At 40.2% G+C, this 276,962-nt stretch overlaps 10 protein-coding genes across 17 annotated transcripts; 2 read left to right on the top strand and 8 right to left on the bottom strand.

The window, feature by feature from the left end:
* Positions 1-11,138: 11,138 nt before the first annotated feature.
* On the bottom strand, positions 11,139-61,987 carry LOC108881516 (FERM, ARHGEF and pleckstrin domain-containing protein 1). The gene is given in 27 exon segments (XM_051071199.1): positions 11,139-12,361; positions 12,457-12,608; positions 13,599-13,706; positions 16,354-16,517; positions 16,745-16,857; positions 17,997-18,079; positions 18,374-18,463; positions 18,855-19,177; positions 19,276-19,513; positions 19,615-19,696; positions 20,902-21,035; positions 22,622-22,711; positions 23,003-23,190; positions 28,185-28,398; positions 28,853-28,928; positions 29,017-29,085; positions 29,226-29,389; positions 29,482-29,577; positions 29,788-29,935; positions 31,709-31,751; positions 31,754-31,822; positions 32,419-32,516; positions 33,871-33,949; positions 34,184-34,226; positions 34,333-34,437; positions 58,383-58,589; positions 61,708-61,987. Coding segments are annotated over 26 exon segments (3,231 nt in total). The 5' UTR covers positions 58,563-58,589; positions 61,708-61,987; the 3' UTR covers positions 11,139-12,279.
* Positions 61,988-74,829: 12,842 nt separating this feature from the next.
* On the bottom strand, positions 74,830-87,314 carry LOC108881515 (ras-related protein Rap-2a). The gene is made up of 2 exons (XM_018673568.2): positions 86,125-87,314; positions 74,830-76,571 (listed from the first exon to the last, which is right to left on the bottom strand). Exons 1-2 carry the CDS (start codon positions 86,436-86,438, stop codon positions 76,334-76,336), a joined length of 552 nt encoding a protein of 183 aa, XP_018529084.1. The 5' UTR covers positions 86,439-87,314; the 3' UTR covers positions 74,830-76,333.
* A 495-nt stretch (positions 87,315-87,809) lies between these two features.
* On the bottom strand, positions 87,810-106,498 carry LOC108881512 (muscleblind-like protein 2a). 5 transcript variants are annotated; one of them, XM_018673564.2, is made up of 10 exons: positions 106,259-106,498; positions 102,114-102,823; positions 97,517-97,681; positions 97,198-97,401; positions 96,813-97,067; positions 95,175-95,228; positions 94,667-94,823; positions 93,626-93,661; positions 92,786-92,880; positions 87,810-91,975 (listed from the first exon to the last, which is right to left on the bottom strand). In XM_018673564.2, the coding sequence occupies exons 2-10, from the start codon at positions 102,285-102,287 to the stop codon at positions 91,961-91,963; spliced, it is 1,155 nt and encodes a 384-aa protein (XP_018529080.1). In that variant the 5' UTR covers positions 102,288-102,823; positions 106,259-106,498; the 3' UTR covers positions 87,810-91,960. The 5 variants fall into 5 exon arrangements, with proteins under 5 accessions (XP_018529080.1, XP_018529078.1, XP_018529083.1 ...); XM_018673562.2 differs by lacking the exon at positions 92,786-92,880; XM_018673567.2 differs by lacking the exon at positions 95,175-95,228.
* Positions 106,499-110,165: 3,667 nt separating this feature from the next.
* hs6st3b (heparan sulfate 6-O-sulfotransferase 3b) lies at positions 110,166-168,216 on the bottom strand. Its single transcript, XM_018673559.2, has 2 exons — positions 165,423-168,216; positions 110,166-114,870 (listed from the first exon to the last, which is right to left on the bottom strand). Exons 1-2 carry the CDS (start codon positions 165,968-165,970, stop codon positions 114,108-114,110), a joined length of 1,311 nt encoding a protein of 436 aa, XP_018529075.1. The 5' UTR covers positions 165,971-168,216; the 3' UTR covers positions 110,166-114,107.
* Positions 168,217-168,588: 372 nt separating this feature from the next.
* On the top strand, positions 168,589-203,714 carry uggt2 (UDP-glucose glycoprotein glucosyltransferase 2). Of its 4 annotated transcripts, none has more exons than XM_018673553.2 (41): positions 168,589-168,716; positions 169,114-169,256; positions 169,997-170,079; positions 170,174-170,304; positions 171,840-171,952; positions 172,161-172,338; positions 173,631-173,727; positions 173,806-173,878; positions 174,027-174,127; positions 174,371-174,470; positions 174,933-174,993; positions 175,288-175,379; positions 175,568-175,718; positions 176,952-177,071; positions 177,356-177,441; positions 177,577-177,712; positions 177,984-178,115; positions 178,238-178,402; positions 178,862-178,985; positions 179,084-179,182; positions 181,128-181,222; positions 181,878-182,084; positions 183,834-183,965; positions 184,618-184,748; positions 185,379-185,474; positions 185,669-185,771; positions 186,608-186,687; positions 188,338-188,527; positions 188,618-188,776; positions 188,989-189,074; positions 191,364-191,448; positions 191,619-191,701; positions 192,024-192,047; positions 197,906-198,010; positions 198,139-198,223; positions 198,995-199,177; positions 199,338-199,498; positions 200,860-200,974; positions 201,104-201,220; positions 201,761-201,919; positions 202,095-203,714. In XM_018673553.2, exons 2-41 carry the CDS (start codon positions 169,132-169,134, stop codon positions 202,185-202,187), a joined length of 4,656 nt encoding a protein of 1,551 aa, XP_018529069.1. In that variant the 5' UTR covers positions 168,589-168,716; positions 169,114-169,131; the 3' UTR covers positions 202,188-203,714. The 4 variants fall into 4 exon arrangements, with proteins under 4 accessions (XP_018529069.1, XP_050927127.1, XP_018529073.1 ...); XM_051071170.1 differs by having other exon boundaries at positions 169,037-169,256; XM_018673557.2 differs by having other exon boundaries at positions 168,590-168,716; positions 169,037-169,256; positions 202,092-203,714.
* Positions 203,715-204,006: 292 nt separating this feature from the next.
* Positions 204,007-214,426, bottom strand: dnajc3a (DnaJ (Hsp40) homolog, subfamily C, member 3a). Its single transcript, XM_018673558.2, is given in 13 exon segments — positions 204,007-204,572; positions 204,963-205,111; positions 205,464-205,596; positions 209,733-209,853; positions 209,952-210,057; positions 210,385-210,504; positions 211,136-211,278; positions 211,280-211,318; positions 211,458-211,610; positions 212,872-212,946; positions 213,345-213,469; positions 213,572-213,682; positions 214,186-214,426. Coding segments are annotated over 13 exon segments (1,512 nt in total). The 5' UTR covers positions 214,268-214,426; the 3' UTR covers positions 204,007-204,417.
* A 1,188-nt stretch (positions 214,427-215,614) lies between these two features.
* Positions 215,615-217,475, bottom strand: LOC108881511 (claudin-10). The gene is made up of 5 exons (XM_018673561.2): positions 217,119-217,475; positions 216,852-217,013; positions 216,677-216,758; positions 216,450-216,557; positions 215,615-216,340 (listed from the first exon to the last, which is right to left on the bottom strand). Exons 1-5 carry the CDS (start codon positions 217,348-217,350, stop codon positions 216,148-216,150), a joined length of 777 nt encoding a protein of 258 aa, XP_018529077.1. The 5' UTR covers positions 217,351-217,475; the 3' UTR covers positions 215,615-216,147.
* Positions 217,476-217,824: 349 nt separating this feature from the next.
* On the bottom strand, positions 217,825-220,323 carry LOC108881510 (claudin-10). The gene is made up of 5 exons (XM_018673560.2): positions 219,956-220,323; positions 219,170-219,331; positions 218,701-218,788; positions 218,467-218,574; positions 217,825-218,378 (listed from the first exon to the last, which is right to left on the bottom strand). The coding sequence occupies exons 1-5, from the start codon at positions 220,185-220,187 to the stop codon at positions 218,183-218,185; spliced, it is 786 nt and encodes a 261-aa protein (XP_018529076.1). The 5' UTR covers positions 220,188-220,323; the 3' UTR covers positions 217,825-218,182.
* A 363-nt stretch (positions 220,324-220,686) lies between these two features.
* Positions 220,687-225,802, bottom strand: LOC108881506 (claudin-10). The gene is made up of 5 exons (XM_018673552.2): positions 225,495-225,802; positions 221,981-222,142; positions 221,816-221,897; positions 221,616-221,720; positions 220,687-221,518 (listed from the first exon to the last, which is right to left on the bottom strand). The coding sequence occupies exons 1-5, from the start codon at positions 225,706-225,708 to the stop codon at positions 221,380-221,382; spliced, it is 702 nt and encodes a 233-aa protein (XP_018529068.2). The 5' UTR covers positions 225,709-225,802; the 3' UTR covers positions 220,687-221,379.
* A 1,214-nt stretch (positions 225,803-227,016) lies between these two features.
* Positions 227,017-262,316, top strand: LOC108881504 (ATP-binding cassette sub-family C member 4-like). The gene is given in 34 exon segments (XM_018673551.1): positions 227,017-227,082; positions 227,519-227,760; positions 227,853-227,967; positions 228,725-228,835; positions 230,416-230,536; positions 230,656-230,880; positions 230,980-231,069; positions 231,184-231,347; positions 231,438-231,563; positions 231,769-232,018; positions 232,108-232,212; positions 232,437-232,526; positions 233,550-233,741; positions 233,898-233,992; positions 234,076-234,162; positions 234,240-234,336; positions 235,446-235,682; positions 235,910-236,041; positions 236,235-236,272; positions 236,580-236,674; positions 237,091-237,237; positions 242,894-242,973; positions 249,558-249,708; positions 250,451-250,570; positions 250,705-250,815; positions 250,942-251,042; positions 251,432-251,623; positions 254,006-254,161; positions 257,008-257,097; positions 257,557-257,679; positions 257,681-257,730; positions 258,310-258,415; positions 259,754-259,888; positions 261,319-262,316. Coding segments are annotated over 32 exon segments (3,969 nt in total). The 5' UTR covers positions 227,017-227,082; positions 227,519-227,760; positions 227,853-227,893; the 3' UTR covers positions 261,397-262,316.
* Positions 262,317-276,962: the final 14,646 nt, after the last annotated feature.

Raw genomic sequence — 276,962 nt, 5'->3', positions numbered from 1 at the left:
GCGCTTCAAAGGAAAAAAAGGACCTCAGTGTTTCATGTAAATTTTTCTTCAATGGGCAACTCATCAAAATTCATTTCACATTGGATAACTTGTCTAAACTTTGCACTGTAAGTGTTTAGTATTGGATATATGTTTCCACCAGTGGAGGAAAGAAGCTGAGCACATTTACTCAAGTACTGTACACAAGTGTACTGTACTAATACTCTATTCAAATAATGCCATTTAATGTCACTTTATCTGTCTACTCACTTGAGATGGAAACTCTCACAACCCCTCAGATTTATCCTCTGAGCCATGAAGGGGCCAGAAACCTAGGCTGGGAACCATTACAACCATTAGAATGAACAACCTAACATTGCATTTAAAGTAGTTAAAGGCAGAATACTGCTTACACACTGATGTATCAGCAGTCTCACAATGAGAAAAGATACAATGATACAGTAGTAACGTTTCTGCAAAATAAAGACTTTTGGTTTTGGTATTTTAAATAAAGTTTGCTGATAATACTGTGTTTTACTTAAGTTGGACTTTGAATGAATAACTGTACATGTAACAGAGTATTTTTACTGTTTTGCTGCTGCTGTTGATGTTGTTGTATCAGCACTTTTACTTAAGTAAAAGGTCTGAGTGCTTCCTCCACCTCTGGTTTCACTGGTCAGATCCATCTTTTCACATGCCAGGTTTACATAAATATCCAAAGGTGAGATGCAAAACCTGCTCCAAAACCACCCTTTCCTCAGCCCCACCCCCTGTAGGTTGTGTGTCCCCCCCCCACCTCTTTGGCCTACCGCGTGTCAGAGTGAGGAATGCCAGCTATGCAGGCAGCTTGGTGAAAAGTCATCACAGTTTATCCCCTCTGGCTGTGGCAGGTCCCATCCACACACTGCACAGTGCACAAAGCCACAAGAATGAGTGCTGAGAACTGCAGAGATTTTAAACTCTGTTTAATTAAGCTAACAGCAGGCAATGTGGGAAAGAGGGAAACATCACAGGTAAGGGTTAACTTCACATTGAGGAACCTCTGACTTTATTCAACAAATGTTGCATTTACTTGCCTCTGCTCTGCTGGCTACTAATAAGTACCCTAAACTTTCAGGGAAATCCCAGATGAACGATAAGAATGTCAATAGTAACTTTCGCTTTCATATCTACAGTTTGATAGGAGTCAGATGGCAGCACAGAGCAGGAATGTTAAGCGGTTCCTCTTAGCAGCCCTCCATTTTCAAAACAGAAGAGATAAATACTTTACAATTATTTCTATTCCACTGAAAAACGCAAATAATATTTGCCTTTCCTCAGCCTCATGTGATACTTAATTTTTAATTGCAAATATTAGAGCCAGCATGCCGGTTTTCGTGGCATTTATAGATTGTTCATACAGGTTTTAGCTCTGAATCTCAATGGGAAACTAGCTTTTGTATTGGTTAATTGTATGCTAATCCATCCCTCTGTGTTACACCACATCCGACACCAGCTGATCCCGGTGTGATTTGTGTGGAGAGTATGAATGGGAGGTCAGTGACCACAGCGAGGCAATGTCAGAGGGGCCAGAGGGAGAGACATGGTGTTCAAAGCAGATTAACCTACTGAGAATGAGCTGTTAACCTGTTAGTGAGTGACAGAGAGAATAAACAAACACAAGAAGTAAATGTTTTCTGACAGCCATATTCTGAAGTTGACATGCTGGGTTGCTGTTATAAAATTGTTATATTTATTCGTTTTGTGGGTATTGCACAAATGAAAAGTTTGACCCATTTAAAAGACCCTATGTTTATCAAGGTTATCAAAGTTGAAAGGGTTCAAAACACTGGAGTCTAGCATATAGTATACCAAAGAATGAAGCCAACTCCACACCCATTATAATAAAAGTGAATCTCCACTCAGAGGAGAAGGCAAATCCTATAATTGGCAGTGATTCAAAAATGGAGAAAATGCTATCCATTGGGCGGAAAAAATAATGACAAGGTCACAAGTGTTAGCCTACAGCGTACCCTCCAATCTGTTCTGTCATGGTAACAGCCATACTCCAACAATTACAACTTAATGGTCAGTTGCAGTGAAGGATGGGAGGGAAACATTACTTTTATAGCCAAATTAAGGAGGCTAGGAGAGTAACTACATGTCACAAAAAACACACACAAGGACTTAAAAGGAAATGTGCTAGTCATTAGTCTGCTCTTTCTAGACATATCTCCATCAGCCAACATGGATGCATTGCACAGTCTCCAGTCAGGAGTGTTGTAGTGCTTTTCAGGGCTTAATCCGATGAGCTTAATCTGTGGGTCGGTGCATGTGTGCAGAGCAACGAGTGCTTTAGGCTTGACCAGTGTTACCTCATTGCTAATACTCTGGCTGGTCTTTTGCAAAACTAATGAATCAGTAATGGCAGGCCGAGCAGTATCCACCTACACTTGATATATTTCTCTCATTCACTTGCTCTTGTGTGGGCTGGGCCATGTAAAGACCTGTCTGTAATGGTGCCATTCATATAACTGTTAGAAGCAGCTTGGGGCTAATGGAGACTCTCTGCCATGCAAACCTGCTCTCCCTCGCAAGGTCCTGATATAGGGAAGGCTATAAAAATATGCTATTAAGATACTTGTGTGAATTAAGTACAATGACTGCTTAGGCTACACATTTGTTCAACCACTGTAAGACCGTAAAACAGCCATGCTTGCAGCTCTGTGACAGCACTTAGGAACTGAAGTGAATATATGCTCCCAGGGCCCTATGTTCCCCAGATCAACATTCTGTTAACATATTACCCCACCTGTTGTGTTCAAATTTGACCCATTTCAAATTCAAACATTTCATGAATATTATCCAGGGTTTTAAAAAGTTGGCATAATAACCCAAACCCCTATTCCTACCCTGATAAACTGATCAGTTGCCTCTAGTGTGCTGTTCCCCTGCACTGCTGTATGGCAATGCAGGGAACCCCTTTGATGAGTTCCCGCAATAGCTCACATCATATTAAGCAAATACAGAGTGGGGGAATGTTTTTTCAGGTTCCCATTATGTGCTGTAGAGCTGGGGAACATAGGACCTTGGGAACATAAGAATGACTCCTTAGGCACAGCAGCGCTTTGAACTAAGTGCTAACTTAACAATGCTAACAGCAGTGTGCTAACATACTCACTGAAAATGCTAGCATGCTGTGTTTAGTAGGTATAATATTTACCATGTTCACCATGTTACATTTAGCATGTTAACACTTGCTAATTAGCACAGAACACAAACTACAGTTGAGACATATTGGAATTTGTATTTTAGTTTTGCAAATACTGGACAAACAATGTTGATGATGATTATGAAACTAAATGAAACATCAAGGGATAAAAGTTATTACAGTTCATCCTGGGAGTAAGTGAGACATCCAAAACTACAGTTGTCAACCTCATGGTGTTGCTATGGGAAAGGTCACCATAGTCTGTCTGATTGATCACCTGAGAACAATGAATGCTTTTGTCAAATTTTATGGCAATCCATTCAATAGTTGTTGAGTTATTTCAGTCTAGACCAACAGTGGACTGAGCAGTAACCAACGCTGCCATCCATATAGCCACACTGCTAGCATGGCTAAAAACTGTAGCACATCAAGATAAAGACTCTTTTTCAGCTGGATTTTATTCTCTGAATCAAGATACCCAATATACGCTTGGTAGTCTTTTGTGCAACATGTAAACTGCAATCTCTATTCCACTCATTCAAATCTACTGTAGTTCCTTATTGGATCAGAGATGATGATGCCAGAGTTGTTATCAGTTTACAGAAGAAGGAAAACCAGATTAACCACATAATAATCAGAGAAAAGGAGGACAAAAGGGCTGTAAGCCAGTAAGTCTTGCACAGCTGCACTTAGGTGTGTGCTCTGCTGACTCAAAAATAGCAACCTTAATGGCCTCGAGGATGGAAGCAGAGTCATACCACACTCAATTGCTAAGCTGTTGATGATAATGTGTGGCAATCATAGCTCCATAGCAGGATGTATGCCTCAACTGTGAGCAGTGAGAGGAAGTTTGAGTCAGGATGATGTGTTATAAATGTATGAAGGGAGCTTTAGCCAGTTAAAGGCGATGCTGGGAGACTTCTACAACAGCGACCACCCAGTGGCTCTCCTGTTCCACACTGGTCTCCATGTGGATGGATAAGAGAGCGCCAAAGCTAAACAAAATGTCAGAGGCACAGAGAAAGTATTCCAGCCTTCATCAAAACAAACTTCACCTCAGCCACGAGCCATGACTGGACATGGAGAAACTGTAGGGTAGAAACACACAGGGTTATAAAGAGGCAAGTAAAGTCCTGTTGGATTTGAGGAATGTATATGGTCTGTGGAGGTGAGTGTAAAACAAGCCCCAGAATGCTGCCATGCACTTGCTAACAGGAAAACACCCACTGGCCAAAGCTTCTCAGCAGGCTCTTTCTGTTATGGTAACCTCTTCTGTGCTCCAAAACAGCCTTGCTCAATCAGGCAGAGCACTCAGACGGAGTGGGCGGTTTAACAGTGGGCCCTGCCCAACACTTCTGTTCAGCCCAAATACAGCCACAGGAAACCTGCTCTATCTAGGAAAAGACAGGCCTCTGCTCTCCCACACGAAGATGAAGGACAGGAAGTCATGGGCACTTCCCATTCAGGCAGGATGGAAAGATTTTGTAGACTTAACTCATGGTGGCATTTAGCTTTCTTTCTCTTCTGAGAAAAAGAAAATCAAATGTACAACAACCCTGACATTCATCTATACTGCAGCTAAAGCAGAGCTACATCTGTGCAATGGAAATGCCAATATAAAATGAGACAATTATGTAACAGCCATGAAACTGGTACGTAGACCTGGATCATGGTGTGCATCCACTGCACCAAAAATCAATGGATTAGAGATTACACTGTAATCAGGTTTTTCATGGGAAAAAACAGTTAAACATTTCTTTATTTCCCACATCCGGCCAAGAAATTGTTAAATCATCTCCTGATATGACTACAAACCAAATCTTTGGATTCTGTCTTGGCTCAGCGTTCATATTTAACACTTATTTTGACATGTGGTTAAAATATACTCTGGCACAATGAGGCGTTTGTAAAAAAAAAAAAAAAAAAAACAGCAGTGGACTATCAGCTGTCCCAAAGAGATAAGCCAAGTGCAAGTCATGTCCATGATATTTAATCAGTTTACATTTGCAGTGGAACAAAATCTGTCTGTCTGGCCACTGGATCATTTGAGTTGGCTTTGCTACTGCAGTATTTATGTGCACTAACCGGGGTGGGTCAGGGCTGGATGGAGGAAATCCTTTCAGTTTTTGACAAAGCGCTCCATATTATCCTGACGTGCTCAGTTGAGGAATTCTCTCAAGCTTCCCACTCTAACTGAAAGAGCCCTGAGTGGCAAATCTGGTTTAGATTATAACCACAACTGCCAAGAAGCATGCCCAAACCCAAGAAGACAAATTTTATAGTGAGTTTGATGGGTGTGTTTTATTTCTCACTTTCCTTGAAGCCTTCGCTCCACAAGCCATGTGTCACTGCTTATATTTGGGTTTTGTAGAGTTGAAGTATTTCCACTTCAGTTACTATATTTACACATTCAGGGCACTAACTTGAAAACATTTAGAGACAATAGCGCATCATTACTGGACTCTATAGAAAAAAAACAGCATGTAAAAACTGTAAGCTGCAGTTACCATGCTCTGGCTAGGTAATCTCTGAGCTCTACATCCCAGCAGACAGCAGCTAAAGAAAGAAAATTAAGCTATTCTTAGCTACAGCTCCATTTACCTACTTTTTCATACCCATTTCCTGCAATTGAAAATTTTATTTTAATCATCTGAGGTGTTGGCGAGTCTGTTTTATCCCACATAAAGAAGGCAGCGGTTAAATCATCAGTATAGTTGAAGGATTTTGTTCTAGTCTTTTGCATTAAGCTTCAAGCTTGGATGAGGGTAAAAATCTTAACTTGTATGAGTAGATATAAACTTTTAAGAAACTGGAATAACACTGTTGCCACGGATTAAGTTATGCAACATTATCATGACTTTATTATTTAATGTTCTGAACTGTGAGTTGGCACTGGGCTCTATGGTTTAAACATGTTGGGAAGGTGTTGGGAAATTTTGAATTTTGTACCAAATGGTATCAAAGTTTTGGGTTCGCCTAATCAACAGTACAAGAGAGATAGAGTCTTTTAATGGGTGCACTGGTTACTAGAGCAGCCTCATGTATTATTGACCCATTCACAGAACTCATCTGCACTCCCATCTCCACCCCCCTGGGTTTGCTCTTGTGGAGTAGCATTTACTATCACAGTAACAATGATACCAACAGGCCTTGCAGTGAGACAGACAGACAGAGAGATAGAGGAATACAGAGGGAGGACAAGATGCTTAGGCCTCACACAATACACTAACAGCCCTGTAATCTTCTGACTGGCTCGATCCTGCAGCGTATGTGACATCCAGCATTGGCTCCAAACACACAAGACACAGCAGAGTGGTTGCTTTATTTTCTTTCAGTTTGGTAAACCATGGATAAATGATTTCAGATCATAATCACTCAACTAATCCAGGTCCAACAAGTTGAATCTTGGAATCTATCAAATGTGTATTTGTTGAGTGGCATGACTAACAAATCCAGCTTCAATGCATGAGAGAACATGACTTCATCTCAACTGATCAAAGCAGGAACTTGTTCTGTCAAAACTAGCTGTTGAAAAAAGTCCCTGACACCCTTACTATATTTGAAAAATACACAGAGTACACACCCACCTGAGGTAATCCTGGGATTCCCACAACTTGGGTAAAACCCTTGAAAAAGCAAAAAAATGCACGTGTGCAGGTGCAGCCGATTAGATCAACAGGGCTTATCAAAGTAGAGCGTACCATATTTTATCATGCACAGCAGTAGGGGAGGCTATGTTTTGTGTTGTCAGCCTCACAAAACCTAACACAGTGTCTTCCATCCATTGCAGCAGGGGCTCATTACTGTCAACGTTTGACTTAAGTAAACAAAATCTAAAGAGCAGCCCGTCACATGAGGCAGGAAGAAATCACACAGGTAAGAGGAGGGAAAAGAGATTGGAAATGGGGAGATTATATGTATCAAGGGAGGATGAATGACCTCTGCTTGTTTATGTAACAGCTACATTTAATTGGGTGACAACACAAGACAGGAAATGCTGTCCACCTGCCAAACAGATTAAGAAACATCTAAATTGTCCATCAGCCATTTTCACAAACACAAAGGCCCCCAAGAGGCATAGGCCCAGAATCTTGTCAAAGCAATTTAGCTTGCAAATGGGACTTTTCCCCGCAAAATTTAATGCCTAACAATGAGCTTAAGCAGCAACATGTGTACTCTGTTGATAGTTGTCTGTGTTGCCAACATTTTAATGTTCTTTTTCTGAGCACACACGAAAGCCCCGCTCTCCCTTCTGGTCGCATAGTGAGTCATTTGTGTATGGTCATGGGCGGGTAATGGCATCACTCCTACATAATAACACCCATCTGGTGGACAGCTCCCCCGGGTCAGCCACATAGCAGGACCACTCAGGATCTGAGTATATCACTATTAGGTGGCAGGCAGTTAGGACTATTGATTACAATTACACAACTGCCCCCCAACTGCTTCATACACTGTATACACTAACTAAACATTTCCAACCGCCATTGATTTGTTATATACCCATCAGCCGATACATTAATGACATTTACATGCTGTTGAGTGCAGACAGCTAAAAAAATCACAACAAAACACTTCATACGCAACTCTAAATCCATATAAAGTAAAGGTGTCGAGGCAGTGTCCTGTGTTGTATTAAAGTGCATCAGCAGCTCAACAAATTCAAAGCTGATGACAGCCATCGTGGAGCTAATAGTGCTCTCAGCATGCCTAAAGTGTGGAGGAACAGAGGGATGGCTCAGCTGAGGGCTCTGGCCTGCTACAAGTCTCTCTGCTCTCCACTGCAACAATAAACAAAGAGGCTCTGGCCAGTGTGAGCCTTCACGAAAATGCACAAATTGTTGGGAGAGGAAGAGAGCAGCACATTGCACTTGACTCCGAAACACAGCTGAGAGATTTCAGCATGACCAGTGGATATGTATGTACTATACTGTTTTTTATAATCTAAATTATGTAATGCCTCTCTGGGTGCTTTACAATACAGAAACATTTGTCTTACATTTTATGAATCAGAATGGGTGACAATGGCCACAATCTTCCCTTTATGCCCCTGCAATAGATCCCTCTATTCCCGCTGTGGTATGTACATGTTTCATGGAGGAATTAATTATAAGCTGCATGGACAGCGGTCTTGTGTGCAGTCACATTCTTGTCCCACTGAGAAGCTTCAGCTAAAAACTTCAACTCAACAACACAGCCATATGTCATATGATTTCTACTGTTCACATATCAAGGGGCAGGGCCAGATGGCTGGCCGAGGGTTGCACCCTGGACCCATGGACCAGAACCAGTGCATAAAAACAATCACAAAGAGATGCAAACTGACCACTCCTTCAGTCTGGGTGCCATGCTCCTATGGTGGAGTGCTGGGAGGCCTAATACATGTCTGTGTATAACAGCCATTCACTGATATTATTTCATAATAACCCCTACCCCCGATTCAAGAGTTTCTGCCTATATCAGGTTTATCAGTAAATGAACTGCTGGATACCTGCTGATTCTAACACAAGAGAAAGTCCCTCACAGAGTTTCCACAAGTCGGTTCCATCTTCCTTAAACATGTTGATTTCTCAACATGCATACTTGTATCCATTTCTGCTCTCCTCCCTCCGGCATCTCTGGCAGTGCACCAGAGTGAGAATGAATAAATAATACGAAGGTGTGGTTGGATGTCTGGGATCCTGACTCAGGATTCCATTTCCCTGACAGAGAGCCTGGACGGTGTCCGTTTCGGTTACCTAGCAACTCCTTCCTGGAAAACTGGAACAATCAAGACGAAGCACCAAACACCCAACGCGCTCGGACACAACAAAAGGGGTCGACTCCTTTTTCCTCTCCAAGCTCTGTGGGAAAACTGATACCAAGGAGGCATACGGCAGGTCCTCGTCGCCCAGATGTTCTAAAGGTGGATGGTCAGTTTCAGCATTATGTCACTGTCACTGGACACTTCATGTGTCTGAAGCATGAAATCGAAGCCACATGCTTTCCCTTGTGGGGAGGTCTTACGTCATCTCATTGCATACCTATGAAACTGATGCCTTCATTGACACCAAGTACAAAACACCTTGATCAGGCACTGATTGTTTACAGCCTCTCCAGGAACTAAGACACAATAAATGGAACTAGTGAGAATGAAAGCAAAGCTTTGGAAGAACTTTGTGGCCTTTTTATCAAAGCTTACAAAGTTCATTAAATGTTCTACAAACAAAGTGATTGCTGTAAAAGCTTTTAATATTGTGCTACAGAAGTCTATCGCCCTCACATATTCATTCCAAATCACTCTCTCCCACTCACTGTCACACATACACAGGTCACTGTCACTCACTCATAGCATCTGTAGTTTTTCACCCTTACTGCCCACATGTGCTCCCACCCAGCTGATCTACAGTCAGCTGCCTCTTTGCTGGAAAATGAAAAAGCAGGTGATTCCCTGTTCCCCAACGGTTTAAGCCGACATGATGACAACTGACCACGGCGGTGTTAAGTGAGGAGGAGGAGGAAGAAGAGGTGTGTACTTACAACCAGCACGGACGTCCTCACCACCTCCGAGACGCTTTGCCTGAGTTCAGCCGCCGTGCCAGGTTTACCCAGGCCCCGCGTAAATTTCCTGGTCTCCGGATGCGAAGGAGTAGCCATCGCTGAGCACCGCTTCGCATCAACGACACGTCCAAATCCACGAGTTCAACCAAAACGAAGTTTTAGTGGAGGTTCATCACCGGTTTATCCGTCTCTCCGATCCACACAAAACTAGTGCGCACCGCTAGTTTGAAGCTGGGTCATGTTGCGGTGCGGCTGTTGATTCACTCCCACCTCTCGGTCTCATACTTTTCGCTTTTTAAAAGTCAACGCGTGCCGCATTATTCCGGAGCTCTGCCTTCGTCCATCGGATTTCTTGTTGTCATAACAAAGTATCCTCTTGAGAAGTGTTTCATTGGTCCTCCAGCGCCAGACAGGAGGTGTATAATCCAGTTGTCTCCTCGGCGCACTCCGCCCCTTACCGGCTCAAAGGCCTGCCCACTCTGGGCTGAGTGTGTGTGTGTGAGTGAGCTGCTGGGCCTGGACTTTGAACGGCGAGCAGCTACAGCGTGAATGACTGAATCAATATTTTCCCATTAGGCTACAACAAAAATCACAACTCTGGAGAACATGGTTATTATATCTTTTAGAGTGTTGCTACCCTCCCCTGCAGGCCTCTGCCATCTGAGAACACTGTTTTTAACACATTTTCACACAGTAACCTCAGAAAAGTGGGTTAATATCCGGTATCCAAGCTAGAATTTTAGTTCTATAGGTAATCACTTGGAGGAAAATATAATGTTTGGGTTTTCTGGGGATTGTTTCAAATGAATTCTGTGTTGTTGTGAGGAGACATACTTCTTAATAGAAGGGAAGGAAGATGTTGAACATTAAAAAAATATTAGCTCCAGCTTTGTAAAGCTCCACACATACATACACACACACACACACACACACACACACACACTGATCTCTTCACACAGAAGCAGCAGATTAGTTTAGCAAGAGGATATTTTGCCTGAAACACACTATTTTAATAACTTTATGTTGTTTAATACACATTCTTATTACTTCCCAAACTGAATATCCTTATGGGTGAATGTGACTCTCAAACTGTCCAAAATATGACTGAGAAATAAACAGTCCACAGTCTCACTTTGCAGTCATTACTAAAATTAGGTTAATGTCATCAGCAGCTGAAATCATAATGTTGTACCGGTGTTTTTAGATGCTGGGAAAGGCACCAGTCTCCCTATTTAAAAATGAACAATTATAAATAAAATGAAATCATTTTTGGCAAGAGGTTCAAGGCTCTGAACATTGTTTCTTTTCTACTGCTGTAGGCCGCCACAACATACAGCATATTGCAGTGTAGCTGAACTGGACCTTGATCAATGATGCCATCTGTAGGTCACGCCTGTAAACACACCTGACAGAACACAAGCAAGGCAAATCAAAGTCTGAATAAGTTTTTTATTGCTTTCATTTCCAAAGAGCTCTCTGTTGTACGGAAAAATGCTACAATTCTAAGCAGAACTGAGGTTTTTCCATTTCTCATTTCACTTCACTGCAAAACCCTGTCAAATGCATATTTCCATTCATTTAGACCCATAAAAAGATCTGGTTTCTGTTATACAGGAGGCAGCCTAGTTCAGTGAGGGCGACGGCGCTTAGAACTGAAAGTTTCTATTTTGTTTCACACATAATCTTTAAAGCTTTCAATTACACTCATCTTCATAATACAATGATTATGAACATGTCTCACATTTTCTCATACAGCTGAAGGGGAACTTCAGATTCATTTTTAAAAAAGGAAAACAGTCTGAGACGTATTCATATAACAAACAGCAAATATAATATTTACTTTTACTTGAAATGGCATTAGTGGTGATGGCAGCTACCTCTGGCCACACTGTGATCAATCCTAGGGTTATGTCCATTATACAACAAAATAATTTCATATTTTCATCACCTTCTTTTTAACAAGAACACATTGTGCTGGGCCAGGTGTGAACAGAGCACCGACCTTTAAAAGGTGGCCTGTTTTACATGATTTAAAATTTCATGGTATACAGTATAGGAGACACTCCTTAGCCCCAATGTAACAAAATAGCATTAAAAAGTCCAGAACATTGATATAAACCAGTTTGGCACTGAAGTTGGAGGACATTTTCAAAGCAGCTGTTTTCAGTAAAATGAAGTAGACAAAAACGATATGACAATGTGGTGATAGTTTAACCATCTAAGAAAGAATGCTGAATATCTATATCAACATGTTCCAGCTGTAAAAACAACCAATGACAAAATGTAAAATCAGAAAAGATAGGAAGTGGTTCAGACCATTAGAAAACAGTATAAAATGACATCCTTAAAAAGAGGTTTCAGAGTTGAGAGTAAAAATGCCAAAAAATGCAGTCTCTGATGCAGTCTAAACCAGCGGACATGTCACCATTAAAGCATTAAAAAGCACCAAATGTGCATGGACACATGTACAAATGTCCCAGATATGTGTAAAAAAGAAAAGCAAAGAGTCCAGGAGGAGAGGAAGGGGGCGGACACCACCCGAAGAAGACAGCGCGTGGAAACAAGTCAGCTCAGTGAGGATGGGACTCTTTGCTGTTCAGGATACGAGTGCGACTGGAGGGGACCGTAGCACTACGGATCACCTCCATCCACCTGCAGGCAGAGAAAGAGAAAGACATCCAGGATGCAATCAGAAAAACTGCAAATATACTTGGTAAATGTGAGTGTGGATGATTAAGCCTCTATACCTCTCAAAAGTATATTCACTCTCCGTTCGGAAATAATAGATGTGGGACTTGAAATGCAGTTTGAAGACATAGTCCTTGTGGATGTTTTCAGACTCTGAGGGAATGGTGACTGAGTAACCTAGCAGAGGAAGGCTGGCCAGTGGATAATCATCCTGAGGAGAAATAGAAATAGTGAATAACAATGATTTAAAACTGAAATGTATTTTGGTTTGTAAATTATCCCCCTACCCCCAAAAAACTGGAATAAGAGAAAAACTAGCATCATTTTAAAAAAGGCAACTCCCAACAAGTAGTATCACAGTATAAAACAATGAAACAAAAAAAATTCACATCTTTCACTTAAGTAAAAGTGACAAACCCACAATGTAAAACCACAAAATAATCTATTACAAGTAAAAGTTTGTGTTTTTTGTATATCCTCTCATCTTTTTGGATAGTTTTACATGTTTGAACCAAAGAGATCTCATGACAACCAACAGGAAACTGAAACGTGACAATCCCCAACTAGAAACTGATTTTATGTATGAGGTCATGAGCCAAATCCCTATCCCTGTTCCTTTCCACAACAATGCCAAAATATTTTAATCATACATATTCGTAATTTTTTATTAAACTTTTTTTTAAATGATAAAGGCTATGACACATTTTTAGTTCCTTTCAGTTTTAGTTGCAGCTGATTCACAGCTTTAACAGAACATCTCTTTGTTTCCTGGTAATCTGTTTTGTTTTTGGCCTTAAACATGATTTGTGATGAATTTTAAGAGCCTTTAATTCATAATGGGATTGATGTTTCTTGATAAGAAAATCTTTGATGTCTAAAATTTTTTTTTTTTTTTTTTGAATGATTATTGTATTTATATTTTCAACTTGATTAAGGAAATTTAAAACTCACAGTATCTTTTGCACAAAGAGAGCAACCGAACATTTTCTCAGACAAAAAGTGAGATGAAAAACTGCATGGAAAAATGCATTCATCACTAAGGTGGCACAGAGAATTTGACATTCAATACACAGGTGTGATGCCTCTAAGCCCAGAGGAGGGTAAACACTCTGACAGGCGCAGAGTGAGGAGGGGAATGACTGTGGGAGAGTTGGTGGTGTTGTGTTCACTGGACAAACAGCAGAAGTCGAGGGGTCATCACCTGGTGAGACTTGTAGAAAAACAGACTGAAGTTGGTGAAGACCACCCAGAGCTTCTGCCAGCCGTTGCTGTTCTTGAACTTCCGCAGTAAATTTCCAGACAGTTGATTCTGCAAAGACGAAACAAAAAACAAGTCTGAAATCCACAACTACATAAAGTAATGCACATTAAACTGTAAGACCACTAGTTGCATATGTTTTGTGACTGAAACTGTGGAGGAAGGACTCATGAAATTTAACTTCTATTCTTATTTTTTACTGTAAATGTACTGTACCCTTCTAATAATGTTTTATTTTTACATTGTTTTTAACAGTGGTTCCCAACCTTTCTTTCTCTGACATATCAACACAGCCCAAGACACTACCTCTCAAGCTCTACAGGTGTTCACTTAAATGGTTGTTACTTAATGCTGTTATCTATATGAAAGTGGATATTGTTACAATAGAGACATTGATCCTGGGATTGTTGATGTAAAGGTGTAGTGTTTTTGCTTTTCAGTACATTTGTTCAAGTTTGCATTCATGCTTGCGCCACTTGCTGGATGTTTCAATCATTTCTTCATTACTTTTAGGTATTGATTACAACTTCGGCATGTGGCTGATTGAGGTTGGTGGGAGGGATGTCCTGTGCAGTTTGCAGCCAATTATAACGGCTGTTGGTTTGTTGGTTGTGAAAATAAATATATCAAATTATAAATCAGTTTATTTTACTTCTAAGCACAAATATGTGGATATATATTTGTTTAACCAAACTATATTTGCTATGAATTAGCAGAGCTACTCCACATACTTCCCATTTACCTGCTGGAAATTGCAGAAGTACCCCCTGAGTACCCCTGGTTGGGAATCACCGATTTAAAGGATAAGCTAACTATAAAATAGGAAATGAGATGAGAGATTGATTTTGAATCCTTAACTGTCAATCCTAAATTTCTACAAAACCGATTAGTATGATTAATCTGTAATATATGAGGCACCAAACTTATTCTATTTCATTTTTATTTCTATATGTTGTTTCATTGCCTCCTATGGTGCAGTTCAAGTAAACACATACACAGGGCCTCTCCTGTCTGCCTGGCTCCTTTACCTCTAGACTCCTGCAGGATTCACTAAAGGAGAGGCTCTGAACTCGGTACCAGCAGATAACAGACAGAGGCACTGGTCCCTGGCCACTGGGGGCCCCTGCTGGGGCCTTATTCTCACTGACTGGACTAGGGTCCTCTACCACGGAGGAACGCACAGACGCATGGGGAAAAGAGAGAGAAAAAACAGACAGGGAGGGAAGGACAGAAACACAGAGACTGAGTAGGTGAAACACAGGCATGCAGTGGCAGGGGTTAGCAGGGAAGCCAACGGTGTGTCCAGGCAAGGCTGTGAAGAGGACGTTGTTACAACTACAGAGGAAGAGCAGAACTAGATCAGGACACAGCTGGGTTGTAGGGAGGCTACATCCCAAAACAGGATCCGTTCTGTTAGTGTGAGATGAGGACGTTTAGCACATCTACGTACTGCTCTCTCTCTATTTATAGACGATCAGAGATTTCAAGTGGCAGGAGGGGAGAAAAAGGACAGAACCACACAGGAAAGCCAAAGTTTTGAGTTCAGATAAGGACGTCAGGCTGGCTAATGTTAGCCAAAGGACGGAAAGGTGGGAACAGTATCTTCACTGAGGCTGCAAAAAGAGCGAATAAATCAGCTTTAACGTTCAGTGACTTAAGGTGGACATTTATCTGATATAGCTCATCAGTATTGATGCAAAATCTCTAAAGCTCAACATTTTTGGTTTCCTACAATCTGCTTCAAGTAACTGAACTTTTTGAAAACGTGCACATCAGTTTAATGAGAAACCTGTGGGGTTTTTGTCCGCTTGTAGCACTGCAGTTTAAAAAGAGCTTTCTTTACAAGATCATAAAAGCGTGTCCCATTTTATTTGTATTGTTGAAGATGCACATGTTCGCAAGCCTGCTTGTGGCATGGTTTACATCCTGCAGTTAATTTCACGCTATTCTGCTGATGGACAGTTGGTGGCAGTAAAGTGCAAGGATGTTAGCTGGCAAACATGGATGTAAACAAAGTTTGATTTAAAATATTTTAATATCCTAAAATATTTTAAATCAGATACAATTGATAATTTTATAAAAATGTATCAAATGACGATGTGAAGACAATACGCCAATGTGAAAAGGGTCGCTCGCAGTAGGATGGCACCTTCCTAAATTTTCATATAGTGCCATTATCAGATCAGCATTTAATTATGCACATTGCTTAATGTGACCATAATGAATATTTTTATATCTACAGATAATGTGACAATGAGCAGAGTGTAGGAAATCTTAGTTATATAACCTTAAGAGAAAAATTAAAAGAAGATGTGAATAAGCAGATTATCTGCCGTTGAGTTGTTATAAGAGACAGATTGATTGAGTGTTAATGGCTTTTAGCAAATACATTTTTGACCCAGATGTTTCTATTTGTTCTATTTTTACATTTTAAGTATTAAGATTTTTTATTTGGGAAAAATAAATAATGAAAAGAATGAGCCTTATCATAATTTTGGTTCATTAGCTCACACTAGCAAAAAATACATCATTAAGCATAATTAAGGTGATGAGGCGCAGCACAAGAGGATACTGTCCCCACTGAGAGATAAACAAGGTGTATTCAGATACAGCACACACTTAGAAACAGAGAAAGAAAACAGCGAGGCAGGAGGGGAGGTGCAGGTCTAAGGTTGAGTGCTGAGGTTTTGGCCGGTACCTCCACTGCTATGCTAAAGTCCACCATGGACACACTGGTGTTCCTGTGCCAGCACACATGCACCATGGTGTTACCACGGTGAGGGGCCGGCCTCTCCAGCGAGGTGTGTGACGCGGTCATGTCGTCCTCAGACTCCGCCTCCACCGAGGAGTCCTCAGGGCATTCTGGGAAAGTCAGGAGGTTGTTACTGCTAGACAATGAGCGGGGTGATGAGGGGAGAAAGGCGCTCAAACACAGACAGCATCAGATCATTAACAAACCAAACACAGTCTTATGTCTCTGGGATTTCAGTCGGTGGGGTTTAAGTACTTTTATCAACTGTTTCTTTTTCACTCCTTGTTGGAAAGCACTAAATTATACATTTCATATTCAACTCCATGTAGTAACTTACTGTTGTCTGTCAGAATGCTGGTCAGCAGGTCAGATGAAGGCCCATTGCTGGTTTTTACCACCTCTATCGCCATCTTTATGTCCTCCATCCACTTCTCCATCTCTGTTAGTGAACTAGAGTGAAATACACACAAATGTAAAAAGTGCTCAACATGTCCCTTGAACAAAACAGACATGAGTCGCAGCAGGACGGCCTGGTGGTTAGAAATAGTCCCGTTAGCAAGAATCTCACAACTTTGAGCCATGTTAGTCCATGTGTCCTGCCAAATTTGCCTTAAAAAGACAGTAAGGCACCATCTGCTCATAAAAGGAAACTGGCAAAATGTTAGTTTGAAGAAAGAAAAAGTGGTTGTGTAAAAGCAAAGCAACAAAAAGAACAATCAACCAACAAACAAACAAAAACCCCAGAAAATGTGAAGAAAAAACTTAAATCCCAAGTACAATTATCAAGGTGAATCCCACTTAAAATGCCATTAATTCTTGCTGATACAGACTATAAGCATTGTCCTTTATTGCCTTCTCCAGCATGTTTTAGAGGAATACTGACTGTAAGATGTAAAATTGATTAACTGATTTTCAGTTTTTTAATAAAAAACTGTCTTTATTTTGTTATGTTTTTCTGTAGCTGAAAACTTGTAATTACAAACCTTCTATATCATGAATTGCTGGAGAAAAATAATGTATTTAAAAACGTGCAGAGAAGTTTACGGGTAGATTTCAGGCCTACACAGCACCTACAGTTATTCCTCTCAGACTGAAGGTAAGGCAGAAGTCTATGAAGCCTGAGAGGTAAAGCCCAGGACATAGAAAGTCCATGAAGCGGTGACTCTGCCCATAAATCTTAATTGCTGTCAGCGCGCTGTGATTAAAAGTGAGCTAGATGAGCATATAAACATTCGTATAAACTCCTCTCTCCTCTTGGACACGGCAACTAGACAAGAAATCAAACCGACACTCTAAAGGTGAGAGGGACAAAAACTGGATTTTGAATAGTCAAGGACATGCACACCCCATCCCTAGTGGTAATTACTCTCTTGCTAATAATGTACATTAGACTTAGACTTAGACAGACTTTATTGATCCCTTTGGGATGACATGCCTTTGTTCTGACCAGAGTGCATGCCAAGTCATTCTCAAACAGCACCATGTGAAAATCTCAACACTCCAGAGAAAGAAATACATGTAGGCAGCACTTCAGGTTAATTTTAGGTCAAGGTACAAGGTGTCTGCGTGTTGACAGCCACTGTTCTTACCTTGCTGCCACCACCACCGACTGCTGCTGTCCAACCAGTGTGAAGGAGTGAGGCACCCCCCACTCATCTTCACTCTCTCTGATCTGGAGGAAGAACACAGAGACATAGAAAAAACATTAGAGAGCAGCGGTATCTAGGACAGCAAGGACCAAAATAGACAGAAAGGCAGAGAAGGAGGGAGCGAGGATGAAAAAGAAGTGAGAGAGAAGGACATGTGTAGTTGTCCTGAAACTGTGTGTGTGAGATTGTATGTGTGTTTGTTGGGGTGGAGGTAGACGTTGAAAGAGCTGCAGTTCAGCTGTCTGAAGCAGTTTATTTGCAGTAATGACAAACTGGTGACAGCCGCTTCGTGTTCGGCGGAGACACACAACGCTTACTGTCATGCCATGGAGCGGCAGCTGCCCGTGCACTTTAAACTGATTGGTCGCCGTCATCCCCCGACTCGTGTACAAAATGACGTCGTTGAACTATCGCCAGGGAGGCAGAGAGAGGGACAGAGAAAATGGAAATTAACATCAACAAACCAAATTTCAATGAGTCTGATTTTCACTTTAATCACTAAACTAAATGTACATAATGCACCACCATACACTTCCACATTGTTATTTCCTTGTTTATAAGTTACATTTCTAATCAAATCAAACACGTGTAAAACACTTGCATGCCATGACAACATCAAGGCCTAAGTGTGTGTGTCATGTTTCCCTGTAAAAACAGTCATAGTTGCACTACATCTGCCAACACCATCTTAGTAATGTATAGCTGGAAAAGATAAAAGTGTGACTATTTTTCCGCCAAGCTCACTCAACTAAATAATTAGATTAGTGGTATGACCCAATCTGAGAAATAGGTTGTTACCAGGAAAAACATTCGTTGCTGTAGGCCTTTTCCAGACAGTTTGCTGAGGCAGCCTAACCTGATGAACTCCTGAGAAAGAGAAAACAAAACACATGCATCATTTATTAGACACAAGCTATACAGGATGTCTGTCAAAAAAAGATGTTTGGAGGTGAGACAGAGAAGTAAAAATCCCTCGAGCTTTAAACTCACCCGACCAGGAACAACAAGATTGTCAACGCCAATCAAATCCTTCTTCAACTCCAAGAGCTTCTGGAAGTTCTCCATCTTGATTAGGCTTCCCTGGAGCTGGTCCACCACCTCAGACACATCTGCCAGAGCAGCTGCAGACCAACCACAGGTAAGAGATTGTTGGACACTGTCTGTTAGATTATTCTGAAGCACTAGAAGACCCTACAAACACTGATGTGAGCAGAAGTACCTCTGCAGTCCCTGAAGTCCACATGAGTAGCTGGGTAGTGTTTGCACAGGCGCTCCAGGATTTGCTTGTAGTGAATGAGGCGGTGCAGAGGCCGCAGGATGAAGACATTGAGGGGGATGTAACAGACCTTCTGCAGCTCAAAGTCCCTGCAGAGACCCTCCAACTTACGGGATGCCCTGCATGCCTTCTCCAGCTCCAACAGAACTTCAGACTGCTTGTGCAGGTTTGCTGTCAGCGGCTATGGATGGATTTAAGTTGGAAAACAGCATACACACATGAGTATTAATGCATTACTGAAATGACAGATGTATAACAATTTTACATAAAGCTGTAACTCACCTTCAAACCTTGAACGTTCTTCAGCATGACATCCCCGATGCGCTGATAGTCTCCTTTGATGTGAGCATTGGAGCGCCCTTCCCTAAAACAAATTAACATCAGCAGTTGTTATCTCTGAAACATAATGAAGTCATTATTGTAGTCAAGTTTTTACTTTTTTTTTAAATCACCTTAACTTTGGACAACAGCAATAACTTCTTCTAGATCAATCTGAAAACATGTCTTTATTAAAAGGCTTTTATATAATCTCTTTTAAATTGCTTTTCTGCTATTATATTGCTTCTGAAAATGTATTTTTATTGTAAGCCTTTTTTATGACCTTATTCAATTTGGGTAGTTTTGTCTGCCTTTCATTTTGTACTTTGTAACATCTGGTTTTGCTAGGTGCCATATACATAAAGTATAATATTGTTATTATTGCTTTTGTAGAGAGTGAAGAAATTTACTTACTAGCTACACAGAGGTACTTAAAGCTCATTGGTTATTCAGATGAGTTTCACTTGATGTTAGAAAAATTCTAGTGAAGTTTGAAGGAGCTCTTTAAACTTTGTGACAGAGATCCACCAGCAGGTGTCTCCCTTGAGCACAACTTTCTTCATACAAGGAGCAGAAGTAATGGGCTGCCATTACTGGATTCATTCAGAATATTTGGAAAATTTGGTACAGCATTTTAGCTTTAGGGAAACATATCTTAGTCTGTAAAACACATTCCTCTTTATTTATGACAGACAGCTTTCTAATCATGACAGAGGTACATACCTACCATAATATTTGAATATGCAAAGCAAAAAAAGAGACACATGTAGTGCTGGATAATTTGCATAGTTCTTATCAGCGGCGTGACTTAGTATCACTTCCCGCTTTAACTGTAGCTATAACGATCACTAGCCAACATAGGCTTTGAAATAAAAATACTATACTGCATGTCTGCAGGTAATGACCGTAAATTTAACAGCCTGACAGGCTTTATGTATCACTGTCTGCATGTCTGAATGTGTGTGTGTGTGTGGACTCAGTGTGAGTTAGATAAAGCACAACATCATTAAGGAGATCAGACAGCAGAAACCCGAGGGCAAGAAAAGGCCAGCTATGATGCAGCTTGACTGTTGCCATGGAGATGATAGCTCCTCAGGTCAACCAAAGGGCCCAGGTCGCCATTTCAGACTTAATGCCAGAAAAACTAATTAAAAAAACAGGGCAGAAACTGAGATAGACAGGACCAAAACCAAACCAAGATATCAATGGACTTGTTCTTGACGCTGCAGGGAATATGTGGGGGAGTCTCACCACAGAGCCAGCCTCTGCTCCACCTCCCTGAGAAAACCTGTGTGGAACTTGTGCAGAGGCTCGAAGGTGGAGAGGATGGTGTTCTTCAGAGAGTCTGGAGTTGCCTCATCTTGGCCCACGGCACTCTGGAAAGACTGCAATCACAAGTACATGCACACAGTGAGCTATCAATCAATTTAACGTGTTTACACATTAAGGGAAATCTATTGTTATTATTGTTTTATCTCAATCAAAGGTCTAAAGTTTGTACAGAGTGTGTACAGATTATGAAGCCCTCCAAGGCAAATTTGTGATTTTGGAGAACAAAAAATTATTTGACATGGTTTGTCTATGGTACCAAAATTAGTAAGCAAGATGCTGGAGGGATGTTCCAGAGATTTTAGATCAGTGTTTTCTTGTTCAGAACAGATAAAGCAGCCATGTCATGAAGGTCACTTGAATGTAGCAGGTATGAAAAACTTTAAAAGTGGACAAATGAAGTGTTCAAAAGCAGTTATCTTTTGATGAAATGTGATGCGTATCATGCTGAGGACTTGCAGAGCTGTTTTTTTTTGTTTTGTTTTGTTTTCCTGGTACTCCAGTGTCATTCTTGTTAAGTAAATGTAAAAAAATACCCTAGCACTGATCATTGCTATGTTAAAGCAGATTTTCACAGGATGCTTCGAAAGCCTTCTATCTGCGCTTCTGCTGTTGCACTTCAGCCTTGTGACATCTCTTAAATCCTTTATTTGCCTGAGGACGAATGGAAGAATCAATAGCCAATAATGCTTAACACTTGCTCAACAATCATTTCATTAAGTCACACTGACGCCAAATGTTGCATGTTGCGTGTAAAGGCACAAGCGGACAGAAAGCAGCTTTATTTAGCTGACATGATGCGAAAGGGAAGTGGGTTTTAGGGGAAAGTGAGTGTTTCTAGAAGGATCTGAGAGGAAGCACCAGCTGTGGCTCAGATGACTTCACCCCAAACAGCAGTATTACCAACCAGTGTGTGGGAAGAGAGGAGTTAGAGAGACAGCACACACACACACACACACACACACACACACCACACACACACACACACACACACACACACACACACAGCTGAAACAAGGACGTGAGCCAACCCCAACATTCATGCGATGTGTGAAAAGCTTCTCTGAAAATGACACAACTAGAAATGCTGCAGCCTTTAAACCCGCCGGTGAAAAGGAGGAGTGATGCATTTTCTCCACATGCGTGTTCAGAATCAGACGTCAGCAGTGCTTCAGCACAGCCTTGCAGGAACATCCCCCTTGTTTGCAGCTGAAGGAGCTGTACTGCACATTTAATATCCTGTTTTCTGCTGCATTTCCTTTGCGATATTATCAAATGAAATGGTGTCCATATGCTTGTAGCGAGCCGGTGAGATCTAAAGGAACAGACTGAAACAGGGAGTCACATGCAGAGGGAACATGTGGCTAAATCCATCTATCTCTTTAAACACAAACACAGTTTAGTATTCACAGCCTTGACTGAGACAGATAAATGTGTTGCGGGGCACGAGTGTGGGGAATGAATAAAAAATGAAATCGCATCTGCCAAAATATCCCTGTGTCACTGCCTGGCTCTGTGTTTTGGCGGGCGCTTTGCAATGGAGCAGCTAACCGGAATAATCAATGTTTTCTACCCAGAGGACAGCACAGGAGAAAACAAACAGAAGAGCAGCGTGCTGGTGAGCGGACCTGGCCTGTCTTACCACAGTTATCACCTCCAAGTCCTTCAGATATGTCCTCTCTGTGGTCAGCAGCTCCTTGGCGATGAAGTAGGCCCGATCTGTTGGAAACCTCTGCAAAGGCATCAAAACACAGGGAGGATACTGAGCATGAACAACTGAACTACAAGCAGGTCCAACAGCATTTGGTGCCTCATCAGTTGCATTACCTGTGTAACCCATTTCTCTAGTAAATTTACAGGAAAATTCTAAGCTTTAGTCCCACTGGAGATTTATTTAGGACATGTAATCTAGGTCCACTTCTATTTTGAGTATGAGATGATGGCTTTGAAGCACAACTTTTAAAAAAAATCTTAAGAGCTGATGCAACAAAGCAACTTATTGAAGTGCTTCTTGTTTACAAACCTTCCTCCGAACCTCGTCCTCATCGTCAGTGCGAACGCTGCAAGCGTCGTTGAGCAGCGGGCTGGTGAGTGGAGAAGGTTGCCGCCCGTTGGGACTGTGGCTACACAGCTCCAGCGACTTCTGACCATTGACCATACCATGGGAGTGACCGGAGGATGCAGAGAGATGAGGGCTATTAGATGTCACACCTGCCCGGGGTCACACAGCAGCCGCAGTGAGAGGAGAAAAGATCAAAGTTAGAGTGAAATTTGCATTCAAATTCAACACTCAACAATGTACCTAATCTGGGCAAAAAATATTCTTTGCATTTACATTCACCTACTTTAGGTTTCAGATGGGTAGAGTTTGGCACATTGTAAGAATTCATATGAAGCCAGGGATAAAATAGTGACAGAAAATACATCAGCAACTATTTTAACTATTAATCAAATAGTTTCCTGGTTCCAGCTTCTGAAATATGAGGATTTGCTGTTTCTGTGTGATTTCTATCATTGTAAAATAAATCTCTTAGGTTTTTGTTCTATGGCTCAAAACAAGATTTGAAGACATCACCAGGGACTGTTTTTTAACAGATTACGAGAAAATAATCAGCAGATTAACGGATAATGAAAATAATTGTTACTTCCAGCTCTACAAAAAGTCAAATTCCACTGTGGTGACATTCTGAAATTACTTTTACTTTAAAGCATTGAGTACATCATCAAACATCACCAACAACATAACCCACTGGGAAACTATGCAGGCTACACCAAACTATTTGAGTATTTACAAAAACAGTTTGACCCAGGATCAGAGTCTTCCTCAGCCACAGAGGAAACATAATCATGTCGAGCTAAGGGGGGTTGGGGCTGGTGGGGTGGGGGAGTCTGCCTACAAAAAGTGAAAAGCCAGCCATGACTCACTCTACAGTCCAGACAGCTCTGGCAGCCTTTCTGCCACGTCAATCAATACACAAGCTGAGACACATACTGCAGGATGATCAAGAGGGATAGCTTACTTAGTGTCATCTACACTGACAACGTTCACTCGGCTTACTTACTATGTTACAGCTGAAACTCGCCCACCTCTCTCTGCTGTCCGGTTGCGTGTCGGCACAAATACAACAGCGGTGCACACATGCACACAGACCAGTGTGACTCGTGGCTGCAATTAGCACAACGTACCGGCAAAACTCTGGGAAAGAGTTGGTCTAAACACTTGAAGGAATGACTCAGAACAGACTGCTACAAATGAGTGAAAAAGCATATGCACAGACATTCACTAACCAACACTACAAAACTACAGGGAAAGATGAAGGGGAAAAGTCTAGCATCTAGAAAGAGTACCAGACACCAACTTCAGGGATCTCAAAAAGAAGATTCAGAGATCTCTCTTCATAAATGTAGTCTTTATTGAATCTAAAATTACATATATGCACTATTAAATGAATGTGAATTCTGAGAAAAGCAGCATAAAAAGGTCAAAGCTCAGTGAGTGTCTAGAGGACCCCTGTGAGAGGCTGAATGAGAGACTGAATGTGAGGGGGAAGTTTAGAAAAACAAGTGTAGTCTTCTAGGTTATAATCTAATATCAAAATATAAAAAAATATCTTTATGAATGTAAAGATTTAGAATAAATGGCCTTGTCACACTGTTAGGGTTGTGTTACTTTAAAAAGACAGTTGGTAATGAGAAAACATCAGTCGCTTTTACATTAATTTTACTTATAATAGTGACACAGTGAATGGTAAAAATACTGTATATTTATCTCCAGTTTTAAAATTGGTCACTATAATGGTGCGTAGTTTCCTACTTTAACATTAAATTCTGTATAAAATGACAGTGAGGTGCCTGTGAGCACTATCTGTATAGTTGTAGTATACCTGTACAGTGCATGCAGACAGCAGCCAGGGCAGAGCAGCATGATGTGATGCATGCCTCTGCCCTGGTTTAGTACAGCATGCATTGGAAACACACCCTGAAGGACACCAGTGGTTGAAAACACACAGAAGTCTCGCCAACAGACCTGGGACTTCAAGCTGAACAAACCCACGGTGGATGGTTTGGAGTTTAACGACTACATTTACAGACAAGTACTGTATGTTCTATCTGCTCCAAATTAGTTTAGTTTTTGTGCAGCTGAGTGTTACTCCAGGTCTACGGGAGAGCTGTGTGCACCAGAGAGGGTTCCCTCACAATGCAGGGATCCAGTAACTCCCACAAATAAATGTATCTTCTCTCCTCATGATGCTGCATAAATTTATGTCATTGCAGCTTTGAAAAGGATCACGTCGAAACATCAAATCAATTTCGAAATCTAACATAGGCTCATAAAAATCTCACCACAGCTATGCTTTTTGATGTCAACGCTAAAAACGTCTGGGAGTGCTGAAAAAGCATTTGACAGTGATGGATGAGCCGAGAGACTGTGCTTTGAGGTGTTGCCCTTAAACTGCCTTTCACACATACAGTATACACACATACACAGATACAGAACTCTGCTTCTATTTGCCTGCATATTCCCAAGCTCCTGTCATCCTTAACCCAATGTGCTCTCTCTCCTCTAGAATAATCAACTGTTAGCTGGATCATTACAGAGAAGGGAACCCAGATACTGGAGATGTTGATTTTCTTTTTTCCCACCACACAGGCTGTAGTGAGTGACAGAAACAGGTTTACATGCAGTCACAGCTGAGGAAAAAAAACAGACATGGAGATATGACAGTTTCATGCCTACAGACACAAGTGCATACACTGGACAAAGAAAAAGAAAGAAAAGAAATGTGACATAAAGATAATTTCTTTCTCAAACAGATAAAACCACATGAATAAACACAAAAACAGAAGTGCAAAAGAAAACTGGAGAGGAGACAAGAAAAAAAAAGTGCGGCAGCATTTCATTACAAAGACTGCAAAGTTTGTGAACACCATAGCTCTTGGCTTTGTGATGCCAAATTACTGCCAGAGATACTCCAGTGTCAGTGAAGTGCAGAGGGGGACATCAGCGGTGAGCATGAGAGCCATAAACTGTTGTTGAGTGGCCCAACTACAACTGCAACGGACATTTACTTTCACCTCAGCCTGACCAAGCCACTGCTGGTCTCTAATGCTGTTAGACAACACTCACTAAAATACTGAGAGGTTATATTTACTCCTGTTGTTGTATTTCCTGCCTACCCCTACCACCTTTGTGAGCAGAACATAAAAAAACTGTAAATTTCTGTTTCAAGTTAGCAAAGAGAGGGTACAAGAGGGTGCTGTAAACATGAAAACACTGAATACCAATCAGATGTTCAAATTGTAATGTGCACCATATTAATTACGTTTCCACTCTGACACTGAATATTTACGACAGAATTTAGTGCTCTCGAACAGTCACAAGCCAGATGCCACATCACCGGTATCAATTACAGAGACGGCAAGATTATTCACAATATATGCCTAGAGACATAACAAGTACTGCCACAATTATACATCCAGAGGTCTTTTAGGACTCCACAAAATATTGATAATGAGCAGAAAGTGTGTGTCGTGGAAAACTGTGCAAAATCTGACCAAGTTTGTCAAGTTTTCCAGTACAAAACTCCATAACTGCTGACCAACAATCACAGAATGATATGTGCATTTCCCTATGAGAAATGATAAGGCAACTGAGACAGAAACTTAACTAAGTATTTGTCAACTCTACAAAACATTGATTTAAGAATGAAGTCTACAACAAGGTCCAGTAAACTCAAAGAGAGTGAGAAAAAGTGCAACTGGAACGATAAATTCTCTTTTAACATCCTTAAGATTGAAATCCACATTAACAGAACCACAAATTCTCTGTAGCCTCTACAGTTCAAATCAATCAGTAGCTATTCAGCGTTAAATCCTAACATGGCACTTTTGTGTTTCTGCAGGGACATGTTAATACAATCAGAGAGGGAGGCTGAAAGATAAAGCTTCTCCATGCAGCAAACAAGAAAACCCTCAACACATTCAACAGTCAACAGTCTTACAAAAGGAACTACTTCCTAGTGAAAGAGATGGCTCAAAAGTGCTTTGAGTAGGTTGTGCTGTGTGTAAGGAGACGACTGTGAACATGGAGTGTGGAGATTTGAGTAGTCTCCTGATAGAAATAATCTGTCACCCACTGGACACGGCTTTTCTTACCCCGTCTGGACCCGGACTGAAACATTCAAACTCTAATGTAGAGCTCTCTGTGCACTAACAGCTGAAAGTCTGCCCGCTATCCTCATCGCTGAAGGTATGGCATCCGTCCTCATCTGCCTCCTCATCCAGCTGGAGGCTGCCAAAGGAAAACTTGTTCCTGGGTATAGGGGAAGAGGAGCTGGCCTCTACTGGATTACTAAACATCTGGGGGCTGCTGCAGTGGCCCCTGTTTATCTCCACTTCGGACTCACTTGACTCTGAGCCACTGGTGGTGGAGCAGTCGTTCATTTGGACCCCTCCCACATGTGTGACGCCGGCCTGCCCTGAGCGTTTCTGCCCCAGACTGGCCCTGGGCCTGCCAGGTGCTGAGAGCCCATTGGCCAACATGCGGCGCTCAAGAGCAGCCATACGCTCAGCCCGAGACAGGACAGGACGCGATTCTCGTCCTGTCATGGGCGCCTCCTGGTATCGCTCTGTGTCGGATGGGTGATGCATTTTGTGGAGCTTCTGTAACCGCGGAGAACGACTTGGGATTGGGGAGTGCCTGCCCTCATCAAAGTGGGGGGGAGCAGAGATGTAGCCGTTCTGCTCAGCATGACTGATGAAAGCTGCTTGGTGGAAAGTGTCCACAGCATGACTGGTGGTGACACTCCTTGAACCCATCATATGTGGGACTGTGAGGGGGCTGCTGCTATGCCTCTCTCTACTATGAGCACTGACATCTGCCATGGCGCCATGGACAGGACTCTGGTCAGGCTTTTTGAATGACTGCTTGGGAGACTCGTCTAACTCATGGCTCATGTTGAGCGATGGTTTAGAAGATGAAGGAGACTCTCTGTACCTCATCCTACCCAGAAAGTGCTCCTGTTGGGCCTGCAGAGCCCCGTTTATACTGCCAGAGTCAGACCCTCGGCGGAGCATAACCTGCTCCCTATGGCTCTGAATCCTAGTAGCCTGGTCCCTGCCCATGTTATATCCACTATCTATATTACTGCAGTCAATGTAGGGGATAGAAAAGCTGCTGCCTTTAGCAGCCCGAGATGCTGGACCTGTACTCAGATGTTCTTGGTGGGCCTGCGGCGTTGAGCCTCTTGTATCTTCTGTCCTGGACACAGACCCCACTCTGTCCTCATGGCCGTTCCTCTTGTGGGAGGGGCTCGCCCTCACTGTCCGTGAGGCTGAAGGGTCCTCTGCACTCACCAACACTGACTCTTTCCAATGACGCCGAGGAGAAGAGTCAACTCTGTCCCCGGGAGCACCACTCTGAGAAACAGACAGAGGCAGAAAATTAAAGCATTTCAAGGGTATATCTTATTCATGATAATATTTAATTTGGTCATTAATAACTAAAAACTGGAATCTTTAATTAGGTTGGTGTGACTTGAAGGTACCCGGTGGAGTTTTGGAACACCTGTGGGTAGTTGTGACACTGCTTTAATGAATAAGTATGTATAGGATGCATATGTACAATGGCAAAATACACATGCTGATGGGTATTCTGATCAACAGTTAGTGGTAATAATGTAGTTTTAAAACATTCAGGTGAGAAACTTTCAGTGTAACACAAATATTTGTTAGAAAACTCCACAGGGTAACATAAAGGCTCTCTTTGTGTAAATGGAAGCATAACACAATGACCATAATGAGATTCATAAGATGGCATGACCTTGTGTGTGTGGCTTATTGTCCACCACAGATGCACTAAAAAGACACTCACTTCTGTTGGCACTTCATGGTGACGCGGAGAAGGCAACGGCGACAGGCGGCTGTTGTGTTGGACCCGGCTGTGTTTCCTGGCAGACAGGACGTTGAAGGTCAGCGTTAAACACTCTGAGCACCCTCACATAGACCAAATATGTCAAACATGGCTGCAGCCTTTACCTTTCAAAGGGGATCTTTTTAAATTCAGACTCCCTCACATAATCAATCACCTGCTTCTGTGTGCGACCGCTGCAGAGAGAAGTAGAGGAGGGATAATAATAAGCTATTCAGGCAGAGCTGTAGTAGACTGTTAAGTGATGGGCAGAAACTCATGAGTGCCCACAGACCTGAGAGACAGAGAAGAGCTTTATAATGAAAACTCTCTCTACCTGAATCTGAAGGAGGAACCTCGTGTGAAGAGCACCGGTTTGGGCTTGGGCTTAGGTTCCTCAAAGAGGCGGAAGAAGGCGTGATACTCAACACAGATCTTCCAGAAGACTTTACAACAGTCCCTGCTGGCCATCAGAAACTCCAGAGTGTCCTGATATGAACTCTAGTGTGACAAAGATCATCGTATTTACTACACTGCATTACATTTATGATATGATTTAATTATACACAGCACAGTCCAGCAACATGACTTACATTTAAATCTGGCCTCAGCTTGATGAGGAAACGTTTCCTCTTGAAGCTCAGTTTACGAACTTTAGACCAGTTGAAGGCGTTAATCTTTGTGTGTCCCTGTCATGATGAAAAACATCATTACCCTTTAATTCAGGCTTTAAATAACATATAACATCAACAAAGGCAAGAAAGTACAAAAAACCAATGACCACACACAAAATGCTTACCTCCATCAAACCCACAGTGTTTTAATATTCACGTCTGTGCCACGCAGGTGACTTCTTACAACAATAATCACTGAAACACACCAGGTGTTGACCTACTGACCTGAAAGACCAGGACACCGGTGTGTGCCACAGCCAGGCTTAACACCGAGCCCTCACGATCCTTGGCAGGGTGAAGGCGAATTCCGTACATCTCCAGCCTGCGCGCCACTTCGAGTAACTGATAGTCTGATTGTGCTGGTGTCTGACCTCTATAACACAAAACACAACAGTAACAGGTTTAAGGATGAGACTGGTGATGTTTTAGATTCTCCTCATTGTCAACAAATCCCATAATTCTTCTCTCTATGGCCATTAAACCATTGCAGAGAAAGATTGTGCAACGCAATGACATAATTAAGTCAAACCTCAAACAATAGAATACAGTGTAAAAATGGTGACTATAATATTGCTTTTATATTTATTTCATGTATCAACTGGGGAATGTTTTGTTCTCCACTATTTTTAGTGATAATCAAGTCACACGCCTCATGTACATCATGATTTATTCACCAAGCACTGATCATCAGCCGTGCATAAAACGTTTGTTGCAACATTTTGAAACCATGTGGCTAGAAATGCACTTTGTGTCATATACCTTGACTGTTGTCCAAAAACTATAGAGCTATGCCGTTGCAGTGAGTAACATCTTCATTGCCATTATTGTAGACACTTAAGTTTATTTGAGTTAATCTGTACACACCATTCTGCTGCTATAAATTCAGCCACAGAAAGCTCAAGGGAGGTCAAGAAGTATTCAGAAATTAGACTAGTTCATTTTTGGTTTTTGTCTTGGTCATGAAATTTACAACTGAATAACAACTATTCTATCCTCAAATCTTAAATCTATTATACAAAAGCAGTATGTGTTTTGTAAAAGACTGAAGTAGGCGGGATGAATTGTACTTGCAGGTTTTAACACTTTGACTCAACAAAAGCAAACTGTAGCTCATTATCCTTTCAGCAGATTTCTGGACAAATAAATTAAATCCTGGCTTATCATCCTGCTGTGTGTCTCACTAATTGAGGTGAAAGACCAAGTCAGAGAGGATCCAGGTTTCTCATGTTTATCAGAGTTTTTGGAGCAGTGGTGGAAGTTTGGGGGAGGGGTTGCAAACTAACTAGCTCTCCTAATTCTTATCAGTGGATAAGCCTTCCTGTTTCCTGTGTGTGGTACTTAATAAGAGATTTAACTCACCATGGCATTCAGCCAGAAGAGCTGCAGTTACAGTTATCAACTAAGGAGGGGGAGGGGGGGCAAGTCAAAGAGAGCAGTCAAATCTAATTGAGCTCCTTTCATGTAGCAGCAGCTGCCCACTGTGTGTCCATCTCTGGCATAGCTCACTGTAACGTACAGGTGAGACAAGGGTTGGCAAAAGCTTTGGCTTGCATTCAAACTTGTGCACTGATGATTTTGACATTTTGAGGCAGGATGGTGGGAGGAGATCTGGAAGGTCTCCAGTAATATACTCCGAGATGCAGATAGTAGGAAAAGTACTGGGTAAAAAGTGCCATGTTCAATAACCAACTTCACTTCATACAAACTTCTGTGTTAGGCACCAAAATCTGGGTTTTTAACCTACTAAACACAGCTGACAACAGCTGTATGAGTCATTTGGTGGGTTGTTGGAGCAGTCAAACTCATATCCACGTCTGGCCAGAAGCTGTAAAACAACTTACAAAGGAGTAGTTTTTCTGAACTGATCTACGATAAAGAACTGCACAGCGCTCTCTTGAGAAAAAACCCATTCATTCGATGGCTGCTTTCCTGAATGTGTCACCTGTACAATAAAAAATTCCCAACGGGACATGCACAAGGTCTGAAACTACTTTTCCTGTTCACGGGTGAACAGAATAATTTGTGTTGAGCGATGACTTCAGTGACCTTATGAGCAGAGCTCAACAAAAAACTCTAACTGGATCCAAGGAATGCCTAATTTTAAGACTGTACATAGGTCACAGTAACTCCAGTTCCAGACACTCACATATTCTTTGAGTGAAACTCCATGATCTTGTCAATCAGGGCATTTGATCTGGGATGTAGTTGTTGTTGAGGAGGTGTGACCGGCACTGGCTCTCCTCAAAGTCCCCAATCTCAGCTGAAAAATAAGAGAGAAGAAAAAGAAAAAGTTTGTGTTATCGCAGAAACACCTACTACAAAACACTGGCAGGTCATAAATTGAAGGAAATAACAACATTAAATCTCTTGGTAAACTTCCAGAGCAGCTTCAGTGCTATTTGGCACAGAATTAAACACCATTCATCCAAAAGATATTCCCTCATAAAAATATAACTGTGTTAAATTGTGTCAACATAATTATATGTAGACACAAAGTTGAACTTATCTCCATCATCACTCACGATGACTTTGATCGCTATTGGGTAACAGAATGTGGCTCATGAAGGAGTCAGGTTATGAAAATGCTCAGTATTTCCCAACACAGCACCCTGATCTGTGGATGTGTGGTCATTCTGACGCAGTTCTGCAAGATTAGGTTCAGGCATCTGACTCAAAGGTATCCATAGCAACACACAGATAATCAATTTGCAATGGTGTGCAGTGTGCTATAAGACAATGTTTGATGATAGGCTCTGTGTGGAAAAAAGCTATAGTGTGTTTTTCAAAGAGAGTTATCTGATCTGTCAACGCTTTGGTCTCTTGAACTAAACGAGGAAACAGTTGTGAGGGACTTACACTGGATAATGTGGGAGACCATCAGTGCGGCACTGCTGTCATTACAGGTCAGACGCCCACAGGAAAGATCCTGTTTGATCTGGAGGGCAAACAGGTACCTGGACACAAAAAACAAACAGCTTTCAAATTATACAACAGGGTAGATGTGCTGGTGGTTCCCAGCAGTGGAGCAAAATCAAATGAACCTCTGGATCTACTGCTGAATTCAATCAGGTCATCCAAGAGAACAGCTGCAACTAAATATCTGAGCAAATACAATGTACCCTGCCTTGTTTTATTTTGCACAAGGTATCCTATTAGCTTAACAGAAATGCCCAAGTGCACATTTTGTATTCAGTGAGTAATGAGATGAGTGAAGTCATTCACTGAGAATTTACTGACTGTCTTGTGTAATGGTGCTGCTTCTCTTGGACGCAAGCCAGAGTTGCAGGGATTCAGCAAAAGTCCCTGGCTTGACTCAGGCTGTGAATGCTGTGGTTTTGTGGCATGTGCAGTAACCATTCGGTTACCAAGGTGCAAACTGTTGCCAATATCATCAATGGACAAAATGAAACTCAACTCAAAATGACTGAACAAAATACAGTATAGACATGTATGTATAGACATATAGTGTATGTTTACATATGTTTACATATGTTTTTGTGCATGTGTACATGTGTGCAATATGAAAGTGTATGTGGGGTTATAATGTGGCAGAATTAATGTCTGTGCAACTTTTCATTATGAACTGATCTATCATTTTTTTGATTAATAGTTTGATTAATTAAATGTCAGATGATAGTGGAAAATATCCATTACAGTTTCCCAGAGCCCAAGGTGATAGCTTCAAATTTGTTTTTGGTCCAACCAACTGCCTAAAACCGAGATATATTTACAATTACATTAAATGGAAATGTAGCAAATCTACTCACTGAGGAGGAATTAAATGTCCCCCTGGGACAACTAAATCTGATGGATTATTCACTAATTATTTTTTTAAATTAATTTTTAATAATTATCATCTACTGTGTCATCAGCGTAAAGATTAGAAAGCTACTATATAAAAAGCACCTATAGTATGCCTGCCTTGTGTGAATGAGGTTTAAAATACTTATCAACAAGACTTTCTGTATGCCCATTATTTCTCCACTCTGACTCTGAAAACATGCAAGTCATGATCCTGCTCCACAACGAGGAAGCAGGAACCAGAAAATCATTAGCACCATGCTAATCTCCAGAGGGCTAAATCAGAAACATGGCAGCCATGACATGAAAATTGCAAAGCTGAACAGGAAATAAATCTTTTGGAAAGTGGAGCACATGTTTCATTCAGGCTTCAACAATTGCCTCCACTCGCAGCTGAAGTCGTTTACACTGACATATCATATATAAATTCATATTCATTTAGCGTCAACTGGAAAACATGCATGATGTAGGGATTAAATTAGTTTAATTACATGGAAATAAGCTCACCTTGTCAGCTCCTCCAGCAGCTGGGCATGATCTGGAGGGAAGAACTTCACAGCAAACCTCAGGATTGTGTGCTTCGGTCCTGTGGGATAGATAAGTATTGTATTAACACATAATAAATTAGTTTAAATTAGTTAGTCTCATTTTACTTTTTGTGTGGTTGCAAAAAACACAGCATATATGCTTCTCAAAGTGAGATTCACATGGACCATACTGTATAATCACTCACAGCTGATTTTCTCCAGATAAAACACTGAAGAATTCAAAGAAAAGAGATGCCTCGACAGAAGAGATAACAGCATTTTGAAACACTTACGTCTGAGCTGCTTGATAATGGGCTTGATATGGTCTAACCAAACCTGTGGAAAAGGGAAAAAAATATAACTAAGTAGCTGATTTTAAGCAAAACTAATTCTGGGGTGTATAACAAGACTCTATTTCACTTTCATTTTCATCTTCACTCACCATCATCTTTTGATGGTTCTGAAACTCCAAGCCAAAGTAGTCACCCTCAATGAGATTCATATGGGAGCACACCAGGTCAAACAGCACCTTGCCTGAGGCTTTTTGCTGTGAACAAGAGGAAAAAGACAAAGAATTTCTTGTTAGAATAACATTTAGTGATGTTTTTATGACCATATACAACAACCATGTTTATTTTAAATCTGAACTTCTGCTCCAGTCAAATGGCACTATGACGTTTATACTATACTTAGGACAAACAAACTTCAGGAAAACCCAATGACAATAAACTCTGACACAAAAGAGCAGCCAGAAACAAAAGAGGATCCTGCTTTGTAGACCTGTGAAACCCTGTGTAGTTAATGTCACCCAAATAGATGCCAAATCTGTCTGTCTGAATTCCTCTCCATCCTCCCTCCTTCCACCCTCACATTCAAAGGGCTCAGTGGGCCAAACGCTGCTGCAGCGAGGGGGTGGGGTGGGGGGCTGTCTTTGATCTGTGTTTTCAGTGTCCCTGCTGTCACTGATGACGGACCAGCAGCCTTTGAGGTTGATACAGTATCAGAGCGGGATAAAAAGTGAGTCGCCCTGACCACCTCTGTCCTCACATACAGTGCGCACAAACACTTTGAAGAATGACTTAACCGCCCACTTTCTGACAAATCACCACAACGTGACAACACGAAAACCTCAAAAAGCCACCACATCTTTGGAGAGAGAGAAACATTCCCACGTAAGGTCAAGAAAATGTCAGGGATTTTCCACGGAAACGCTCCCTCTGTTACAGACGCCCTAAGGAGACACAGAGCTCTGCCAGGCACACAGTGGGAGAATTTCTGCCTCGCTGCTTCCCCGTGACTGGTTTGCATCAGTGCAGAACGTAGCACAGCTACAGAATGCAAGTGTTTATAGTAGCAGTTTCCCCTGTCTTGGGTAATGATCCAGGGCTGTGTCTGAGTATGTTTCAAGGAAGCAGTTTCTCGTCTGCACTAACACAAAAGGACAAGGAGTTGCTTCGGGACACGCTGCTACAAAAATCTCCTTCATACAGCTGAACTGTGCTGACATCCTCCTGTAAATCTATGTGGTGTTTCAAAGGCAAAGAACGACATTGCCTGTGTTCCTATTAATGCTTAAAGAATGAAAACTTAATCTCTACCAGCTTAGCGAGAGGGTTTACACTTCCACAGCCGAATCCATAATCTTCCCCAAAACAAGCCTCCCCACCCTCATCGCTCCTCCCTGCGTCTGTCCTTCCTGTGTGTAGCACCACTGCCTCTCTCCAGGCTGCCTCATGCAGCGAAGAGGGCATCCTTCCACTGAGGACCAGCTGTTTCCATATGGTGATGGAGTTGATGAGGGAGGCCACAAGGAGGCTGGAGGGAAAGAGGTCATCAGCCAAAACACACCCTTCAAATACACACACACACACACACACACTGCTTTCTGCGACCAGCATTCCAAGCAAAGCCTGAATGCCTCATGTTTTCTGGGTAAATGTGCTCTGTAGAAGACTCCAGGCGCAAGAACAGCAGACGAAACTGAAGCTGAATACAAGGGAAGGCTGAAGAGCGTTTCTGTCTCACTGGAGCACTCCCATATCCAGCCTTATAAATCTGCTGTCAGTGTAAAATGACCACGAGCCAAGCAGAGACGGGTAAGGCACAGGCTGATTAGAGCCAGGCAGTGCTTGATTAAATGCAGCTGTTGCAGGCTAGAGTTATGGCGCTGGCATTTGACACTGCTGCAACCAACACAACGAGAGCGCTGCCATTAATGACGCACGAGTCGCAGAGAGATTGACGGCTGTCATGACGCAGGCACTCAGAGGACACTCTGTAACACAGTCTTTGCTCTAAAGTCTCTTAAGTCTAATTCTGACTTAAATGATGAAACCTGGTACAAGAGTAACTTGTCTTACACAATTGAGCTCCAAACATGGCCAGGTCATGTAACATAAATTACATGGGGAGAAAGTTACGTGATTGTTAAACATGATCCATGGGCATTAATCTGTTGCTATGACAGCCTCCACTCCTTTGGCAAAGTTTTTCACAAGATTTTGGAACCAGGCTGAAGGGCTTTGATCCCATTCAACCACAAGACAATTAGTGACGTTGTGTGATAAGACCTGGCTTAAAGTTGGCAAACTAGTTTATCCCAAATGTGTTGGATGGGGTTGAGATCAGGGCTCTGTGCAGGCCAGTCAAGTTCTTCCTCACCAAACAACCTATTTCTGTATAGCTTTGTGCACAGGGGTATAGTTAATTTGAAACATTAAAGGGCATTACCTCAAACTGTTACAACAAAGTACACTATTCTCTAAAATTCATTGTCTGCTGCAGATTATGATTTACTTAAGTGGAATACATTCCTAGCCAAAACTATAAAAACAGCACAAAAAAGCTCTTATTCCCTAATTCATCTGATCTATAGGTAATTTTCAGACATTTGACTTTGCAGCCATAGTAGCAAAGCACAGGTATTGCTATTAACATTAACAATGACTCTTTTCTATTCAGGTATCCCATTATCCCATGACAGTATCACAATGAGTCAGCTTGAACAATGCAATGATGCTGAAACTGAAAGAGCTAAATAGAATTCAGCAATTAGTCATTTTAATGTTGACACCTATGTTTTTCCTACTGTGACATGATAAAATGTTTTCTGTGAAAAAGGCCTATTATGTGCTTTTATAACAGCATCGTAGCACTTATCTGTGTCGCTGCAATGTCTGGTCAGGGCGCATTCAGTGAACTGTTAACACATCAGAACTCACACAATTGCACACTTTATTGATAGCTGGTAATGGCTGCCAAACATGACTGCCAAATGTTGTCAAGCACAATACAAAGGACCTACAGCCAAGCTAGCATATGTGTCAGGCAGGGCTTTGAGAGAAACAAGCTAACAAGCTTATTTTCACATTGTTATGGCCGCTCTACATCATTGCACCTATTTAAATTTTGACCTGATGATGGCACTACATGAAATGTTAGAGAAGGGATCACCAAAGCTTTCGGTTTAGTCTATACTAAATTTTATGGCAATCCATCTAATAATTGTTTGGATATTTTAGACTGGGCCAGATTCCATCATAACAACTCAATCAACACTTACACTAAGTTAATTTATATCACTGAAACTACACCTCAGAGAGCCTGGAAGGCAAAACATAGTTTACAAATTCTACCTTATTGAACCATTCATTTTTACACATTATAAATGTGTATGTGTATAAATTTTACACATTATAAAATCAGCAAAAGCTGATTATATTATTATATATTAATATCATATATTAATATATAATATTAATATTAATGAGGACAAGAGCGCAGTTGCATGCAACTACAAGAGAAAATAAGACCAGTGCAATCAGACAAAGTAGAAAATGTGACTTTTGCACACCGACATGCAGCTGACAGGGAGGTCTAAGGTTACAGTCTGAGGGAAACCTCATGCTCAGCAGCTGACATTTCTTTCATCATGCACAATGCCAAGAAAATGTCACCAATCTCCCTTTTTATGACCTAGATCTATAAAAGCTCTGGAGCTAGTTTACGTAGGAGCAGCCAGTTCCAGAGTGAGGCGATCTGCATCCTGATTCAGCGGTCTCAGTCCCAGGTCAAACAGGCAGGGAGGGTCTGTCTGGGCTTATTAGGTTTGAACACAGGCTCATAGGATGCTACTACTGTTTACATGTGTATGAGCGCTAGCATGCTCGCATCGCTACACTGACCTCCACATGCTCCGGCTGACAGAAGAAGGCTAAATAAAGATGACAGCGATGTCTGCACACATGTCCGCTTGGGTTTCCACTTCAGGGTAGACCAAATAACCACCCCCACCCTTGCCCACAAAACCCCCACCTCTTGTTAGCAAGCTCCTGTCAGCAAAAAACACAAAAACAAAAAACCCCTATAAAGGTCAGGTGTAAAGTAGCTTTGTGTTCCCTCGACTGTTCCCCTCTAGGAGTTGTTGGTATGGTCCACTTCACTTCCAATAAGTCAGGCAAAGCATTGTTCACCAAACTTCTCCTGGGGGTGTGAGTGTGTGTGTGTGTGTGGGGTGGGGAGGGTGGCATGGGTGGTAAACAGACTGGCAATGCCTTTAGGCTCCAGATAGGCAGAGAGAACAAAGGGAATTGTGCCTGGTTGGATGTCGCGCACTGGAGGAGCTGATGAGAGCATTCAACTTAACGATTTTGACTTTTTCTCTTTCTTGTGTCTCAGGCCTTGATTTTCCAGTGGCCCCTGCTGATTCTGTTATACTTTATATAATGGAGCAGTCATCTCACAGCGGGAGGTTTTCAGCTGTGACATTCAGCAACATCACAGGAAGCTGATCGAGGTCAAAGATGAAAGAGTCTGCGCGATTTAAGGGAGGGAATAAGCAAATGGAAAAATGGGAAAAGGTCAGTTTCAGGAATCTATCTCTGCAGTGCTCAACTGATACGACAGCAAATAGGCTTAGCACAATACAAAAGTGTTGACGTTTTAGAGTGATACCAAAAAAAAAAATCTCTTGAACCAACTTTGGGAAACTGTGGGAGGTGCACTTTGTTAGTCACAACTTCTGCATAGCACATGTTGAAGTAGCAGTGGCAGTGGAAAACCCCAGGAATGATACTTTTAAGTGAATTATGGCTCTTCTGATAACACAGCTCAGGGCTGAGTTGAGATTACAGAACTGGTTCCAGTAGCAGGCTGATACACCCACACTGAATTCCTCCTAGCGCTGTTATTAAAAACATATGTGAAAACACCACTGTCCTGATACTTGCATGAGTTCTGTCACAATATATCAATAATGCATCTGTTTAAAGCACATCAGCACACATGGGGATCCTTGCATGTGCTTTGTGTGCAAGTGCATGTAAGCATGAACAGGTATATATTGTGCACTGTAAGGGAAGGGTAGAACAGAAGGGTCAGTGGCAGCTAAAGCTCATTGAGATTCAGGTCATGCGCTGCAGAGGTTCCGAGGGTGACTCGACTACAGCAGGAAGCTGACAAAGAGAGAACAGTGGAGGGTGGCAAACGTACTGACAATCCTGTTACATTACCTGCATACCCTCGCAGCACATACGGATGTGTGACCATGCATATGTTTGCAGCATAATTAGGAATATAACTGTATCTTAACTAAAACATGACATGTTTAACAAAGCCGTGGTAAAAGAACACCCAAAGGCAGTGTAACGTTTACAGAAAATCTAACCTAAGTGATTAAATTATTGCGAGATCAGAGATTCCTCCTGATTTTCTATTCTGTTTTTTTCTTCAACAATTCCCAGGCTGAAGATGAAAAATATCAGCACAAAATGAAAGCAAAAGCGATGATTGGCCTGCCACAGCTGTCAGAGTCATTCTGTCACAGTAGGCCAGCCTCCAGGCCCCAAGAGGACAACCATGAAAATAATGTCCCCTGTATTGAATACAGGGGAACCACAACACCACCCCCCAACCCCCCACCCTTGCCTGCCTGCCCTCCTAGGAGCCAGTCTGGGCTGCTAGAAACATATTGATTTTGCATAAACAATAATTAAGTGTCCTGTTGTGACCGTTGTGCTGCTGAATACCTAACAGTGCAGAGCATCGCAAGGACCTCCCACTGTTAGTCAGAGCACCATAAATCAGACAACAGATCTAACAGTTTGCATCATTAGTACAGATACAAGCAGCAGCAGCAGAGACTGGATCAACATGCTTTGCTATGCCTGCAAATATTAAGTCATGGTATTATATTAAACGTACACAGATGGAGCACATCACAAAATTCTGTCATACCCAAGCCTAACTTGGAGCAACATTAAAATAAGCAGAGGGCATGTGGGGTTTTAAGGCAGCTGGAATTACCTAAAAGATTGGCCTCCTTTTCCTTCATCTGCCTGAATCCCTTTCAGAGCGCTTCAAATTCAGGACCCATGCTGGTTATTCTTCACTACCACCCCTTTGCAGAGCCAAGGATTACTGTCACTCAGGGGGAGGATGCGTCACTTCACATTTAGGCAGAAAACTCCATGTTTAGTTTAGCTAGATAAAGGCAGACTGAAGAACTGAATAATACATTTTAAATTGCTATTACTACATTACCATAAGAAATATTCAAGAATAAAATGACATGAAAAGACTTTTGTTCCAAAATCACATATTCACTATTCAAAAAAAATAATCTCCCAACACAACTACTTGTGAAGGTGAATTAAAATTAAATTCAAAACATTTTCATATATATTATCTCACACATATCTTACCTACTTACTATTTTGACTATTACTATTTTACTATTGATAATATAACGAATAGTTTTAGTCATTTTTCAAGCAAAAACGCCAAACATTTGCTGGCTCCAGATTTCACTGTGAGGATTTGATGCTTTTCTTTTACATAAGTGATCAAATCCATATCCCGCTGCGTATAGGATTCTTGGATAAATGAAACCAGCTTTCTGAACCCATCACCTTGGACTGTGAGAAATCATAATGCACTTTTTTTTTAAAAAACTATTTTCTGACATTTTATAGACAAAAATACCAATTAATTAACTGAATAAATAACTGATAATTAAAGTAATTATTAGTGGTAGCATTAGTGTATATCATTTTGGATATTCTGTAGCAAATGAGCTGAAGGAGAAGAATAAAAATAGTGATCAGTTTTCATGTGCTAGTGATTTTGTGTACTAATAACCACTACCGTTCAGAATTAAGAGACAGTGAGTTCCCTCATGTAGCTGTGAGTACTGTAGAGAACTCTAACTGTGAAAGTGCAGGCAATCAATAGGTTAATTAAGAGATTAATTGAGTGTAACTGTGAGAGACAACTCCCACAAGGTCAGGCCAAGAAAGAGACAAGCATTCATATATAATCTGAATGCAAAAATGTGTCAAGGAGGTAATTCTTAATGATTTGGACTGATTAAACGGTCAGTGGGCTCCAGCCATGCCTTGCTTGACCGTCAGGTCAAGATGGCCCAGATGGTCTTATTATAGAATACACCAGAGAGCTGAGTAAAACAGATTATCAAGAGAACTATACTGTGTAAGGTAACATGAGATATACAACATGAGGTCCATGTGAGAGAATGACAGTCCAGCTAACAAACAGACTAAAAAATAAGGAGCTGGAGGAAAAACTCTGCAATGGCAGTAATTCTTCATCAGTCCTCTGCATAACAAGCTGGAAAAACTGCAACCCTGAAAAGTCACATCCAATTCACAATCTGTCACAGTCCACCCAGCTCGAGCACAAACCAAGCAGGGCTACCTTCCAGCTTCATGCACCTATTCCTGGTAAACCAAGCCAGTACACACCAGGATCATTTACATCTTCACTGAGCACACTTCCCCTCAGATCTAAATTTTAGATGAGTTGTGGCACAGTAAGATGAAATGTATGCATCTGTAATTGCATGGGCACATGTCCCCAAACCAACTGTTTCAATATTTAGTTTCCCTCATTTTAAGTATAGACACTGCTGGGACTGTAAGACAATATCAGAAATCTCAAATCAACATCAGGGAATGTTTTAAGAGGTAGGCAAACAACCGCTGAATTAGAGATCTGGGCACTGGCTCAGACAGACCAGAGATAGGCTGGTTATACTTCACCACACCTCAAACCCCCACATATTCATTTGATACAAAACAGATGGGACACACTCTTGTGGAAAAATTAATATCCAAGGTATGTTTATTAAGTATAAGTAAATGTGCCATCCTGCCTGTATGAACAGCAGCCTGCTGATATTGAAGCAGACACACTGATCTGCATAATCACTGCTGATGTCTGCTTATGTGCTGAGTGTGTTGGGGAGATCAAGAGACAGAGCAACAGAGAGAGCAAAGTAATAATATGGGATGTCATTAAGACATGGCACATAAGCATTATTAAGAGCATAATTAATATGTAGATCCTAGCTTGGCAGGATTTCTCAGGCAAAGACATTAATAATCCTAACACAAATGCAAAGGCAGCAGCTAGAACCACCTGAAGAATTTAAGTTCACATCTGCAAGAGTTTTGCATTAATGTCACTAAATATCTTGATTAAGGTATTCATTTATAAAACAGAAATATAAAATATTTCAAAATTTTCATTGTGATTTCATTAATTACCAAGAGAGCAAAAGGTTATATTTTTCAAATGATGTTCAATTTATAGTCATATGACAATGAAAAGCAGCAAATCTTCACGTTAGAACCTGCATCCAACAGATCAGAGAAATGACTTAAACAATGAATTTATAATGAAAATAGCTGCTGCCTTGATTAGTGCTGTGACTAATGATTATTTTCATTATTGATTAATCTCTCCATTATTCCTTCAATTAACTCTAGTTTAACTCACAGGACACTTGTGTACAATGAAGATGAATCAATTTGTAACTGCCACAGTGCCAGAAAAAAGCTTTTCTCTGACTGACAACGTCACCCTGCTCATGCTTTCACACTGTGGGATCCAAATAGTGTCTGGAGACAAAGTGCGGCATTGACACTCTCTGAATCAAAGGCCCAGAGAGCAGTTTTCTGCCTCACCACCTCACTTCAGACCACCACAGGTTTTTTTGAGCAGGACACACTGTGAAGAAGATGAGACTTGGGAGCTTGTGTGGTGTTAAAAAGAAATTCTTTCCAGGGAGCTGGAGCAGACAAGTCTCGAGGAATGTGTTGGTTGTTGGTACTGTTCTGCTGCATGTTCCCTTACCCATAATCTCCACCAGTAATAAATAATGACAGCTGCACATGCTGCTTTACTGGTGAGGCCAATCAATTGGCCTCCTTGAGATTAGCCGTAAACTACTTAGTCCTCTGCACAGCAAATCCACAGGCCCTCTGCCCTGTGATGCAGTTGAGTCACTGTGGTGATAAGAGCTGTTGTGACCTGACATCCCAAACTTTGTCAAACAAGGCCAAATTTCTGTGCATGCATGCATGCACGCACACAGACACACACAGACCTCTAATATAAGGTAACAATCAGCAACAGTTTTGTTAAGATTTATCTACCCAGTCTGCATCCATTACTGCAAAACCTATATCAGCAAACAGTCTAATTTTGTACAATACAGAAAGTTGAAAGTGAACAGATCAGACTAAGCATCAGCTAATCCTTTGACTATTGGCTATCAAGTCAATAGCTGCAAAAACACTAACTCCAGGGAAAAGAGGCCAAAAACATCATATTTTAGCATTTTAATGTATTCACAATGAACCTCTAATTATCACTTGGCCAGACAGCAGGGATTTCCCTGTCAGAATATAATTGACCTTAGAGCACGCAAATGTAGAGACAAGAGCCTCAGACCGAGGCTGTGCTTCCTGTGGATGAGGATTAAGGTCAACAGCCAAGAAAGCACTCCCAGTTTGAAGAAGCGCCCCTAGAGTCGCTGCTATAACCAGTGCATAGTGAGATGTCTGCTGAATTTAAAATATGTGGTCATTAGATCTTGAAAAATCATGTCTTAGCATCTCTGGGCACGCTGGATGAGGCAGCAACAGATTTTAAATCAAAAAACTGATACACACACTGATGTTGTTAGCCCATATCCTGATCAAGAAATATGTGCTTCTTGTAGGTGATGTGATATGTCATAAAATGATGGAGATAAGAAATAACCAAAGTCACTACAATTCATCTGAAGGATGCATGATATTTTGTATGAAATTTCATCACAATGTATTTATTGACACATTTCACTGAAAACCACAAATGTGAACCTTATGGCAGGTGCAAGTGAAAAAAGTCAGGGGATCACCAAAGCCCATGAACAGCAATTTTACACCTTATACATTGTGAAAATATTGTATGCTAAATAATGTTCCACTGCATGTATTGCTGTGGTGTTTTTCCTCCGTTTGGGTGGAAGCTTGGCGGTAGGATACCTACACTGAGGCACTAACTTGAACGGTTTGGTCCAGGTGTCAGGTCAGTTTGACACATGATATTCTGTGCAGCGTTTCACTTACCATTTTAATGAAGCACAGTTTAAACCCTCAGCCCTTTCTGTGAACCATCCTGTGGCAGAGCATTAGCACTAGTTGTGCACAGCATGACAAATGTGGATGCTGTCCTGAGGTGAAATCTCACATTTGAGGCTGATAGTGGAAAAACTCCACTATCAAACACAAGCCGGCAAAAAGCCTGAGAATATTCTCATTCATCCAGGTCATAGTTATCTCAAGGAAAATTTCAATCAAATGCAACTGGACTTATTGTCTGGGAAGACGTTTCAACTCTCATCCAAGAGGCTTCATCAGAATGAACTGATGATAACTAAGTCCAGTTGCGTTCGATTGAAATTTTCCTTGAGATAACAAGCCGGCAAACAAACGTGAGAGCAGACACAGCCTCGGCGAAGGCAGCTGTTGCTCTGCGTCTGCAGGCCACTGGGTCCGGCAGGAATTTAGGCCTCTGTGACTACAGAATACCAATTGCTCTCCACTGGAAGACAGAGCAAAACCAGTAACCATGGCAACATAAGGAAAATTGTGATTCCTAATCTCTGAGGGAAAAAAAATACAGAGGAATCATCTGGAGCTGAAGGAAAGCATGTGTTTAAGGTTAAATAGTGAGTAATTATCTTTAACATAAAAAACATGCCATTTTAATCACTCTCGGTGTAATGTGTGCTTTATTTATAGAGACACAGCATTTAGCTCAATTTCTCCATGTGATAATGTTGTAATTACTGTGACCATAAACATGGTTTTAGAAACTAAAATACAGAGGGTGCAAATGCCACACCCTGTTCTGCTTCTCCAGCTTCTCAAGCACACCCAAAACTATTTCTATTTGCCGGGAGGTTAGTGAAACTCAAAACCGATGAGCAAAGACGCAACCACTACCACACAATGTCACGCACAAAAATCCGGCAGTGGAAATGGGAACACTGGACTCATGCTTTACAGTGCTGGGGTTTAAGGGTTCTCAAGAGACTGAAAGAACCCTCTCTGACTAATTTAACAACACATAAACAATAGATGAGAAGTGAACATGAGTGGTCCTGCTAGTAAGAGGTTTAAAGTAAAGTGTTTTTGAATGCAGGCCTGGGGTTTGTCTCACCAAGTGATGTTAGACAGCCAATGCTGGGTGCGACCCAAGCTTTCAGTCTCACAATGCTGGCTCACTTTTTAACCGGGGAAGATCTCCATGGTAACTTAACAGTATGCAGCATGGCTACACTGCATTGGAGGAGGTTTATTTCAGAGGACTGGATCAAAAATGTATAAAGACCACTATAGTGGATAGCGAATAGACAGTGGATAGAAACAGGCATTAATCCTCATTTTCTTTTGCTGATTTCCTGTAAATTCAGCTTTACACTGTATTTGAATGGAAACTTTGCTACTGTTCTATGAGCCAGTGGTTCCCAACCCACTGATCACAGCAACATACCAGAACGGGGAACATTTGCCACCAGACTGCAAGTAAAGGCTATGACTTGCCAAAAAGAAGCAGATTATTAATTCTATAGATTTACAGGTTATTATAGACTATTTTGCTGTAACCTTCCAGTGCAGTCTGCCTGCTGCATTTTTCTCATCTCTCCCTGTCACACCCCAGAGTTTTTTTTGGATCATATCACATCTTACCACTGGTTTCACCTGTTCCACTGATCAACAGTTGCTGGGTGTAATGCTCCAACAAATATAGTTATGCAGTGAGGAAGACAAAAGCTACAAAACATGGATATAAAAATTCAGGTTTTAGGTTTTACTCTACAAGGCAACAGTTCATGGAATCTGTGTGAGGCTGAAGAGTGTTGTATTTTTTCTTATTAAATAGCCACAATTTAAAAACAAGAAGTTATGTTTCAGTTTATTGTTGTTTCTTGCTTAAATCCACTCCTGTTTGCCTCTTTCACTAGCTTCCCACATCCACTAGGTCTGTTGGGGTCTGTGTGCCATAAATTTCGTCATCAGAGGGTGTGCGTGAGGTCCATGTACCCTCCAATTTGTTGTGTTTGTGAGTATAATAATAACAGCAACTATGCATCCAAGCTGTCCGCAGCTGTCCATGTGCATTTCTGCCAGTGTAAGTAAGGCCTCTATCTCTCCCTCAGTCTTTCAGCAATTAAGCTTTGTCTTCTGGTCAGTGATAAAGCAGTCTGCAGTGAAATTAAAACAAAAAAAAACATTAATTGGACAAATGGAGAATTTCCTTGAGAAACAGCACATTATTTGCAACTCATTGTTCCCCATAAGTATGTTAAATAAATCAGCAGTTTGTTTGAATTAGTTTTGTATAGTCATTTCTATTACGTGTCTTTATACTAGTTGCATGATTTAAATCTACATTTTGCTGCTGACATGACCTAATTTTACATCTTGGATCTGTTGATCTCATGTGTTTTAAATCTTGGGTTAATGGAACCAGATTATATTCCAGGACTGAACCTCTCTCTGATCCATGCTGCTTATTTAGTATACTCTCTCTTTCCTCTCGGTTTTCACTGTATAGTGGCCAACAAAGCAGGGATCCCAACAAATGGGCATTAAGAGAAGGTAGCAAGGTCACAGTTTCGCAAAACTCACTGAGCAATTATACTTTTGGTTACCCACTTGGTTAACACTTTGACTACACTACTATTAATAATGGTCTTATTCAAACCGTATGATTCACATTTGCAGTGTAATCACTTCACCTACATTCCAGTCATTCGAGTGTAATTTCATGAACCAAATTTATCTGTACTGGAGCTAAATGCTAAATGCTTCTCTGTTTAAAGAAGGTAAACTGAGTTTATGTGAAAGAGCACCCAGACAACATTACTGTGTAATGGATTTAAATGAAATAAAGCAAGTGAGTCACAATAAAACCACAAGACCTGTGTCGCCAGCAGAAACGTAAAAAGAAAATCAGCCAATCAATCCCTGATTCTGCTGCTCTAAAAGAGAGCAAATATCTGCAGAATATGCCTCTAATCACAGACCCTAAAGAAATTCAACCTTTGAACAGCATAACACATCAAGCATTGTGTGCATTGAAATGAAATATAAGGACACAAAACAGGAAGGATTCATAATGACTTTGAGAACAGGCTCCTATTTTGCAAGCCTTTGACAGATACTCTGAAGCAGTCATTTTGACACTCCAGTGACCTGAAATGCCCAGAACAGACCAGCCCCCATGGGTTGTGTGAAAGACATTCCATGGGACAAATCCTTTGATATCTATTAAGGGGCATTCCCACACTGGCCCCCACTGATAGAGCTTTGATTCTTTTAGTCCTGAACTTCCGCACATCACTTATCAATAGAGACAGCAAGAGAAAGGCTCAACAGTTGGGATGCCTGGTCTAAAGCTCAAAGATGCCCAAACATGCCTTGAGAGGGCAAAAGTAAAAAACAACTGAGAGAACCTGAGCAAAGCTATGTGAGTTTGGATGTGTTGCTCCCGGACCAATGAAATCTGGTTTGCTATTTATTTTCCGTGGTAGCTTATGCAACAGTTCTCACTTAAATTATGAGTGGTGGTGGGTAGGTGGAGAGAGTAGGGGCTGTGGGGCGCAGTGTTGTCAGGTCAATACCTTTCCAGCAGGCATGTGTGCAGCTGGGCCTACTGATTTGAGATTTTGCTCTCTTCCTCTTTCTTTTTCTTTCCCTCTCTCTCTCTCTCTCTCTCTCTCTCACACACACACACACACGCTCTGATGTCCTTCCCTCAATCTTTGCTTCATTCATCCAGACTCTCCCTCCCGCACATCTCCTTCATCTACCCAAGAGACCCCAAATTCAATTACTTCCAGGGTGTGGTGGGAGGCAGACTCAGCTGCACAGGTACAGCTGAAGGGAATTCTGACATGCAACATGTCAAGCAAATACATTGTGGGAGTGACTTCACTGCAGGCAGAGCTACAACACGGACCAAAAACATAACCAGGGTGAAACGCGGCAATTTCCGCTTTAATTACCGATAAAGCATGGCAGAAATCTCACATGAGGAGAAAAAGCAGCATATGTGCACACCTTTCTAACTGATAAAAACATTTGAGAAGACGAGAGCAGGAGAGGTGAAGCCACAGCACCTGGGTTAAAATAAGGCACCACATGATAAGGATAATCCCATGATATCACACTGCTAGCCGGGTCTGACATGTTAATTAGCCCCCCTGAATCTCAATGAGAAATTCATAATTCATTGAAGAGGTTCAGTGGTGCTGTGAAACTGCCCTACAGCTGAGGCAAACTGGTTCCCATGAGGGTTTCACCCTTTATTTGAGACCAGGAGGACATCACAGAGAGAGCGTAGGCTAGCTAATAGCAGTACTGCCACCACACCCATCACGTACTGTGATGTCTACCGACCCTGCTGCTACTCAGTCAGTGGGATTCAGCGCCACAGTTCAAGAGCTTAATGAAAGGATCTGAACACCAACATCAAAGAGCACTGATCAGTAGAATAATATATGTGCATGGGCATGAAAAGTCAGAAGATCCACCTTCATGCATCCGTCACAAACCTCTACAAAGAGATCACAGGTTATGTTTGCATTCCCAATGTCTTTTCTTTGTAAATTGACACAGGCAAATGGTCACACAGGCAGATAGAGTTGGCTTCACTGCTGTCTGAACCAAACAAACATGAGCATCCTCCACAAAGAGACATCCATCTTGGTTACCATAGGAACAAGACTTATTATAAAGGCATCTCTTTTCCCAAAGCACCTGTGCACAGTATAGAAACCAGCACAGCATAATGCTGTCAGACACAAACTGACAGCCTTAGTGACAGCTTTCATCATTACCTCTGTGCTGTTTTGGTCTGTCCTTCCAAGAAACAACAGGAACGGTGCAGGGCAAATGGGTTTCTCTGTGCGGGATTGTTTTGCCATGAACTGTACCACTATAGCTGTGCTCACAGCAGCCGCATTTGCTTGCACTTAATGGGAAATGGAGAGGTGACATATGATGGAAGTATTCGTCATTCAGACACTGTCGATTGCTCACATACCTGTCACAGACCCTCACACACATTCCCACCAGATGAATGATGGATATCTAGTTTCAGCATGGTGTTAAGAATATCCTCGCAATCTGGGAAAGCTGAGCTGCTGATGGACACGCATTTATTCACAGAGTTTTTGATGCTTAGGGCTTAGGTCTCTTTTTCCCTTTTAATCAGATTTAGTAAAGTGGACATTAACAGAGCCACATCAAAGATTTTTGCATTCTCTCACACTCATTTTATCAAGGTGTGCCTGACTCAGATTGGTAGGACAGTGATGGATGGTGTGCCGTCATAGCTGAAAGGCTACTGGTTATTCTGACAATAAATATACTTAAGATCAGCATCAAACCAATTTCTTGTATTCTAGCTTGTGTGTTGATTCTCTTATGTGGATGTATTTTATATCTCTTTTGGATCTCTTTCTGATGTGGACAATTCAATAAAGTGATTTGATGACTGTGCAACTGTGTTTATCTTCACATCTAAAATCAGAGTGTGCAGTTTCCATCCTCTATCACGTTAGTATTCTTAGCCACCAGATAATTCCCACTGTTGCTCCTCTCCCGTGGCTCCACGACCCAATTACATTTCAGGATGTGAGGGAAAAAGACGGTTGTACGTGGGAAATCAACCCCCACCCCACCCCTCCACATCCCACTGCAGGATTTCAATTTCATGCCATGAGAGAAAAGCCAACGGAGGGTTCAGAGTTCATGTGAGGGAAGTATGAGAATATTTTCAGTCAGTCAGTGCAAGAATGATGCAAGGCACATGAATGGCATGGTCACATTACAGAACATGTTTAATATTTTCCAGCTTCAATGTGTATCATTCACCAGTGGAAAATCTGAAAAAGGCTTTCATCTTCGTACTGCATGTGTGAGCCTTCAACACCACAGCACTGGCTCTGCAGAAGTACACAAATCTTCCATTTATATTTTTATGGTGACACTGAGCATATGACCCCTCCCCCCAAAAAAATCACTGCCAGCCCCAAACACAATGCCATCTTTCAGGGAAACTGGGTCAATCAGCAGTGAAACCAATATGAGCTAATAATCCTTAAAAAATAGTCGTATTTTAAAGGGATTTGAATACACAAAGCAACTTGCACACACACCAACAGCACACAGCAAAAGTGGGCTGTGTCTCCTGAATATGTTAGTCATAATTGGTGTGCAGCAGCGTATCCCCATGCTAGCGCACTACACTCACATTAATGCTCTGCATGGAGACGCCCCCCTCCCCCCTACCTCCCCTCCACGCTCCACTCCTCCGCGGCAGATATCACTGGAAGACAGAACTCTGCAGCACAGCAACCAGGCTCAGACGCTCCTCATCCTCCTCTATGTGTAGCCATGGCAACCCACACATAGACCGGCGTGATTCCATGTGGCCTTTCAAATATGAACTTGTATAGTGTTGATATTCATAGCATTGTATGTTCACAGGGAAGAGCATCATCCGGGGATCCAAACCACCTCTTTGGAGGAAGTATACTGTACGCTGCAGCTCAAAGGTTGTGGCAGTCGTGGCAATAAAGTGCTTTCTAGCAGCAGAGGGAGGGATGATAAACGACACTTAATTCCTTTCAGTGGCAGGGGGCCACATAAAGAAGCTGCATGTGTTTTCAAGGAGAGAATAACCACAGATTAAACTGAGCTGAAGCACTACCGGGACAGCAGAGTTAAGGAACAGAAACAAGAAATGTTTCTATTTTAAGACTCCCAAAAGTGAACAAATGTGATATGTTAGTAGAACAGACAGCAGTGACAAACAAAAGATGCCTAGATGCTGCTAATTCCCAGGCTCCATGCTGCATCAAGGCCTCTCTCTGACTGTCGCCCCAGCCAGGCTGCAAACACTTTCCTGGGTGACATGGGAGATAAAATCAGAGAGGCGCTATTTATCTGTACACTGTGTCTAACAATCCTTTCATTCACAACTCTCTTTAAAGACAAGCTTAGTCTATAGGGGGAGAGGGGACTGTCATGGTCACCATCTTCTTGCATCTGTCTACCACTCTGCTCCTATAGCTCCTTTTAAAATCCATTCTCCACGACAGAAGCACACTGTGTAAAGCTAAAAACAACCGCCTGCATTAGAGGAGTGCTACAGCCACAGCACAGTTAATCTAAATAGATCTTACTGTTACCCGTGCATGACTCATATTAGCGAAAGGGGACTGACAGTAATGGATTTAGAAAACTCATTGACATGGTGTAAAATGTAGGAGCGGGTTGGATTTGCTGCTCTGGGCTGCATAGCTGCTGCCTCATTCTCCTGAATGCTCTAACAGCCAATCAAATCCCATTTGTATTCATATTTGGCCAATGACAGCTCATCAAGAAATACTGGTGCCAAATCATCCTCTGTGCCCAAATCATTCAACCACCACCTATGTCAGTTCTCCCCTTAAAGCGCTGTGAGCCTTAGGAAACAGACCGTATCCCCACCACAGCTCTGAATTTAATAGGATTTAGCACACTGCTTCGAGACTAAATGGCCCCCCTCCCTCTGTGCTGTGCCTTCCTTTACAGTCGACAAGTCATATTTGAAAATACACAACATGAAAAATGAGACAGTGAAGACATCTGGCAGTCTATAAGGTGCACAAATAACATGCGTGTTGAATTTCAATTATGTCAACCTGTCTCAGCGTTTAGACATAGAGTGTTTCTTCACATGCCTATGAGCAAGTGCTGCTGCAAGTTAGTGTCTCTGTCAGGTCATTTAAGGCTAACAATTCCTATTAAAAGCAAAAACAAGCAAAATGCCAACAATTCAGCAAGGGAAACAAGGAAAACCCAGGGGTGAGTTCCCGTCTAAGTGCACAAGCTGCTGCAGAAGTATACAAAGCTAACATGACATGGCTAATGTCATGGTAAAAGTAACAAAAAAAAAAAAAAAAACGACAAGAAAAAAAGAGAATGCTATATATATATGAATCTACCACATGATAAATAGAAAGGGTATGTGCAGTTAAAGGCATTATAAATCTGCTGTGAGGCTGCACCTAATCTGCCAGTCATTTTCTCTATTAAATACTTAATCAATACAATGTCAAAAAACAGTGACAAACAGTAAACTGCTTTCGTGTTTAGTTGCCAATCCAAAATCAAAAGACATCTGAGATTACTATCAAATGAGACAAAAACATCCCATCCTTACAACTGAGCTGTCATTACAGACATTTTGGCTTACTTGCCTGTGATGTGACTTAAACATCTGATTATTTTAGCTCTTATCTGAAGCATCAGTACTGGCTGTGCAGTTACTTTGTGTCTTATTTTAAATCAATGTGACTGACACTTTTATTAAACTTTGTCAAAATTAATATGACAAGTACCCGTGGTGTGTACATTCTTCACTATTTGAGCATGAAAACACAAGTGGCACACAGGTTCATGTAGTTACTTCATTGTATTGTGCACTAACAACAATGGCATCAATGTCAAATTTAATAAGCACTCTGATCCGGCTGTGCAGCATTAGCCAATCCAACTAATTAAGTAATTGGTATTCAGATCGGTGCTTAAGATTTTGCTTTTCATGCACCTCTAATACCCAGGTTCTCCATGTGCATCTGGGCATTGCTCCACAGGTGGCAACAGAGCATCTCTTCTCCTCCTCCACACTTCTTGTCAGTCTGTCACTGAAGAGCCATGCTGGAGCTGTTGAAGACAGAGCTGAAAGAAGCCCTTCATCATGTTTCTACTCATTAAGTCAGGACCTCATTGCCATTCAGCCAACAGCAAGGCACACTGGAGCTGCTCTAATTGTTTCCCATCACAATGAATGGGTGACAGCGTGTGGGGAAAAGAATGGCAAGAGATGGGATGATGGCGAGCCTTGAGAGGCTTGCTCTAAAGCATGCAGGTCCCTCCTTTCGTGACATGGCCCCCTTTAGCCTGGGTGGTCCCTGCTGCCCTGGTTTCTCTGTGCAGTTTCTGGTTGTAAACATGATCTGGTTATGGGAATGGGGAAAGAAAAAAAAATCTCCCTGAGCATCGGATGCTATTTTGTGTGGCCACAATTAGGTTAAATATAGCTGGGTACGAGAATTGGAAGCCAAACAAACAGATTCTTTGTGATTCCCTCTCATATCTCACTCTGTGCAAGCCTCTATATCTGCTCTGCTATGACTAATGTTTGACATGGTAGTGATAAACTATGGATCCAAACATGGGAATGATACACTGAGATTATGGACAGCATGCTTCCCAGTGAGAGATGAATTACACCCTGTCACATGAAGTCTGTGGCTAATATCATTGTGACTAAGAGGGTCAACCTCAGAAGTGCTTTATGCCAGCATAAGGAGGCTTTACACTACACATGTATTCAGGAAATTTCTATAGAGGAAAGCAGGCTTCAATGTTTTCTTCTATCTGCAAAAAGTGTTAAAATGACTTATGACTGATTATTGCAGATACATCAACTGAGTACAAACAGAGCTAGGAAGGGCATCAAAAACATGTCTATCTTTATCCACTGATTTGTCACTGATCAAAAGCTGATGCTGAGAAAATCAACACCACTCACATGCAGCTCTGATGCTCCCCACCCACAACATACGGTGTTCAAAAAACAATACAAGAACATTTCACTCTGGTGCTAGCTCTTGTGGCTTTGTGGCTTAACTGTTAAAGTGAAACAAGACCAGAACCATATAAGCAGCTCTGTGATGTTGTACTTAGGTACAATGGTGCTTTGAGTTAACAATCACAATGCTAACATGCTGATGTTTAACAGGTATAATACTTACCATGATTATCATCTCAGTTTGGTGTGTTAATATGGTTAACATTTGTTAATTAGCACTAAACACAAAGTACAGCTGAGGTTGATGTCATTAGGATTCATTGTCTGGGAACCACCACAAAGTCCATACAAAATGATAAGCCATGAAATATTTCATTGGATAAGTGATAATTGTGACATGATGGTGATTCTTGAGGAAAGTCAGGGGATGACCAAAGCTGCTTGGATTATCCAAAAATATGTTTTACTTATGCCTATGTATTAATTTGCTGTTGACTTTATTGGTAATTTGGAAAGCAAAACTAACATGTTGTAGTCTAATGAGACTGTGCTAGGTAAAAATCTCATATCTAAAGCAAATGAAAACGCCAAGAGATGAAGGAGTTTGTAATTAATGAATTCAGGATCTTTCTCTGCATAGTAGTCTTTTAAAAGGGGCTGTGCCATGACGGTAATGGATAATATAAAGCCATGGCTGGAGAGGACAGACTGCAGTCCTCAGTGGCTCATTATACTCAGAGAGAAAGAACAGAAGTAGTAGTGTAAAGTGAGAGATACAGTATGTGTCTGAATTTCTAATGGTGAATGCCTGTGTTGCTTATGTCAGTCCTGAATAGGATGTGGAATGTTCATTGTTAGGGTTGTATTTGTTAGTATTCTACCAGTAAGGTTTGACTAATGGAGCCTGACTGTTCCCTTCATTCACAGGAATGAGCATCAAGAGCTCCCTCTGCTCTGTCATCATCATCCCATCCCCCACCTAAATCCATGCTACAATCTCAATCTTCACAGACAACTTCTGCAGAGCTTCCACCAGCCATCAGCAACATGTTAGCCTGAGGACTACAGACTGATCGGTACAGTGGATTTCCTGCTCTAGTGAACTCTACATGAGTAAAATGAGCAGAAGCAAGCCTCCAATTTCACTTTTTAAATCCTTAAAAATCAATGATGAAAAGGTGTAACCAGAGTGATATACTGGCTCAAGTGTGCTTTTTAAAATCAGTGCCAGTCCACTGTTGTCCAGGTTTGTGGAGCCAAACATCATCAGCATCAACACAAATGTGTTCACAGCCAGAGTGCTAAGTAGGCCACAGCATGGTATGTGACCCACGAGATGGCTCGATGGCCCCTTTTTGTTTCTCAACCATCTGATACTCTGCCCGCTGAGGTGGAAACTTACCCCTCTGAACCAGAGGAACTGAACTGACGCCTTCAGTATCAATGACAGGGTGAGGCTGGGTCGTTTCTTAAAGAGACATAAAACAAAAATTCCTGCCTTGGGTCACTTTGACTATAAAATCATCAGATGCTACTTCTCCAACAATGCTATATGTTCCTGTTGCGAAATAAAAAAGACGAGATAATTGTTTGACAATTGTGTTTTGTAGACCATGCAGTTATCTCACTTCACTGCTGCAGGGGAGAGATTAATATTGACAGGATCTGAGCCAAGTTGACGTATGTTTTTTGTACCCTCTGTCTCAGGTGGACCAAAAAACTTGAGTTTTGGGGGATGGAATTAGATGACGCAAAACAGTAGTTTAAGCAGCTCACAAGAAATGCCCTTGCCAAGTCAAATTCTTGTGACGTGTCTTTGCCCTCAAAGGGGACACGTCTTCATCAAATGGATACATCTGTAATGCAATATATCTTATTAGCTTTATAGCTTAACCCAGTGAATAAAATTTTCATATATTGTGAGAAAGGAAACAACTGTAACACTGGACTAAAAATGAAAACTGGAGCATGTTTCCTGTTTTGTACTGATTTTTTTTTTTTTAAGATAACAGATCTTTCCACTCTGATTATGATGCCTTGACTGAGGAAAATGTTCTCCTTGGACACCTCTGGAAAAAAACAATATCAAACTCCACTGAGATTTTTATCTCAAGCGCTGTCTTGAGATAGAGGATATGATGTGTGTTAAATTGAGCATGAATAAAGCTTTCTGTTAGCAGGGGCCTTTTGTTACCCTCTCCTGAGTAGCCTCTTGCCTGCCTGCTGCAGTGACAAAAAGGTTTATTCAGCTCATCATCACTACAGCTCAACCATGCCATTGCTGTTCGGCAAGGACCACAACAAGGCCAACTATGCTTTAGAGCCAGGTTCATGTATGCATCACCCCTCCTGTGCAACATTTGTTCAAACGTGCAGCCAAAAATCACACTATAAAGCTGCTGTTTTGTAATCTCTGTATATGTGCATCAAACTCACAGTGGAAAGAGGAAACCAGAAGAGGATGCAGACCTTTGGAGAGCTAGCAGTTTTTGGGACACTAAAACACTATAAAAACCCACTCTTTGCTAACAAAACTCAAGGTTGATATCTCCTTAGAGAGCCTTAGAGAGCCTAGCTTCACTGCAGGTTTTTACAGATTATGAGCCCTGAAGCAGGCTGAATAAAATCCCTTCCTCACCTGCTCTACCTCATATCAGATGTAGGCATCACTGTCTGGATGATATTCAATTTTGAAAGGCCAGGATGGGAAAAGTGATTGTCCTATTGTTAGAAAAGGCAGATGCAGAACAAAACAAAACAGTACAGTCAGTGAGCTGCACATTCCCAGGAATATTGTCTTGTCTACAAATTAAGCTTTAATGCCTAAATAATGTAGGTCAAATTAGGGTGATCAACAGGGATCTCAATGTGAGAATCTAGTGAACCTGAAGTATTTAGTGCAACACATGATACCACAAGAAAGATTAGCAGTCATGCACAGGGCGCCAGCTTTAGGAACAACATTTACTCATACTGCCTTGGGAAACAGCCAGAAGGACACATCTACCCTGCACTGCACACTCACTAACTGTCAGTAAAAGTCAGCAGCTTTACTGCCGAACCCCATTCATACACATTAAACAGGTCTTCTGTGACTGCTGCTGAATCTGTTTCTCTCCATCACCACTTTCCACTTTCCTCCATCTACTCATCTCCCTCATCTGCTCCAGGCAGGAAGGATTGTGGTCACAGAATATGACTACTTCTTCTATTCCAAGACAAATAACAGTCTTTTCCACTTACTCCACCCTATAGTTCTGCCATTAAATCAAGATCTGAGGGCACCTTTCAAAAACACCACATGTTAAGTGGAATGCTGGAGGAAATGTACAGTGTATCTTATCACCATATCAACATATAAGGCTGGCGTTATTTTAGATATTTTTCTACCATCAACAATTTCCACATAAAGACCAAAACCAACAATGTCTTTGTCCATCTTTCTTTACTTATTTGACTTTCCTACACGGTCCATGGCTGATTGGTTACTATGGAATAAGTAAATATATAAAAACTGGTCACAAACATTTTTCCTAAAATTTCCTAAAACAGCTAGGCACTGTAGTTTTTAGCAAACACCTCTCAGACTGGTGTAAATGGTGCTTTTGTTGGGTACTATTTTCAGTCATGGAGTTACATACCCCTGGTGAACTCGAAAGTATTTACAGAAGCAGGACAGTTTATGTGGGACCGCACCAAAATAAACTACGGCACTCCCATGCTCATGATAGTAAAGGTACTTGTCACTCAGTGTGTTGTGATATATTTTGGCAAGAAAGATACAAAATATCACATGCCTTACCCTTTACAAAGGCTAAGGGTAAAACATATATTTCCAGAGTCCTTTAATTATTTGGAATTATATCCAATTACTTTGAATGCATTATTAAGTATTATAAGCATATAATAATGTGCAATTGACAATCAGTATCTATATCTAATTTTAGCTCCACTTTTACATAATCTGTGCAAATGGATTAGACCAGTATCTCAATTTAGATCTCTGTGATGAGAAAGTTAATCCTCTAAATCCTGAAATTATGAATGGAATTCAAATAGTGGCTCCTCTCATTCAAAAGCACAGAAAAAGTCCTGGTCTGTGTCTTGTGTACCTGCCTGCTCTCCCTTCCTAATCTAGGAAAGCACCAATAGTTCTCACAAATCATCTACACTCCAGTGTGCCAACATGGGAATATAATGGTGTTCATGGTTTCCAAAGACAACCGGAGAGGTTGTCAGGAGGTCACAGTGGAAGAAAAACTGACAGCAGTGACAGAAGTCTGAGATAGTTTGTGATGTTTGGAAGCAATAATCAGAAATTCCACCACAATAGACGGGAAGAATCCTGACAGTGTGAAAAAGATCCCTCCAGTTTATCCATGTATTCAACACCATGCAGTTGCCATGCCAACCTGCTACCAGACTGCTGCTGCTATGACGAATATTTGGAAATGCTTCTTGGCTATTGTGCAATAATGAAGAGTCACATTCTGGCATTAGTATTCCCACCAAGAAACAGGTCTGGGCAAGACAGCAGTAAGGACTCACCGAGATGTCAAAGAGCTCCTCTGTGTCGTCCAACATACGGACCCTGATGGTGACATGTCGTCCAGGGGGCATGGCCGGAGGTCTGTGCCCGGGGTCCAACGTACTGATGCCAAGAGTCTCTGGGGCGCCAAGACGCTGCCCTGCTCCAGAGGCCATTGGCTCTGGCTCTAGCTCTGCCATGGTGCGTTGCACTGAACACTGCCCAGCCTGCAGAGATGTTCCAGACAGAAAGGTCAAAGATACAATAGTAAAAAACCTGCTTTTACAGAGCATCAGTGGTGCAGTAGGTAAAACAGAATGAATGCATTAGGGCCCAGAGGACAGGCTGCACAACCTTCCATGTCACACTAACAGGGTAATTGCAACCGTAGTATTTGCACTCTCTGCTAATGTCTGATAATTGCTGCCTGTGGGAGAACCAATTACTGTAAAAAGAGATTCAAGCATGTTCTTGATTTCAAAGTACAAATCAGGCAGGATTAATTTGATTTGACAAACGAGTCATGGGGCCAGAGTGTAAAATCAAAGAGTCAATACAATGACAATTGATTTGAGAAGTTGTATAAGCAAGACATTAGGGCCAAACACACCCAGACATACACTTAGTTAGGTTTTAACAGGTCCCAAGGGCATCAGGTCAAACATGTAATGCAAACTGTCTGAGTGGTGAATACCTTCATGAGTTAGTTATTATTCACGTATTGAGTCAGCTGTAACACCTGAATATCACATGGTCGGAGAGCATTAAACCTAGTTAGCAATCAAGCAGAGGTCTAAACAGTTAGCTAAAACAATGGAATGATGGTTACGGTACATGATAGATTATACTGTAAATAAACAGCATTGTCAATACATAGGTTCATCTGACAGGACTGAGAGGATATGTCTGACCACTGGTTCCCATCTGATATTCAAATACAGGCTGAGGTACAGAATCTGCAGTAATCTGCAGCGTCACTCAGTTTGTATTTGTCCCAGGTGGAGGGCTGCGTTTAGACAAAGTCATGGACTCACTCATTGTGGGTTGACACATGAGCAGGCCTCCGTTTAAACACCCCCCACCCCCCACATATCCACAGCCAGATCCCTCCAGGCCCTGCTGTCCTGCTTAATTCTCTCTTCATTGCACATTCCAGCAGGCCGATGTCATCCTGAGACCTAACCAAGTGGTTCATCAGAGTACTGAAGCCAGTGGGCAGTTGTTCAGCTGCCGCAGAGGTGAATGACTGCTGCCAAGTTTAAGCTGCAAGCTGAATAAGGCATTTCAAAGGAGTGGATAATGCAATCCAGCAGAGTGCATGGAGAAAATAGGCCAAGGACGGTGGATGCGCTAAATTGTGTCTGATGATGGTCAGCCTCATGATTAGGAGAGGCACAGTGAAAAGTTTCCAAACACTGCAGACTGTAGTTGGGGTGGAATTTTATGAATAAAATAAGATGTCATGAGGCTGACAAGCTGCAACTCTTGATGAATGATTTGGAACTGCTCGATTATCAAAATTTTTGGCAATTATTTTCTGTGGATCGACAAATCATTTCAGCACTACTACCTAGCTGGTTGCATACCTGCCTTCTCAGCTCAATGGAAGACCTAAAAAGGGATTCAATAAGTGTATTCAGATTTAATAAGATGCTGTTTAAACCCCAACCATAAAGCCACTGAGTTCAGAAAACATGTTTTCATCATTTGCACCTGTCTGTGCACTGTCATCACAGAGCAATGGGTGCGAGATGTTGGAGTTTTCCAGCTGAGGTGCAGACTAACACTCCCTTGGGTTGATGGAAACCAGACCCAACACTGTCACTAGGAGGCGTGAATGGAAACAGGCATATTTTTCAATTCAAGCCCAGTCGTTTATGACATCTGATCCTCATGCAGACATCACTCAGCAGGCCCTTGCCTTGATTATTGGCAAGTGTCTCATGTCGAGTCTGTAAATTCATGTCTTGTATGACCTACACATGCATGCCACGTAACCGGACACTCTTCAAACAAAGCACCAGTGAAACAGAGGCCAGTGAAAGAGCAGACAGTGATTATTTCAGCCCACACATCCCCTCCCCTGCACCGGGGATCATGAATCAACCAGTCATGAGTCTAGGTCTGTGTGTGCTCCTCTGAATAGGTAACTCAGGTCCAAACAAACACACAAATAAGGCACCAGTTGTACAGCTGGCACCTTGTTCCCAGGGCCAGAGTGTGACATAAAGCACGGTCGCCATTTATACAACACCAGAGGGACGTTTACAGACCCCAGAGTGTTTCTCAGGATGACACCCCCCCCCCCCGACCCCGACCCCATCTTTGAACTTGTTTGCTCGAAATTCCCCACAAGAGTGTAACATGGAGCTGTGACTGCTGGCTTATAGAGTCTCCAGGGTTGTAACAGTGGCTCCTCTGTGTGCAGGAGCACACAGGGGCCTCTCAATGCGGTCCAATGCTGCACAGCTGGAATCCTTTAGTGACAGCTGAATGGCCAGAGGCTGGGGCTCATACAGCCAGCTGTCTACCTGGAGGAAGCTCCAATACAACAAAAAAAAGAGCTCAATTTCCTCTGTGTTCTGCAACACAAGACACTGATACTTGGGTGTGGCTGGCATTGCGTGAATAAATATGAGTTCCCACTCTATTATTGGCAACGTGACATGTGTTCATTAAGTGAAAAGAATGACAGCCAACAGGATACATGCGTGTTGCAACCAGAGCTGGGCTGCCATTTAAGAGCCTCTGGAAGAGAGCCAGAATGATGACTGAGAAAACAGTGCAGTAAATGGTGAAATCCAGCACTGAGTGAGGTCCTTCCCTCCGTGTAGTCTCACCTCACACGGTCTGGTAGTGTGATCTCACCATTAATGTAATGTAGGTTAATAGAGCAGGCTGCTGTAATCCTCAGGACATTATCAGCCAGTACAGTAGATGTGACATGAATGCACCGCCTGGACTCACCTGGAAAGCCTCTGGAAACTAAGTGGCATACGTAAAACGCACACTTCCCGGCAACATTTCGATCATATACATGTCACTCCCGGCACGAAGCATTTTACAGCTCTGAAACACCAGAGACCGCAGCGTCGGCACACATCCATACAGCTTTAAGGTATATCTTGTGCAATGCAACCCACACTGGAGGACAGGAAGGACACTTACTGGCCTCAAATGAGGATTTTCACACAGAATGATAGTTATTTCCCTCCCTCGAAATCCACGGGATCACAAAACAACACGGCAAAGATACTCCCAGGACTTAACCCTAATCTCCTCAAACAAGTTGAATCACTTCCCTTAAGAGCAACACAACCAGGAGAGGACTGCACGATTTCTTACCCCTTCTCTCGAAATGCGGGCTTATGCACGCGTTATGTACGTCCCAGCTGAAAGGAGATAGCCTATTACATCCACGTCCAGCGGTAGTGCGGAAAATAAGAATCCCAGATAAGTTTTAGATGCTGCTCGCGCCGGAGAGGAGGCGTTCTGCGGTCGCCATGGCGGACGACTGAGCGAGTGATCCGTGGAGAGACGGGATTACACTGAACCGAGCGGCGGATTCACTCCCGGTGCCTATACTCAGACAATGAAGGAGGTGCTGCACCTCCACCTTCGAAGTGGCAGTGGGAACCCGGTAGAGCAACAGCACCATCTAGCGGCAGCAGCTGGAACATCTCTGGTTACACGTAGGCTATAGGACAGCGGTGGAAGAAGTACCCACATCCTTTTACTAAATAAAGTACCAGTACCATAATGTAAAAAAACTCAATTACTCAAACCTAATTGATGTGGGGATAGGTTTAACTACTACAGGTCACAGCACAGAGTCCTGACATCATCAATAGGGAAGAGAAGAAGAAGTTATGTTACACAAATGTAGATTCAATTTACAAACTTTTCTCCAATCTTTGAAATATCAGACCATTTTACCTTTTTGTGCCTCAAACAGTTGTTTAATGAAACCAACCCAGGAGTTTGGAGGGGTTGTGTTACTGCGTACAACTCTGAAATGTGAAGAGGACCCAACTAGACACTCATTTTGTGTGAAGGGCTGGAAACCACTGGTTTAATCTTTAACAATTTGTTGCATTTTATAAGCTTAACATAGTGTATGTTTTAATATAAAAATGTAATCTAAAAAGAAACTAGTAGCGGAATTAAATTTGTTAAGCAAATAAAGTGAAGTTAATATTTCCCTCTGAAATAAAGTGGAGTAGAGGATAGTACATTCCACCACTGCACATCACAGGTTATGGCCTTAATGGGGACATGACATGTGTAAATCAGGAATTTTATGGGGTATAAAAGAAGAGAGCTTGATTGATACTGGACCTTGTGGGCCTATGGTGATAAGTGAGAGCCAAGTAAAATCTGACAACACATCTTTAACATTGTGCCTGCCCGGGATCCCCGCTAGAATTTGAAATAAAGTTCTGTGTGTTTGAACAAAGCTCAGTTGCATAAAATACTGATTCTCGCCGGTGACACTTTGTTGCTTGGATTCAGCATTAACATTACTACTGTATAACCAATGAAGTGACACTGATCTAAAGAGGTAAGAGGTCAGGGTCAACTATGCAACAGTATCCACGAGAGCTGCCAGCGATTCTTTGTTCTGCTCAAGGACACTTTTGCAAAACATTTGAAAAACATTCTGCTCTCCTTTTCAGAGTACAACACTATGGACTTTGGTTTATCTCACTTGCATTAGTGAAACACTTTGGCACACAGTCGTGACATGAAGAGCAACAGACAGCAGGATCATTAGCTCTGTGGGGCTTGAAAAGTACAAACACATGATAACACCAGGAATAAGTTCTGCAAATATAGCCAACTCCCCCATTCCCACAGCAGGATCATCTAAAACTCTGCCACAGAAATACCAACTGAAAATCAGTTTAAGCTGCAGTTTTGTCACCAGGCAAAGGAAGCAAGTGACAGTAACTTGGCATCATCATGCAGATTTTGCTGCCCAAAAGAAAAAAATAAAAAATACTCGGACACAGTGTCCACACAGAGAATTTATTCCATCCCTGTAATCGCCAACACGAGATCTGTAATGCTAATCAACTTGTGGATTGTTCCACAACTGAATTATGTATCACGGGAAAACTGATGGTATGTCTCCGTCTGAAGATTGATACTGTTTGAAAACCACACTCTACCAAGATCTCAAGAATGGATTAATCCAGGGGTGCAGAAATCTTTGAACTGGGCGAGTGAGGGGGGACTGTGGCACAGTTTTAAAGAAGTGGGGATGTTTTCTGTCCCTTTGTGGTTGTTCTGTGTCTCTGTGGTTTCATGGTTGTTTTTCATCTCCTTGTGGTGTTTTGCCTCTCTGTAGTTGTTTTGTGTAACTTTGTGGTGATGGTTTTGAGTTTCTTTTTGCATGTAGTCACCTCCTGCAGAATCTGCTCTAGGGGCTTTAGGCCTGTACTGAACAGGTAAGCCTGGTAGTATCTGTAATCCATCCATGATAGTAACAAGCCAACTACTGTACCTATAACTTTTCAGCTCTTGTAGGCTCATGCCAGACCTGGCCACCCCTCTGGCCCAGATTATTGATGAATGAACAGTCTTTTGTCTACATTATGCAATCATAAAGATGTAGGACCTATCTCGTCCTATGACAAAACGTTCATTGCTTCATATTCCCTGGTTCTCCTCTCCTTTTTTATGGATGGTGGCCTGGGGCTTTGGCTGGGACTGGTGCCTCCACTTCAGCCCACTCCTCCATGTATGTAGCTGCACGCAGGGACAGGGATAAAAGACAAGCAGTGCGGTAGAAAGCTGAAACTGGGATTTTTTCTTTCTTTTTTGTCTCTATTTCATGTCTGCTGCTCGCCCACCTTCTCGCTGGCAGGAAGAGAGGTCTCCTACGCCTCTCTGGTGTGGGACTGGAGATGTAGAAATCACACTCTGTGTCTTGGCAGCTTCAGAGAGATCCTCTGGAGGCACTGACTTGGAACTGAGGCAAAGATGAACATTTCGGCAGGAGCATGAAAAATGAGTGAGAGCTGAAGAGAGAAAAAGGCAAGAGACAATGCTGTTTTGGATTAGTTATGTAAGCAATCAACATTTTTTGCCATGTTCTTAGTGATCTCTTATCCACTTATGTAATAGTAAATGAAATCATGAGCCAACTTCACACTAAACACTACAGGGTGAAGAAACACTTGTATGCAAAGAATAATTACATTCTTAGAATATTATTAATTTACAGTTGAGTGAAAGAACTTTGTTTCCATTCAGCTCACTGTACATTTATCTCATAAATTCATATCATCAGAAAGTTTTAATCTGTCAAACGGAGAGCTTAAAACCTCTAGTTTTCATCTAAACTGTGTATTTGAGGTTAAGGGATCAAATTAAAGCAGGATCCACTGATGCATATTCCTAAACATAAGGGCATTTAATTCAGCAAAGACCAATTAACAGACAATAATCCTGGGCCTTTGGCATTCTGGGGCCACAACAGCATTGGGTGAAGGTCTTTTGGATGAGTGTCGACCAAATTATTTGAATTAACACATACTTTTAACTGACAAACCAGTGAAGTCCTGATGCATTTCTCTATACTGAGTTCAGAACTGGTTTACTGCTCACTCCAGGATGGTGTCAGTTTTCCTTCCACCTTACGCTCCATTCCTCAACTCCACAGAGGAATACTTTTCCTCATGGAAGTGGAAAGTTTATGACCACCAGCTACATGATCAGGTATCCCTTTTGGCTGCAGATAATGCTGGATGTCTGGACATTATCTGCAGAAGACTGCAAAAGATGGATCAGCATGCAAAAAGATTTTGCAAATGTGTCACAAGAGAGAACATAGAGGGTGATGATGATGAGAACTTGCGGCCAAATATAGATGACAGGGTTAACTAACACTGTGGTATTCCTGTATCTGTAAATATCCTATACAGTTATGTATGGTGAATATGTATTGCATTAGTGGGTTTACCTTGGTTTGATGCCTAGTGCAGAATTTCTGATTAATTTCTGTGACTCAGGCTTGTATAAATAATGCTAAATGAATACTAATGCTACCCGTTGTTAGGGTTTTAATGTTATAGTTGGGAGATAAATACTGTGTTCTGTTATGATGTGAATGTGAGTTTTTGGTTGAACTTACTTGTTACATTGTGAAAACTATGAACCACTAGACATGATCAAAACCCACTGATATTCTCACTTGTAAGTACATATGAAAAATGATCTGAATGGTTATACATGTTGGTGATATCATTTTTGCGTCATTATGTACATGAACTAAAGTTTATCTCAGCTAGAGAGAGTAATAATACATTACATGGTGTCTATTGCCCACTGTTTCTTACATCAAAAACATCTTCAACATCATATTACTGTCATCATCCATCTTCACAACAAAGTCAACAAAAAAGGTGCAGTCTGAAAAAAAAAAACCCTGGTGGATAATAATATAAAAGGGGTGTATGGTCTCAGCAGGTTCTGCATCACAATGAGTCTCTGATAAATTTGTTTATTAAGAGGCATCAAGGAGTCCAATAGCACTCACAGAGCAAGGAATAAATGGGGATACGACACTGACACTTATAATCACAAATTTGTTGCAGTGTTAGACTCAAGTGATAAATTGGGAGTGTGTACTGTACTGCAACATATAATACTGAGCCAAATGCCATGTAGCAGTGGCCTTCTATCTCTGCAGACAGGTCTTTACTGTCTATGGCTTTGTATGTACATGTTTGGTCTCTAAATGTATACATGTCCAAGACATATCTGAATCTCGGTTGCTAAATTGACAAACCAATCCAAACTCAAGGTCCACGTTCTAGCTTTTAACCTCATCTACAGCATCATCCATGAAGTTCCTTCTTGACCTTTTTTTGTTAGACTACTATATCAACCCTCAAGAATGAACTATGTATTAATTTATATGTACATTATTTGTATACATCATACAAACCATCTAGTGCTCAAGTTTGAATGAAATCATCCAGTGGTCTATTCAATGCACCTGACAGCCACCTGCAACACAGTTTTAACATTTCCACACAATAGCTTTCCCTGAGGGTGGAAATGAGATTCAGTTTCTATTTTAATCTCTGCTGCAGCAGCAGCTGCATCTCCTGCCCTGTCACCATTTCCCACTAACTTTGAATACCAGGTCATTAGAGTCGGTGCAGGTCTTTTACATTTTTCCAACCCCCACTGTTCCAGTCAGTCTGGAGCGCGTCTACCCCCCCCCACACACACACACACACCTACACACAAACACAGACACACACAGCTGTCTGCGTGGTGCATTAACTACAGTCTAATTGCCTGTGCTACAAAGTTAGGCTCACTTAAAATTATGCTGCCTGCTCTGTTTGAACTTCATTTGCAAATGCCCCAGTTGCTTATATTTTATTATAATAGCTGCTTTGGTAAAGATGTGAGAGAGAAGGAGAAACTGTGTGTGTATGTGAATGTGTGTGTGGTGAGTATGTATGAGGCAGGCTGTATGTATATAAGTAACAATTATAAAAAGTTAATTGATGATGTGATTACAGCAGGATTCTACTGAAATCAGCAACATTTGTCTTCATTTTTATGTTGGTTGAATCACATTCCTGATTAGTCTTTAATTGAAGAGTGCACTCTTTGCTCCTACAGTTCCCATAAGGCCATTTTCTCTTGGGACAAGATGGGATGTGAATTTAAGAATTTAAAAACCTAAAATCAGACCAACACTTGAAAACACTTGACATCCCAAAATATGTTACATTTATTGACTTATTCAGTCTCCTAAAATGTAACTTGGTTCCGTTATTATGCTTTTATGTATCTAGCCTATTGATCTCTGTCTGTAATACTTAATCGCTAATTACCGAGTCACCCAATGATGTAGTGTTTTGGATTCATCATTATCAACAGCAGGTGCAATGATAATGCCTATCTGGAGATATTTTACATTTTGGTGTCTTTCCAGAACAGATACTTGACAGTGATTGGCAACAGAGGTGATCTCCGACATCCCTGGAAATGTGCAAGAAGTGTGGAGGTGGGGGGGGGGGTGTTCCAGCTGATCAAGCCGAGGGACGGGATCATCCAAGGCTCAGGAATAAAACTTCCTCCCCTAAGATGTGAGCATCGTGGGGCTCCTGCCGAGCCCTCCTCCTCCATGAAAGAAGGAAACCAGCAGGGGGGAACCTCATCATACGCTCTACTAAGAAAAGAAAGGGGGAAAAAGAAGAACAGGCAAAGACAAACTGCTCTCCTCACTGTCACTGAGAGATGTGAAAAGGAAGCGGGATTACACTGATTTTTATTACTGTCACACTTCTGTTTGAGTTAGGCTAGATATAATTTTCTCCAGGGAAATACATAGCAGAGATTCTCTCTGCCTGTAATCACATAACCATAAAAGGATTTTGTCAGATGTATATACTATATTTAGTTGTGTTTATTAAATACTAATTTATCATTCATGTAGTCATATTTATAGCTCAGTCAGATGAAAACAGTCATCAGTGGAGGCTCACTGCCATGTGTTGTTTTTCTATGTTTACATTAACTTTAAAATGTTGGCAGCCTGGGAGTATTTTATCTGATTCCACATGCAGGAACACACAAAATCCTTCAGCTGTTGTATAAATCCATCTAATTAGTATTTCAATTTATAACTTCAGATGACTACATAACAGAGACAGATGGTATAGCTTTGGGCCCTGGAGTCTATGAGAACAATTTCACCATGACTGTCAAGAAGAAACTGCAACAAAACACAAATATCCATCAGAGACGTTTTACATAAAACTGTGAGTTTCCCCCCGTCAGCGTTTCTCCTTCCCTGAAGGGTTGCTTGTAAAATGTATTTTTCTCTTTTAAGCTAATCGGGTGAGAGAATTGAGAAAATGGGACACAGTCGAGTAGGGATTTCTAGTGCAACAAGGGAAAAGTTTGACCCCTTAAAGCTGGGAAAAATCACAGCATTTTACAATAAGCATGAAAGATGCAGGAGGGTGTCATTAATGACCATGGTGTCAGAGTCACAGTGATTTGACTGAACATGCTCGCCTGGTCTGATTTTAATGAATCACTCATTCCAGGGACTGCAGGCTCCTTTCTAATAATTTGTTAATATATCAGCATTATACATTATTGTGCATTGGTATTCATCTGAACACAGTTAAACACACTATGACATGAGGGAGGTGGATGAAATACACACAGATGTACACATCCTTACAATCTGTTAAAGTGATATAGGGCACACAGTAATATGAACACGGAACACACCTTATAATTTTACATAAAACACAAATGAATCACATGATTATATTGCAGTATATAGTATGGGCTGTTTCCTGCTCCCCTTGTAATGCACTGGAACTTGTGATTTCAGTAAAATCCTGAGCAGAGATTAATTATTTCAGTTTTAAAACTTAATTGTGGCAACAAATCACTGACAATCCCCAAAGGGTCAGTTCACCCTTTTTTAAAGCACATTTTTGTAAAATTACATTCTAATATTTCTTTGGCAGACATACTGTATGTGTGAGGTTGTAAACATGTTCTCTTTGCCAATAGAGGCAACATGGATAATGACATGAACACAGTTATTTACTTGAAGAATTTATCCTTGTTGTACCCTGACCCTAAACTTAACCCCCTCCCCCAACACATCATTGACATAATGCATTCTTAAGCCCCTTACCCTAACCTTAACCATCACAACTGAACGCCTGACCCTAACCCTAGTGTAAACCCAATTCTATCCCTAACCCTAAAACCAAGTTATAACCCTTAAACAGCCACTTATACTTGTGAGGTCCACTATTTTTGTCCCCACAAAGCTGTCAGACCCCACAAATATGGCAGGTTCCTGGCTTTCGGACCCCATGAATGTAGTAAAACAAGCCCCCAACCAAATACACATGCTCTTCTGTTACAGCTGCAAATTAGACTGTGAAATTGACAACTCATGTGTTGCCATCTGGTTGCCATGACACCTACTGTAGTTATTAGGCCTTCTGACAGCCCTCGCTCGTCTTGTTTGTTCTGTCTTCCCCCTCCTGCAAATCAACATTGTTTCCAATATGAAAAGGCATGAAACATCAGACGGGGTTTGAACGTGTGGGCTGATAACAGCTCGGCACTCTTCAGCAGTGGTGACTTCCAGCTAAGGTACAGCACAAGCAAGAAATAAGCTTTCACCATGTTCAGTCATGAACACAACCTCCTGTCGTTCAAACTTACAAAAAAATCCATAGAGGCAGACATGTGAAAATGATCAGGGCAGTGATGTTACTCCAAACAAGATGACGTAATGTATAAAAACATTTCCTCTAAATGCAAAAGTCTCCTTTTTACATCTCATCCTATTGATTTTCACATTTTCTCTGTGCTGCAAAGGTAGAAAAGCCTTTTTCCACACATTTCAGCCCCTGTCAGGACCACACTGAAACTTTAATGCTCCACTGATCAATGAAAGGATTAGAGCAATTTAAAGGCTCCTTTGTTTGGATCTGTGCATTGGAATCTCCTTCATCCTCAAAACTGCTTGGCTGGCAGGGTGTTCCTCTACTCCTCAGGATAACAGCCTCATGAACTTATGTCTCCTGGGATAAAAGTGCACAGGGCAGACATGGCCTTTTTGTCATGGGCTGCTGCTGTATCCCACATGAATACTCCAGGGTCTGTGCTGCAGTCTGGAAGCGGTGGGGTGGGGGTGGTGGCGTGACTCATGCAGCCCCCCCCCATTTCATCTTGACATTTGACATACTGATGTAGGGGATCTCAGCTGGAACAAACATGGTGTGCTGTGTCACAGCTGCAGTGTCTGCGCCTCTGAGCCCCCGAGCTGAGAACAGGTAACAATGAGTCAGCACCTATTTAATTCATACACTTACGCTGTGAAACTCTGGGGGTTGTTTTCAAACTGATTTTATTTTTATTTTCCAGCCTGTTCCCCACAGAGAATTCAACATCTCACGACGCTACCCAACATTCCTTGAAAGTCACTCTTGCTTCGACTCTGCAAGGACTTATGAAAGGGGAACTGGAGTTCACAATGGCATTCATAAAACACCAATCCAGGAGATAAAGCTGCATGCAGCTGCTACTATTAGGCTGATTCTTGTAAAGCATTCAGTAATCCATTCTCATTAAACCTCTTTGGCTGAACAACAAAGATATTGTACCGCATTTACCACAAACACAAATGATGCTGCTGAAGAGTGAGTGGTGCCAGAGGGATTCTAGTTCTTAATGAACCCCACTGAGACCTCTCACCATCAGGTCCTTTAGACATCTGCCCCGACTCATCAGGGTGGATAAAGCACCTCGGCTAGCAAGACAGTACAAACAGACCGCATAGACTCGCTCTGTACTACCTCGCTCACATCAGGTGGCTTGAGGTGGGTGTTGACAAACGCCCCAGAGGAGATGCTGGCGCACACTTCCCCAGGCCTGTTAACTGGTGTTTCCCCCCAACTGGCCACTTCCACTCTGCATCAGTGATTCAAAACAATCTCTAAAATTAGTCGGCAGGCAAACCAAGGAGAAAAACAGAGAAAACATGGAGCAGTCTGTCCTTATTTTAATCATTTCCCAAAGCCATTTCATCTTGAAATCTTATTTTTGGTTCCTTGTCCTCCCTGACATGAGGGATTAACTCTAAATCCATGTTACGTTTTTCCAAATATACTTTATTTTACTATTCTGTATTAGGTTCTTCCATTTCTTTTAGAATCTGTTTAATATTATGATACTCTCAATAGCACTTTGCAATTTTTTTTTTTTTAAAAGAAGAAGCTTGATCTAAATTTTCAAATGAAAGCCAGAGTTACAGTCTGTTCTCTGTCTAACTTTGAAGGCAGAGAAATTTCAAAGATAAAGGCTCTAAAAATAAAGGCTCATCTCTAAAGATGGACCGTTTTAAAAGAAAGCATGATAATGGCTTAGGAAGATGTTAATAAAAGAAATGTACACTATGCAATTAATATTTTCACATCTCTTTCAGAAAATTCTTTGATAAATATCACCTAGCTTTAAGTTGTTGTAGAGTTATTTGATGTGTAGTAACTGCACTTGACCTGCACCTAATTGGATTATACTGCTGTGCAGAGGATTTCTGATTTGAAAGAGTTTATAACATTTAAATGCTTTGCTATAAAGCTCAAAACCATTTACCAGATTCAAGTAAGCAGCTCCAAATACCAAATAATACTATTTATATGCATAATCAGTATCGTTATCTGTAATTCTGTTACATAAACATTAAGTCTTCTGCAATAATTCATGATAGATTATGGTGAATTTGTGTCTTTCCCACTCATAAAAAAAACTGGTGTGTTCACTGCTAAGCTACAGAACATCAGGCTCATTGACACTTGAAGTCCAAAAGCATGGTGCAGTATTCCTGATGAAGAGCAAAGACACTGGGGTGTCTGGGATGTAAATTAACATACCCTCATGGGTGACACTTTGTTTTATGTCCCCCTGTTTGGCATGTATAAGTAGTATAGAAACATTAAATACAGGCTTTATAACACACTAAAATGTAGTTGTGAGCAGACAGTGTGACTATAAAAGGCAACAAAACACCCTGTAGATTGTCTTAAAATCTAACTAGACACGGTACAAGTCTTTTGGAGGTCATTGTTCCTGAATTTTGGATGAGTAGTAGTTCAAAGTAAACAACTGGAACTGCATACTTAACAGAAAGTATATAAAAGCCACATTAAAATGTAATGTTGCTGTGTTACTGTGCCATCCCCCTTCCCAAGCTGGCCTCTGTTCCTCTAACCTCTGCCCCACAGTTTATTTTCTCAGAGGATTTTTGTCTTGAACCTTGGTTTTTCATGCATATTCTAAGCTAAATTGGCAGATACTACTGTATCAGACAGTAACATTTGAGCAGACTGACATTTTAACAGAGATAAAACAACTGTTTTGTTGGCCTCTCCCATGAGTCTTTGCCAAAGTAGAGCTTTAAAAGCCTTATTGGAGCTGTAGTCCCTGAAGGCTAACAAAGCAGTTTAGTTATCTTTAGCACAAGCTTTTGGCAGACCATTACCTGTTGCCTGAGATGCAAGAAAAATGAGATCCAAACAAATAGTTGATTAGCAGTAAGGGTGTGTGCCACATAGCTGGTTTGGAGCACACAATCAGAACACTGAGTATACTATACAACCCCTCTCGTCCTTATCCAACTAAAGACAAGGGAGACAGAAAAGGCAGAAAGGCCAATTATGCCATAAATTTAAATCTATCCTTTATGACATCAGGCTGAAAAACAGGATAAGGCCATAGAGTTCCTTTCTTATTATCAGGGGAGACAGACAAAACTGGAGCACAGATAGAGCTGCCAAAGTCTAGCACTACACATGGCCATCTAAACTGACAAAGCCAGTGACATATTCAGACCAAGCCAGGCCTTAAAGAACCTGCAGCTGAAGCAGCCACCATTGGACCAAGTAAAACCAAACAGCTGTATACCTTGGCTGAGTCTAGCTGGAATAATGCATGCGCAGCAGTAGTGACTATGTTTGGACATCTTTCTTGAATCTGACATTCCTGTAAAGCACCAAAAGACTGTGCTTTAGGAAGAGGACAGTGCTGCCTTAGGCTACCTATCTCAAGATGAAGTCTCCTCAGTTATCTTCAACGTCAGAACGCCAGTGAGTAGCATGACGGCTCCATCTCTCTCAGTTCTACCCAGGGAGAAGGGGGCTACTATAAAGAATTGCCACCTCTTTTCTTGGCTTGAATTGAGAGAGATGGGTAACTAGGATAAAAAGAACATCGCCTGAAGTAGTTAAACAGGACCATCCTATTGTTTCACTTTGTTCAAACCAGAAGCTAGCCTTTCTGCAGTTGAAAGGGAACAGGACAAAGTCTTAGTGGTGAATAGTGGTGTGAAGGGGCAGTTTAGCTGCAGTTGATGATGAAGATCCAAGAGAGTTGCCTCAGTATGTCCTTTGTTTAAATGATAAATCTGCAGTCAGAGTTTCTACTGGTCATTAGCCTAGAGTTCGAACAGCACTTGATATCTCCCACAGCTGTTATTCAAAACAACTAAAGCTGTAGCTATGTTTTATTCTCACAGCGGTGAACTGAACAAGCATGTGGATGCAGTTTTTAGCATTTATAATGCTACAGAGATCTGAAGTCATGATGCTCTCTCATGGACTTGCCTCTGCTGTTAAGCTGTGACATTTGGCCTGCGAACGTCTAGGGCTTATGTGAGATGTTAGAGCATTCTTCAAAAGACTATAGTTCTTATCTAGACATATGAAACAAGCCATGCTATGTACTGCTGAAAAAAGTTCTGTCTGAAGGCTATATGCTCAGTCATTAGCATAGTTACAAAGCTGACTGATAAAAGTCCTGGTTTTGTCACAGACGTCAGGCCTCAGGTGAGTAATGGCTGGGTGGAAGGGGCTTATTGCTTTAATAAGTGGCCTAAATAGCCTGATAATCAGACTAAATTTATATTTCGTTTCACTTCATTCATTCAGCCTGACAGTGTTCATGTTAGCTAATTTTTCAGTGGCCAGGGAAGTCTGCCCTGCTGACGTCCTTTCCCCACCAACTCAACTTTGATTTGTTGAGTGTTTCTATAACTGAGACATCCACCATTAGGCCAAACACATCCATGGCACAGCATCAGACCAACTTGAATTGCCAAGAAAAAGAGAGAGAGAGAGATAGAGAGAGAGAGAAATGTGGGCAGCAAGGCACAGATCCTGAACAGGAGAAAACACCCTCCAGTCTTAATGACCAGACAGCAGCTCCCAAGATGTAACAGACCGGATGTGGATTAGCTGCCTCTATGAGACCCTGGCGGGCCGGGCAGCATCAAAAAGAAGCAGGTGGATGCAAAGTCAACCTCACCCGCAGTAGTCAGCTAAACACGTGTTTGTGTTGCTTTTCAACTGGTGAGAAAATACAGACAAATGGTATCAAGGTGGTTGTGGCACATACTCATCAGGTTTTCAAACTGTTGTTGATTAATGTACTTTTGGATTCAGTGTGGGACTACATTTCCCACACTGAATTATCTCTGATGTCCTTCGTAAGTAAACATCCATAGAGGTGCTTAGAATTTACAGAAAAAGGTGATGCTCGTAAACAGGAACTGCTGATTACTACTACTAATACTACTAGTACTTGTACTGCTGTCAATTTACCAAAATGATAAAAATATGAGATAAAATGAGATAAATATACACTAAAAACAGTGACCACAACTAATAGCTAACAGAGAGTTTTGTCTGAGAGCTGTCTACAGTGTCAGACTTTGAGAACCCCTAATTTATAAGGGAATAGTCAAGGCCTTTTAGTGTTTAAGTTGAAATATAAATGAAATGTTATTATGTAGAGTAGAAAAAAAGCACAGATGAAAAGAAACAATTTGCTAATAGAACATATGGAGGAATGAGCACATCAATCTTTCACTTTCATTCCACTTAAGCTTGGTAGCCTCAGTTGAGTGTTGAACGCACTTTTATTGTTTAGGTGTCAAATGTAACAGTGTCACCATTCAGAGAGGGAATAAAGAGTAAATGGTCACATAAAAAAATATAAAATCAACAATGAAAATGGTTACACGGGGAAAGTTTCGTTCCCGTGGCAACATAGATGTACAGTTGAGACAGTGTCCAGATCCAGACGTGTATGTGTTTGGTTTGCACATTTTCCACAGCCTATATTAATCTCAAACAATAAGAGTCCTTTTTTGTTTACTAGCCATGCATACAGTTGACAATTCCACATGTGTTGAGTCAGTGTCTTCATAGGAGCTGGCACTTTCAATACAAAATATTTACACTACCATTTATTATTCTTATTATCATCGCCTTTGTTGTTACTATTTGTTACTATGAATTTGAATACTCTGAGCACATAAAGAATGGGATCAGGATGTTGATACTCTTGAGCACCCCATTTCATATTGATACCAGAGGAGAGGAAAAAGAAAATGTAAAGTATGACAAATGTTGGCATCTTCACTTTAAATGTCATCCACTCCAGAATAGAGTTTAAGAGAGATCGTCTGTAGAGATATTCAAACACTGAAAAGAAGAACTTGTCCCATCAGGATGAAGCAGTTAGTTCTACTACTACTCAGCAATCTGCTGTCAAGAGTCTTCCCAAAGTGGAAAACAAAACATCACAGGATATGTGACTCTGCTATGTTTACTGTTATATCTCAAAGTGAGAAAATAGGAAATAGATGACTGACACCAAATGTTTCAAGAAAGACACTGACTTGTCTACCATTCTGTTTTTAACAGCTGAAAACAAAAAAAGAAATAAGAAAATGGAGGTGCTCTCAGGTCACCTCTTTGGTTCAGCCCTGTGATGACTAGAAAAAACCCTCCGACCAACCACTACACAAACAAAGCTGGGAGAAAACTTGAACATACTGAAAATCAAATACTCCTCAATGTTTGAAATCACTGGATCCTAGAAATGTGTTATCAGGTTTGTGTACAGTAGCTACTTGTAACCGAGTCATGGGAAAAAAAAAGCATCTTGGTGTTTTGTGCAAAACAGACAAAACCAGGAGAAAACATTTTTCACTCATTTATATCAGATTGTTTAACAACCTAAAGAGTAGAGATCCTGATCTGTGATTCTTTGCTGATGAAAGGATAAAAACAAACAACAAAAGACAGTAAAATAAGGCGAGGGCATGTTCCTTTTTGTCATTTGTCAATTCTCTTGTGGCAAATTTCTGGCATTCCTCATTCAAAATGTATTCATCACTCACATGTTGTTATTTATTATCATGTCACTGCAGATTTTTATGCTCCATAGAGTTAACATCCATTGCGTTCAACCATGAATTTATCTTCCGTTTAATTGGCATGTGCATGTGTGTGTGTGTGTGTGTTTGCGTGTCCAAGTGTGTATTTCTCTGCTGCGAGTCGTAGTAGCTTCCTCTAAGTTGACTTTTTGCCTGGCCTGTTCCTGGAGGCCCCCGGGGCTATTGTATATTGCAAGAGGAGCAGCAGGGGTCGTCCTTGTCAGGCTGCGCGGCGTAGTCCATCTGCCGAACGATCTCAGCGAACAGTTCGTCTACCATGGTTTTGCTCTTGGCTGACGTCTCCATGAACGGGCAGCCCCACTCCTCCGCCAGGGCCTGGCCTTCGCTGGACGATACCTCCCTCTCGCTCTCCAGGTCCACCTTGTTCCCCACCAGAATCACAGGGACCTTCTCGTACCTGTGGACAGACAGAGACGTGTGAGTAAGATATATTCAACAAAAACTGATGCTGAAGAACCTTATGGAAGCAATCAGTGTGTTTTGGTGTCCCCAACATGTCCCGTGTCCCTGAACTTGCGGTTTAACAGTCACCCTTTCAGAACTTGGCAATAACAAAAGCTTTATGTCTCAAGAGGTAAGTGCAATGGTTTACTGTTGAGTAAACCATTACACTTTCCATGAGAAAATATAGTACTTAAAGCTATTATTTAATTACTTATAATCCACTAATTTTCAATACTTTTCACAATGACTAACTAAAACACCAGTTATTCAGCCTTTCTTTCAGTGGCAACAATGGACAACCCAGTCTCATTCATTCATTTTCTTCACCTGCTTCTCCCTGTTCAAGGGAGCCAGGCAGTACTGGGCAAAGGGGAAGCATACTATGATTTCTCACAGGATAGAAATTTGTACACTGAATCTGAGCAATATAGATGAAATTAATATTGCGACAGTTACTCTGTTAGCATCAGCCAAGGTTTATTTTAAGTGCAACATCACAGAAGGAGCCTCTGCACAGGTTACAGGTTAAAATACATCAGATACAGAAGTGTGAGCATTCATATACACGTATGCGCACACAATTGTGTGTTTACTGTGGTGTCTCTCATAAAAATTTCTTCATAAAAAAATCTAGACCAAAATCAAAAGATTTTAAATGTTGATGATATGAACAAAATTATATAGAATAATGATAAATGATAGTATTACATTCTCATTCAGCCCTAATCAGCATGATTATCATCTATAGCCATGCTTCCACTATTACAAGTAAATATGATAATGTAATTAAAGGTTTAGACATTTTCTGGTCCATTATTTGTGTTTTCAGATAGTTAGTTTGCGGACCATACTGAAATGCCAAAACAGAAAAACACTCATATTTTTCTTCCTCTTTTTGTTTAACAACATCTGGCGAGTTTCCAGTGGTGCACTGCAGCCAAATTCTGGTATGAAAAGACAGTTTTGACGGATACACAAAGTCAGTCTTAGCAGGGCAAGACAACTTTATTCATGTAGCACATTAAAATCAAGTTACCATTCAATCATCTGCACCTTTCTTTTTTAGGTTTATGTAGCACATTTCATTACATGTAAACTGTAATCTCATGTCTCTCTCTCTGTATCACAAAAATCTGGATGAAAATACAAGTTTAACAGTATTACTAGTTTAACCAAACTTTGAGGGAACAAATATTCAGGAGCTCATTTGTGTTTTCCGACCATTTGTCTCCCTCTTACAGTATCTCTCACTTTCTATTGCAGGAAGCATTTTCTGGGCTGATCTCAATATAAGCATACTTTGTTTTTACTGTTAAAATGTAGTCAACACTACTTTTTTCAACAGGAAACAACATTTTTATATGTTTGAAGACATCTGGCTGAAAATCAAGTTAAACAGAACCAGGTGCGTGCATGTATTTATAGTACATATATTTATAAGCCATCACAGAGGAAGTTGGAGGTGAAATAGCTGTTCTTAGAAAAGGCTGACAATCATACGTCAGTTGAGTTTAAACAGTGTAGTTTCCTCTGCTATCCCCACGCTACAAAATTCAGCCTGGCTGTTTCAAAGTCACCCACTTGGTAAAGTATTTTCAAAGAGCTCAGTTGGGTGCAAAATGTGGTCTTACTGTGGGTGGATGGCCAAAATGGAAAGCAAAAGTGTTTTCTTCTTTTAAAAAACATTCCTACTTTAATGCACATGTGGTCTTTGACTGTGGGAGGTAGCTTTTCACATGAAGAACACTGAACCTTCACGCCGGCCACCCTGCCCCATGTATGTGCCAAGTCTAAAGCCTGACCCAGTGGAGAACAGGAAATGGGCAGTATAGTTCTGACCCCTGAGGATAGGAAGCGGCCATAATCTTTTGAGCTCTGAACTCCCTGCCATGTTGCTGGGACACAACATGCCACTGTGGAACTGAACTACTTTGTGGGCAGCCAGAGGAGACAGTCAGTTAGACTAAATAGACTACTGCACTATAATTATTAAAGGGGATGGCTCATGACGCAGTTTCACCAATATAATCACTGCATCAGTTTTGATATTAGGAAACATGGCGGGCTTCTGAGGCCGCTTGTACACATCAGAAGAGATGACAAAGATCAAAAACATCAGAGAGATGGTAGATCATGTGTATTCACATCCTTTGGTAAACAACAGGTTATTTCTTTCATTCTTATCTGTATGATGCTGGCAAGGGAGTGCTTTCCATCTGTTAGACCCATCGTTTGAACTGAGTGTAAACGTCTCTGTCCACGACACTGAGCAACATTGTCACATCTAGCCGGAGTCGTGCACCTAAACACCCACTAACATCATCAGGGTTTTCAAATGCTGCCCTCACTCTATGAAATATACATGCTTCTAAATTATTTATAGAGGAAAAAATCATCCTAGTCCTTGATTGCTATGGTAACAGGTATACAAGGAAATGACTAATACTAGAGAGATGGGGAAACTGCAGAAGCAGCGTGATACTTTTCCAAGGCAGCCTGAGCATCTCTCAGAGGCCAGGGGCTGCAGGTTTCAGCATTAAATAAGCTTAAACTTGCTGAGAATAGGAACCAACTTTGATCTAGTCATGAATACATTATCCCAAGTGAACTTTAATCTCAGTCCTGTTCTGTTCCCAGGATCGGCTCACCAGCCGAGAGGAACTACCAGGATTTAAGAGACGATCTCAGAGGTCAGTCGGTGTGTTCCTCTTCCCGCTCGGAGGCAACTCGAATGAGAAACTACAGCGTACAGCACCCAGGTCTCATTCACTGCATTCCTTGTGTCAATAAAAACAGCAAGTCCGTGATTTCACTGACAAGTATTTTTGACCACTTCTAGTTGCCTCTTGCCTGAAACCTTATATTCCCTTTCCACCTTCACTGAAAAAACCCTAAACATAGGTGTGGGTGAGCAGATTGAAAGGCAGAGCCTTTACTTTTATAGCTGTACCAATTTAGGAGAAGCCACGGGGGGTCTCAGCATTTAGTTGAGGTAATGTTACCATTTGGGTGTCTCCTTCTCTGCGTCAGGCTGTGGTTTAAACTCAAATCTCTCACTTTCATGACTGCAACAAAAGTATAACTTTCCCCATCAATCAATCTTCCATTTTGTACTGTATTGTTTGGTCTGTACAATGCCAAAAAACAGCACAAAATGCCCATCAGAAGTTCATAGAGCCCATGTCTGGTTGTGATGTCTTCAAATACTTTGCTTTGTCTGAACCATCCCAATTGTATTGAGTTTAAAATGAGAGAAGACAAAGAAAACCTGAAAATAGTCACAATTGTGAAGCTGGAACCAGTCAATTTTTGACATTTTTGCTTAAGAAACCATATAAATGATGAATCAATCTGGACAATAGTTGGAATATTAATTGAATAATTATTTTAGCTCTATATAAGAGTGATTATCATCATTATCAAATTCTCTCCTTTGTGTTAAGGTGTTTAAGATTTAAATGGATACAGATTTTCAATCCACTGGTGACATGTAAAACAGTTTTGCTATTATCAGAGCTGCCTACATGTTAGACGTCAGAAATCAAATATAACAAATTAACTGTTATTATTACAGATGTCCCGAACAGCGGGTGTAATTCAAGTAAAGTCAGTTCAAAAAAGTTGTGTCGAACATCCAAGTGTGCTGCCTGTTTTTTTTTTCTTTTAACCATAGTGGAGGATTTGAGTCGGTCTGCCCTATGGAAGTTATGCAGCTCATTTAGACCTCATCATAACAGGAGTACAGCACAAAGACATCTGGTACCAAAGGAGAGGGACTATATATAGTCATAATAACAGAGGAGGAAACCGCCAGTCCCAGGAGGTGTGAGATGGTGGCTGCCACGGATACTGAGGCTCCCAGGGCCTCAGCATAAAGGGTGTCGGCCACGCCGTGTCTGGACCCAACAGTGACTGATGCAAGGAAGCAAGTAACAGAACACATACAGAGCTGTTTACATGGTTTAGACACAGGCCTCAAAAGACAAATGAATAACTGTGTCTGGTTGTTTGTGCTGTGACACCAAGAGCACAAACAACATGTCATACTTTAGCCTTCATCCTGTGAGCCTGACAGCGCCCGCACTGGAGCACTCTGACTGCAAACACCCATTTGAGCTCACCCAGACACACCTTATCTATAATGCATGATGCATCAGCTCACACAGGCCTTGCTGACTGACGGTGGAACCCGACAGGCCAAGAGTCTCTGGATTTGACTCTAGCCAACACCGCCGGGGTGGAGGGAGGAAAACATGCTGCGTGCTGGGCCTCCTCCAGACTGCCCTTTTGAGGGGGGTCTTCAGTTTAGACAGGAGAGAGAATTCAGCTGAGTCAGAGAGTAGCAGTAAGCTCCTCTCTTTTGGCACAATATCAGATTTAATCGGGAAGAGATTTCTGGAGGGTCTTGTAAACATGCCACAACAACCATATGAAGACTTCTGCTTTTTAAAATAATCACTGATAACAAAAAAGACAGTATCTCAGATATATATATGTGTGTGTGTGTGTATATATATATATATATATATATATATATATTCTCTATCGGATTCTCTGACGGTTATGAATACAAATTTCTCTGCTTCCTGTTACCTTCAAAATCTGATGTTATTCACAGATGATAGAGACACTGGCCAAGAAAAGTCAAAATGGACAAGATAAATGAATACTGAAATTGACAGACTGTACAGCTATCCTTGGATCTGACATATTACAGCAATAATATGGCAAACTACTAGCTCCCTAGGGGTAATTATACTGACTGAAACAAATTCCTCCTCTTACTGTATGTTCCACTGTGTTGAAAATGCATTTAGATTTCCTTTATATAAGATATTGGTAAGAAAGTTGAGGTATAAGATTTGAATAGTTCACAGATTCATTCCTAAGTTTTGTAGGGAAATATGGCCCAAGTGACATGTTCCACATTCTCCACTGAAGTCTGAAAATGATAGTTTACACTGAGGATATTATTCTTGTATTGGCAACCCACTTAGCAGCTAGTCAGGAAGAAAAAAAAATCTACACATGTAACTTTAGAAAATCTATTAGAGCACCATACAGTGCAATGTTGCAGTCTGTTGTTACTTTAGCATACTTACTTTAGCATATAAACTCACAAGCACTTCATTAGGAAGACCATACTAATACTGAGCAAGGCCTCACTTTACTCTCAAAACAGTTTCAGTTCTTTGTTCCATATTTCCACAAGATGTTGGAAACATTCCTTTCAAATCCTGGCCCATGTTGACATGATTGCATCTTATAATTTCTGCAGATTTGTCAGCTGCACATTCTATTATATCCAGATCTGGTGACTGGGTAAGTCATTTAAGTACACTGAACTCGCTGTCAAGTTCATGACACTGGTTTGAGATGACTTTTGCTTTGTGACATGGTGCATTATCATGCTGGAAGTAGCCATTAGAAGATGGTTAACTGTGGCCAAAAGACATATGGTCAGCAGCAATACTCAGATGGGCTGTGGCATTTAAGCGATAGCTGATTACTATTAAGAAGCCCAAAGTGTGCAAAGAAAACATTCCCCACAACATTACACACCACCACCACCAGCAGCCTGGACTGTTGACACTAGGCAGATAGGGGGTACACTATGACCCGGCACTGCATTGGGCCTTTAACACATAATTTTGAAAGCTAAATCAACTGTTAAGTAACTATCACTGTTCTTTTGCCCAGTTTTCACAACCGATAAAGACACAGATGAAAGAGGATCTTTCTGGGTGAACTGGAAGACCGCTGTTCCTCCAGTTATTGATCTTGATCCTTTCAACCAGTTGGCACATGAACAAGCCATGGAATGATATCTCCACAGAGTGCATACGCTTCAGCACAATGTTGAAATGAGTAAGTACACAAACAGAGTGAATTAGAAATATCTAGACTAAAGATATTAACAGCAATAGCAACACCACACCACTGTAGGACAGCAGCATTAAGTCTATGAAACCCTCTTTCACCCCTGTGTACAGTTTACTGCAGCTGAGGTGAGGAGTGACAAGGTTCCCAGCAGACACAGGCAGGCCAGTGTGTAATCATGTACACCCATGGCCTCTGTGCTAAAGCCCGTCTGTGCCACTAACAACAGGCACTGATAGATGTTGACAGGGTTCAGAGTGAGAGCGACGCACAGCAGCACCTCTGACCTGAGCGAATGCCGATATGGCCATGACAGGTCACCAGTGTTTTGGCAGCGAGGAGGGACGAACAGGCAAAAGAAGCAGCAACGGCAGCAGGATAAGATACAGGAACAGTCTGACTGCTGAGGATCTACACAACAAAATCCAATTTTACAAATAAAGTAGTTAACCAAGATCAGACACTGGTAAGGAAAATTCCACCCTGTTTCAACAGTAATCATTGGTGCTCAACATACTAATGCTGTGATGTTCAGTGCATACAAATGGCTGTTTGTGATGAGCTGTGCCTTTTTGATGTCCCAACTTGCCTTATTCTACTCCCTGCATTTAATGATTTCCTACATTTCCCACAATGCCTTTTAACCAGCCCCACAGAACATGCCTGAACTTGTTGACTTTTGGCCCTGCAAGAGATTCATGCTGAGAGTGTGCCAATTCTTTTCAGTAAGGGAAAAGGCAGGATTGTCACTTTTTACCTTTAAAACACAATATGTCTTGATTCTGATTTGAATAGACCTTTGGTTAGACCTTTGGTTAACCCCTGAAGTAAACACACAAGAGAGACAAGAAAAATGAGACCCCAGAATTGAAGACAATTCTGCTAAGTATCTTTTCAATACAGCTGATAATATGTGAATCCATGAGTTCTGGTTCTTAAACTAGTATCTATAAAAGGATTTTGTCTGCATTTCACAAAATAAGCCGAACTACTGAAATACTCCAATACTGACTCAAACTAACAACCATACAGCTTTGACTTTAAAATACAACACACTATTATCAAAAATATGACTTAAATCAGCTACTGTCAGCAGTCACTGCCAACTTTGTAGTTATCACTACAGTATTAGTGTTACCTGTTTGCTTCATATACTCAAAATTATTTATCTGTTGCTATTCTCTTCTCTGGCAACAAAAGACACTTTGACAGACTCTAATGGTAAAAGGTTGTCAGATGGGTTTAGAAATACAAGTGTTTCCTGTGCTGATCTTTGATGGTTACAGAGAGTAAAGTATGGAATTACAAGGTCTGTATGTTTTGCTGACAATGTTCAGATTTTTCTCCACATTGTGTCAACTTTTGAACATGGAATAAACTGATTCCTTTGCATATCTCTCCCACTTCTTTGCGAGGGAATTTTTCCAATTCCCAGTCACTTTATTTGGTTTTCCTGGGCGTATTAAGTCATATAAATCGAAAAAGGAAGTGCATTTGGCTCTCACTCTTTGTTTATATCTGTGTAGCAGTATGTGTTGAGTCTACCGTACACAGTGTGTATTTGCAGCCTCTCAGGAACAAGAAATCACATTATATAACTGCAGTCAACAGAAGCTTTTCATATCTCGAAAACCTGCGTCTGTATGTTTGAAAAGGCTGTGAACAAACAGCAGGATAAAGCAAGATCAGTCTGATTTAAAATAAACCATCAGTGAAATGTTTTCTGTCTCAAGGCTAATTTCACATGTAAGGTCAACTGGTCAACACTTTGATTCAACTTCTCTTTGACACTATTTACCACATAGATGAACAGACTTGTTGTCACTGCTTAGTAACCGAATCAAAGACTATTCATGACCTGACATTTTTAAAGAAACTTTTAAAAATAACACAATCTAAAGTTTGAACTAAGTTCTCATTAAGAAAGGGACTCTGAAATTAACTATTGTGTAGGAGTATCATGTGAAGTGTGAGGCTTTTGGTACAAAAAATTAATTCTACTGTGACATTAGAAATCACGTAACAGCCTGACTGCATCTGCTGTGTGAGCTCACATGTACACATTAACACACATTAACACATGCGCGTGCACACACACACACACAAATTAACACACACACAAACACGTTGTAGACTGGATGTACCTCTCCACATTCTCAACTCATATGGGGGAAACATGTTGACCTCATTCTTTCATCCGCAGATTTATAGGTTTGTTTATAAGGTGCATGCGAAAAAGACAAAAACTAAAGGCAACAAACAAAAATAAACAAGTTTATACTGATTAAATTTCATTTTTAGGTGACAGAAATAGGCAGGACTGTCATAATAAAGAAACCCAACACCAAAACATGATATGCCGTCACTGTCCTTGCCGGTATTATCTAAAGTAATTAGCTGTATCAGTAAACAGTGTGAGCTCTAAGCTGATTTTAATATGCTTCATCATTAGCCCGCTTTGTCTCTCCAGAGCCTGTTGGACTCCCTACATTGACTGTAACACATCCACTGACACCTAACATGACTGATGAACCCACACAATCACAGCTCAGCGCATCCAGTTTGCACATTATAACACAGAAACTGTGTTATCACGTAACAGAAACTGTGTTATAATGTGCATGTGTGGTTCCACACCATCACCAGTGATTATTTAACCAGCAGCTTTAATAACACTGTATATTTAGGGCTTTATAACATTGTGCCATGTCACCTGGTGAACATACAGTACAATATGTCTGCACAGTACATTGGCCTGGAGCTTAGAAACACCAATAACATAACGGCACAACCAGACAGCCTCAGCTAACCTCTTCTATTTATCAATCAGCAGCTCACTCTGGTGACCTCATATCTGGGATCATCCATGTAACTGCACTCAGACATCACACAGACAATCTCACGCGTTCATTTGTGCTGCTCTTCCTAAAGAGCTTGTGCAGCTTGTTAATTAAAAACATGGCCTCTCCTCCGCAGAAGCCGGGCTCATGCTAGTGTGCTTTCCCCAACCCCTACAGTATTTCTGAGCCGTTCCTCCTTGAAACTCTCTGCAGAGCCTCGGTTGCACTGAATCCTGGGTATCCCCGGCTGGGTGTTTCACTGAGGTTGCAGCATCCAGCACAGTAGACACATTCTGAGCTGCAAAGCAGCAGCTTGGCAGGTCACGGGCAGCATCTAGCATGTTGTGACTGGAAGACAGACTGGTCTTCATAGGTGCTGATGGATAGGATGGGTCACAGCACTGTTGGTGCCGTTGATAGCTTTCATTGCAAAGATGTAACTGTCTAGACTGAAACATTAAAAAGGCTGCACAAACTCTGAAGAGATGAGGATACTCTATAGATATCACAACTGCTTACTTTTAGAGATGCTGGGACTGCAGTGCAAGGACGTTTGCCTACCAACAAGCATTGTGGGTGAGACCTGGTACACCAAAATAGAACAGGCATGTGGTGTTGTTCTGTAGTCTGCCCTGAAGATGCACAGCATCTCCATCCAAGCACAGTTCTCAGACCAGGCCTAGGCCCATCTTTCAACTAACGGGCCCATCAGGCCACCATAATATGTTTGAAGAATAATCTCCAACATCCATACATCACTCGTTTCCTGAGCATCATTTCACCAACCTTTTCACTCTTATGATCTGATCCCTCATCGGCTTTATGTCCTGGAAGCTTTGCTGGTTGACAAGGCTGTAGACCAGTATGAATCCTTGTCCGTTTTTGATGTAAAGGTCCCGCATGGAGGCGAACTGCTCGGTACCAGCGGTGTCAAGGATCTCCAGCACCGAGGGTGACGAGTCCACCTCGATCTCCTTGCGGTAAAAATCCTCTATGGTGGGGTCGTACTTCTCAATGAACGTCCCGGTAACAAACTGCACGGTGAGGGCGGATTTCCCGACCCCACCGCTGCCCAGGACCACCACTTTATACTCGCGCATCGTGGATTAAATCAAGTCGATAAGGTATCAATCTCCGCGCGTCATTGAAATGAGCTAAAAATGTTCCCGCACGAATCACATTCACCATTCGTGTCCCATTTTGAACGGGTTGTCAATAACACAGTCTTTGCTCGCTGCTGCTCAGCTATGGCAGAGCACAAAGACTCGGTGCCCCAAGATGGATTTCATTGTAGAAATTCCCCCATGCAGGCCAGACACTGACAGCTATACGAGCATCCGAGGACTGCAACTGTCCAAAATGTGCACAAGGGAGGAAGAAAATATCGCCCGATGATGTGGACCGTGCGGGTTTTCATCTGCTTAGCTCACCCCTCTCTCTATGCATCAGGAAAAAAACAAACTTGCTCCATCGAGGACACTGGAAAAACGCTGGGTTAGCCTCTAGAATGAACTGCAGGAGCAAATTTTCAAGCGGAAGGCCGCCGCAGAAAACCAGCACAAGCTCAAACTGTTTCGACACTTCATTAAAGAACTTGCGTCTCTTTGTTTCTTTTTCACCATCGCTGGCATGCCTCCGTTTCTCCCCCGCTCTCCAGTGCAATCCCAGCCGCCATACTCTCGGGTGGAGACCCACGGCCGCTGCGAAACCAGCCGGTCCCCGCTCGGCTCCCGTACTGAGGCAAGGAAAAAAAAAAAAAAAAGCGTACAGATCCTCCCTCCTCAGACGGATTTGCGAACCGTCCAATGGCCGCCTCCGCTCTCTGTAAACCTCACTTGTGCCTGAATGGGAACCGCGCGGAGGGAGCCAGTGAAAATCGAGGGCCACATTTCCGTTCATGTGTTAAAATTCCCATCATTCGGTTGCCCCAGTGACATCCAAAGAGAGCTCACCCAATCACAGAGGTGGCTCCAGGATGCGTATCCAAGATGAGGATAATGCGCCGGATGCTGTTGCTATGGTAACGCTGCATTTTGTTGCTGCTGTCCAAATTTGAGAATGCTCAATAAACACCGCTTAACCTCCGTGCAATAGACTGAATATTATTTATTGGTAACCCAGCCATTATGTCTGTTAGCCCCATTATTTTCAAATTATGAACAGTACATAACCTGTGGCAGCTCATATAAGCAAGATTATGGAGCAATTTAAAAAATACTAACATGATATCTGCCTGTATAAGTTGTCTTTTATGGGTAGATGACAAATCCAGTTTCCCTAAAAATGATTAAAGTTAAACTTTAAAGTGTCTACCCACTTAAAGATAGATTGTTTTATTTTGAATGGATTGATTCAGGTTAAGTTTTTGAGCAAAATGTCTATTTTTCTAAGAACAGAGGTCTGAGAATGAATCTGGCATTAAAATTACGCAAAACAAATGTACAGAACAAAATCAATCAGAACTCACAGTGTGGTATTTACTTGACATTTATTTATTTGCAATATTAGATTTTACACAATTTTAAATTTACAGGAACAAAGCTATCAACATGAAATGTTTAATTATGCACAAATAGAATTATTTTCACAAATAGTTTTCAAAAGAATGAGGGAACGTTTATATTCAGGCCAGAAGGGAACCAAATGGCACTGGCATGACAGCTTAATCAGAAGTCTGTTAAATTTTAATATAATTATTTCTAAGTGTAAGTTAGTTTTATGAGCATCAAGCCTTTAAGGGTATAGTGTTTGGGTTTGTTTTACAATCTGTCAAAAAAAAAAAAAAATTAAAATTAGATAGCAACAATTTCACAAAATGGTTGACTGAAAATCAGTTTTAGTTAGTAGACATTGTTGAATTTATAATTACTGAACAAATGCCAACTTGGGAACAGATCAAAGATAAGGCAAAGTTCACATAAAAGCAGGTCTTCTCAGTCGTCTGACTGTTGAGAAAGTGCTAAAGAGAAATGTTTCCATCAGTCAGTCACACCAAACATTCTTACTGTCCATTTGTTCTTGACTGGGTGGTCAAAATCTCAAATGACCTCCTTGTGCAGGTGTAGACATGACATTCAAGCTTTTTGCCAAAAGGTGAAACAAACATTCAGAAACCTTTTATTTGCAGGTATAATAAATTAGGGAAAAGTATCCTCTAACAAGCTAAACTTTAAAAGCAATCATGAAAAAAAAAGAAGCGTTAAAACAGCCACAGAACCATCAAGTGACTTTTTGACTTTTGAGAGTTCAGGACTATATTTTTGTTGCAAGCTGTTAACATGCAGTGGGAATTATTTACTATTTTATGCACTGGATCACTTACAGTGTTTCACCATGGCATAATAAAGTCAAATATCTGACAGTAAAGGTCTAATGTGTTATTGTGAGAAGGAACACACCTACAAAAAAATCACCTACAAAAATACAGTTTTTAATCACTGCAACTTCAGACTGCCTCAGCAACAAATCAAAACAGTTAAAATGACAAACCATACACTGTTCTTAAAATTAAAACTTAAAATTTCTGCAAAATGTGGCCTGTACAATAAACTTTTGTACATAAAAAGTAATTCTATGGCCTTGCTCATACAATGGTTTTGTTGTCCCTTACAGGTGACAAGGCAGTGACAAGGATGAAATGTTTTAAGCTTCTCTTTGCTCCAACATTTGATCCCTCGACACAGACGGCTTTTCATAGGCTAAAACAAAAGGTCAAGGCCCTTTGAGGAACCTCCAGCAGAGCTAAAGTCAGTTTAATAAATTACATTCATTGTAAAATAGAAGAGAATACATTTTAAACATGTTCATATAGCTAGTTAAAGTTAAACTAGTAAAATATGCAAGTATACTCCATATATTCCACTCAATAATGTGTAAAAATTTTCACAACAAAAATACATAATGAAAATGTTAACAAATGTGACATCTCTTGGTGGATTGTCTGAGTTAATCACACACACGTGTGTACACACGCACTTGAAATGACAGATCAGAAACATTAAAGGAAGGGCTGATATTTTCACACACTGCAAAACTAAAACTATATAAAAGATGTTCAGAGGAACATTACTTATGAGTGAAAAGTATATTTAACATCTGTTTTGTTTTTTACTTAACCAGACACAAAGCCCACTCTGTCTGCTCTACGTTTCAAACACAGACAGGTAATTGCATATTGTGGTATCAATCTTACACAACTAGTCTTCACCAAAGAGTCTATTTCCGTGACATCTACGTAACTACATAAAGTATTTTACTGTGCATTTAACTAATTAGGAAACATTGTCAGAAACTATTTAGTTATCTTAAATATGGAACAAAAATAAAACTAAACTGGATAGTCATTCTATATAGTGCATACAGTACGTACAAATTTGAGTGAATTTCACAAGTGAAAATTAATTCTAAGACTAAATCTAAACAGGCATACACGAAATACTAATGCACTGACATGGCATTGCTAAACATTTCTTTCTAAGTGCAACTTATAAATTGAGTAGATTTAATTGAATGGTTTTTCACACAAAGCCTTTTAAATATGCTTAGATGTCATTGCATGCACAATTTGTTAGGCACTTGTAACATTCAAATAATACAGTACTGACAACTGACTGTAACATTAAGACCAAGAGTTCGCACACTACTCAACTCAAACTTCATAGGATCACAAGAATTTTAGTTTGAATATGAGCAGTAGTATTCCCATATCCCTGTTACTGAGTTAACTATGTTAGCTGTGGAGGCTCCTCTTTAAAACATTGTTTGCTCTATCTTCAAGATGAACCCAGGGCCAGTTTCACAAAGATAAATTCGACTGGTTTGTGGTGTTTGGCCAGTAAGTTAGTTATATTTGGTGTCAAGTGCCCAGTACACATGGACTAGCCTGGCCATACATAAGACTCCTTTCCTAAGTTTCTTCAAACCATTCATTCAGAAGAACTCAGACCATTCTTCTACATACACCAATAACAATTTGCAGTGAGCATCATGAATATTACGCTGTATTCTCTTCTGGGGGGGAAAAAAAAAAAAACAAAAAAACAAAAAAAAAAAAGATTTTTATGGTGAGCATCTGTTCAGTTTTGCTCCAAGATTACTTTAATGCAAGCCAAACAAGTAATTTTGAGGTGATTGTGACATAATAGCTGACCAGTGGCTTCAAAGGACAAAAAAGAAGAAAACATTTAATTTAATATTTGTATTTTATCAATAATATCAATAATTTTGTGGAGTGAGTAATGAGAAGGGGAAGAGTTCTAGTGACCTCAGTCATCTGTTGTAAATAGACAACAAAAAAGACACTGTCAGTCAATTCTGTTTGCCCAAGTAAAGTATACTGAGCCTGACAGACAAGTTAGTAGAGGTACAGAACCCAAACACGTTAGGAAGCCACAGTATCTCATCTCTGCTACAGCTCTGCACAGCACTGACATTTTTTTATGTCGAGAAGATTGTTGTATTGCTACGCTCTTCACTAAATATTCCCAGTAAAAGATCTTACAATTGACAAATTCTTCCAGAAGGCAAACTGCTGAGTGGTTTGATGTAGATACTTGGCTGGCCATGTTTTTTATTTTGAATAAAGGTCTTAATTTACAGAGAAAATTAGTTCTAAATTCAATTGCATTTAGATGACTAACTGAAGTCTCACTATTATAAGTTGTAAGTTTATATAGTCAAAGTCTATTTTTGTGAAACCTGCCCTAGAGGTGAAAACCACCACTTGGATACATCAACAAGTCAAATCACCTAGACGGATGATCCAAAGTTAGTTTTTTTTTTTTCGATAACAAAGACGGGAAAATTAGCAGCTTCATCCACTGTTGCTTTACTGCTTTTAAGAGAAAAAATATCTGCAGTAAATGGAATATACATAATTTTCCACCAACAAACATAATGTAGAGTATATGCAATGCAAAGGCACACCAGGAGGTGGAGCACTGATCCTGTTCTCTCAGGATAAAAGGGCAAACAACACAGATTGACTAAACCCAGAACTTCCATAAACCTGCTGTCAAATTACATTTTTACAATGTGAAGTTTAAAGTCAGAATAAGTGCTTTTTATGTGTTAGTTTAAAATAATTAAATCTGGCACTAGATAAACAATCATTAATGTGAAAAAAAGTTCTTAGGTTATATAAGACATTCAAGAAGGAAAAAAATAACTTGTTGCTATATATATATATATATATATATATAGCTAACTCAAATATAGAACCCCTTTACACCTGGTATTAACATGTACTGTGCACTGTCTACACGTCTACACACAGACATCTAAGATTAGATGTGTTGTGCTTGTTTCTTGCACAAAACAAAAGTCACATCATTTACTATTCTCAGTGAATAAATTTCTGTCTGATTTCCATGACTTTCCTGGTTCAGTTTCAGTTCATAACTGAGGATACATGTCAATTCAGGTGCAAAGGAATGTACATGTGACATTTATCTAAGATAGTATAATCCTAGAAATTGAATTTTGTCATTTATTATCATAGATTAAAGTAATCAGTGACGTTATCAGCATGCAGTTTGTTGTATGTGGTGTGTGGTGTATTTACAGAGTGGCTGATTGGGACCTTTAACAGCAGCAACATGGCACTGACTCCTGTTTCTGGTGGTTACTTGAGGATGATCTGTTTCAAGGGCAAAAGACAGTCACTTAGTATTTGCACACAATAAGTACAGACTTGGGTTAAATGTGTTTTTGTTATATGACAAAGAGCATCAAGTGCTCATCAGGATTTACTCTCATAACGGACATAAAAGATAAGATTTAAACTGAACTTTTCCTAACTTTTTTGACAGTTTTAATGGCTCCACTATTACTATTTTGTATTATTTACAACATTTTATACACATTATACCCATATCTTAACGGATAGAATTTAAACATATGACACTATAGCTACCTATCAAATATTTGTGTCAAGAAAAGATGATGATTAACAAAATTAAAGTAATTGTTTTTGAGGACAAAATATACACACTACAAATTTACTCATCACACATCATCACTCGTCACAATTCTGAAAGATTTCTTTTCATGAACTTAGAACATGCTATTATTATCTAATTACCAGTATGATGGGATGCTAAACTACTATTGTGTTGTAAGTATTTACTCCTCACTTCACATAAGAACTGCATATTGAGTAATGAAACAGACAATGACATTGAATGAAGCAAAAAACATGCGATAAAGAATATATGCAAAACCACTATTTGCAGATGGAAGACGTCTGTATAAGTGTTGTTTGTCATATGGCAGAAAGGTGAGATGCAGCCTAGTAGTTCTACTGAAGGTCTACAGGTAAATGAAGCTTAATGATAGGCAATGCAAGCAGGGCAACGCTATGCTGACGAAGCAGCTCCCCTGATTTAAAGATGAAGCACTTATTGAAAGCTCAAGGATTTATGACAGAAAGCTTTAAAAAGGAGCAAACCTGATTGGCTGTTGCTGTTGCTGCGTAGGGGACACTTGTGGCAGGAGTAGTTGCTGCAGAGACAGTAGCAGGCGTAGCACTGTACATCATGGGGACTTTTTCAGGAAGGGAACCATGAAAGCAATGAAAAGGGAGGTGGAGCGTTATGGTAACCATGGCAATGTTTTTTTCTCTCTCTCTCTTGCCAGGAAAATATAAAATGAAATTAGCAGCAAGCCATCATTGGGTTAGACCAGCAGATGGCATATGATCACACAGCAAAGCAAGACAGCAGGGGAGAACATAAAAGGAGGGCTGATCAGAGATAAAATTAAAAATCTGTCTATAATTTGACATCCCAAGAGATAGCATATACAGCAATGCCACCAGACATTATCAAAGTGGTTTTATAGGATATTTAAGGAGTTTTAATCATGAAAAACATTTAAGAGTATTAAGAACACTGAAGTGTATCTCAGGGATGTTTAATCAAATTTCCTAATCTTTGATGCACGGCAATTCTACAGACAAAATCCACCAAAATGCTTATATTTACATACTGTGGTTTGACTATTTTGAATAATGTTTAAGCAAGTCTATAAACAAGGCTTGGTGGTCAAAAAAAGGCACACAAATATTTAAATAATAATATTTCATAACATAAATATTTAAAGAGGAAAAGTCCAATAATTTTTTTGTGTTCCTGATCATTGAAATTTTTGCTTTCCTATGCAGCAAACAAGATTTTTTAAAAAAGAACAAGAAAACAAGAATATCTTATTCAAACACAATAATTACACTTCACCTGTGTTCTCCACTGATTATAAGACGAAGTTTATAAAAATTAGAGAAGGCACCTACCAACACTGTTAGCAGGAGTCATGCACAAGACAGAACCTGTGTGATAATCAAATGGAAAGAGAGGGCACATTTTGGCGTGAGTGATACCTTATCAATATGATAAATATGATCTCACAAAAATACATATAGCAACAGCAACATACAGACAAAACACCCATAGCAAGACAGTAATGTTTTCAGAAGGATGCAAGTTAAGTCAAGCTGAGTAATATACTACAGCTACAGTATGTGCAAATGAAAGGCATAAAGACACAACTCTCCATTTAAGGCTAAAAAAAACAGGATACATTTGTATTTTTCCACTTTTTCACTCCTAGAAGCTACACAAAGGCTACTCGTCACAGCAGGTAAACCACAGGTAAATTATGGTTGAATTGCAGCTGCTTCACTTTCAGTGTCTTGGTAGTGTGCATGCTTGCTGTGAAAGTGCTGGTCACACCAGGATGTAAAACATCACATTTCATAGAAAAAATAGAATTTAAAAAAAAAAAAAAAAAAAAAATCAAATTCTGCTCCAAGAGTCTGAGGAGATTAAATCACCTCTCTGACATGCAAATTTGTGCCACTGATCAGTAGGAAGCTATCTTGACAGTGCTGATCTTTAAGGGAATAGAGAGCTGGAGGACATCTATTGTACCTTATTGGCTGTACTGCACTTTTATCTAGCCACTTGTCAGAGTACAAACTGTCCACTTAGAGTGTTTTGCATGGATGAGTAAGTTTTGTAGTGTGACAGCTGCATGCACTGTGAAGGCTTACTAAGACACTTGAATAAAACAGAGCAAGGGCTTTGTTTTATTAGTAATGCCTGTGCTTTCTTGCTATGAAAAGTCAAAATGTCTGCAGTGAAAAAGGTCAAAAGTCAAAAAAAGTCATACTCATTAAGAATTATTTCATTTTTGGAAGTTCTGATGTATTACACCTCCTTGTGAGCAGTGTCATTCTGCCAAGTTGTTAAATCAAGCAACTGAACTACTTTCAAATGGAAAGTTGTATTAAATGCCAGTTTAGCTTTGAATCCATAGCAAGTTTGACAATTACCTGTAGGATAAAATGCAGCAGTGGGCTGCTGCAGCTGTGTGTTGGCCAGAGCCTGTTGGTAGTGCAAAAAACTGGGGCTGAGGAGAGAGCTGGCCCAGCTGCTCTTCTCAAGAGTGGGTCTCTTTGGTACAGGTTGTAGGACGCTGTGAGGAAAGGTCTGAAACATGACAAGAGAAGACATGAAACACTAAAACATCCCAAATTTACCCTCTCTCTGCTTAACTATGTTTTACACACTCCCAATATTAGTTTTCACAACAGCTACACAACTACACAATAAAGGTGACTGCTATCACAAGACGGAAAAAAAAATCAAGCACAGCTGTAGAATAACATAATGAATGGAATAATGAATTTAAACAAATATTTGTCAACTTAAGCACTTTAAGATACTAATGCTGACTGTACACACAAAGACTACATGAGACTTGAAGAAGCCACAATGACAAAAAATAAAAGTTTTTACAGTACAATTAACAGCTACATGCAAAGCAAAAGGTGAAAATACCAGGTCTACAGTTGCCTCGAGGGGTCGCTTCATTGCTTTGGCAGTCGACTGAGTCTTTTAATAGCAGGCAGCGAGCACATGATGGCAGTGGGCCAATGGGATTCAAGCGTATTAACATACAGGTAACAGCAAGCAGAGGTGCATCATGGGGGGGACAGCATTGTGGATAGGTGAGAAGGGGAAAACAAAACAAAATAATCTGAATGTAGTATACCACATAAAACACAATATGCATGCACAGTAACCAAAATAACTGATTAAAGGACACGCTAACTTAAGATTCCTGAATTAGTAGTTTGGCATAATCAGGTAGTTTTGGAAACCAAGAATTACAATGACATGGTACAATCCTGCACACTGTTTACATTGTAACATATTTAACTTGTTATTACTACTTGATCAGAGTTTTTAATTGTAATCAAAACATTAACACTACCATGATGCAATCAGTGCAACTAAGATTTTTTTTCTTTTAGGATAGATACAGATAGAAATTTTACACTTTAAGGAATAATGTAATGCACAGCAAGCACAGATTTTTTTAATTGTTAAAGGAATGATGACTTGGTTTTATGACAGCTAGCCAAAGGAAACATAACTAATCACCAACTGAAAAAAATATTTTTTTATGTGGTTATGTTTTTCAACTTTGTGAGCTTAAAATACAACCTGACACTCATGCAACAAAAATATAAGTAACAAAAAACAATGATGAAAAATGACGCAGATGGTCTATGGGGGGGTGGTGGGGGGGAGCACAATGCTAAAGCCACATGGCTTCAGTATAAAACCAGAGTAAAGTTAATATAGTCAATTTTTACAGTACATTTCCAATTTGTGCTTAGTGAGAGACCTAAAATGCATTATGTTCAAAGTAAGTTAGTGTTCCAACTAAAACCAAACCAAGAAATGTTTTAGATGCAACTGTCAAAAAAAGAGTAGAGAGCACATAACAGATCACTTTGCTCTTATGCGCACTTTTCCATGCAGGCAGTTATCACAAAGCTTAGCTATTAAATAAGTCATATTGCACAGTACCAAATCAAAATGTATATCAATACTTTTCTCTGTTAACTGCAATATGGGCATAGTCATGATTTAAGTATATGGTGTATGTGCAAACATAGTAAATCTACATCAATGAACCTGTTTAAAGGCACAGCCCTTTAAATATAAGTAAAAACGGACGTCTCAACTACAAAATTGCAAAATGCAGGACTGAAACCTGATATCACTCCCACTTTGACTGGCAGGTCTTCTAATAACAGGACTGAGCCTACCATAAATTTAATTTAATCTCATCCTTCTTTATAATGTGTTCTGATTTACATTTGTAGTTTTTGTAAACACAGAATTACAACAGGCATTTTCCTTAATTATTAGATGAGTACTCAGAAATTTATCTGGTCTAAGACAGGTTTTCAAACTATGAGGTGCATCTTCTCAGGGGGAATGTGGGAGAATTGAAGTTGAAGGCACCATTACAAATGATAGAATACAAATATATAGTGCTCCACATTAAGTAATGTCATGGCACAACACAACGATACCAAACAATATTTGTCAAAAGATTTTTTCATGATTTTTTGTAAACAAAACCACTTTTCAGTAGTGAGAAGGATAAAGGCTCTGTCTTACCACGGCTGCGGCTGCGGCCTGGGCTGCGATGGCTGTCTGACTGACTTGTTGTTGACTGGATTTAATTTTGGCCTGCAAGTGTGCAGGCGGGTGGAAATACTTGCACTTCTCCCTGGAGCAGCGGCTCTTGATATAGTCCATGCAAACAGTGACAGTGTTATCAGTGGTGTCAATCATTGGACTGTCACTGGGGTGAGCAAAGCGGCAATCTGTCTCCCCTCTTGCACAGTTTCCCCGCTGAAATTCACGACAAACCTGAGAGGAGCAATTATAAAGACAGCCAGAGGAATTCAGCTCTCAGCATTTGGACAGATTATGCGCACCTGCATAAGTGCTGATATCTTTTTTTTTTAATGTTAAATCAGTCCTTGTGGTGCATTACTACCTCTAGTTTGTCTGTACGCTGCAGCTTCTGTGAGGGAGAAGAAGAAGATGAAGAAGAGGAAGAGGAGCTCTGGACTGTGACAGGTGGGCTCCCAGGAACAAGAACTGGGGTGCTGGGGAGGATGTCTGAGGAAACAAGGCTCATTCCATGGCTCAAGGGTGTCATGTATGAACCATAACCAAGACCGGTATTTGTGCCAAGTCCCTGTGTGACAGTAAAAGCTGGCTTTGAGGGAAGGGTGTTATAACATTACAAGTGAGACAAGCAATATCACATAACACAAGAAACTAATGGGTGGGATTCACTTAGAGGACTTTACCACAGACTGCAGACTAGGTCCAGGGATCACAAGCTGCATCTGTTGGGCGAGTACAGCTGCTGCAGTCTTCTGCTGGATGAGATTGTTGCGCCCATTTATCTCTAACTGGGTTTTTAAGTGCGAAGGTGGATGAAGATACTTGCAGTTTTCTCTTGAGCATCGACCCTGGGTTCAGAGAAAATAAAAAAAGACATAAAGAACACTCAAGATAGCTGGCCAGTAATCCTTATCTTGAAGTGTTACAGTTACTCTTTGAAACTGAGGAAAAAAAAGTTTTTATCAACATAATTGATTGGTAATAGGAATGTCACAGAGTCATCAGATTAAACTGTATTAGGTGAAGTCTGGCTTTTATCAAAGTCATGTTACATTGTCCAAAGGATTTAAATATGAGAACAGAATCGTAAGCAGTTAAAGATTACTCCAACGCCATGGGCACCATGAAGAGCTTCAAGGCACAATTTCTTCTGCAGGATTACTCATCATCTTTTGCACCCACAGTCAGACTCCTCACACCCATTTACAGTGTCAGTGGAGTCATCAGTGAACTTATCCACATGATGTGATATTGGTTTTCATGTGTCGAAAAATGTAGAAAAGCATAAATTGTTGGAGTTCATATCTTGCCTTCAGTCATACATTTTCAGTGTTAGATCGAAGGGTCAGAAATATTTTCATTTTAAACATTTTTTAACGTCTTTTATACAATGGTGTAGCAATGGTCTAAAGTAAGATGAAAAATCTCAAGAAGGTTGGATACTACCCACCACTCTCCATCACCTCGACCATAGCTTTAGACATAAATGGTGTGCTGTGGACTCGTCCAATATAAATCTAATACAATGGGCTGTAAAGAGTATAATATGATGAAGACCAGTTAGTTATCACTTCATAGTGCTCTCTTTACGACTAGACTGTAGCCATTATGAGGGAAGTTAAGAAAAAGCTGACTGCATAAAACATCTCTGAGCTTTCTTATTCTTATTCATATTGTCTTATTATTAAGTTTGATTATTACTACCTCCTTTTTGACTTTAAAAGTAGCCCACCAATGTAATTGCTGCCAGTCAAACATCTGTATTAGTCCAGTGACAGATCAGCTTCCTCTGTCCAATATATTCAAACCCTTCAAACAAGTGAACTAATTTCACCTCATATGCATGTCTCCCACGTGATTCATCTTAATTATTTTCAGTGAATATAAATGTCAGTTTACCTGTCATCAATTTCATTAGTCTTATATATATATAGCATCGACAGGAGTCATTTCTGGTGTATACCCTGGCACTGGATTCATGTGCCACAGGTTCTTCTTGTCTTAGAGAGGATAGTTTTGTGAGGGCTGGGTCCCAATGTCTGTTCTTTCTACGAGATTTGGGCTGCGTAGGACAAGTGGCTCTAATTAAAAGAAAACTCAGTAGCAAGGCCAGCTACTGCTGATGTTTAGAGTTTACTGCTTATTTGGACAAAACAGAGTTTAATGAAGTGGTAGGCAGGTGTACTATAAAACACTCATTAGACATTTGCTTAGAAAGCAGAATTTGGTCAGGTAATTTTATTTGTCTTTTAATAGCTTAAGGCTGAGGGTAAGACAGTGTTACTGAGTTAGTACCAGCTGACAGGATAACAGTAGAGATTTTTATATTTAATAAGTCCTTAGACAAAAGCCTATTCATAGACAAGAGCTGAGACATCATCACATGACACAGCTACAGCTACAGATTTGTTTGCTGACCTCTTCTTTCCATCATCAGAACAGACTGCAATTCTAGGTTTAGACTTAATTTCTGTGTTCTCAAAATAATATAAAACACAGTTCGACATTCATTCACTTAGTCCCAACAGAAAATTAAGATCTCTTTTGAGTGCAATTGTCCTGTTGTTTATTTCTTATTGTTTACTTATGAAAATATATGATAATGTACCCTTGTTAAACCCAGAATTTAGTCTAAAATTCATGATTCCTGCAAAAAAAACCTATCAATTAACTGATTGGTCAGTCATCAGAAAAATAATCAGAAATTATTTTGATAATGGATTAATCATTTAAGTCACTTTTAGTGTAAAAATGTCAAGTATTTCCCAAGTCCAGCTTGTCATTTGTGAGGATTTGCCATTTGTCTTTTTCTTATGTGGCTAAATTCTGTATTTTGTATTTTGTAACTAAACAGTCAATTTAATGATATTGCCTTGGACTTTAGTAAACTGTGACAGATCAGGCATTTTATAGACTGACAGATTAATCAATAATGACAATAACTGTTAGTTACAGCCCTACATTCATAACAATGTTTAAGTTGTATATTTATAAAGATATGTTCATAGAAATATTTTGTCAGCAAACATGATTCAGGTCATTAAATGAAGAGAATTCAACAATACTGATTCAACACCTTGCAGTTAAACTGAAACAAAAGTAGTAAACGAAAAATAATAGGAAGAAGAGCTGCAGGGCGGGTTTGATCAATTCACAGCTACAATTACAAAATGTTTATCAATCCTGACATCGATTTTCACTGATATTAACTGATGTAAATGGGTTATTCTTGTGTATTCTAAATCATGTTTTCTGAGGACATTGGGAGTTTTAGAGGTAGAAAGTTAAAGTAATCATCTGACAGTTCCCGTGATTGATAACTGTAATGACCAACTACTTCCCATTTCGCTGAAGCTCATTACTGCTCCCTGATAATCTATTTAACAATGTTGTTTTTAGATAAAGGAATGAGGTTGCCACTCTATGTTAATACTTTAAGGCCCTTGACCACCAAGGCACCATGTTTATAAACTACATACAGTAAGGAGATAAGACAATGGCTCAATATGAGAATAATCCTGGGGCAAAGCTGTACTGTGTTGTGATGTGTGAGAGTGGATTAAGTTAACCCTGGCCTCACACAGGACAACTGAGCAAACAGGAGAATAAACTGGCTGAAATCCAACCAGCTGCTGGATTTAATTTTCTAAAAGTTAAGTGGTAAGGGCAACAAAAGAGATATTTTACTGTTTTTGAGAAAGTGTGGTATGACCTATGATTGGAGCTATCACTGTTACCCTGGAATTTGTTTCTACTTTGCCAGTTTTAGTAATCTTCTTAAAAATATTGTGTTTGACTGAATTACTTGATGATTTTCTCACTAGATTTTGTGAAATTAAGACCTCTTAGGATTTTTTTTTCCAAAAGAACATCAAGCAACAAAACTAATAACTTTTTGGGTAGACTTTAAGTCGTTTCCCTTCAGAAGTATTGCAAATTTTCCTCATGTGACTGTGGCTCTCTGGACTGACCGCGTTGAGTAAGTGAGGGGAAGACAGCAGAACATGCTGTTCACAAGTCAACTAATCAGCAGCCAGAAATGAACATCAGTCAGCTGTAAATGTGCCTAAACAACCAATCATTGATCTCCAGACATTCTTTTGGTAAACCACTTCTCCTTAGTTCTTGTTTATATTTAAGTTGAATTTAACTTGGGCTTTGTTTTTTTCCCCCTCAAAGTATAAGGTTTACTAGAGTGAGGTCACTCCTGGATCCTCTCAATTCATATTGATAACTCTGGTCAATACACAAAAGCACATAATAACATAAAAACGCTTTTGAAATTAGAGGTAGATTTACAGATGCTAGATACGGACAGCTTGAAAAATAGCTAATGATGAAGTCAGTTACGCATTCCCTGACTTCATATTTTTCACTGAAGTTTTTTTTTTTTTTTATTTTTTAATTTTGAAGCAGGATTTAGCTGCTTTTGTGTTGTTTGGTGTGTATCAGTCTGTATCTCGCAAGAGGCACCTTCTCCTCAGAAGATAATTCTGCTTTGACTACCAGAGTTATCTGCAGTCTAAACACAACCATTTCCGCTGTTTAACATTTTCTTCACTTTCAGTGGATGAATCATTTGCCTCATTTTTTTAAAGTGAAGCCTACTTGTCTGGGTCAGCAGTGTATATATAATGGAAGATACAGTTACAAGGTTGCAGCTTTGCTCTGAGATTTGACAAATTTCTGAATGAAACTGGATGTTTGAGCAGCTTTAATTAGAGTTCAACACTAGTTGGATTATACACTGGATTACACTGGACAGTGACAGTTGCTGTTGAGGATCATTCTCTTCTCTATTAAGGAGGAGAAAGATGTTTTTATGCAATTAAATTTAGTAAATAGTATGATTAAGCCTTGCTTTTCCAAACTAACACCTAAGACACAGCTCTAAACCATGTTACTGTTGTTAGTGTAAGTTAGATTGGTAGATGTACAGGTTTAACTGTATTTGATTGGATGAGCTAGCTAGATGGCCTCAAAACTGTTAATCACATTCTATCTGACAGAAGCAGCATCCCTAAGAGCAGTTTGAGCAACTGCAAAAAATGAAAAAGTTTTCAGTGAAAGCAAAAGGGTCAGAAACTTATAGTGTGGAAAAGAAGTAATACAGTAGAGAAACCATTCACTCAGGGACACAGGTAACAACATGGAAAATTAAGATTTTTCATTTCATGGGATTTTTAAAGTTTCCTACTTCTTTATATGAGGCAAGTTTTCTTACATTCAATAAAGGATCATTAAGCTGTCACAGATAATAGTGTGTGCAATATTTCTTACCTTAAGTGAGTCAAAGCAGGCAATAACTCGACCATTTTCAACTTGGCAGCTCTTCGGTGGATGAGCAAATTTGCATTCTTCATCCCTTCGAGAACAGTTTCCTCTCTGAAACTGTCGACAGACCTCCAGAGTTAGCCATTTTGTGTCTCTTACTGAAGAAATGTTCAACGCCATGTCCAAAGGTTTTAATCATACATTAAATATTAAAAACTAAAAAGTCAGTCTTATTGTTGAGTGTCTCATACACTATAAGCTGTAGGTTGACTGTATGTACAAAGTCCTTTTTTAAGACAATCTGGTAAGTCCTCCATCAACTGGAAGCAGAAAGATCAGATGGCTGAGGATTCAATGAGAAACAACAGCAGATGTATTTTTTTCTATGTCAAGTCCAAGTGTTTGTTCCACAACTGATGGTGCCCATAAATATAAGACACGTGAGGGAGATTTAATGCAGACTTGTCACTTTAGTCATTCTCAGGTGATTATTGTCCATCGTCTTGCTCTATATATTATGGCTCTACTTAAGCATTCTTTTAGGTGCTGAAGTTGTGCAAAATGGTCACAGAGGGTTTGCAGCTGAGGTATCCTGTGTTGGTGCTTGAGCCTGGCCTTATACAAAGCATAGACACAGACCAGTGTTCACTTGTGCAATGTACACAGACCAACTTCAAGTTGGGGATATCTTCTCAAAGGCACTTTCTATTGGTGATCTGAAAGACAAAAACACATGTCTATTACTGACTTTGCATTCAAATACACAATGCAATAATGGTATCATTAGTTTTTTCTAGAGGAAAAGCAAAGTTTTTTTTAGGAAAGCAGCCATGATAAAGCTATTGTAGCAGCTACACCAGCCTGTCCTTATAAATTATTACTGCCTCTAAAAATCACTAACTTTCCAAGTAATTAGACTACAGTTAGTTGATTGACAGAAAATTAATTGACAACATTTTTGATAACTGATTAATTGTTTGAGTTATTTTATCAGCAAAAACATCTCCAGTTCCAGCTTCTTAAATGTGAAGATTTGCTGCTTTTGTCTCTCTTATATCATTGCAAACTGAATGTCTTGGGGTTTTGTACTGTTGGTTGATAGACTGGTTGGTAGACTGAACAAGTCACTGATTAATTAAGGAAATAATTTGCATATTAGTCAATAATGAAAATGAGACCTGATAATCAAAACACCAGTGGTAACAACAATGACAAACTAAGGCTGTCAAAATGGTAAAAACTAAATACATTTTTGGGAAAACAGAAGTTTTTTTTGACCATAATAAGTTTGATAACTTGATGGATGAGCTACCAAATCAAAATTCTGTCTTGAAGACTAAGGCAGTGTTCAGACCGACAACAGCCTGCGTCTAAGTCTCCTCCTGTGGTACAACACACAGGGCGATGGCAAAGAAAAGAATAAGAATAAATGAATAAGAACTTGGAAGCCCCCTCACCCTTAATATTGGTGGGATGCTAGAAATTCCTACTGTTTGACTGCAAAGCATGTCAGACACAATATGCAAAATTTAATACTGTTAGATCCCCTCAGTATAGACAAAGTTCTGCTCCTACAAACCTGTCAATACAGGATTCAATAAGTTATTTATCAGACAAAAGGAAACACGAATAGAGATCACCTTGTATCTGTTTGATTTTCCTCTGTGAAAGTGATAACGTTTTGTGCAAAGCCGATAACCTGTCCTCCTTATAAAGTAAACTGAATAAGTAGCTGCCACCAAATCACACATTGAACTTTAAATGCCACAAAATAAATGAATCAGCAGAATGTTGATCACGCAGTTTGATAAACTGTCCTCTTCTGTTATCATCTCATTAAAGAAATCATAAACACGCAGTAACAAAGTCAGCTTGGCCTCAAACCAGATATCTCTCCCTCATTATTTTGTGGGCAAAAGCATCCACCGCATTATCAAAATCAGTTGAACACCTGTCTTAAAATCTTCTTCCAGCCTAATGTCATTAATGGTAACTAATTAGCAAAGAATATGGATGCAAAATATTTTGGCTAACCATTAAGAATTTTGTAAAAGTAGTGATGATACACTAAGTCTGCACATTTTTTACATAAAAGCTTTCTCCAGGCCATGCCTCTTCAATAAAAACGTTAGCATGTTAGTGCTACAGTTGTTGTATTAGCTGGGGATGTGTAGTTGGGTGGTGTCATGGTAATCAATAAACCTATAACAGTATATGAACATTTCCGAAGCTAAAATCCATAGAACCATAAGATGTGGGTTGTGCTGCATTTGTAACAAATTCTGTTGATCAGTATCCATGAAAATGACACAGCTACTTTCCATTTGCTAATAGGATTACATCAACACTTGGTGCCAAATTGCTACAGTCAGATATGTTGACTCTACCTCAAGGGAAGCAAGACAAAGCACAGTGTTGGGAGTTAAACATGTGACAGCATAGTCAGACCTGTACGCTAACTCGTAAAAAAAAAAAAAATAAATAAACACAGGAAGTAGCTGAGTAGGCAGAAAAGGTGGTTAACCCATGATCTGAATAAATCTGTGTGCTAGGCAAGCTGAAAAGTTTCTCCTCTTGGAGCAATTAACAAAGCCCACAGAAACTCAAAAGATTTAGAATAAACTGCTGTTGTTTACCCAGTTCTTCTACTGTAACAGCCTCTGAGCCTTACTTCATGCTATCCCACTGCATACTGCAGCAAATTCCTTTAGGCGCAAGTCAGGAAATGGAGCAAGAATACTTACCTCTCTCATGTCACACAGCACCAAAAAACCTCTGTCCCAGACTGAGAATCTAGGATAGAGCTACAACTTTTGAGAAGCTAAGTTGAGAGGATGTTGATAACAAGAACAGCTTTCAAGCCCCTTTCCGTTCAAAAGATTCAGTGATCAAAGATTTTCTCTTCACAACAGTAAAAACAAACTGCCTGTCCAACTCTGGCTGAAACATTTTCTTCCATCCCCTTCCTGCCTGGGTGCCGGCCTCCAGGAAGACCCTCCCAGTCAGACACTGGCCAATAGAAAACCAGAAGCTGATATGCTATGTGAAAGCTGGCTGCACAGCTTGGAGAAAGGCACTGCTGGCAGTTCTTTCTATATCTATGATTAAAATTTGATACTGTAATGGCAAAAGATGTTGTAGTAACATATAAGTTCATGTGATGTTGCTGACCTACCTAGCCAGAGCAGTTAATTAAAAAATCCTGACAGTTACATCATGGTATAATCAGTGGCATTAATGTTTAAAATATATTTTTTCTGAATTCAGCACAGAGAATAGTTACCTGCTGCAGAGCTTACTTAACATTACACTTGTCTGGCTGCTGTAATTACTTCTTACACTTCATAAGATTTTCTGTCTTAAAAACATATGAAGAATTTACAACATATGATGCGTTATTACAGATTGAACTGCCAAACAGTTAATACAAGGGCATCTGAAACTTGTAGTTGACTGCCTGGAACTGAATTGGCTGATTTGATAATTTCATGGTTCCAGCTTCTCAAATGTAAAAATTTGCTTCCTTATTTGTAACTTTATTTTGTTTGTAGGATTATTTTTAAAATAACTTTGCATTATTGGTCGGACTTTGTGCACATTGTGTCAATTTGAGCCTTAGCAATTGTGATGGCATTTTTCATTATTGTATGTCCTTTTACACACCAAATAATCAATTAATTAATCTAGAATATAATCTATAACGAAAGTAATTATTAGTTGCAGTTATACATTAAATAACAGAGTGAACATTTAGCTCCACCCAATTAAATACGACATCAAAATTCTGTTTACACATAAATGCATCAGTAATAACAATCTACCAATCACGGGGGACATTTTTCAGCTTTGAATACTTTAACAGGACTTTTACTTGTAATTTTTATAGCGTGATATTAGCACTGTTACTTAAGTAGAAGATTTCGATATTTCCTCCACCGCTGCTACAGTCAACTAACCTAACAGTATAGCATTACATTATTTTGCTTGTAGAAATTCCTACAGCGAAGGGTTGGTGTAGCCTCTGTTTTGCTTCCTCATCCTCCGCAGGCTAAGTGCACCGCTGTCATGGGCTAACACTACACTGTACTTTAACATTAACATTTATTAGCTTGTGTTAGCCTCGCTGTTAGCCGAGGAGTGTACCTGCTTACCTCATCATCCCAGAGGATACAGCGATCACGCACCAGCTAGGGCAGACGACACGGCAGCAGAACTATCGAAAACGAGGTGTCAAGTGTTCCCGAGACGTCTGCTCAACAACCCATTTTAATTTTGCTGTGTTTGCAGAATTAAAGCTTGTTGTTCCTTGTATGTGCCCAACGTCCTTTCTTCGTTACTTTGTAGCACTGCACAGATTTAAGCAACAAGCTTCTGACAGCTTACTGTACGACCGTCAGTTTGAGGTGAAGAGGGGGTTTCCCGGCGTGCGCTGAGTATCCTTGGATTGTTAATGATTTATATTATTTATATACAACATGATAATTTGATATGTATTGAAATATTAAAATATTAGATGCATTAAATTGATTTGAGCGTGGAGATTATCGACAAAAACATCATTCCTATAATTATATCTGCTTACATACCCCCTATGGACTTAAAGTGGTACGACCCACACGAATGCCAGTAGCCTAAAAGGGCAAGGGTTTGCTTGTTACCAAGGGAACAGTAATAAAACCATGTGAGATTTTCTGGATTAGTTAAAAAACAACACTTTTTCACACACAGATATAACCATCAAATTAACAAAAATATATCAGTAAAAATTTTAAGAGAATGGCGTGAAGTCAAAGTTGTGAAATCATTCTGACCATTCGTTTGCATGACAAATAATGAAATAGCCCATGTGACCTAGGGAGATTTAGTATTCATGTAAGAAATATTGATGATGGAAGACTTTCTATAAGTAAAAATCTTTAACTTGTATAATAAGCATAAGAATCAAATACACTAACAGTAGCTATAGTCTCATAGGCCTGCTCAAGGTCAAATAAGATGAATGCTAACCCAGGTAAGATCATACAGGGAAGGTGAGAGGGAGGAAAATGTACTGAGATATTGTGTTTGATGAAATGCATCTGCAGTAAAGATTAAAAAAAAAAAAAACATTTTGTTGGAGCTACTCACATGAAGACATTCTGTCTTTTCTTGTTCTGTTGTGGTGTGTCCTGTTCCTCCATTGTCAGCTAGCTGTTGTTTTTTTTTTTTTTTTTTTCATTTTGTGCCAAATTGGTATTAGGAGGGTATAGCACCATTGTCAAAGCACCATACATAAGAGCAGAGAAAAAGCTCAGCAGCCTGTAATTTTAAACTGTGGTAGTGATGGTCATGCTCCACCTGAATGCAGTACTGTGTACAGTCCTTTCTATGTGCTGAGAATAGTGTTAGCAGCACCTCGACCTTACTGTTCACCAGAAAAATTTGAAAACATCACATAAAAATTTTGAATGCTCTAAGTTGTATGTCTTGAAATGAAATGTCTAGCAAATACTCTAATCTAACTGATGAATTAAACTAAGTCTAATAATCATGTCATAGAATAATTTAGTCATAAAATAATGTTGTGATCTTTGTGTTCAGCTGCTGGCACATTATCAAAACGTGAATAAAGTTTTTTCTTGTCATATTGAGCTTTTGATGGAGCTCATAATAGACGCATGCGCGTGCACACACACACACACACACACACACACACACACACACACACAAACCATTTATGACAAACTGATTGATTCCCTCTTTTATGTTTCTCCTGGCTACCTGGGGCAACAGAGGAGATTTATCTGATCTGACACACTGACGGATATCTTCCACAAACAGGAGATGTGGCATCAAGTGCCACCTGGAAAGGTCATCATATAACTCCCTTTGAAATGTCACAGTGAGTCAGCTATAGGAACAAAGAGAATGCAGCAAACCATGCTTTCAGTCTTTTGACTTAAATGCTATTTGTTGTTCACATATTTTGTTATTTACACTCCATCTGGTATTATGTGGCACTACTTTCCAACTGTGCGGCTTTGGTTGGTGTCACATTTTGAGTTCTTTTTGTTTTTAAGCCACATGCACTTCCCTAAATCTTCAGAATCTTTACTCAAACTGAACTGCGGATTATCAGTGACCAAGCACTAATTTCTTCACTAACTGCTTCACATTACCTACTCACTTTACTTGAAAACTCTGTACTTGCAGCACAAATAATTTTTGAGAGCCATACTCCCATCTAGTGGTACAAATTTGCAAAAGAATTAAAAAAAAAAAAAAGAGAGAAATTCATCTGTTTAAATAGGAAGGCAGGTTAATTTCTATTTCACTTATTGCAGCTGTAAAAATGTCATGTGGAAAACTTGGGAATTTTTGTGTTATTTGTAAAAATTAACAGCCAATTTAACAGATCATGGAAGAGAAGAAACATAGCATTTATATCTTATAGCCAGTAGATGTCAGTCTTCTCTAAAATATATTTTCACAAATCTTACAAATCCAGGGAATCAACATGAGGGACATGGTCAGCTCAGAAACCAAACAGTGAGGTGTTAGCTTTGTGATGCAAGCTGTATCACATCCCTGTGCTCACCTGTGCTTTTAATTATAATATCATTTCCCATCAGTGATAAACACTTTGTTTTTCAAAGCCTGTTCTCTTACAACAGATACAGCAATCTTTATCACTGTCTTTTTTTCTTGTTTGAAGAATTGTGCTAACATTATTGTGATTCAAGGATAATAAGTGATCTTGTTATTTTATTGAACAAGGAAAAACAAAACACACACAACACAATTTTATTTTTTCCCATCTGAATAAAGTGCAGTGCTAAAATGTGTTATTGTGGATATTGATGTTGATGTTCATACTAAATGCTTTAAGAACTTTTTCTTCTGTGTACCATCGTTCAGTATCAGACACCAGATTTAAGGGAAGTATAGCACTGTCTTCAAGCAATGGTTGTACACACTGAAGATAATACAGTCATGCCTTGTGGGTGGAGATGACTTGCTGCGGTCAGTCGCTGAAATGCTGAGCTAGCATTCCATACTGTACATCCTGAGGGGTAAAAGAATGGCAGGAAATATAAAGCTGTAATGTGAAGTGTGTCTTGGAAAGCACCAAGTTATGTCAGTATAAGCACTGCAACACTTTGGTGTAATGGTTTGATGGTGAAGGGAAATAAATGTACTTTTCTGGTAATATTGTGGCACTCAGTGAATCAGTGATCTCATAACAAAAACATCACTGCTTTTCAGAGTGACAGTATCATGAACCTTCTATGAGGAGTTTTATCTATCTATCTATCTATCTATATATATATATATATATATGCATACAGTATGTGCCCTATAATTAGTTAATCAAGCTGGCTATTTCTGGTTTTGTTCTATTACCTCTTGACCTTTTGCAAGATGAAAAAGTATCAGCAAAGCAGTCTTGGAACTTGTTCTGTCTTCTGTTTCTACTTTCTTCTTTTCATTGGTTGACAGATGCTACGGTATGTATGTTACAGTCAATGTACAGTAATGAAGGAGTAGTGATCAGATCTGTCAATGTATGATTCATATATGGGCTAAAAATATGGTTAAACTCTGTCACATTCACTACTCAGTATACATTTGATGCTGTCATTGAGTTACTCTGTTTTTTTGAATATCTCTTTGGTGAGAAGTGAGTTCAAAACACCTGCAAGCATTAAGACTATTCATCAGTGGCCTTGTGAGTGCTCCAAAACATTTAAATTGTTAACAGTTCAAGCTTCAGTTGCCAACATATCTTTATTTTAAAAGTTGTATACAGAGGCTGAAAGAATATATATTCTGTATATATGTCCTCAGTGTAATATTTACCAGGTTTAGTGATAGACTGGTCTCCTCCCCTGTGTATTTCACCACGTATGCGGGGACTGATTCCAGCCTCCTGCACCCTGATGCACAAATATAGCAGATAGATCCTGACCACCTGTCAACAAACTCCAGTACAGCATGTGTGCATTCACTCAGTTCAAATGAACTGTCTATACAGTAAATAGCTAGACTGAGAAAATAAAAGCAGCACACATCATGATATCATGACCATTCAATGCATTTATTTCTGATATCTTACGCAGAATTCACTCTTTTTTTTTTTTGGATCTAACAAGAAAAATGGCAGATTAAATATTACACGCCAAAAGGCTTTAAGACTGCTCATTTCATCACAAGACTTTTAACATGTACATAGAAATTCTTACACTAAGAAAGCTCTCTTCCATTATCACTGAGGTGTTGGTAATACAGGTATTTTCCATCAGGCAAAGCCATTCTTTAGCGACAGATAAAATCATATAAATAAACAAATAAATACAGATAAATCAGCTTCACAGAGAAATGCACTATCATGGAGTGGCAGTACAAGTTCACTGAAATGCTCCTTTAACAGAGTGGCACATCACACTTCTTGGAATGGCAGTATGGTTTCAAGTGAAAATCCATATGAGCTTTTATTCAGTTTATTATTTACATCATAATCTGAGAGATTTCACTTCCCTAACTTTGAAATTGGTGAAAACATTTTTTAGGATGCAGCTTTGGTGAGTCAAATATTCAGAAATCAGAAAAAAAAAGCCTAAGAAGCCTAAATTTCAACAGCATAAACTCATTATTTTTTAGTAATTAAACAATATTTTCTGTTCTCAGACATGGAGGCTGACACAGATAGACTGTTGCACAGAAAATGGCAACTGCAACTGGAAAATTAACCCTAACCTTTGTGAATGATTTATTCATGAGTCAATGAGATCTGATCATTTAAACATAAGTTTCCTATCCACACATTGTTTCATTGTTATGCAGAGGAAATAAATACAGAGTTAATGACTTGAATTTAATTTCCAATAATGAATTTAACATCACAGACACACATGCACACGCATATGTGCGCGTGCACATACACACACACATACATACAAACATAAATACATATGTATATGTAACTTGGGTTTATAGCACATGTACAGCATTAGAAGAAGTGTTTCATTAGTGTTTCATTAATAGCCATACAGCACTTCTGCTGCTCATGCAGTACTAATGCCATCTGTCACTGGGGAACATTATAATTCCTACAGCTTGTCACACAGCAGTGCAGCATGTTGGTTTATTAAAAGAAATTTCCAAAATAAAACGGCCTTTTGGCAATTGCCATTTTAAAAAGAAATCCTCCTGTGTTCTATCAGTAATTGAATTAGCAGTAAATACTGAACACTCTGTATGCGATTATAGAAGTACTCAGCTTCTTTGTCTTAGTAAAAGTCACAATGGGTGCATACATTTTCACAGACACAGGCATTACTAATAACATTAATGATGGCTCTGCTCAGTCTTCCTCTGGCCAGGCCACTGCCAGTTAAATCCAGTTGTTAAAAGTAACCTAGTACATTTACTTAAGTATATTTTCAACATGCTTGTGCTTTACTTGAGTATTTCTATTTTATACTACTTTATACTTGTACTTAACTACATTTCGGGGGGGGGGGGGGGTTTAACATTTTACCACATGACATTTATATGACCGATATAGTGACTAGTTACTTTATAGACAAAGATTTTACATAAAACAAATATGATGCATGTATCACAGTGTGATTTCAAACAGAAAAACATTTTGCCATGCTTCACCTTTCAGACATTAGCAGTTAAAACTAGCTCCACCTTGACCAACTACAAAAATAAAAATGTTGCTTGGACATTGATGCATCAGGGTTAATAATCTACTAATGTAATATGTAATACTCTATCAATCACTGGGCCTATTTTACTGCACACTAGTTTTACTTTGATGCTTAAAGCACATATAGATGACAATAGCTCTGTACTTTTACAAAAGTAGAGATGTTAAATGCAGAATGTTTCCTGGTAACAGAGTCTTTATACATTGTAATATTGGTACTTTTGCTACAGGATCTCAGTACTTTTCCACCACTTATCACATCTGATTGAACCACACCAGTCCTGATGATATGAGTTTTTTTTTAAACAATGTTTTGTTCTGGTCTGTGTGATATAATTGGATATTGCTAATGATATCAGCGTATAAGGAACATTTTAATGTTGCATGAGAAGTTTGCAATGTAGCCACAAACTACTGTCAAATAAATGGAATGAAGTTTAAGTATACAACATTTCCCTTTGAAATGTAGTGAAATACTAGAATAAAGTAGCATTAACACCATGTTATCGCAAAAATTCACTCTAACGCTTTTATGGTGAAAATGACAAGAATCCCAGTTTACCCATTTGAGATTAACAAAATTTTGTCAACATGCTGTTTCACTGCTACATCACAAATGGCATGACTACATGACCTTAGTTTTAATTTACACACAGAGTGAGTCAATATTCTGAGCTGTAGCAAGTAGCTCCACTTGAAACACTTGGCAGAGTGTTGTCAATGTGCTATACACCACATCTTTATTCTGCCTCATCCATGGATGGGGGTGCATCAGTACAGCTCAAACAATTGAACCTGCATTCATTCAACTCATTCACTGTACCAGGGGATGAATCAGTCAAAAAAGACAAAGCATGGGTGTTTCTTTAAAATGAGACAAAACGGTACCATCTGAGGTATTTTATAAGTAACTGCAATCAGAGGAAACATGAGAAAATCCTGTTAGAACAGCAGCAGCTATATGACTTCAGTGTTGACATTTAGTGAACATTTAATTTGATAAGCAGGGATTTTGAGTGAATATGAGATAAGAGGCATAAGACGCATCACTGAAGCCTATTTAACCAGATAAAAGCAAACCCTCTTTCATCCTCACGTATTGCTGTGCTGATTGGATTTGAGGGACTGGAAACTATCGGGAAGAAGAAATGACAGACATGTTTTATTTCTCGACTCTCTGCTTTGAGGCTGGTCTTTGTAGGCTGGCACTCTGCTGGCATTAGGGCACTCTCGCTGCCCACAGTGCAGTTGCCGTCAGCTCTACAAACATGTAAAAGCAGCCAGTGTGACAGGGAAGGGCATGAGAACTGAATGCTGATCATCTAATTTACAGTCGAGCCACACGCCGGCCACACTGACACATTTCATCACCTGTTCTATTTACCAACTTTCTATTTCTGCAACTCACTACAAAATATGCTTTTCTCATTGCAGAGCATTTGTTATTATTTCCCAAATAAAAAAACACAATGTTTTGCCATGAAGTACTGGGAATGATGGTCTTTTTGTTCAGCAGGATGCCCCCTTTGTGACTGGCACAATATGTTCACTTTGATAGAGGTGTTAAAATCTGTGTTCTATTGCACATACCAGCATCAGTCTTCTATAATTTTGTTTAAAAAGTGGGTACTGCATGCATACAATATGGTCCTTAGAGAGGGTTTAATTGGCATTAAATTAAAAGCAAATAAATTGTACAATACATTGTGTTCTTTATTCACTTTGGTTTACAGTACTGTATATCTTTTGGAAACCGCTACCCCCAACTGAAAGTATAATGTGGATGTGTGCCATGCAACCATCACTTCTTCTAAAACTACATCTTTCAAATGGAAAATGTTTCCTACCTGATGCAACAAGGACAGTGACTTCAGTGACATTCTTTCTTTTGCACTGAATGTCAAAATTAAAAGCAATGCCGTCTATGGCAGCTTCTTTTGATTGTTTCCCCCCCTTTCACCTCAGTATACTGTCTATTTCAACAAATGATAAAGAACCAAGGCAACAAATTAAATGAATATATATATATATATATATATATATATAAACAGCATTTAAAGATTTAAGACACCAAAGGGTACTCCAAGGCAGAGCTGCTGTGAGACTCACAGACTTGGCAGTTTTCGTAAAGAAACAGCAGAGCACTCGGATCACACTGAAGCTGAGAAACGAATAGATGCAAGAGACAGATTAACAGTGAGACAAAAAGAGAGAGATGTAGAATGTGCGAGAGAGTGTCAAAGGAAATGTTTTAATTTGAATGTTTTTTTCTCTCACTGCTCTCTCTTTACAGGACCAGAGCCTCACCAGCGAGCCACTTGGCTCGTGTAGTCCTCAGTGGTGGTGGGGAAGTCACCATCAGTCCCTCTCTCGAGGCCTCCTCCCCCCACCCTCCCGCCTCTGTTTCCGCTACCTCTGTGCCACGGCCTGCCCTGCCCTCTCTGCTCCCTCAGCCAGCGCCTCTCCTCGCGCCTCTTCAAACGCACCTCCTGGTGCTCCCTCTGGCGGGTGAACTGGAAACGCTGGAGGAACAGGTCTTTCGCGTACTCGTACAACTGCACGTCCAAGAAGTTGAGCTCCTCGATGCGTCTGCGCACGGGCTCGCTCAGGTCCACGTTGGCGGCTCGCGTGCTGTTGATCTGCGTGAACGCGGAGATGAAACGCAGACTGAACGTCCGCTCAAACAGGTACTGCGTCTTGCGCTGAAACTCGGTCAGACCGTAGAAAGCCATGTTCTTCAGGTTGCTCATGGCGCTGCTCAATAGGATGTGGTTGCGCTGGCTCTCGTTCATAGAGGACAGGTTGTAGCAGCCCACCAGGCTCAGGTCGGCCAGCATACGGACCTGCCTGTTATTAGCCAGGTTGGACGGGCAGTTCATGAATTCTGTCAGGGTGACACCGGACCAATCATCCCCGCTGTAGCAGGTGGGCAGCTCGTCCTGGGTGGGCGAGCGTCCATCACACATATGGAGGGCGGTCTTCCATGTGGCTCCGCGCTGGACGTGCTTCCACTCGCTCAGGTAGCGGGAGACTGGGTCGCGCAGCATGGTGATGTAGTAGAAGTTCCTGCAGCCAAAACAAACACAGTTAGGAAGCTGTGAGCACATCATCATCACAGAGCGCTGTCCTGCATTGTACTGACAGATGGTGACTTTTGTCTGTGTATAAAACTTCAAGGTTGAATGCTAATTGGCAAACTAAAAGTCTCACTAATGAGATTGTTGTGGAATTTCTATATATTGCCCTTGAAATTTGAACCCTTGCATCAGAGCAGTAATTCTACAAAACTGGGCTAGAACAGTTTCCATCCCACAGTTTTCTCCCACCTGCCATCATGGGGAATAATTGGGAGTAAAGCCATGATAGTAATCATTGGACACAGAGAAAACTGACCCAACTAAATCCCAAACATGTCACTGCTACAAAATAATGAGGATTCAGTTTTTGTGCCTCAATTCCTCTGCACTTTTAACTGGGTATTCCACCCATTGTTTGTCAGACAGTCACAGCAGGGCAACGTACAGGAGGAAACACATTTGGCTGGAATTTTTGGTGGTGAAGAACTGGTAAATGATCACTCTTCTTTTTTATACACACCGCCATCTCACCCCCCAGAGTGAATATACTGTCAAAGGACAGTCACTCAACATGGAAGAGACAAATGAGGAAGTTTAATCAGTTTTCTGCAGCACAAACCAGTTTCTACTATAAAATGAATAGCAATATTACCAGCAAGAAATATCAATAACTGTATGGGTATGAATCATGTCTGATTCTGAAAGGTGATATTTTGCTTGAGAGTGAAGCTACATCTGCCCTTGATGGCAAGGTTAAAGACCTTTAAGGAGATCTTCTCTGCTGCACCGCAGGTATGTCAAAGCTCATTCTGATGGAAAACAAAGATTGGACAGGTGTTGGTCAGGTAAACCTCCCCTAAGATGAAGTCCTCTGAGTGCCATGTGAATATTTAATGATGCGACCCCCCAGAACAGCCTGGACAGATAAAGTGGAGTGCGGTGCTGAGATTTCACACTGACTCCAAAGCTGCTCTCAGTGCCGCTTCAGTTGCTTCAACACAGCAAACATCCATACAGACTCACCCAGAAGTGAAAATGAAAGAGCTCCGCAAACATTCTCCTGTGCTTATACTTGCTTGTCCTTCAGGATTGGATTCAACACGATGTTAGGATAAAATGCATTCTGTGCATTCGGTAGAATAACTTCCCAAAACTTCATTCAGATTGTTTTTGAGGGAAAATATACTGTTTGTCCTCTTTCTTCTGTTTGTCTTTTAACTGCCACCTGTTCATGTTTTGTAATTACTTGTCCTTAAAAATTAGCTGTATATGCTCAATAATAACAACAATGAGATTATATCATGGTAATGATTAGTCTATGTCTGTTGACACTCACTGCATATGAGTGTGAGGAGGAAGCCAGTTGTAGAGGTGAAAGAGTAAATTAAAATATTAGTTGATCGACAGAAATCTAACCACCACATATTTTAATGACTGATTAATCACTTTGACCAGTTTTTAAGCAAGAACTCCAACGTTCTCTGTTTTAGTTTCTCCAATATGAGCTGTGTTTATCAGTTTTATGTGATTGTACATTCAGTATCTTTGGTTTTGACTATTGTTCAACAAAACAAGACACCGAAAGAATCACCTTGGCTCTGGAAACTGATGAGACAATAAATTAATTAAGTGAAAATTAAAAACATTTGTGTCGTATATTTTTCTGTATTTACCCATCATCAACTCATTTATTTAATATCAATTAAATTTCTTCTAATTTCCCTCTAATTTCCTAAAACATAACGCTGGTTTAGTACAGTGATAGAATATGCCTCTGACCATGCATAGACATAGGATGAATCAATAATTTTCTTTGATATCACACAAACATGATTTGCGATAAGCACACACTATAAAACAGGAAAATGTTTAGGTGTATTCATGTGCGTAAATAGCAATATTATCTGACTGCACAAACCACAAGATTGCCAAAAATATGTCTTGAGTTTATCCGAAGAAGATCTGTCCCTAACACTGCCGTAAGAATGCCACCACTGACATAATGTGAGCCAGGCAAGAAGCTGTGATTAGCCCTGGTGGCAGCAGCTGTATCCTGGCACTTGCTCCTGGAGTTGGCTGGCTGCAGATACATCCTCATTATACTGTCTCTGGGACATAAACACATGCAGGAAGTGTTGTTTGAGAGCACTCGACAGCCCCAAAGGTCAGTTGTGTGCACCATTAGTGTCAAGATGCATCAGGATCAACGTGTCTGTGGAGCTGTCTCGAGGAGGCTTTCCCTGAGTGATACAGATGGCTGTCGAAGAGGGAGGGGGTAAGCTAACAGGCTTCTATTACCTCTAGCCTGTGTTATCATCAATACCACCCCTATAGTCAGTTCACACTTACTATCATAACCACTGTGAGGAACTTTGTTTGCTTTCCAGAGGGATAATGGTAAAATCACAGCAAATACCACAGGAAGCCACTTTGATAAGATATTTTCATACTCTGCTTTCTTGTATGCCAGTGCAGTGACAGAACCACATCCCTTTGCCATGATTTCCCAGCCTATTTTAGTGCATTGAAGTTGAGAACCCAGCTGAACTCTAGTTAATCATGGATCAATAATGGATAGGAGGCACACTGCAACTTATCCTGCCCCAGAATACTCATCTCTAGAGCAGCAATACCAGCAGCAGTCTTCACTGGAGCACAAACTAAATAGGGATCATTAAACAGAGATGGAGGAGGAATTAAGTATGGATAAAACTGGAAAGATGAGTAGAGCAGATGAAGGGGCTGCTGCAGACAGGAGTACTAAAGCTTGGTCTAACTTCAATATACTGTATGCAGTTAATGGATATGGAAAGCATTTGATAAATACGTATAGGGAAGCCATATTTCATGCATTTGAAAAATGTATCAGTAAATACAAATTTACATTACAACATTACAACATTTGAGACAAGAAGAATGCATGCATGAAAAGAAAGTATACTGCATTATTAGTATTCACTGTATACAATTGCTAAGTAATTGGGACACAGCTCTGTCAGGCACAGTGGTGCTTTGACCTTAATGCTAAAGTCAGCATGCTAACATGCTCACAATAACAATAATGATTAGCTGGTATAATGTTTACTAGGTTCGCCATCTTAGAGTGTTACCTTGCAATTGCTAATTAGAACTAAATACAAAGTACAACAAATGCTATTGGGAATGGTCATAAACCAAAGTGCTGGACTAATAGAATCAGTGAAGTTATTACAATTTTCTGTTAGGGAAAACAATGAATATCTGCACAACATTTTGTGCTAATCCATCCATCCATCAAAAGACCGACGTTACCATCCCTACAGTGCTATGCCATTAGTAAGGCTTAAAAAAAGCTCTTGATGAATACTGGTATTGTTTCTAAAGTGCTCTCTATAAATCCCATGTAACACGAATTAACAGTCAGTGTATCACATTTTATCCCCAGTAAATATCAGTGCAACAGGCAACTGGCTTTTAATTGCCCATAATTAGCCTCAATGACACAATTTAACCCACTGCTTCTCCCTGATTGCAGGCTGCTAAAAGGGGACACTGTACTTTCAGTCTGAGCACATGGTGTTTGGAAGTGGACGAACTAAATTCTCTCATTAAGACATTCATGTGTGGGAGTTGAATGTTGTTGCAGGTGCTTGAGGGTGGGCTAGACAATAGGGAAAAGCAAAACAATATGTCTCTCTGAGCTGGGCAGAAAGTTGTTTAGAGCAAAGGCTAAAACAGTGAGCAGTAAATAAGTAAAGACAGACCATGTCCCAGTACAACAGTAGGACTGACTGATGTTGGTGGAATGTAACGTGGTGTTTGTGTGTGTGAGAGAGAGTATGGAGTCTGAGTTTTCTGTAGAGTTTCAGAAGTACATTAAGACTATTAAATCTCACATTTGAAAAAGAGCTGCCTATAGATTAATATATCACATTTAATGTGTATTTGATTATGTTCCATTGTTGTAATATTATTTAGAGTTTTATATTAATTTTAAAATTCCTTCTTTGTTTCTCAGTGGTAATATACTCCGTGCTGTATATTTACCCACTGACATTTTGAGGCTCTCAATAATGACACCTTTTTTTTATTTTAAGAGTATTTTTTCATGATTTTTGCATCTATGTGATAGAATATAGTACAGTACAGAAGCAGACAGGAAATGTGGGGAGAGAGATTAAAAAATAGGGATGTTGTGATTGTGTGGTATGCATCTATGTTATAACGACACACCCTGTTTTTTCATTCTGTATAGAGTCATTAAACAGACTCCTCATCAACTTCATTCTACATTAAAATATTATATTAAAATACTATTTTCAGCTGAAGTTACAACTGCTCTGTTGATTTCACATGGGAGATCTCTGCCTGTGCTGTTTTGTCTGTGCTTGTCTTACTAATCCTGACCATAACACACTGGTTTAAGGTAAGATGAATTCAGTTGGAAAAAAAGGTGATGTAACATTCTTCATTGCACCAGTCAGGGCGAGACTGTCCTCCTGTAAAAAAAACAACCCCAGGTCATCTGTGCCAGCAGCTTATTATGACCCAGAGTCATGTTTTATTGTTAGGTTATTGTGTCATGAGCAAAGAAGGAAGTCAGCTGATGTAGTTTTAAGAACAACAAAGTCTGCATTAGGAGGAGGCTGGGGTGGATGGATGGGTTGACAAGACACAGCACGTTCAGCTACACCTATAGCTCTGAAACCAATAGTCAGCATCGTCTCTTTTATCCATGACTGTTCCATAACCTTAGCTATGTTTATTCTTGTAACCATGACGATGAAGGTCCTCTAACCTTACGGGACCCAAACCATGATCTTTTCCTCAACCTAAACCTAACCACACCATCAGCGATCCACAACCTCATCTGTGTGCTCATTACTGTTACCATGACGACGAAGTTCTGACACATTGTTTGGGTTGGAGGACTTGTAGGACAGGACTTAGCAATGTTCAAAATAATGAATCGTGGCCCACATCTCTGATTTGTTCAGCAATTTAAATCGGTCTGATGCGGTGAAGTAGATGGGTTGTGCCCATTAACGGCCATTTTCACGTGTTGGAGAATCGTGCCAAGAAAATGGTGCATGGATGAAATTTAACTGCTTCTAGTAACAGCTACTGTGTCAGCTGAAAATGAAATCAAGGAGATGGATACATCACTTGATACTGCAGGAAAAGTAAGGGCAAAACAAAACAAAATGCTCCTAACAGGACGGTTGAATGAATAAGATGAAACTAAATGGCACTTCAGCTTGAATATCACACTAGTTTTGAGTGTTAAACTCTTAAAAGCGAATAGCTTCACAGGATTTTTTAGCCCACACTTTAACTTTGATTACTACTCTTTAAGTAACAAATATTTGATGATATAGACAAATAGGTATTTTTAATATTCTTCTGAATATGTGCCCAGTGCAGCTACTGTATGGAGTTAATATGCAGAATTGTCCCTCAAAACATGTTGCTTTATTGACAACATATTATGAGTCAGTGTTTTTTAAATGATTGATGAGTTAGAATAGCACAGTTAAAACATTTAGAAACATCCCTCCAGATGTACAGTAAAATATACCAAACAGTGAGAGAAAGTCTAGAGAGTAGAGGGTACAGTACCCCATGAGAATGGGGTATTCCTGTAATTTTGCACCTTACTTGACTCCTGCCCTTTTCTACACTCTGCTTCTCCTCCATGTCCTACAGACATTAGTGTTCCCAACGGATCCATAACCTTTTCTTAAAGGTTGTCACATTAATCACGCCGCTGATTTCACTCGTCAATCTCCCTCTGTATCTCTTGTGTTTATCTCTCGCTATGCTGTGCATCGTCTCTCTTCACTGCCCTCCACTTGAGGTCCTGCATATAAACAACCACCACTCCCCTTCCTCACTCTGTGTTTTATAGCTTTTTCCAAGGAACTCCTCATTCGGCTAAATCATGGCAATGATAGGGGCGGATGAGCGAGGAAGGCAGCATGGTGATTCTGTCTCAACAACCAATTTTAGTCTGGTATAGTTTTGTATTTTAAGATCTGAAACCAAACAGTGGAACATCAAATCTCTTGCAAGCTGCTCCTGAGGAAATAACTTTGTATTAAAAATCATGGTGACCGTGGACCATGGCGAGTATTACAAAACAAGTTTACTGAGTGTACACTTCCACTTTATATAACATTAACCCTGTTTACTAGGAAGTATTTTTACATCAAATTTGCAACAGAAAATATGTTTTGTTGGAAACATAATGTATACCAGATTCCATTTTCTATTAAAATAAGGATGAAATGTTGTTGATGAATGTATCTGGCAAGTTATTTGAAAACAATTTAGTATAATATGAATATAATTTCCAAGAGACAGTGAGCATCAAACACGGCTAAGAGGTTCCAACAGGCAGTATCTGGTTGTGTTGCCCCACTGCCCTCACACATGATCTGAGCCGTAAATCTGATCAGAGTCACTTGTTAGCAGTCAACAGCATGACTGAATGGGAATGAGGGTATGCCAGCGGCACTGCCTTCAGCTAAACTACCTCAGCTCTCAGTGAGGTGTCCCCAGTGCTCCCCCTTAACCAATAAACAGCTCTAGGGTTGCAATGCAGTCACTTCAAAAATACACAGGTATATCGATGTACTGCATACCAGTGCCCCATATTCAGCATGTATTCGTTTATTGTAGGTACTACAGAGGGCATTGCAGAAAGCTTGGCTTCATGCAGAAGCTTGAAACACAAAAGTAAAGGACAAAGTGCTCTAGTCCTCAGTTTGAATCATAAGGAAGACATTTGTTTCAGATGTAGATGTAACTGCATGATGTTGTAGTGTGACTCATCTGTAAAGTTTTATGTTAAAAGCACAATATCCTAACCGGATCTTTCAGAAGAAAAGGCTGATAAAAGAGTCTCAAAACTCAAAACAAAAGTAACCTATGTGTATAATGCAAAATACCACTGTTTATTCAAGTTGGGATGTATATGTAAAATAATCTCACTATTTGTAAATCTAGTCTTTTATTTATAAATCATGAAGCACATAATATTGAGACTGATATATCTTAATTTTGCTCCATTGAGATCCCTATGACCATGTAGCCTGCACTATAAATACTCCCCTGCTTCCATTCAAATACCATCTGAAACAGTTGTTTTAAGGTCAAATACGCAAAGAGCCAACATGGCGCATGCCCACATCAAACTGTGTATTTCACAATCTAATACCCTTGGTATTGTGTCTATTATTCTATAAAAGCTGGACTGGATCACAACCTTTAGAGGAGGCTTGAATTTACAGCCTCCTGAGATAGGAACAAAGACTTTTATAGAACTTTTATAACTTATGTTATGTGTTACTTACTACAATCTGCAATCTTTTATTGTATTTTATTTATCAGTTTCTGCCTACTGTAGTGCCAAGGACAAACGATGTCAGACTGAACTGAATATCTTTTTTAGACCTGAGTGTCAGAACAACAACTTCACTTGGGGCTCATCCTCAAGATTTAACTAAACCACACGAAGCGAGACATTTATTTGCCTTGTATTTCAAAATAGAGACACTTTTTACCACACACACATACACACACACACACACACACACACACAGTTTATTCCACTGAATGGCTTCTTCAACTTGAGCCTCTAATCTTGACAAATGTCTAATTTAGTCTACAACACAATGACATTAACTGATTTTTCAACTGCAAATCTAGAAACTTTAGAGTAGAGACAACCAGTACATTTACTTACTCCTATAATTTAATAAAAACACAATACATATTACATTAAATAGCACCAAACTCTGTCTTACACATAGGGTGTGAGCATCTAATTTATCAGGTTCTGAAAAGACCTGCACACCATAATAATTGCTGTAGTAAATTTGATATGATGTAAATGAAAGTGAAATAAACCTTGTGGTAATTATGAGCTCTGACCAAGATCGACAGTGGACTGACTTTGTTTTCTTTACAGTGAGACTTTGACAGACGTACCCTTGCCTCTCTGAAATTACATGTAAAGGAAAATGGAAAACACTTGACTAGATGAATGTTTCTAATCTATTTAGCAGCTAATTATGATGCCCCATTTAGTGTGAAAAATGAAGTGTTTGGAGCTGCTGCTCTATATGAATGTGAGAGCCTCCTAAATCAATTGAGACCTTACACATGAACAAAGTGGAGGCTTTAACTGAAGGGAGGACTATCACACCAAATATGACTTGTACATAAGTGTGAGAAAAACAGGCCAGGGTCATATATGAGAAGTGGCTTGACATGTCTTGACATGTCTTGACTGTAACAGTAGTGATTGAGAAGAGATGATAAAACAGGTACAAACACAGAGAGCAGATAGACATACTGCGAACTAAACTCTAAATCAGCTTGATGCATACTTACAATAGATTCTGTATGGTCTATTTTACTCAACAAAGCCTGCGTGCTTGTGGGGCACTGATATAAAAAAGAACAATGCTATTAGAAATTCTTGCAAAATTTAAACATGAATCAGATTATCATTTCACTGTTCATTAGCACAGACTAGAAAATCTTTTAGAAAATCTTAGAAACTTAAAAAACTTAGAAAATCTCTCACGTAATCCCCGAGGGAGTCATCCCAAAGGGATCAATAAAGTCCGTCTAAGTCTAAGTCTAAGTCTATCTTACTAATGTTACATACTTGCCCAGAAAATAGTGGAACATGACCATGTGGTATGGTATTTTCATTTATAAGCTGACAGAAGTGTATGTAAAAAAAATACTGTTTGGACCTAATTTTGTATTTCATCACTTAAAGTTTTGTTTTCTGTTTTGCATGATTATATTGAAGTTAATATATTATATTATATTATATTATATTATATTATATTATATACAGTGTAGTAATATAACCTCTTAGAAGGGTGATGATACTTTAAGTAAATTTTGCTGACAAAACCTATGTACTTATACTGAAGTGTCAAATACAGGATTTTTATATCTGTGAAAAAGTAGCTCAGATGAGAGAAAATCAGTAGCAGTCAGCACCAGCTGCCTGTGAACACCTGTCACAGCATCAACTGGGAAAAGGTCAAAAGTCATCAACCAGGAGTCAGTGGATGGTGGGAGAAAAGTCAAATAGGACAGTCACATCGAAAGACCGTCTTTAATGAGAGACAGGGGCAGTGATCTCCTCCCACATATGACCACCTGCGTGTGGAACATATGTCACATAACATCAACTGAGCAATGACAACGTGAACAACCTCCCTTCACTGATCTGAGGTCCTTGAGTTCACATCATTTTGTTAGATATTTTGTCACTATTTTGATCTGTGGGCCCAGAACTTCTTAACTGGCCATTTACCACAAGTTGAGAACATTTTGTGATATCAGACAAACTGATTTTTCTCATCTCAGTACCGATGTAGCTGTCAAACCACAGAAAGTCTAAAGAGTAGAGGGGTGATTTGGGGATATGTGCTGTTAGAAAATATATTACATAACTGATATCCTGTGATGTAACTGTCACAAACCTGGCTGTTTCTGAAGATTTTTCAGATATTACTTGCACCAAAGGAATCACCTTCTGCAGGAAACTAGTGTCTAGTCATTCCTGATCAAAAGGATACAGTAGTCTAGATATTAGGTAGAAGTTTGACATGTCCTATAATGACAGTGTTGTGTTGCTGCTATGAATCTGCATTTTGTTCATTACATTTTAAATATTTTCCAGTAGAGAGTACTGCTCGGCTTTGTCACATGGTCGTCAGTGTGAATCCTAATGCAGCTGCCCATGGCCCACAATGTGCCAAGGAACATTTAGTTGTCTACTTTACATTCATAGTCTGCAAGGCTTTCATTTGCGCAAAAATCACCGTGTATGAAGGCAATTTAGCTCTCTCATTAAAAAGACATAAACGCCTCAGAACTTAATGGCATCTCACAGAAAAAGAGGGAGCCTTTAGAGATTTGAGATTACATCTTAAGATTGTCACGCAAATAAAAAAAAAAAAAGTGGACGCACTGGTATTGGCTCAGTGTTGACTTTCACCACAGTTTGAGGGAAAATGGCCAACAATAGAAAAGAATGCTGTGAAGTACATCATTTGTATTTTGCAACAATTACTATTCTAAATTTTAGTTGTGTTTACGACAGAATATACCACATGTTATCAAAACGTCTGAATAGATACAATGTAAAAGCAATAAGAGGTGAAAATGTGATCCTAATCACCCACAACACAGCCTGTTACATTTAGCACCTTTCATTATAAAGTCTATCACATGGGGATAATACAGTGTAGTGCAGGCTCTGTGGAGAGAATTTTCTGAATGTGGTTGGTTTCCACAGTGCATAACAAGCATTAAAAAATCCATTTGATTATAATTCATCCTGATTAGTACTATCTTTTACCACTTTAAAGATGTTATAATAAGTGATACATGCTTAACCTTGTGAAAAAACCCTGAGTGCAGCACCAAACACCATAAGCAAAGATGCTTAAAGAGAAATGACTTCTCTAGGTAATGACTTCCTCCATCCCTGAAGTCTTTAATTTCAGCAGTCGTGAAAAGTGACATTGATATTACCGGCAGTAAGGTGATGGAGACTGATGGGGACTCTACTTAATCAGTCCACTTTATGAACTGTAACATTACATACGCCCTTTATTCCCAAAGCAGAGCAATCAAGACAACCACAATATGCTGTGATAAACGGAGCTAACAAATGTGGTGTGCTTTGGACATCAGTACTCTAGGTTTGTTTCACTTGTTCATACAGTTGTTTAATGGCTTTAGAGTGGAATCATATGGGAAGCTGTTGCCTTCACCATTTCTCCAGTGAGGAGATGTCCTTGGTCTGTGAGAGTGTGTGCGTTATTCAGCATGCAAGGTCTCTGCGGTGCATCTGTACATCTCTGTGCTGTCCCGTTTCTCTCAGACAAGATGAGAATGAGATTGGAGACATGCATTATTTGTAACCGATACCATTCCTTAATGGTGTCTGCGCTCCCACTGGCAGCCCATAATGGACCATTTTTGAGGTTCTCTGCATCTTGTTCGGCTTTTTGATGGTGACGGAATGGGGACAGTGGGTGTCACCTGGGAAGAAACAAGAAGAACGGTGGGACCTTTCATTTACTTGTCAGGAAACTGGCATTGCTAGCACTTGACATGGTGTGCATACAGAGAGTGCTTGTACAAGGAATGGCAGATAACAACAAGGGGGAAAATCATCCTTCAAAAGAGAAACATTTCATTCTTTTTTTTTTTACACTACAGAAACAAAGGATAACAATGTCACTTATCTAGAGGAGGAATTAAAGGCTGATGTTAGCACTAATAATAATTAAAGACCCTTACTTAAATCAATACTATTTTTGGATCTGTATTTTTTCAGTCAGTCGCTGTATTTACATTCTGTCCTGGTAGTTTTCTTTGTTTGTGGCTGTGCCTGTATTTCCCATACTGGATTTATATTGGCGTCACATGCATGGGGAATTCACAGGGTATGATGTATGCATGTAATCCAGCTTTACTGTTTTTAATTATAAAATCTTATCTCATAAAACACGGGATGACTTTTATTGTGAAATAGTCACAGGAGACAATATATTTGTCATTGCATCACTGCAAATGCATCTGTAAAATGAGATAACATTGTCATTTTTGGCATTTTCTTGTCAGCTAATCATTTTTGTTTTTGGTGAATATATCTGAATTGGCATATTTTAAAGTTTGGTCTAATGATGATTTAACACACTGCTTTTAATGTTTATTCATAATTCGTGTTGGCTAATGAGGCTACCAGCCAGAGCACACTCAGAGCAGGGTAGCCAATTTAGTTTATCTAGATCAACTAAATGTGTAGATTTTTTTTCCAGCCATGACCAACTGATTGGTTGAAGAGTAGGTCCGATTTCCCTGATTTTCTTTGGTCGACTACAACACTAGTAACCCGCATTTGTTGTTACTACCAGTGACCCCAAGTGCCTTTAAACACATTTTCACCAGCTATTCCGACATACGATCTGTTGATTTATCCTTGATCTTCATAAAGTCGAGATCACTACGCAGCAGCTCACAAAACAATCTCCCTGAGCTTAGACACAAGAAACCACTTCATGGATGGTAGCGATGATAAATGGAGTCACGTAACCACCTGAGCACAGTGAGTGTGGAGTGAAGTCTCGGGTAGCTCAGTGCTTTAACTGAGTATAGTGTCGTTAGAGGTGAAGTCAGCACTCACTGTTCAGAGATGACACACACTGTGAGCTGGGTCATTACATGCCTCTGTGCCTGTATGCTCTTTGTGATGTTCATGCACCCCGCAGTCTGACACAAAGGTGCCTCATTCACAGACACAAAAAGTAACCAGAGGCATACAAGAGCAGGGAGGAAAAATCTCTTCCAGGGACAAGAGCTAAATTACAAACTGTATACTCTGAGAAGGATGAATAGACCTCTAGAGGAAGAAGCAACAGATGCAGCTCAGAGATGGCACCATCTTGACTCAAATCTGAATGGCTGTGCGTCTTCACTGAGATCTGTCAGTGCAATTCAGGTCCTGGGACAGTACGTGTATGACCTCCTCTGCTTGTCAGGCAACAGAGACAGAAGATTTAGGTGGTAGTAAAGCAGAGCTGATGCAGCCACATAACTGTATTAAAATTATAATAGATCTCATATTCTACTTCCTGGTGACTTGAGATAGTTGTAGTGTACAAATGCAACTCTTATTTACTGCGATGTAAGGACTTCATAAGTGGGGTGTTTGGACAGTCTACAAAGAAAATGACTGTAAGAGACAGTTCATACTTTGATAGTACAATTACAGGACAAGATATGCTGAGATGAAAAGTATAGGTTGGACAGGGAATCTGAATGTCCCTTTACATTGATAAGCAACTCCCTGCTGTCCTAACTGCTTTTCTGTCATTTGAAACCAATTAGGCACTGTAATATGACAGCACAGCCTCAATTACCACGGTAGTGGAAATCCTCCTGTCTAATTATGCTCTCCTTTTAATCTTTCTCTTTCAAAGATCTCTTCAAGAGACAGCGGAGGAGGAAACAAGGCGTGTACTGGCATGGTCTCTGAATTAATAATACAGCCAGAGGAGAGGCGCAAGAACACAGACTGGCAGTGGAAACCACAGTATGTGTCACATCACATAACGCAGAGCTGAAGACACTGAGAGCTTTGCATGCTGCCATGAGAGTCTTACGTCTCTCCAATACTTCCACTCACACAACTTTGGCTTTTCATCCTCTTAGTCCCTCAGCATATGTAGCTAATGTCCCAAAAATGTAATTCAGATTCAGCAGGAATAGTTTTTACCATCATTATGGAATTCCATTTTCATTGTGACCATGACCACCACCATCATGATCATCATCATCATCACCACCATGATTGTTGGAGTAATACAGCGAATGCTGAGGTAGCAATCTTTCTTTGGCTGGTGAGCAGAAAAAAGGGAGTGGGGGATGGAGGGGAAATTATTAATGATATCAGCAACTATCCATGGGCACTGACATGATAATGCTATCTAGTGATACTTCTTGGTAGCTTAGTGACATGACGTAGGGATGGAAATGTCAGCCTGTTCTCAGCCTTGGCCCAGAATGAAATCTCTCACCCACTATGACATCTACCATGACATCTGGCACAGGCCCACAGAGGATGAATCCTACAGACCATCTTTTTCTCTGGTGCTACAGATATGTTTGTTCTTAAGTGAATGTCTCCACAACTCTGGGATGGATTACAATGAAATCTGGTACAAACGTCAGCATCAGTTCTGGTGCAGTAACTTAAGTGATCCACTGACTTTCCATCAAGTGCGAATGGGACTAATTCCTCTTAATTACAGCCTCATCTTTAATGCTAAATAGCAAATTTGAACATGTTAACACGTTGACATTTTTCAATGAACAGCTGCCTGCTGTGCTGGGTTGAGCTGTAAGACTGTACAAAAATGCAAAATGCATTTGATACATTGTTAACCTAACTATGATCAGAGCAGTTTTAAAGGAATAATTCAACATTTTGGGAAATGTGCTTGTGTGTGTTTTCTTGCTAAGAGTTAGACAAGATTGATACCGCTCTTATGTCTGTAAAGAGGGTGAAACAGCTAGCCCTGCTCTGTCCATAGGTAACATAGGCACCTCTAGAGCTCACTAATTAACACATTACATCTCAGGGTCTCACAGTCTCCACTGGTTGCCAAGCAACCTCACGTTGAGGTGTCACATGACTCCGGGAAGTCAATGCACCCACCCATGAAATACTCAGACCACAGGCAACACTCTAGATTTGTACATATGCTTGTTTTGTTTTTTGTTTTTTTTTTGTTTTTTTACGGAAGACATTAGATAATGTAATAATAACAACAGAATAATGAGATATTATATTACACACTGCATTTACACTAAGTAACTCAATAATAGACATGTTACTCTGAGTCAACAAGACCTCTGAGTTACACACTCAGAGTTCTTTAAATCCACAAGGCTAACAGGAACAGTCTCCAGATAATTCATACAATAACTTCCACAGTCTGAGGCACTCATGGTTCTTGTTGTTCCTGTTGAGCCAGACTAAGTTATGATGAATACATTTAATCAAGAACAGTGGAGCTGGCATTATGACATTATGAATTTACCGTAAGACACTGCACAAAAAGTCTGCAGCACTTGGCTTTATTTGAACTGCATCAGCCAAGAGCTTATGGCCTGTGTGAGAGAGAGACTATAATACATCTAATAAATATTTTCATGTTATCCTCACAAATAGCATTATGCTATGGTCAATATAACTTGTTCTTTAAATAATTACTTTTTATGCAGCCTGTTCCAAACTGTATAGTTGCTGTAATCATGATACATAAAAGTTTTAATTTCCTTTAATGCACTTTTCTAATGGACCAACTCCTCTGCCAATTTAGCTGTCGGCCATGTTGGGTAAATTGAAGGAAAATTAATGTGGAAACATTTCCCAGCACTAAGAGGCCTAATGCTGAATTGGCTCTACTTTTGCTTGATTCTTCCATGTTATGCAGCAATGGACATTTGCATATCCCACAAGATTATACTTTGGACACTGGTCTTATAAAAATTCTGCTTTTCAGTGTTTGAACTAATTGTCCTCAAGCCGAGGTGTTCCCTAACATCCAGCCAAGTGGGACTTGAAGTTTTACAGTGCAATGAGGTAAGTGACACTTAAATATTAATGTGGATGAGAGAGAGATGAGGCAGATTATCTTAACTTTCCGAAGCTCATTTTAGTCTCTGTTTGGCACAGAAGATCAAGCCAGCAGCGTTGGAAAGGTTTTAACCATGGCTATAATCCCTGCCCTGCTGAGCGTCTGTGGAAAATGGAGGAAAGTGTGTGTGTGTGTGTGTGTGTGTGTGTGTGTGTGTTAATGCAAGATTGGGGGTGGGGGCACCTTATGGTTCTAGGAAGTTGAGAATTATATGTTTTACCATCTTCTGATATTCAATAGACCAAGGGACCAACAGATTAATCTGCAATACTTTACTTTAAAGGTCCCTTTTTAGGATCAATAAACAGTTTATACACATTTAATAAATGGTTGTGTATTCATTAATAACTATAATTCCTTCAAAGGCCACCATAAGTGGAGGCTGGTGACTAAACAGATAATGAACAACAAATAGCATAACATAGCTGTAATAATATAAAATGTCTTCACAGGAGACCTCATAATTGCTGACAAATAATACTGTACATTAACAAACACTTAAACATGTCTTTATAGCTGCCTGCAACTGTTGTAATCCATTTAATGTTTGTACTCTACTTAAAAATACTTAAGTGTAAATAAAGCGTTATCACTTAATCAGTGATGAAAGTGATCCTCAGTTACATAGATAGATAGATAGATAGATAGATAGATGTTGAGCTTGTCCACTGTCAGAGCTAAGTGGAACAACAAACCAGCTCTGCCTGCTCTCCTCAGATCCACATCGATACAGCTGCTTATTAGACTAATGAGCACCATGTTCGGCGATATAGTGGGGCTATTATCAGCTTCTCAGCTGCATATCCACCACTGTATCTCTGCAATTCTACCACAGATTCTCAGAGTTTTGCCTCACAGTTCATATCTTGGTTTGCTTTTATCACTAATATGATAACTGCAGAGTAAATTATTCATAAGCGATCACTCTCTCTCATGTTTAAGGAACCATAGCTGTGATCAAAGAGGAATGGTTCAGTCAGCCATCTCTGTAAAAGCATGCCTATGAGTAATGATCAAAGGCTACTCATGTAAACACATTTGTTCCATACAGTAGCCATTGTGATGTGAAACACTAATAAGATAGCTTTAACTATGAGCTGTAGCTTGTGTGCAAAGGGGAATATGGGTCCCACTGCACTTTCTATGAAGGTACAAAAACAGTAAAACAGATATCTTTTCTGCATTCTTAACTGACTCAGAGTGTGCAATTACTGAGTTGTTGAGAATTGAGTAAATTGTAAAAAAAATAAAACAAAAAACATCACATTGCAATCTTGTAAGATTGCAGCTTTACAGTGTTGGGCAAGTTGGTTGAAAAATATTTTACTCATCATTACAAAAAGTAAGTAGTTACATTACAAATAGTTACATAAAAAAGAAAAAGAAATAAGAATAAAAATAAGTTTTTGAGCACAGCTCAGTCAATGGTGCATTTAAACAACTCTCCCTCTACTCCACTGCATTTCAGAGAGAGATATTGTACTTTTTACTCGACAGCTATAGTTACTATAGATGTTGATTAATACACAATGTATTTTTAAAACACATCTCATAGTTACAGTTGTGACTTTAAACAAAAGAGCAGTGTCTAACTGGGGCTTCCCGACATGTTTTAAATGTCTTTGACTTTGACTTGTTGTTTGACAGATTTATTGTGGGCCCTACACGGGGTAAAAACTCTTATAAAACACTCATAAAATCCAGGTAGGTACTTGGATAAAAGAATGCTTTAAGAAGGGATTTAAAAGATGCCACTGACTCGGCCAGCCTGATTTCCTCGGGCAGGTTGTTCTGCAGCCTCAGGGCCCTCCCCGCACCTCCAGCTGCTGTGGCAAGCTAACATGTACTGGTACAATCTATCCTCTGAACATTCAGAGACAAAATCCATATAAACCCTCCATTAAATTCCCCTAACCCAACCTCCACGATGTCAAAGTGACGGAATGTTACTGGGATCAGTGAATACTGTATTACTGAATTTACACCACATGTTACTACTGAAAAAAGTAATCAAATTTTAATGTGCAAAGTAATGCATCTTGACTCAACACTAGTCTACAAGATCTACAACTCAGACAAGCTTCTACACATTTGTTTGCCAATTGGTCATCACACATATTTCACACATCTTAAATTATGTTCACACAATAATGCTGACTCCCTGTTCAAAGTCTTCCTTGTGAGAACATTTCACTTTACTCTGCAGATTAAAAACCTAACCTTTTTTTTCAGAATACAAGCTTCAGATATGAATTTAAAAAGCACTGTATTACTGACACAATAACTCAAAAATGAAATAAAAAAGCTTTGTAGAAGAAACACAAAGCCTGCAATAGCTTGGATATGGCACCGTGCCCAGCTGCCCTCTGAGATGTTTCTGGCACAGTGCAAGCAGGATGTGCAAGCTGAGACTCCCATGCTGTGCCAAGCAGCGACCCACAGCCTGTATTTACAGACACCAGACAGCAAACTCCTCCTCAGTCCGTCAGATCAGCAGGTTAATCAAACAACAGACAGTTATTTGGAACTGAGATAGAGAAGAATAAATTATTCACAACTGTTACAGACTTTCTGAGAAGGGCTGGGGTTCAAGGTGATGATATTGTATGAGGGTGTGTCTGTGAGAGTTGCGGTGTGTCTCTTCAGCAGAAGGGTAAAATAGGCTCAATTTGGTCAATTACTGAACTTAATAGAGAAATTTTAATCATTACACCCAATTTACTCTGGGCTCTTCTTGTGTTGTCAGCATAATTGGTTCTATTGGTTCCAAGTGTGATCAAGTGGATATAAGATACATTTGTAAAATAACAAGGCTTTTTGTGAGCTCAGAGCTGAGAATCACAGATCTAATAAATCAGCAGCTATTTCCCTAACATAGATGAGATACAGCGACATGCATGACAAACACCTTCCCTTTTAACTAAATTCAGAACGTTATAATTACAAGATCAAGATTTCTTAAAGCCTGAACATACTTTAGGGCTTATATACAGTAGCAGCGTATTCTTAGAGAGCAATAAAATAACTGCAGAAAAAAATGAGAAGAGCAAAATCCTGCATGACACAATATTTAAAATGATGAGAATAGAGAATCCCTTAGGACAACCCGATCATTGCTGTATGCAAAGTACTGAATAAAATGAAAGTGCAAGCGGATCCCAAGTGGAAGTACCTGTCTGCTATCTAATGAAATATTCAACAGGTTTATTTCATTGAGGTCCAAGCAGAATAAGAGTTTTTCTACACACTTGACCTCTGACTATGAGTAAAATAATCACCGTGTCAGCATTATTCACAGAGAAAAACAACTTTTAGGTCATGACACGACAGTACAGAACTGTTTTAACCAGGATTTCCCTTTGGTGAAGATGATTTGTTCATTATTAAGTGATGCTGGTAAGGGCAGAAAACACCGATCTTGTCTGGAAGAGAGCATGTTTGTCAGAAGGAGAGTTCTGCCACATTAAACAATTATTCATACAGCCTTTTGATGTGCGGTGTCAGACTGACGGCTGGGCAGACTAAAAAGCTCCTCTTTGCTCCACTGACTCCATCAGCCAAAAACCACTGTGCTTCAGTGGTCCATGGCTGCGCATAAGTTCACAGCCCACCCCACTGTCAATCTCTCTACGGCTAACAGGTAGCATACTGCTCCACTTAATGCTTCACTCTCCTGGACATTCAGGAAACAGGTAGAATTCATTCCCTTACATACAAACTCTAGAAACTCTTGCATACAAATCACTTTATCTGAGAGCACTGACTCATCATTGACCTGTATGCATATACAGTATATGAGCATATACATGCCTGCACCCACACACGAAACCTACCTGCTTAAAGCTGAGTTTAAAATCCCTTAGCAACCAGATGCATGAATGCAAGCCAGGAAGTGGGTCAAATATTTTGGTTTATAACCAAATACCTGCAAAACAAATGACATTCCCATCAACCTCAGCTGTACTTTGTGTTTAATTTTACTGTAAATGGCAGATCGGAGCATGCTAACACACAGAACTAAGATGGCAAACGTACCTGCTCAAAATCAACATATTAGCGTTGTCCTTGTCAGCATTTGGTTCTTCAGCAGAGTGAACACTCTATCAACATACAACTACCAAGAATTAAGTATTTTTCAACTGTTATCTCAGTGATGTGGGCTTGTATTTGTCTTTAAAGTATAGCAAAGAGAAGAAAAGTTTGGCCTGGGGACATTTCTGCATCTTTAATGAGTCTTGTCCCCTGCCGTGCTGCTTGTTTCATTTATGGTGGGAAGAGTGTATCGTAAGAAATGAAAAGAACAGCTTCAGACAGTTAAACCTGCTCTTAAATAAATAACAGCTTTAGTTCCCAGCTAACAATTATCTGTGACTTTGTACCACACACTACGTCATGGTTTAATTCTGACTGCTTTCTTTGCTGGCTTTGGCATATAATTAATATCGCATGAATCAACATGGTCATGATGAGCTGTGTTACTAATTTGAAACAGAAACATGATTCAGGAACATCATTTTTTTGTGGGCTAATGTGCATGCAATCCCATTTGTAAAGCTCAGATATTCTTTTTCAGGTATCATAACCACATAGGTTGATTTAGTAATGTTGGCTGACAACTTAAGATGGGGTTTCATGATGAAATTAACTGTGCCACCGGTCTCTTGTTTTGTAAATGGAATTCTATTGATTGTAAGAAAAGTGCTATCAGGGCTTTAAATGGCTTCTCTATCTGTTTCTCACTCTCACAGCTTTTTCAAGATGCTGCGATTGTGAAACAAAGCCTCTGAAATCAATATATGCCAAAGTCAATTTTTACTTATTATCGTCAAGATCCTGGCCGTTATTATGAGTCAGTACCAGGAAAATGCCTTCATCAACAAATGCAGGGGTAGCACATTGGAGCTGTGTTGAACGGCATCATTAACACGCAAATATGAGCGCCCATGGACGGATGAGAGTAAATGAAAGGTATAAATCTCAGTCTGTCATATTAATGTTACCAAACTCAGAAGACATCCCAGAAACTTCAGCACTCACAGACTTGTATTAAATGTGTAAATATGGACTTTCTATTCCAATTAATTCATGAGAATAATACATCTGTAGCCAAACTCAAATTAGAACAATCATATTTTTCTCATTCAAATTGTAAACAAAATGCTTTAAAAATAAAATAAAATAAAAAGCAATGTGTCTTTCAAAAGACAGGGCCTCCATTAGAAAGGTTAAAGCAAAATGTAATTCTAATTAAAATGGAAATTGACTGAATGTAATTTTTCAAAGTTGTGAGTATCACAAACAAAATCCCACACACCTCCATTGTGTTTAGGCACAGGCAGAAAAGTCAGTGACAGATGTCTGAAAACCTGGACAAATAAAACCAAAAGTATATCTGCATGGCCAGACACCACAAGAGATAAGTGAGAAAATATGTGTTTTGTCATTTGGGTGAACTGATGCTTTGAATGCTGATGAGATGAGCCCAGGATGTGTGTATATGAGACTGTTTACATGCATAAACTGTTAGTGTGTGTGTATATATATGTATGCATATACACAATCTATAACCAAGGTCAGCAGGTTTTAACAAGCTACAGATTTCAAGTGGTGATCATTCCTCATAAAAACCTCAGAAAGTCAGAAAAAAAGGATATTACACGGTTTCCTGTAGGATACTGTTATCTGTGGGTGGAGAGCCATGATCAATTTACTGTTGGCTAGACAATTACCACATTCACTGAAAGGCCTCATGAAACACCCTGCTCTGTTTCTCTTTATGTTTTTGTTTTATATTAAAAAATGCATAAATGTCTTGGAAACACTGACACACAACACAGTAGACAAAAGCTGGTGCCGTTCCTTCAGTATTGAAGAGCTGATAGGTTATGAAGTGACACCGGTGAAATCAAGGAGGGAGGACTGACTGGAGTATCCACAGCTCCCCATGGTACCACTTCACTCCTCACTTGTCCTTTAGTAAGTATTCACGAATTAGTGTGTTGTACTGTAAAGTGTTACCAGTCTTTTATTGCATTTGTTTCAGGCTATAAAACCTTCCAGGAAACCCTGTGTTGGGTTCATCTCCTCATCACTGGGGTGACTCTGCTGTCACAACAACAAAGCAAAACGAAGGTTATAGCCTCTTGGTCCTGCTGTTTTTTCTTTTTTTTCCAGGCTGTCAGCTCAGGTCAGGGTGAAGGCCAACATGGCCACAGAGCGGTCAAATGCAGCAGGAGTGGAAAACCTATCAAACTGCTCCGTCTTTGAGACTTTCAACAGCATATTGACGCACTGCTCTTGGACATATTGTACTGTACAGTATGTCAGAGAGGAAGCACTCACAAAGACTATTAGAGGTGCTGGCTGCAACCCATACAGAAGTGTCGAGCTGTTTCATGACTAGACTACACCTGTACACAGGCTCAGCTCAAACAATGGATGCAATCTAAAGCTTGGTTTAACAGGAGGAGTGGAAAAGATGCCTGCCAGAACTCCAGTCTGCATAAAAATCAGTACCAAACAGAATAAGTTGTGTTGCATCTCTTAAATGACTTTCTTGAATGTCATCCACAAATACTTCAGCAGGTATGGACAAATAAGACTGAGAGAGAGAGAGAGATTTTCCATTACATTCCTGTATCAAAGTTAATGAGTCCCATACGCCTTTGAAGAGCTGTTTTTAGCTGTATTATTGATGTTACAGCCGTGCTGTCAGTTAACAGGAGATGTGAGCTATCTGCCACAGCACATTTCCCAAAGTTGAATTCAGAAAGTAGAAGAAAGACTGATACAAATAAGCACTGTTTCAATAATTTAGGCTCATCATGGTGAGGTGAAGATTGCTCTGTCTTTATTGCATTGCAGTGAGACTGATGAGCCAGGATGAATGACAGAATGCATTATTAATATCTATATATAACATTTAAATTCCAAGTTTTTACTTTAAGTCATGTTCAAGGATATTTCCCCCCCTCCCCAGTGCAACATCATTACATACTACTACTTGCACTAGTTTGGTATGGAAGTAGTGAGGCTGACCACTGACATTTCTTCTGGCTTAATCCTTAACCTCAACAGGGGGTACTAATCCATCTGAGAACTTGTTTACTGGGTGGTGTCTAGTATGTCTGTATTACTAGGCCACCATGAATGCCAAAGTATCCGCAGAGTTTCTTCAGCGACATTGCACTGTAGCTGTCCTTGAGCACTTTGATATTATTATTATTTGTTTGCAATGCAGAGGAGGGAAATGCAAAGAGACGTTTATATATCATTATTTTCAATTGTTCAGGTTCATTTTGAACTTTTAATTGCAATGACGTCCCTGTCTGACAGTTTTCACACAGCTCTCTGTGCTTTTCACCGAGCTTTCACAGGAGGCCCATTTTGCAGTACGCACTGGGTGCAAATGAAGTCATCTGCAGACAATGTTCTCAAGCTTTATTTTAATTAAGAGAGACAGGTTCCTGCTGTGTCAGCTCACTGACTGTGTGGAAACATACAGAGGTACAAATCGTTTGACTCGATAGTGTGAAGTCAGATGTGAAGAGACACACAGGTGCGTCACCAGTGGTATGCCAAAAAAAAGGGGGAAGCAGAGAGGAGAGAAAAGCGGCTGTGGTGTACAGATGTGTGAATGTAAGGTGGAAAAGTCTATGAGGGCAACAATTACACAAACTTTGTGACAACATGAGATTTGTGTTTGAGTCATCACCCCATTTTCCTCCGCTTCCTCGCTTACATGAAGTGGTGTGAGATAGATATTTGATATTCTTAGAGGAGCATCCCCTGAACCTGGTGCACTACAGTATGATGAAACCTCACATTTTCTGACATAACACCACAATCAAATTTGGAAGCTGCTGCCCTCCATCGATTTTCCAACCTCATATTCACACATCTTTTCCCTTCACAGCTGCATCCCATCTCTCTGTCTCTGCTTCCATTTTATGATATGCAGTAATACCAACCATGTGTATCTATTCACATGTGACTTCATCCTGATTATGGAGTCCTCTGCATATTTTTTACAGTGAATGAGCCAATAGAGCGGGAGCAGGACTTCTCTTCATTAGGAACCAGACTGAGAACGGTGTGAGCAGAAGAAATCCTCACCTGTCTTACAGTAAATGTTTTCCAAACTAAGTGAAGAAAACCTGAAATCATTAAAAGTCAAGTGAAAGCATGTGAAGCCTCAGAGCACAGTTGGCATAAGCACATCTAAAAAAGGAGACATTTTATCTTTCTTTTTCTTTTTACCACATATTGAATTGAACCAGAACTGAACTGAACAAGCTTTTAGAGTTTTTTTTTGTCACAGCCTTTTCACTATGGATTTTGCATTTGCTGTTTTGCGAACTGAAATGCTGTCTTGATGTTTATGTCACCTATTCAAAACTGGGTTCACAAAACATCTGAGCACTTACATTCAACTCAACTCTTAAATCAATTGTGGCGAGATCTAGTCAGCATTGTTTATATTGCCAAATACTTACACATTGACTTATTCAGTTTTGTCTTGGCTGGAATAATAGTTCTGACTTATTACCATGTTCAGCTCTCTTTTCACCTCAGCCTGCCCTTGCCATGCATCTGGGCTCCTCAGCCAATTACTACTGCATACCACTGCTGTCTCTGTGAGCATGTTAGGTCCCCGCCACCCATGGCTCAGTAGTAGGATGACATGATTTTCTTGTATAAGTGAACCAGCTAATCCATCTCCTCGTGCCTCAGTGTCTCCTCATACGACATGGAGGTTCAAAGAGTTGAACACTCAGTCCTATTAGAGCAGTCCTCCAAGGACCTGATGCAAAATGAGACAAATTCAGATGGATCCCCCTTTTGATGTATGTGCTGCACACTGTATCTCACCACATCTTTCCTAGAGAGGAGAGGTTGTCACCAGATTCATGAGAATGCATGAATTTCCTCACATTAATCTTACATTATCTCTCTTTAGTTTTTCTGTGTTCAGCCTCGAAAACCATTTCAGCATGTGCTTTGAATATGTATATAAAGCAAAATGGGATCCAAGGAGGGTGAAATGACCTACTGTAATGTATCACTTATTTTCCAGGGAGACAGATCCAATGTGGACTTTTGGAGTATTAAGATAAAAAATCAAAGAATGCAGCTCAATTTCACAACAGTGTCCCCCAGGCAATATTCAGGGAGAGCAAAGGAGGTGTTTGCAAAGGTGGAGAGGAGGGCTTGGTTGCACTGTGAGTGCAGCATCCTTGAGCTAGGCTGGGTTATAGCCCTCCATTGCTAATTATCACACGGAGACTGTGCTGCTCTGTCTGACACTTTGCTCTGCAAAATGTTGAGCTCTCAATACAAACACTGAGACATTCAAAAAGCTAAACATTCTGTTTTTATCAGAAAAACCTGTGAAACAACCGGTGCTGGAAGCAAGTATTTTCTGAGAAACTGAATCCCAAGATATCAAAAGCATGAATTATTGAAACCACTGAAACCATGATCTTGCCCTAAATTGGACCAAAGTGCTTTATCAAACCTAACCAAAGGATACACAGGATGCAAAACCTGGTGTCCAGTGTCAAAGTCCTGCACTTTGTATGCATGCTAACATTTAAAAATTAGCACAAAGTACATGGTGCACAGTGGTGCAGTGGTTAGCACTGTCACCTAACAGCAGGAAGGCTCCAGGTTTGAGCCCCGGTTCACCCGGGGCTTTTCCGTGTCTCCCTGTACCCCTGCAGGTACTTCAGTCCAAAGACAAGCCTAGATTGATTGGTGACTATAAATTGCCTGTAGGTAAGACTGTGGGTGTGAGTGGTTGTTTGTCTATAAGTGACTTTCGATCTGTCCAGGGTGTACCCTGCCTCTCGCCTAATGTCAGGAGACATAGGCTCCAGCCCACACCCCGACCCTTAGGGATAAACAGTGTAGATAATGGATGGATAGATGGATAAAGTACAGGTGAGATAGATGGGAATGTCAAAGTAGAATATAAACAGAAATCATGTGAGACTGAGATGATCATACATCTGACAATTTCAGCAATGAAATCAAAATAGTTGAGGCTATATCAATTTCATTTTTTTTTTGTTAACTATACTCCTACTCTTAACAATTGCTCCATGAAGGGAAAAGGAAACAGTAACAGTTGAAGTGTAAAACTACTTTTTGCTCTGACATACAGCTTTAAACCCTAGACCCCAATGGGATGAGGGGCACAGCAGGCTGGATATCTCTGATTCAGTCTCTCTCTGTATCAGCTTGAACCCCATAGCTTTCCTAAAGCTCCACTTTGCCACGAATTAAGCCTTAATGCGACTCCTCTGTCTATTGATTTGTTAGCCATGCATTTCCTGCCCTGCTTTGATGTCATTGTAGTGTCAGTGTATGGAAGATTCCAGATAAAATTATGGAGGGTTTTAGCTTTTAAGCTTGTTATTTCAGGGGATTATTCAGCCGCAGTTGAATTAACATTTTTATTCTTTTTTTGGCCACAAACTGGATTATGTGACTCTTTTCTACAGAGGCGATATCAAATGCCCATCGCTGATATGCTGCTGCCATGAACCCCCTCCACTGCGGAGGAGACCAGCGCTGATTGGGTCTGGGGAGAGCTATGTGTAGAGGATTTCACCAGCTTGGCCTACAAGCTCTGCAACACATCACAGAAAAAAAAACTGGGCCTTAGAGCCAGGGATCTGAGCAAAATAAAACACATTCACTAAATGTAGCACAAAGAGATAATTATGTATTACAGTGGAATATTCACTGATGCTGCAATTCTGCTGCTCTGTGTGTTCAATATTTCTAAGCTCTGGCATTATTATCACTTATGGACTGAACTAACCTAAATTATCCTGCTGTTTTGGCTCACTGTTTGTGAAAGTGGAAAAAATGAGTTTTGGTTTCTTTTGACCCACAGGGACCCTATCACAGCTATGCTGGGAAAGAGATGAACTTCTGCAGGAAAATAACCCCTGCCTGCAGCAGACTGGATGTGGTCCACTGGTCCCTCTGTAGAGCCCAATGCACTCTGCATGGGAACAGAGTAAGCAACAGTGCAAAACACAAAAATACAATACAAACAAAAGACAGATTAATGGCCAGGATAATCACAACCCAGAGATTTGTCCCTATTTGTGTTTGTATTTTCTGACTCAACAATTTCTGCCCAGACTTTAGCTTTTCTCTCAAAATCACAGGCATGGCTGTGAGCAGCAGCTGGGCTGGAGATTCTTATTGCTGCTCTTATGTGATGCAGCAGCTGCAACTTATATTGTCATTAAAGCACCACTGAGCTGCAAAATGACATTCAACAGCAATAACATCAGAAGGAAATTGCTGGATTATTTTCTGGCAACTGTATGGGGAATCATTAGGAGAAGAGAGGGGATCAGAAAAAGAAGGGAATCTTTTTTTGGCTGAATGCAGGATAATCTGACTTTTTTTTTTTTGGGAGAGCAGGGAATGACCTTTTATTAGTTTATAGTTTATAAGTTTATAATTTATTTTAGCATTCTTTGCAATTTTGTTAAAAATTGCAGTTACAAAAAAAACTTCCACATCTGCCATGGCTCATAGAAGCGCACTTTGTGGACACTTGAAAACCATTTGTGAACTTGATACTGACATATCATCATCTTATAGGTTGATATGGCTAACTCATTAGCAAACAGTTGGTCATTTAACATCCAGCATCAATGAGCAACATTATCATTTATTTGGAGTCACATTTCAATATCCACCCTCTTTTAGCTCTTTTTTTTTGGTCTCTACCAACTCCTGAGGGAAATATCTGGCTCTTTAGCTGAGAAATGTTCCATGCTCCATGCTCCACCATGTTCACTAGTTCATCACTGTGTCTGTCTGCTGTTTGGTGCCAAGCAAATAGTGTACATTGAGATTTTTCTTTCCTTTTTCACTGAAAACAGCTGCTTTCCAAGGCTGAAAATGCGGTGAGAGTCAACTAGAACAGTCAAATTGCAGGCCAGAAATTGAAAAAACATGCTGAAACTCACAATAAAGCTCTGTGAAGCTGAGGGGAACTGCAAGGTGATAATTAGTTTCATCACTATGAGCCACACCTTTTACATTGTCCCATTTTTTTTCACATTTGATGCTATTTTTCATTATCAAAAAATACTGATTACAGCTGCTTGAAACAAGCTGTATAATTTAACACCATTTTGAGTAGATGTATTTGTTTCTTCATTTTACATAATTCATCTGTTCTATTGTGGGCAGGGCATTGCAGTCAAGAGGAGGGTTCAAAGACAACATTAAAAACCCAGGGGAGTGTGTTTGCTCACAGCCTCAAACAGATTTAATTTGTAATTCACCATCAACTTCTGAGGACGTTACACTTAGTGAAGTAATTGAAATTCTGACCTTTTATAAATAAAAATAATTGTTGGCTGAATCCCTAATATAAACGCAATGGCTCTTTGCATTATGTAGCACCATTATCCACTTTAAAAGCCTATTTATAAGTTGAACATAGCGTTTTCTCTGTTCTTGCTGTTATTAGACATTAGTTTTACTAAATGTATTGCATCCACATACTTTCATGAAAACATAGTCTGGAATTTGTCTGTATAAACTTTGATACAACAGAAATGCGGGGGGGCTTTGAGCTGGTCATGGAAGCTTTATTTTCTGATGCCAGTTATGAAACATAAAATGTTGTGTCTGGGTCCTGCTGAGCCATTATTCCCACTCAGTTAATTAGGGATGTTGTGCAGTTCTTTTTCCCTCTGTGAAGCCACACTTTCCAACCTGAATGTCTGCCGTCTTCTCTGAGGATTGTGAGGGTGGGATCTGGTGTCACAGTATAATGGTGGTATGTCTGAGTTCTGTGGAACGTTTGCTGGATATCAATAGACCCTGACTTCAAATGAAGGAGTCAATGAGCTGCCACGAATGTGTTATTGCAAGCGCCTTTTCCCTTCATTACAGCAACAGAAATCACTGATATAAAGACTTTTAATGCTAAAAGCATAGAGCGATGGACAACTGCAGTACTTAACAATGTGATTTTAGTTTTATAACTGTTGTGATAAGAGATCATAAAACAACCATTATGATAACTTACAGCAGAGATATAGACTTAATAGAAAGTTTCTCTCATGCTTTGGACCCTGCTAAATAATTGATTTTCAGATCAATCTCACTCCACTCACTGGACGCTTCTAAACCTCTTAATGGATTCTGGGTCTCCAATTAAAACCATTTCAGCTTGAAGAAACTTTTAAATAAATGCAGTAGATATGGGAGGAACGATTTTACATATCTGTATTCTGGGTTAGTTGTGTGTTGATATTTTCATGCTCAGTAAGGTGTATGAATTACACATACTGCATGACTGCAGACCAACAGGTGGAAGCTCCTGAGCTCTTTTTAAGCAGGTTTTGATTTGGGTTGAAATCACTTTGAACTGAGGAGTGCTTCTGTGTATCTGCTACTTTTTCTTTATTCACATCTATGCTAATGAGACCTTTTCACCACAAGTTGGATGAATAAAAGCTTGAAAAACCACACACATACACACACACGCACACAAAAGAGAGAATAAGGGACATGAAAAATACGAATGAAACTGATGAACAGAATTTGACCATGAGTAAGAGAGGGAGCTCCTCCTATCACCTATAAAAACAGTCTTACATTTTCAGTAAATTGGTAGACAGTGGGACTGTCAAGACTAATTTCTTATCAAGAAGGTGAACTGGTCCTAAGTGACAGCTTCAGTATGGCTACAGCCACATGTGGTCCTGATAAGCCTGCTGTCAAGTTCTTATAGGAAATCAAAAATGAATATTTTATTTTTAGGGACACTGTGTTTCCAGCACAGGGAAAACCCTTAATTCAACTGGAATGATGTTGAGGTGATAATAATGTTCAGAGGAAATAAATTGCCCTTCTGTTGAGTGGTGCATCCTTTTTAGCCAGGCTAGAGTTGTGTCTTTGGGGATGGCAGTGCCGGACAAAATATCACAACAGCTATTTGATACTTTTTCCTGAGTATCAAATGTTGGCATGCTAACACACTAAATTAAGATAGTGAAAGTGGCGAATATTATACCAGCATGTTGCCGTTGTAAGGCTATTTGCATGCCATTTAGCTCAAAGCACCATTGTGCCTGAGTACAGCCAAACAGAAATAAGTACTACCTAACTAACATATAACATGAAACTATGTGCCAAGTATATACAATCCCAGTATGTTTATGTAATTATATAGGTATACAAACATGTCAGTCACCTTAATCTCTGGACATATGATAGAGCTATGCAGAGAGCAAGATTTTTTAAAATATGAATGATATGAACATGAATGTTGAGTGGTTTGCATGGTTCAGTTAAATAAAGAGTGGCTGGCAGCTACAGTGCAGCTGTCCGACTCCTAGTCCTCTCCTCTCTGCAGTCCTTCTGTACCACACATATGCAAAGATAATGTATTCACCTGCACACAATGTACTGCTGCTGTAGAAGAGAACCATGTATCTCTTAAACATAGGCCTAAACTTTTTATACGCCGAGAAAAACTGCCCTCTTTTCAGACAAAACGACCTCAGTTGACTTTTTAAATGTTTCTCATCTGAAGAGGTAGATGAACGTTCTAAATCTATAAGGGCGGACTTAATCTGTCAATTTAGCTAAAAAAAAAAGAAAGAAAGAAAGAAAAACATTTAAATTGCCAGATGTATAGATACACATTTTGCCAGATAGTAATTTAGTGTTCGCCAATTATTACGTGACATTTAAAAAAGGTTGCAGAAATGCTCAGGTCCATACAGCAGAGTGTTAATTTCCCTTGTACAAAAATGTGCACCTCATCACAATCTGCTTGGTGGACACCTGCTGTCTGTTTAGTTGCTGTGTCTCTGTTTGACGTGAAGCGACCTTCAAATACACAGTTAATTTTGTGCATGCTCACACAGTCATATCTAACAAATACAAACCACAGCTTAACAGCTCATGTTGTTATCAGCACAGGTTTGTCTGATAGTGACAACTATCAGTTCATGCCCTCGGACTGAACTAGAATTTCATTATGTTTTATCCTCGCCGTGTGAAGATTTGTTCTCCAGCTTGTGCTCCTCACTGCGTGAGGGGCATTCTGTGAAAATATGAAACTGTCAAAATGACCTTTTCCCAGGACTCACATGGACTGCTCTAATTGGCACATTTTATTGTTATCAACTGAGCCAAACAAAAATGTTCTCCTGCACAATGCTAAGTCACCATTTCACAAAAGATCTAAAAAAAAAAAAAATCTGAAATGTCTGGTTTAAAATGAAATATAATAACGTAAGCTACTCTTTATCGATCCATGTAATGTCTCTCAGATAAAAATCCTGCTGGTATATTTCACTACTTTGCCTCCAAATGATACAAGATCAATACCAAAGGAGGAAAATAAACAGTGTGTTTCATGGATATAATGTGTATAGCTATAATCGATTCCATCATGCAACACTATAAGAAAGGTCATGCCTCAAAAACAGTGAGGCTTCTCCGCAATCGTTCAATCAATAATGACATTTTATACACAGAAATAGAGTAGGGAAATGTTGGGCCTCAACACTGTGGCTAGCTAGCCAGGCATTTAATCTTTAACTGGACACTTGCTCACACACATAACCCCCCCCCACACACACACACATAATATTGGATGTAAAAGTCCAAACACTCCCATCCACAAACAAACTCCAAGCAAACATAATCACAATGACAGACTCTAACCTTCCTTCTGTTCATTTCACAGAGACTAACTTTCTCTTTCTCAACTGCCCTGGAACAATCTCTGTCACATTTCCAGCTTAGCTATTCTACTGTGTGCTTTTCTGTGTTACCTCATGTTGGGTCATGTCGTGTAAATAATCTTGATTCTGGGTTTTGTGTCCTCAATTATACGGACGCACTTAGCTCTGCTTTCCCTTCACATCAGACCAGATGGACCCACAGATGGACAGAGCAATGTTCTATTAGTCCATCGGCTCAGTCGGCAGCCAGCGCGTCATGCTTCAGTCTATCATATCTCTGGGTCCAAATCCCTGAATTAGAATTTTATTTGCCTGTAAATCACAGAGTGACTGTCATCTCACATATGACAAACAATAAAACTGAAAGAGGCAGAGTGTGCTGGGACGCTCAGCAGATGTCTCACACCTCCGGCAAGGCACACACCAGCCACAAATGGATCCTATTTTGTTTTGAGGGCTATGCTTCAGATGCTTGTTAGTGGAGCAGAGCTGTGGAGTATGTCGAGGGCTCTGACAGGGTCAGGCAAATTTTCCTCTCACAGCTCCTACTGTTTGGAGAGTTGCTGGTGTCAGATCCCCCTCCTACCGCCCGCTCTGCTGCGCACAGTTGGCATCCACCGAGAACGACCAGAGAGATTGGAGATTCTGACCATCATTATCAGACAAATGTAGCAAGGGCTCAGTCTTGCATTGCGACATTTGATAGCTGCTTTTGCTTGGTGCACTATAGCATTTATGGCTATCAGCTTGGGGCATCTCTGAAGAGCAGGGCTGTTCAACTTCCCTGATCACCTAGAGAGCAAAGGAGCATCTGTGGCCCCGGATCTTAACCTGATAACATCCATGATTTATCTTCCTCATGTCATGCAGCTATAATACAGTCTAGTGGGAGACAGCAGCCAGGCCCTGGACTGATGGCCCCACAGCTCCTTTGGCTTTTGTTGCAGCCCGATCAGCTCAGATTACAGGATGAGTCTCAAAAAACATCACAGACATGTAACCTACACTACTGGCAAAAAGAGGACGTAGCACAGAGGGATGTGAGTTAGGGGCAGTTAAATATAAATTTTAATATATCTGTATTTAAATCTTCACACTAAGAAATTTACACAGCCTTGTACTTTTAACTTTTTTGTAGCTTCATCTTTTGGACTGATGATTCAACCAGGAGAGGTCTGTGCCAATTTAAGCTGTACAAGTGCTCCAACTGTGAGTTATGCAAAATTGTTGATAGGAAAAACTAATGGGACCTTTCAGCCTTGAATCACAAACTGGCATATAAATAACACAAAATTTTCTTAAGTAATTTCTCCTGTGTGTCATTTCACAACACATAATTTCTCAACCGGCTAACGCCTAACTCTAACCCTAAACCCCAAATAGAGTTAAATGACATGCGAAAAGTTTGAAATGTGTAGACATAGCACGTGAAATTACACTGAAATTTGCATGTGATTTAAATGCCATCCCATGACATCATGTAGGAGTTTTACTTCTTAAGCTGGGGGCGCCTGAAATAGGTCAGCTCACTTTGGAAATGCAAACATGTGGATGTTTAGTAGGCAGCATGTCAGCATGCTAACATTTGCTAATCCGCACCAAACACAAAGTACAGCTGAGGCTGACGGGAATGTCATTAATTTTCCACGTATGTGGTCACAAGCCAAAGTATTGGACTATTAAAATTTAAGGGAGACATGAATGTACAAAATTTCTGAAAATTGGAAATGCAATAGCTGTCGAATGATTTCACTCTAAACCATAAATGTCAACCAGATGGTGGCGCTAGAGGAAAAGTCAGGGGGATCACCAATGTCTGTAGGACATGTTCAACAATGCTAGAGTATGAAATGCACTTTCACACAGTTTACCTTTGTTTGCCAACACTGAGAAAACTTCAGTACTACACATCTCATTGGCCCACACCTGCAACTTAAATATTTTACTCCTTAATATCTGTTACCTGAGTAGTGCTGCAAGTTTCATCAATATCAGTTAATGACCAAATCCCCAACATGGCTGTTCAATCATATTTTAGGTCAAGGTATATCCAAATATTTGCTCTGATCTACCTGCTCAATAGACATCAAATATTTCACAATGAATTAATCCTGAATAGTGGAAGAGACAGCTGCTGCTGTCTCACTATTATCAGAAGGCAGAGTGTAACTTCTGTGTCTGACAGATGAGTGGGACTTTGAGTTACTTAACTGGCTCACAGACACAAAGTTTCATTGACAATTTGAGTACAACGACTTGCTCGACGAGCACAGCATCGGCAGCGCTGACAGGCTGATCAGGGGGCTGCAGGGAGATGACAAAGACAGGAGGAGACACAAAGAGAAAGAAACAAAGAGAGAGAGTGAGAGAGAAAAAGAAGGAGATGACATGTCTTTGTAATATCTTTGTTGCTCACTTGCTTTTGATCTTCTTGCCGCTGCTGCACAGATGATGAAACTTCTTCAGCATCATCATCACAACTTTATGCAGGACTTGCCATTTTTGAAGCAACAGGGGAACACTGACAACTCTGGTTATATCCTTTCTCTACGAGGAAAACCCTCCTCTTCATCAAACTGCTGTTTCAATGATGCTGCACGTCACCTCTGCAAACCTCTAGTTCATTTCTGGTGAAGCAAATCTGCTCGAAGTCTGAGTCGTAACAGTTCAAGAGTGCTGAACAAACAGCCCTGCTGATAGATATGATACTGTGAAGGAGGCATGAAATAATCTTTGTTGCTGTCCTCCTGACACTGCACACCACAGAACTGAATTAGAGGTTGAGTTCCTTTGAGATACCATAAGTTGGAATCCTTGTCTTCCATATTACTCCCTTGTTTATCTCCCTTATAGAGACAGCTTCCAACCCAGGTAAAGCTCTGGAATACGCTCACACTTCATTTACTCTACTGCACCTTTATGACTCCCATGGGGCAGCACAAAGTTTTTGGGGGTTTTTTTTTGCAGCTCAGCAGAAATGTCCCTGCATTTTACTGCTCTCTGTGCCTTTAATCTATAAGCACTAGGGTTGTATCAGCAAAATATGGACATCCTCAACTAACAGTCAAACCTGCAAAGGCTATTTTCTTTTAAAGTGATAAAGATTGGTGGAAATTTGTGGTCCTAGCATTACACAAGACATGTGAACCATCTTGGACTCCGGGAAACTATGGGTGGTGCATTTTAGGTAATTTATAACATCATTTATGAACCATTTTGTCTGACATTTTATAGACTGAACAATTGATCTAAACAAATAATTCACAGATTCATGAATAATGAAAATCGAGCTGCAGCCAATGATTATTTTAATATTTTTGTGATTAATTGATCACGCATTTGTGAATAGTGAAAAATGCCCTTAACAATGTCTTGATGCCCAAGATGACATCATCAAACAGCTTACTGTGTCTACCAGCAGTTCATGAAAATCCAAAGACATACATTTCACTATGATATGAACTAGACAACAAAACATCACATTTTGCTGGAACAATGGAATTTTTGGACAACAGTGAATGGATTATCAAATAGTTGCCAATTAATTTTCCTGCCAATAAGCTAATTGATTAATTGATGGCCAATTCTTGTAGCATTAAATGAAAATGATCATTAGTTGCAGCCCTACAACTCCTGCATAAATAGTTGAGACACTTCAAGTGTTTGGAAGACACAACCCTAACTACAATAATATTCAAGGCTCACAGAGGAAAAAACAAGGAGGTTTACACTTCAATACAGCTGGCACGAGCAGCTGTGTTTCCATGTACTGTAGTTTTCATTGTGAATTGTACAATAGTGAGACTAAGTGAACTGATTTGGTACATCACTGTTAGTTTGCCAGGATGCATACTGCAGATACCAGCCTATTCCAAACAGGGATATTCATATGCTAGTCTGTAGGAAAGAAAATTAAAGGCTGTAATATTTCTGCAACTGCTCTGAAACCAGCTTGTGAGCTCTGCCAAAATACCCAAGCCATGCTGCAGGCACAATATGCCACAATGAAACGGAGCCAAATTGTTTGTCTAAACTGGTTTCAGTGAGAAAAATTGAGGTTAACAGTAAAAAGGCTGTTATATTTTGACCTCCACTCAATAAAGGTCTGCGGTTTTGCCAATTAAGTGGCCTTGGCATATGAGGATTTGAGGACAATGTCTTTACACTTTCTCCCCTCTGGCATTTCACACGAAACGCACTTCCAAACACATTGATCTTGCCTCACAGGGGAGACTTTACGGTACCTGCTTCCCAATTACTCGCATAGGCTTATTGCTCTGACACAGTCTCAGGGAAAACACACTGGATTGGCTGCTAGTCATGACAGAAAAGCTTAGTGGAGGTAAATTTGTGGGCAGGATGGGAGTGCTGCCAGCTTCCAAACAGCATGACTGCACTGCACTCAGAGAGGCAGATTTACTGTCTACTGGCCTCTGTGTGTTTGTCCTGTCTCCAGTGGCTGACTGAAGACCTTGCTCGCCCAACAAAAACACTGTCAGAGATAGCTCAGCCAGGCATGAAATTGATTTTGTATTAACAAACAAGGGGATCTGTTTCTCCCATGCTGTTAATCAAATCATTTCGAGGAATGAGGGGAAGATGAGAGTAAAATCATTAACTTCCAACAGTAAATCAGGTTCACTGCCAACCTGTTGTCCCATTAACCCTGAAACCTGTTCAATAGCTAATTAAGGCAATTACTTCAGGCATGACACGCCAGTTAATCATGAATGACTAACCCATTTATAGTGGTGGCTTCATTACCATTGGCACTCACTGATGGTCCCCCTCATTCTCCACACACACACGCACACACACATACACAGAAAATACTCAGGATAAACGTGACTGTTGGTCTGTCTCCCACCCACTCCCCATTTACAGGGCTATTACTGGAATGGATGGGGGGGAATGAAAAAAAGTGAGCACGCCAAGTTGTGTGCTTAGATTCATGATGCTCCATCTGCCATTGGGATGTGTCTGTGATACTGAGCTTCAAAGTTTTTAATGTTGATTGTGATTCCTTTTTTTAATGTCTTTCGGAGTTTCATTTCTTCAGTAGTTTGCTGACAGCAGAGAGAGGACAGGAAATGAGAGCAGAGTACAGAAAGAAGCTGATAATTCAAAGGTCACAACGCACAAATGCTATTTAGTAATTTTGTTGTTAATGCCAATCACACAGAAAGAATCTTCACATGGCAAACTGCCCATTACATGCTCTTAATTTCATGCATTTAATCAGAACGTGTTTTAAAGGTGCGAAGCAAAAAGAGCCAGATAAGCATTGGCTCAACATTTTGCCCGAGTTCTTTGTCGCTGGCTTTCTGGAGCTGTCCGTGGTGCTGAACAAGACTTCACTCTCTCTCTCTCTCTCTCTCCCTCCCTAACATTGTGATCGGTGTGCTCTGACACCCACCTTGTCAGCAGTTCCATCCCTTCCCGCTTGAGGGACTGAGTCTGACAGACAGGGGCGCTGAGGGAGGCCCTTGTAGTGAACTGTCCTGAGTGGGAGTATTGATTTTCCTGTTTGTCTCCCCTGACTGCGGCAAGGTGGAGGCTAGCTGAAATAACTCCCTCAGCTCTGTGGCCCATTCCTCTCAGCTCCCCATCAGTTCCCCTATAAAGACCAGCGATACTGTAAGCCTGTTTCTATATGAGCTGGGGCGTCTGCTGCATTCAAGCTGGTCAGAGGGCACTCATCCTCACACAGTTAAATGTCACTCTCTCCCCTCTGCTGCACCTCAATAACTGGTGCTGGCACTGCAGGATACTGCAGGATACCCCCCTTTGGTTGTTCCATTTCCATTTGCAGCAATGAATACAAATTTCTAGATGACCTACCGCTCTTGTATAGATGAGGAGAATTTCATTCTGCTACTGTTCCACTGAGCTGAAGCCTCCAAATGTTGGGCGACATTAAAAAAAAAAAAAAGCTGTGCTGCATATTTCCCTGTAGCTCTCATTTTGAAAAAAAAAAAGAAAAGAAGCAAAAAGCTCACCTCAAATGCACACTGCTGGGACAGCTTTGACTTTGATCTACTTTCACTACACGACACAGCAGACAAGTTTATTGCTGTGATTGCAAGTGTGGTGCGTTAATTAAAAACAGCAGTGGTTACCCTCGATTAGACGTTGTTTGTCTTCTTAACGTGACAAAACACAGCCGCTCATCAAAGCTGTGGCATCTGTTTGCTCTGAATTATCAAGCATCAGAGCAAAGGTCCCAGAGGACTGTGGTTCTGTGCCTTTGCTTTTAAACAATTACACCAGGAGTCAGACATATAACCTCACTCGGTCATGCTTTTCATTCATGTCATGGTAAATGTCAAGACTGTTATCTTGCACTTATAATCCTTGAGGACAAACTAACATCACATGTAACAATGGCATTAAATTGTGTTCCAAAGTAAAGTGTTCAAAATGATGGCTTAACAGCACATCAATAATTGAAGCTTTTGCTTTCACTCAGGAAAAAAGAAAAGCCCCAGCGGCAATTTATACCCAACCTTCCCACTGGGAAATCCATTAGAATGGCTAAAGTCAGATGTTAGTGGGTAGCACAGCCTGTACATGAGGATCCTGGGGGCCGATTGTCAGGGAGAATGTTATGTTGAGCAGTGAAGGAGAGTTGAAATAAATGTCAAATCTCAACTTTTTCCACAAACCAGTCCAGTAAGGCCATGTGCTGGCCAATCTAGATTACTCTGTACAATAAAATCTGCATTCATTCATACAGATGAAAAAAAAAAAAAAAAAAATATATATATATATATATATATATATATAAAGGGTTTTTCAAGGACTTATCCTAAAGTCTCTTTAAACCTCTCTGTTCTTTGCCTCTTACTTTTTCTTTAGAACATCCCCCTCTTACAGAGAAAATGGATGTGGTAGCACTCAGCAGTGCTGCTTTTCGTGGACCTGGATGGATTGCATGTAAGCGGTGAGATTGGTTTCAGTGTTCCCCCTGGACTGAAGCCTTTGGTGTTTGGTGATAAATGCCTCCTGTGTGGTAATACAGTGTGATTAACGGACACAGCCCGGAGCCTGATCCCTCCTCTGCCTCCTCACCGCACCTGAATCAATCATCTACATGGAAAGGCCACAGTCTTATGCTGGAACAGCTGCTTGGAGCTCAGCTCTCTCCTCTTTCACTTTGCGAGAGCAGAGATGGCTGTAGGACTCACTCTGAAACACAGTAAATACAAATACAGTAGATCGAGCACATGCGAGCGCTTGCTGCGGTGACTGCTCGTGCTTACATGGCATGCATTGTCAAAGACATGTTTTATCTTTGTACTGTAGTCCAGCAGTTATCACAAATAAAGAATGTTCATTTTCAGCTGAATGTTAGTTCTGCTTTGAGGGTTAAAGGATTGGTGGAGCCATATTTTAAGCACATAATTTGTGTGTAACATTTTTAAAATCTCTTTTCATACTGTAAGTGCTGAAGATTTTCTGTGAACAACTGAAGTAACCTGTGATATTTAAGAGAATAGAGTAAAACATCATCAGAAATTACTGCAAGTTGTCACATGGGGCAGCTGGAAAATTGCAACTCAAAATTGCAACTCAACGTCTTTCTTTTGCCTTAATTCTTTCTTTAAATTAAATGCTTTGTAATGCTTCTTTCCTTTTAACTTTGAGGTCAGATGGATACAGGAAATCAAGTAGTGTCACATCACATTAGGATATTTTAAATGCATGTTTTATTAATTGTTACTTCGATAAAAATAACTAAATACTTAAACATATAAACCTTGGTCACAACAACCCTCTAAATATCCACAGAATGAATATATCTGTCCATTCCTGTAATGCAGAGGAGACACTGTATGTTAAACTTAAAGTGGCTCAACACATGGCTCCTCACTGAGCAGCCTACATGATCAAATTTGAGATGATGGCAGACATTAAAAAAAAAAGGGCTGCAGCAGCAGTTTTACAAATAGTCGTGGAACTGTATCATTGAAGAGGAGATTATGGCAGTGGCATAAGCAGTCAAATCAATCCCTGAGTATTTCTGTGCAAGTCGATAGGGGATCCAGGTTAGACCCATTAGTCATGTTGGCACCCGGCATTGCATTCCCAGGCCTGAAACAACCCTGCAACTGCGACTTCTGCATGCTGGTGCTGAAAGCGCTCAACACACCCAGCTTTTTCAATATACTGGCTTTTATAGGTATGTGAGAGCTAGAATCAATGCTAATTTATGTCATGCTGCATTAATATGTATGGGTTTGTTCTCCATCTTGAAATATTTAACAAACGCATTATCTGCTCCTTGATGGCATTGAGAGGAAAAAACCATTTGCTGGTAATTCATATGTACTGTTCAAAATGAGGCACTCAAAGACATTTAATATTGGTCCTCCCTCTGTGAGTTATTATGATTCACAGACATGCCTGGCATTACAAGTGAAGCAAATGCCTCCAGTGTTGGGACAATTTCCTTTCACCGACCTCAAAGAGAAAGTAAATAAATTCACAGCTCAGATTCAAAAACATGAGAGGAGAGGCTTGCACAGAATGATGAATGAAGCAAAGTCCATTCTCCATTGCAGAATGAGGACTGATGAGAAGTTAACTGATCCCAGGATTTGTGAGTGGGATTTAAAGCTCTGTTTTGTAGCCATTCATCTGGCACCTCGAGAGGACTGACTCACATTGAGGGACATCGCATTCCTATGATGAGGTTGATGTGCTGTATCACAACACGTGCTGGGACATAATGCTATTTGTTCCACACCAGCACCCTTTGATGCCGCAAGATGTTACTCTACTCTCTAGTGCCGTACTGTTGTTAGGACAGATTTTCAATCCATACTTATTATACTGTGGCCTGGGATCCAATTTATACTGCAATATTGTTGGTGGGTGTGAACAGAAATTGATCAAAAGGGAGGGGAATCATTTTCCTGTGGGAAATTAACTATTGTTCAGTCACCATAACATACAACAGAACACACCCTATCTGATGCTTTCTGTCTCTATAAAATATAGGAGAGATTAAAATATGTAACAATTGCATGATAGTCTAGTCAGACATAATTACAGATAGTTGGGAATTCCTGAATTAAAGTTCTTTTGTTATGTAATTCAAAGGGGCTTTTGTTTCACATAGTGGCCAAACAGTGCATTAAATTATACACTGAACATTAATGAGAACAATTATCTGTCCTTAATTATATGCATTGCTGATCAAATATCTATAATAATCTTGCAAAATAAAACAGGAACAAGCATCTATTTATAAATGCAGGAAAATAAGAGGCAATCTGGACTGCAATCTGTTCAGTGAGATTATTCAAATCTCTTTCTCACAGCACATCTAACTGATGCAGCAGCACAGGGAAGATGCCGAGGACACTAGCAGTAAAGATGTTGTTGATTGAACATATTTTATGGATTACTATTTTATTACATACATACATTCCAGAGGATGTTGGATTGGCGCACTCTTGCAGCACAAGATTAGTCCATGTGAAGGTGACTCTACCTGTGCTTACACTTTTTAAGTGTGCCAGGTGCTCAGTCAACCACTGAATCCAAATTGGGTGAGCAGTGTGAAGGCAGGCAGCCTCAGCTAGCCTCCCCACAGTATAAGTTACCTGTCACAAGCTCGCCCCAGATAAGGACAGATGACCTTTCTCCAGGATGTTATAATAAAACAGCTCTGGAGGCGGTTATTCCTGGCACTGTCTCCTCATCAGGTATTACAAGTTTCAATTGAGAAATAACACAGCCAGGCACCTCTGCTGACATTTTTCATGTCACTGTTTGATATGTCAATCTGTCAAGTAAAGAAGCATGTATGAGCAACACACACGCACAGGCAAGAAAACTCCCTTACAAATTAACAAGGAGGCTAACCAGATCTGCCATATTTGGTGAACATTTTTCTTTGCTCCTTTTTTTTGCTTCCTTGCGGTGATTGGAATTGATGCAAAAAAGTAAGTGAAAACATTAAAGCACACATTTTTTTTCTGTTATATCAAATCTTGCATTTTAAAAATGTGTGACACTGAAAGTTAAACTGGTTAAAAGAGTGAATCTAAAGCCAATTTTTAATTTAATTTTATTTTTTTGTAAGACAGCACAAAAGTTGTAGCAGTTGAATAAAGCCAACAACCAGAGCCTTCAAAGCAATTTTCATGAACCTGCTGATCAGGCAGCTCCTGATCAACAAACACTAAAGAATTTATGGTAAAATTGTTCAAGTTTTGCACAATTACTTTTTTATGAACTGTTTATAGTACAGAAGTATAATGTTCTTTTCTCAATTAGAGGGAAAACAGAGCCAAAGTTAATTGCCCCTCTGATAACAGGAGTACTTGTCTGGCTCAGCCACCAAACAGGCCTCATGGGGACGTTAAACACAGAATCTTTGAATTGCTGCACCAGCTGACTCATTCTCATCACACTGATGACTACATTTAACTAGATCAGTATGAGGTGCTTTGCTCGTCTTCTTTTTACTTCAGTCTAGGGGGTGATCTCACACGGATCAAAAGCTGACTGGGAAGTAGGAGTTCAGCTCCATGACAGCACATCTGAGATCTGAGAGTTTGTGATGACACTCGGTTCAGAATTAGTACACGGTATTTATCACATGTGATGGCATGGTTCAAATTAAGAAACAGCAGAATCTTCACAGTGTCATAAGTGAGAAAACTGAAATTGTGCCATAAAAATAAAGATTGCTCTACATTGCAGCACCCCATACAACAAGGCCATTTCTTCCCACAGAAAGATCTAAGCCTTCCCAAGCCAGCTTCCAGAAAACTGTGACTGGAGCACAAGGATCCTGGCTAGCCACTTGACCAAATGTTTAATCACAGTATAAGAGCTGAATCAGACGACTGGAGATTCATATTTGCCAGACCAGCAAGTATTTGACAGCAGCAGCAGAGAAGCTGCCTGCCTGCTCTGGCGAGTTGCAGGGTTTTCATTAACTAGAGTGGCTTTTAGAGAAGGACGGTAAGCTCCATCCATCCTGCATCTCGACCAGTCCCAAGCTAAATGGACAAAGACAAATATTCATAACAACTCATACACATGCAAAACTTTTCATATTTCCCAAACGGTAATATTGCAAAGGCCTATAAGGGGCTAATTTATTCAATCAATGTGCACTGAACAATAATGTATGAGGACAACTCGGGGCTCCCTGTTTGGTGCATCATGTATCAAGCAGCAGATTTCTGCATAGAACTGGGGCACTAATCCCCCTCCCAATAGAAGAGATGTTACCAAAAAAAGGAGAAAAAAATCTTCCTGAAAGTGATTAAAACTTCTGAAAACTGGGCTCACAATCACACAAAGTACTACACATCTTTACTCTGATAAGCACTGTGTGATAAAATAAGAATTACAGAGAAGACCCCAGAGATTCTAGTCAGTGGCAAAGATTATCATACCTCTTAGGTTCTAAAGTTTGTCACATAATTTGAATGCAAAGTCATTCCATTTCTCTGAAATCAACCTCAAAGCATGCAGTATGGAACTCTTGAATTACTTCCTGTTTTTTTTCCTCTTTTTTTAACCTGAAAGTGCTGAAACAATGTATATTTAAACCTGCACACATCAGCATTCATTTTGAGTTGTGTCTCTGGCCACCAGAGAAATTTCAGTCCAATTTTCATTCTCTTTCAGCTCCGTGTTTGGTCTCTACCAAATCTTCATGGAAACATCTGGCTCTTTAGCTTCTAAATGCTCCACTGTGTGTCTCGCTGTCTGCTGTTTGGTTCTGGGCAGGTAGTGTGTAATAGTTTTTTTTTTTTTTTTTAAACCAGCTGCCACGTTTGAAAGCAAGGCTGATAAGCATGGAGTGAAACAAAAGAGTAATTGGAGTTTAAGTTGAGCCTCACCTCTCCTTCTCAACCTCACTACTGTACTGGAATATCTGCAGCAAAATATTCTCTTGTTAACTAAGTCTTAGACTCTCTGCGGTGAAAGTGGTAAAAGTCTCTTTTAAAAAGTAGCACTCCATATTTTCTTTGCCATTGTCTAATTTGAATCACACTTAAAGGCTTACTCAACTGTTTCATTTCCCTCTTCGAGACGGTGAACAAGTGCTTAGAGTATGCTTGTTGAACTCTCTGTAGAGGTAACACTTAATTATCAAACCAACCGGACTGCTGCTCAGGCCTGCCAGCGATGACGACTTGAATTAATGACACATGAAAAGCAATATACGCGCCCTGGAACTCCAAGGCCTGCAAGGGCACGCTCAGCTCCACACATAATAAACATCCCATCATTGTGATGAGCACTTTGCCTCCCACATCTAAAAAATATGACCAGAACTGTAAATCTGCTCAACTTTCCTCCTTCAGGTTCATCTGTATCTAGAGGGCATCCACTGCCCTGCTGCATCACCGTGTCTCATTGAAGTCTTGCAGTTTTACTTTCTGATTAGGCAGAAGGCTTCAGAGTACACAGAGGAAAAGTCTAAATCCATTTTTACTAGTATTAATGTACTGTATTTAATGTTTGAAATTTGTGTGACTGTCTCTCATTTTACACAGCCAACCGACAGCCCTAAAACACATTCCCAATACAATACAAATACAGATGAGATATTTTAACTAAAAACTATGAAGTAATATGGTTATACAATACCTTTAAGTGCTCAGAGGTAATAATTGCGTGACAACTGGGCAAACTCCATCTAATGAACATCATACAATCTAATGATGGAACAGGTACTCAATGGACGTTGTGGAAGAAATCGTTTTCTGATCTGAAGACAGGAATAAACTTTAACCCTCAGGTAAGAGTTGGCAAATTGAAAACAACTATAACATGATTTGCATGAAGTCAAACTGACAAGATACTATGTAATTAACATATGAAGAATATGTGTCAGTGCTAGAAAAATGTAAAATACAACGGCTCACTGTGCTCAAGATCATTTGGGTCAGGTTGGTAATGACTCCCTCCTACATGCTGATTCAGGGAGATGTCAGGTGTAGGTAGTAGATACAGTGAGAGATAGTAACGACCACACTAATTGCAGCCATGTTTGCAACACTTATTAGGAATGAAAACATAATGTGGAGTGTTATTCAGTTAAGGATTAGGGCATATCATCAGTCAAGATAATAGATGCGCAGTGCCACAGATAATAGTAATACTGCAGACTTGATAAGACACACAGGACTTTTCCTTCATCTTCCAAGAGACTCACTGACAGTTGCTGTGGGCAGTACATGTCCAAGTAGCCCTGCACCTAAATGAATGCACAGTTCTACATCTAGTTTAATAATTAACCAAAATTGTTGAGCTCAGCAACCTCCAGTAAAATATGTCATTAAGAAAGTAAACTAAATAAAGAATTCAGAATTAAATTAAAAAATAAAAAAGACTATATAAAGTAAAAATCATTCAACAGCTGCATTATTTTATGTGCATCTATTAATTTAGACACCTAACATGCACAGCATAAACTGCAATTCTGATGAACAAAAAATGCAATTATATATTTTCCTTGAATCTTTCAGGCCAAATTTACAGTAACACGAAGACTTCCCCCATTTCTAAAATTTGAAACGTATTGCTGACATTGTGTTCACAAGGCAGAAGCACTGTTAAACGATAACACAGTTTTTTATTTTCTGTTTTTTGGGTGTAAATGATGATCAGGGACATAAATCTTTAGTGGCAGTATTGAGTAAGAGTGGTATATTGGGCAACTGCAACCTGCTGCTATAATGTAATCAAACAGACAATTGTCCATGTCAAAGTACATGCACTAAAATGCTTGCTTTTGCCAGTGACATGCTTAAATAGTTATTAGTTAGTGTCATTGTGACATTATGGATAGGATCCCTACAGAGATAGACATTTTAATACAGAGTAAGAGTAAGTTGCTTAACCAGAAACATCCCGATATGATGCTTCCAGACTCCATTGTCAAAAACAGTAATTTTACTGAGCAGAACATGGGAGTTGCTGCAATTCTCCTGTCTCAATCACTTAGTTTGTTTTTATGTTATCAGAAAACAGTGAAATGCTCAGTTTTCTAGAGTCCAGTGATGACATCATTTCACTCAAACAAATATTTAATGAAAGACAAAGAAGACAAGACAAAATAGTGCAATAGACTCATCATAATCACAAATGATAGTTCTTTTCCTCTGTCTTTTTACTCTTATGTGCAATATAAACAGCTTTGACATCATGTTTCTTAGATAGTCCATGGAACATAAAAAGCTCAAGGACACTGTAATCTAAACATCCAGAATCACAGCAGAGGACATCCTCTATCATTGCTTTATCGGACGCATCTCTCTCTGTTTCATCAAACGATAGCATTGAAGAGCATCCATATTTTGCTTGTGTTTTAGCTTTGGTCTCTTTGTACTTCTGAACTGAGCATTCATTATGCATAAGCAACAAGAAAGTTGCTAATGAAGATTTTATAATTGATAAAAGCTGCAACATCAGCATATGCATAAAATTACCATGAGGCCACAGTTAAAAGGAACCAACATAAAATGAAAAGGGAGAAAAAGCTGTACACTGTCCGAAAAGGGCCAACACTTCAGTGTATCATTTCATTGCTCTGAATGTTGTTTACATCTCCATGTGGAAGTCTATGGTCTTTAAACAAATCATAAATTAATGTACTAAATAAGTAGAAAATTGATGAGACAAGAAAAAAAAAGAAGGGGCTTTTGAACTAACAAATAAAATGTTAATTCAGTGTGAGCTGCCTTAGCTACATGTACTGAAGTCTCTGAATTTTCTACCCAAACTCAAATACCGTATAATACATGATGGCAAAATGTGTTTAGAAATGGAACTTTATGCACTGAAACATGGATTGATGATTTGCTTTTTTACAACTACTGACTAGAAAATTAGAAGTATGCACACTGCAGAGACTGCTGCACACCCTGCACTACATTTATTATTTTTAAACAAACAAACAAACAACAACAACCAAATATCCTGAATTTCCATTTGAGCATATTTCAAATTTCCATCAAAGCTGGACATTTCCACATCTTATTGGCTTTACTCAAAGAATACAGAATAATTTAATATACATATGCATCACAACACACAATCATACACACAAAGCTATATTATATATATTATTACATTTTTATCATTTCTACAATTGTTTTACTGTTGACATGTGTAGTGTCTTTTCATTGATCATTTCATTTATCCATTTTTATTCAAATATTTACATATCTAACTAGATAGAGGTGATTGGATAGAATAAGACTTAAACATGGTGAAAGTATTGCTGTAAGTATTGTTAAACTTGTGTGATTAATGTTTTTTTTCCCTTCTTGATCTGGTCATGGCATGCTGCTGTGTACAGTTGTCCTTGTGCAATAGAATTAAAGAATCAATGCAAATCAGAATCATTACTTCTTTGGCCCATGACATAACAGCAACAAAGAAAAAAGCACTACCCTCATGACGGAGGTAAAAACAAGCCTTTGATGAACTAAAAATAAAAATGAATCTCTGTAACGAATACAAATTCATGCGCATTGGACTGGCTGTGGACTGTGCTTGAACTCATCAGAGATCTGCATCATAAGTGTTCCACCAAACTGGTGCATTGCTTTCTACAGTGGATAAGGAGAAATAGTAACTAAATTCAGTTCAGTTCAACACTAATTCTGCCTGTGAATGCTTTGATTTGCTACTATACAACAGCTGTGGATAATTGTAGCTATGAAGACAAATATGGAAAAATGAGTAGAATTAGTTGTTACTTGTTTACCCTCGTCCCCATCAGATTGTAACTTAAAAACAAACCAGGCTCTCTCAGTCTGAGCACTAACAGGGTGTTGTGTAGAAGTCTGTGTCACCTCGACTGGAAAGGCAGTCTCTCTTTGTGTAATGATTCCTGTCTCAGCCTTGTTTATGCTGGCCATTCTGCCTCAGTCTCCAGACATACTCCACCTGCCCACCAGATGTCTCCTGGCTTTTCTTCCTGTTCCCAGGTCCACTGCTCACCTGTTTGCCATTCCTAATCACTAGAACCTGTTCCTAATTTCCTTTATTTTCTCCCAGGTCTTTTCCTCACAGTCTGTTGCCAGATTGTTTGTTCATGTCTCAGTGTTTTTCCCCTTTGTGCTGTTAATGCTGTGGACTCTTGTTCCTGTTACCTTGCCTGCTACCTGTACTGAGTTATCTGCCTGCATGCCTGACTGACTGTCTGCCCACCAAACAGCCTGTAAACCTGGTCTTCTTGATTATCTTATTAAAATAACTTCACTGCACCAGCCTGTCTGTTTGTCTGCACTGGAGTCCTCCCTGCCCATGCTCCTACCACCAGTCGTGATTCTTTGTTTCATATAAATGGTAATGTGCATGCATGAATGTTTTTGTGTTCTGGCTGAGTGACCTTGCACTACATGGAAGATGCGTCTTCTCAGTGTCTCTGATGTGTGATAAAGGCTTCATGTGGCTCTTCCACTATTAATTACAGTCCTGTAGAATAATACCTAAAATGTTTTTTAGGAAAATTATCAGATAAGATGATTTGAGAGGACCCCAAAGTTAAAATGAATGTGGCTGGTTTCTGGTCTTATACAGTTCTGTGATTATTGAACTAACATGATAATAGAGACATTTATACATGGATAATTGGACAACCTTAAGTCTAACACAGCTGATTTATTCACAGTGCATACTCTATGCTTCATGAGAGACTTTAAACTGTATGTTTGATAATGACCTCAGACCTGCAGCCATAACAATAAAGCTGTGTTGCTGTTGTTTTTTCTAATCTCAGTCACACTTTCTGACTGCACAGGCATTGAAACTGGTGGTAAAATATTGCAGGAAGAAATGGAATAAGCTAATTTTCAATTCAGTGTAAAGCAACATAAAATATTTCTCTGATATTGACCCATACCCTTTTACCCTTCTGAAGACATGATTTACTCAGACCTTGCTTTGTGCATTGGTAAAAAGTATATTTTCAATCAGCTCCTTGTTTTGTGGAACAGTGTCATATTGAAAATATATATCCAAGTTACTCCAGACCAAGCAGCGGGATAATGAACATGTAACAATCAGAATATAATTTTAGCAGCACTCCTCAGTATAGGCCACTGAAATAGCCTGGGAGGAAAACAACCTGCTCAACAAGCCATATTCATTCAGCAGAAAATAATTACATCATGACGGTTTCCACAAAGCAACTTAAGAGGACAGCACTTAGAGGTATGTTTCTCCAAAAAGCCCCTGAAGAGAGCCAGCCTGCCTGCTCCACTTCTCCCCTGACTGACAGCACACTCCAGAGGAGCCACGCTGCAGGACACGCACACTGATCCAGTCTGACACGCCTGACCTTTCCTGGGCCGCACGGCTGGCTCACCGTGCTACACGCCCTGCCCAGCTGAAAAGGCCATACAGTGCCATGCAGGCAGTGCCATCACAGCCCCACCCCGACTCTTTCTGCCATCTCAAGAGCTGGCAAGGTGAATGCCTCAGACCGCGGAAAGAGTACCACTCAATCTGAGAAGCTCTCAACCACATAACAAGGGCACGCCATCAGAATTTGGCAGTGATATATTACTGGTATTCCCCACTGAACCCTTAGGTGGAGTAAAGATTTTTGTAACAAGTGGATTATTACCGTGCAAGGGTTCTTTTTTTATTTTGACCTTATACCATTAAATATATTTTAATTAAGGCATTACTCATATACAAAATGATTATGAAGATTAAATTTGCATAATGCTTTTAGTCATCTCACTTAGTAAATGTGGACGGTTAGTGGGGGGGTCTAACATAGTGTGTCTGCCAACAGTCTTGGTCGAGTCACAATAATCTCAGAATAGATGTTGTGGGAGCCCACAAAAGAACAAGGGATGAGAGGACTGTAAGTGCAGAATAGATGCTGCAGCTGTGAAATGAAGAGCTGTCGCATCCAGTGAGCACTTTCCCGAGTAAAGGAAACACTTGGTACAGCAGAAATAAATCATGTGCTCATGTACTTCAGCGTATGATTGTATTTTTCAGAACAGAGAGGGAAATTGTTCATTTCTCAAAAATCCAGCATGTGTGACAAGACATCTGGTCTGTGCTGTTCCTATCTGGTGTTTACTTGTGCAAGTATCTTTGAGGATGTGTAACTGACTAATAGACTTTTAAAATGGTAGGTTAATGAACACCTTAAACGGTAATACAAATGAAGACAATAATCAGTGACTCCAGAAACACAGACTGCAATGAAAAATACATACATTCTACTCTGCTGAGAATAAACACACAGACATATATTGCTGATGCAGTAACTTGTTCATTACAGTGCACCCTCTCTAGTAATTATCCCTCTATCACATGAAGCACTAGCACTAGCACATTCACAGTCCTTTCTGCTGCAATAACAATGGGAAAAAAACTTGGATAATGCATTTCAAATTGAGTAATTTTCCTCTCAAACTGCTTCATCTACCAAACAAACATCTTATCTTGGACTAATTTGAACTCTCAAGCTAAAATGACATCAAAGATGTTGACTGGTACAGTAGTATTGAACTGGTTCTGCCAGCCAACAAGAACACCTCAGAGGGACTCTGACACATCACACCAAGACACAAAGGCAGAGGATGAAGAGAGAGGTCTGTACTGATGTATGGGTCACATCTGAGTAAGATACAGCACAACTTTTACATCTTTAATGACAAAGATGGATACCCAAGGATGAAAATTCAGCAAGTCACTCACCCTTCAACTTATCCTTAAGGATTCAGGTTGTACATGTGCTTTCATAAACGTGTCTGTCAAATCTCAATAGGTGCCATTACAGCTTTAATCTGGTGACAATGAAATCATCACAGGGTGCTAGAGTAGTTGGACTGTGCTCCATCAAATGTCATTTGATCAGTGAAACAGGAGTTCTGTAAATGATTTAGTACAGTTAGTCAATTGCACAGTTAGGGAGAATACCAGCACCAGCACAGCTGGACAGGAACAAGTTCATTGTGAAGGGCTGATGTGAACAAATGCAGGCAATTTATATGAGGGTCAAGCAAAGTAAAAGTGTGTGTTGAACGCTATTTTAGTAGTTTATACTCACATCACATTATGCCCAGTGCGTTCACACCCACCTGCCTCAAATGTGAATCAGTTGATCGCTGTGAAATTGGTTACAATTTGTCTTCATACAATAAGTGTAATTTGGTTTCTTTGTGGATGCTAGCAGTAAACGTCTAATCTGTGACTATATAGTGAGGATAGAAAATTGTGGCACTTTTGTTTTGTGATCTCCTGGCTTAATTAAACCTATAGTAAGTCTCTCCTGGGAGGAGACAGTGAGTACTCATCCCATCCTGTGCCCATTCCATCGCTGCTCACTTTGTGGTTCAAGACAGTAGTCTGTGCAAAATTATATAAGTTCAAAATTAAAGTTACATGTGGAATGGATCAAGGGCCCCCAGTGGTTTTAAGGCCACACAGCATGAACACACATATGCTCTGTGACCCTAATGGAGCCCACAGAGATTTTTATTTCTTTATTTTTGGACGTCTATTTATTCACAGAAGACACACGCACGCGCACACAGACACTCATGGACGAGTACCTTTTATTCCTCTGGGCCTCCTTCTTATCCATAATAACAGGTACACAGTTCGTTAGCTCGGTCCAGTCTGCATGCAGTCCGCAGCTCCATCCAGTAGAGAACCGGGAGAAGAGCCAGGACTCCTCTTTCCCTGGTCTGTGACAGGTGCATTTCTTCTGTCCGGGTTTGCAGTCGCACGGCTGCTCCAAGCGAATATTCCTCACCAAGTGCCTCCCGAAAGTGGTTCCTCCGGTCTTCTGGATGTGCAGAAACACTATCACGTCGTCCCCTTTGATGTTGAACTCCACGTGTCTATCAAGGTCTCTTTCGGTGAAGTTGAATTTCGACGGCAGTTTCGGAGGGCTGTCATCTTCCAGGTCTTGATCTCTGTAGAATTCATCGCTGTCCTGGTACGGGGTGGAAAGTAGGCTCACCCCACTTAATTTCTCACCAGTCTTAAAGTGGCACGAATTGCTGCCAGCAGGACATATGTACTGATAACCGATCATAACAAAAAGGACAGCTAGAATAGGAACCAAGATGAGCTTACTGGATCTATCATCCATCATATCAAGATAGTGTCTTCATTCCATTACTGTGAATAATAAGTGACACCCATGGGTCCTTCAGGGATCAATATTCCAACATGCCTCAGATAGACTAAATGTACGTTTTATTTAAGCGCCTCGTGTTGATCAAACAGTACCCTCCAGAGATACATAATCCGGACAACAGGTCAGGTTCACCTTATGGTTTCTATATTTCACGCCGTCTGCACTGCGTTGGAAATCTCGTCCAAAGTCAAGAGTCATGGCATTCAAATGTTTGGCTGTCCAACTTCTGAAGCCGGTGTAGCGCTGCATCCGTGCCGACGACTCCCATGCTCCGGGATCAAGTTGAAACTGAGGCAGTCGAGGAGAGTTTTTAGTTTTGTTTTATGTATATAAGCTATATATTTTCTTTCGAGCTGATCCAAGTCTAAGTCGCAGTGCGTTTCATTTCGGCGATAGACTTATTTCAGCAGGAATATCGCACAGCTCGGGCTGCTGTGGGGCTGGATCCTCCGGGAGCATCCCACAGCATCCTTCACGGGTTTCAGAGGCGGTCTGACTGACTCTGCTGAAGCAGGGCTTTTTGAGAGGATGCTGCTGCATCCGATCCGACAAATATGCGTTATGCTCTCGTCGTGGTTGGGCTGGGAAAGCTCCACATCCCATCCCGTCCCGTCCATCCCATAATCTTGTTTCAACACAGTGTAAATCTTCAGAAGCCCAAACGGACACTGTGCTGAGACAACATGGAGATTTAACCACATATAAATACCAAATCCGCTGTAACTTTTTGAAGCGCATTCATCCGAGTGTGCCCTTTGAGGATTAAAGAGATAGCACAATGCCTCTGCTTACAGCCTACAGTTGCCAGCGTTAAGAATATAGCCATTTAAATGGCTCAATTTAATGTCTAATATCCGTTCGAAAGACAGTGAAACAGCTGCTCTCTGCAGCGATAATGGTTATAGTCAAACATCTACAGAAACTATCAATCGGTCAATCAACCAATCAATCAGTCAATCTATCTATCCGAATCTACTTATTAAAATTTATTTGTAATGTATTAATTAGTATCCCAATACTTCTTTCATTAATTATCCTAATTGTGCACTTAGTTATGCAGTGCTGTAAATGCTGTTATGAGTTCATCAGTACTTATGTCACCGGTGGCCAAAGGCCAAAATCCCCTCAGTTTTAACTGATATGAAGCGGCGAAAGCTTGACACGACCCTCTAAGTGATACCAAAATTGGGTTTAAAGGGACAGTCCACCCATTTTACTCAGGAGCATCAGTTTACCGGTCGTGGGAAGCACTCGTGGGAAGTACTACTCAGCCTGAGAAAACAGTTGTATAATGCCATCTGTGGCTATGGGGGAAGCGTTACAAAGTTTGTGTAAAATTATCCTGGTGATGTCATCAAGGAGGGAAACTTCAGGAGTGGGTGGATGGAGTAACTTACCAAGCAACACCAGAGAATAAGGAACTAATGAAAGATTGCCTACTTTAGAGACTGAAGGGACCGTATGGATTAGAAATTGGAATATTAAACATATAGTAAGTGGTGACACAGTTTTACACTGACACGCTAGTTTTTTTCTTTTTTGTCAGCACAATAGTAATACAAAAGCATGTGCAACTTTTTTACAAGCCATTAAGTCCATCCATTAAAATAAATTTTAAAGTTAAACTTAACTTATATTCATTTAAAAAAAAAAATTGCTTTTTGATTCTTAACATCATTAATTAAGGTGCCACATTGTTTGAATTCAGACACATAATATGATGATAGTGTTTTTTATGGAGTCAGTTCATTTAGATTTGTCAATGTGAAATTTACGAAAAATGATCAGTTATTACATCCCACTAAGTACAAGACACATCACATCAAATACACCACTTTGCATATTAGTTCATAATTTCCTATTGGTAAAATTCAGCATATTTGTCCAAAGTAAATGAAATTAAACACAGTGAGAACAAGAATAAAAAGGTAATCTCCAACACTTCTATTATAAGGTAAATTAGATGTGAAACTTTGAGAGATACTTCTTTAACCCTGTGACTAATGTCGTGTTTATACTGGATACAGCAAGCCCTTTTTCCCGCTGTATATAAACCAGCGTAGAAGACCAAAAAAAATTCTGCAGCGAATGTAACAACGTTCAAAGCATCTCTGACCTGTCTGATACTGCATCAAACTGTCACCTGCATCAAAAACTATACCATTTTCTTGGTAAACCAAATTTACTAATTGACCAACCAGCAAAACTGATAAAATCTCAGAATAGATGTTGATAAAACCCTAATCTGTTTTAATATAACACATTCGCATTGTTGGATATAAAGTATCTGTTTGGACTGAAAGTGTATTTATATACTTAAATCCAGAAGTTGCCTGTGGAAGTTGGCCCGCATAACACGCTCCAGTATTTAGTGGGAAACCGTTAGGGCTTCAGCGTCTGTCTCTTTAGCTGTCTGCCGCCGTGCCAGCATAAATTCGCCCTTTACCACCATGTTTTATAAAGGTTTACACCAACTGTTACTCACTGCGTCCGACGAAATAATGTGTAAAACTGTGCCTAAAAATAATTACACGCAATTTGTTATTTTTTATTTCGAGATTGTTTCAGACGTGAGTAACGGTCAGCGCGAGGCACCCCGATACGCCGGCAGCTTGCTAGCTGTACGGGTTGAAAGTTAGCTCCTCAAAATACCTACCTGAAGCCTATTGCTTTGTATGGAAGCAGCTAGCATCTCTAAGGGGTGAGCTATATATTATTGGAAACTCGTAAATCAACGGCTAGGTACTTCTAGACACACGCTTGTATGTTGCAAAAGTGTATATTTGTCAATTAAATCACGCCAGTGTAGTGATAAGGTTTTAAATCACGGCTAGGCTGTTTACCTGTATCCTTCAGTAAACTTAAGTCTGAACGTTTACGTAAAGTTTACGTAAATTAACGTTAGCATCTAGCTAACCGCTCGGTGCGATTTTCTTATGCAGCTTCTTTCGCAACATTTAATCTGTGAGTTTTTTATGTGTCAATATGCACTGGTGTTGTGTTTGTGATGACAACTTACAGCAACTACGTGGCACTGAGTGGCACCTCTCAAAAGGCAGAGGAACTGCACTGACCCCGCTGGTCTCGGATCTCTGTAGGTTCATGACACGAAGATAATGAGGACTGCTATTGTGCTGTTACTGCTGCTGCTGAACATACATCATGTCATATCAGCACCCAAAGGAGTCACTGCCAGTCTGAAAGCCAAGTGGAACATGACTCCTTTTCTCCTGGAGACAAGGTATTACAAATCTACTATAAACAGGGCCGTGACCACGATTTTGCAATTGAGGTCATGAGTCCGAGCCCCCCCAAATGCATTCTCTACCGGTGCTTAAATCGGGATTTATGAGGAGGGGAAGCCCTTGTCCAATGAGGTTGGTGGGGGTGGGGCTGATTGTAATTTAATTCAGATTCATAAACTCAATTTGGGGTTGTTTTAAGCCAAAACTGTGTGAGCTGGCAATACTGTTAGGAGCTATTTTGATATCAGGATTATTATCATCATCACTGTGTCTAATCTGAAAGATACAATCTGATAGATCTGAACATATTCAATTCACAACAATGTATAACAAAGAAAAGCAGAGGATCCTCACATTTTAGATACTACAACTAGACAATAGTTTATTTTTTCATCAAAATAGTTGCTGATTTTCTTCAGATTGATAAACCAATTAGTTGACTTATTGTTTCAGTTTCAGTCCTACCCCAATACCCCTTTTTGCGGTCTTTAGAAGATCTTCGACTGTTGTTGTGTGGGAAAAAAAAAAAGATTGTAATTAAATCTTCTGCCAGTAAGGTCTGGTTGTGTGATGCGTCACAGTGGACATTATGGAACCAAGACTGGAGACAAGTTGAGCAAAGTTATTACCGGAAAATCTACAATTCTCATATGGTCAGGCAGTCAGAAAATGGCTATAGGTACATTCTGTGGTTACTTACCAATGCTGACTCATACTTCTATTTTCTTATGTGCAGCGAGTTCATTGGAGAAGATGGGAATGAGAAATTCTGGCAGTTTGTTGACACTGTGAAAGAGCTTACTGTGTACAAGCAAGGAGGTATGTTGTTTGCAAGCAAGTTCTCAGTTCAATCATGGAGATGAATAATAACAGATTTTAAATAATATCACACCATGACTCGTGTATCTTACAGAGTCTGTGCGCTCCTACTATAACTTGATCATTAAGAAGGCTGGACAGTTCCTCACAGATCTTCAAGTTAATCTTCTCAAATTTGCTCTGGCTCTACGGTCCTACTCACCAGCTGTTCATGCATCCCAGCAGGTATGTTGTGATCAAAATGGTATGGATTTGATTATGATAATACCCTCTCATGGGCAGCCTGAGGCATACAGGAGAGCATGGTCCATGTCTTGTCAGGAGCAGTTAAATTGTCTGGTTACCCCAATATTTAAAGTTTTATTCAATCACTTTTGCACAGCCTTTAACAACAGTAATTATTCTGAAAGCACTATGTTAAATACTACACATCGATAAGTCATTTTCTCACAACAGTACCTGCGTATTTCTGTCGTTTCTCACAGAATTCAAATGTGTAAGGATTATTATATGTTATTGATCCAGTGATGAACAAAGTTAGTGTTTATGATGAAAATCAATTAGACTGCTTTTTGTATTACTCTCAGATGCATTTATCAATATGCACATTGTGCATCCTTATGTCCTTGCAGGTTCTGCAAAAATATTCCATATTCTGTCTAAACTTTCAGACATAAAAGAAAAAAAAATCTGGCCTTGTCAGGATGTGAGAAGAACTGATAACAGATGAATATGACATTTTAGTCCATCCTATCTCACGTTGTCATATTCAGCTTGCAAGTTTCTCAAAGTCATTTATACAATATGAAAGTTTTAGGCACCACAGTTCCTGACTATGGAACAGGCAGACATCAGAGAAGGGTGACATCCTGCTCATGCCAGAGAAAGTGGTGTAAAAACACATGATGGTTTGAAAGAAGAGAGGGAAGGACAGAGAATGACAGGGAAAAGATATTTCATGTGAGTCCATAACATCAGAGGCCAAAATTTTTTTTTGCACAGTTAGCAAATATGAGCAATGAAAGGCTGTATTTTAATGGATACTTAGATTTCTCATGTCTGCATTAGTTCTTAACTTATTATACACCAGTTTATTGTCTTGAGATATTTGTCTCTACTGTAAATTACTGTTCATACTGTAAGAGGGGAAATATGTGAATGGAACACACTGATTATTGAAACGGTCATATCTTTATATGACATGAGTTTTAAATGAATACTACTCAGTTGACTGTAGACTAAATTTGACTTTAATTTAGAGTTGCATTATGTGGTCTCAGTGCACTCTTATGTTCACACTTCCATAGCCTTTTGATTGTCTTGGTCTCAGCAATGATAAGGAGAGATTTCATTTTGGTGACAGTGATGCACAGTGATGATAAATAATGACGAAGTCCTCTCATTTAAAAATGTGTTAAATATTTGAATGAGTAATGGCCTTTTGCAGGTGAAATGAAGTGTTGTGCTGCACGGTGTAAATTGGTGTCATGATTGCTGGAGAGTTCTGAGAATAAATCAATCAGGTTTCAGATTTAACTAATTAGCTTTGGCCTAGGTTAAGGAGAGAGGATGTAGTGCCGCACTTATTGTAATTAGTTGCCATGTTGTATCTTTTATCCAAACTGCATCGCATTGCTGTGATCACATGCATTTTAATGTGCAGAACCCTTATGGGAACAAAGCACCAAATCCTGGCAGTGTTAGTGTCATGCTGTAGCTAGTGTGTTACAGAACATTTCTCTCCTTCCTGCTCTTAACAGATAGCAAGTGATGAGCCTCCGCCTGAGGCTTGCCCTGCCTTTGTCTCTATCCATGGTCAACATAGCTGCAGTACCAAGGACATCAAGAAACTCCTGAAGGCAGCTGCAGGCAGGTAACATGAAATGCCTCTGTCTTCCTTTTTGTGGATAAACTGATTCTGTAGAGCAGAACAAAATAAAAAGTTTACTTTGTTATTTTCTTATTAAAATTGTAATCCCTGCAGCTTTCACTAACTGTATTTAGCCTATGATGAATGTAAAATGGTTTTGATACAAATGATCTTATTTCTGAAATGTCTCTCTGTTTCCAAATAATTGCAGGCCAAAACCATATTTGTACAAGAATGATCACACATACCCAGGAATCAATAAAACGGATGTACCAGTTGTGATCCTCTATGCTGAGATTGGAACCAAGAAGTTCACCTCCTTTCATAAGGCACTGTCCGAGAAAGCTCAAGAGGGAAAACTTATGTATGTGTTGCGTCATTTTGTCGCGGTGAGTAGCAATGCTTTTACAGCCATTTTATAGTGATGTTTCAGTGATTCCACTGATTGACTTCTCAGGCAATAAGTTATCCAGTAATTCAACATTTGCTAATATCTTTAGTTTTTCCATACAAAAGTGATCTGTTAGAAAGAATAAAGCTTGTGATATTCTCTATTGTCAAAAAACCCATGAAAAGATGAAAACCAACAATACATGTATCCTAATGACAAGTATTGCCTGTGCCGCCAGAGCCCAATACAGCTTATGTATCTGTGCCATAGACTTCCATTGTTTGATCTTTACTTGGACAATAGCACTATAGCAGTGATACAACAATAACGCATTATCAGTGAAATGCTAATGAAAGCAAGAATCATCAAAATGATGGACTGAACAGACTGCATTACTCACCAAAGTTAAAGAGAAGCATTAACAGATTCCTCAAAACCTTACTGAAAACTCAAAATCTATCTGTGATAAAGTTGCCTTTTGAAGGAGTAAAAGGTTTTCTTTACAATGTGTGTTGGAAAAAAAAGCAGAGTGTAGGTGTGAAAATCCTGATTGTGCCTGTGAAAGACTGAGGCAGTGCTTTGAATGTGGGTGACATTAGTGCAGAGTTGAATGTCAGTGAATCTGTTGCTGTATGTGGTGGTCCATGTGCTTTTTGTTCACAAAATGATTTAAAATCTATAGTCTATAGTATTGAACAGTCCTTACAAATTTACAGACAGATTATGACTATGTAGATAAACACAGCATAGTTAAAAGAATACGGATGGCTGAACACTGCATCTATATTTAAATCACTTGACACTGATTTTGGTTGATATTGACCTGAAAATGTTGACCTGACTTGCAAATGGCAAATGGTGTCTACCATACTCCATTCCAGTCAGCTCTTGGCCTTGTGGATGGTCATCTTAGGCTTGTGTGCTGTAAATATTTCTTGTCCTGATGTAGATTCTAGATGTAGTTTGGAACTTGGTGGTTACAGACTATTGATTTTGTGTACGTGTGTGTGTGTGTGTACCAGCACTCAGCCCACTGCGTTGTGGCTACGTCATTGTTGCTTCTAGACTTTTCCACTTTTCATAACAGCAGTCACAGTTGACCAGGGCAAAAATGTGACTAATTGGTTTATTGGAAAGAGTGGCATCCTCTGACAGTGCTATGCTTAAAGGTGCCAAGCTTTACTATCTCTAGTGTTGATGATTGCAATACAGTTGATGACTTTTATGCATGTAAATAAAACTCTCCACTGTTCTACATTTAAACCATTACCCTGCTTCTCACTGCTGCAGGATCCAAAACATCAAAAGATGCTTTTATCTGGCTACGGTGTTGAACTGGCAATCAAAAGCACAGAATACAAAGCTGTAGATGACACCAAAGTAAAAGGTCAGTTTGTGACTTATCAAACATGCACGGGACCTCACTGTGTCCAAGGCAATTAAACACAAATCTTTTGCTTTATAGATTCAAAGGCAGTTATAAATACAGAGGATGATGATAACGATGAAGTTCAAGGATTCTTTTTTGGAACATTAAAGTAAGTGGCTTAACCATAAACTGCTAATGGCTATTAACATTTTTTCTTGCTACTGTGTGTCTTGTGCTTTGTTAGATCTGATTAAGAGATGAAAAGAAATTCTTGCCTTATGTTTGTATTTTCCTCATTTCCTTTCACCTCTTTTAAGGAAATCTCATCCTGAACTGCAGGAGCAACTTGTTGAGCTTCGCAAACATCTTCTGGAGAGCACCAATGACATGGCTCCTCTCAAAGTGTGGGAAATGCAAGGTATCAATCTTCCATTTCAGCTGTTCCGGGATTGTAAAAAATAAAATAGTAATACATCAGTGGCAGGTGATGCTTTTATTTTGTACTGTTGTACTAGCGTTGATTAACAGTTAATTATTTTAACACAGCCAGTGTGTCACAGCAGATCTCCTCTGATCGCTTTGCATTTTGCTTGGATTTATTTTGTCTAAACAAATGTGCATTTGTATAAATGTTGATGATTTCATTATTTGATCTCCACAGATCTAAGTTTCCAAGCAGCTGCCAGAATCATGTCAGTGCCAAAGTTTGATGCTTTGAAGCTCATGCGAGATCTCAGTCAGAACTTTCCAAGCAAAGCCAGGTAAGAAAATTCATCTTATTTTCTCTCTCTGGCTGAGTGGCTTGTGCATTTGGTACCATTCCAAAGTCAAGCTTTTTTTTTCTCTGAGTCCTACTTTGTGTTACAGTGTGTGAATCAATCCATAACAAATGCTGTTATTTAATTGCACCTGCAGTATTCTTTTTATAAACCCATTTGTTTGAGCATTAGTACTTTTCCCTGTGACACCTATTATCTCTACAATAAATACATCCTGTTGTGCAAAGATCAAATCAGCCTTTCTGATGTTTGCTTATTTTGGCTCAGACAGCTTGTAATAACACCAAAAAGAGCTGAGTAAGAGTTGGGTGTTTACAGGGAATTGACTGCAAACGTACCATCTTGAGACCCACAGGTTTTTGGAGATTAAAACTGGCATTTTACAGCCAGCTGGGGATATGGTAAAAGCTGATGGTGACTGTACATGTTTTACTGTTCCCACAGATCACTGACAAGAGTGGCCGTAAAGCAGGAAATGAGAAAAGAAATTGAGGAGAACCAAAAGGTGCAATATCACAAGCAGCATTCCCACATGATAGTGCAGGAGGTTTTCTTTGATAACATCCTTAGTCATTGCACAAGTTTTTTTTTTAGAGAATGAATTTTTAATCTGTGTCTGAAATAAATTTCATACCAACATCAAATGTGACATTTTATTCTTGCTTTTCTGTTCTCTGTGCACGCTTTATCTTTTCTGCTTACTGCTGTGGTCTCTGTACACATATTTTCTTTTTGAGATATCAGGCACTAGAGGTAGAATCACTCACTTAGGGCTAACCCTTTGAGTCTCTTCTTACAGCATCTCAGTGAGACCATTGGTGTTCATCCGGGAGACGGGGAACTCTTCATCAATGGACTGCACATTGATCTGGACATTCACAACCCTTTCAGGTAGGAACTCAGCAGGAGGGACTGTTGGCCTGCCTGGCCTGCTCTCCCCAGAAAGCCTCAGACTTATACATAATCCTATATCATATACGTAATCCTGGTCTGACAAGATTAGAGTTGACTGCAGTTCAAAGCCATTGCAACACAACTAATATGTGTATAGAAAATAACCTGTGATTTTGCAATTACAGCATTTTGGACATCCTCAGGGGAGAGGCCAGGGTCTTGGAGGGACTTCATAACCTAGGCATAAAAGGAGAACATCAGGGCAAGCTGTTGAGTTTACCTGTGAATGCTGTGGATGACAGCTATGCCTTAGATATCAGACATCCAGCTATAATGGTGAGTCCTGTCCAGAGGAATTATTCACTGGCCCAGATCAACACTGCAGGTGTTTTTTCTTCTTTGTGTACTTGCACCAGGGTGTGAATTAGTGGATCAGTCATCAAGCTATTGCAACAGTGTCGAGCCTGCCAGGGACCTCAATTATTAACTTGGAAGTTAGCCAAGAAAAACTATCAAATTAAAAACTTGCAAGTTTTCATTTTGGTCCCTCTGGCCATTTTAATATTCTAGGTACTAAAAAAATGCCAAAGAAATGAAGATATTAAACCTGCTAACATACCAACTTGCATCTCTTTTTCCTTGGACAATGTATGACATGTAAAGTATGAGTGTCAGAGAGATACCACACACGGAAGGAGAGAGAATACATCCAACTGACTAATAGCTTTCTCTGATGGTGAATTGTAGAGCTTTAAAAGAAGTGTATGTTAAATATACACATCAACTCACAACATATTTCTTTGCACAGAGCTGTATGATGATGTAATGTCAAATAACACTGATTTGATTTACATGCATGAAACGATCTGTCTATTGAACAGGCAGGTTAATCTAGTTAAAGAACATTTACATTGAACCCATACAGCCTTTTAAACTGGGATTAAATATGAATTATATGCTATATGTTACTAGTTAACAGGAAAGAAATTATCATTTCAAAAGTTACCCAGTGTAACAAAGCAGTATCTTGGAGCTCTTGACAAATAACAGGATACACTTATCACTACACTGACACATTAATGTGAATTACAGGGTGTGGTTGCGCTTGATAATGCAGTCACACACATAAGGTCAGCAAGTCCAGCACTGAATACTCAACTTCTGTGAATTTTTGAAAGTTTGGAATTTGTAGTGGTGGGAGAGGGTCATTCTGCTGGAGGTTACAGAGGCAGAAGGAGAAAAAACAAAAGCAAAGGAGTAAGGAACTATCCAATTTGAGTAAGACTAACGGGGTATAGCAAGCTTTGTCATTTACATGTGTGTATTGAAAAAACAATTTAATAGATAAACTTCTAAAAAAATTAAGAAAGATGAATTAGTTTTGGATTTCCTTAGTACAATAAGTACCATTGCCATAACTACAGAGGAATTATAGTCAAAATTTAGGAGAGGCCTTTCTGCCGTATCAGTCTAAATTGTCCTCAACTGAAGTACTGAATCTCTACCTGAATCTCGGCAATTAACCCATTAATATATTTCCTTTGTGTTCTTTCTTTCTTTACTTTCCAGTGGATAAATGACATAGAGAATGACGCAATGTACCGCAGCTGGCCAACTGGTGTACAGGAGCTCCTCAGAGCCACCTTTCCTGGAGTCATCCGCCAGGTCCGACGCAATTTCTTCAACCTGGTGAGTTGACAGCAGAAGGGACTGGAATTGAAGACAGTCTTCACTGTAGTAGAGTTGTTATGTTACCTCAACGGAACCCTGTGAATCTCTTTGGATGCATCTGACTCCTCTGCAAGACTGTGGGGTGTTCGCGATCACATCATCATAACATTTCAGTTAGCACAGGCAGACACATTGACGCAAAAGAGCATAGAGAGTACATTTGGAATATTTGCTTTTGATTATCAAAACAGTCTGAGACAGGTGTATTGGTCTATCTGCTGTCTGATCACCTTTGTTGATAGGTGCTGTTCCTAGATCCAGTACAAGAAGAGAGCATTGAGCTGGTGAAACTAGCAGAGCTTTTCTACAAGCATAAGATCCCTTTGAGGTTGGTGCTGTTATTTCTCACACCTGCGCAGCTGTTTATGTGATCCTCTCTTGGCATTTATAATCTGTGCTAGGTTGTGATTCACATTTTACCTGCAAATTGAATACTTGTTTTTACCTCCTCTTTTTTTTATAGAATTGGATTTGTGTTTGTTGTCAACACCAAGGATGAGATTGATGGCTTTTCAGATGCAGGAGTTGGATTTTACCGACTACTGAATTACATTGCAGACGAGTATGATTTATCCCAAGCTCTGATGTCCATGGTCTCAGTAAGTATATCACATACAGTACATAAATCTCTGTTGTTTTAGTGAGCACTTCATGAAGAATAACTAAAGCACACTCCTGGCCAACTCATATCTCTTCGTGCCTTGGAAGACTGTTGTTTTATTGTGCCTTGTGTTATCCCATGGTTTGAGACATTATTGGACTAGATGAGTCAGTGGGATCAGCTTCAAACAGAGCTGAAAATTATTGACAGCAGATGAGTCCTGAAGACAGTGATGGTCAAATCTGATTTAATTTGCAACTCTCTTCCAGCTGTACAACAGAGTAGATGTAGGGGAGACACTGTCTGTTGATACCCTCTCTGCTTACCTGAAGAGAAAATTCCCTAAAGCCAGTGCTGAGAGGATTCTAGGTGTAGAATCCGAGTATGATGATAAAAGAAAGGTAAATATCTTAAATTACTTTCTCCATTGTCTTTGTTTTCATGGGAAATAAAGATTATTACTGAATAATCGATCAAATGGGAGCAACAGCCCAGTATTTAGTCCATGTTTTGTTTGCTCCAGGACGGTGCCCTGTTCTACAAAAAGAGCGGCCTGGGTGCTCTACCTCTGGCTTTATTTAATGGAGTCCCTTTGAGGCCGGATGAGATGGAGCCAGATGAACTGGAGACCATCATCCTGCAGCGCATAATGGACACCACCAGTGCCTTCCAGAGAGCTGTCTTTATGGTATGACACATCTGGGTGGAAAGAGACACACTTAATATTCAGCCTATCAATTTAATTTATTTTTGCATTGTACCAGTGGTCCATGCTTATAGTATACATACCAGTAATATTCCACAGATTAGCCTGGGTCTACGATTTGCTAGATATTAGCCACTGGTTAATGTTAATGCTTTTTCATAAGTAACAGAAAGAAACATATTAGAGATGATACCCGGCTTATGATACCTAGTATATTAAGTAACTTATCAATAGCCAACTTGCGTTTTAATACATTTGGTAGATCGCAGAACACATTATTTTCAGTCAAATATTCCCCCTCAGCCCTACATAACATTGTATTATGGACATGTTTACATTTCACTGCATGTTGACTGTTCAAATTACACAAGATCCAGTACATACTTATGGATTGATTTTCTCAGTGACATAACTCTCATTCAGTGTGTCCTTTGCCCACAGGGTCAGTTAACTGAGGGCTCAGATGTGGTAGACTATCTAATGGAGCAGGCCAATGTGGTTCCCAGGATGAATCCTCTTATTCTAAGCACTGAACGAAAGTACCTCGACTTCACTGCCAGGCCAGGTGACATGTACTACTCATCATCCATCATCCTACCAACCAATGTCAATTCACTGTTTATATTCCTCTCATGTTTTTACTTTTTTTGTCTTACTTTGCAGTTGTAGATGACTGGGAAGACACAACTATGTTTTCATTCTTGGATACCAGAGACAAGACAGCTGTAGTGGCTAAGAGAATGAAGTACTTTACAAATAGTGGTAAGATGTTATTTGCAATTTCATGCCTTACTTTCCCAGTAAACACAATTTAAGATGTTTCAGATGAATGCACACCTTGTCATTTTCAGCAACACAGTGACAGTGCAAAGGTATGAATAACTAATTCAAATATTTGCATCTTGTCATCTACAGTGAAAAAGCTATTGTACATTTGCTTGTTGAAAATTTGTAAAACAAGCACTTTCTAAACAAAAATGAATCCTACACTGCTTTTCTGATCTATGAAAGTGTGAAACTGACCTTTTTAACGGCAGACAGGCTGCGCCTCCACTGGGTCTGCTTACTGGCTTTCAGCCAGCAGTCTAAATGGTCATCAGAACTGCATTTCACAGCTTAGGCCCAGAGTGTAGGTGTCTCAGTAACACTGTGGAGACTGATTGCCATCCTTCCTCTGTGGAGTAGCTGACCGGCTGACTGCCTGATTTTCTGATTGAGTGATTGACTGGGGGGAATATAATGATGACAGGTGGCACAATTCTCCTCTAATATAGTCAGCTCTCTGCCAGATGTCTCATTCTCTCTAACCTCTCACACACAAATTGAACACCCACTGTAACGGCTGTGCCTGATTTTCCTTCTCACTTTCAAATTATCAGTGTGTAACCAGGGTGAAGACTCTTTTAAAGGATAACTAGTTTTCTGTAAAAGCCACATAAATATAAAGGTTGACAATGAGAGCATTTGCCCACCACTTTTGCTTTTGATCCTACACTCAGTAGCAACCTTATTTAATACACCTGTACTCAATGGTCATGGTCAAGAACTTCAGGTGTTTTTCAGACAAAACATCAGGACTGTGAAAAAATGTGATCTAAGTGACTTTGACCATGGAATGCCAAATGGAGTTGTTCAGAGAGCAGTGTATCTGTGTGTGAAAATACCTTTTGAATTGAAGTGGTCATAGGAGAATGGCCAGTGGTCTGTTTTAAGCTGACTGGGAAGCAAAAATAACTCTTAATAACCATGTGTTACAACATCAATACACAGAAGAGCATCTCTGAAAGCACAACATGTCAAACCTTGAAATGGATGTGCCCACATTTTTGTTCAGGGGCACACCACACTGGGCTTTGCTCCTGTCAGCTAAGAACAGTCTACAGTGAGTAAACTGGACAGTTGAGGATTGGAAAAGATCCCCTGGTCTAACGTATCTCGATTTCTGCTACAACATGAGGATGGAAGGGTCAGAATTTGGTGTAAACAACAGGAATTCATGGATTAATCTTACCTTTCTGTCCACAGCTGGGGCTGGTGTTATGATGGTATTAAGAATAGATTATTGGCTCACATTGGGTCCCTTACCATAAACTGATCACCATTTAAATGACACAGCCTACCAGTGTATTGTTGGTGATTATGTGCATCCCTCCATGGCTACAGTCTACCCATCTTTTAATGCCTACTTCCAGCAAGATGGTGAGCCATGTCACAAAGCACACGTCATCTCAACCTGGTTCCATCGACATGACTATGATTTCAGTGCATTTTGGTGGCCTCCCGTCATCAGATCTCAGTTTGATAGAGCACCTTTGGGATGTGGTGGAATGGGAAATTTTCAGCATCAATGTGCAGCTGACAGATCTGCAGCAGTTGCGTGTTACTGTCATGTCTGTATGGAACATCAACTCAAGGGAATGTTTCCAGCACATTGCTGAGTCCATGCCAAAAAGAATTGAGGCTACTCTGGGGGCAAAGGGGTTCCAATCAAGTATTGATGAGGTGTATTTAATAAAGTGGTCACTGAGTGCAGATCAGTTCTAGTAAAAAGCCAGGAACCTTTAAGCAACTGCTGGACAGCTGCTTTTTTTTGACCATAATCTTCCAGTCACTGGACAAAATATGTTATGACAGCATGCTTAAGCTGAGTGCAGTGTGATATGTTTGTATTTAGTGGACTATAGAGTTTTTGCTCTTTTATCGATAGATGAAGATGGGATGACCACAGTGACCATGTGGATAGCTGGAGATTTTGAGAAGGTTTCGGGAAGAAAGCTGTTACTCAGTGCTCTGAAACATGTGGTGAGTATCATCACCTCTTCTCCCCATTCTATCATTTCACATCTTAGTTTGTATACTCTTGACAATATAACACAAGCCATAAAATATTGGAAGGAATGAATGATGATTCGATTCGATTCGAATGTCGATGACATTTTTCACATTGGCCTGTCTTTGACACAAATCACTGCACTTGGTGTTCCTACAGCTACAGAGAGGACAGGCAAGAAGCGATGGATAACATTAAAATGGTTTAGATACTGATTATGAGGACAGGTCCCTCTTTTTATTACAAAAAAACTGAGTAAACTTACTATGAAAATGAATTTTCTGCTGCGTGCTCTCACAAAAATCATCAGTATAGATGTCTCTAAAATGAAATACTCTGTTGATACACTGCAGATGAATTAGGTGTAATACAGCAAGCAAGCATTTTCTGTTTGTCATGAAAAAAGATTATTTTCTAGTAGAGTAAGTAAAACAGGAGAAACCTTTACTGTTGCTTTTAAGCACTCAACACACTCTCTTCCCTGTGCTGTTCCTCAGTAACACCTGCAGTTTCTGGAAATATGAGAATGTGTGGTATTTGTGTGAATTATATCACTGCTGTTTGTGTGTGTGTGTGTGTGTGTGCATGTGTGTGTGCGCGCACGCCTGTGTGCATGTGTCCAAGCAGAAGGCCAGCCCTGGAGTGCGTGTTGGGGTGATAGATAACCCCACTGGAAAGCCCAGCGAAGATAACACTGTGTTGTACAGGGCTATCTGGGCCTCTTTTCTCACCCAGAAGAATAAGGCTACATCAGAGTTTGTGCAAAAACTCCTAAAAGAAGAAAGCAGCCAGCTCCTCCCGCAGGGGACCAGAATGAAGGACTTACTGATGCAGGTAAAGGAGAGATTAAGAAATGCAGTTCTGTTTTTCTGCCACTTCAAAGATGGTCAGATTCCAAACATTTCATTTGCATTTCTTTTGTATTTCAAGCAAATGGGACCTGTGTCTGAAGTTTTTGGTACAGTTTGGCAATATATTGATTTGCTAATGATATTGTGTAATGGGACTATGGCCTTGGATTGTCATTATTGTCATATGATGTAAATTTTATTGTTGTCTATTGTCTGATCAGATTCATTATCTAATTTACCCATGATTTGATCACATGGTTGATTGAGTTAAATCAAAGTATTACCAAATTTAGACTTGATTAAGTTATTCATGCACTGAAACATGAGCATATTGCCATACTGAAATATGTTAAGTTGTCAGTTAATTTGATTAATGTGAGGTTATTAGTGATTAGTTTGCAAGATGACACTTTAAGAAATTAAAGGGATAGCTACCTAAGTAATAAACAGTTTTGGAAAATGTGCTAGAAATAAGTAATTAATATCTTTTGGTTCACATATTTGATTTTAGGTTGGTCCTCTCTATTGTGTCTTCGTGAAATGGGAATAATGTAACTTTGCAATAGTGTCAGAGATAACATTTTAGGCTGAATTGATGATCATCATGGTAAAAACTAGGAAAAACAAAGGTTGGATATAACCACTTACAGGGATTTGTCTGCCCCTTCTGTCTTGATTTGAGTGCACAGTCAGGGAAAATGGTGATTGATGAGACCAACTTCAAATTCCTTTCCTGAACATGATGAGCATGATGCTCCACAGTCAGTGGATACCAAGGCAAGCGTTACTGTCACAAAGCAGACTCCTCACTCTGAATCTGTAAGTGAAAAGCACAGGTGGAAACCTGGTCTCTAGCACCTGATGAATAGCTGAGCTCCTGCTCACCATTCATGGTTGTGTGAACCACATGTGTTCAGCCAAGCCTGACCCTCACTGTGCTGCTGTAAGCAGTCTACAACTGCTAGTGTTCTCCATGCTGTAGTGTGCAGTATTCACCCACACAGAACTGCACATAAGAAAACAAATTCTTAGGCACTAATCAACAAATCAGCTGACAGGAAATTTCCCATCTCTCCCACCAGGATAAGTCATATAGCACAGATTACATTTGGGACCAACCATGAACAAACTGCCTGCAGTTATACCAGCCTTAAACAATGGAGAGACAATGGGCTGGAAATAGCAATGGAAGGATAGGTAGGAGGTGGCTGTGTGAGTTGAGACCAAGAGTCAAGGGATATGAGTTTATTATTGGCTGCCAGACAGACTTGCTGACTGGATTGTGCTGACATTATTGGTATTTCACCTGTTCTCCTGAGGAGGGAAATGTTAGAGAAACTAATAACCTGACTCCACAAACCCTCCACACTCCCGCACCTAATTTGTTATAGACAAAAATGGCAGAGGCTTAATTAAGAGTTTGTTATATTAATTACACATTGATTAATCTCATTTTCAGACATGTGCATTTCTGACAGCTCGCTATTTTATGTTTGAATATGTACTGATGTAAGGCATCAATGATATTGTGAATAATTTTTTTGCCTCATACATCATTCCTCACATCAATGCATCACTCATGTTTTGTTTTGGACAGACTGTTAAGGGAGAAAAGTCCTTGAGCAAGTCTATTGAATTGTTCAGCACATCACAGATTCTTCAGAAATGTGTGCGTCAACAATACAATCAGATTATCTAATATCCTAAACAAACTTTTGTTATTCTGCTGCAGGGCATGGATGTTGATGCCTTTGAGAAAAAGTTCAACACACTTGAAGTGGATTTTATCCGCAGTCAGCAGCTGTTCTGTCGAGATGTCCTGAAACTGAGTCCTGGAGAGCGGGCAGTGATCAGCAATGGCAGGGTGAGTGGACTTCAACTCTAATGCAGTTCACTTATGCTCATTTGTGGTTACTTCAGAATACTGATTGTCATGTTTTGCATAGAGATTGGAAAAGAACTGCATGTATTATTAGTGAGGAAAAGCATTGGTTAAATGTTGCTGGTATTGTTTGCTACAGTGGAGTAGGTCCTCTAAACTGCTGCACTTCTGAGATTTGTCCCTCTAGTGTTTTCAGAGTGCGTCCTTAGTACTGTCAAATCAGCATGATGTCTGTTTCTCAAAAGTCACAGGTGGCTCAAATGGCACAGTGTGTGTGTATGTGTGTTTGTGTGAGTGTCTGTGTATCTGCTGACTTTATGTGGTGCACAAAGCTGATGACTGATGTCTCAGCAACAGCGATGCTGACAGTTACGGATGAAGAGGCCAGCCTCTGAGATGGCAGTAACAATTAATATCATTTTACATTCCTCCGCTGCAGTGGCAGGGCTCTACTCCCAAAATAGAAAGGAGGAAAACACATCACTGAATACCATGACTTTAAGTGGATAAAACACTCTGTTACAATCACATTACATTTAACACCCCCCTGGCAAGTAGTAAATAATACATGCTGAGATAAAAAAAAAAAAATTGGAAAAGTCGTGCTCTGACAGTATTCTTTTCTCCATGTTAGATCCTTGGTCCATTTGAGGAGAAGGAAGAATTCACTGTGGAGGATTTCCATTTGCTGGAGAAGATTACACTGAGTGGCTCTGCAGAGAAAGTCAAAGCCAGAGTTAAACAGATGGGGATGAAACCAAAGCAGTATGTTTGTATTTGTTTTAACCTGACGCAGTATGTTCCTCTTTGTCCCTTTAACTGTCTTTCATAGGACATTTATGCATCCTTTGAACCTCTCCCTCTATGTATTATGTTTGTTTGGAAGGATCTATAAAGAAGGAGTCCTCTTAAATCCTCTTACTGTGGCTGCAGAGAGTATTCAGACCCTTTGTTGTGGTGCTTCAGAATGTAGCCAGGTGCATCCTGTTTGCTTTAATTTTCCTTGGGATGTGTCCAGATCTTGAGTCCACCTGTGGTAGAATGAATTGATTGGATGTATTTTAGAAAGGCACACACTTGTGTATATAAGGTTCCACAACTGCATGCCAGGACAAAAAACAAGCCATGAAGTCCTATCTATTAACAATTAAATCTAAAACACAATGCAGTTTAGAAAAAGTGAATATCTTCTTAGGCCACTGTATGTTATATAAAAAACAAACATGAATGCAATGAAGACGGTACCATATTCTCAGTTTGAAGGTAGCCTGCATTCCTTTATGAGGCTACCTTGTTAACAGCTTGATATTCCATTATGTGAGCTGTGTTACATCTCTTCTAACATGTATCATTAATAAATGATGGACTGACCCTGCTAAACCTCTTCTCCCTCAGTGCCAGTGACTTAGTCATGAAAGTTGATGCCCTCTTAACTGCAGCTCCCAAAGGAGAGGTCAGGAGGGATGTCCACTTCATCAAAGACAACCACAGGTGGGCAAGTTTTTTTTTCCTGTTTGCTGTCCCTGCACTCTCACTCTCCTTTTGTTATAATGGATCTGAAAATTGCTACGCCATCATTTCAAGCAGTGCAGAAAGGCGAATCTTTTGATTTGCAGTTCTGCTGAATAAGTGTTGTATAACCTTGTGTTGCTGAATTCACTTTGGTGTGCTGGTCTCCTCCTCAGTGTTCTCCATCTCTCCCCTCGTGAAAATGAAGTGTTCTATGATGTGGTGGCCATTGTTGACCCCCTCAGTAGGGAGGCACAGAAGATGTCCTCTCTACTAATTGTAAGCTGTATTCTACTCTCTCATACCTCTCCTCCTCTCTGTTGATATTTTATACAGAGAGGACACCCTAAAATCACTTGAACTGAAAGGGAGAGTACAGAAACACAAGACTTAGCTAAATGCAAAAGTTCAGATAGAATTAGTCCTGTTTTTCCACATTCTCATATCGATATGATCAAATATTTCATGCTTGTTTTCCTTTATGTACCTTCCTTTATTCTGAAAGATACTGTACCTCCCTTTGTTGATGGTATGACTTATGCATTCTTTACATGCTAAAATAAGTATATGGTACTTACTTTTTGTTTGACCAGATAAGGTTATTGTGAAACATTTTCTTAGTGGGCTTAATCTCACTGAATCCCACTAGCTGTCTGCAGCATCTTGCTGGAGGCTTGCCTTGGTGAAGAATTTGACTTGGAAGTATATGAAAATATGACTCACCATGCCTTTACAGACAGCCAGTGAGACGGCCACCTTCAGTTGTTTGCAGAGTACACTTTTCAGTAGTCTGCTGCAGCACACAGTAGAAAGTATGATGCCAACAAATCAACATCACAGCTGGTTTTAAGGCAACTGTGCCTGTAACCACTGGCTCATTATTTTTTTGACTGCTGTTATGCCATGAAAGATGTTATGTAAGAATGTCTCTGCTTTGCCATTTGAGAACCCTTTTCAACTGAGTAAAGTAACAGTAATGGGCAGTGAAACTATAAACTGCCTTCAGTCCTTTTGTTAAGCGAATGTCTCGTGTGTGTGCTCTACTGGTGGCCTCTCTGCTGGTATCTACTTTGCTCATGATTCCTAGCTGAGTCTCTTCTCTGTGACTCCTGCAGGTGCTCGGTCAAGTGGTCAATGTGAGGCTGCAGGTGTTTATGAATTGCAGGGCCAAGTTGTCCGAGATGCCCCTCAAGAGGTAAGCTCCAGCTCCAACAGTAATTAAATTTCTTTTCCTGTTTGGCTTGTTTGTGTATCCTCTGACCAGTACAGACTTAGCATCTCTGCCTCACTCCTTCCCTTTGTAAGATTATACTGCACAGATGCAATCTGCTTAATAACACCACCTTATTGCTTTGGGCCTCCCCTCACATCTCTGGGTAAATTGCTTACAGCTTGCACTGTTGCAGCTTAAGCCATGCAGCAAAAACAACTAAACAAAAAACACACATAACTGTAACATTATGTAATTTAGGGTATTTTTTCTTTTAATTTGTTCCATAACAGGAAAGATTTGTAGTGGTAATAAAGTTTAAAAAAAGTACCAAAGAAGTACCAAAGTACCAAATTGCAGAAAATTTACCCTCACATTGGAGGGAGGAATTACAGTATAACCTTTATTAATCTCTGTTAGAAATCATCGGGAAAAGAATTGATGGAAATAACTCTTTCCCCACAAATCACTCACACAAGCTCCCCTTTTCCCCAAGCCCATCGCTCTTCCTGTCTCCCTAAGTGACAATTGCCTGTAATTGACACAAAAGGCTACATGATATTTTCACAGTGCAGACACATTTCATATTATCGACCTTTGTAAATGAAATGTATTGTGTTGCTGGTTTATCTCTTAAAGCATTGTCCTGATATACAGCCACTGAAGATGTGAGTACCAGACAAAGCCAGAAATCTGAACATCTAACCAGCCCTGTGAAAATGTCTTCTACTTTGGGGAATTAATACCCTTTAAAATGACAAAAAAGTCATTAAAAAAGCAAGCAGGCAAACAAACATTGTGGCTAGAAAAATGCAGCAAGAGAGCATCTTCACACCTCATATTTTTCTCACTTTTCTTCTCATGGAGAATTGGTCATCTCACAAAATAGACCCAATTGAATGAAAACAGTGTGTTTTCCCCTGGTGCATTAGGTTATTCCTCTTACAACAACCTTTCTCTCCCATCTCACCCTGGAATCAACGGCCCCTCTTTAACCACTCTGCTCTGGTACACAGAAACATGGCTGCTGTGGTGGGGATTTAGTTTTGAGAAATTTTTCTGTGAATAAAGAATGTGTTGATGTACCTTAGAGGATAAAAAGGCATTCTAAATAAAAAGAATTAGCATTGGTAATGGTTATCATCTGCCATGTTATCTACACTCATTAGGACTCTTCGGTGTCAGAGGGTGCACTGAAGAAAAGCAATTAGCATAAAGATTAGTCCAGAGCTGGCCTCTGCGACAACTCTGGGTAATAATGGCAAAAGGGAACAATTCTGTTGCACAGACTGCTGCACATCTTTCTGTTATTGGCTGAGCAGGAACACTGGCAGTAATAGTATTAGATACCTCACTTTGAAGAGATTGTATATACCCAACTGTCACAATAGAGTCCATCTATCCTGTCCTAGAAAGGAGACTATTGCACAACATGTCATCATTTTAGTGCTCGCTGAAGAGCACAGTGCGCTTGTTGGATGGAATTGTTGTCTCAGGCTGATGGCAAAAAGTCCTGCAACATATCTGCCATTACTCGGTTTTCAGTTCTCTACTGTGTTGTAAGATACCATGTTAATTTGCAGGTAATTGGCGAGCACTTGAATTTTGATCATCTCTGTTTGTCTGTCCTCGTAGCTTTTATCGCTTTGTCCTTGAGTCTGACGTGGCTTTCTTGGCCAACGACACAGTGTCTCCAGGACCGGTTGCCCGCTTCATGGAGCTCCCAGAATCTCCACTCCTCACCCTTAATATGATCACACCAGAGAGCTGGATGGTGCAGGCAGTGCGCAGTCCCCATGACTTGGATAATATCCACCTGCAGGAGGTATCCTTATCCTTATCCTCATTACTACCCATCCATCTTATCATTTTCTCTTGTTAACTAGGGTTGTTATACTTGCATGATCTACTCCAGGTGAGCGGGGTTGTGACGGCGGAGTATGAACTGGAGCACCTTTTGCTGGAGGGCCACTGTTTTGACCTGTCGACTGGTCAGCCTCCTCGTGGACTGCAGTTTACCCTGGGCATGAGTCGAGACCCGCTCATGTATGACACTATTGTCATGGCTAACCTGGTCAGCAGCCTCTCTCTTCTATACCAAGTTACCAAGCCAGTTTTTTTGCGCTGTGTTAGATAGACACAGACAACACAGATATCATAGTAGTTAATTGTAGTAGTAAAGAACCAATTTGGAACAGAAAGTGTCTGGTGCCAGGGTTGAGAAAAGAAGTGTGAATTGTATTCTAACCATAAATACTTAGACTCTCACTTTTTAAACCACAACAGGGATATTTCCAGCTGAAAGCCAATCCCGGTGCCTGGATCCTAAGATTACGTAAAGGGAGATCAGAGGATATCTATCAGGTTCTTACGTGAGTATTAACCAGTGTCTGTAGACTATTTTTAATGCACCTGTAGTCTTTCCTATCCTATCCCCCTACATATATTGAAACGTTAGATAATGATGGTAATTAGGTGACTTCACCAGTAGCTCGGCATCAAGGTTGTTCTCATCTACCCCTCCATTTCAAACTGGTAGCTATGAAACCCATCACTATGGTAACATGGAGAGCTGCTGACACTGTAGCAGCTCAAGGTTTTGATGAGTGCAGGGAGTTCTGCTCAGCACAGAGGGGAGAGAGACAGGTAGGAGGAAAGGGGTGCTATTAAAGAGAAGACAGAGTAGAGGGATGATTCAGCTGGTCACCTGCCGTGCCATCCACCTCAAACTGCATAGTGTGTTTTAGTTAGGACAGCGTAGGTGTCAAAGGCTGCATGTACCAGACAGCATGCGTTGGCGATGTCTAATTTCCCTGGATGAATAGAAACACTATTGTGCTTTGGTTGGTTTGATACATTTTCTGAAAAATGCAATTTTCCATGCCTTTGACGCTGTGGCACTCTCTACTTTGTTGTAAAACAAATCAAATTATCATTTTTTTTTCAAAGGAGTTTGTACCTTTATCATATCATTTCTATGTAACATAACAAATAACTATAATCCCTCTCATTCAAATTGCGATAATCCCAACCATGTTAGTGAATCTACATAGGCAGCTGTAGTGCACCATACTAGATGTCCCTACAATCATTGATATTGTGCTCTCTGGCTATCCTCACATAAGATTTAGGACACATACAGCCCTCGGTTCCCCTGGAATCATATCAGACAACCAAGATTTATTCCCCAATCCTCCAGGTGAAGCTAAGAGGTGATGTCATTTTTCACCTTGGCAGTGTCATTATTCTTGTGGTTAGCGGCACTCTGCTCTGGTTAGGTGGCCGATCAGAGCCTATTGGGAGTGTCTGTGCTCTCCAGTCCCAGAGCTTGCATTTTCCTCTTGCACCCTGTGCTGCTACTGTGTCTCGCCCTGACAGCGATGAATGAGCTGGCCAGCTCTCTGCTCCTCAGAGCAGGGATACAGATTGATCTCTGGTGCTTTCTAACACAAGCCCTAAAGGCTGAGTTGCCACAGTGACAGCAGAGGGGGCAAAGCACAAGCAGCACTTGAGCATAGAGGGGATGCACTTTGGGCCAAATGAGGAGGGGGCATTTATCATAGTGATAAGGTTAGTTTTTTGCCTTTAGTAAGAATTGGGGTCGTAATGGCTTGCAGTGCATCATAGCCTATTGCTCATCTCTGCCTGAAGTTTGCTCTCAAGTGTTTGACCACCAGACCCTGCAGATTCTGCCTGCCAGCACACATTTGCCCCTGGACAAATCTGTCCTAATACAATTACAGTGAAAGGCCAGTGTTACGCACTCAATACTGTACAGACTCTCTCATTAAATCTACCAGCATATACAGCATGGCTGGGAAGTAGTGGTGGATAAAATAATGGTAAGGTGATTCCTAATGATGATGGAGGATAATGAATATGGTCAGAGTGTGACCCTGGCAGCTGTCCCAGTATCCGCTTTTAAGTGTGTGCTCTCACTCTCTGTCAGTGGTCTGTCCATTAGCTGCTGTTGTCTCCCTCACAGAACAGTCTGTTCTATGTATTTTTCTTGTACTCTTGCCATGGCTAAAGCATGTGAGCCAACCTCAGTCACTGACACAAATGATAAAATTCTCTTAAATGGTGGATTCAAGCACGCTATTAGCATGCAAATCTAAGTTGCACTGATTGATTGAGTACTTTTTTTACTGAACAGATGTTCATTAAATAAGCATTTTAATATGCGGTAATAGCCACTGGCCTAAAGGTAGCTAGTCAGCTATATCACATTTAGCTACTTAAAATCTCACATGCAGTTGTCAGCATTAGTTGGTTTTAGATGCTAAATGATGTCAGTCCTTAACTTGTAGACTTCACATATCAGTGCAGATTTCTTTACATCATATCTCTGTGCGTCTGCCAGCTCACCTGTCAATCAAACACATACATTGGTCTGCCAACTCAGATGGCTCAGAGGCTTTAAAGGAGCATTTCTGATATTTCCAAAGATCTTTTTCTCTTTCTGTCGTTGATTTAAAAAAAAGTAATATCATTAAATTTATTGATTACTGTAGGGGATAACTTTTGTGGTTTCAGTTGGACTTTATGATACAAAAGGGTTTTTTGATAACCTTTATTATTGAATGTTGCATGATGTGTGATAGTACTGGTTCTGTGATCATAGGGCTGAATTATTTTTCATTCTTTATCCATTTTTTCAGGCACGATGGAACCGATTCCCCTGCAGATGCTGGTGATGTTATAGTTGTGCTGAACAGTTTCCACAGTAAGATCATCAAAGTCAGAGTGAGTGTGTTTATTAGATATATTTACAATAAATGCTTCGTAGGACATAACATTATTGAACTTAAGCTGAAATGCTTCTCTGTAGTGTGCATTTGAGGATGTTGAAATTATTTTAGAGTCTGTGATAAAAAAACAGTGAGAGCATTATTGTGTCTCCTTTTATATTATAGGTGCAGAAAAAGGCAGATAAAATCAATGAAGATCTTTTAAGTGAAGCTAGTGAAAGCAAAGGCATATGGGACTCCATTGCAAGGTGGGTAGTCTTTTCTCACATACAGCTGAAATTTGGTTGGTTTAAGTGGGTTTAAAATCCTCCTGCAGCTGACTGGCAGTAACAACTGTGAGCTCATTGATTGGTGAGTTTGTTGATGTTCCTTCTGTTTGTCAATTATACACTGCGGTTTTAGGAGATCTTATTCCTCCCCTGGATCCAGACTGCAATATTATGCTGTAAGATCTAGTCTTGCAAAAAATATGTGCTTCTGTAGGTATGTGTGTGTGTGCATTTGTGTGTTTCCCCCAACACTACTTAACCGTGTGATCCTGTCTCCTCACTTAATGCTTGCTGTATGAAGTGTTTGGAGCACTTTTGAGAAAAGGTAGGCAGTGTTGCTGCAACCCATTTAACACCTAAAACTTCTTTGTCATACTCATTAGCATGCAGTGTTTATTGGTTGCGTTCAACGGCTGTGCTACTCTCAGTTTTGTAATGAATCAGAATGACTTAATATTATTTTCTAACAGGATATGCTAATCTTGTAGAGCTGACATTTACATTTTCATGTTTTCTTTTGCATATATTCATTTATTTGTGTGGTCATTTTTAGAATATTATCAATTCTACAGGTTGGTGTTGAAACTTATATATATATGTGTGTGTGTGTGTGTGTTGAGTGCGTAAACAATACACATAAACATAATGTCGTGTGGATACAATCATACATAAACTGTGGTTTGAAATTGTAAGGAGAATTCAAATATTTTGTTGTGAACTGTGCTCTTGGATTTGTCATCAGCTGTGATGTGTTACCGATCAGCCTGCAGGTAAAGGTGGCAGCTTTAGTTCTTGGCATGTGGATTGCAACCTGTCTAGTGAAGGGAGCCTGAACAAAGACAGAGGGTAGACCAGTGCCGGGTAGACCAGCACCAGTTTGATAAGTCTTTTCTTGTTTCGACACAGAGCACAAGCTCTGGAACCATCCAGTTTTCCCTGGAGAACAGGGAGAACACATGTATAAGGTCTGTGCCTATTTGTTGAATAGCAATTTAGAGTACTTTGCCTTTTCTGAGTCTCTATTGAGGGCCCTGGAGAGGGCACCAGGGAGGGACTCCAGAGTTCTGCTCAAGAACAGCAAGCACCCTGCACTGGCTTGAATGAGAGGCACAACCTGCCTGATATGAAGCTGTGTTGCTTTGTTACTGAACTTGTGTGCCAAGCATGGATGGATGCATAAATATACCTGATATCAAAGAAACCTCAGACCGAAGATTGATAATTAACTTAAATTGGCAACTGCTGCCTTATGTCTCGAACACTCACTAAAATGAAGAGAGGACATCAGCAGTGCAGGAAGCTGTGAAGTTAAATGAGAATTCTGCAAACTGATTGCTTAACCTCACAGTCAGTAGGAGCAGTACAGACTCGTCAGACTAGTCATGGAACTGTGAACCAGCTGTTTACTCTCCTAAAACCCTGTCAGTATTGGAGGGAGTGTTTGGGAGTATGTTGCTGTTGCTATGAGCCATCCAGTCCTTGTGTAATTGGAGTAAGAGCTGTGTCTTTATTCACAGCAAAAGATCAAGCACATTCTTGGTGGGCTTTCCCTCAGGGATGGACTGAGGAGCTTGCAGTAGATTCACAGCTCCTTCATGTTGAAGGACGCTAATTCAGGTGGTTTGGCTGTTTGATCAGGATGCTTCCTGGACACATCCTGTAGAGTTATTCTAGGCTTGTCCAACTGGGAGGATACCCCAAGGCAGACCAAGAACAGGCTGAAGAGATTACAAATTCCTTCTGGCCTTGGCATCTGCTAATTAGGAGCTCAAGGATGTCGCCGGGGAGAACACTATTTAGGCTACCCTGTATAGCCTGCCTCTGCCTTGATGGATGGGTGGATGGATAGATGAATAGATTTATAATTGAATGTAATCTTAAGACCATTTCCCATGATATGCTTCTATTTGAGTAATAAAAATACTCATAACATTAAAAGTTTAAACAAAAGGTTGAATAGGATGGTTTCAAGAGACATAATTGCTCCTTAAGTGCCTGTAATGCATGAATCTAAAATTAACCTAAATTTGACTGCATTAGGAGAGAGGAGAGTACTCTCTTCTGGCATGATTCCAGTGTATCCTCCTTTCAAAACAAAAGTTCATAAATCTTAAAACTTTGAAGCCACTCACCATGTTGAGCAAAAAACTGTAACTATATATGCTACACTGTGCTTGAACACTCCTTGTCCAACTGGTCCAGTGTAAATAAAGATGCACTGGAGCGTCTAAGCTCAACATCCTTCTCCCTTCCATTAACAGTGAATGAAGGCAGCTCAACTCATGTCTGGAATGATGACTAATTAAAAGACAGACTGGAAGGAAGCATTGTTGAAAACCACCCAATGTAGTTTAGTCTGAGTAACAGATGATACAAAATGTTGAACAATATTTGAGTGTTTGACAGTTAAACCCTCACAAGAAAATATTTGTTTTCCCATTAACAGAACAGACTGGTTTTCCACACGACTCTGAATGATAGTTCCAGAAAAATACATATTGAAATGACTGCACAACATGATACTAAAGCAGGGTTTGTAAAAGTAAAAGGGTTTGAATATTTCAGCACAGGCATTGTGTGGACCTTAACCTGTGGTCTTACAAAATATTGTTGGTTGGACAATAAAGATGTCTTTATACACATTACTTAATTTATCACCTTTGCACCGGGTGTGAGAGATCATCAGTGGCTATGTTACCTTAGGGAGTTTGGCTTTAGGTGAAGGGAGTGGTAAAAGGTACATCTCACCAAGTAGTGATAGCACCTTCAGTGGAGAGTTTTAGATGGGGTCTTGGCCATTAATGTGTTTTTTCCAAGCTGAATGCAGAAAATAGGAAGGAGTGCTCCATAACATACAGTATATTTGCCATGTGTGTAATATTTGAGATTTGTGGAAAGATTAGAGTGGTTTGTCTTTGGCTTTGTATACACTGTGGCTCAATGTGGGCAAAAGCAGAAAGTGTGAAGATTAACTGGACCACAGAGTAATAAGTTGTTGTGATGAGGATGCTGCTTATGGTGGAGAAACTAGTTGCGGTTTCATCTGTCATGATGTGCTGCGTGGGTAAAATGTATATCGGTGCATTGGTAGTTCTTCATGATTAAAAACTCTGCCTCTGAAATATAAACCAACAAAAAGTTCAACCATGTAGGACTGGGAAAATATTTTGCCATCACTTTCCATCATTTGTGATTAAACTGACCAAAATCTCATATGTTCTCAGTGGAGTTATCCTTACTTACCTGTTCAGACAACTTCTGTTTTTATTACTTTACACTTACAATTGGAAGCCTTGGACCAGATGTGTACCTAGTCCTTGTCCCCTTGCTTTGTTAATGTTTGGGTGTTTTTCAGGATACGAGTTTTAGACCATTCATTAGATCAAACAGCATGACATCTCAGAATGGAAAAGATGGGAAAATAAGGTGCACATTAGAGTGATATGTACTATGCATCGGCTGTCTGTCCTTATGGCTTTTTCGTCTACTCTGTGGCTTGTGACTTGATGTCGATTTCTTGATAGTCTCCACACAGATGTTAGAGAACAATCCTGCTCAGTCCACAGAGTTGGAAGGAAAAACATAAGTAGAGTTTTGTCCAGTTAGTGCTGTCCACTGCTCAGGATTTATTCAGAACTCTGTGGATCCTGAGGTCTAGATTATCTTGGGTGAGTCAGCCAAACAGGCTCTCACCTGACCCTCTAAAGCTGCTTATCTGTGGGGCCCCCCAATGTTGTGCTGGAGGTCCTTTATAATGGCTGGCTTAGTCATGGCAGACAGTCGGTATCCACAGACCGCACAGATGTATGGTGGCTCCCCAGAAGCCAAGTGGTCACTGAGAGAGCACCCATGCGTTGATTTTTAGGAGGATCTTTTGGTAAAGGACAGGGAGGAAAATGCACCAAATGTTTTCAGAAGGACAGACATTAACATTGACATTATGACTGAGTTTGTGTAGTATGGTTGTGACTTGCTTACCAGTCAGACTTTTGCGTGTGTGTCAGAGAGTTGGTTTTAGAGGACAGGACAGAGACAAACATTATGCTCCCACCCCTCCCTTCACACCTCCCTCTCAGTCACTGGTGTCTTCCTGGAGCCTCGGGGCCATGGCAGTGGTTGTGATTGAATGTAGGAGAGACACTCCTTCCCTCATCAGCAGTCTGTTTCAGACAAGGACACACACTTTGACTGCAGACACATCTACCCTCCAGCACAAGTCCTGATTTCTGTCCGCTAAATGTGCCTTGCATCATGAGCCACTGCTCTTTAATAGCGGTGGGGGTATGTTGGTGTGTTCACAAGCATGTAGATTGCCCTCTGGATTTTTCTGTTGTCTGTGCTGTCATCTCAACTTAAAAACATTTTAGCTCATCAATTCTTTTAATTAATTAATAGTTTAATTCCATCTGAAAGGTAAAGAACTGACTTGATGGGCACTGTCTTTATGTGGGCACACTGTGTTTTGCACCATTTTTTTCCTGAAGCACAGAGAGCCCTTTTCCTTGCTTGGTGGTTTGGTATTTAGGTAGCTTGGCATACACCACAGACGGAGGCGAGGGTCTATGATTGACCACATTTCAGGCTGTCTACCTCCCATCTGTTTGGACAGTTTGGACCACAGCAAATATTTCTATGCTACTGTCATTCCTTTAAGTAGTGAAGGCACACAAACTTCTTCTTCCTATTCAAAAAATTATAATAATTGTTTATACATTTCCTGGCAGTCTGCTCATAAGTTAATTGACAAGTCATTGCAGAACTATTTTATGCAGTGCAAATGAACAGGGCTGGAGATGTTAACACCCCCGGGACAAATTGAAGTTTATTCAGTTCCCTGCAGACATCTTAAACTTCTCTCTCAGGACCATCCATTTTCACAAGTTTTCTCTCTTTTCATCCCCAAAAGGGCTTGTCAAAATGGTGCCTGAGGCATTGCTTTTTTAAAAGAATTATTTATTAATTTCTTTTAATAATTTTTTCATGCATTTTATTTGATGGTTTAAGTGGAAATGGACAGGTAATGGGAGGAAAGAGAGCAGAGGAATGACATGCGGCAGGCGATCTTGCATTTGTGCCAGTGTATTAATGTGTTAGAGAAGTCCTGATTATGCCACTATGTAAAGGCTATTTTCATTAGTTTTCCGGTAGCTAACTTTTTCTTTTTGCATATAGCCAAATCTAATTAAATGTACCTTAAAAATTACCTTTATTAACTTTATTTTTTAATTATTATTATTATTTTTTTTAATCCAGATAATTTGCAAAACACTACACTTATTTTTATTCACACTTTTATTTACTGGTTACACAATGTATTCACAACTGTACAAATATCAGAATTCCAAATGTGTCTAAAACCTCAAGGCTTAAAGTATGAATTATGAATTAAAAAGAAGCATCATCTGCCCTTAGCAGAATAGGCTGCTGTAAAATTACCTACAAGTTTGCACGTTCCACAGGAGAGTATTAGCTTCTTCTCAGGAGAAGCACCTCTATACTTTTCATGCCACTACCAAACTGTGAGAACGTTATTGTGGCACTACTTTTAAAAGAGGAGCTGATATTGTTGGACAGCAATAAAAATAACAAAAAGTATATGGCAGAATTGCTCACTTAATAGTGCACTTGATTGACCGTGCACTTTGTGCTGTGTAGTATGATTCACAAAATGGTGCCTGATGTGTTTATTTAATTTATACTGTTACCAAAATTTTAGATCCCATGACATAATGTTCCCATTCAAATCTTAGCAGTGCATCTGTGGTTAGCTGTCAAGTGATTTGATACAAATGAATCTTTCTTAATCTTTACCTTGTATTATAGATGTATGTATGTATGTAGTAGCTCTGTGGGTGTGCAAGCGTAAGGAGCTGTTTAAATTGTTACAGTTGTCTTCACTCTGTCTGTTAGAGAGCCAGCAGGGGAACTGAACTGCTGTTAAAATAATGTCAGAATTGTAGCTTTCCAGAGCATTTTCACTCCCTGTATTATTGCTTCATTAAAATAAAACACCTCAGTTTAGTGCACAGTGATGCATGGTTCGGAAATGTTTTCTGCTAACTGGTGTAACTGTTACTACTCCTGGCTTTACAAAAGCATGGTGGCTACTGGCTTAGTTCTGATGTACTGTAACAGGCATCAATCGAAACACAACAGACTCATGTCGTATGGTCTCATTTACAGCATCACAGGTGGTGGCTCCAAGAAGGATGATGGAGAGAAGAAGAAAGAAGATGTTCTAAACATATTTTCTGTGGCCTCAGGCCATCTGTATGAGCGCTTTCTGAGGTGTGTCGCTTTAAGTTCACATACACACACACACACACACTCACACTTAGTTCCCAGGTCTTACAGAATATATTCCTTTTGGTCCTGGTCCTGAGACTCATCTCTTAATCTTTCTATCTCTGTTTCAGAATAATGATGCTGTCTGTTCTTCGGCATACCAAAACACCTGTCAAGTTCTGGTTCCTCAAGAATTACCTCTCCCCATCTTTTAAGGTACTTCCCTGACTCTCATGCAAGTGTTTTCTTTTTCCTGCTTGTTCAAAATAACATGATCCCTGTTCTGCAGGGATTTATTTATACTAAGTAAAGAAAATGTCTGTGGGTTGTTCCTTCCTTTGTGACGGTGTATGTATTCAGTGCCCTCTGTGGCATGTTGACTTGCAAAAATAGCAAATAAAATTGCCTGAAGGAGGTGAAACTTAAACAAGTTGCATTTTTATGTTAATGTCATCTTTAGTGAGTAAAGCTTCATTTACGTATATAGTATATTCAAATGTCTTACACTATACAGTATGTTACGCTGCTGTTAATTCTGGCCTTGTGCCACTGATTTTTTTTTATGCCAAAAGATCAACAATGTCTGAGAAGACAGTACTACTGCATTTCTAGAGCAATTACCATGCCTTATCTAACTTTTCATGCTCAAAATATAGCTGCTCATCAATGGCTGGCTGACACTTCATAGTTAGATATACATATTCTATGGAATATTTTTCTTCAAAACTTCCTACTACTTTTGTTTGCATAGTTGTAGTTTCCTCAACAACTAATCATAATTGTGTGTAATGAAAGCAAATATCAAACACTGTAGTACTCCAAAATATACACCATATATACATAATATATACACCAAATACATTTAAGTGAGGTATAGCTGATTGAACGTTGCTAATTTTGCATTTGTTAAGTTGTACAAAAAACATGCTCTTGTTTTTGATTTCTTTGACCTCTGGTGTTTGTGCCTGATGTTTTGTTTTCGGTTAGGAGACCATCTCTCACATGGCAGAGTCATATGGCTTTCAGTATGAATTAGTGCAGTACAAATGGCCCCGCTGGCTCCACCAGCAGACTGAGAAGCAGCGCATTATCTGGGGATATAAGATCCTATTCCTCGATGTTCTGTTCCCCTTGGCTGTGGACAAGATCATCTTTGTGGATGCCGACCAGGTAAGGATCAAATTTTAACTGACAGGAAAGGGCAATATGTGGCTCAAAATGAGAGACTCGTCTGGAGCAGTCCCAGCTCTGGTGTGAAGATTGGATGAAATTTTGAACACCACAGGTGTTGTCAATCTTCGTCCTTGCTGATGTTCTTGTGCTCTCTCAGATAGTTCGGGCTGATCTGAAGGAGTTGAGAGATTTAAACCTGGAGGGTGCTCCTTATGGCTACACACCATTTTGCGATAGCCGCAGAGAGATGGAAGGCTATCGCTTCTGGAAAACTGGCTATTGGGCCTCACATCTGGGACACAGAAAATACCACATCAGGTATACTTGCATGGATTATAGCAGCACAGGTTTGAAGGCATGGCAAGAGATTTGGATATTTTACTGTCGTTTATTATTAGTGTTGTTATTTTTTGGTAAAATGAAGGTCACTGCTTCTTGCAACATAGGCAGCAGAATATTAGCATTCAGAACTTTGTGTTTCTACAGCCACTATCTTCGTTGTAGGCCGTTCACCGAGTTCATTTAGTTGGGGACATTCATGACTTGTCTCTGTACTTTGTCACAAAGTCTAAAAACAGTTTTTCTGAATCTGAATAAAAATACATTCTTCACTTTGCCTTTATATTGGCTTGGATTCAGTAAATCATCTAGAGGAATTATTCATTATTCTGCAAGAGTTTTTTTTTTTTAGTTCTTCCCATGTCCCAAATATGACAGGAAAGAAAAAGACACTGCATTTTTGTATTCTTGTATTGAGAGACTAAAGGTGCTGTTGTTTTTGTTGTTTTTTACCCCTTAATCTATCTGAATCTCAGGAAAGTGTTGTTTAAGAGAAAGCTAAATCTGTCCTGTATTTTTAAAATATCACGTTACTCACAGTAGAATTTAACCAATCTGCCAGAGGTTGGTGCTCTGAGAAGATTGTAACATTTTCCCCAGAATCCTACCAACAAGCTGAAATCAAATAATTGATTTTACCATATTGGATTGTAAACCATTTTGAAATTTCTAAAATAGATTAATAAAGGCACAGTGGCTACACTACAGTGCTGTGTTCATCCAGTTTCCATGGTGATGAACCCCACCAATTATAGTTGGAATTCTTGCAGCAATATCTTAGTATCTAGTTTATTGCATACAACCATGATACATATTAAATGAAGCACCAGGTATGAAATAAATAGTTCAGCTCCTTGCTGGACGTATAGAGTTCTACTTCTGTCAGTGTGATGGATAATCAGGTGGCAGCCAGTAGCTGAACACAGAGCTGTCAAGGTAACTTTTTACTTTACCATGGGCTGATGATGACAGGAAAAAAGACAAGTCAGAAAACCTTAGTGATTTGATAGGATGCCAGTGTGCTGCTCAGCTCTGTGGTGCAGGACAAAATCAGCAAGGGTGAGAGATGATCCACATCAGTGAGCCCAGGGAAAACATAACGCAGTGAATATCCTCTGGCAGACTTAAATCTAATAAGTGAAAAGTGAAACTACATATTCTGCACCTTTGGGTTTATTAATATGCCATGTTATGTGCAATTATCTAAATATGCCTGGGGGTATTTTTGTTAATTGAGCCTTCTTTAAATTTTTATTAAATCATTCCTGACAGGTTTTCTCTTTCAGGGAATGGTTTTCTCACACCTGCTCCTCTCTTTTCTCCCAAATTTCATATTTCAGTGCTCTTTATGTAGTAGATTTAAAGAAGTTCCGTAAGATTGCAGCTGGAGACAGATTACGAGGCCAGTACCAAGCCTTGAGCCAAGACCCTAACAGTCTGTCCAACCTGGACCAGGTACATAACTCGGAGATGACACATCGCATTATATGATGCAGAGATTGTTCTTCTAACGTCTACTACTATACTTTGTTCATATATCATATTTGTAATACACTGTAATATTTTGTTTTATAATGGTTCTAGGACCTCCCTAACAACATGATCCACCAGGTGGCCATCAAGTCTCTTCCTCAGGAATGGCTGTGGTGTGAGACATGGTGTGATGATACCTCTAAAGTCACAGCAAAGACTATAGACCTGGTGAGGCCCAGACTTGGGAATTACTAAATCATTCATCATCAAATCTAATTGTTTCTTTTATTTAGATAGTGAAGTCCTTATGCATTATTTACTTGAATCATTCTTTTACCTGTGGAAACATGCTGATAACAGGAATAATACTGGTATACCACCATTTTTTTTTCAGCAGTGTTGATTATAATAGTGAACCGTAGCTGCTGCAGTGCTGAAAAGCCAGAACATATTCCCAGCCACTTATGTCCATGAGGCACTTGGCATTTAGGAGACAACTGAGGAGCAATACTGTAGTCTCCTAAACTAATTTAGAGAATTACTGGGCAGGCTCCAGTAGACTGAAATAGGAAGTATTGTCTCTTTGTGGTATAGGACACCGCTTGGTAATTCAGACACTAGACACTGGCTAATGTCCTTTTAACAGAATTGGAAATCAAATTAGTTTCAAATGCCTGCCACAGACAGTGCTGGCAATGACGATCTGACTTGTTGGGAAAAAGTGGCTGTGGCAGTGCGAGTGATGTTTTGTCTGCCTCTCTGCTGCAGTGCAATAACCCAAAGACCAAGGAGCCCAAGCTAATGGCCGCAGCAAGGATTGTGCCTGAGTGGGTTGAATATGACAAAGAGATAAAACAGCTACTGAGACAGGTCCAGGAACAGGGAGACGCAGCGAAGGAAAACAGACTCCGTCTCAGCACAAAAAAGGTTAATAAAGAAAAACACTATTCTCTGTGCCTACAGTTTTTGCCCATTTCTATAAGACAGACAGTTCAAACTGTATCTATTCTACTTCAATAGTCAACCTTTTTCTTTGTTTCTTTCTCGCCACTGTGCTTATTTTCATAATTTCTGTCCAACATTTGCCCCCTGTTCACAGTAGACAGCCCGCGTGATGAACTTTAGTGCCTGCCAGCACCATGCTGAAGAGGAAGGAGGCAGCACCTTTTGCTCACAGGCCACCTGTGAAGCTTGAAGGCAGACAATTCCATCTAAACATAGCCAGAGTGTTACATCCACAGCCAGAGACGGATGTCATATTTTCAGAGATGCCATAACTGCTCCTGCAGTCAATACGTCTTACAAAATCAACATGTGATGTAAGTGTTAAATGCCAACTGTGAATTCCTGGTGTGCTTTGAGCAGCAGTACAGTCAGGTCTTGGTTCATATGTGGTTACCCGACGATGAAGTAAACACAAAAAGAGTAAAGGTGTGTAAGATGAAAATACTCAGCATATATTGCACTGATAATGTATGCAAAGAATCAAATAGAGAAGGCACGTCTTTCAGAACCTAATCTCAAATTTTAATGTTTTTTTTTTTAATGTACAGCTCTTTCAAAAAGCAAATATGTTAACATATTCTCAATTTGACTTTGTAAACATTTAGACTTTGACTCCGCGTTGACTGAAATGCCCTAAACCAAAGTTGTGACTGACCTAAAGCTAGTTCTATTTTTAAATTGTAAAACTTGATGCGACGTTGTTGCAGGCACTGACAACTTACCGCTCGCTAAACCCCGCCCCCAAACAGCGACTGTCCAAATACAGCTTAGCAACGACTAGGCAGTGCAGGTCAATCAATCTTTGGACTTCTCCATCTGATTAAACAGTGTGATGTGAGAGTGAGTGTTTGGAGGGTGATGTCCTTTTTTAGCCTTTACAAAATTAAAAACAGTGGTAGTAACTTAATGTTCATTTCAATTATTCCAAATTTAAAGTACATAATTTTGTGTGATTTCATGTTATTTTATACTTAAGAGTATATCTATGACTGCTTTCTGTAGTTAGCGCCCGAACCAACCACGGGTTACGTGAGGAGGATTAAGATTTTAATTATAATACTATGCGATAATAATGGCGCTAACCAGTTCTGACCTGCAGCACATGAAGAGCTGCTTCTTCATCTCAGTGCTGCATGGATAATCAGCTGGTGCAAGATGCGATCTGTTTGCCTTGTCTTCTAGCATTAACATTATATCATGCAGCTTATGTAGCAATAATGTATACGTATGGAAAGCTTAACACACGGCACAGGGGCGTGGTTTAGCAAACGGTCACCTGGCTGTTTACCTTCAAAGTCATGTGACACTATATCAATTATGACTTTGGCTCAGCAGGCCAGGCAGAGCTTTATTGTTGACAATATATGGATTGACGAATCCTCATTTGCACACTACAGGTCATGGTTTTTGTGTAGAATAGGATTTTAACTTATTTCAGTGTTTACAATTTATGTACATTCAGCCTCAGTGTATTACATTTTGAGAAAGAATTTTTCAATATTTGAGTTCCTCAATGAACCAGTGTTTTGTCTCAGGAAAAAGATGGGTGTTACTGCTTGACTGAAGCCAATAGCAGTTTTTTTTCCTGTCTTAAAAGTCTAAAATGGGTGGAGGAAGTCTGCTCTCAGGGCACCCATCTTTCACTGTGCTGTGTCAAATACAAATGTTTATATTACTGTCTGGTGGAAGAAAATAAAACTTTGCTACAAAACCGTTATTAGAGAAGCTGCTTGTGAATTCTCTAATCCCCGAGTGTGGTCAGTGTAGGTGTTACTCGTGTTTTGCAATATCAACAGTGAATTGATTTTCTTACACTGTAATTTGTTCCTCATTCTTAAACCATTTAAACGTGAAAATGCATTTAAGGGGAAGAAAATCTGTTGAGACCGTTGCAATTAAGGTACGTACCATTTCTAATTTGTCATTTCTCAAACGCTAGTTTCAGCCCATGAATGTAGCAAATTACTCACCACCCTGTCTAATCAGCAATACTCGCGACCCTCAGTTCATTTTAATGTACATAAATAGCTCTTTATTTACACTTCAGAAAAACTCCATTCATATAAAAATAGTACTGTACCTATGTACAAACTGAATCTTTTGAATGGATGTGAATTGTAGAGTGTACAATGCATGAAAATGATGTAGAATTAACTGCTTACTCTTGACAGAAGCAGAACAAAGCTGCTTCACACATGGCAGATACTTGTTAGCATAGCAACAGTCCTTCCCCAGACGGAATCTGAAGTTGTATTACTCAACAACAAAGATGTGGCTTTAATTAAGGTCACTGAATTTAAGTCACAATTTGCTCCACATTTTTGTGAGACTTAATGTTATGCACCGGCATCCCTTATGCCAGTGATCTCCCTTTTAAATAGGGAGGAAAATACAAAAAATCCACTGGATATGGAGCCTCCTCAGTTGAAGTTGAATTTAAAGTTAAAGGGTCCAGAACCAAATGGATTGAAACCCTGGAAGCCGTGGAAACCTCCATGGAAGTGATGATGGTGGTGACCCTGCTGGCTCTCTGGATCCATGGGGTCCTCCCCGTGGTCAAACTTGGTTCTCATCTCTAGAAAACGCACAAAAAAAAAAAAGTCACATGTATAGATTCTGAATTAGAAATAAATCCATCTGGGAGCTTCTTTTATTAGTCTTCTTTTTGTTAATTAGAAAATAAGTTGTTGTAGATATGTGACACAAGCCTAGTTAGGGATGATGGAACCATCAATGTTGGAACAAAAATCAGTGCTTGTACTACAATATGGTTCTGAAAGCTGGTTAGAATAAAACCATTTTACTGAAACAGTAATGATTCCCAGTAAAATAAATCTTCTATAGTCTCATGCTACTTGAGTAAAATAGTAAGTAGTGAGCTGTTCACAGCAGCTCCTGTGGACATATACAGGGAGACTGGCAGTAACAACTTTCCCCTGGACTCTGCAGACCACACACTTCCTACCTGGGTCAGTGAGAACCTCTTTAGCCTGAGCGATGTCTATGAACTTCTTCTCAGCCTTCTTCTTTTCCTCTGGATCCTGGAAGTTGTCCGGATGCCACTGTTGTGCCAGTTTCCTATAGGCTCTGATAATCTCCTTTTTCTGGGCAGTTCTGTGACCATGGGGAGAGTATTGTTGGCACATTTGCTGAAGATAAGAACTGGGCTTTTCTTTCCTTATTTTCCACATAAGCTGGCCCTAATAATACTTGTCCAAGTGTCAGGGTTAGCACAGTGGGTCCTCAGTAATAAATCATTATTTAAGTGCTTCCATTGCCTTAAATTTGATTTCCATCTTGAATTATCAGTAGTGCTTTTGAACTTAAGTGATCAAAAGGGATAAGTTATATAATATTCAAGGACAGTAGGGCTTTCTTTGTGGTGCAGTAATTATCCAATAGATAAAACCCACTGAAACCACAATGTGACCACAAAAGTTTCTGAAATCCAGTAATCAGCACCCACCTCTTCACTCCAAGGATCTTATAATAATCCCTCTTCTGAGACTGTTTGAGAAGTCGCTGAGTTTTCTCCAGGCCTTCTTTTATCTGACGGTCATTCTCACTGTGTTTGGCAGCAGTCTCATAGTCCTTAATAGCTGGAAAATAAAAATTCAAGAAAGAATCAGTATTGCTTACTCTCAGAAAAACAAGCTAATAGGAAGTGAAGAGCAGTATTAACAGCATTCAATTGAAAGCCACAGGCTTTAATTTATAGACCATGTGGCAAGCATCTGTGTCTCTAAGAAAGGCAGTGAATCCTTCCATGCATGTGTGTGGCTCCACTCAGATGACAACAAAAAATACAATAAATACAAAATAAAAATTGACAAAAAAACCCCCTGACTGAAAATATCATCGGTGTTGTTGACCTCTTCACATCTCTACCATGGTAACAGACGTCATGACCTACGCAACATCACATCTGCAAGTGCTTGATGTTGTACTGGAGTCATAAAGTAAACCACTCATTCAGCGAGCCCCATCGCACGTTCAGATCGTGTTGCAGCGGCTCCACACTGTTGGCGTGTGGTGAATGTTTGGGGGCTTTGAGGCTTATTTAGCCTATGAGGTGTACTGAGGCGAGTTAAACACCCATGGGCTCTGACAGTTTAAAAGCCCACATGTGGTCTGGCACCCCCCACCTGCTGATGTGTTCACGCTCAGCCAGCAACTCCTGCGGTTGACAAGTTTGATGGGGTTTTTAAGGATCCATTTTAAAATTCTTTTATTTGTTTTTGAAGCTCTAAATGGTCTTGCCCCGTCCTACCTCTCTGGCCGCTACTCCCTTATATACCTACCTGTTCTCTCAGGTCAGCTAATCAGTTTCTCCTGAGGGTACCTAAAACCAGATGTAAGCTCAGAGGGGAGTGTGCCTTCAGCTATTGCAGCCCCAAAACTGTGGAATGTTTTGCTGCTACACATAAAACAGGCCTTCTTCACCAGCCATTTTTAAAAATCTTCTTAAAACCCACCTATTCTCCTTGGCTTTCGACACCACATAAGGTGCTGATTTTATTAGTTTTTTGTGTATACATAAGTTGCCTCGTGTGAGCTGTGTTCTTATTGTATTTTATGTATTTATTTTATGTATTTTATTCATTTACATTTTTAACTTTTCTTTGCAGCACTTTGTCCCTCCTGTGGGTTCTAAAGTGCTTTATAAATTAAGTTGGATTGGATTGGATTGGTTGGGTCTTGGTGAAGAATGTTATTAGTCTGGGGCTGACCTGCCTGGAGGGCTTGTAATGTTAATTGAGGGTTTAATTGGATGTGTGCGTGTGTGTGTTTTCCTTTTCAAATATAATATTTTAGGAACTTGTTTTGTTCCCTCATAAAATAGAAATTAAAACCAACATTTGCTAGGTGTTGCAACATAGATGAGAATATTATAAACCACTTATATGAACTAAATGAAAACTGACATGAAGCTTTAGTCTGACTCATTTATCTTTTTTTATAGCTGCTTCTTTTGTGTGTGTGCTGACATTTTATACTGAACACTTCTATGAGCTATTAGATAAAACTAAAACATAACATCACTGTGCCACATTACCCTCAAGTGGATCTTAAGTGCTAAGAACATGTCAACTTGTGGTTTTCAACACCAAATGTTAGCTTTTTAAATAAATGCATCACTCTATTTCCTTCTTTAAAGATCTATAAACTTGGTATAATATTTATCTTTTTCAGGTACTTGACCATCAGACAATGAGAGAGCTTTTGTACCACTCGCCCAAAGTGCTGAGGTTCTTTCCTTGCCTGTGCCAGCTTGCTATTTTGGTGACTTGCGCCACATTGGGAGGAGAGGCATAGCAGGGAGAAAGTCACTGCCAATCCAGCAGCGCACTGACCATGTTTTGCACATTTGAACAGGTCAGCAGCACACCTTTCCTGTTCTATGATATTTTTGTCACTGTAATTAGTTGATGCACTTAATCATTTCCAAAATCTGAAGAACTTCTTTTAATCGAAGACCTATTTAATTGCACAGATATATATTTTTTAGCAGGTATATTATGGTGGCCATACATGTTTAAAATGCATGCCATAGTTGTAATGTCCCATGTTCAAATCCAGTTGTAATGACCAGTTGTTATGACCCATGTTCAAATCCAGCCAGGGACTCTCTTTCTAGTCATTGCTTGCAGGTATCCCAGCAGCTAGCCTACATGTACACTGTATGACCACCTTTCCTTTTAGTGCATTAACTGCCTGTGCAGCCATCTGAAAGCATCAGGTATGAGGCAGGGAGGTTTTCCATCTGCGGTCTCTAATTTGAAAGACGCACACTGTCAACAGATCCACTGTGGCTCAAGTTCGATTCAAGCTTCAACCAGCAGCAGGCTGTTGAAAAATAAACAGAGAAAATCTCTACTCTTGAATGCATCATACTGGGTAGTTATGAGTCATTACTTTGCAAGTTATTTTTTCTATTTTTTTTAGTTTATACTGTGCAAATCAATAGGAGCGTTAGAGTGTGATGCATTGGAAATGGCTCAAAGTTTCATGAAAATTATCAAGATAGAAAATGAAAGTATCTTTTTTTTCTCTCTCATAGCTCATCATGTCTAGAGCTATGTGAAGTATTCTATGGTCATTCATATAACATTCAAGGGACTTCCAACTCTTTACACCCTTACAGTGCACAGTAGGTGCACATCATTTTTTTCCCTGCTACACTACCATTACTTGATGTTTCAGGGTATATTTGGAAATTGGTCGTATTGGATTTATATTTCTTTATATTTCATCATATTTTAAAAAGTATTTCTAATATTTTGTCCAGTGGTTGAGGCTGGTATCAGACTAATAAGCACAGTGGGTGTCAAACATGTGAGAGTTGCAAATTGTGATAGCAGCTGTGAAAATTATTCTATACGAACCAGGGTTTCGATATTGCACTGGCGATCTGTACACAAACACCCTGAGGTGGGAAGCATGGTTTACATTAAATTTCAAACTTAATTGACAGGTAAAATGTAAAATACAGGCAGGTATTATCCAATGTTTGTTTGGGCAGTGGTAGCAGAACGTCAGGTGGGCAGGTAAAGTGACGGCTGGGAGGTGGACTATTTCTGGTTATTTCACCATCTGCCATTACTGAACTTTCTGCAATTTAACAACAGATAGGGGAGACCGTTGTTTAAGCCTAATTTTGCCTTGCAGGCTTTATGGGGATAGTTAGTGCTGCAAATTCTGCAACAGTGCAGGGCAGCTTTAGATCTTGTGGGCTATACTTACTTCTAACACACTGTGCTCCACACCTAATTCTAATTATACTATACGAGAAGTTTTCCAATAGGTGAAAGATGGTGTTTCTCATTTTCAAGCTTCAGACATAGTAGTTATATGCTTTAACAAAATAAGATGATATCCCTTGCTGTATTTATCTACATTTAGTCTTTATTGTGCTCATTCAAATTCACAGTAAAAATGGATTTGATGATAAACCAAGAGAGTGTGTTAAATGAGACAGAGTTTAATGATCATAGGGTAAAATGATTATGATGATATGATGTGCCATTGATATTTTTTCTTTATTTCACTGTGTATTCCGTGAAGTGTTACAAGGACCCCTTGTGTTAAACCCCTGCCATGACATCAATTAACTATGCCTCTCAAGTGTAGTGAAGTTGAGGTTATTCCAACATACTGGTGTTCAGTGGCCACAACTGTATGTTGGTGGAATCCTGTACAGTACCATCAGTAACTGCAACCTCAGTAATAAACATAGAGTTGAATTATCACTAAAGTTTTAATAAGACCTGGCCACTATATGTTCATAAAAGTAGAATATGTTAACAGAGTTGCTAAGCTATACTGTATTGCAATGTATGTATGTAAATTGTATAGGTGTATCTACTAAGTAGGTCAGTGTGCAGATTTCAGTAATTTCATTTACATGGCAGGGCTCTCATCACAAAAACATTACTAACAAAACACAACAAAGTCCAAAAAAAAGGCAAGTAAAATGGTGTGAAGAGAGTAGAGCTACTATGGGAAACAACCTATATAAGCTATACCCTTTGTCTCCAAACAACTGACATCTACACAACACCTGTGTCCATCTTCAACAAAAAGAGACAATGGCCACGGACTTTCTGTGCTACAATGGATGTATTCCCAGTGCAGACTCAACAGCATTTACTGTCCCAGTTTCTGAGTGTGAACATTCAACAGCCTGACTCCACTAAATAAAAAAAAAAACAAACAAAAAAAAAAACAGGCTTACCTTCCTCATACTGTTCCTCTTGGACGTAGGCCTCAGCTCTGTCCTTCAGCACGTTAACATTCTCCGGGTCCGACTGGAGGACTTCACTACACACTGACACAGCTCTGCTGGCCTGCTGGCTCTGGTCATAACACGAAGAAAATACAGTGGTCAGATAAATTATGTAATAAAAGCACAGAGTGCGTTAATACACCTCATGGTTGCAGCAAGGGGTCCTACCTGTGCCAACGCATGGCAGATGCGCTCCTTGGCAAGGAGGGTGAAATGGTGCACCTTGGGTTCAGTCTTCATCACCGCCTCGTATTTGTTCACTGCTTCTTCATATCTACAAGAGCAAAAAGCAGGTAGGTGTTTAAACATCACTGTGACACTGTCAAAACAGCAGAATGTAATGTGGATCACTGCACCCACAAACATCATGCCACTCTTGCTATTTTCTTGGTTTAGCACTGTAAATATGATAACTATTGATGTGACAGCCATTCACATTAAGATGGGATTTGCATGCCTGTTTGTAAGCCCAGAAAGTCTGAATGCTTGAGGATGAGGGAGCAGTCATTCTACAGCTGATGCAATCCCTGGTATTCAGAGGGGATATTATTTTATATTTACACAGATACACAATTGCCTAAACATACATACAAACACTTACCTCTGCTCTTGGATGAGCTCCTCTGCAGACTGGATCTGTTTGTTGAGCTTCTTGACCTGCTTGTAATGGCTGTAACACTGCTTGTGATCAGGATCCAGCTTCAGGCACTCACGCACTTCACTGGAGATCAGAGGAAAGGGAAAGAAGGTAAGAGTGGTTACAACAAGCATGTTTTCCATGTTATCTGATGTAGTGGACAAAAATAACAATAAGTACACACATCAATCCAGCAGTAACAACACTGTTGAAGCTCAAGCTGTTCTGATTTCAACCTATTTTTGTTAAACAAATATCCCAGTGTGTCGTAGAAATAATCTTGCTTCTTTGCTAATGCAGTCTCTCTGGTTTTTTTTTTTAGTATGTGCACTCCTGATGTTTTTTGTTTCACTTTTTTGGTATTTTTATTGAAAGATATTTACAGTTACTTTGCCCCCTCCTTATCAGACAAGTGCACCAAATCCATCTAAGAAATGCAATAAATATGTATTTATAAATACTGCATAGTTAAGAGCCACCCACTCTGCTATACTTAAAGAATTCACTGTTATGAAGTAGAGATGTAATTAGTTACATCTCTTCAGACTGGTAATGTCAGTTTACAACAATACCTGAGATGTGATCTATTATTTATAGTTTGGTAGTTAGGAGGTTCTCTCATAGTGACACATTGTTTTACCCTGATACTTGTCACAGTGTCTGATACCAGTGTGGGAGCTTCCTCACAGAAAAGGATTCTGCAAGTGGGTCTTACTTGAGGGACATCTCATGGTCTCCAAGGTTATAGTAGATGGTGCTGAGTTTGTAGAAAGCCTGTGTATTGTCATTCTTTAACTTGGATGCAGCTTTAAGGTCACTGATGGCCTTCCCCATCTCTCCAATCTGGATAAAACACTCCTGCTCGCATCTCACGCGAAGTTACATCCCAAACACAAGTCTGTAACAGGTGGACAATAACTCTTACAAACTGCAGTGCTGATTACTATTCAAATGCTCTGTACAATCTGCAGTGATGATAACAGACAATGTCTTCCTTGCAGGAAAATTAGGCAATGCTGACAAGGTAGGCCTATTACCTCAATGACAGTGTCAAGCTGGGCAGCAGCTGTCACATAATCCTGGCTGCTGAAGCTGCTGTGGGCCTCAGCCACCAGCCGCTGAATTTCATCTGACTTTGTCAGCTGACTCTGGGCTTCTCTCTCTTCTTTGTCGCTGGGGTTGGACTTCAGCTGGAAGATTGCAAGACAAGACATTATATCAGGTACTTTAACTGTTTTTTTTTCTGTCCCACACCAACATATTCCAATATGAGCTCTTATATTTCTGAGGGGATTCTAGTGCCAACTTTGCCTCCTGAAAGCAATACCTATCACAGCAGCGCTTACCATTCCCATTACCCATTACGATATTATCAACTTCATCATAGAGGTCATCATATTCACAAGAGCAATCTCAGCTAATGACACATCCTTTACAAACAGACCTGGCTACCCTTTAAGCATTTCCTGCTAGCTCAGCTTAAGGAAGGTCATAATGCATAAATGTGATGCATTACGCTCTAGGCCAATGTTGTGGAGTGCTGAAGCAGCAGGACAGCATGCACCTCTGGCCAGATCCCTTGACATTATACCAGCAGAATATTGTCCATGTAAAACTGTACAAGCCCAGATGCCTATAGGCCTCCGCTGGGAATGTAACTCTTTGCTCTCTTGAAGCAGCAAGCATCACAGCTGATTGCAATTGTTAAACTGCCTATGCTTTGGACTGTGACTGTTTAACCTGTATTTGAAAAAATAAAACAAAAAAAACACATCTGTAACACACTGCACTATAGAAGAGGAACACATTTTCCCCCTGCAATGACAACCTCAACCTGACAATACTGCAGCTTTAAAGTAAATCTAAGAATTAATAGTAGACATAACAAGGGCATTTATGTCCTTTGGGGGGTGTTGTGAAACTTCAGTCTAAAATGGTAATTCTAATGGAAAAGGCATTAGCGAGTTCTGGTCTTAATCCTTAACAAGCACCTATAAAATTATCCCTGAAGGCCCAATAGGGGTGCAGTGCTGCCAACTGAATTATTATCCACATCTTGTAAGATGGCTTATGGATGCAGGGTGCACCTCTTTCATAAGGTATAATGTGGCCTTTCACTTTTTAACTTCCTTGTTTGGTTTCAAAGAGTTTTGTTAAGTTCAATCAGTCTATAATTTGCAAAACTAATCACATTGTCAGTCCTGTAGTGTAACTGTATAGTGCAGTAAACTAAATCAAGTGTGCACAATTAATACAAAGACAAATATTCTTCAAAACAAATAGGCTGTTAATAAGTTAAATGACTGTCCTTATTCTAAATCATCCTGAAACCCCATTAAGCCTCGCTCTTATTCTCAAGTTCAGTTTCACTATAACACCAGGTTACTGATCAACACTGACACCTCCTGGTGGCCTGTGCTTATCTGAGAAAATAATGATTACTTTACTTACCACCTTCTTGAAGTCACTCTCTGCTTCATCAAGTCTTCCCTGCTTCAGAAGGAGGTTTCCTCTCTGAAGTCGTGCCTGTTAAGAGAGAGGGAGAGAGAGGGAGAGAGGATTTGTTTGTCATAAGGCTGCAAGACACAGCTGACATAACTGACCGATTTCCCAGCTTAGTTGCGCTGACAGCTGATCTAAGCTATTAAACGTGCATGTACACACTTATGTATGTATGTATGTATGTATGTGTGTGTGTGTGTGTGTGTGTGTGTGTGTGTGTGTGTGTGTGTGTGCGTGTGTGTGCGTGCGTGTATACACATGTGCATACACATCTGCAGCAGCTAATACTTGTGTGGATGTATTTCTCACATAGTGCTGTCAGACCTGCAGTGTATGTTTCTGGTGCCAGTGCAGTATTGTGTGCAACAGTGTGTATGAAAATAAAAGATTTCAGACCAATAGATGTCAAAATAGAAACTCACAGACGTGAAGTCCGGTTTGAGCTCAATGACTCTGCTCAAGTCTGGCAGCGCAGACTTTGACTTCCCCATTGCCAGAAACACTGTAGCTCTCCTGTAGTAGGCCAAGTAGTTCTTGGGGTCTCCGTCTGACAAAAGAACAAGAAAACATGACTGCAAAAGTTACATTTTCCTAATGTTAAAAAAAGGTAAGGATTTATTAAAAACTTTGGCACGTTTCTGACACTTACCTACAGCGGCATGGAAATGAGAGAGGGCATCGGCTAGCTGGCCAGCAGCGAGCAGTTTCTTCCCCATCTCCATATGATTGTCCACGCTCCCATCCCTTCCGCATTTCACCCCTGAAAGACATTCACATTACTTAGCATATTTCCACAGACTTTTGCAGTGCAGTGCTCCCTTTTGCGATGCATTAACGTTAAGGACCGACCACTGACAGCTGACAGCATGTAAATCAAGTCAACGTCAAGTTAACACTAGATAGCTTTGGCATGTAGCTAAGCTAGATGTTGCTAAGTAAACGTTAGGTTAGCATACACCAAAGACACCAACAGTGACTAACGCTACCAGAGAAGAGGTTCAGCTAGTTTCTAATAAACTGTAAAACAAACTGACTTCTTCTACTAACAAGCTAATGACGCTTTGCCTCGGTATAACTGATTAGCTAGCTTAACGTTAGCCAACACTGTTGTGGACTTTGCTAGGTAATGTTACCATTGACATTAGCGACATAACGCTATTTAGACTAACAGCAGGCTCTGAACCATGGTCAAAGCTCTGATAATGTTAAGTCAGTAACTGTCGCTAACTTGCATAGTACACTATCAGTTAGGCAGCTTCTTACCTTCATATCTCATGTCAATCAAAACAAGAACATATGGGATGTAAGTCAGTATTTTGTGAGTTACATGGTCAATGGAAACCATGGTTAAATTTGAATCTGACAGATCCTCTGTCTCGTTATGTCCCACAAACTTCAGCCGATGTTATTTTAACTAATGTTTCGGTTAATTCTCAACAGTCCCATGAGCTGAGCGTTTTCCAGCATTGCTTCTCTTCTCCCAGTTACAGCAGAGAAGAAACAGTCAACCGACCGGTCGTGGGTGACTGTGATTGGCTGGATGGTTTGGACAACCCCGCCCACCTCCGTTGGTTCAACTGAGAGGAGCCACGGCAGCATTAAAAAGTGTACAGTTTTTGGTTACAGCAGTGATAGCCTGGGACAGCCCCTCAAAAGATTTTCTTGATGGCTGTCAAAAGCTGATCATATAAGTCCAGTTTTTAACTTTTAAACATCTTGGTCTGACAAATACCATAAAAATAGTTGTGTTGTATGTGGCATATACAGTGTAGATAAGTGGCTACTGATAGACTAGGCTGTTATAGTGGTGGCTACTTGTGGCTAATGTTTTATAGTTGCAAAAATTCTTCCAAAATTTCTAACCTTCATTGGATGTTTAAATTTCAGCACAGCTCCAGCTGCTTGTGGTTTTCCATCAAATAACTCACTGTTTTTGTCTCTCTGGGGGGCACATACTCTCTCCACCCCCAATGCTGCCGTTGACACTCCAGGTACCAGGGGAGGATTCGAACACACTGCACCACTGGTGCTTAAAGGTCGCAAACAAACTGACCACCCCTCCAGTTGCTTCTCTGTGTGCACTTTTCAGTCTTCACTCTGGGGTTGGACTTCAAAAGTCACTGAGCCCCATAACCATCAAATGGACTTTGATGGTTTTAGGGTTTTGTGCTTGAACCTGTGACCAGTACAAGGATTTTTCAGTCAAGATCAGTAAGAAAAAGAGCTCAAATGTCTCTGCTTAAATATCTCAGGGTGAAAGGAAACTACTCTAGTTTGGAGGTCTTGGGTTTGATCCTGAGGCTCTGAAGTGTATTTTGAAGTTAAACACCCAAAGTAGACATTTAAAAGTACTACAAATAAGGGTCAGCTGTGTGATCCTCATGGGATGCAATGTCTTTTGAAGTCAAATATTAAAAATGAAAAGCGCTCAGACAGAGCCTCCCAGTGGAAAGGGGGACTTGGTAACATGGTGGGTGTGTTCACAACTGTGAAAGGTTTTGAGTCAGGCCTGCATACAGCTTACACACACTGTAAAATTTGAAAACTATTTAATCAGATATTCATCCAATAACATTCAGTTTTGTAAATGTTCGATGTGAGTCCCTGTACTCAGTCATTAGAAGCATTACAGTTATGGTGAATACTCATGAACATTCTCATGCTCATCTCAAACCACTCTTTCTGTTATTAATAAAAATCAAAATTTTGTTTTATTGCAAATTTCAAAAACACCTTTGAATATCCAACAATTTTTGATCAAAGTGTGCGGTACATTCAATCAGTGTCATTTATGTATAGTTCTTTGTATATGTCTATACATAGTTATAACTAACTATCAGATCAGAGCAAAAGAACATGACATGTGAAACTACGTTCAATTCTCAGGGTGCAACCAGACATTAGATATGAGTAACCCATCAGAGTGACTTTCTGTAACTTATGCATTCAATTCAACATGCAATACACGGAAAAAAAAAACTTGTACATACACAGGAGAAAATAGACCTCTTTCACTGCAGACAGTTTGATGCAACAGTTGGAAAATCCCATGTGAAAATGTCACAAGTAAAAATGTCTGGCTGTAAAAAAGGCTATATTATAAAGGCTACTTATAAATCTCAAGTATGGACCTACAATGTTGAATTACTTTAAGAATAAAGCCACCCATTTGCTTGTGAAGAACAAAAACACAGCAAATAGTTATCTTCCACCTTTGAAGATAAATCACACATATGCATTAGAGGCTGTTGTCTTGGTGATGCTGCTAATCCTTGAGAAGCTGCTGTCTCCGCTCTCACTGGTGTTCCTCGATTTTCTGCTCTCTGTTATCTCAGTACGAGCCAAAGACACAACGCTCTTATTTGTAGGGATGACCGTGTAGGCATCAGGGAATCGGTAGTCGGGGTAGCGTTTTGAGCTGTGAGGTTGAAATGCAAGAAATGTATGGTTATTTTTATCTGTATGTAGAGGCAAGCAAATGATAGAAACGCTGGAAAGAACACAGTGATACAGTTGTGGCATTTTACCTTGAATGGCAGCCTTCCCTGCCTGCAAAGATACTGTAAATAAGGCCTCCGACAACAAGTAAGGTGGAGCCTCCCCAGCCGATAAAGACACCAACGCCTATTTCAAACCTGGCAATAAATACAAGAATAATTCATCAAGGTGCAGTTCTTTCCTCATGGAATAATGTCATGAATGTTGATACATTAATAAGGCTAGCTTGTTTTTTTTTCCTATCCATAGTACATACTTCTGAGCTTTGTAGTGAGGGTCTTGAAATTCTGCTCTGATTTTGTTTCCGTAGTAAGAGAAAGCAACCATAGAACACATCCCTGAAACAATATACACATTTATTTGAGGATTAATCACACAGTGTTTTTCAATGTGACTTCTTTCTAATAACTCACTAAAGTCTTATGTCTTACCTCCAATAAGGTAATTCATCCCCCCAGCAAAGGTTACTCTTGCATTAGCAATCTCCGATCCCCCAATCTTAGTGCACTTCATTCCTACTAAGACCAGAATTGATCCAAAGAAAGACAAGATGATAGCGATGATGATGAGAGCTCGGCACATGTGAATGTCCCCTGTCCGAGAGCAGGAAAAATAGTGTTCAGCACACAAAATATGGGTAAAAGTATTAAATTTATTAAATCATCATTAAGCCTTATACTGATGAACATTTTACTTACAGTTCAGTGCAAGCATTGATGGAATTCCTTTGCAGTCAGATACTCCAGTTGAATCAGATATACAATCCTTCCACAGGTTGGAGAAGTAGTTTGAAGTAGTCAAGACTATGCTGCCGACTTCAGACCAAGTCCAGATCTCTGTTGGCATTGTGGAACAGACCAGGATCCATCCAGACACGCAAACCACAAAGCAGCCAATCTCCATGTACATCACTACAGTCCTGTACCCCATTTTTGCCCTGAGGCCAACGCACTAGATGGAGAAAAGGCAAATCAGAGCAATGATGCAAGCTCCTGAACACCAAGTGTGGGACTCCTGTGTCTGGCGCTGTCTGCCTGTAAGTCCCTCCTCAGGTGCTGCATGCAGAAACACACACTTAAGCAGACACACACACACACATGAGGGCGAATGTGGTTTGTGTATATCATCACATGTTTTGCCTTGGACTGTGTTTCCTGTGTTTTGTGAAGGTCACTTTGGTGATGTTGTTTGTTGTTGGTACCCAAGAGCCAGTCAGCATGGGTTCAATTTTGTGTGCTATTTAGCTCTGAAGTGTGAACAAGGCAATGGCACACACACACACACGGACATCACATCACATCATTCATCATTCTTGGATGGTAAAAGGTTTAATGAGGCAAAAGTACTGTCCTGAGTAATATCTTAAGTATATTCATTGAAGAAAATAATTGGAAAGACACAATACTCATTCTATGTACAACATTTTTTTTTTTATTAATTCCGGTGATGTTCCCAGTTGTAATACACCTTTTGGTTAAATTTCAACAAAGTAAATAAATGAAGAGTAAACACAAGGCAGTACATTTTATAAAGAGTTTGATCTGACAAAAACAAGTGAATGAGAACAACAACAACAAAATATACATATGGTGCACTTAAGAGAAAGCTATTTTCATCAACAGTATGAGCTATGCTGATTGTCAATTAATCATATTTTGAGATCCTATATCTATACCTTTATATTTGTATATTGTGTGTCAAAATAAAAGTATGTGAAAAATGTAAAAAAAAAAAAGAAAAAAAAGAAAAAAGGTTTAAGATACTACACAAATGCATCTCTCTCTGAGATTTTTGTCGGTGTTGTCTGAGAGATCTTTGAGATCCTGGAGCTCCTGGATTGTCTTGAGCCTAGATAAGATCCATACTGCCTAGAGGGTCTGTAGTATCCAGTGTACGTTCGTCCTCTCGAGCGAGGAACCATGTATGTGCCTCCTCCTCCATAGGCATGTACCACTTTACTGTAAGACCAAAACATTGACTAAATTCACAATGCACAATGACTTTGGTAGCCACAGGAAAACAGATGAAGATGGATGATTTAGTTACCTTTCTGGGAAGATTACTTGACAGACTGTCACAGCATAAAATACAGCCCCTAAATAGATGAGAAAACACCCCACCAATCCAAGAAATATGGGAGGTCCTAGATCATACCTGGAATTAGTGTAAGAAAAAATGTCACAATACACTTTAGATTCTGTAAGTATAATAATAGTGTAATGTTTCTACAGTTTAAACTAAATAGTATACAGTATTCTATATAAGAAAAAAAATTTGTACCGCAAGACTCCTGGTGGCACACTAGTAGCAAAGGCTGTTCTGGCAACCCTGTTGATGTATAAGCAGTAGGCAGCAATATCTGACACTCCTGTGAGCAGAGGTTTCGTTGATACCGAGAAATAATGAGGGCAAAACATTTCTGTCATTTACAGAGAGAAACATATGTATACACAGTGCATTTGGAAAGTATTCAGAACCCTTCATGTTTTTTTGCCCTCATCAATCTACACCCAATGCCACATAATCACAAAACGAAAACAAGATTTTAGAAAAATTGAAATATCACAACGGCATTCGTATTCACACCCTATGCTATGATATCTGAAATTTAGGTCAGGTTCCTCCCATTTCTTGTGATCATCTTTGATGTGTTTCTACACCTTGATTGGAGTCCACCTGTGGTAAATTCAATTGATTGAACAAAATGTGAAGAAAATAAAGGTATACTTTCAGAATGTTCTGTACTCACCACCAGCTAAGTGAAACACTGCTCCGGCAAGAACCATTTTGTCCTTGGTTTCTTCTGCTCCACCTATATAAGTGCACTCCATCCCAAGAAAGCAAAGTACCACGGCAAAGAATCCAAGAGTTAACCCGCACATTAGCAATCCTCGCACTCCCTGGACGAAAGCTGTGAGAAACAGGAAGAGTTCAGGTATGACAAAATGAGAAAGGATTCAGCAAAAAGGTTACATTGTGGGGCAGTGTTCAGTTTCTCTCAGACTGAGGCTGATGTAAAAATGAAATCAAATCATATGCTTGTTAAAGGATGCCCAAAGGTCCATTTATTAGTTAAAGTACCAGAAGTCAACTGTACCTTAAGTTATGAAGCTGAGGTTATGGAGTATAAATTACAGTATTTCCTTTTGAAATGTGAATTAAAGTAGCCTATACATTTTAACAAAAGCTGTAGCAAACACATTAGAAACATTAGAAGCCTAAAGCCCCTGGTCATACCAGACCAAGGAAGCTTGTAGTGGCAATGTGTGGCAGTGTATCAAAATCAACAAGGGTGATTTTTATTGCCTATTAATTTAACCTTTTATTTCTAAGATTACGTCTATGTCATTTCTTCTTTCAAAAGATACGTCTTGTGTAATCCCAGTGTTACTGTGCACACCTGTTCATAGTTTTTCCATTCTCTACCTGCCGATTTACAGGATTCCATATCTCTCTATTCAATCAGAATGAAAGACTACTAGAGGCAGCATTTGAAACATTTTCACTGAGCATATACAACATGTGGAGCACTTACGAGTGACAGCCCAGAGCACTCCAAAATCTCTACAGTTGGTGACAGCTGTAGAATCAGTGAAACAATCCTTCCATAGGTTGGACCAGTACCAGGCCACCTTAATGATGAAGGAGCCTCCTTGTCCTCCTAATTGGGAGATTCTCCAATAGTCCATGGCCATGGTGCACAGCACAAACGTCCATCCCAGTGATGAACTCAAGAAGCCAAGTATCTGCACCAGACGTTTCCTCATGCCTGAAGTCACTCAGTTGAAGCAGGTAGCGTCCACTGAGTTGGGTAAGAGCTCAAAACAGACACTTATCGTCTACTCAGTGGTAAGCAGGAGGAACTTGTCTGATGTAAAAGTGTGGACAGGACAGTATGACAATGTGTGCTGTGTGCCAGTAGTGTTGATGAGGGCTCTGTACCATTGTGTGAAGTGTTTACTGTAAACTCTGTGGAGTGTGTCTCCTATTTTAGATATTTCACACTAGCTACCTTTTCAGGTTTACATCCCTTTTGTAGCAACAACACATTCAATATACACTAAAAAATAACCAGCATAGGCTTGCAACCACCTATAAAAGTTTGATTATTTTTGTCTACCACCGTAACATATTTAAGTCCCAAAATAAAGAGACTCTATCTGTAAACTGCTGCCCTCTGCAGACATGTGGGAGGATCACTGAGGAACAGGTAATGACATCATCTGCTGACAAAACAAGCAAGACACGAAACAGAATCTGCTGCAACTCAGATTTATTCATTTTGTTTTTAACTCTAAGAAAGAGAGACTGACTCAACATTAACAGCACAAACAATGACAAGATACAGCCTTTTTTACTTCAACTTACAAAATCATAGTTAATGGTTATGACATGTTAAACAAAAAATCTGTGTCTTACACTGTTTTAAATGTTGTCATTATAGATTAACAGCATGCATAGGTTACTTATAGTTAAAGATACAACCAACAAAGTAAATGTCTGACAAAATATTACAAACTTTATTGTCATATACAGCCACTAAAATATAAAATGACAATATTAAATCCCAAAGGTCCATTTTGGACCAAATGTTTTGGATTTTTGCTGTTTCATTATAAGACAAACGTAACAATATATTCAATACAGAGCAACATGTAGAACAGTGAAATGCAGAAGTTGTGTCCTGAAAATGATATACAAATAATTCCCTAAGATCAGAGAGTAAACTGTGTCATACACCTTTAAATTCAATGCCCCAGAAGAGACATGTAAATATTGTAAATGCAATTCCTGGTAAGCCACAGATCAGTGTCTGCAAATTCTGCTGTTGTCTGACAGAAACCACCAAGTCTCATCTACCATTCTGTATCTTTTAGACTTAGTATATCTTTTAAGACTCACCAGTGGCTTCGACTAAATGTGGTTTATATTCACATCCCTCAAACATATACGTTCTTATCAAAGTGCTGAATCCTGGAGGAGCTGCTGTAGTCTAGGAGGCGGCCTCTGGTTTTCAGACCTTGCCTGCCCTCTTGGGTAGGAGGAGATATGAGAATGTGAGGCAGCACCTTTGTAGATATAGTTTGCCTGACTGTGGCTGTGAAGAGACAGAACACAGATTCATCTTAACAAAGCAAACAACCATATGACTCAACAAAGTTGATAAACACAGCTGGTTACTTACTAGTACAAACCTTTTGGAAAAAGAATCTGTGATGGAGAAACACAGCATGCTGCCCCCGAGGATACAGAGGATAGAGCCTGCCCAGCCGATAAAAAGAGCAGCTCCCAGTTCATACCTAGAGACAAAGAGCAGTGCAGCAATGTTTCTCAACTGGTTGAGTCAGATTTAAACATTTTTAATGTTTTGGATCTACAGTCACATTGTGCTTACTTCTGTGCCACAAACATCGGATCAAAAAACTCTGATGTAATCCGATGTGCGTAAAGGGAGCACGCTGACAGTGAGCAGAGGCCTGAGAGGGAGAAGGAAAAGGCAAAGTTGCTCAGTAGGAAATACTGTTACAGATAAATAATTCCACAGGTCCACTATACTTACCACTAAGAATGAAATTGACACCAGCAAAGCAGGCAATCCTGGCTTTGCTTTTGTCAGTTCCTCCGATTTTGGTGCATTTCATTCCAACCAGGGCAAATACAGAACCAAAAAAACCCAGACAGACGGCTGCAATCATCAGTCCCCTACATGCTTGGATGTAACCTACATATATAAAACAGAAGTCAGCTTATATGCAGTCAAAGTCATTCTCTGTGCTATGCCTCTATTCTGTCGTTTTGCATTCCCTCCTACATCCACAAACAGCACAGTCAATGAGTTATTGACCTTGTGACCAATTTACACATTAAGCAAGAAATACAAATTGTCACGAGTGACCATAATTGTTTTCAAGCACCTTGGATAGTGTGGTTTCTGCCATGGTATGAAATGTCCCATTCAGATGTGGTTTTGAGGCAAATATTACCTTGGAAGTCAACCCCTGAAACTAGTCAGCTGTGGTAGAAACTGCCTGAGGCTCCCACTAAATCTCCTTTATAGCTTTCAAGTTCGGAGAACTAAAGCTAAACATTGACATATTTGGAGGTAAATGAGTTGTTCCGTGAAGAGTTGCATTAGACCATGGGATATCTATTAGTCCTGGCTCCCAATGAGCTTCAACTTGAATTTTCTGGCAAAATTTTCAGAGAGAAATGGGCTAAAAGAAAAATTACAACAGATATAACCATGTGCTCTTCAGCTGAGAAAAACAGAAACTCAAGTCAACATGATTGAACTGCAACATTAAAAAGGTCAAGAAATAAGCTCAGTCAAAGGAAGAAAAAAAAAACAAGCATCCAGGTAAGAATGAAAAGGAGCTGACCATCCAGTGCCAGCATCGAGGGAAAGTCTTTGCAGTTGGAGACTCCTGTTGAATCAGTGACACAAGTCTTCCACAGATTGGACCAGTATGTAGCTGTGGTGATGACTGTTCCATCAAGTGAAGACACCTTCCAGTAGTCTGTCGGCAAGGTGGAGGACACCAGCACCCACCCTGAGATGGTTAACACGAAGGCCAAGATCTCCTGAAACATGCCGCTCATACTGCAGAGAGGAGTCCCCCACACAACTGAGGCTGGTATTTATGATTGATGAATGGTTCCCTGGCTAGTAAAGCTTGTTGAAAACGAAGCTAAGCTCTGCACGAGTAGGTTCAATGGATAGGCTATGATTGATAGTTAATGTGTTGTGGACTGTTATATTCTGTAGGGAGGAGTTTGGCCCTAAACATCAACAAGTGGCCAATGGTCTTTTATAGCGTCTTCCACCCTCTCACCCAATACACGTCACTGTGACTCACAGTGAGAGATGATGGGGACTGAGGCAACTGAAAGTTCTAGATGTAGACAAGTATCAAGATGACGTCAGTAAAGACATTTAAAATTAAAGCAACTGTGTAAAATGTATGAACAGCTATTTGTGGTCAGCAGTGAGCATCATGTCCAGTGTGTGAATAATTTGATTAATATGTAAAAGCAGTTGTCAGTGGCCTAGTCCAGGGTAGGTTAAACTATTGAAGCCTTGAGAGACAAATGAGAAAAAAAAAAAAAAAAAAAAAAAATTGGTGATCCATTTTCCAAGTGATCTAAATTGTTTTCTTTCAAAAAATGTTTTGCCAGGATTAAAGAAAAAAGTTTTTTAAATGCTGCAATCAAATCTTTGCTTCTACCTCTTTTCACATATGAAAAATAAAAATAACTCAGAAATATGATTCAGGTAAAATTTCATTTGCAACACATCAAAAATATCACCTGATTGCTGTTAACTCTCTTTATATATTTCAGTTTAAATGCTGGCTATATTTGTGAGTCTATATACCTGCCTAGAGAAACCTCACCAACACAAAACAGACATTTGGGATGGGATGCAGCTCTGCGGATATGTCACCCTCTACCTTTCACCTTGCTCTGGCACCCATGATTAATACACAACAGGAGTGCTTCACCCTCCTCCTGCATCTGAGTAGCAGGATTTAGATGACTTATTAACAGCATGTCACTCACACTTATGCTTCAGCAGCGACAGGAAACACATTTCCTGTTACATGGCAGAGAAATGTGTTAATTAATTTTGGGAAGGATACTGGATAAGATAAGATAAGATCAAGTGCCAAGACAAAAGCAAACAACAGGGAATTCATAAAGCTTTCATGATGTGAATTAGAGCTCCATCTGGTGGCTGTACATGCTGTAGATCAAGTTCCTGTCATCACACTGCTGCCACCATCAGATGGAGTTGGGAATCTTGAAGTGCTCAGTCACCCTTGTGTTATAAAAAATTATGACGATGAGATATTAACTGTAAACTGATTTGATGTAAATAAGATGTTATGAGTCTGGTGAATTTCCTTCCAGATTATTGTATGTTGTAATAGCCCATCGTGATCTATACACTCTCTGAAACAACAGCAACAACTACAACAAAACAAAAAACCTAGCAAAACAGAATAAAACAAAAAACAACAACAAAAGAGGCTGGCCACTTAATGTGTAATGGATAATCTGCTCAGAATGTAGATGGATACAAATGTGGATAAAAACAGTAACAATGGGAATGTTTTGGACAATGTGAACCATATTCCTTCAATATTGACTAAACACTGCAACTACAATGCAGTTTCACAAAATGTTATGTGATTTTTATAATATATATAGCCCATTACCGGCTACATGTTTACTTCCTCTCTACTTGGCCTCTGCAGACATGCCTGTGACTCAGACACTCACAGTTTGACATTTCCAACAAAAGATTACACATTTGCCACAGTTAACATGTGAGCCATATAATCTGGAGCAGAAATGAATTTTACCAAGTATTCATTATTTAGCCCAATTTTGCATTTACAAATGTAGTTATTGGAATATATCATAATCAAATACACATTGTTAAAAAATAATGTGAATAATACCAACCAATGCAAACAGGTGTAGGGACACTCCACAAGATGACCAGTTGTGCCTTTTTTTTTTTTTTTTTTTTTTAAAAGACAAAGGCAATTCAAATCCTACACTACACAAAAATGTTTTTTTTTCAAAACAGATCACTTATCCAGTAATATTTTACTGCTGAATAATCTTTAATGATCATTCCAAATATTACTTTGCATGATGTAGTAAACCCATTGCAAAAGTTGTAACTTGCACTATTGGAAAGGATGTTTGACTACTGCTACAAGTAGAAGTATATGCTCTGAATTTTCTCTGCAAAGTTTGAGTTTTGAAAGAAATTTTAGCAGCAGCTAAATTTGAATTTAAAACTAAGGTGATACATGTATTTCAATGTGGTGAACGGGTTCCACTGCATCATTACACAAGGAACATTTCATAAAGTATTTCCACTGTATATACATTATATCACACCTCTTTGCACATGCTGTATGTTTACATACTAGATGTGTCACCAATAGCATTTACTCAGTATTTAACTGTGAAAGTTATTAAGGGAGACAAATGGGTCACACAGAAGTGAGAGAACATACAGACAGTGTGTATGTAGCAGGTGTGACTCTCTAACTTACCTTCCAGCTGAAGGATGGTATGATGTGGTCTGCAATGCACAGCTCCAATGGCATTTCCAGCACAGTTGTTCCACAGACCCTGGAGCACCCAGGTTGCTGTGATGACTGAGGACGCCCGGCTGGTGGCCCTCCATTCATTGGAAACTGTGGCGCCGATGGTGGCACCCAGCCCGGCCAGACCGCTGAGAAAAGCCAGAATCTGCAAACCTGACATTTGGTGGGGTTGAGATATGTATAGTCTTTTGGCAGATTCAAAAGAGAAGAAATAAAATTGCCTCAGGCAGTCAAATTACACTGTGGACATGTGTTTCACTGTGATGATTTACAGACAAGATATCTTGCCTTCATCTCTAGTGGCGAGGGATAGACACAGGTGTCTGAAAGTGAAATAGTAAAGGAAGCATGAGGTGGCAGTTAGTCATTAAATTTTGGCAAGCAGTATTTGAAATGCTCCTTTTGTATGTCCTTGTTTAGGTCTAAAAATAAGCCCAGGTATCATATTAACATAAAAAATAATACAGGAGTAATGAGTAATCCTGAAAACAAGCAGCATTGTGACAAAGTCCAGTTACTAGTTCATCTATTTCTTCATGCAATATTTGGTAACTGAATGACTAATGATTACCAGATCATATGTGAGCATGTATGTTGTTTTTCATGCCCACTGTTCTCACCCAGGAGAGTGTGAAGAGTGTCACTTTCTAAATTAGAAAAAGAAAAACAGAGTCACTTCTAAAAAGAGATGGTGGCACCAGTACTAAATCTGCCAGTAACTAATTGGGTTTAAGGCTGCCAAAAATATTTTATGCTCTAAATCTTGCAGGTGACTAAATGGAATTAATAATGGGAGACAACAAATGTTATCCTACGCAGACAATGTTATCCTAAAGCAGACTTTAAGCTACTCTAAAATCTCTCCCCAAAGGTCTCCACAGATGACCTGGGCGATAATAGGAAGGTCACTTCAAAATTTTGTTTGTTGATGTCCCTTTATCAACTTCTACCTTCCAATCTGTAATTGAAAGTTCTATGTGAAATCATTGAGGAAACTAAAACCTCAGAAAGAACATCTCTAAACAAACTCAAACAGGGATCTACAGTGTCATTGCAAATTTGGCAATTGTTGGCATTTTTGTATTCTTTCCATATTATTTTTTCATAGACAGGACACTGCTCTTGTAGCCCTTCTGCCAGTCATTTGTTGCCCTACTCAAATACATATTATAGCAGGAGAGCCCGCCTTTCCAGTTCAAACTGACCTATCAGGTCAGGGCTCTGGGGCAAAGTTGTCAGCAAGACACAGTTTGCTTGCACTTATTCATTCCAACAAGAGCTTAATTCATTCTTCCATATGCCAACATATTTACCGTGCATTAAAAATAAAAAAATTACTTACAAATCATTCAGCATTTACTTTAATTAGCTGTTGATTTCGCCCAGCTATTATCCAATCAAATCTGAGAACCCGCCCCCTCATACTCCCCATAAAATGACCCTGAATCTGGCGCGCACTCCCCCCCCTAAAACACCAGTTCAAGATGGCGTCCACGAAGAGCTCAAGCCGGCAGGTTACTGTTTTCATGACCGTGTGGGTTTGTCTTATGTTAATATGTTTCTAGAAATAAACTTAATTCTAACACTGATAGAACATTTTTCTATCTTTGTATACGCGGTTTAGTTTAAAATTTGAGGGAATATCCTCCGGGCGTAGCAAACTGTTAAATGAGAGAGGTAGTGCTTCTTCACAACATTTGGCATTTGTTTTTTTGTTTTTTTTTTCTCAGAAAAGTGTGGTTTTTTACTTGGTAGTTTCCATTTATTGGTAAAAATGTGAGAAATAATTTCTGCTATATTCAAGCATCCAGACCACTCAATTTTCCAAAACAATAGAAATTGAGGTTAAATATGATACAAACGTCTACGTGAGTACTTTTACTGTTGATAATTTTCATGATACCACTTGTTTACTTCTACTGTCCGTTGTTTATTTTAGTAAAGCCACCACTTTCACTGCTGCTCCGTAGGCATTTTGTTTGAGAACAAGAGCGAACACATATGCACCAGAGTTTCTCTGAATTCCCCCCAAAAAGCACACTGTAAGTGTGATTGGATAAAACAGAATGGAGTTTATGTGGGAAGTCATGGAGACTAGCGTCAGCCAATCCCAAGGTGGCGGGCGGGGCTACGTAGTGTCCCACTCACCTGACAGCCGAACCGGCGTCTGTGCGTCTTCTGTAGTAATCCTGTCCTGAATGTTGGCAGCCAGGTAAAGTATTGACAGACACTGGAGTTTACAGCGGCTTCTCTCTCAGTGTTTTCTCTTCTCTGAGTTTTTATCGATATCCCTCTGCCACGCAGCCTGCAGAGAAAGTCTTCAGGTTGCTTGTACTGTTGGGGGCATGGAACCTCTGCGGAAGGAGGCGAGGGATAATCCGTCGGCTTCAGCTAATCTTCTCTCCAAGATTTTCTTCTGGTAAGAAAACCCCGGCCTCACAGTGACAGCCGTGTTTGACATTAATTGAATGGAGAGCCCTCCTGTGTGACAGTCTGCGGACACACCGGAGAGGCTGTCCCTGCATGTGATAGCAGGTAGCCGCTTGCTGAGCATCCGACCATGCATAAACATACACCACACTGGTCTCACATGGAGGAGAGAGCTCAGGCTGTATGACATGAATGTATTCCAGCAGTCCCAAAGCACAAAAGGCAAAATCGTTGACACTGGTTATTCTAGAGGAGCGTGGAGAGTGCGCCAAGAAAAAACAGGGCTTCTCACTCTTTCAGTAGTGAAGTATTCCATTACAAACTTATCCCTAGATAAAGCTATAGTAATATGTTTAACACTTGTAACAAAGTGCTTAAACAAAGGACACAAGAAAGAAATACTATACTGTACTATAGTTAAAGTCAAATGATATAGTAAAAAGTAAACCAAGCAAGTTTCGTAAATAAGTGGTCTCCTTCTCATGTTTTAAGTGGTTGACGCTTTGGTGGTTCAGCATTTTTCCATGACAAAAGCAATGTTTTATGAAATGACAGGTAACATGCAGAATGTTTTGAGAAAGTATTACAACTGTCGTATTATCCTGAGTTGTAATAGAGTAATCACGTAGTAAATTACCACAGTCTAATGTAGAAATTTTGCATATTTCCTTGAGTAAATGTATATATACTGAAAGGTCAGTGATTATTTTGTATACTGAACATACCTTTGTATACTTTATCTTCAGCTGGCTGAATCCCTTGTTCAGAATTGGCTACAAAAGGAAGTTGGAAGAAGATGACATGTATAAAGTTCTACCAGAGGATGCATCTAATAGACTTGGAGAGGAACTGCAGTGGTATGACATCAAATAATCAAATATATCAAGTTCATTTTGCTTGATTGTATTTTAGCTATTTGCCCATATTTTAGGATTATCAAATAGAGCTGAATACCTAATTTTCAACTTTCCTTTTCTCCCAGTCCAATCTATGCAAAGTACCTGCTGGATAGTCTTAGACTCTTGTAAATTCAGACACCATACTAATCTGTATTTTGCAGAAAGTCAGCACTTGATATCAAGCTGAGCGGTATAATCCTGGGTTCAAACCTGGTCAGGAGCAGGGTTGTGAACCCAGGTCAGATTCAGTCCTATTTAATGGGGGTTTATCCACCATCATTGTGTCACTTAGAGTTTGAGCTGTTATGCTTCACCTTTCTGAATGACTCCCACAGTGAGAATATGGGTTTTGTAACCCCTGCTGATGCAGCCTTTTAGGCCTGCCAGTACCAGCCGGGCCCTTAAGACCTCCTTACCTTGACTGCCCCACTTCCCCTGACTTCAGAGTTTTCTAGAGGACAGACAAAACCACCTTCTTGCTTTTCTCAGCATCTGCTTTGATGATAATGGTTTTGTAAAGGGTCCTCAGCACTTTTTTAGGCATAGGAAAATGGACCAACCACCTCCACTGTATAGTAACCCCTCTTTTACTTATACCTGATCAGCATGTGCTCTGGATGTATGACTAGTGCAGATGTCAACTAACAACACAGGCTTAGTTCAGAGAGGCCATTCTTGACATCCGTGCCAGTGAGATTGTAGTCATTGTCAGTTTCAGCTTCAAGTGCCCCTGAAGGATAATAGTAACATGACCTGACACTGCCACTTCAACCAAGGCAGAGGTATGCTGTGAACTATATCTAAACAGCAGTCAGAGCTTTACTCTCACAACAAGCAGAAGTCATATTGAAATGACACCCCTCTCCACTTGGTGACAATCCCAGGAGTGTAGTAACCAACCAGAGGCTCATGAATGTCCCCACCAGTTCTTGGAACTTTTCAGCCTGAACCTTCCCTAAATAGCAGTGACCCCCCCCGTTGATGGGAGTTTGGCATCAGAGTTGTCATGGTGTCTAGAGGTGAACCTGCCTATATATAGAAAGAGCTTCTCAAACTGTCATGAGAGGGGGACCCCCCCCCCCCCCCCCCCCCCCACCACACACACACACACACACACGCACACACAGCTAAATGTGATGTGGTCAAAATGTCAGCACCTCCCCTTCCTGGTAGTGAAGAGAAACTGACAAAGTAAAAAATCCATTCCCAAATAGAACTGAGTCCATTCAAACCCAGCATAGACTGTTATTATTGATTGCTTGTTCTGATAGAGAGAAATAGAGAGAGAGAAACTGAATGTAGACAACCAAATGTTAAGTGTTGTAGGGATACAAGATTTGCACCTGTTTAGGTAACATCCATATAAGCAATATATGGATTATGCCGCTTGAAATATGTAGAAGCTAAGGTTTTCTTGTGATTTCTGTCGTTCATTAGTTTCCATTGCTGTCTTGGGAATCACTATTCTGAGTAAGCTAAACATAACTAATTGGAGGTAAGCATGGCTTTTCTTTTCACTTCTTCATGCTTTTCAAAAGGTACTGGAATCAAGAAGTTCAACAGGCAGCAAAAGAAATGCGCCCACCGAAACTTACCACAGTCCTTGTTCACTGCTATTGGAGATCATATTCACTCATTGGAATATACATCTTTATAGAGGTACAGTGCAGCCACACACTGAAACCGCACATCTACACTGAGCTATTCTGCATTAAGAATTAAGATTTGTTTTAATGCAGCACATCCACATATTTGCTTCACATCCCATTTTCCACCAGGAAGTTATCAAAGTTATTCAACCAGTGCTACTGGGGAAGCTGATTGAGTACTTTGAGAGTTATGACCCCATCAACACAGTTGCAGTCTATGAAGCCTACAGCTACGCTGTGGGCATCTCCCTGTCAACCATCGGCCTGGCTGTCCTTCATCATCTCTATTTCTACCATGTTCAGCGAGCAGGCATGAAGATCCGCGTGGCTATGTGCCACATGATCTATCGTAAGGTCAGTTATTAGCGTCATATCTATATACTGTTTAAATGTCTTCCTCTGTCATATTCCTGTGGTTTGTATAACTTGATGTTACACTTTTGTTTTGGAAAGGCTCTATGTCTCAACAGCACAGCACTGGCCAAAACTACAACTGGACAAATTGTCAACCTCTTGTCTAATGATGTCAACAAATTTGATGAGGTGCTTATCTGAAAGTAGCTATATATGTTCATATTATATCTTGTGTGTAGTTTACATTTGACTTACCAGTTCAATAATCCAGACCATCTTTTGGTAATACTTCTTTTCTTACAGGTAACGTTATACTTGCACTTTTTGTGGATTGGCCCCCTGCAAGCAGCAACTGTGATATTATTGTTGATGTATGCAATTGGTCCTTCATGCCTCGCGGGAATGGCTGTCTTCTTCATCCTGATGCCAATACAGACAATGTTTGGACGACTGTTCTCTAGACTTAGGTTGGTTTATCAAATAGATACATTTTCTCCACTTACGAAAAGTTCCCATCGCACTGGTACCATTGCTACAATTTGTGTCTGCTGTTTTAGGGCTGAAACAGCAGTCTTAACAGATGAGAGGATACGCACCATGAATGAAGTCATCTCTGGGATCCGTGTTATAAAGATGTATGGGTGGGAGAAGCCTTTTGCTGCATTGGTGGATGAAGTCAGAAGGTAGATCAGTTTTTCTTAAAATGTATTGTAATTTCTTTTTAATCTGTACCATGCCTCACTTTGTACTGAATTTCAACAAAAACTCTCTCCCTGTGTTAATTAACAACCATATTAACAAAGAACTGATTATGTATTGTGCCAAAAATGTGAAATATAATATATGCAAAACAGCATTTACTGACAAAAATGTTTTGTTATTGTACAGACTGGAAATCTCCAAGATCATGAAAAGCTCCTATTTGCGTGGCCTGAACATGGCATCTTTTTTTGTGGCCAGCAAGATCATCATCTTCATCACTGTGTGTGTTTACGTTCTGAATGGAAACAAGCTGTCTGCAAGCAGAGTGTTTATGGCTGTTTCCCTCTATGGGGCAGTCAGACTCACCATTACGCTGTTCTTTCCCTTTGCCATAGAGAAGGTCTCTGAGTCTCTCATCAGTATCCGAAGGATTAAAGTAAATAACACCACAGACAGAAACCATTTTTACACTCGGTGTGTGTTGATTACTGTACATAAAAACTGAATCTGATTCTTCCCTTGAAGAATTTTCTTCTGTTGGATGAAGTTGCTCCACAGCATCTCGGACTTCCTGTGGCAGAGGAGGATTGTATGGTGGAGATTCAGGATTTATTATGCTACTGGGATAAGGTTAGGAACACTGTAGGAAATGTATCTCACTGTTCTAAATTTGATAAACATCACATACGTCAATCCTTAGACCTCTTGAGGGGCTAAGCTTTTATTTGTCATATGCTGCACAGATTGTGAAGCCCCTGGGAAAATTTGTGATTTTGAACTGCACAGTAAATCAAACTAATTTACTGCATAGTCAGCACATGACAGTGTTTCAGATCATTTGCTCTTTCCTGCAGATGCTAGAGGCTCCAACCTTACAGAACGTGTCTTTCACAGTGAGGCCCGAACAGCTCCTGGCAGTAATTGGACCCGTTGGGGCTGGAAAGGTCAGGTCTGTTCTTTTGTCTTAGGTTTATAGTCATGCACGCACATGATTATAAACCTGAGGCAAATAAATAACATAACATTAAATATTTTTCTAAACACTTCTCATTAAAGCTAAGGTACAGATGGATAATTAAATATCTGTGAGACAGATAACTTGTGTGGATGAGGCAAAATGCATTCTTTGCTTAACTTAAGTACTTATTTACGTTTTTGCTGATGATTAGCTTAGCATGTTACATCTTATTTGTTTTATTGGTACACAGACAGAAATGTAATTTGTGTTTTTACTGGAAGTTGTGTTACTTATGTTTATTATGGCAGTCTTGTGAGTTGATGGAAGACATTTCAAGAGACCCACATGTCTTAAGAAAAAGGATAATTGAAGCTTGATCGATCAAGAGGAAGAGAGATGAGCTACACAATTTGACATCCCGGCTCTGAAAGATTCCTTCCTGGTAGACTGTCTTTAACCCTATACAAAAGCATACTTCATGTCCAAGTAAGATTATTCTCAATTGGGCTCTATCACATCCATACACGTGGCTCAGGTAAAATCACATTTCCCTAGCTCATGTTTAATTTTCTCAAGTCCTCTTGTTCAACGTGTTTACCATGAGATACTGAGACACTGGCTGTTTGTTAAGGTTGTTTACCTCCTTCCCTCTGTGTCTCCTCTTATGGTCTATACTGCAACCTTGGTTGCCATGGAAACTACCAATGTGGATTAGGCATCTGTGTCTTCACAGCCAAGTTAGAGATCACAGTAAACTATGTAACTATGACATGTGAGTGACCTGTGTGCCTAAATAACATGGAAGAGGCCTCATGCAGGAAAATACCTTTACAAAGTTCTGTACAGTGTTTGTGCTAGGCTAAGCTAATCGCCTCCTGGCCTCAGCTCCATACAAACTGTGCAGACATTAGAGTGGTATCTGTCTTCTCATCTAAGTTTTGTCAAGACCGTGATTTTTAAGGTGTGTCAAAAACTGACTTCTGTCTTTGTGTGTGTTTGTGCATGTCAGTCCTCGCTCCTCAGTGCCATCCTGGGAGAACTGAGTCAGGAAAGTGGTGTGGTCAAAGTCAAAGGAGAGCTGACCTACACTTCTCAGCAGCCCTGGATTTTACCCGGTACGATTCGAAGCAACATCCTTTTTGGCAAAGAGCTCAACCACCAGAAGTATGATAGAGTTCTGAGAGCCTGCGCCCTCAAGAGAGTGAGAATCACTTCGAGTCATGTTCTTGATAATCACATGCCCCGTATTTTCATATTGTGTAGGCCAGTTATCCGCAAAGTCTTAGCACATCTAGCTTGTAGTGACCTCAGTGTAAATGTGAATCACTGGTTAAAGCTGCATTTGGACACTGCTCAGGACATGGACCTGTTGCCAGGTGGTGACTTGATGATGGTCGGGGACAGAGGATCCAATCTTAGTGGAGGACAGAAAGCAAGGGTCAGCTTAGCCAGGTGTGTTGAATAACTAATTTGTCTTTGTAATTTTGTCTTTGGTGTCAGTGACAGAGATAACCCTCCATATATGTGTATTTTAGAGCAGTGTATCAGGATGCAGATATCTACTTGCTCGATGATCCACTCAGTGCAGTGGATGCAGAGGTGGGCCGGCACCTCTTTGAAGAGTAAGTCTTGTCATGTTATGCTGATGCAAATACATTAGCAGATTTTCATTCTGCTCAAAAATATTTGTTCTCCTCAGGTGCATTTGTGGACTTTTGAGGAAGAAGCCTCGCATCTTGGTTACTCACCAGCTACAGTATCTTAAGGCTGCAGATCAAATCATTGTCCTAAAGGAGGTATGAGCTATGGACGTGTGTGCACATGTACTGTAAATATTTGCTGTTCAAATAGTTCAAATCATAAGCACACGTCAGTACGTAGTGTATTTCCTATAACGTCACTTAAGTCTAATTCCTCCTAATTCAGTGACTCTACATCCAATATCTGTATTTTTAGTATAAGACACTCTCCCTTTAGCCACAGCTATAGTTAGCTTGGATGCACAGCGATTACACTGGATTCAAGTGGTGACCCAGTTTCAAATCAAAAGTGCCTGTGTTTCACTGCTTTATTGGTCAGTCTGTTTTGTATAGGACATTCCTAGTTACATTAACCAGCAGTGAGAGACCAATGAGCATTGCTATGATAGAGCAGTACCCAAACTGATAGCAAGAATTACCCGCAGTGTTTAAACTCCCAGCTCATTATTATCCCATTGAGTGTCTAGCTGCATGACATGATAAGTCCAATACTCACTGTTTTTGTAGTTGTGGTTTGGTTGTCCTCAACTACTGAGAATAAATATTAGGATGTTATAATCTCTAAATGTGCATGAATGGTTGTTTGTCTCTATATGTCGGTCCTGTGATAGACTGTAGACCTGACCAGGTACCTGCCTTGTGCCCAGTGTCAGCTGGGATTGGCAAGATGCACAGTCATTTTATTCTGAGCAGAGTAAAACAACTATATAAACTAGAATGGTAAATAATATAATATTGATCATCAGATTTTACAGATTTGATCAGAAAACAATAATTTAAAAAAACTCCATTGCAATCTGTACATCTATATATTATCCATAAACGTGTTGATGATGTGTTACTTTAATTTAAATATTTTAGATATATCATCCATGACTGTTGTTTTCCACCAATGTCCTCTTCCAAAATGGTGGAGGACATCATTTCTGTGAAAAGCCCCCATTAGGATATCATTGTATGATAAGAGTTCAAAAACTACATTTATAGTCAAAACAAATGCAGAGACCCCAACTTAAATAAACACTATTTTCACTGGTAATATTGGCAGGGCTATATGATCTTCTATACACTTACCGATGCTGTAATTTTCCATGGCTGTGTGAGTTCTTGTGCTGCTAACTGCACATCTATTCTCTCTTTGTCAGGGACAGATGGTGGCACAAGGGACCTACAATGATTTGCAGAGCTCTGGACTAGACTTTACCTCCCTGCTTAAGGAGGAGGAGGGTCAGGGCGAGGAGGAAGACAGACAAGGCATGACTCCCATCCCTGGGAATGTGCCCCGCTTCCCCCATACACTCTCTGACAACTCCATGTCCTCCATGTCCTCCCTTTCCTCCTCTCGGTGCTCTTTGATTGAGGGAGCAGAACCACTTGCAGTGGTAGGTATATTTTATACCTTTAATTACTGAAATGAATTCTCTTGATAATAAATGGCTCAATTTTCATCAAGCTTTAAGCATTCAAGTATAGCAACATGGTGGGAAAAGGCCTGTTGTGCATCCTTTTAGCCACTAGAGAGCAGAAGATACTCACCATTCCCTGTTCATAACAGCTTGACTTGAAATGTTGCTCAATGACTGGCATTGACATGACTGTCTCTCTGTAGGTAATGCAACCTACAGAGGAGGAAAGGCGCTTGGAGGGAAACATCGGCCTGCGTATGTATGTGAAATATTTCATGGCAGGTGGTAACTTCCTGGTCCTCTTGGTCCTCATTTTACTCAATGCCCTAGCACATGTGAGTTAATTTCTTAAAATAATTTGGTGTGTGTTTTCTTTCAGTTTTTGAAATATACAACACATAATTTGTGTCAAATTAATTTTATATAAAACTGAATTATCCAGTAACTGATATTCAAAATAAGAAGTTTTGTCTTTGCTGTGTTTTAATGTCTAATGTAAAAAAATTGCTTATTTTCATGTTTCTTTAGGTTACATTTGTTCTGCAGGACTGGTGGCTTGCTTGCTGGTGAGTTTTTGTTTCTTTTACACCAGTGAAACACGCAAAGCTTGCAAAAAGAAAAAGAAAAAAGATGATAACAGGTTTTGTAAGCCAAACTGACACATTTTCATGGACTGGAAATGGTTGATAATTTAATAGGAGATGACTGAACCAAACTGTTTTTCTTGGCATTATCTGTCACTTGTTGAAACTGACCTTGTGCTTCAAGATAGGAGGAATGTGTTTTGTCTAGTGCCTTCGTGTTGCAGCTTTCTTTTTTCTTTGTGTTTACTTGTCCTTGTGGATTTTTGTTTCCTTTGTGGCTGACTTGCAGGGCCTCTGAACAGAAGCACATCAATGTGACGGAGCACCTCAATGGCAGCTTCCCTCAGCAGTTGGACCTTGACCTGTACCTAGGTGTTTACGCAGGTGAAGATCACCGAGCGCTCATAGCTTTTTGTGTACTGTGAGGCTCTCAATACGCCAGCCATTCAATGAACAGATCCACAGTTCTCTGGCTGTGGCCCAAGGCCTTCAAGGCCCACTGTATGGGTACATGGGCCTCAGCTGTACCGGGAGATAGCAGTGCCTTTCTTATTCGCTGCTGTTGGATTGTTCTGATTATCTCCCAGTGACTCCTATCCTTTTCACACTCTCCAGCTTTGTATCCACATTAATAGATCAGCATTTCAGACAAAAAAAGTAATTAATGGAAAAAATAAAGTGGAATATATCTGTTTTTACTTAACAATGTCATCTTAAATGCATAGCTAATCTTGGAACAGGCATAAAGGAGAGCATTGTAGTGTGCTGATGGATTTTTTTTCCCTCTCTGCTTTTTTCAGGTTTAACAGCCACCTCAGTTGTGTTTGGCTTCCTTCGCAGTTTGCTCTTCTTTAATATCCTGGTGAGCTCAGCCCAAACCCTACACAACAGCATGTTCAATGCCATCCTCCGGACCCCGGTACACTTTTTCGATATCAATCCAATTGGTAAGTGGCTCACTACCATATCAAGTTCTCATTTAAAAAAACTTATAACTTATGTCTAGCATGGCCAGGGTTATACAGGAATAATGTGCTGATTGTGAGATGTTAACATCCACTTGCACTTGCTCCAGAAGTCGTTGTTGTAATGTCTCGCCACTAGAGAGCAGACTGTTACTTACTTTGTCATGTTTTGAGCCACTTTTTAAACATCCTTATGCTTGCCCTTAAACTCCATAGTTTGTCATTGCTGTGAAGGTCCGTATGATATAATAATTTACACTTTCAAATGTAAAAATTTTGTTATAAAAGTATTATTATTTTTTGCATACTCAAAAATTTCATATTATCATCATATTGAAAAGGACATTTAATATGTGTATAAATATAATTAATAACTGATATAGTAATTAGAGAATCTGATATCTACAGTAATATAGAAACTGTAGATTTAGTACAAAAAGGACATTTAACTGTTTATTGGGTTTGAGATCTGACAGTGAATGAACTGACATCATAAAATTGCTGCTGGGAAGTAAAGCCTGTGTAAGAGGCCAATTCAGTCAAAAAAAAACCCTTTAATATGACTTTATTTAGCCATAATGTAATTAAAGTGAGCAGAGAGAGCCCTGTCTTTTTTTTTTATTGTGAGCCAGAACAAAAAAAGCAAACAATCATATTGAATAAATACTGTCTGCAGTAGATCTTGGACAGTGTTGTGTTTGGACTAGAGTGCTGTGTAAATACAGACCTATTTGTCTTGTGCACTGTATCAGAAATCTTTGATTATTTCATTAGCTTTGTAGGCTGTAGCTGCTGGGTCAATGGTTTGAGCAGATGGACATGATTTTAAAAGTGTGCAAACACTCCAAGTACGTCTGACTTTACACAAGGAGGGCTGCTGGCTTTTCTTCAGGTGTGCTTTGCGCCACCTTTTCAAATTGAAACCAATAAAGCTGAGAGCATATTTGAAGATTTCTTTGAATCACTTGCTGAATGTTTTGCCCTTCGTGTTATTTCACGTCTATGATCTTGTGGTATTAATTAAAGACTTCTTTTAATCAGGTTAAATAATGTCACTACAATCTGTCATTCATATCCAAAGTCAACTGTCAAGTGGCCCACTTTGATAACTTTAATTTTTCTGGAGCATTGTTCACCTGTCAGCAGATAATTACTCAGTCTAATCTCTTCATAGTGACATGCATGTACGACACAATCAGCTCGGGTGGGAATTCTCAACAAGAAGAGAACTTGTGTCTGTATAATGAGTCATAATAAGCTGGTAACACAAGTCTAAATATGATTTGAGGGTGTTCAGGAGCTTGCGGTTTCTGCTGGCATTAGGAGTGGGTGTAGCGACAAAGCTTTCCTTTGCAAAGCTGTGTTTGGAGCAAACACCACAGGTCTTAATCTTTTGGCTTTTGTTTTTAGTGCTGCCGTTGTGTTACGTATTGGACTACCTGACGGCTTATCTGGGTGTGCCTTGCTTGGTAATCTACACACAGGAGGAGAGCAAACACTTTGAATAATGTAATAATCTGTTTAATAGCGCAGCAAAGGAGAGGCTTTACAGACACTGCTATCTGATTGCTGTTATGCTGCTATCAGTAACCATTGTATGACCAGTCCAGTCATTACAGCTTGGCCTCCAGGCTGGCAAACAACACTGTGTGTCTGACTGGATTTATAGACAACTGTCCCAGAGACAGTGTTTCTTTTGTCCTTTGTCCAGTCAACAGTAGATTAAGCATGAACCTGACCTTAACTATACAATATAAATAAGTTTCACTTAATTATGTTGTTTTTTTTCTACTCCTGCTCTGTGGTTTTTGAAGTGATTCATTCATTTTGGAAAAAAAGACCAGAACAAAGACAGCTGTTGTCAACTCTGATGGTTTCTCTCCTTTCCTTCATAATGTTTTGTTTCTGTCAAAAAGATTTTTCTTTTCCATTTATACAATAACTGTCGCCTCCATCACAGCTGCTTCCACATCTACTAGTGTATTACAATAAGTGTGAGTAATTTGTTACTGTATGCCTATGTGTTGTTAAGGATTTGACAACTGTTTACATGTGTAAGTGATAGGTATGCTGCTGCTGAACAGGCCCAGTGTTTGATAGCTGTCCTCAGAGTTAAAGGTTACCATTTCAAGCATCGCTGCACAAAGGTCTTATTTGTTATTCTGTGAATGTGGTTTATAACAATAGAGTACAGCAGTGGTGAATTATGATTGATGGAGAGGCATTGTGGCTCTTCTGTATCAGCCACTGAATGCCTCTGCACTATTTGAGTCATGTTCCTGTGTTATCTTTTGTGCTGGAGATAGTTGATTTCCAAGTTGGGGCTTTTGGTGATTAAAACCTTTATGTTTTGTGACAATACTATTTGATAAGTTTTAAGATTGCAAGATGATGTTGATAACGCTGTAGACTGCTATTTCCTCTTTTATATGAATTTATATAACTTAATATATTCATGTTGCTCAATTTTAGTAATATGTACAGTCTTATTACAGCTGTTCATCCAAATTTTATCCAGTTAGAGCAGCACAGACAGCGGTGGATGTGTTGAGCTGATGTTGATCCCTGTAATTTAGTGTCATTGAGTGGGCTAATCCCCTCAGAGACTGCAGGCCAGGGCTTCAGCTCATCAGCACAGTCAAGGAGTGGAGTTTCAGTCAACACACACACACACACACACACACACACACCACACACCACACACACACACGCTTCTGCCGTCCTGCTTTCACATCAACATAGTGGGCCATCTCAGGGCTGGGTGTCTCACTTGCTGTTGACGCAGGGGACTTTAGATCTTCTGTAGTCAGTGATGTGAGATTCTAATTGTGTCTACAGAGGCAATGTTTTTAATGTCTGTATTTCAGGTCTGGGTTGCAAGAGTGTTAAGCGCAAAGTGGAGGAAGTACTGCAGAGAGGATGATGATATCGAAGTGTGTAAATTGAATGTGGAGATGGAGCCGTGTGTGTGTGCAGTATGGCTGATAGGGCTCCCCCTCGCTCGGCACTTCCACTATTTAATTGCATGAAAGGGAAGGAGAGGAGATTGCAGGAGCCTGGCGGTGTGAGCGAAGAGAATGGATTTAGAATGTATTAGTATTGGCAGCAAGGCGCCGGCGGTGGGAGGCTGCCCCAGGCTCCCGGGCCCTTCATGGAAGTGCAGGTGAGCTGTGCCACCTCCAGCCTTGGCAGCCCCCTCCTCAGTATTCCTTCATTATCGCACTTGCCTCACTGAAAGGCCCCTCCAACTGCACCGGGGCCCACACATGGAGCGGCTCTGAGTTGTCCCCTTATCTTGATGTTTACAGGGAACAGCGATTTGCCACACGCCCTGCTCTAGCTGGACCCCACTGTTCCACTTCTTTAAGTGTGATTGGGGGCCCTGCTCAACTAATATCTCCACCTAAGGGGCCACCTTAGTTGGGAGGGCTTGATATTTCCTGAGCCTGAAAAAGTGGTGCAAATCACCCCTGGAGTCTTAAACCATGAGAAATTGTTTGATACTAATGCTGCTGATATCCTGAAACGTCTATACCCCTCTCGACACAATAGGTGATATTGTTGACAACCACCCATAGTGATTGAAGCCATTGTCCCACACCGATCTTACCTCATAGGCATTTCCATGCAGTGAATGTCTTTGTGTAACTGCATCACTGTAATGTATCCCCTCCATAGTCTGCGCAGGATGGAGAAGGGTCTTTACTTCATCCCCTCTGAAACTCTCTGTTAACTGAGCCGCTTGTCAAACAGCTGATAGCTGACTGATGTTCTCTGCTCTAACACCCTCCAACCATGGTATGATGTAACCCAGAGAAACCTATCCTTTTCTTATTGGCATTGTTTGTCAGATATGCATGAATTTGGGTCATCTATGGCTTAGACAGTAAAATTACATAAAATATTATTGGATCTTCCACAAACACAGTTTGACAAGTACTCCCCCCATTCCCAGACTAAAGCGATGATATTTTTCACTAGTATAGTAGCAGCTCTACCCCCTTGCTTGAACCTTCCCCTCAGGATGTCTGTATGCTAAAGGGGCACTCACACTGTGAATAAGATTAGTCTGCCTCCAAGTGTACAACATGCTTACGCCACTTGACTTTGAATCAGTGCTGATTTGGAGCATTGCTGGGTTGTTGCGGGGAATAATGCTCTGGCTGGGTTTATGCAATGGCTGTTATGGGGAGCCCGGCCTCGTCTGCATGCATGTTTTTAGGCGGGAGCAGTCATTTTGGATAAAGCTGTAAGCTGCTTACGGCCGTGGAGAGAGGTGATTACAGGGCCCACCTCCGTAGGACTGACTGGGAGGCTGGGAGGCAACTTTTAGGTCAGTGGTACCACGGCTTCACCTCGCCTCGAGAAGTGCCATACCACCACATTGTGCCAATGTGCCACTCAGTCGTTCCCTCTTGGTTCTTTACCAAGCTCCACCCTGTTTCATAGCCTTTTCCGTGAGCCTAGATAAACTCATTGACATGCTTGTGTGGTTAGTTTCACTTTATCAGAGGTTGTACCCTAAATGTGTGAGTGCTACTTTATTTACATTCCTCTCAAACAGATATTATTGTTTGCTTAGTGATGTGTCACTGTGAGAGACAATGGCTTGCTTAAGTACAGGATGAAACATTATGACGCCATTTTTGGAGGCACTCTGACAGGCAATATACACCACACAACAAGCCCAGCTTGCTCTTGTCTTTTAACTTGAGCCCACTTTGAGCTGTGGCGATGCCGCCGCTGCTCTGGTACTTTTTGTCTGCCTCTGAGAGTCTTGGGGGGCTTCCTTCAGGGACAGAGATAGAGAAAGCCTTTCTGTCTTGCCTGCCTTTGGGTAGTTCAGTGTGGGGATTGGCTATCACTGACCCTGCAGTAAATAGTGTGTGAACGCAGCTGGAGTGTAATCTTATGTGCTGTGGGATCAGAATAGGGGGAGCAAAGTTACTAAAGGAGTGACAATAAAGGGCTGCCACAGCACCTGCAGAGCACCAGCCAAAATAATGAACACCTGAGCAGATTGGAGGCAACTCAATTAACGTCACTGACACTGCCAGTCAGAGCACAAAGGCAGGTACGCGGCTTCTGTTGCCCTTTTGTTTCCAAACAAAAGGTTCCCTCACGTATTCAGCCAAGAGTAGGGCAGTCTTTATGAAACGCTAGACAAATAATGATTCATTGTTTAATCTAGATAGGCCTGTGTTTTTCATCTGTTATCACACTCAATGTATAAGCTCTGTTCTATTAAATTGGAAGGTACTTTGATAACAGTTGCTCAATGGTCTGGTGAGACTGAAGGAAATTAAAACAAACAAAATGTTGTTTTTTTGCAGAGTAGGTACAGGATAAAACATATCTGTATTTGACTTAGATTTGTTCTTCCAATTGTCATATTTTAAGTTAGATCTGCAAATAACATATAATAAATATCCCAAGTTTTTTCTTACACTATACTATTAAACATTACATCGTCCTTTTTCACCGAATTGTTATATATTAATTCTGATTGTACAAGATATACACTTAACATCTTTAGAACCAATAAAATAAAATTCTTCCGTCAAATGTGTGCTTCTATCATACATAAATCTACTCTAATCACATCTAATCTGTTCATTTGTGTTTTGTTGTTTCCCAGGAAGAATCCTCAACAGGTTTTCGAAGGACATTGGTTACCTGGACTCACTGCTCCCGTGGACTTTTGTGGACTTTATCCAGGTGAGTCTCACCTCGGCAGGTTTGGTCGCTGGCGCTGCAGCATGGGGAGGCCATTTCATGCCTGGCTAAACCTGCTTTGTGGTCTGGGTCCCCTAATCTGGAAACAATTACTGTAGGATTACCCGCCAGCGCGGCCCAGCGCCTGCACAGATTTAATAAAAGTGTGCACATAGGCTGAGGGCGTGGCTCCCTCAGTGTGACACAACAGAGACGGCATCCTCAGAGAATATGTACGGAGACTAAGCAAGTGATTGGGGGAGAGAAAGGAACCAAAGAGGAAATAAAGGCCACAGGATGATGGGTCAGATGCAGAGGAAAAAAAGGGGTGCGGTGGGGGGGTGGGGGGGTGACGAGGATGATGTGTTGAGCAGTCGAAGAGAAAAAGTGTGATCAGCAGGCGTACGATGTGTTTGCAGCAGTAGAGCTAGAAGCGTGGTAGAGGGGGAAGGGGACAGGTCAGTTGGAACAGATCCAGAGCTGGACTTGCCCCTCGTAGCACAATCCACCTAATGCTCTATAGTCTTACAGACCTGGTAGCCAAGGGCCACCCTGGTGCATAACCAGGTTAGGTTACCAAATGCCACCCTGCCACTGTGACAGCCATCTCCCACGAAAGCCTGCGGAGATGAGCCAGCTCATGCACCTAGCTCCACAAAGAAGGGAATGTTCGCTGCACAATTCGAGGTAGAGGAGCAGGCGTGGCTCCTTGGTTAGGGCCAAAGAATAGAACAAAGGCGTGCTGAAAACGAATCCCCCCTCCACAATGCCTGAGTGATGTTTGTGGCAGATACCCATCTCACAGTAGACAAAAGCCATCTTAAATGCTGAAAGCACAAAAGATCATTTGCACAAAAGCTTTTTGTCTGCTATAGTTCCACTCATTTTGATAATAAGGTGAATAATGGTTGGAGTAAAATAATAACTTTGTAGAAGGCCCAAAAGGTCCAACTGAAAACAGTGAAAGTAGACTAGGTCATGACTGGAAACAGACTTCTGTTGCATATACATACTCACTGCACTTCACACTTGACTTAACCATTCCATCATGCTTATATCTATATTGATAGGAAATATAAGGCTCAATATTATTTTAACTATGCTTCTGTATTGCAGTGAAAAATAACATGGGGGGAGCAAACAGTGTTAGAATAAGATGAGCTATGTCATGTGTTGTTTCTGCTGCTCTTTTGCTGCAGCAAAAAGTGGGAGGCATTTGTGATTGGGCAAAGGTGGCATCTTTTGGACAAAACACTTTTGTTTGTGCTGCTTTCTGCCCTTGTTTGCAGGTGTCTTTCATGGAGCAGCCTTTAATGCTTTCAGGAAGGAAGATTTTCACTCTTTTTTATCAAAGTATTAGCCGCACAGAAAAGCTGCTGATCCCAACTATTGTTGCTCATTCGCGGAGGGACATTTCCCCATAGTCATTGTTTAAATGGTTGTCAGTGGGGAATAAAGTGAAACTTCATAAACAATGCCCTAACTGGTTTATCTCTCTCTATGGGGAGAGACCGCTTCTGTGCAGGGATTTGCACCAGAGCCTCCTCCTTTATGGTGGAGTAAGCACTTCACAGCCCCTCAGCACTGCCCCCCATCCTCGCTTAACAAGGGGATTCCCTCTAGCTGGGGGAACCTGGTTACACCCCAGAGCCCTATTTTTTTTCCACAGGTCTCATTTAGTAGTAATTTAGTATATTGGGGAAAAAGGCTCTTTCTCTCCCCTCTTTATGGTCATGGGACAAAGACAGAAATGTCAATTAAAAACACCTCAGGCTTTTGGGACTGTCAGCTTTTGTGTGGACTTGACCTTTAAATCCTGGGTTGCCTCTATTTTCACAGAAGGGGGCAGAGGAGGAGGGCAAGACAATAAGGGGTGAGCACAGGGGTCTTTCAGAGGAGGATTTTGTGTGAAGGCTCTTGACCAAGTCACACCACTAACTGTGGGGTCCATAGCTACATTCATAGGTCTTCTTAACCATCTATGCAAATTCAGTTTTTCAGGATGTTTATGCATAGACACCAGCTGACAACTGCTGTCATTTAAGTGAGACTGCTTTTGCCAGTGTTAATGTCATATAAACACGCACGGACATTTGCTCCTAAATCGCACACTAAATTACAGCGGTAAAACCTAGAGACATCTGGAGAAAGAAAATAGTTTGCGTGTGTGAGGGGAAAGAGGGCGTGCACGCAGACACAAACCCAGCACAGAAGCATGGAAGATGCACACAAACACAGAGCAAAGATGGCCATTGTTTCAAAACACTGGCGGGTGGATCGTTGTGTGAGTCTGTATATTGTGGCACATTGTGTGTCAGGCCTCTTCAGTGGCTTTGTGGGATATGAGAACTGCTGACGTAACCGTGAGTGCTGTTGGATGGGATTTCACTGGCTTTCTCTGCTTCTTTACCACGCTGGTGACAGAAGTAGTGAGGAATGCACTGGCTCCAGGCGTTACACAGGTTAGCCTGAGAAACACAGGAGATGGTCCTGTGTGGAAATATATAGGCTGTCCTATAAATCCCCCTATGACCATTGTTTTATGACAGTGTCATTGTCTTTTTGCACAAGGTGAAAAAACAGACACAGAGAGGGGAAAAGCCTAAAGATGACCTTATACAAATATGTGTTCACTTATTTGTCAAATTAGTGTAACAATAAACCAGAACACAAGATAGAAGCAGTGTGTGTGTGTGTGTGTGTGTGTGTGTGTGTGTGTGTGTGTGTGTGTGTGTGTGTGTGTGTGTGTGTGTGCGCGTGCGCGTGTGTGCGTGCGCGTGCTTATGAGTTTGCTTAACTGGCCAGCCATTCAGCAATACCACACATGGTCATTTGATGGCGAGCACCGGCCAGCAAAAGCTTCCAGTGTGTGTATGTGTGGTCTCCCATGATGCTGCGGTCCAGCACCTCAGCTGCTCTGACTCAGACATACACGGGCCAGGCCTCTGGGGTTTTTTGAGCCTGGGAACTTACATAACAAAGTCTCAATCCTCATCTAGAATCTCACCTCATGTCAATATGATGAAGATGATGAATTCTGTGCTTTCTGTGAGTGGCTTTTGTTTGTGTGAATTACTGTTGTCTTGTGTATTTGGAAAAAAAAGAAGTTTTTTGTGTTGTTATCAAGAGGAAAAGAAAGAGAATGGAGCAATGAATGAATTTGCTGGATGCTAGTGATTTATAGTAGAGAGAGAGAGTGAGAGAGACCGCATTACAAAGCCTTTCTCTTATTTCCAAAATGGGGTTGGAAATCAGCAGCTTGACTGAGCCCAAATAAGTGACTTCTTTTACCTTTTCACAGCACACAAAGGCCTAATCCTAGGACTACTTGAGCCACCAATGTAGACAGCGACTGAGACCACCACAGTATGTGTCAGACCCTCCTCACCACACACAAAACACATTGACTGCAGCTTTATGAAGTGAAAATGGCACAGAAAGGGAAAATGTGAAGGAGGTGTCCACAGTCATTTCTCCCAAAGAAAAGCCATGGCATCTGGGCATTTAATGCTAAAATAAAGCCCAAAGATGCAGTAGAATGGATTGGGTCACTTGTATTGTTCCAGAGCCCAAGTGGAACAGCCTTGTTTTGTTTCAGTACCACTGACCCTTGCAACTTATTGTGTGGCTCTGTCATGGAAAAGTGTGGAGTTCAGAAAAAGAAAAAAAAAAGAAAAATTCCTGTGATGACAGAGGACTTCTTTTGAGGAATTTTCTTTGCCATGCGTTCCCCTCATTTCCTGTTTTGTTTGTACGTCTTTCCCAGTGGCAAATATTGCACACTGACAGTAAATAAAGGGAGGATGAAAAAGGGGTTGTAAAAAGCGTACTGATTCCTTGTGTCCAGAGGGATGTTTAATTAAAGGGAAGTGTTTATTTTCTGCTGTGGAACAACAGTCGCTATCATTGCTGAACACAAATATAGCAATTAACTTCAATTTTCTACATTTATTTGGACATCAAAGAGCTGATAGAATCGTTGAGAAAATAAAGCAATTAGGGTCAGCAGAGATCTGAATGGTCTTTGGACACAGCAGTGCACCCAGTTTGCTTGAATGACTGAATCACATGCGTGCGGTAGCTTTCTTTTCTTGCTAAAGAGCAATTAGCAGTAATTCTTTATTTAAACTGTTTGTATACAAAACCTTTCATCCTTTTATCCACTTTTATGTGCAGTGGGATGTGGCTTTGGGAGTTTTCTGTTCCTGTGTGGTTTCATAGGAGATATGGATGTGGTCTGAGGGGGTGAGGTGTATGCTTGTAGGATCGCTTATCGGAGTCATCTGTGTGTAGTGTGGGTGGGGGCCACGGTGTTCCCGATGCTGACACGATAAGCGGCAGACCACGCAAATGGATCACATCAAACAGGGCCTTGGCGACACAGGCCCCTGGGGAGCAGGAGGAGGCAAGACTCCTATCTAATGGTTCCTGTTCCTCCTCTGTCCCCTCAGATGACCCCACTGTCAGATAAGCCTGCCTGGCTCGGACCTTCGTGGCCCCTGCTGAAATGGGCCCAATTAGAATTCAAATTAACCAACCAGCAAACATGAATGAGCAGTGTCGCTGTGTCACTAACCAGCAGCGGGAGAGTGAAAGAAAAACAGTATATATATGATAAGACATTTGTTCAGTTAATATTTGATCCCCTAAAGGGAAGGCTGGATAACATGCAGTAATGTGCCATCATCTCACTTTGCAGTCTGGTGGCCTTCCATCAAGACTAAGATTGAAACTTATGTACTGTGAAATTCTTGGGATCAGTTGTGCTCAGTAGCTTCCACTTACTGTTTGATTGTGTGGGCTCCACTATGGCAATGGTTAGACTAGTAATACCCTCTTATCTGAACAGCAAATGGGATTGAGTGGCTTTTCATCATAAAACTACACTGAAAGTGATCATGCTTAAATGTGTGCTTAAGTGGCAGATAACATCCGTAATTAAGGTGCTAAATTAAATTTTCATCTCTCTGGGCTAGTCTGAGACCACTGAAGGTAACCGCACGATCCTAATCTCCACGTCTTAGGATTCATCTCTTAGGATATGTCTAATTTCAGGGTGTGAGGTTTCAGTTTTATCATCTACCAATCGAATATGAAATATGTAACACAGTATACCTTTCATTTAGGAAGAAATGGTCTCACACATTCAGTCGTGGAAGAAGTATGCAGAGACCTTATTTGGGTAAAAATGTCAACACCACATGGTGAACACACTCCTGCATTCAAAGTCTCACATGAGTAAAAGTCTTATAAACAAAATGTACTCAAAGGTAAAAGTGAAGTAAAAGCACTTATTATAGTGTACTAATAATGCTAGGTATTATTTAGCTTTATCTGACAAACTGGCAACTAAACCCGTCAAATAAATTTAGTTGAGTAAAACGTACAATATTACAATGTTAAAGTAACAGAAAATGGACATACTCACGTACTCACATAAAATGACACAATTTTACTCCAGAACAGTATTTGAAAGAATGCACTTAGTTTCTTTCCACCACAAAAAAACACATTCATTTCAGCTACTGGCCAGAAGTGGTGAAAGATCTTTTATTTTCTGATATGACTATGTTCCTACCCAGTCATTATTGTATTTGCTTACAAGCTGTGGATATCCAGACTAAAGTATGAATTTTTGCCACTGCAAGTCAAAGCGTAAACGTACAGAAATGTTTTAAATCTGTAATATTATTGGCTTTCCAGGCATTTTTGGTTGGCAGTTTAGTTGACAACATATACATATTTTCGAGGCTAATCATATTTTATGTAAATAGAAATTTTAATCTGCAAAGTAACCAGTAACTATAACAGATGAATGTAGTGGAGTAAAATGTACAGTATTTTTCTGTAATGGAGTATGAAGTTGCATAAAATTATGTTCTGAAGTTAATTCTCCCTAAATTGTGGTGTGTAAAAGTGCTTAGTCATTGTTTTACACATTTTAGTCACGTTTTATCTTTAATACTGAAAGTCATAATAATAATATATTAGATGCTTGTTTCTGTTTTCTAAACACAGTACAGATGTGGATCTTTGGTGTCGTCAGACTCATTCTCCCCAATCCTGTTTAGGCAGCTCTGGTATCCTGGTCTAGATGTGTCACAGAGCCATTAACACAGGTGATGAGTCACTGTGTTGTTGAGGGCTGTGTGGTTTGAGTGTGATGTATCAGACACCCACAGTGTGGTTCCCAGAGCCCTCTGCCAGTCACTGTGGCCATGCCTGTTGGCTGGCTGCTCTGCCAGAGAGGCTTACCGGCCAGAAGTGTTGAAGGGAAAGCCCAAGGGAGCCAGGGATATGAGTTGCAGTGGCCAAGTGGTAAATTCTCACCTGCTACTAAGTGAGAATTAGCACCGTGATCGTTTTCCTTTCACACTGTGAGTCACATAAGCTCAGTCCCACAACCTGCTGTTACCTTACTGTAGGTCCATGATGGTCTCACACAAATAGAGCTGAAAGAGTTCCTCTTGTTCAGCCTTGAAAAATAGGCCTCACTGCCCCAGTGGTAGCCCACACAGCAGCAGTGGAGCTTTTGACTCTGTTGCTGTTTGATTAATATTGTGCTCACATCTTTCCTTCTGTCCCAGGTTTTTCTCCAAGTCATTGGAGTGATTGCAGTAGCTGCCATCATCATCCCTTGGATCCTTATTCCTGTTGTTCCCCTCCTCGCTGTCTTCCTGTTTCTGAGACGCTACTTCCTGCAGACCTCCAGGGACATCAAGCGGCTAGAGTCTACCAGTAAATTTTTATTTTTTTTTTGGTTGTGGGGGCGTGGACATGTCCATTTGTGCCAAAAGACAAAAGCAGACCACAGGAATGCTAATAGACCATTGAAGAAAGCTATGGTCATTAGCATAAAGGCTAAAGGTGGCGGTAGCCTATGGCTCGGCCACACGCAGTTTCCTCTAGAGATGGGAGTTCATGACATCACATACAATGGGAAAAATGCCAAGTGGGCATGACTAGGCCATTGCAGGCTTTAGTTTATCTGTTTTAGTCTTGGCTGAGAACCCAAATGCACATTGGCCAACAGGTTCCATCATCCGAAAGAACAAAAGTTCTATCAAAAAGCTCAAAGGAAACATTTAGGTTTTGTCTTTGGTATTGTAAAACTAACAAATAGAAACAAAGGACTGCTCAATAGCAACCTTTCCCTAAATCAGAATTGACTGGCATCAGGGGCATATTTAATGCGTGTATGATGATTTCTTTGTCTGCACTTTCAGATAGACAGTTTATCCAGTAGAACACCTCAAAACACGGCAGTAGTAGACTATGACTTACTTAAATATATATTGAAACACACTGTCAGCATATGATGCATGAACACAAATATGTTCTGAAACAATGTTCATAGTCAAAACTCCTGTCCTTTGGAATTGAGGAAGTATCTGGGTTGAAAACTTGACTGTGGTGTTAAATGTTCAGATGCATATTTGTTCAAATGCTAACAGTTATGCTTTGTATGTATTTCTTTTAGCCCGGAGTCCTGTGTTCTCCCACCTTTCTTCATCTCTACAAGGCCTGAGCACCATCCGTGCCTTCAAGGTTCAGCAGAAGTTTCAGCAAATGTTTGATGAATATCAAGATCTTCACTCAGGTGAAAGGAAATTTAAACAGCCCAAAATTCAAGATGTCAAAGCCGTTTAGACTAAACTACATTTTGTAATATGAGCAAAACTAAGGTCATAGAGATTACATGTATTATCTTCACTCTGTGGTTGTGTTTAACAGAGGCCTGGTTTTTATTCCTGACTACGTCTCGTTGGTTTGCTGTTCGTCTTGATGGAATTTGTTCAATTTTTGTGACCATCACTGCTTTTGGCTGCCTTTACCTCAGGGATGGTACTGTATGGATTTTGTATAAAAATGCCACACCTTGATACTGACATGTTAGTCGTTATTAGTGAAACCATGATGATAAACTCATATTGTGTGACTGTATGTTTCGGTTTTTTTCTTACATTACAGGGTTGGAGCCAGGTGCAGTAGGTCTGGCTCTGTCTTATGCTGTCACACTCACAGGCATGTTCCAGTGGGGTGTTAGACAGAGCGCAGAGATCGAGAACATGGTGAGAACATTTACATTTGGACACTCAAACCATTATTTATTCACCCATTTTTAAGGTTACTTCTCTGAAATGTTCAGTACATTTCAAACAGTGTTGTATGTGTGGGAAACAAAACAGAAGAGATGTGTAACTCCTCTCATGCTGATGATAGCTGATTAAAGAGACATTTTACGTATATGACCCAGAAAGTTCAGTTTACCTGTAGTGATTACTACTCAACCTTTTCGTTTCATTATGTCTTATTATATGTGTGTATGTATTTTGTCATGTTTACTGTCTTTAGTAACCAAATAACCTAAAATTTACTGAAGCTGATACACTGTTTTTTTTGCTTACTTCTGAAGTGACAAAACAAGTACAATTCCATGAAAAAAAATCATTTCTTATAGATGACCTCAGTGGAGAGAGTGGTTGAATATGCAGAGCTGGAGAGTGAAGCACCTTGGGAGACAGACAAACAGCCTCCACATGACTGGCCGAAGACAGGCTCCATCACCTTTGACAGAGTCAACTACTCTTACAGTGCCAGCGAGCCTTTGGTCCTAAAGAACTTGACTGTTGTCTTCACATCCAGAGAAAAGGTTCTTGTCTTTATTCCCACCTGTGCATGCTTACTGGTGTGCACAGCCCATGACTTGGGTTGATATGCAGCCAGTGTAGAGGGTGTGGTGTGATTCTTTTTTATGTGGCATTATTTCCAAATCAATTATTAAAGGGACAGCATATTGTGCTGCTGAATCTTGAGGACTATACCATTTGTGATTCATGGAATACATATCATGTAATTAAGACTGTTCAAGTGGATCCATTTGTTCCCAATTTGCATTTTGAGCTACCTGACGGTGACAACTGTTTATTCACTATAGAGAGAGAGGAGGCCAAGGTAGAGGGGCGAAGAAAGGGAGAGAGAGGAAGGCAGAGGGAGATGGTTGAGGATGATTGAAATTGTGTTTAATGCTGGGGGTGTATTTTGCATGGCTATGGTTGGCCAGAGCGGCTGATTTCACAATGGATGGGTTGATAAGTGTAGAGCCTCTGGCTCTGACAGCCCATGGGAGGGATCTCTGCTGCATGCCATGGGGGTGAAAGGCTTTGTGCATCCTGACAGTTCCCCTGACACCCTTTCACAAGGAAACCTGCACCTACCACCTACAGTACAAGATGCATTCACTCTGTCCCTCACTACAGTCATACACTATACATGTTCATATAAAAGCACAGAACTCGCCCACAACACCCCAGCTGACATTTTGTTGTTCAGAGAGAAATAGCTTAGTAAGGGCATAATACTTATCTCCAAGACTCAGAAAATCAAAATCGCTTTTACTTTTCATTATGCTATAAATGAAGTGAGTCTGCAATAAAAAAAATTCCTGAACTTTGAACTTATGTGTTTGAAAAGATGAGAGGCTAGCATGTGATAACATTAATTTTCTCATAGTTTAATTAATGCCTACCAAGGAAAGTGTGACTCATCCCTGCCGAACACTGTTTAAAATGTCGGTAATTTGTTGAGATAGCTTGTTGAAAGTGACCTTTGTTTGCATTCACTGCCAATCAGGAAATACTGTTACAATATTTGTCAGTTTGGTTTGGAGAAAGGTGATGTTTCCTACAAGGACCAGGTAGAGGCATTCAGTGGTCTGTTGCTGTGTCCTCTGTGTGATAATCACCTGTGCTTCTTGAGGCCCTTTTAGAGGAACCGTTTCATCTCAGTTGGCAGTCTTGGGTTGATGTCAATTAGGATAACTCATTAAGAAAAACCTGTCTTGACCCTCTCTACCTCTACCTAACGGGGTAAAAAGGGTGAAAAATGCCTTTGTTGCACCCTCTCTGTGTGTTGACATGTTATGAGCACAGTGGCTCTTTGTTATGCAAGCAATTTTGTTGTTAATCTCCTCTTTAAACAAAAGGTTGCCCATTGGCTGCATAGTGGCATATATAACAGGCCTATATGTTGGCAGGTAGCAGCAGAACATGTGATGATTTGCCTCGTGGTGCCATCGTTGACACCAATCCCATTCATCGGGTTCTACTGGCAGATTGAATCTCAATCTTTCTTATGGTTGTGCTCAGCTTTTTGGCAAAAGTTCTGTGAGTAAAATACCAGTTTGCTCTGGACTGGTCATGGTCTGCGTCAGTCTTTTTTAAGCCTATGTACAGCATTAATAAAAACCTGTGCATGGCACAATTTGGGTGTGCAAAGTTCTTATAGCTATAGGCAATAGCTAGAATTGTAGGTATTCTCACCACAGTAATGACAGGGTCACACAAAAGGTCAACTAACCTTGATGCTGCCCTTTTATTAGTTCAGCCTTCACAAGCAAATTCTAAATGCACAAATATACAAAGATGGGTGGTTAAGCTTGTGAAATGTCTGGAGCCCTGTTAAATTGTGTCACCTGTTATCATAGAACTACAGTTATGAGTAACTATAAAATTTCCAGCCTACAGACACTGGCATGTGCAATGTGTGAAACGGCTGCACTATGAAATGAGCACTTCTACAAAATATAGTACACTTTAAAATAGTTGTCTTAAATTAGCAGAAAATGATACCGTGAGTATATTAAGTGTAATGACGTGCTGGGTTCACCTGATACCATGTGACTAAGCTTCTATAATAACACAAGATAGGATAATATGTTAAGGTGTGAAACTTGTCCGAGGGTATTACGTATTTTAAAAATTATAAAAAACATAAAATGTGCTTTGATACCCCTGCCTGTAGTAGAATAGAATATTTTCCACGAGCCTGATTTTATCTCCACATCGCACAAGTGGTTCTACTGTAGCTATTAGCCATACCACATGCTCCTTCAACACCTCAACACTTAATGACACTTAATGACAATAAGCACTAGTTTCATTAACAATCTGAAGGAGCACAGTAGTGTTAAGTCCTCTTGTAAGTTGTTGGAATTTTTACAGATTTAAAAATAAGTCTCATCTCTACACTGTAGGTTGGCATCGTTGGGCGCACTGGTGCTGGTAAAAGCTCCCTGATCTCTGCCTTGTTCCGGCTCGCAGAACCTGACGGAAGAATATGGATTGATGGTTTTCAGACTTCTGCAATTGGTCTGCACACCCTGCGCCAGAAAATGTCCATCATCCCACAGGTACCTCTTTTAAACTGCTCCAGTCTCATCTGTTGTGTCTTTGTAGAGAGATGTTACATATCATTATTTATTAGAAATTAAGTACAGCAGTCAGTCTTTTGTACTCTCTGTCCTATTCTAAAACTGCTGGACTTTTGCCTCAACTGCTTCTGTAAGGTGCATTTTTTTGTCATGATTGAGAAATGTCAGCAATGTCAGATGAATGCTGGTAACGGAAACCTTCATGCTTTGGCCCTTTTTATATGCCTGGCTTTTAAAAAGCTAAAACAAGTGAGGAGAATTACAGTCGTCACTCAGGGGATTTCTGAAAATGAGACAAACGGATGCCTAGAGACAGTTTAACTTTATTTCCGCTTGTTGAAACTGATACGGCATTAAGAAAATGCCAGCCTGCGGGTGAGTGTCAGCAGAGTGGAGGGAGGGGAGAAGACTCCCACGGCCTGTACTGTGAAGAGAGCAGTTCCCCATCCCTGACAGAGGATTAGCCCTCTACCCCCCAAACATGGGAAAGCTGCTTAGAAGAAGTCTCCCCCATCCTCACAGTCAGAGTCCCCTTGTACACCGTCACTTAGCCCAAGTCTCAAACATTTCTAGGGTGAAGCCAAGATGCCCAAAAACAGTTTCATTAATGTTTTTCTGTGGATTTGATAGGTTCCTGGCATTGCTACTACTTTAGATAAAGTTTTACTTCCTAGTCCAAACTAGTTTGAGATGGATGTGATGGGTGTTTGATGTGATTTTGTTTACTCTTTCTGTCTCTCCTAGAGGGAGAGACTTGCACAAAGTGGCAGGTTACGAGTCAGAAGTTTAACTGCACGCCCATCTGTATCACATACTGGATGGCATTTTTATGACATGAAGTTTAACCAGCATTCAGAAGAAGAGAGTTTCTCTGTACCGTGCTCTTAGTTTTACAAACTTATATAGAGAAGTCTTGCATCTTGCGTTTATACAAATTCATCTGAAAGCCTTTTATTCACCTGCCAGACATAAGAGATAGCGATATTCAGTCAGCCTTTCACGTGGAAAATCTTGATATAAATTGCCAGTTGCTTTACTTTTTCATGTGGAATTCTGAGTGTGATATGTATAATATACATTGCCAGTGAGGAGTTTCATTATTTGCCACCCACAGATTTGATTATGATAAGCTTTTATTAGCATATGGCATTAAAAAAGGATCCATTTCATTTTCTATTGAATCCTCAGGAATGACTTACTAAAAAATGAATTCTGTAGCAAACAGAGGGCTTAGAATTGGTGGAGCACATAATCGGTCTATGGAAAGCTGTGCTTGAAAGCTGGTTTTTCCGACCTAACACTGAATCCTCAATTAAAGTGTGTCACAAAACTAGTTTGAATTGGGACTTCAGCTGGCTTAATGACAAGGCGGTATTTTGGTGACAGAGGGAAAAGCTCATTGGAAGTGAAGAGGTGGAACATTTTCTAAGACACAGGTAGCTGGGTGGAAATTGAGCAGTTAGTCCTGAGTCCTCTGACCCACATGAAGGTTTGTTGAGATATGATTTTGTATTTGAGGTGGGTATACTGTATGTGTACACTGTGTGCACACATGGCTTACACACATGGATGCGTGTCTCACTTTTTCACTTTATTGCTGTCACAGCGCCGGCTTTGGGCTGATCAGCCCAGCACTGACCTGTAAGAGAGCAGAGATGGAGGTGTGGATAGTGAGTCACACTCAGACTAGTAGTTCTGTAATCTTAATGCAGGACACTGAGCCTTTTAGACCCATTGTGTACTTTACTTTTACTCCTGGTCTAATCTCACAGTTGCCAGGTGAACATTTCCTATCTTGATTTGAGGTCAGATTCATATCTTGGGTAAGCTGGAGTTATCACATTGCCTTGACTGTGATGGGGATACAATGGAGGCCTATCAGTTTTTGTTATGGAGAGTTGCTTGCAGGCTTTGCGTCACCTCTGTTGCTGTGATATACTCTGTCACATCTCATTAAAGTTTTTTCAAATGGTCATTATGACCATTTAAGTGTCATAAATTCTGTGTTATGTTTCAAAGGTAAGTCCAGCTGTATTTGTTCACTGATAAAACAAATGCGAAAATGATGCCATATGAAAACCTTATCTACTGCAGCTCTGAACCATGAGAGGCAACACAGTCTCTTTACAGCAACCTCTCCTAGTAAGTGTTCAGTAAATCACTTCAACATTGGAGCAGGATTTATGAATAAATATCTGACCTGACACACGGAGATGCCTGGCTTGCTCCTGTTTATCAGGTTTACCGCAAACAGAGTGGCATGTTGGAACAGTGCCTGTAGACTTGCGGGCTCTTTCCTTTGCACTGTAATAAAGAGCTTTATTCACTCACTTAAAGATGGCTGTGCGGCTCAACCTTGATACAGGTGTGTGGCTCACCATAAATACATATCTCAGAAATCCTAGCTGTCTGAGATCTGAGGATGGCCTTTCATCGCTGTAGTCAGCTGATGTGGTAACTCCTATTAATAGATGAATTTCGGCAGACATTTTGAGATTATTTCTAATACAGTTACTGTATTGTAAAAGAGACGAGCACTGCTGGCACTTTTTTGTCATATATTCAGACAATCTTGCACAGCTATTCTCCACCAACACCAGTGCACAAGCTCTGGTTTTCCAAGTAAAAAGATCAACTTATTGAAGAATAGTTGCACAGAGCACTGAATAGAGCTCCTGAGTGTAGCAAGCCCTTTGTGAACATCTTCCCCTCACACATTGCCTAGCGGCTCTCTATAAAGCCTGTCTTAACCCTTTCATACATCTTCCCCCTGTCATTATCTTAACTGGCCACGGCCTTCTCTTTGTATATCCATCTATCCACAGGACCCAGTTCTCTTCACGGGCACCATGAGGAAGAATCTGGACCCTTTCAGCCAGCACACAGATGAGGACCTGTGGAATGCACTCCAAGAGGTACTCCAGCGTGGCTCTGAATGATTCCCCCTCGCCAGCCCAGGGGGGGATCCCTCTGTCCCCCTGTACAATGCTGCCATTCAGCCTCCCTGCTCGCCACAAGTCATGGGGGGAAATCCCATTAGGGCCATGGGGCCCAGCTCAATGTGCGGCTTGTAACTGGGAACCATTGAAAGTGCTGGGGGAGATGTGTTTGGGCAGTCAGGCCAACCAGGATGAAGGCTCCCCCCACAGTGAAGGGCTTCAGCTCCTGGTCCTGCCTCTGAATGGGTTTGGTGGCCTGGATTAAAGCTAGAGGCTGGCCACAAGAGAGCACTGGCCAAGGTCATCAGTGGACCTGGCCCTGCATTGTGCCAGGCGGTTAATGGGTGTGTTTGGATGGCTCTTTAAAGACATCCCCACAGGAAGCCTTTATGCAGGAGTAATGAAGGGTTGGGGCTCTGCTCTTCCTCTCCACAGGTGCAGATGAAGGCCGTGGTAGAGGAGCTGCCCAATAAGCTGGAGACGGTGCTGACTGAGTCAGGCTCTAACTTCAGCATGGGCCAGAGGCAGCTTGTGTGTTTGGCCAGGGCCATCCTCCGCAGAAAACCGCATCCTCATTATTGATGAGGCCACAGCCAATGTGGACCCAAGGTCAGGGGACACTACCACTAGTACTACTTCCCTGTAGATTAATATTATTATTATTATTATATTATATTATTATTCTTAAAAAAAACTCTGTTTGACAGTCTGTGTAAATATATCAGTAGCACATATGTGAGGTTAAACTCTTATGAAAAGATATGAACATATATCAGCTACAATGCATATTGCTTGGTGGTGGTAAACTGACTATATACTGTAACAAGATTATTTACACTCAATGGTGTGATTGCATTGTTTCTACAGAACATCCATGTAGTAGATAGCTAATAAATTCTATACCTACATTACCAACCAATTGACACTATTAGTCTGACTTTTGATTAATGAATATGATTATCAGCGTGGAATTTATTAAGAAGTAGTTACAATAAGTCATATTAACAGATTAAACTGAATATATCTTTGTAAACTTGTGCCCCTGTCACATCTTTTATTTTTATGCCTACTACTGCACATACCTCACTGCTGATGAGCCATTGTTCTGTGCTGAGTAAAATCCCTGCCTGAGGGTCTATAGGAAGAGAGTTTTTTTGTGCTGAGGTGTTGTGTTCCCTTCTCCTTTAGAACTGACAGCCTCATCCAGCAGACTATCCGGGACAAGTTTCAAGAGTGTACAGTCCTCACCATTGCTCACAGGCTCAACACTATCATTGACTGTGACAGAATACTGGTAAGAAAGGAAATTTCCACTGTCCAGCACTTCAGTCAGTAATATAAAAAGAGACCAGTTCTCCTTTAGTATTCAGTCATTGGAAAAGTTTTTAATAATAGGGGTATAGCAAAAAATAACTATCTCTCTAACTACTTCCCAATATTTTGTGATATCCCTTTACAAACTTTTAAGACTGAGCTGCTATTGTACAGAATTTGTGGCATAATATAAAGTAGCCTGCAAAAACATGTGCCTAGTATTCATTTACGCCACTGTTCATTAAACACACCTGAGATTCAGAGCTTATAAACACCTCTTTTTATAATAGTCAGAGGCTTACTACACAATGTTTACAGAGTTTTAATTCACTTGCCTTTTTGCAACAGCTGGGCTGATTTCTCCCTCACAGCATTGCCTCTCATTGAGCCTGCACTCGTGCCACTTGATCTTTTGCCCTTTCCTGCTACTGCCTGCAGAGGTGCCAATTAGTGCCATTTGTGGCAGCATTTGTTAAGCGTCCGTGGAGGACAGGGTTCAACCTGATGGCTGCTTGGTCACTGAGAGGGTCACTGAGAAAAGTCGAATATCACACAGCGGGGGCTGTTTCACACCTACACTTGTGTTAAATGCCCCCAGATTGTCACATGCTTTGGGAGCACTAAATTGGGACACACCTGAATTGCCTTGTCCATGTCTTAAGCTGTACATTTAGACCCAGAATGTTTTCCAATACACAAACTTCATCTCCTAGTATCCTGCTCCTAAACTGTCGATTATGACAGCAGCTGCCTTTCATACTAAACACTCCCTGAAACGGTGCTTTAGTGATAACAAACTGCTCATTACTGCTGTAAGGGGATCGAGCTTGTTAAAATTTGTCTGTGATATAATTGTAGTCTTGTTCAAACTGCTTGAATTGGCACTATTCTTTGTGTGGTTTACATAGTATGTGATGACACAGAAATGATGGTAATTTTCTAGAGTGTCTTAAAGGTGTGATTGTTGGATTTGGCAGAGGACCACCCCTGAGCTGCTGAAACGCCAGGATAAATACACGGTTAAATCACTGATCTCCAGTCTGTCAGAGTCAGCGTAGTAGACTTTCACACTGCTAACAGGTTGCGCTCATTGTCCGTGGCCCTGTCGAGCAGAAACAGGCACTGGTGTTTGCTGTTGCATGAGTCACGTAAAATGGATGGTTCAGAGGCGCAGAGAACTACTGTTTCCCCATTCATCTTGCACCTGTCTGCATGCATCACTCAGCAGTGAAACAGCTGAAGTGTCTGTTTTCTCCAAAGTAAAGTATACAGACGGCGTCAAACACACACACACCCAGCATTGTATGTGTGATTGCAGGTCCTGGATGCTGGCAGGATCCGGGAGTATGACGAGCCATATGTGCTGCTCCAGAACCAGGATGGGCTTTTTTACCAGATGGTCCAACAGACAGGCAGAGCTGAGGCCGCCTCGCTGCTGCACACAGCTAAACAGGTAACCACACCCACCTTTGTCCCAGGACAGGGCTGTCACTAAATAGAGTTGAGCCGTGGCACACTAATCCCAGACTTCTGCCTTTAACTCCAGACTTCATTGCTCACCTCCAAAATAATACAGTTAAGCAACAGAAGATGTGCATAACCCTGACAATGCAAAGACACTTGATTACCATTTTAATTTAAAGTGCCTACTTGGTGCATTGCTACACCATAACATTAATTTCAAGAGAGAAATTGTCGCTTTGTAGATTCACATCCTCTGATTTTTATCACAGAAACTCTCTGTATAATCTTTTTTCACATAATGTAATTTTGAGATCATTTTAGAGATGATTCTAGAAAAGCAGCTTTCTTTGCGCTAAATCTATTTTGAAATATTGGGTTTAACTTCATCGCGATTTGGGATAAACTTTCTATGGGGATTACTGTAATAGAGAATGTCCATATTTTTTCCCTGTGAAATTCATTTGTGATGTATTTCCCCTTCAGACACTGAGCAGATAAGAGCTGGCTATTCATTGTTCAATTCCATTTTATGTGCATCTGTCTGGGACTACAGATACCATATTGCAACTTCAAACAGGTCTTTGTGAAATAAGAAAAAGTAGGCATCATTTCATTTTCTCTCTGTCCCTCGCACAAATTTATCAGCAGAACTGTATCTTCTCAGCCAGAGGAGTGAAATGAGTAAAATACTGATTTCAAAGACTCAGCACAGTGTGGTATTATTTGGTATCGTCTTACCCTGCACACTGGCGGATTGGTAGTGACATTGTTCAAGCCCTTACGTTTTCCTTTCTTTATTGTAGGGTGCTCTCCTTAGATCAGATTACTGCAGCATCCTTAACTGTCTAGCGCCACTTATTAAATACTGAGATGGTCCACATGTTGTGTGTCAAGTTTCTATAGTTGTCAGTCAAGGTTTGAATACATTCAATAATCTGATATCAACCTCTAGGTCCTTTGTCCATGCTGAAGGAGAATCTCAGAGTAGACAGTATATCTGTACAGCTGCGGCCAACCTGTTTGAACATGTTTTACCCCCTTTTTACAAACTTTCTGTTATTGAAATTTGTGTTCTGTCAGAGCCTCTTTGTATAAATAAATCAAGCATTTTGTAGACACTTTAAGCAAACACTGATATCTTCCGAGACAGTTTTTCAAACACAATCGCACAGCTCAGCTTAGAAGTCACCGTTGGAGAAAATTAACTCAAATAAAACAAATAATTTCACTGATTTTATCTGATATTTTCACAGCCGTTTATGAGACTAAATAAGCCACTTTTGCATGCTTCAACGGGTGACAAATCCCTTCACCAGAGCTCTGACTGGATCTGTCATAAAACACACCTTAACAGATCACGAGCTTAGATTGGACTGTGTGCTTGTATTCTGTGACACTGCTTCCCTGATACACTTCCAGGTTTACATGAACAAAAAGCGAGTGACAGACGTGCGCTGTGCCAAGGACATCTGTGTCATCTTTGAGACGTCTCTTTGACAGTTTGGAGAGTCGCTGTGGCCATCACTGACCAAATCCTTTAACTGATATACTTAGCTCCTTTACTGTGTGCATTAAAATGTCTTTAGACTCCCAGCAGACATAGTGTAGTATGTGCTGCATTTGATTGTCATAGTCCTTTGGTCTGGAACAGGAAAGAGGCAAGTATGTGAGGCAGGCTGTACCTTTATTGATGGCATATTACTGCATGGCTGTTTATTGATTACACTCAGCCATGTTTATGTATGTGTGTTCTGGCCTCTTGGGTAGCTTCAACCCAGCACTCCTGCAGAAAAGAGTGCAGATATTGGGTGTGTTTATCTTGGTGCAATAAATTATTGGTGGCTTAAGCTATTCTTTTAAAGCGGACACTGTTTTGCTCAACTAAGGTCTTTTTATTATTTGGAAAATGCTTGACAATACAAGGAGAAACCAAAGAGGATGATACCAATGTCTTCAGTAATCATTGTGCCTTAATCAGACTATTGATTCTTTGGAATTTCAGTCTTCCTGCGCTCTGACCATAGTGATTTTATGTCTACCTCAGCTCATGTAAGGAAGGGACAGTAAAGTTGAAATGGAACATGCCATTTAATGGCAGTGATACTGACTAACAAAGAGGAACATGGGAGAAGTTTTAAGTTTGTAACTTTTTAATATTCATTTCTCTCTTTACTCTTTTGATAAATGTGCTGTTGTTGCTCTGAGAACATAGCACCTTTTACTGTGGCAGTAACATGAAATTGAGTATCACTAATATGATTTCTAGTATTTATGCTGTTTTCTATATATTTGTGCATGTTTTTTTTTGTTAAAAGTTGTATTTCAGTGAGTTTGCACTTTGTAACTGATTAGTCATTAATTAGTGATACATATGGTCACTTAAAATTTACAGTAGATGAAGTTCGAATTACATATAATAAAACCATGTTTCTAATTTTTCAGTACTGTCTTCATTTTACTTTTAAGACATTGTTGTCTCCTATTACTCTGACTCACTAACCATTTCCTCCCGCTCTTGCTCATCTTGTATCCAGTTGTCTGAATGGTGTGTTTGCCTCAGGTCAGTGATTACAGCTGGTCTTGACCACGATGCTACAAATTGGTAAGTGGTTAAGAAAACAACCTAGTGATTACTGTGTTGAGTCAAGTGATTTTTAAATTGTGTTTCACAGTGGTAAAGTGGTGCAGCTATTTACTCCATTATTTTAACACATTGGTGATGCAATATGACGATTACATCCTAATTACAATGCAATTTTTTCATCAGCAGCTCAATTAGAAAAGAGCTGTTTAATTTGCCTTCATACAGGCAAGAGCAGAGCAGGTGATTACACATTCAGAGATGGCTGTCAGTAAACACTTAGCCTGGTATAAAAGGCAGTATTTAACCAGGCCCAGATTTGGGTCGTGAACTGTGGGACATCAGTTCCTTTAAAAGCTGAGTGATTTACACAATTCATTAAAGCCAGTGAATCTTCAGCCAGCGTCATATTAAATGGTTACTTACTCTCAAATAGCCCCTTGGGAGTTGAATTGTTGGCTTGCGAATAGATTAAAGTTTACATTGAAAAGAGAAATTGAATTCAGAGGTAATCAATAGCATAATGGGCCAGTGAGAGGCGCCTGCTGCTGAAATGAAATTACCATATTTTTAATCTTAATTTTCCACTCTGTTTATCTGACAGTGTGGATGTGCAATCCAAACAGATAATGAGAGAGTGGGATATTGACAGTGGGGTCCTCTGGAGTGCTTGTTTCAGTGATTAAACGCTGTGATCTGTGATTACTTTGTGTCGGGTGTCAGGCTGGCAGCCAGGGCCCGGGGAGACGCAGGCACATAGCAGCTGGAGCATCATGGGTCTCTGAGGTGCTAATGCACCTGACACAGCATTGACAGCATCCGAAACCCTATCAGGGACAGCACCACACGGCAGCTGCCACAATAGGAATACTCATGGCACTATCTACATCAGAGTCAGCATATATCCTCTCTGCTCTCCCCTCGATAACAGCCAACATAAGAATGGCGACAACAAAGTTTACACAATGAGTATTATTAACCAGATACCTTCCTACGTTGCCCAATAATACTGCCATTTTAAGACATATCTGAATAGGTGTGCAAATAGCAATGCTGCCAGCATAGTGCTGATATAGCTTTAATAAATAAATGTCTGAGAAACCTGGCTGTCCACACAATGAAGTTTAATCCCAAAGAAATAAAACACAAAATAAGAGTCAGCACAATGTAGAGGCAGTGAATGAAATGATGAATTCAAGCTGTAGCATCCACACTTTAAGAGAAAAGTGATACGTTGGTACTGATTTGAGGATGTGATTACACGCTCCATTCAGTTAAAGATGTTTTATTGTCAGTTGAGAGAAGAATAATGTAACAAGTATCTATAACAACTGAAAGTGGTGTAAATTGTTCAAGGTTGTTTTGTTATGGGCCAATAAATAAGTAGTCTCAGGGCCATTTTTGGTTGAGGAGACAATGTTTTTTTTGACAAACTTTCTGTTGTGGCAGCATTTTCTTTTGTGGTGGATACTACTGTTTGACAAATGGAAACAAATTGCATGGTGCAGGCGTCTGAATGGCAGGGAGTTGGGGAGTGTCAAACCCGGTGCTGAAAGACGATGAAGCGAGAGCCTCAGGTTTTTGTGGGCAACTCAGACCTGACTGATCCCGGCATAAAGTACTTGTTGAAGAGAAGGAGAAAAGGAGAACAGGATTTCGACAGGCTGCAGTGAAATTAGGAGAATTGACTATGGCGGCTTTGTTCCTGGCTGGTGACATGGGATGGGGGGGCGGGGGGCTGGTGAGACTGGAGTGATTCCCCAGAGACTCTGCGCTCAGCCTTTCTAAAGTGACTACAGACTGAATATCTGACAAGTTCCCAAGGCCTGACATGACTCTGTGTAGAGCTAAGAAAAACAAACAACAAATGGCAAGTTTTTCAGATACATGTGGTGACACTGGATGCAGTGTGTTAGAAAATGGCTTTTTATCTTGTTAAAAATAGGCACTCAATTTGGAATATGTTGATGCTATATTTTCCAGATCGATGCAACAACCCTTGTTAGACCTAGTTTTTCCTCTGACAGACTTTGTGAAAGTGGAAAAATGAGAAGTACCGAATGTTGATTTCAAACTTATAACTAGTAGTTTTTCTTTTGGTGTCGCATCATAAACAAACACAAACATTTACTACAAGTAGTTCCTACCCAGCGTGCACAGGTGAGGTTTAATAAGCCACACTGAATCATGGTGCCTCAGCACTTTAGTAACCACTCTGGCCTGGCGCTATGCACCGGACGACTAATACTGCCACAAACAATAATTATAGGTCGCACATGTGATAGATGATGCTTCGTAAACTCTCCACACTGTGGTTTTTCTTTTGAGTGTTACTGTCTTTGAACTTCACTGGATGATTTTTAGATTAATACACAGCATTCACACAGAATAAACAAGCTGTTGAAATAAAATGGAACACGCATGCTTTTTTATCCAGGGAAAAGAAAACTTAAAGAAACAACAAATGTTCTCTAAGAGGCCTGGATTTTTGTAATTGTACCTGTCCCTAGTACTTTGAACTAAACTGGCTAATGTGGCCCTTTGAAAAGCCATCAAATAGGAAACCTCTTTGCATGCTTTAGCCTTAAATCCTGGGCATGCTCTGTCACCTTCCAAAAGTGCCGTTTGATTCTTCAACTGCGAGAGAAAGAAGCGAAGTGGAGGGCTAAACAATAGCAGAGGGCTTATCTCATCAGCAAATAAGGCTTATTGCTTAAAGCTATAAAAGGCTATGCTTATTGGTGATGTCATGCTTTTGTGGAAGATTGATGAAGCTTGAGGCAGGGGGCATAATGTGAGTGTGAATGTGTGTGTGTGTGTGAAGGGGAAGGAGGCCTGGTGCACCAAACTCAAGAGTTTCTAACTTTCCTGTGCAGAGTTTGACATAATTTAAAATGTATGACATATATTTTAACTGCTGCTGCGCTAAAATTGCAGGCTTTGGTGGTAAACTAACCCAAATGTACTTCAAAGTTCCATCTGGCCAGGGGGCTTTTATCCTTGGCCATGAGAGCGGTTGATGTTCTGTGCATGTAAACGTGCAGCTTTGGGTAAAGGTGGGGACAGCTTGTGTCCCCCATTATTGTCTGGTTGCATTTACGTGGGTCCAAGGGCCCACTGTGTCTTTTCGGGTTACTTTCTCATCATTTCTCCTAATGTAGAGACCCACAGGGTTGGTGGCAAGCGCACAATGCGGCTGTTGTATGGTTACTGTCAGCTCTCTCAAATAAGGCTTCCTGTTCATTAGACTTCTTTTCACCTCTGCACAATGCGTCGGCTTTGCAGCAATAGTGAGTCGACGCCCATCTCTTCAATGCCATGTGAATAGTTCTAAATAGTGTTTATGCAAGCCATTGTTGTCTATTGTGTGTCCAGTCTTAATGCACAGTGATTTGCCTGCTTTTGTAGCCTGGGATACATTATCTTGCTTATGTGGCTTCAGATGCATGCCTGGCCTTTGAGCCAGTAAACAGTCTAAAAGTTAACTCTCTATGGACAATGCTGGAGATGCCTGATAAGGAAGGACACAGTGCACCAACTGGCCCATTTCATGTCCCACTATAATTACTCAAATGGCTTCTTCCTCTGCTGCGTACATATCTGTTCTAAACTTCGTAGTTCCATCACTTTATCGAAAAAGTCACACCTGTCTAATTTAATTTTGAGGACTTAAAGGCGGTTGTTTCTTGTGTTTTGTCCCCCTTCGAAATGTAACAATTAAAATAAAGTTTGGAAAAGAGAGTTAAGCTTGATGTCAAATCATAATCTATAAAGACTTTTTTTTTTTTCAATAAATACGCAGTAAAGTTGATGCTGTTGCTTTCAAAGATTAGTCTGACAGTATCTGTTGCACATCTGGTGAAGAATGTCTTTTCAGTGGGGAGATGCATTTAAACCCTGTGTCTTTATTCTTCAAACCATCAGTGTGAAAATGAATGGGTAATACAGACAGACAGCCAGGTAGATAATCTGACACACATCACAGTCAAAGAATAAAAACTTTTATATCTCAGAGATAATGTCAAAATGATATGTCTTGTAATGGAAATTTTATGTCTCATGACGCCCATCAGTTTCTTTAATATGGATTTCTGTTGTTACACGTGTTTGTATCACAACTTCATTGATTAAGCTGATGTGTAAAAAAGATAAAGCCACACAATTTGTGCATTTGGATCAGTTTATATACTTTTTTTCTTTGTACAAGATATATTTTCTGTTTGTTTCTGATATAGTTTCTGTACTTGGCTTTATTTTCCTGGCTAACTCCGCCCTAATAACTTGATGTTGCTGCCAGAGCACTTTGGAAAATGTTACTCAAAGATGAGCTTTTAACTCTTTCTGAAGAAAAAAAACTTGATAGCACCTAAAATGTTTTTCCAAAAGAAAACAAAATAACCCTGAAAAAGGAGAGTAGGAATGAGGATATTATAGCCTTCATCTGTTTGTAGTATTGTTCTAGAGAGCATATACATCACCTCCAGAGAGTAACTGATAGGCCTAACCATTCACTACTTGGATAGATGCACAAAAGCAGAAGATATCTGCGGCACAGATTACATTATACTCATTTCAAAAGCATTCACAGTCAAGTATGCAGAAAAGAAAAAAAGATGCTTTTAATGCCGGCCAGTGATTACAGGTGAGAGATGTAACTGATAGTTGGCCCATTATTGTTTGGAGATTTGGTGTGTTTGACCCCCTAAAGCATTCTGCTGCCAAGGGAATTTCAAACAAGCCCAGGACTCGGAGGAAAGGAATGTTATGATTGCTTTCAGTGACACTGATACAACGCTGTCACATCGCTGACTCTAGACTGCAGGAGAAGCTTCACTGTGACGGAGCCGAGTCTCACGACATGAACACTTAGCAGCAGGCGTCTCACTAACCTGTCAGAGAGAGACTAGATGCTGCTTTGTCTTTGATTGCCACATCACCTTACGCTCATGATGCCGCTTACACATTTGACCTCCATTAGCCCACAAGGTGTGTTTCACATTTTATTTAATGAACTGTAGTCATGAGGTAATTCGTTGACTGCAATAATACTCCTTGAAGCAAGTTTTTTTTTTTTAACACCAAAGTAGTGATGTTGACTTGCATTGCTCCTGGGCTGATATTTTCATTAAAGGCCTTCTTATCAAATAATGAAATAAAGAATCTTGCCCAATGCTATTACCTCCCACAAATCAAAAGGTTTCCAATGTAATGTCTTGCCTCCCAAGCCAGTTAATTAGGTAGCGCTGTCCTACATACTAATGCTACTTTCATGAGAATAATCTGAGACAATAAACCTGTCTCTTTTGTGTCCTTTTGCAAGCCCTCTTAATTAATATCAGCAAATACAAACCAAAGTTAATTGAATTTTGAACATCCCATCTTCATAGTTTACAATAATACAATGTAGTGTTTTGTTACTGTTGTTGAATTACTATAATAGCTGGTATCATATCTCTATTTAGTATTTCATTGATCGCTCTCAGGGATGCAGTAGAAATATAAAAGAAAGAAATGTCTTAACTATGAGTAAACACAGGAGGCAATATATGCAACCCCAATATTGATTTAGACCGAGACATTAATATTCACACTCTTCTAGATAATCATAGCAAGGTGTACATGATTTGTTTTCATTGATTAAGTGACATTTCTCCAGCTTCTCTCACCTTGGTTATTAATATAGTTTGCATTGACATTATTTCTGCATTAACAACAATTTCACCAAGTGAGGGAGATTACAGGACTGATGCAAAAGAGTAGCATCTCTGTGGCAGATATAGCTTTAATCAGAACCCCCCCCCCTGGATGCAAAATCTTTACAACTTTAATCAATCTTTATGGACGAGCTTTTCAAACTGTATTTGCAAGTTTGAATAGCATAGTTTTAAAGAGGCTGTGCCCTCCTGTCAGATATCTGATATGTTTTGCAAATTACAAATCCTTCTAGGAATATGAATTAGGTTGTGCAACCTGAGCGTTCCCTCCATTCATGGCGTATGTGGTTCAGATTTCACTCGGTTTACATGAATTCTTGGTACCAGCTAATGTAATCAGGCCAACAATTCCCAACTAGCGTGGGATTGTAGTACACAGAACCCTCAACAAAGCATAATCTGGCACGCTACTATTTCAGTAGGATTTTTTTTGTTATCACACTTCTTTTGTCATATTGGCCTGTGAACAGAAATAGCTGAACAAAATAAATAAATAGATAAACAGTGGGTTGTCTTTATAGCCTTTATGCAGTAATATTTCTGAGCCAAGAACATTTCTGAAGTTAACAGTATTTATGTTCCGGTAGCGTTGGTCACAGTCTGTCACACTTTATTTGCATCTGCATGTCCGATTAACAAATATGACATATTCCTAAGATCAGGCTCCTAGCACTCTAACCACCCACCATGGCAATTAACTGTCTACTAAGCTAACAAGCGTAACACACATGCCTGATGCAAGCCAGTAGAATATCAAGCTACTCTCCTAGATGTATCCCTGTTTACCCTGTAGATTCACTGTGAACACGCAGTACACATGTGCGGGCTAATTCATTTCAAATGTTAATTAACTTGGGGTTCTGGACTGAGGAGCTTTACTCTCACTCGGATCGATACGGGGTTTATGTTGGAGTGCACCTGGCATTTAAAATTCACTAGAGAGATTGAGAGAGCTGTCATCCACGTTAGGGACTAGTGAGACTTTGTCAGCGAGGAAAAGAACTCTCAGACAACAGTGGGCTTCTCTCAGCTTTTCTCTGTGTCTCAAGGACCATTAGTAGTAAATATGTTGAAATGATATGCTCTCCTGTGTGTACAGTTGACATGTTTAAATCATACTGTACTTCACCCTGCTCAGGCTTATCGCCGATTATGCAAATGGAAAAAAAAGACCTTAGAATTCCGTGATATTTAGAAGGACAGGCTCACATATAGTAACAGAGAAATAATACTACAATGAGTCCTTCTTATTGTGAGCCAGGTAAGAGGGCAATTACACTTGTGCTGGTAGATGCTGTATGTTAGTACAAATCCATATTATGTGTTTGTTTCAGAGAGATTCATCGTTGACATTGCTGTAGTAAAGATCTGCAGATGTCATTTCACTGTGGCTATGGGTTCAAGGGGTTTATCCAGCATAGCATCGGACTCTGAAGGCAGAGGGGTTTTGTGGTAATTCCAGGCAGTTTTTTTTTACAGCACGATTGCCACCAAACTAAACTATCTGTTCTACTTATTTCTAAAAAAGCATTGACCGTTGGGGCATAGCCAATATGGAGGTTAATCCATTCTAGTGTCTATACTAGGGGATGCTTATGGAAGCATATTTGCTTAGGGCAGCCATGCAAATTATTACTTACTGCCCTGTAAGCTGATAACACAAATTAGATACCCATTAAAGTTGAACAATGTATATAGAATGAGGAAAGATTGCAAGTGATACCTGAAGGGATGCTTAAGTCGTATGGCACTAAAATATGCCTCATGCTTGCAAACTTCAAAAGTAGAGAGATGTTTATCCTTGGGACTGGAAGATGCATAATAGTAATCTCATATGCACAGAGGCAGCTGCCAGGTGGAGGATAGCACACTGCATGTTTATGAATAGAAATCATTACAGGGACTGGGGAGCATACCGGCATGAACCAGTGACACAGAACTTTTTTATCATCTACCCAGCGTGCACTACAGCACTTAAAAGTTAATGCATTGAGATGTTCAGTATGTCATTGACTTGAGCTGTGGTCATTTTGGGCTGTGTCTCTCTACCTTTAAGTCCTGACCTGAATGTGGGTTGGACATGGGAACAACGAGACTGTAAATACGATCCTGCCACCTGAGGGGCCTGTGAAATCACAAACATGCCAGCTTTAACAGCAGCGACAGAGCTCCACTGGGCCTCTACCTTCACTAGCCTGTGCTCTTATCAGATGAGCCACTTTAATTCATGTGCCAAACACCTCTCTGAGGGTGAGTACAAATGTTCAGCAGCTTTTAAGGAGTGTAATCGCAGTTGTTGTTGTGACGAGAGAGGAAGTGCTTCAGGCCTGTGGCCCGGGAACCCCGGCTAATTCTACCTTTGACTTGACTCATGTTGTCTTTGAGCCCTTTTCCCTTTCTGCTCCCCTGGCTGGCTGATAGTTAGGGATTCATCTTAACCCCACCCCCCTCCCCTTTGTCTGACGGACCGTGGAGTCAGCAGTTATTCTTCAACTGACAACTTTGAATGCTTGGTGGTGAAAGAGATGAAGCTGAAACACAAAGGCAAATTAAGGGTACAAAAACACTCGCCATTGTCCCATTGTTGAGGGTCACAAATCGTCAAGTAAAAGCAACACAGCGTGGTTGAAATGTATTCGCCTCTATCCCTTTCCCCCCTCCCTCCCTTCTCCTCTCTTTATATTCATTAGATTCATTATAGGCCACAAAGGATTGCCAACAAAACAGCTTGTGATTTTAGTTGAATTCATCCCCCTCTGAGGCCTGCAGGGAAATTAAAGTAGGTGACTATCACTGGAGGGGGAGCAGGCTTGACACATCTGAAGCTTTCAGTGATGCTAATAGCCAAGCGTATCCAAAATACACAGGAGCTGACCTCAAACAGATTGTGGGGGTTTAAAATCATTAGTTTGCAAATGAAACGAAAGTACATTGGTTCTATGGTAGAATCAGCCCACTCTGAACCTTTGATTAGTGTTTGTCAACTCCCCTTTCTCTTCATACTCCCCCGCCCACTCTCAATCCAGAAATTAATAAAGGAGACATAGCGACACTTTGGAGGGAAACGCTTGCATCTCCAGCACCTGTTAAACAAATGCACTTAAGGCAGGAATCAAATTGCAGGCAGGTTTAAATTGGTGTAAAATCTTCATTTAGATGATGTCCCCAGGGCCTGCTTATTACTTGAGATTTATATAGCATTAGTTCTGCCTCGCAAATGTGGTGCACCATTCCACCTCAGTGAAATATGAAGAGGTTTGATAAAAAGCTACAACAGATTCTCTCATTAAAAAAACCTAAACCTTTTAAAGATTCATTAATTTAACTTGTGGCATGCAGCTCTGACATGCACAGACTTCTGTGCTTGTGCCCTTAAGCACTGTATGTTATACGGTGTAAGATGTTGTTGCAGCTCATTGGCATATAGGTCTCTGAGAAGAAGTGCTCTGACAAATTAGACTACCTGCAACGCTGAATACATCCCGTTGCATTGCAGATGTTCATTTTGAAGCAAACAGTAATGGTAGAATAACTTGAATGTAAGGAATTTTGTAAAACACTTTGCACCTGTTGTTTTTCAGTCAAAATTATAAGTTGGTTACACTTGTTATCACATGTCATGTTGCTGAGAGTGCCACACATCATAGTGAAAGCTGGAAGGAAACAACCACAAAGGCATTTCATTTGCAGCGGTACCCCCATTGAGTATGTCTGTTTCACTCACCAATCTGTTTTTGTTCTCCGTCTTTTTCAATTTGTTTACATTTGGCCCCTACTGGAGAGGGACAGTCTATTGATTTATTGTCCCCGCTTCCTGAGAGTGGCTTTAAGAGTGCACAAGGCCCCACCCCTGTCTTCAGACCCTGCTCTCACATTGTGTTGCCTGGTTGCTGGCTTCTGTCGCAGAGACAGGCCAGGGAAGGGCCCTGCCCAAGCATCATAAGGACCTCACAAGAAAAAAACCTCAACCACACGAAGGCCTGAGAGACAGCACCACAGCACAATGTAGTTCCATCTGAATAGCAGATGCCATGGGACATTTGCCCCCCACAGTGGGCTTTTTTTTCTGCTGTGTTTTCCAACTGAACTGCACTGGTTCTTAGGTGATATATTTATAATCATAATATTATAAATGTTACTATATTTGATAAGTATTTTTATATATAAATTATATGCGATAAAATATGTATATAGTTAGTATGTTGTTATATTTTATACACACACACACACACACACACACACACACACATATATATATATATATATATTTTTTTTTTTTTTTTTTTTCCTTCTATTAGGGTGGCTTCTATTCATGTTTTGTGACAACCCCTTTTGCAGATTGATATTTTTTATGAAAAGCACCTGTCTGAAATTCTACAAAACAATTTATATGAGTGAAAAGAATCATTTCAGATGAAAGTTGAAATGCTATTGTAGAATGGCCTTTCTCTCCTTTCGCTTGAAGATAAACAATTTCCCATGAATATATGGCTGGGGCCCCTATCTATCACAAAAATCAGAATGTGTCCCATACTGAGCCTATTGTAGTCTATTAAAAGAAATCCTTCCCTGTGGCAACCATTTTGCAGGTTTCAAGTAGATAAATGCCTTCCAAGAGGGATAAGAATGCATTTCTACAAAACTGCATTAAAGAGTAATGTTTGTCAACTAGTCCGATAAAAACTTCACAGTCACAATTCTGTTTAGAGGCGGCAAATGCATTGGCAATGTGTAAAGCTGATTGGTCTGGGGAGGCTGCCTACAGGTTAGCAGGCCTCATTTCCAATCTCTGACAGCAATATGTGTCGCCGTGCGCTTCATCCCGATTGCTCATGTTGAACACAAACCGTGGTCACTCTATATATGGAAATCTCTGTCTTCAGGGCGAAAAAAAATTAAAAAGGTGAGATTGGCACTTTAACCTCCATGCCCCCCTCAAAATATGTTTTAGTCTGATACATTATACTACTGCGAATTATTTATCAAGAAGATACAAGCTTGATATTTCAAAAAAATAATGAGATGTTGAGGTGGCAGCTGGAATGTTCTGGTCCAGCGAGCAGCATCTATGAATCGGGGGAAATGAAGTAAATATGGCAGGCTGGGACACACCATGTGCTGAATGTGAAAGAGTGGAGTGCTGTGTTTAGGTGGCACTGACCAAAAACTTAAAACCTTTTTCTCTTTTGGAATTATGGCACCAAATGTATCATTGTAATTCAGCGCCAGTTATCAGAACAAGTAGCATATATTAATGAATTCAAGCTTTAAAAAGCAAATTTTGTCTAAATGCTTAAAGTACCGAAGGCACATACTGCAGATAAAAATCAGACATGTTAGTAAATGGAAATAGAATATCTATTTTGTGAATAAATGTCTCCTGTTTGTGGTTATCAAACAGCTCAAAAGATGATGGGAGTCCAACGTGGAGCTTGGAATCTGTCAGGCAAAAACAAAACAAGTGTTGTGCTAAGCTGAGTTGAAAGAGCCCACCTGTCGACATGCTGCATTCAGAGAACAAGTCATCCAGTTGTTGCAGTTCATACAAAGCGAGTGGAGAGAGGAAATCCATTCACACACACTGAATACAGTTGAAGTGTGTCTCTCCACCGACTGTTTTTGAAAGAACAAAACAGAGAAAGGCTATGTATTAATTCACTTCAGACCCTGTCAGTCATAACTTTCACGCCACTGTTAGTCCCTCACACTTTGATGAACACATGGCAATCAAGGTGAACCATGACTTGTTTGTTTCTTTAAAGCAGTGAGTTACATGTTTTTCTTGACACCCTTCTTCCAAAGAGTAATTTAAAGCGGAAGCATGATTTTAGAGAGAGATGATTGTGCTCTAAAATATTTTTTGTGCCGTTTGTAGAGGATTTAAATTTTCCATTTGTTTGTGCATATAAAATGAATTAATATTAAGATATTATTTGCCATCGGGCTTATATTGAGTATTTCAACTTAGTGAAATTGGGGTAAATCAAATGACAAGAAAAGAAATTGGTTTATTTCAGACATTTTGCCCCTCCCCACCCCAAACACTTGTCTTTGTTTTGATTTATTTCATCCTCTCAGAACATCCCGTTGCTTTTCAGGGCCCTCTTTGTTCTTGGTGAAGGGGTCTTTTATTTGGGAGAAATCTCCCATCTCAGACCAGCGCTTTGCCTTGATGCAGATCTTCATTAATCTCCAGGGCCACTGTGGGCTCTACAGCAGCCTGCCGTTTTGATGGGAATTGAATTTGATACCGTATTGTGGCTTGTATGGAAGCTAACAATGGCCTGTGTTCCTTCCTGTGTCTGTGCACAATCAGAGAGACCCAATTAAATAATTTGGTACAATAAAGGGGAACAAAAGGATACCCAGGCATAAAGTGAGGGCTCCAACATTTGCATTCTACCTATTTCTGTATCATGTTAATTAATTCGCTTTGAAACCACAGGGGGATGCACAATGGAAAACAGTGCAGCTCATTTCAAACTATGTCAGAGGATGCTTTATATTCAGGTGACATGCTAAATCAACATTTTACAATAGAAAATTCAATTTTTCTCTGGAGCACCAGAGACAGTCAAAAAGTGACTTTTCTTTATTTTAATATAGCTCCTTTATTTAGTAAGTTTTCACTTGTGTAAAGTAAACTTTATTCTGGAAAGTCATTATTTCAGAATACCATTAGTCCCTTTTTTCCCCCCATTATTTTATGGTAAATCATAAAAGGCTCTTATGTGGCTTTGATAAATAATCCCACCTCTGTTTGAATAGAATAATTTCGCATCTAAAATGACTGTCATGATAATCTGCTCTTAATGAACAATGTGTGAATTGTGTGATATATAGCTGCTTGTGTTGATGGTAATATATCATATTCAATGAAGGGTAAATGAATTATCCACGAGTGGCCTGTGATAAGCGGTGATGGGACACATATGGAGCTGTCAGTGGACCGCTGGTGGGCTCTCCTAGTCCTGCCACTGTAATTGAAAGAAATGAGCCATGGAGCTGACACATTAGCAGTCTCCCCAGAGATGGACCACACAGCACACACACACACACACACACACACACACACACACACACACACACACCACACACACACACACACACACACATACATACATACATTGTCGTGCATATCCACATCCATGCACATACATACACATATTTTCACTTTTTTTATGCATCATCTATACAGACTCTATCTCACTCAGAGTATAACCCAGACAATGTCAGTCTGGCTTGCACAGGACAGCGCCCTAGTGTAAGTGAGACAGGGTGTAAGATTGGGTAGGTCTCTGTCTGGGTTAACGGGATAATGAGAAACTGCCCTGCAGTGAGTTAATCAGCTCATCGCTCTCCCAGCACTGCCATTTATTTGCTGTTTATTCCCCAGCACAGGGCCCCCAGGGGGAGGCCTGTCTGTGAGGCAGCACCTGCAGCTTCCCCAACGCTTGATTTAGTGCTGTAAATGCTGCTTGTGGGCCAGATTACACTGGACAGTGATCAAACCTTATTTGCACTCTGATTAGACAAACTGCTCCCTGCACTGACCAGGCTGAAGCAATTCTCCTTTAGCAATTTTATATTGCTGCCCTGCGTAAAAATGATTAACACTGCCTGGATGAATGTGGCAGCCATTCACCATGGCCATATTCCTGCCTACCCCTGATTCTGAAACAGGTATCAGTTCTACTGCTATCAGCCCATTGTCACAGTCATAACCATGAAAAAGTTTAAATTTAATGCTCATCAAAATGCTTTGGAAATAATCATAGAAGTTACACTGTTTCTGCAATTGGTCACGACAGAGTATCATTTGTGTCTATGTGTATATTTGATTATGTATGGCTGGCTGAATCAGCAAAACACTGGCCCCTTTCAACTGCCCCCTGCCACCCCCCACCCCCACCCCTGTATCTTTTAGACAACTTGGTCTTATTGCTCAGTTTATAGTGTAGTGAAATTATCAATGTCTGAATTTGTGATGAAAGTGTTCTTTTGAATTGAGCCCTGTAGATCACGATTATATCTTTAGGCACCCCCCCCCACCATTCCCTTTGAAATTGCAAAAATACAAAAACGGAATACTGCGCGTCATGTATCTCACACATGTACAGTGAGGGGTAAACAAAGTAATGCAAAAATACATAATAAAATTATGACATGACAAACATTGCAAACATGTGGGTTATGTTACATTAAAAGACAATTTGCAGAATTTAACAGGTAGAACGGAGGTCTGCAGTGGAAGGTAGCACTCTAGGTTTTCAAAACAACCTGTACACGACTAACAAAGCCCGTAGAAGATCAAATCTTCTAAATTTAATTGCACTGCGTAATTACAAAACATTAGAAGAAGAGAGTCTTGAAAATCATCACAAAGCATCACAGAACCAATGATGGATATGTCCAGGTTTGACAAATTATGTTTACTGGCATTCATGCTAATACAACCCAACTTTGTAGCAATGTTCCTCATTTAGTTTCCTCCAGTCTCAAGTAATTTTTAAACAGGTGTTTGCAATCTGCAAATTGGGAAAGTTGTTGCTTCAAAGTTTTCCACACGCCCAAGAAGTTTTTATTACAGTTTTTTTTAAACATTGCTTACATTATTTTGTCATTATTTATGTGCAGCCAGTGTCTATGCACACACACATACAGACGTGTGCATATTCACACACACGCACATGCTCCTAAGAGCAGACAATATATCTGTAACCTTCAAACTGAATTGTGTTTAGAAGGTCCCCTGTTGCATTCAGAGT

The sequence above is a fragment of the Lates calcarifer genome, linkage group LG1 (genome assembly GCF_001640805.2).
Source record: "Lates calcarifer isolate ASB-BC8 linkage group LG1, TLL_Latcal_v3, whole genome shotgun sequence".
Taxonomy (NCBI): domain Eukaryota; kingdom Metazoa; phylum Chordata; class Actinopteri; family Centropomidae; genus Lates; species Lates calcarifer.
Note: the sequence above shows the minus strand (reverse complement) of the source record. Positions and strands in the feature narration are given on the sequence as shown.

Bases quoted from the DNA above. Each gene is read 5' to 3' on its own strand.
- hs6st3b (XM_018673559.2), bottom strand. From the start codon at position 165,970: ATGATGGATGATAGATCCAGTAAGCTCATCTTGGTTCCTATTCTAGCT. The intron at 114,871-165,422 runs GTACTCGTCCAT...TTTTGGCTGCAG, and splicing joins GAGGCCCAGAGGAATAAAAG to GAACTTCTACTACATCACCA.
- LOC108881512 (XM_018673562.2), bottom strand. From the start codon at position 102,287: ATGGCGTTGAACATTTCTTCAGTAAGAGACACAAAATGGCTAACTCTG. The intron at 94,824-95,174 runs GTATTTTCACCT...GTCATGTTTCAG, and splicing joins TCGAGGCAACTGTAGACCTG to ACCTTTCCTCACAGCGTCCT. The intron at 91,976-93,625 runs GTAGGTGCCTTC...CCCTTGAAACAG, and splicing joins GACTCCTGCTAACAGTGTTG to ATCATCCTCAAGTAACCACC.
- LOC108881511 (XM_018673561.2), bottom strand. From the start codon at position 217,350: ATGGGGTACAGGACTGTAGTGATGTACATGGAGATTGGCTGCTTTGTG. The intron at 216,759-216,851 runs GTAAGACATAAG...ATATTGTTTCAG, and splicing joins GATGAATTACCTTATTGGAG to GGATGTGTTCTATGGTTGCT. The intron at 216,341-216,449 runs GTAAAATGCCAC...TCAACCTCACAG, and splicing joins AGGGAAGGCTGCCATTCAAG to CTCAAAACGCTACCCCGACT.
- LOC108881510 (XM_018673560.2), bottom strand. From the start codon at position 220,187: ATGAGGAAACGTCTGGTGCAGATACTTGGCTTCTTGAGTTCATCACTG. The intron at 218,789-219,169 runs GTGAGTACAGAA...CTCTGCTCACAG, and splicing joins AGTGTTTCACTTAGCTGGTG to GAGTGTCAGATATTGCTGCC. The intron at 218,575-218,700 runs GTACAAATTTTT...CACTAATTCCAG, and splicing joins GTGCCACCAGGAGTCTTGCG to GTATGATCTAGGACCTCCCA.
- LOC108881506 (XM_018673552.2), bottom strand. From the start codon at position 225,708: ATGTCAGGTTTGCAGATTCTGGCTTTTCTCAGCGGTCTGGCCGGGCTG. The intron at 221,721-221,815 runs GTAAGCACAATG...CTTTGTCTCTAG, and splicing joins CCGATGTTTGTGGCACAGAA to GTATGAACTGGGAGCTGCTC. The intron at 221,519-221,615 runs GTTTGTACTAGT...GTCTCTTCACAG, and splicing joins ACAGATTCTTTTTCCAAAAG to CCACAGTCAGGCAAACTATA.
- uggt2 (XM_018673553.2), top strand. From the start codon at position 169,132: ATGAGGACTGCTATTGTGCTGTTACTGCTGCTGCTGAACATACATCAT. The intron at 182,085-183,833 runs GTAAAGGAGAGA...ATTCTGCTGCAG, and splicing joins TGAAGGACTTACTGATGCAG to GGCATGGATGTTGATGCCTT. The intron at 185,475-185,668 runs GTGGGCAAGTTT...TCTCCTCCTCAG, and splicing joins TTCATCAAAGACAACCACAG to TGTTCTCCATCTCTCCCCTC.
- LOC108881515 (XM_018673568.2), bottom strand. From the start codon at position 86,438: ATGCGCGAGTATAAAGTGGTGGTCCTGGGCAGCGGTGGGGTCGGGAAA. The intron at 76,572-86,124 runs GTTGGTGAAATG...GTCTGTCCACAG, and splicing joins CAGATCATAAGAGTGAAAAG to GTACGAGAAGGTCCCTGTGA.